Source organism: Lepidochelys kempii, chromosome 2 (genome assembly GCF_965140265.1).
Source record: "Lepidochelys kempii isolate rLepKem1 chromosome 2, rLepKem1.hap2, whole genome shotgun sequence".
NCBI lineage: Eukaryota > Metazoa > Chordata > Testudines > Cheloniidae > Lepidochelys > Lepidochelys kempii.
In genome coordinates, this window is record NC_133257.1 from 107,574,369 (window position 1) to 107,862,726 (window position 288,358).

The window sequence follows — 288,358 nt, forward strand, 5'->3', positions numbered from 1 at the left end:
ATAAATCATGCTGTCCAATCTAATTAAGAAACACTTACAAAATAAACTAAACACCCACATCCACAGGTAAAAGCCAGCTAGGTTCACACCATGCCATGAAGTTTTGATGATGAAGATGATGAAGACGACGACGGCCACCAAAACAACCCTGACTCTGCTGGATCCCTGTTGAGCTGAAATCCAGTATCAAGAGTTCTCCATGAAATTGTACTGGGCCACAGAGTTAAATTACTGAATGTTAGCACAAGTACCTAAAAGCTGGCATTTCCACACTGATGAACAGAGAGAAGACGTCTTTCAGAGACCTAGGATCTATACTATATAGGCTGCTGTAGTTCCAGTGAGAGAAACAACTAAACAATCTTCCTCCCATACTTTTTCTGTACAGACCTTCCCATGGGCTTAAAAGTGTCTTTAGGCCCCAATCTGGGCTCTAGAAAGTTCTTCCCCAGCCTTCTTTAGGCTCTCCAACTCTGTAGTCTCTCTTTTAGGTCTCAATTAGTTTTCTTCCCCTGAATTTAGGGGTTTATGTCCACCACTTCCAGATGTCACTATATAAGAACTCAGGCCCCCTTCTCTTCTGGGTTCTGGTCCAGGAACCCTATATAGTCAGTAAGTGCCCAATTCACTTGACATGATTGTATCACTTTTTCTCTGCATCACTTCCTTCATGGCCTGCTCAGTTCGAGGCTTCTTTACAGACTTTCCCAGACTGGACACTTCTCCACTCCTCCAGGCCCTCTTTCGGCTATGCTCCAGGCTTCCTGTCTGGAGAACTTGGCCCAGGTTTTTGCAAATCTAATTTCCTTCATGCTGAGCTCCAGCTACTTCTTATATTGTCCACTCAGAGAGTCATATTCCTAGTCTCTTGAACCATCAATCATATGCTCCAGCTGATGACTAAAATTAAAAAAACCTCCTACCTTAAAGGGACTGTGTCCCTATTACAGACATCCTGGTCTGCAAATGTCACCCCCTCCCGCGAAAGGACTAATGCCTGGTTACAGGGGGCCACCCTGCCATAGTTTCAACTTACAAGCATCACTTATATCTTATCTAGGCAGGACTCCAGCTAACTTGGTCTCATCTAATCTACGATTTAGGCCAAGTTCTTTGAAAGCAAAGATCTGTCAGAATTTGATATAATAAAGAGAAACAGATGTATGTTTTCTTCATAATGATCTCACTAATTCATTACACTATTTCCACGAGCAGCCTCTCACATCCTGGGCTCTCTCAGAGAAAGAAAATAAGGCAACAGGTCCACAAACAGGTCAAAACCCTTCTGGTCAACAACAACTAAGTCTTTTGGCAGAGCCAAAAGTACAAGCACACCTGATCTTTCTTTCACAGGATGAGCTCAACCACCAAAAAAACTAGTGCAGTCTCATGCAAGACCCAGGCTGAAAGCAAGAGTGAGAGAAACCAAGGAAATCTGGAGGTCTCTAGAGATGATATCAGAGCCACCTTGCCACAGTCTTCCCAACCTGCAGCAGAAAGATTAGAAACAGAGAGACAAATGGCAAGACTGGCGTCAAAGAACCATTCATCTGATGATGGCATCCTGTCCTTCCACAGGATTTAACTGTAATCTAAATTTACAAAATACCTAGTTTTATCACAACACATCTATTTTAAACATACTGTTTGAATATCAATAATGAATGTTTTTGATAATATCCATTTTTAGTTTTTTGCTATATAATTTTAAAATTCCGGCTTTGCTGCCATCTTCCTGGCTTTCTTATTGTTCTGTCTGGCTACTGAGACAGTTAAGATGGGATTAAGCATGTCAGTGCAAGGGATGGGCACTGGAAAGGGGAGGAAGAGAGAAAATGAAAAGACCACAGCCTGTGCAAAGCAGAGCATAGTTTTGTGGTTGCCAATCTCCAGTGCACCTAACAGGATCAATTATTAAATTGTTCATGCCCTTTGAACCTCATGGGTTATGATCTAAACAAGAATACACCCTGTCACTGATATTCACAGATGTGCAGATGCTGAAACTGTAAGGCTCATTCCCTCGCTTGAAGGGAATCAAAACACCCTGATGACACCTGGTGCACATTAAAACCAGCTTTGATTTCAACATTAGAAATCTAGGGGAATTCCAGGGGGTCATATTTGTCAGGTCACACTTTCCCCTCCAAATGTGGCTTTCCTTTCATATTTTCATTAACACTATCAACCCTAACAAATCTTCTTCTTCTCATTTTTTAGCTCTTCCTGCCATCTGAACCAGCCAGTTCCACCCTAATTGTGTGGAAAACCTGATTAGGAGACATACCTAAATTGTATGATAAAGTAGCAAAACAGACCTGTTAAAGCCAATCACACTGTGACCCTGTGTGACCACCACATGGCTATTCTCCTATGTTGAGAACTGCTTGAGCCCAGAGAACAGCACTTGTGGAAAGTTATCATAAACATTTGGAATGCACCTTCTGCTCTTTCTACATGGTTACTGCAGTGAATGTGGCTTTGGCGTATGAAAAATGAAGACACCGAGTTACTCGAAAACATAAAAACATAGGAATTGCCAAACTGAATCAGACCAGTGGTTCAACTAGTTTGGCATTCTGTCTTCAAGAGTGGCCAGTTCCAGACACTTCAGAAAAAGTGATCATCACCAGAATATCCTGTATTTGTGGCCCTAAACATGAAAAACTTTAATTTCAAGGTTTTCAAAGTTCAGGGTCTTGAGTTTCTCTTCTGCAGCTGAAAACATATGACAAGAAACACAAAGTAGAGCACAAGCTTCTTTTCTTACTCTGCTCTAGGCTCTTGCTACTTTACCGCCTGTAACAAGCAAAACACAGAACCAAGAATACCTTGGCTTGGCAGATCAATAAAAGGCAAACTGTTTTTCAACTATTTTGTTTAAAAATGTACACTGTCCATTTTTTACATCTCCATCTATATACCAATTCAGGATACTAAATGGTATCTTACATTTATTTATTTTTAAGGGATTGGGATTTGTCTTCTTTCTTCTAGTCAAAGTTTATGCAGCGATTACTGATGTACCCTACCTGGCCACTATTTTACAACTCGCACCCTCCAGTTTAAATGCAAGAAAAATCACTGGGCATTGTACTTCTTTAAAAAAAGAAAGTTTTCTCTTATTTGCTTAGCACACGCCCTTTACTCCTTCAGCTCTGTTTTGCAAAGCAACAGCAGCAGCAGATATAGCAGCCAGTCACAGCAACTAGGGACAGAGGAAAAAGGAAAGGGCTCAACTGCACCTTGAAGGGTGGGACAGATGCATCCTGTCCCAGGAGCACTGGGAGGCAGCGTGCTACAGGCAGGCACAATACCTCCCACAGCTCCTATGGAGGGCTGCTGTTGCGCCACCCTTTCAGGGAGTGCAGCACATGCCCCCCTCCAAGCCCAGTCAATATGGAGAAGGGTGACAAAGCCATGGCTCTGGCCCCACACTGTGATAGCTATCTACCTCGGATCACTAGCAACACTAGTCTGGAACACATCTTGCACTCCAGGGATCCAGTGCCTAAGGGTTCCTTGGATTTTTCTCCTCACTGTACACCTGAACATGTGCCATGCACAATTTGTTCCCATGTTTACCCCTTATATATATTTGGGAAGATGATTATATATTAATATCCCATATAAAATGATAGCAACAGATACAGAGCCAAATTCTTCTCCCATACATACTCATGTAAGTACAGAGGAACTCCACTGACTTCCATGGAACCAAATGAAGTCAATGGAATTACTCCAGATTTACATCAGTGTAACTGAACAAAGTTGGGCTCACAGTCTTCAGCACAACATATTCCAGAGCAGGTAGAATTGGGAAAAGCCAGTTGCTCCATTTTGTGAGGGAGAATCTATATTTATTTCATTAAGTTAATTTTTATACAGCTTAGTGTTCATATGTCACAAATTCCAAATCACAAAAATATGTTCATTCTGGATTCTTCTTATTTTGTGACTTAGAAATATTCATTGTCTCTTCATTCCAGTTTACAAAGAGAAGTTTCCAGACGTAGCACTGAGAGCATGTCACTGCTCCACATTCATTCAAGCATCGTTTTAGAAATCTTGGTCTGCTAAATATTTTCTCACACTGGCTGATCAGACCCAGAGCTCAGGCAGTAATTTACTTTGGTCATTAAAAGGAAAGAACAGAGTGCATTATCAGCTTTAAATAGAAAAGGCTGAATGTAAACTAACACAGCAGCAGTAGTCAGTCTATATTATTCACAATAATTAAAAAAGTCATTCACATCCATTCTGTGGCAGAAATTCTAGTACCCAAAGAATTAAATTCAGAAACTCTTTGATGATTCCAGAAAGCATTACTCACTTTTTACTGTCATTGGTATAACATCATTTGCACAATCTTTTCTCCCAAGTATAATATCTGCTCTTTGTATCTCTCAGACTCTCGGCTTAGTTTGCATATGGCTTTCCTCTGTCTGTGACATTTGCCCTCTGCCCCCTTTATGTATTTTAGGATTTGCTTTCCCCCTCCGCAAAACTTGCTCTTAAGCCAATGGTGCTAGGCAGCTTTTTTTCTTGATGCGTCCACAGCAATGCACTGAAAGAACATTCTTCCACATATGTGAAGAGAAGAATAGTATAATTTGAACTCAAGAGTGTCTGCAAGTTTTATATCATGTATTTCATTTGCTATGTAGGTAAATAGGCCTGTGGTATATAAATAAAGTAACAGACAGCAGTAGGTGATACACTGCAGTCTGACAGTCACATGATGAAGCCATGAACCCTCATGCACCTGCTCCAACGGTGCATGTAGTCTGAGGGTTTTCCCTGATTGATGTCGGTGTAACTGCTTTGCAGGCTGTGTGGGTGAAGGATGTGGGTTGGCTTTCTGCAGTGTACTGTTCTAAACTTCCATCTGACATTACATAAGGAGAAGAGAGATGGAGACTCTCACATGCCCACCCACACAGACAAACAGACAGATATAAAAATACATGACCTTAAAAGTAGGAAACAAGCAAAAAGGAGGAAGCATCTTTCTAACTAGTTTCAGAGTAACAGCCGTGTTAGTCTGTATTCGCAAAAAGAAAAGGAGTACTTGTGGCACCTTAGAGACTAACCAATTTATTAGAGCATAAGCTTTCGTGAGCTACAGCTATCACCAGCAGGAGAGTGAATTTGTGTGGGGGGGTGGAGGGTGAGAAAACCTGGATTTGTGCTGGAAATGGCCCACCTGATGATCACTTTAGATATGCTATTACCAGCAGGACAGTGGGGTGGGAGGAGGTATTGGTTCATATTCTCTGTGTATATATAAAGTCTGCTGCAGTATCCACGATATGCATCTGATGAAGTGAGCTGTAGCTCACGAAAGCTTATGCTCTAATAAATTGGTTAGTCTCTAAGGTGCCACAAGTACTCCTTTTCTTTTGTCTAACTAGTGAAGCAAATAAATCATAGATGAAAACACCATGGGCATAAAAACAACGAAGAGCTAACTCCATTCCTGATGGAACATCACTGATGTAAATGGATTTACATTAGGGATGAGGCTGGCCTGTTACCTTTACAAGATTTGTTAGCACCCTCGACAGCTAGTGCTTTGCACAAAATATTATTAATTTAACCCAGCAATTTAATTTGAGTCCATGCTACCACAGAAAACCTGAACAACAATCCTGAACAACAACAACAAAATGTGTGTTTAAGTTTGGGCTGGTGCAGTGGGGGAGCATCTGGAAACTAGAGATGAGCAAACTTCTAAAGTTTCCAATGGTCTGTTTGGCTAAACATCCAAAAGGAAGCTCTTGAGCTAGTATGATTTTACAAAAAAACTGGTTCACTCGTATCCCAAAAGGCAGCAGACCACTCAACAGTCCAGTATTATACGTACACCCTCTCTCTTTTAGAAGGCAGGAACATCTTTATGGTCTCCTGTTCAAGGGCTAATGAATGTCACCATGCTCACATGAAACATTTCCAGTAAATTACTCTTAAATACCATGGGAATACTCTGTTTATTATTTTAAAAAGGTGAGCTCCTGGAACTTCAGAAAGAAAGAATTCCTCCTGCATAAGCCTTCTTTCACCTCCAGAAACACCTTCAGTCCTTGGCAACTCATGTGTGATTCCATCTGCTCCAAATCCAGTTTTGTGAGGGCAAATTATTCGCTACACTTGTTTAAAAGAAAATGATTGTGCTGCCCCAAAATAATATGTATATGTAAGTAAGTCACCTAACTCCCAACTCTATCCATGTTGTACATAGCTACATAGTTACCCAATTGAGTATGGTTCCTTTTAATAAAGTTACAGTACTGGAAGGAACTGAGTCAACACAGCAGCTTGTGGCTGAGGTGAAAGGTGTGAACAAAGGCTGTTCAAAGAAGGCTGTGGATAGAAGTCTCCCAGAAACTTTGGCATTCACTCACAGAAATGTGCTGAAACTTTGGTCACGTGTAATTTTGAAAAAAGAGCCTGAAAGAGAGAGATGTGAGCAGAACAGAGATAGATCTGAACGCTCACTCCAGATCCAATCGCACTCCAACTGCACCCACTGTGCCAGAACCACATACAAGAGAGGTACATAGGCACTGCTACTTTCCATCATCCCTGGGCTACAAATCACACAAAGGGAAAGGGAGGCAGCAGTAAGAGTGCTAGGTGCTATGTCCTTATCCTGGGAGCAGGCCCTTTCAAGGAAGTCAGGGACTAGCCTACCTGTGACTGGCTCCGCCAAGGAGAACGAGACAACCCAGAGCCAACTGTGAAGAGTTAATTACCTAGGTGGCCGGGTGGGAGTTAATTAGTTAAGGAACACCTGGGCCTTATAAAGGGTTATGAGGGCTCAGAGAGGAAGCCCCAGAACACAGGGAGGAATCTCCTAAGGAGAGGGACATCTGGTTAGAGAGCTCACCAGAAAAGGGGACCTCTGAAATGAGCGAGCAACAATTTTTACCCAAGCTCCCCACATCTTCAGCACAGTTCTGTGTACAAACTATACAATCCGGTGCTAAATAATGATAATAATAAATAATAATAATAATGTGTGTATAATAGACTCTCCAAGGTATATTAAAGCACTATGGAAACCTTGTGTATGGAATTATAAGATTTTTGTAATTTTTCTTAATTTGGGGAATTTTCTTGGAACTACAGCTAGAGATATAGATCAAGATTTGATAAAGTGACCAGTTAATTTTGGCTGTCCCACATGAGACAGTTCAAAGGGACCTGATCATCAGAGGATAGTTGCTCAGCATTTTTGAAATGCAAGTTGGTGTAGCAAGTTGGGCACCCAACAATGTGTGGCATTCACAGTCTTTGGTTTTTTGTTTTTTTAATCTTTGCCACATGAAGTATTTGCTGTGTAGAGACTTAAAATCCTGAACCACATTTACCCACACTAATACACCTGGAAGAAACAGAATTATTTAACTTTCACTTGCATCAGCAGTCTGCCAGTAAATATTTGGCAAGGGTTATGAAGCAGGTTATTGTAGATGCAATTCTGAAGCTAAGAAATGTAGCTCTTTCCATCTATTTTTCCTCACGCTGACTTCAGTGAGGCATAAAACATACTGATCTTTAGATGTGGAAGTTACACTACATCCAAACCCACAAGTCTTGTTTTACAAAGTATGACAGAACTTCAACTTTTGTTTGTTGATTGTTAGTGGGAAACCATTATACTTAATTCCTGGTGAAATACCTTGTCCTCAAAAGACCACTGCTCGAAAACATTATGTGCCATGATCTATCCACAAAGGAATTAACATAGCACGATATGAACGCTACATACATCTGGGAGAAGATATATGAAAGGTAACATGATTTTAAATGTCAGCAGCAAAGCCAAGGATTCTAAAACTTCAAACCAGAGGCTGAATCTGGACTGAACTTTCCTGGGTGAAGTAATAAAAATAATTGGCTTTCCATGCCTCATATTATCCATGATCTTGAATCCATCTCTGTTGAATAATGATCAGCATTGGTGTGAAATGCCCATGAATAGATAGATGAAAGAGAAAACGGAAGTGAAGTTCAATGTTAGAGAAAATAATAATAATAGTAACAACTGTTTAACAACTATGATAATATTTAGCTAACATAGCATTTTGCATCTGTAGATCTCAAACAGCTTTATACAGCAGAGATTAAGTACCATCTCAATTTAACAGACGGGAAAACTGAGAAATAGTGAGATAAAGGGAAAAAGGGAGATAAAGGTCATATAGCAGGTTATTGGCAAAGCTGTAAATATGACCCAGGGTTCTTAACTGTAACTGCATTGTCCTAGCTGCTAGACCACAGAGAGCAAAAAAATAGCTTATTAGTATATTAGTTAAAAACAATCACCCCTATATTTCCATCCATTTGGGTCTTCCTGATTAATCCAATAACTACTAGTAGCAATGTACAGATTTGAGCAACAGAAATTCAATGTTGCATTGCCTCTCATCTTGCCTTTGAAAGGACACTTGTACTTTTCTGTGGCTTTGTCCTGCTTCCTGCAACATCAGACCCCAGGGTGCAAAAAAGTCCCAAATTAAAATTTGTGCCAGGTAAATCATATTTTTTTACCTGGCACTGTAAATGTATCATCAGACAAGATAGGAATGAATGATGTTCACCCACTTGAAAAATTAAAATGCTGACTTATTTTTTTCATGGGCTGGTATCCGCAAAGGTGACTAATAGAAACCCACTGCGGCAGTTACTAGCTATTGTCAAAGTGCATAAATATTGATTTGGTGCATCAAAAGCCTCAACAACCATGAAACTGGACTAGGATCAGTCCCACTTGCAAGAATTTGATCCATCTGCTGAGCACCTTAGCCTTCTTGGAAACAAGAAACAAGAGAGACAACATACTCACTACTAGTCCAACACCTAGTCTGCTAAACACATAAGAACATTTGGCTTTGATACTTGTCCCATATGAAATAACCAAATGCTGCAATAGCAGCAGAAGATGCAACTGAAAGCGCCCAAAAGGAATGCATGCTCAACAATGCTATAAATTGCACGCCTGTGTAGAATCTCATAATAAAAAGGTCTGTAGTTTGGAATTCTAATCAAAGGGTTTGGAAAACAGGCAAGCCCTTGGGCCCCATTGCCTTTGTGACTGATGAACTGTCACTGCTGGAATAAAGCAAAAGGGAGGACGCTCCGTTTGTTCTTCTACTAAATGGGGATGATGTTTACCTAACTCACAGGGGGGTTGTGAGCTTAATTAATATTTGTAAAGCACATTGACTACCGATAGTAGTCATGAACTATTGCTGTAGGATGTGGTGATATTTCAATTACGCACCACACACCGATACAGGCTGCTTCAGACTAGGATATGGTAACCAACTATTCAGATACTCCACTCTAATGATCGGTTTCAGACCCACAGATCCAGACACCCTCATTTTTCCAGTGAATGCAAAATGTGAATCTGTGAATCAGCAGTTATTTCAAAACGTAATAGTCAGCCAGCATCCAGCCACACTCCAGTTCACCTCCCCACTCAGTCTTGCAAGGTTCTGACCAAGCCAGAAATTTCACCACTGAAATAGCAAACCTAAATAATGAAGGGGGAGAGGGGCATCTGAGTAGATATTAGATCTCAACCATAAGTTTTTTTCCTTTTTAAAACCTCTCCCCACTTCCACTCAGATTGACTTTAATATCTTTGAAATATCAAAGCAGAGAGGATCTCTGAAACATGTGAGGGGAGACACTCGGTAACTTCCATGTTATTTTTTTCTTTATTTTTCATGTACAATGTGATTCTTTTTAACAAAGGTGATACCCGGAGCAGGGGAGAAGCCAGGTAAGAGTGGGTGCCTTGAAATTAAAATCCCTGACAGGACACAACACTACAATTAAGTAAGTTAACAAACACAACTGCATTTAGAGAAGCAATAAGAAAACGTATCTTATCCTTGAGTGAGAGGAACATCAGAGAGGTTAAAGTAAAAACCACAAACTAACACTTTCCTGCTAAGGAAAAGTCTTTGCAACTCATCAGCCTTGCCTGCATGCTTACTAGCCTCCTATTTGTTCAGCTTTCCCCCTCCTTGCAGTCATTGTAATATTTATACTATTTGGTCAGAATAAACCCCTGCATGGCATTTTGAGTGCAAGATCAGTCCATGAACCAGACTCTCTGTAGAGGGGTGCCAAGATTATTTGCTTTCCCATTACCTTTTAACCTTCACAATACGAATGCTCCCCCAGATCTCTCTTTTCCCCATTCTGTTGGTTTTAAGGAAGAATGAAGGGAAACACTCTCATACCCTCGCTCATGTCCCTTTGGGTCAGCCTTGATAGTCATGTTTTGACTCAACAGCTTTTAGGGAGAAAAAAAAGCAGCACTGACAAGAAATTTGTGACTTCCTAGCCAGGTTGTTTTGGAAGGAAATGTGCTCTGCCCTTTCGGGAAGGGGAAATTGCTTTGTAAGTCTAGACCGAGCCCTTCCCCTTCCATGTCTATTTCAATTCATTGAAGACAAAAAACAAAAGGAAGGTGGAGAACTGAAAGGACCATTGAGCAGAGTTTCCAAGCTCAAAACAGAATTATATGCAGGTTTAAAGAGTGCTTTGGCAGCCCAAACACTGATGAAGCATCAACCAGGGAGAGGGGAGGAGAGACAGGGAGAATGAAAAGACTATGAAATTAGAATGGAATCTAGGACAGGGATTGTGGTAGCATCTGCTAGTCAAAGTGGAAAAGGAGAGAGGCAAAAAGGCAGCACAGGTGGCAGGCAGGCAGGCAGTCTGGCTATAATATCAGACTTGTTTGCCTTTACAACACTACAAAGAACGCAACACCAGAAGTGAATGTCTAGAACTGCGCAGGTCATGGAGAAAATGTAAACAAGGTACCAGCAAATTCAGTGCATTTTGAAGGCAATATTACTGATGAATACCCAACAGCTAAAGATGTGGTAAAGAATAAAGACATGATGACACCAAGCAGCTGTCAGATAGGATCAGAACAGCAGGAAACTTGAAACAATTAATCAGGTGAAATTAGATGCATTTTAAGAGAAGCCCAGAGGGGCCAGATGAGTTAAGATGTGGGAGAGACCACAGAGAGCATCTTGACAGTTGCACTGAGGCCCAGAAAGAATTAAAACAAGGGCCCAAAAGGAGTGGCCTGAGACAGTAGCACAACTGGTGACTAAAAATGCAGCACAGGTTGAAAGTGTGTTCCAATGCAAGAAGCAAGCTTGGAGCAGCAGCAAAGATAAAAGTGTGAGGGAAAATCAGGAAATCTAGAGGAGCCTAGTGGAGAGCAGACAGCGAACTGATGTGGCCCCAAGAGATTTAAAGCGAGGTTTAGGATAATGTCAGAAGAATTTGAGTCAAAGCAGGGAGGGAAGCATATTGACAGGGGGTTTTGACCCAATTGAGAGACAGGGAGAGTGACCATTTAAATTGAACTAATTTGTAGAGAGTCATTGACCCTCACAAACTCCTGTTTTATTTACTGTTTATTTTTATGTTTAGGCGGAAAACATGGTTTTCTGTGTTTTGCTTTTATTTTAATTTTTTATTGGGGGGGTTTTGGGTGTGTGGAGGAGGTGAATGGAGTACAAAGTTTGACTCTTGTGAAGATCTTGATCATTTTCATATTTAATACTTTGAGTTTACTTTATGGACATAGAGGTAGCTGGCACTGTGATATTTTTCATATGGGAAAACAAATGTGGGCCTAGAAAGCAGCAGTGCTGTGAGCTGAACACAGCCAATGACTCAGGGTCAAAGTTCAACCAGAGCCCTAAGTCTAAGAGAGGTTTTTTTCTTACTGGGAAGCAAACTAATATACATGATTGGACTCTCACATTTCTGGTCTCTCCATTAATAACAAATAAAAACAAACAAACCAGTAATGATCTTGCAAAACCCTTAGCCTTGTGCTTTTAGCCAATAGCACATTTCTTAGTTGTGTGTGCGAGTAAGAGAGAAAATCTGGCAGCACATCATTTAAGAATTCATAGGGAGAACTGTTGCAAATGCCAGCTAATATAGCATATTTCTTATCCTGAGGTTGCACTGGGCTACAGCCCAGTTTCCTTAAGTCCCAAATTAAGAAAGAAAAAAAAACAAAACATTTTTTTCTTGACTAAGTGCCAAAAATGATATTTTCCCTCCTTACGCAAATTTCTCTGGACTAGAGATGGAATTGATACCTCTGAGTCATCATCTTCTTTCCCTGAATCAGAACATCATGCAGATGATGTAGTGTTTTCAGCACTGACACTTTAAGTGGCCTGGCTCTCTTCCCTTCTAAATCACAGAGTCAGGTTCGGGAGGTCAGTTTTATAAACAAGGTTAGGAAATTGCTATTAAGTTGGTCAATTCCAGTAATCAGCATCAAGGTAATGACAGTCACTCACTCACATTTCCCTTCAACAGACCAGAAATTGTTGATCAGCTAAATCTGTCCCAAGAAGTGTTTGATTCAGCACAAGTAAATGCAATTAGGTCGCAGTTATTTTTTTCTTAAAGCTGGAAACTACACCTGCATATATAAAATCATTTAAACTAGACACACCCCTCTAGCTTTAACATTTGGAGACACCTCTAAGCCTATTACAGGTTTTAAGGAATATATTTGGAAAGTAAATAATGCATGTGCTAACTTTCTTGTTAGCCAGACTGGCAAGATAATGAATTCTATCTATCAGGTGCTACCTGTCAATTATAGCCCTCATGTTGTTTACCGCATACCTGTGATTTACTGTAGGAAAAATATTGATTTCCCTAATGATCATACAAAATTCTGCTGAATTTCATATAACATTACTGTGGGGACTAGTAAATCAAAACACATAAAAGTAGCCTTCTTGCTTATCTTAGCCATCCGCAAAGTTTCATACAGCAAAAAATTATTTGATGTCATGTCAAATGGCAAATATGCTTCCCTGAAGCAGCCAGCTATTTAAATATGTACACTGTACTACCCTAATACATAACACCTAATTAAGCAATTTGAGAACTCCAACTGGCAGGCACAACACTGGCATACTGTACTTACAGAGCAGAGTATGGAAAAGAGCTAAAAATGAAGATGTGGCATGCTGCTTGCTGCTCTTGGTATTTCTAGGTTGCCCATCACAGTGTAACTAATGCTGCTGCTTCAGAGACCAATAATGGTATCGTAATGCCAGCTTGCGGATAGAGGCCCTTTACCATGTTCAATAGCAGAATGAAGACATCACCTATAAAAAAAATTAAAAGCAATGGTTATTTAACACCCCTAGACACACCGCTTTCTTCTGTACTGTGGTTTGTCTCCACCCCACTCCCTCAAAGTCTCAGACAACAGACTGCTGGAGCAGTAAACACTTCAGTTTCATCCCAGTCAGCATCAGGTGGCACTTTTCTCAGCCATTTGAAGGACATTTACTCAAGGAGGGAAGCAGACAGAAAATGGCTAACTTGCTTTATCAAAATGAGTCTATTTCCACAGGCACTTTAACTACAGGGGATGGGGGAAAAGCAGTTTTTCTGCCCCGTGTTCACTCAGCATGAGACAGTAAAAGGCAGTGAAGATGAGTCATCTCTATGCGCAAACTGAAGGACTACTGGATACAAAGCAGAAAAGATTTAAAAAAGAAAGCCTGTGTAAAACACTACGGGATCCTGGCGACAAACTGTGAAAATGGAGCTTGAATCCTTTCCTTAGATGACACTGTTCCACGTTAGCGGTTTTAAAATATATATCTATATATCAGGTTAAAATGTTTTCATTTTTAGCTTTTACCTATTTATATAATATGCCAAAAGCAGAAAATAGATGTGACAGCATATCAAGACTTATATCTGTTGCTGCTGTACATGGGAATTATCATAAGTAATTATTTAAATAGTTTCATTATGTATTATGCATAGCTTATTTCCCCCCTCCCCCCATACACAACTTTAACTAACTATATCATGGGTCCAAAAATAGTTCTGCACTATTGACTGGATTAAAACAGGCAAAAGATCACTGTGCATACTCTACTTAGAAATGAGATCAAAGAACCTAATTCCCTACTGCCAACACACACACTTTGATAACATTCAGGCGACATTTTTTAAATTTATAAAAACAGGAGCTATTTATATTCTATACATGAGCACGGAATATAACCTTGCACACTGCAAGCTTTTGCAGCTCACACACATTCTGATGTCACTAGCAAAATATTTGGAGAGATAGCTGCTAAGTTTTGATCTAGATTCAATCTTCTTTAAAGCTCAGCATGTGTTCAGATATAGGTGTCTGAGCTGGATCATTAAACTTTGGCTAGTGGCCAAGTTCAGATCTGGGTCCGAACTTCTGCAAAGTTCAGGTGTTTTTGTTTCACTCTCATCTCTAACATAAGTAAATAAGAGTGAGACTAAAACACTCAGTACTTACTCAGCTCTTTACAAACATTAACTAATTAATAACATTTATAGAAAATAATGTTAAATTATTTAGGACTTGAGTCTGCACTTATTGTAGTCAACTGGAGTTTTGCACTGACTTCAGTGGGAGCAAGAGAAGACCAACAGTCTATCATTATAGAAGAGAAGATGCATGAGCTATGATTATTTTATACATTGTTACAGAAAATGTCATGTTCAGCACTCACGGCAAGGTGCTTAGCCCCCAGCATGCAAGCTGTATAGTGGTTCTGTGTATATGGATCACTGAACGAGTAGATATTTAAATATTTGTTGCTTTTCTTTTAATTCGGGTTCTCGTGCGATTAAAAAAATTGTCGTGATTAATCGCGCAATTTAAAAAATGTATCCTGATTAACCATACGATTAATCATGCTATTAAATAATCAAATACCATTTGTTTAAATATTTGCGGATGTTTTCTACATTTTCAAATATATTGATTTCAATTACAACACAGAACACAAAGTGTACTGTGCTCACTTTATTTTTATTTTATTACAAACATTTACACTGTAAAAAACAAAAGAAATAGTATTTTTCAATTCACCTAATACAAGTACTGTATTGCAGTCTCTTTATCATGAAAGTTGAACTTACAAATATAGAATTATGTACAAAAAAATAACTGCATTCAAAAACAAAACAATATCAAACTTTAGAGCCTACAAGTCCATTCAGTCTTACTTCTTGTTCAGCCAGTCGCTCAGACAAACAAGTTTATTTACATTTGCAGGAGATAATGCTGCCCACTTCCTGTTTACAATGTCACCGGAAAGTGAGAAGAGGCATTCACATGGCACTGTTGTAGCCAGCGTTGCAAGGTATTTGTGTGCCAGATGCGCTAAAGATTCATATGTCCCTTCATGCTTCAACCACCATTCCAGAGGACATGCGTCCATGCTGATAACGGGTTCTGCTTGATAATGATCCAAAGCAGAATGGACCAATGCATGTTCATTTTCATAATCTGAGTCAGATGCCACCAACAGAAGGATGATTTTCTTTTTTGGTGGCTTGGGTTCTGTAGTTTCCACATCTGCGTGTTGCTCTTTTAAGACTTCTGAAAGCAATTCCCACCTCGTCCCTCTCAGATTTTGGAAGGCACTTCAGATTCTTACACCTTGGGTGGAGTGCTGTAGCTATCTTTAGAAATCTCACATTGGTATCCTCTTTGCATTTTGTCAAATCTGCAGTGAGAGTATTCTGAAAATGAATAAGTCATCGTCCGAGACTGCTATAACATGAAATATATGGCAGAATGTGAGTAAAACAGAGAAGGAGACATACAATTCTCCCCCAAGAAGTTCGGTGACAAATTATTTAACACATTTTTTTTAATGAGTGTCATCAGCATTGAAGCATGTCCTCTGGAATGGTGGCCAAATCATGAAGGGGCATATGAATGTTTAGCATATCTGGCACGTAAATACCTTGCAATGCTGGCTATGAAAGTGCCATGTGAATGCCTATTCTCACTTTCAGGTGACATTGTAAGTAAGAAGCGGGCAGCATATCTCCTATGAATGTAAACAAACTTGCTTATCTTAGTGATTGGCTGAACAAGAAGTAGGATTGAGTGGACTTGTAGGCGCTAAAGTTTTACATTGTTTTGTTTTTGATTGCAGTTATGTAACCAAAAAAAATCTACATTTGTAAGTTACACTTTCACAATAAAGAGATTGCACTACAGTACTTGTATGAGGTGAACTGAAAAATACCATTTCTTTTGTCTATCATTTTTGCAGTGCAAATATTTGTACACTTTGTATTCTGTGTTGTCATTGAAATCAATATATTTGAAAATGTAGAAAACATCCAAAAATATTCAATAAATTTCAATTGACATTCTATTGTTTAACAGTGTGATTAAAACTTTGATTAATCACAATTAACTTTTTTAACCACAATTCATTTTTTTGAGTTAATCACATGAGTTTTATCGGTAGAATAGATGGAGACATTTGTATGTGTTAATTGATATTATACATTAGGAAATAAGGGCACAGAAATTACATATGTTCTCGAATAAAAATGTTAAAATTAAAATTCAGTCTTTGATTCTTTAAAATACCAACTCTTTGTTTATATTGTCACAAAAAGCAATCAATAAAACACAGCCTTGTACAGTTATGTCTATTAAGGCAGTGGCTCTCAAAGCTGGTCCGCCGCTTGTTCAAGGAAAGCCCCTGGTGGGCCAGACCGGTTTGTTTACCTGCCGTGTCCACAGGTTTTGCCGATCGTGGCTCCCACTGGCCGTGGTTCGCCGCTCCAAGCCAATGGGGGCTGCGGGAAGCGTGGCCAGCACATCCCTTGGCCCGTGCCGCTTCCCGCAGCCCCCGTTGGCCTGGAGCGGCGAACCGCGGCCACTGGGAGCCGCAATTGGCCAAACCTGCGAACGTGGCAGGTAAACGAACAGGTCCAGCCCTCCAGGGGCTTTCTCTGAACAAGCAGCGGACCGGTTTTGAGAACCACTGTATTAAGGTATATCTACACTGTAATTAAAAACCTGTGGCTGGCCTGCACCAGCTGACTCAGGCTCACAGGGCTTGGGCGGCAGGGCTGTTTAACTGCAGTGTAGACATTCAGGATCAGGCTGGAGCTTGGGCTATAGGACCCTGCAGGGTGGGAGGGTCTCACAGTTCAGGTTGCAGCCCGAGCCAGAACCTCTGCACCGCAATTAAATAGCCCCTGAGCCTGAGCTTGGGTCAGCTGGCATGGGCCAACTGCAGGGTCTAACTGCAGTGTAGACATACCCTTAAAGTCAAGAGATCTTTTTTGTGGTCACTATTCTTTCTTCTGTTCTCTTTCTCACAAATAAGTTACACTGTTATAAGAACACTTTATTAACAGGTTTCAGAGTAACAGCCGTGTTAGTCTGTATTCGCAAAAAGAAAAGGAGTACTTGTGGCACCTTAGAGACTAACCAATTTCTTTGAGCATAAGCTTTCGTAAGCTACAGCTCACTTCATCGGATGCATACTGTATTATTATGCTCAAATAAATTGGTTAGTCTCTAAGGTGCCACAAGTACTCCTTTTCTTTTTACTTTATTAACAAATATTTCATTTCATTTCAAATACACTGATGTCAACAATACAAACCCAAATCTGAACAAGCCACTAGGGTTTCTTTGAGGAACCCAGCGCTGATGATGCTTGAGACCTTGAGTTTAGAAGACTTTACAGAATGCCCCACAATTATATGGGACATTACTTTGTTTGGTAAGTTATGTTTTTACACAAGAGGGATTGGTTCAACTCTTCCTGCATTGATTGAACAGCAGTTGTATTTGAGACTCAAGCAAAAAGGATAACATACAATAAATAGTCAACACAAAAAGTTCCTGTTTCTCCTGGGAAACTCTACAAGTTTAATGGAATTCCAGGTTACACTCAGCTTGGAAAGTGGCATGGGTCTGTATTTCAGGAAAAGCAACTTCTCTGAAAGCTTCTAAAGAACTTTAATACTTCAATGTCCTTATTCAGCAAAGCACTTACATTCATGCTTACCTTCAAGCACACTAGTAGTAATCCCTTCTCTACTGTGCAAAGAATTTAAGCAAGTGCTTAACTTTAAACACATGCTTAAGTTATTTTGCTGAATCAGAGTTTTAAAGAGGTAGGTAAAGGGGCCTCTGAAAGAACAAATATCTAGGAGTCAGCCAAAATTGTTTGTTGACTGCAAAAATCTGAGTTCATAATAGGCCATGCCTGCTGGTGACCAGCTCTGATAAGGTACAGCAGTCAGCTGCTTTTTTTGGTACAGTACAATGTACTATTCACAGTACCCTTCTCTTATTCATTGGGAAAAAACAAATCCTGCAATTCAGGTTGCTGCCTTCCCTTAATGTATTAGTTTCTATATATCTGGCTATTAAGCAAAACAAATTTTAAAAAACCTTCATTTTAGAGTCATCTATAACCTTATACTAAAATGATTTACTTAAGAGAGAAGGTTTATGGCGGAAGAATATATGAGGCAATAAATGTCTTACAGCTCGTTAAACACGGAAGCAAAGCTGAGGCCTTTGATAATTGTAAAAGCAGTTTCCAGGGATGATATTCTAACGTCCTCTTTATTCTAACATTCTCATAACACAACAGGATTAGAAAAATATAGACATCCTCATTGTTTCCTTCTTGTTGTTTCACCTTTTGGAGTTGCATGGATTCCATTTGGAACCATCATTTCCTTATGACTTTCTGCTAATGCGGATATGGACAATTTGTGGCTTGGATAAGTAAGTAACCGAGCAAGGCTAGGTTTTAAAAGTGCAGATTTGTTTGATGTCAAGTGAGTAAATAACTGAGCAAAAGAGTGTCCTGAGTGGAAAAACTTGTGATGTGATTGGAGACTAAATTTCCCAAAATAGGAGCCTAAATATTTCCTGCAACATATGTCCTTTGAAAAGTTAACAGATCAGTTTCAGACATGATGCAAGCGTGTGCAAATCATCTTACTTCAAAGAAGTTGCAGCCATGTACACTGGATATGAACTTAGTAGTAAATATTCAATTACCCAATTTCATGCATGTAAACGCAACGCTGTCGGCAATAAGATGCCTACTGAGGAAAAAAATTGGTCTGGTAAGTCCAATAAGTACTTCAGTGCACTTTCTGAAGAGAGTGATAGATTCTTCTAGGCTGTGATTGGGTGAAATTCTTCTCTTGTCATACAATGCTGGATTATAGCCATTTAGATAAAATGAAGGAATGTAGCATATAGGTTGAAAATACTGCAAGAATATACTCTCTTGGGTTATTTCACAGAATCTCCAATTTAAAATAAAGTACCCACAAAGTGAAAAGCAATGACATATAGGAAATCATAGTTGACATGAGATGTCAAAACACTAAGATGACAGAGTTTGTATTTTGTCTTTTTGGAGAAAGGGTTAGTTTTTAAGTAAGTAGTGGACATTTAGCATCCTGGGGACATTCATCATCACATTATAACTATTTGGAGGCAGCTAAAATTTGGGACTGAAACCCGTTGTTAGCATCACTTTAGTCCAATTTTTAAATCACATTCCCTGTTCTGCTACTGTGTTTAGCACCATATTACGTTTTAGAGAAATCATGTGGCTTTCTGGATTCTTTGACCATTGTGCATTGTCCCATAAATTATATTTAAGAATGTAAAGAGGTCCTGCATTTTTGTTACCACAACATTTAGATTTCTACTTTCTGAGTCAAACGAATTTTGGGAGGCTGACCTTAAACCAAGTCTGAAAGCTTGTTGTTTTCTCACTCCACAACCAATATCCCAATTGGAACATTAATAATGACTCTTCTCCCATAAATCTCAGCTATTCCCTTCCCATTTACTTGCGTTTCTGTGAACAAATTGTTGCTTCAAAGCAAAAAGCTGCATCCTGCATAGCTAATCAGCATAACCTCTGTCCTTTAAACCTACACCTCCCACCAAAAAAAAAAAATATAGTCTTCACAATACTCCTACACAATGACTGCAATTATTTAACCACAGAAGATTTTTCTTCTTCCTTTTTTTTAAAGTTACTGAGGGAAGGTCTATGTTTTCACACACATTTTCAACTAGTACTAAGTAAATTATTGCTTTTAAAAAAGAATTGCAAAGGTACAAAATATTTAGGGCTTGGGAAAAGTGAAAACAGATCAGGCAATGTGAAAGTAGTTCATTATGAAGTGATACTGGTTGCTCCGGAGTTTATGTTGAAACTAGCTCTACATTACAATTTTCAACACTCCCTGCAACTTTCTAAAAACTGTGCATGCTACATCTCATTCTCATCAACCACAATTTTTCTACCACATTTGGAAGTGGCTGGCTCTTCTCTTCCTCTCCACCTTTTAGAGGGGTCTCTTCCTTCCCCCGCTTCCCATCATGAGAAAGGTGTGTTAATAGTGGAAGACTTTTTTCTCCCTTGATTGCAAGGAACTGGCCACACAGACACTGTCTGCTTTATTCATTTTTACAGACTAGTTTCTTTCATGAGGAATCCAGGGGCTTAAGTTCTGACTCTGAACACATGTCCATCTAAGTGCATGGGAATATGTCCCCATAAGTCACAAACATATGGTTCTAATGATACTAGAAAGCAGAACTGGCCATAGCATTTTAGAATGGGCTTGCAAAACAATTTTCCTTCCTCCCCCACTCATTCTTTTATTATAGTGTTGACAACTCTAAATTTTAATGCAAATCTCATTATTTTTGATTAACTTGAAGCCTCAGCTCCTGGAGACAAATGCTTATGTAAGAATTTCATGATTTTTAAGCCAGTCTCGTGATTGTTTGACCATTTGAGGTTGGCAATACCATAATATTATTTGTATTGTCCTAATTTATTCCTGTCCAGCATGATCATACCATTTTGATGCAGAGGGATGACCAAGGATTTGGGGGAGGACTAGTGAGAAGATTGTTTGAGATACACCCTAAATTTAACCCACTCATTTTACATAATGTGTATGGGGAGATCTCTTTATGCGTACCTAGTCTCCTACTGCCGAAGAACGCTGCTGCTTGTTTCTACTTCTGCGGGTCTCTATTTGTTGACATTTTCACAGCTACTGTGCCTTTCCGAGGAATAGGGCTAGTTTTTTTTATTATTATTGTAAATGAAAGCAGAGATTCTCCTTTACATTTTCAAGGGCTGTACAGACCCTTATGACAGCTCTCTTGGCAGTAACACTTTAAAGATACAACAAAAGACTAGGAAATAAAACGGGGTTTTATTTTAAAAGATGGAATTAAAAAGAGTAAAATGTTGGGCTGAAAACATCCAGATAGTGACTATTTAATCTTTATAAGCCTATGGCTTCTTTCCAGGACCTGTACACAAAGTAAATTGATATCACAGAAAGAAAAATATCCAGCAACAAAACAAATTAAGACATTCCCCCTGAAGGGACAGTGCAGAAAATCTTTTCCATTAATTTAAGAGGGAATAATCAAAAACAAAACGACAGACTCATTTCTAATGTGTCACCATATCAAGACACAACAATTACACATGGAGGTGGCAATGGCTTATATCAGTGTACGTATGTTTTGAATATGCTGTAGTGGGGCCCACACGAAAGTGTAGCTCAGTGACTTCATGATAATGATCTCACCCTGCTGAATGAGATCACACGGCTATAGTGTAATTGTGGTCAGCACTGGCACATGTATATGAATAAAAGGTCCTGTAGAACTCTCAACTCATGTGAGCTAGTTGCATTTACTAACTCATAAGAGGGCAGGCAATGCAAATACAAGGAACAAAACAGGATAAAAAATGGCATTGGTTGAGGCATGTTAGGGCCTCATCCTGTAAACCCTTACCATTCTCACGTGAGTAGTCTCACTGAGGGTCACTGAGATGCATATAGATTCCTGGTTCTGTGTATAACCATGAATGCCTTAAGAGTTACTTCAAAATGGCCATTTTCTGAAGGCTAAAATTTGCCAACATGCTTCACAGAAGAGAAATAATATGACAAGCAGCAACACCACAAGCATAAATTTTCCCACATCCTGCCTGCATCTGTCCGTGAAGTGGCCCCTACAAGGCACAAGGTGGGTGGTGTAAGGAAAAGTAAAGCATGGGGCAACAACAGTCCAGCTCTTCTGTGAATTGAGAGTTTCGGTCTCTGGCACCTTTCGTGCACATTAAATTCCCCCACAGCAGATTTTAAAATAACAAATGTTTGGCTAAAATAACCTCTCAGGGGCTGGGTGTAATTTGATTGTTGCATGTTTCCTAAATGAAGGTCTAGTATTTCAGAGTATTTATAGAAAGCTAAATTAATCTTAAATGTATTTTGCACTGAGATTATAGACCTAGCACATATAGAGCATTTTATAAATACTGTCAGGCTTCAGGAGCAGTCATAGTAAAAAGTTGCCCAAAACTTAAAACTATTTGACATTACGGCACATTGCCCACAGCCCCCATAGGTGGAAGGAAGGAGGGAGGGAGAAAGGAGGGGCAGGCGTCTGACAAACTATTTACCAGTATGTGCATACTATTGCCGAACTGCTTTGGTTTTCAGGCCACACACACTGTTTCCCCTTATTAACCAAACTCAGCAATCTGAAGGAGATAGACAGTTAGAGCAAGAAGAGGAGGAAGAAATATTTTTAAATGCATGAATTTGAAATATTACTCATGCTTTCTCTCTTACTTCAATTACGAGCCCTTCAGCCATCCTTACACCATAGCCAATAATACAAAATTAGCAACATTCACAACAAAGAAACCAGACTTCTTTACAGACGCTCTAAATGTTATTTCTTTCTTCTGTGTTTGGAAGGCAGTACACAAAGGCTGCATGGCACTCCCCACTGTGCTCAGTCCACAGCGCATGCCAAGCAATGAATGCCTTTTTAGTGTGCATGGGTGTGCATACTGGAGGAGAGGTTGAGTTCTCTCACTGTAAACCGTTCACAAGGAATGAATGGCTTGTGTGCGCACCATGAAGGTGTCCAGCCGAAACAGCATGACTGAAAATTAATGTTTTAGGATGGCTAAAGGCCACAGTGTTATGAAGTCACCTAAGAGCCACCTGCAGAACTAGTAAATAAGGGACTTGACGCAAGCTGGAAGAAGTTGCTTCTGCCAAAGGAAGGAAAAATGTGTGTTTTGAAAAAAAAAAAAATTCTCTCTGACCCTGGTCTCCCTTTGCTCTCCTATTCTCCTCTATAAACATACACCCAAAGGGACTCCAGCTAGAAGAGAGGATGGTGAAGAAGGGGAGAATAAGAATAGGACAAAATAGCAGAGCAAAGGTAAATGTCAATTTAAAAATTCCCCGATTAAAATAGAGAAAGAAAGCAACGTACAGGTTTATTCCTGAATTACAGACCTCCACTCTGTGTACATCTAATGTGTACAGGTTTTTGTTTTTGGATTTTTTTTAAAACACCCTCTTAGTTCTGGCTTTGTTCACACAAAATTCCTTTGAATGGGCTTACTGAAATATGGTGCAAAGAAATAAAAAAACAGCCAAAGACCTACAATCTTCTGTACCTGTTATACTCATGTCCTCTATCATTCTGGGACCCAGCAAGTGGTTTTCATAGACATTGCAGAACAGCAGCAACAAGATTTCCTTCGATGAAATGTTTGAACCACACCATTTTCCATTCACAGCTTACAGGCCATTCACCACAACTCTGCCATGCAAATCTTGTGCCCCTCTTTGAGTTCTTCCCTCTCCTCTAACCCACCATCCACTTCTCCCTAACGCCAGTTTGGGAATGCTTGCAAAATACAAAAGGAGAACATGGGGCAAATGCCAGCGTGTGACCTCTGTCTGTACTTAGCCACTCATGATATGTGAATCAGGTTTGTTGCATGCAGGTTTCCATGGTAATGTGACTACACAGCAAGCAGAGGAGTTACATAGTTTTTTAGCAGTGTTACAAGAAACAACAGAGCTATGCTTAAGACGACACCTAAATAGTTCCTATCACCACAGATCTCTACAGATATAACTGAAGGGCTCTTTTCCACATTATTCTCCTTCTTATTTTTCTTTTCTTTTCTAAATAACCTGTCCTTTTTTTTGATAAATGAAAGGCATTTTTCTAAGGGAGTCTGTGATGGAAATAGCTATCAAGAAGAATGCTTATATATAGGAGGGAGAGAAAGTGATCCATTATATATAGTCAAGCAGTACACCTAATGACCCCTTTAACTTCTTCTGTTGAGGGCATTTCTTGAGTTTTACTGTGGACTATAAAGCAGTGAGCTGTAATTCCTGACCGGTTTCTAAAGCCCAATAAAAAAAGGCACTCAACTAGGCACACTACAGAAACACCGCATATTTTTATAGACCAATTTTTAAAAATTCCAAACTTTAAAAGCTAAGCACTAGGTACCCTGAAGGCTATTAAATAAAAATTAAATTTTGAAAAGTCAGTTGATTTAGTGTTTATTTTTTGTCTTTTCCCATTTTTCAGAGAAGAGGGTTTTCTTTCATTCCATGTACTGTTTAACAGGTAGTTTAATATCCTTAGATATTAAAACTTTCACCAGGTGTGAACTGTCCCACATCTAAATTCTTTTTAAACAGAATTTCAGGACACCCTTCTGTTCAATCATTTTCCTGTCCTCAGCCTCTTATCTCGTCACCAACCTCCATGATTCAGGAGCAATGATGATCCACTGCCTCAGATGGACAGTTCTGTTCCTTGCTCTGCACATTTCTAGTAGACATGAGCAGTGCTGATGAGAAGAAGAAGAGTAAATGCTGCTAGGCAAGAGATGCATGATTTCTCCTAAGCTGTGGAGGTGGGTGAAAGTATAGCTTTTTGAGATTTCCATGCACATTTTTGAGCGAAAAATTTGTTTTTTCAAGTTTGTGTGTGCCTCAGTACAAAAAGTTACCAGTTTCCCGACATTTTTTCCTGAAATAGATATCTCAAGCTGTGCAAAGTCATGTGAAATAAATTGGCGAAAATTTTTTACAACTCATGAAAAAACCTGACTAACTTTGCCCTGAGCTACTCACAAGTGTAGAGGAGCCTATAACAATACGTATTACTGATAAGTACCTGAACAGAGCAACCTGCTCAACTGTGCAGCCAATAAAACATTTAGCAGAGTATAACTGCTCAGGAAAGCAGTATCTTCTCCCCGTAAACTTCTTGCATCAAATAGTAACATAATCTGATGAGCCATAACTAACATGATTGCAACGAAGTATCTCAAATGACGCCACATGATCTATTTTAGCAATGTGGAAAGATGCGCTCTCTCCCAACTTCACAAATATCCTTAAATGAAATGTAATGTGAACAATTCAGGAAATGCCTTTACAAGTCAGCATGCATAATATCAAGATGAAAAAAATCAGGACTAAAAATTATTTGCTGCTCATCATAAAAGATGTGTGATGGACTGTTTTCTTATCGCTAGTAATCCATGCATGCTGATAATTTACAACTAATTCAGCTTGGCAAGCTACCACTAATGAAAAGAGAGAAAAGACATGACTTGATTATAAATGAAAGAAAAGAGAAGTCTGAATATACTATATAAACCCTAGCAACTACAGAAAATATGAAATCTGATGCTGTATCAACTTTCAAAAGGTGTGTGCGCAGTTTCCCAAAAGCGTTTTCTCACCCTTCCACATAATGTATAAAAGAACACACCAAAACCCCTGATAAACATTCCCACTGGGGGTGGGGGTGGGGGTCTGGGAGGGGGAATAAACCACACACACTTTCCATATATTTTGCTAATCCTATACAATATTCACAGGAAAGCAAAAGCAGCATTAAAAAAAAAAAATCACTCCAAGTTAAGCATGCATGGCTTTAGAAAGTGACTTCTCATGTGTAAGAGAAAGGGGCATTCTGTTACTATGGAATCCAATCCAATTCATCCTATGTTATGGGAATTGGCTCAGCTCAGAGATCATGCTACTTGTCCACAGCTAACAAATTGAAAGCCACATAGCTGCTATACTAAACTTGGCTTACTCCAGGGCTGTGGAAGAAAGGATAAAAGCATCAGAAGACATAATGTTACTGTGTTTTTAAATGAGAAATCATCTGAGCAAGCCACTGTCTGGGAGGAGGGATTTATTTGGATAAATTATACTGATTAAATAGGGCACGTGCCAAAAGCAATGTGACTGTGGAAACACAATGTTACTAAACTGTTTGGATAGTCCACAGTTAACACCAAAACTTTGTGTGGTGTCAGAAAAATTGGCATCTTAGAAAAGGTAATATTTTACCTGCCCCAGGAAAAGTGATTGCTTTTTAAAAAAAATTTGCAGTCCCTCATGGTACAATGCAGCACAGGGTATATTCTAGTCCCACATGATGTGACACAAAAATTCTTTACTCAAGAGATTCAGTCAGCAGAAAGACCATTAATGTAATACCAGAGGTTTACATTCTGTATGGCTCCCATAATTTTCTGTCTCCACTCTCCACCTTATTCAGCTTCTCTGCAACTTTTAAATTCCACTCTGAGTAAATAACACCATGGGGGAGATGGGAGCCAGAGCCTCTATGGCTGCTGTGCCCAGCACTTCCTGATCATCAGAAGGGTGAAACAGATAATCAAACACTTTTGCTGCTGCTAGAGATGAGTTATGTGCAGGTGCAAAAGGGATAACAGTGCTGTGGCTTGAGGAATTCTACATGGGAAGGAAGAGACAAACAATTGATCTCTCCTCTCTTTCCAGCTCCACCTCTCACAACGGGCTGTAACCAGGGTGAGGGGAATGACACAAAGTGTGTGTGTGCAGGGGAGAAAAATGGAGCAGAAAAATTATGGGAAAAGTGGTAGGGGGCACAAATATGCGTGTTCAGTCCAGATGCTAAAATGCCTAGTTACAGTTCTGCCTCGCAATGTTGTCAGTTTCAGCCTTCTGTATGGGGAAGTGCCATAAACTGCAGCAGCAGCAACAGGAGGTAGGAAAGATAGGAAAGTAAAGAACATCCCCAAAATAGCAGGGGATAGAAACCCAAGTAAAAATAGAAAGAGAAGAAAATAAGTGAATAGGTTAACACTGTTCCATTATTGACTGGTTGTGGTTGAGTCCACTGAGCATATGTTTTGCCAAATGACATTTCAATATGCTTTTTGCACATAAAGCTTTACTGGCTGTTATCACTTTCAACCAGTTCACAAGCACACAACAAAACAGCACTGTTTTTAACACTTAAAGGAAAAGGGGGGGAAATGGGCAGTCTAAGAAATGCTTACTCATCCTGGGTTGTGAAAAGTAGACTCCAAGAGATTAATGAGGGTGAAGACTGCACTTGAGTTAATTGGTTCAGTAGGCAAAAGAAACTCACAGAACCATTCGACTGCAATTTTGGAAACTGCCCCTGCTGCCATTAAAAAAGAAAGGAGGAGATTTTCCCCAAAAGACAATTCACGTTGCAAAATATTTCAGTTCCACTCAGTCATGATTATCTATACCTCTCCTGCATGAAAGAAATTAAAAAGAAAGGGAGGGTTGGGAAGAGGGGCTGAAGTCAGCATCTCCTGAAATGTGTGTTACATACTGACACATGAGCTACACAATGGGGAGATACCTTTTTAGTGCTACCCTCACATATACACAGGGCTCCTACTGGAGACAGCTAGAGTCACCTAGTCACACAAGAACAGAATATGGCTTTTAGCACAGATGTGTCTAAAAGCATCTATACACATTACAATGTCCACATGGACTTCAGATACACAGGAAGGAATGTTCAAAATATAGAGGTAAATTTCAAAATTAAAGAGCACAATTTTGGCACACAAGCTATGAGTAACAAGCTACCAGTAACCTGGACTCTTCCAAGATTTTCCCAGTTCTCTGCAACTACTACAGCTTGTCATGTCTGTGACCAAGATTACTTTTGTCTTTATTAAACAATAACAAAATACTTTTTTTTAATATTTGGTCTACGAATGCTTCCAGTAACATCCCCCCTCACAGTCTTCTCCCTACACCCCAGGCAAAAAAGAAAAGGAGAAAAAGAAAACCCAGATCACGAAGTAAAACTGTTCTTCTGAAACTTGGAATTTGCGGACATTGTTGAGAGATTGGGAGCGATGCTCATTTTTCACATTTCCAGCCTGGAGTTCTATACTGGTACTCTCACTGGCTGCATCACTCTTGCAGAAAGGAGAAGGCATTCCCAGGTTCTCAATTCAAAAACTCTATTTGTCCCCTGTGAAAGAGCTGGATTCTCCCTTTAAAATCCATCAAGCACTACTGTGCTCTCAATGCACACGGCTAAAACAGACGCCCAACAATAAGCCCAGAAGCACACGCTATGAGTTCTTCATACATTTTAATTACAATTTACACAAAATGAAAAAGACAAGTTAACAAACTCAGTTCATAAAAATTTAATCGCAAATTGCATTTTTATACTGAAAAGCAGAGGACGGAAGCCTTCAGCCAGCAGATCAGAAAAACATATTACAAATAAAAGTAACCTGCACTCCCCAGTTGGGAGGAAATAGAGAGAAGGAGTATGGGACTGCACAGTGACAGAGATTTTGTAAGAGTGTTTCTCATTAAGCTGGTCCCTCTGTACCAGAACTGCAGACTCTAAAGGTCTTATCCCATGCGCTGTTTCAAGACCACTAACCAAATGTGTGTGATTCAGCAGAAACAGGAAGCAGAACAAAACTATTTCAAAAAGCGACACTGGAGTGGGAGACAACAGTTGCCACCTCCAGACATTGAGAGATTGCATTATGCTGAGGGATCTGTGGCCACCCATGTTTAGTGCAGATAAGTAAGAACATGCTCTGCTCTGACCAATCAGAGGCCTACTACTGCAGCTGCACATCCAAAGCACTGGGTGGCCCTTCATTTCAGCAGCTCTAAACCGTTTTAAATTGAAAACATGATTGCAGAGATCTGGGGTGGTACTCTGAACGGAACAGAAAGATTAAAAAGGAACGGGGGGTTAATTCCCTGCCAGCCTCTCTGAATCATCCACCGGGTGATAGGGAATCCTGTGCAAAGCTCAAGTTAATTTTATTGTAGTACCTTATGCCACTTCACTGCACACTCATGATGATCAGCAATGAAAGTAATAAAGGAAATTGTGCCCTATAGGTCCCTGTAACAGCATGAAAATTACTCCACTATTTAGTCTCCTTTGCATGGACTGTTTTTACAGTGTAATTAGTGCTACTTGATTAAATATGTTATCAAATTCAGTACAAAATGAACGACAAATGTCATAGCTTTACAATGCCATTACTGCAGTAAGGATTTCATCTGTCTTCCTGGCTCCATCTTTAAACACCATGTCCATAGCTGCACCTTGCATTTCACCTGTCACTTGGAGGCTAGTGCACCTCTAATTCCATGTATTAAAATTTACTTCTGCATATAAAAGTACATGACTCAGTCTGTGATTAACAGGGGATTTTTTTTAAAAAGGGGGTGAAAGGTAAATTATAAAAGTTACTTCCAGAACAATATCATTTGCAAGTTAGAACCCTTCAGTTAAAAAGAAATCCACTAGGTTCTAATTTATTAATGAATAGCTGCTGTCTTTGTAATTTTGCAGTACTTATTCCATTACTGTCTGACACTTCCTATTGTCACTGCTTGAATTTTTAAACACTTCCGCATGACTAGTGCTAATCTCTACATCTTGTGGAGGGCTGGTAATAAAAGGAGAGAGATGCACAGGTGTGTAAGAGTGATTTTATCTAAACATGTAATAAAGCCCACTAGATAATATAAAAAATTCCCCCCTCAACTTCACCATCTCTTCTCCCCCAACCCCCAGGTTTTAAAAAGAAAACAGATATTCAAACACAGTATAGAAAACTTCATTTTCTTTATTTTGGAGAGCATCTAGACTGATACCTAACTCTTTAGAGGAAAAAGAGAGAATGATTCTTTCTCCAAGAACAAAGAGCGTTGGTGCAAAGAAGTGACACTTCCACCTGAAAAAGAATATTTTGTAGCGAATAGAAAGTTTGGTATCTTGACCTGCTTTCAAAAAATCTTGTATAACTGGAATGACAAGCTATTGTGAACATCAGCTTTGAAGAATGCAATCTCCAAAAACAAGCTCTGATTTACACAAGAATCTATATACAGGTACCTGGACAACCTTTTATTTGTCTATTCAAGAACATTTCAACATCCCTGTTAAAACTCTGATTCTCTGCAAACTAATTTCAACAGATACGTACAAAAAAAGTATGCTTCTGAATGCAGGGTTTAAGGCTTTTTTTAAAAAAAATTCACATTTTATTTTATTGTCGCAGTACCCATATAGAAATATACATTGCAACATATATGTTATTTGGTTTCCATACCAAAGTATCAAATGATCACATAGCAATGTTCCATTCATCTTCTTTAGAAACAGAAGAGGTGGGATATTTCTAGATCTTTCTAAATCCTTTGCAGAGTAATGAATTAAATATTTTGGTATTACAGTTATGGTATAGGCAAAAGGTGCTATTCTGGTCTCAGCAAAAGCTACCATGCGGTCTAGATCCTGTTACATGTTGAGAGAGGGAATATAGCTGAGCATCCAGTGTTCCTTTCCTCCACTTAAGATGGCATGCAATGTAAACTACCACTTAAGATAGAGACAGATACCATAATGACTGGCATTTTAAAAGATAGATTAGATAAGACCTTATTATAACATCTCACTAAAGCAATAAGGCTTTTTTGTTAGCGTGTGTTGGAGGCTCAATTCTAACAGCAATTTCATCACGTTGTGGATCATTTTCACCTGGGGTAGAGCTGATTTGCACTATGCCACCAGCACAATGCATTTCTAAAGCTGCCACAGCCATCCCAAGAAGGATTACCCCAGCGTAGGGGCTCCTCCATTGCAGTACAGCCAGATCTGTATTGCCTCCTGCGTCATTCCCCATCTCTGCATCCCGTGTAAGGAATATGAGGAGGCAGCCGGGGAAGAGGACATATGGCCAGGGCTTCCCTGAACCCCAGCAATCCCTAGCTGGGCAGCTAGTGTAATTTAGAGCAGACTGATCAGCGCAGCCAACAGTCATTCCATAATGAGGACTTAAAGCCACCTTTGCAAACCTACCACCCCTCCTCCCAACCACCCCACATCGCCCGAATTTCCCCAGATTTCACTGTGTGTTCCTAGAGCTCAAAAGAAATCTTGTTTTTATCTATGAGGAAGCAATGTTTTTATCTATGAGGAAGAGAACAAAGCATTCCTGCAGTCAGAAATTGTGTGCCTATTTGAACTTGTCACATCATACATCGCCATATACCCTACATATTCTAAAGTTAAATTAGTCCATTGCATAAGACACTAGAAAGCAGTGTAGGTGTGTGGCCAACTCTGCTAGGTACATTGCCATGCAACTGCGTGTTACATGAGATGCTTGAGGCAATCCAATCACAGGCAAAGAGTAGTCAAATAGAGTTGAAATTTTTATCTCATCAGCCACCACTGCTCACCAGGGGTTCGTCACTATATTGAGAGATTTCCTAAGCAGAAGACTTTGACTTATAAGGTTTTTAGGAATCTGAAAGTAGTTCCAGTTTTGCTCTTTTTTTTTTTCTGTCCTAAATTTTCATAATCATTGTTCTATTTTCAGTTAATATGGGGTCAGGATCCTTGGCTGCTGTTAACCTTGCATGTCTGTCTATCGCAACAGATATCCTGTAGAGCACCTGCATTATAATCGCTCTGTTTTAAACAGAATGACTGAAAAGAGTCAGCAGTAATCATCATTCTTAATAAGTCGAAGACATACCAAGAGAGCTCACTGATGTCTGAAAGTGCTGACAGACTTGCACGGGACTCCTACATCAAAAGGAATAGTTAATACAGCTGGCTGAAAGACATTACATATGGCTCCCAGTGTGATAATTTAAGAGTGATCCTGTGGCAAAAACAGTTCATAAGGGCTCTGAAGGATTCATTTTTATATTGCTTTCACAGCATCCAAAACCCCACCAAACCACATGAATGGGTCCAGATAACACCTAGCCCTATTGCCACATAGCGTAAGTGGATCGTCTAAACGTTCTGCACAAGCCTAACGACACAGCTTGTAACCCAGAACTGCCCAACCTTTCCACACCGTAGACTGCACTGGCATATCGACAGAGCCCTAGAGCCAGAGCGAGTTTGACTATACATTGACATGAATTGTTATAATAAAAAATAAACTCAAACCACCATAATATCAGATAAAAAAGAAAAGGAGGGCTTGTGGCACCTTCGAGACTAACCAATTTATTGGAGCATGAGCTTTCGTGAGCTACAGCTCACTTCATCGGATGCATGCAGTGGAAAATACAGTGGGGAGATTTATATACACAGAGAACATGAAACAATGGGTGTTACCATACACACTGTAACCAGAGTGATCAGGAAAGGTGAGCTATTACCAGCAGGAGAGCGGGGGGAAAGAGGGGGATGACTTTTTTGCAGTGATAATCCCCTCCCCTGCCACCCCCACGCCCCCCGGCTCTCCTGCTGGTAATAGCTCACCTTACTTGACCACTCTCATTACAGTGTGTATGGTAACACCCACTGTTTCATGTTCTCTGTGTATATAAATCTCCCCACTGTATTTTCCACTGAATGCATCCGATGAAGTGAGCTGTAACTCACGAAAGCTTATGCTCAAATAAATGTGTTAGTCTCTAAGGTGCCACAAGTCCTCCTTTTCTTTTTGTGAATACAGACTAACACTGCTGCTACTCTGAAACCTGTCATAATATCAGATAGTTCTAGTAACCTCAGTTCACCAGCAATAAATACCTGTAGGCAAACAGGTGAAGTTCATGCTGAAGTTACTGGCAGAGAGTAAATATAGGCCATATGTTGAGGACTGCACATGCCTCCTGAGGTGCATGCTGGCCACCCTAAGACGGTTTTCGAAAACATTTGCCTTCAGATCTGATACATGTGTGCATATTCAACATAGGGCAGAGTAAAAAACACATCACTCCTATCACTGTGAAAGAGATTTACACCCTAATTCCCTCAGGCAGTGCTTTGAAAATTCACCCCTTCATGTTTTTTAATCTAAATAATTACATTTGTCAAAAAATATACAACGGTTGCGATTCAACCTTCTCAGTTGCTTCAGACAACTAGGTTACTTTATCTTGGCATTTGCACTATTCCCTAAATATTCCTTAGGCTAAGTAAAGGGAAGAACAGAAAATACCACCAATACTGAGGTGTAGTTGTCCAGGGAAAATTGGACAATCTTTTAAATGTGACCATCTGAAGACAGACCTGCCAAACCTCAATCAATTTTTTAATGCAGAGATTAATTCTTAGACTTTTGCAGTTGTGCTAATGTAGAGAATAAAGAAAAGCATTACTGGTGTGGCCTTTAAAACCCAGTTTTCTTTCTTTTAATCTATATTTTGCTCCTACAAATAACCTCAGAAGCAATGTTGCAAGTGCAAATGAGAGCATGTAGACATCTAATTACCTGCTGTAGTCTCAGATCAGGTAGGTAGATGTTGTGCCTACAAATAAATGTTCCCACAGTTATTTGTGAGCATGAAAAGAGAAGCCAGGTTCAGGCAAGTTTAAAAAGTCAGATCCGAAAAGTCCCAAAGCATAAAACAAGTGATTTTTTATTTTGTATAGACAACCTACTGTAAATTGCACATTTTAAAAAAAGATAAAATTGGCCCCAAGCATGCTAAAAGTCAACACAATAATCTGCCTTTATCAAATTAAAATGATCTGAAATACAGTTCTAAATCAAAATTGTGTATCAAATGCAGAATGCATTAAACGATATACAGTATAAAATGTTAGTATAACAGCAACAGTAAAGGTAAGGATGTTCAAATTCCGTAGCTGGTATTGCTCCATGTCTAGTTACTTTTACCTTATTTTAACATTCGTGTACTGCCATGTGTTAATATTTATCCTAAAGTCCAAAACCATTTTGCTACTCTATGAAAGAAGATTGCTATATTTGTATCTTTGTAGCTTATCATTGCTTAAATGCATAATGATTTTGCGTAATAAATAACACTTGATTTCATTGAGAACTGCCAGTGCTCAGCACATCTGAAGAGCGGGCCCATTATCATCACATAGAGACAACACCATACCGTGAACACATACCATCCTAACTTTGTGACCCTGAGTCAAACACCCAACACAAAATCCGGAGCTCTCTCTAAATACAAGATGAGGACAAACCAATGAAAGTTGGGTTGTCCCACAAATTTTGTGATGGGTGGCATCAAGACATGGGCAAACCTCAAGGAGTTTTAGACTATGCTAAGCTATGTTTTAGACTTGCTAAATACATTTGAGCTCAAATACTAATTTTGAGTATAGCATTGTTTCTTTCCTAATAGGATTCATTTTTTATAAAACTGTGTTTGTAGAGGAAGAGTACTAAAATACTCACTCATAGAAACCAAAGGATTTATTGGAACACTGCAAGTAACAATACGAGCACACAAAGACAGGACTTAACTCCCTCTTAGCACAGAATTCTTCCTCTTTCTACCCTCTACTTCCCAAAAGACAAGCTGACACTAGTGGTTTGAATGTGACCATATGCACCATATCTGTTTTTAATTGCAATTTTTAATTTAGAATTTGGTCTCTCCCTTTTCTCCTTCCTACTTCTCTTTTTCACCCTACTCATTCTCTACTCCATTTTTCATGCTTTTTGTTGTTGTTATTGTTTTTTAAACCACGTCCACTACTTTGGTCCTTTTATATCATTGTGTTTCATAAGTTGTATTTGTGTTTGACAAACCTTCAAGTCGGAGTCAAAATTTAGAATGGATACTGTCTGAGTGAATTGAAATTAGGCAAAACAATTTTTACATCCTTTGTGGCAACACTAATTAGAGTTCACGTGAAATTAGCAGGGCTTGTCAGTAAGAAAAGGTAGCCTGTTTCCTGTAACTGATTGTGCTTTTAAGCAATTACGAAGATGTTATTTACACAACAGTTTTAAAGACACTTTATAGAAAACTAGCTGTTCTTGATCATGTGTGTCATTTTGTTTAATCATAAGATATTAAATATCTTTCCTCCCTGGCTTATTTTACTGGAAAACTCTTATATCGCTTTAAAACTGTTTGCAATTATATTTCATTTTAGATGTAATTTATATTTTATTTTTTGGTTTGCTGCCAACATTACCCCTGGGACCTGAAAGCAAGATGCTGGATCTCAAGTAGTTTTCCATGAAGAGTTCTGTAATGTATATTACATTTATGTTTTCAGTAAATAACTGGCATTAAGCAATCACAGATGTGAGAACAAACCTGAAACCTAAATATTTATCACAGAAGAGTGACCAGTTGCATAAGTAGTAAATCATACTGATGAATAATAATTTCTGGATTTCTAGTAGTTTATACATGAGAAGCTGAATTTTTAAAATTTCTCTGCCCTAATTTAGTCACTTAAATCCATATCAAGGCACCCATATACTTTTATTTTGACACATAACTATGGAATGAAGTGCTTAACTTCAGGCAATTGTTCAAAGCACAATTCAGTGTTGTAACTGGGGCTTTGATATTACCATGGTAATTTTTAGGTCACAATGATTATGGTTTTGAACAACAACTCTGTCCAACTATTGCTGGCTATTCTACCCCGTCAGATGCATTGGAAAGAGATGGGCACCCCTCCGCGCACACACACGCACAGTTACAGTCTCTCGTTAGCAGTGCAATGTTCTGGGCTGGAAGACTGAAGAAGGGTAAATTCTGCAGTCATAGAGAAGCTACAGCAAAATTATCAAAAATCCTGGCTGGGTTTTGGAGTAACCAAACTACTTTTGTAATTGCTCTTCACATTTTGTTTTTTAAAATTGTAAATTAAAAAATAAACAAACAAAAAAAACTCACCTCAAGCCACCCAACAGAATAGCCCTGCAATCCTGAGTAATGAAAACTCTTACTGAAAGTCCATTGGTCTGGTCCTTTGTGTCTTCTCAGGATTGCAGCTGAGCTTCTGCTTTAACCCTCTTGTGCAACCAAGAGTTAACTTTGCAGTGCCCAGTGCTCTCAACCAACGTTTACTCAACTGCATTCACCCACCCATAAAAATTCCCTTAAACAAAAACAACCCCCCACAAGAAACATACAGAATTTCATACACCTATTCCAAAGCCCGACCTTAACCACTATAGATATTAAATCACTCTTACATGAGTGTGAAAGGAAAGAGGAGAGTAGGCTGTTTGTAACTAAAGGATTTTAATTAGAAAAGAGCATGCACCTACACTAGCTGTATGAACTAAATCAGCAGAGACTCCCTAACTCAGTGTTATGAGACTTTGACCAGAGGTGGGACCTAACCAAACCACTCTCCCTTTTCCAACCCCTGTAGTGTAGGGTAGTATCTCCTTAAATAGTTTGTGAGCAACTCTAGTGATGCTCTCTGTCTTAGGTTTTGTAAACCAGTCAGAGAAGTTGTAGGTATGCAGCTAGGCCTTGCATGTTTCTACAGATTTAGTAAATACGGTTAACTACGACTCAACTGTGCCCATTTGGATTCTTCATAATGTTTATTGTTGTGTAAAAAGCAAAAGACAATGCTCCCTCTATTAATAAGGTTTACCAAATGACAAGGGATGTCTATGTTTTCCTACTGACAGAGAAAACAACATCCTGACAGTGTTACCAACATGCCTCCAGCTTTCATCCAGACCACACCACACGATCCATTCTCTACAGCCAAGCTCTACGATACAACTGCATTTGCTCCAACCCCTCAGACAGAGACAAACACCTACAAGATCTCTATTAAGTGTTCTTACAACTACAATACCCGCCTGCTGAAGTGAAGAAACAGATTGAAAGAGCCAGAAGAGTACCCAGAAGTTACCTACTACAGGACAGGCCCAACAAGAAAATAACAGAACGCCACTAGCCATCACCTTCAGCCCCCAAATAAAACCTCTCCAACGCATCATCAAGGATCTACAACCTATCCTGAAGGACGACCCATCACTCTCACAGATCTTGGGAGACAGGACAGTCCTTGCTTACAGACAGCCCCCCAACCTGAAGCAAATACTTACTAGCAACCATGCAACAAAACCACTAACCCAGGAACCTATCCTTGTAACAAAGCCCGTTGCCAACTGTGTCCACATATCTATTCGGGGACAGCATCATAGGGCCTAATCACATCAGCCACACTATCAGAGGCTCGTTCACCTGCACATCTACCAATGTGATATATGCCATCATGTGCCAGCAATGCCCCTCTGCCATGTACATTGGCCAAACTGGACAGTCTCTACGTAAAGGAATAAATGGACACCAATCAGACGTCAAAAACTATAACATTCAAAAATCAGTCGGAGAACACTTCAGTCTCTTTGGTCACTTGATTACAGACCTAAAAGTGGCAATTCTTCAACAAAAAAACTTCAAAACCAGACTCCAACGAGAGACTGCTGAATTGGAATTAATTTGCAAACTGGATACAATTAACTTAGGCTTGAATAAAGACTGGGAGTGGATGGGTCATTACACAAAGTAAAACTATTTCCCCATGTTTATTCTCCCCTCCTTCCTCCCCCACCCCCCCGTTCCTCACCCGTTCTTGTCAATTGCTGGAAATGGCCCACCTTGATTATCACTACAAAAGGTACCCCCCACCCCGCACCGCTCTCCTGCTGGAAATAGCTCACCTTACCTGATCACTCTCATTACAGTGTGTATGGTAACACCCATTGTTTTATGTTCTCTGTGTATATAAAATCTCCCCCCTGTATTTTCCACTGCATGCATCCAATGAAGTGAGCTGTAGCTTACGAAAGCTTATGCTCATATAAATGTGTTAGTCTCTAAGGTGCCACAAGTACTTCTTTTCTTTTATCTGAAAGTGGAGTGACTCTGATGAGGACTTAACTGTGCCAGATAATTACTTTTGCCCACTGCTGTGATGTCACTTTCAGAAGCACCTCCTTCAGAGATAACAAGGTGACATAGTTCAAGAAGGTGGCAGACAGAAATTCGTAAAGAGATTGAGGAATCAGAACACTTAGCATACCTTTTTGGATCCAAACACTGTTGTGTTCAAATAAACTCAAGTTTTCCCCCCAAACAGATTGGTCCGTTTTTAACTACATACTATACAATTCCTATACCAAAAAAAGATAAATCAGTCCATGAACATAAGCGAAATCGGAAAAGGAAAAACAAACAAAAACAAAAACAAAAAAAGCATCTTAATCCCATCTCGTGTTCATGCTCCTGAACTAATGCCAAGGTTATGGTACATTTCAGAAAACATATACAAAAGTCAAATATGCATTTCCCGATATAAAACAATTAGCTCATGTCAAAATGGGCTGAAAACACCACTTATTTTAGTTCTCTCATGTTACTACCTATCTACATCCTTGTCACATCATTGTGTCATTTCAATACATGAGAATTACATTAAGTTTAGATGAAGACTTTTGCTTCTTGCAGAGAAGGGAGACAGTATTTTCCTAGAAAACATTTACTGCAATAAAGATCCTGCTTCAATATTGACTTTAGTTTTGTGACTTGCAATCTGTCACTTTCATTTTACCTCACCAGACAAAAATGATTGTACTCAAAGAGCTAGACAATAAAATAAAAGGGAGTGTGAAAGTCAAAAAATTAAAATGGACAGGACGAAGAAGAGTGGAAAAGATGCAAAGAACACAAATAAAAAAATCTTAATACTGAGAACAATCAAAGGGAAATTAGGAAACCGAGGCAAACCCCAAGTTTCTTACTCAGGCAAACTCTCTCAGATTTCATTGATCCATTAGTTACTGTCACTGAGGAAATCCTAGCCTTCCCAACTTCTGTTATTTTAACTATTTTTTTTTTGCCCAGAATATTCTTTTAGATTTAGAAGCTCATTAGCTTAAGTATCTCTAAAACTACAAGCAAATCACCTAAGAACTCACAGTAAATATGCCCAGGTGTGCTTTAGATCGTTTATGGACTATAATACAGGCACAGAATAGTCATCACACCCTTACTATGCATATTTTTACTCTTATGATTCATGAAAGTGCCATTTCAAAGCTAACACTGTATCTTTATTTTTTCATTCATGTCAATGCTCCAGCCATTTGAAAAGCCGCAATAATTTGCTCCCCTTTAAATTCTCATCACAGGAGCCAAACTTCTGACTGGGTGGGACTCACTTGAAGTCTGTAAGGTCATTCTTGAAATCACTCAGCAGTGTCAGGCCCAGTGTAAAGCCTTCCTAATACAGAGGTTGAATAAACCACCCAGGAAATACCAGGCCAAGCCTGGGAACAAAAATCAGGGCTTCTGCATGACTGCATCAAGTATTACTGACAGGTCATTATGCTGACCCTTATTCTCCCACACAAAACAATTGGCAATATTCATTTCAATGAGAGTTGTTTAGCCTCTTACATTTGAAAGTATTCCTAGGTATTCATGTTATCGGCAGTACTGTTTGATAAAAGATCCTGTTTTTAGAAGGAGATACAAATTTCCAATACGGTTTCTTTCACAGATTCAAAAACAAGCACAACAAAAGAACAGGGCAATTTCTGTTCCTCCTGTGTTATTTATACAGTAATTCCACGCACAGAAATGAAGAAAAAAGTGTTTACTGTGAACACAGGAAACTTTGTAGCTCATACTTCATTTTTCAGTCATCTTTTTTTAGGATTTTCCAAAATTACTATCAAATGGAAACTTGTGGAATCTACATCTTAGGTTAGTCTTCTAGACATGGAACTGAAGCAGTCACATGCTGATGAGGAATATTTCAGTGGAATGAAGTTATGCTAATCATAAGGCTATAAAATATGTACTGCACTGCTTGGTGCAGGGTGTCAGAGAACTGCTGTAATTGATTTCAGTGTGGAGAGAAAACACACTAGATAGACTAAAAATTCCTTGAATATTTTACGTCATATAGCTAGGCAAAGAACTAAAACTTGTTGCAACTGTTAATTTTAAATTTTAAAACTTCTTATTTTTTTTCTCCTTCCTCACTGCAAATGTCACTTTCTCTAGCATCATATATACACACTTATATCCCTATTTTCAAAGCATTACTTGTTAGCCACATAGCTGCCCACAACAATCACTGTGAATAACGTGTGGCTCATTTCCATGCAACTTTAAAAATGTAGGACACATGTGACCATCTATATTAACTGACACCAGAGGAGATTTCTGAGTTGCAGAATCTCATCAAATTTTAAATAGTTATAATGCTTAACCAGAGACCGATTTGATTCTTACCACTGGGACACTAGATAAATTCGAAATCTTGTCATCAATTATGGAAGATTCCTATGACAACTTTGATTTTACAAAATTAGGTTATCTTCCAGCCTGTGGACATTTTCCTATTGCATTCTGGGTTAATCCACATATATGGCTTTTTCTGTCAGAATGACAAAAGATAGTTGATTTTGTTTCACAGTGTATTCTTATCGATGCTCTACTCTTAGCCAGTCTTTGACTGATAGGGTGTTACAGAAAAGGTCCAGGAATTGATTTGTAAATAATTACAGCTAAGTCTTCAGTTCTGAGTAGCTATCGATAAACGCATATCCTTTTTCACTGGTGAATGCCTTTAAATCGGCTTTAGAATGTTCAGTTTCTAACTCTAAGACACTGAACTCATTAAACTCTTTTCTGAGCGGCATCCGCTAGTGTTGTCATAGTTAAGGGTCTGTCAGGGATTTCTATTATACCACCCAGGAGGATGGATTTACAGTGAGAAAAATTTGCTCTTGGAAGAATCCAGACGCAAATATTTCTTTTTAAAGCAGATTTATTTTTCAAACCTTTGTTATTTTAAAGTTACCAGAGAAAATAGAAAAGAATGCACCCATTACCTGCGGTTTGTTTACTCAACTTTTAAAATAACCTGTTTCTATTTTATATACTGTGCAGATTATAAATCCACACCAAAAATGGGGAAGAGTCATTTGGGGAAGAAGAAAAAAAAATGTAAATGAAAGTTTGAAAAGCAAGTACAATGCATGTGCAACCATTTCATAGGCTTTTTACTATATTTTCCATATTATGAAGTTATAATAGTCAGAAACATACTACAGTTACTATGCACTCAGAGAACAAATGCCATTAATCTCTGAAAGAGCCACTATGGTATTCTGAGATGGCATTATAAACAACCAGGATAATGTATGGAGGGTTGTATTTAATTTTTGTACATAGAGCTGAACAAAAGAAGTACAGAGCGGTATCTGAGAGCTGCCCCTTCAACATTACAAAACAATTGACCATAAAGCCCTCTTTATTAGTGGTTACTAGAGATAGCCAACGGTTTCAGTTTAACAATCAGATCAGTCCTCTACCTACTTCAACAATGACAGCAAAGAAGTGCCCTCCTAACAAGGGCTAAGCAACGGATTATGACAAACACCACTTCGGTATGATGAACACCAGCCATCACTGGCACTACCCTATCAATAACTATAATTCAATTAATTCCACCTACCTGCACCACCTGTCTCTCTGTAAGAAATACTGGTGTTGCTGCAATGCACTTAACTTAAACACTGCCAGCACACTAATGGGTCATTCCCCCAATGTGCCAAAATTACTACAAGTTGCCATTAATAGCCTCTCCCACAGGAAGTTTCTTGACAATTCTCCCCCACACGTTACGTGACCAGAAACACTGCTTCAAGTCTTCACGCTGAAAACAATTAAGTGAGATGTCCTTATTTCCCAACCAAATATATGTCGAATAGCAATAATGCTTGACCATTTTGTTTATGTCCCCAATTGTTTACAAAGGAAAAGATAGGATACCCAGAGTGATACCTGGATCACGCCCACTTATAGAGGAACCTTTCATAGAGATCTAACAGAAGCAAGAAAACTGTGAGACTGAAGGGAGAGGCAGGAATGATTCCTAGTTTTCAAGGTGCAAAGCCTCACAACCCTCTGGATCCGAAGAGACAAGACCACTAGCTCTGCAGAGGCTGATGCTGCCTCCATGAATGGCTTCCACTTCAACTCTCTTTTGCTGATCTCCCTTCATGTGCTTCATTGGCTGGGGCCCCTGTAGCTTCAGAGAAGATTCAGAAAGGAGGTTTGACATTACTCCCACTTAAATATCCATTGGGTTAGCAAAGGACAGTACCACAGTGTGTGGTCTACTCTCTCTCTCTCACTCTTCTGGCTCCTCCTCCTACAAAGGGTTCTCCAAGGGAAATGATACCATGAGGCAACAGCATCCCCCTGCTCCTTGGCGAAGGGGAGATCCACTCACAAAAGTAATCCTCTCTCCCAGTGTTATCAAGTGGAAGCTTCATTGATGCTCTTAAGGACTTGATGGTGGATGGACCCAGAAATAAATTAGAGAAAATATTTGCAAGCAAAGAAAAAGCAGGCAAAGTATTTCACTTAATATTAAAAAACCCTACATTCTTAAAAACTGCCTTTAAGCCACTGAGGCAAAGAAGCCTTTAAAAAAAGTTGGGCATAATTTTATTTTTATTTTTTAAATGTACTCACTGGATGTGAGCCTCAGCAATAGCTTCCATTAATTGTGGCACCAGTCTTGTTCCAGATGGCATACAAAATAACTTACAAATGACAAAGTTCAGCAGGTTTATAGCAGCTGTTCAATTCCAGTATTTAGGCCACCCACTTCAGCAGAACTGAGAGCTTTCAATTAACTCCTGCCTCACAGAGCCTTCAAACAGCACCAGAACATGTGTTCAATATTTTCTCACAAAGTAGTCAGCCAAATATGGAGGCTTAGCAATCTGAGCTGCCCTGCAATGCACCCACATCATTCTGCCTTTTTTTTTCTTTTTTTTGAAACTGAATGTGAGCCTAGGTGAGCAACAAGCAGTAAGAGAATTTAGGGCCTTATGACCTTAGAAATATCATTGTAAAAAACAGAAGTCAGAGTGCTCCTGTGTTAGTCTTCCCAGGCAAGAATGAAAGAACAACCCTTATGCAAATATTATTTATGTTAGGTGTTTCAAGGGCTCCTGTCACCAACACACATAAATGTTGGATAACTGTTAATGGCAAATTGAGCATGTCCAAAAGCAGATCTCTTCTCTCCACCCTCCCCATTTCCATTTGTATTTCTATTTCCTCCTCTTCCTTGGGGTTGCCTGTTATTCCAGTCTTCCACTTTCTCTCAAAATCTTCTCACCAGGGATTGGTACTATGGTGAGGGAGAGATGGTGCTGTCAGGCCTTTGCGACAGGTCTTGTATTTAGACCTGAACACAGGCAAACTCTGAATCAATTTATTCTACTCTTATTAAGTGTTCCATATCTGGAGTCCTGCCACTGAGAATGGCAGCCCACTTTAGCTCATGAGTCTGATCTAGGACCTAGACTAGTTTCAGCACACCTAGAGACTAGATGCCTTGGAAGGTGAAGGAGGGATAGGCAGTCTCTGAGATAGCCCAGTCCTAATCAAGGGTCTTGTAAATTAGGACTGACTCTGAATTTGCAAAGCACCCGTATGTGGTGAGTTCATGTCAGTCAATTCTGCTCAGCAGACAACCTGTAGTGGCTTCACATGGTGTTTACTTCTCCACAACATACGAGTGAACTAGCTTGAAAGTGACAACTCCCGGAAATGATTACTAGCTTGGAAGTGACATCTCACAGTGGAAAGATGCTTGTCAGAGAAGAGGAGGAAGCAGTCTCCTGGCTAGGCTGTAATGGGAAAAAAGTTTTCCTCACCACTTCTTGAAATCTGTATTCCCTGCAGCAGTGAAGGAATTTTAGCCTGACCTCAAGGCTGCTGTACTCCCTTAATAACTGGTGGTCAAGGGGGAGATCACGGTTCTGGCATGCTACTGAAATGTTTCTAACTCTGCCAGTTATTTATTATTTAATGATTCATTCATTATGACAGTTGTTTGAACCATTCGAGAGCAGCAACAAGAAGCATCATCTCCCTCAGTGCTATTGAGTGTGTGTGGAAGAGCGAATGGGCAAGTATGGGTGTTATATATACTAGTTCTCTGAGGAAAAAAAATCACTCTTTACGTGTGATTTACATTATGAAATTGTGTAAACATTAGTTAAAAACTAATTCTTGGCTTGCATTAACTTCATATTCTGTTCAGAATTGCCAAGAAGCATCAGCATAATAGAGGGGAGAGAGGAAGATTACTCCAGCTTTTGAAATAAAGGCAGTGTTTTAAGTACAGCAGACAATTGCAGATACATTGTTAAGGGACATGATTATAATGGACAATCAGCAGTAACAGGCAAGAAAAGATTTTTCCAAACTACACAAATTAAAATCAATGCATTCTTCTCTGGCTACACTGGAGAAGAGCTCTGGCTACAGAGGACACTTTGAAGGCATTACTAGTACTCTAAACAGAGCTAGAGTAGGGGAGGTGGCAAGTGCAGAGATGAATTGGAGTAGGTACAGATGTTTAATTTTCTACAAAGTGTTATTCTACATGTCACACACATTTTCTTTCGCTAAAAAATTCTCCAAAAGACAAAACACTGATATTTTCAGGAAACTTTCACAGTAACAAGTACCTATTTTCTTACTGTCCAGGAAGCTCAATGAAAAACCTACTTTTTGGGGGTTTTAGCAGTAAATTTACTGGCGGAAAAATGAATTGGAATAATATTCTGAAATTAAGAGAGAGAGAGAAAGAGAGAGAGAGAGAGAGTGTTGCTACACAGGCCTTTGAGTATAGTCTACATATTTGTGTGCATTCTGTCACACTATCTGTAATCCCTAAAGTACATAATCCCTACCTCATTTGCAACTACCATCCTCTCCTCATCCTACCTTCTCCAAATATCAAAGACCAGATCCTCCAGTGTAGTGCAGCCTTGCGTGCTACACTGCTAGCAGATTCTGCCCACAGAGCCTGGATATATGGCCCTGGAGAGATCTCCCATGGCAAGGGGAAATCCTGCGGTGGTGTAGAATTAGCACAGAGGCTTCTTTGACACTCCCCTTTCCCTTATGTTTAACCCACAAGGAAAGGAGGCATGGCCAAGTACTTGCATGTCATGCCAATACCCGGCTGCAGTTTTGGCCCCTTGGGGCTTACTTGCAGCCAACATAAATTAAAGACAATCAAAGACTGCTCTAATATAAGTTGGAGGACTAGCCCTGCACACCATGACCTCAGGATTGGGAGAGAGTAAAGGGGAGTTTTATGGAAGGAAACAGATACTAAGCCCTGCAGGGACATCCTAATAAGACTGGGAGGGCAAAGGAATGTCTCTGTCTAGCACTTCAGTATTTTATTCTTGCTTCTATTTGATAGACATAACATTATGTTCATTTTGTCAAATGTAAAATGTGTTTTCACACATCTACCTGGAAGTGTACATGCCTTTCTAGTCATTGTTTAATTAAACTATAGCACACAATAGCATCTGGGGATATATAAAACAAAAAGCTGGCTAGGTATGGAGTTTTCTTATTATAACTATCTTCCAAACTTGCACGCTTTCTGATGAAAAATAAATAGGACAGTTTAGCTGAGCACCCCATATAGTAGGATCAAAGAAATCCACCAGTTCTGATACAGTCCAGCTGGCAGTGTGTTAAACACAACATGCATAGAAACATTAACAGTAAGGTTTAGTAAGCAGTAATACATGTCATAGCTCCAAACTTAGGCCTGGCTGAAAGTATGCTGAATATATTTTTTCTTTCCCTACGCTAAGCTAAACTGGATTCAATACCAGCTCAGTTGTTCCTTTGCCTATTGTTAGCAGGTCATTTTTTGAACATAGACAAGCCCACTGGCTTGGGCCCAGTCTTGCATGGTGCCTGCTCTCTCCTCCTCAATCCTCTGTATATGCCAGATGCAATGGCTGTCCTTGCACTCAGGGAGCACAGAAACAACATAAGACTAATATCTTATATTGGGGCTAACCTCCCCAGGAAGGGCAGAAAGCATCTCCCACTGTAGTAGTGAACATTTGCGCCACCCCTACCATGGTCTATATTTTAATGGCACTCTTTAGCCCTTTGCAGGCAATGAGCAATAACAAGGTGTAGTGGAAACATGCATGCCTTAGGTGAAGTACATGGCATAAGGCTAAAGGCAGATTGCTTTCAATCACCAAAGTAGCATAACTGTGTGTGTGTTTTCCCCCACCCCTCTCATATGCATTACTTTTTAGTGATCCAATGCCCTGTTTCTACAGAAACTGGATCAGAAAGGCAGTTGGTAGCTAGCACTTGAGCAGGAGCCTGCTTCCTTGCAGAACTCCACTATTGACAATGAGCCAGGATATGTAGATGACAGTTTGAACAAGCAGTCTGAGGTCTGCACATTATTTAAATTTAGAATATATAATTAAATCTAAAAATAATAAAGAAGATTTCTTTGAGACATTGTCCTTAATAGTTGCCCTCTTTCCTTTCCTCATATGCAGTATCAGAGCCAGATCCCCGGCGTGGAGAAGCCACTTTGTCCCAACTACTGACAGACCTGGACATAAAGCTGGGCTAAGCCAGCCCAGGAAAAATCATCCCAGGGTAAGAGCCATTCTTATGCCATTCTCCCCCTTTGCTGTCAGTGCAGCAGGGAAAATGGACTAAGGACACACCTGAGCTGGGCCAATTCTCAGCTGCATTTTCAGCCCCCTGTAACCATTTACAGATGGCATAAGCCAGACTAGACCTCCATCTGTTCTACCTCAGTGCAATAGAACCAACCATCCCTTTGCCTTCTCCCACACAGCCTCATGCTGTGTGCAAGTCAACCATAGCCAAGGATTTTGCCATAGATTTCCAAGACAGCAATTAGCTACTGCGCCCATGACTGTGCAGTTACACTGGATATACATTCACATATTGAGAACGATCAGTGGTTAAATGGTTGTCTCTTTTGAGAAAGGGTGATAATCTATAAACAGTGTCTTATGAACTCAGGGTATTATTACACATTAACATTCACATTTCTATCAGGAATAGAGTTTAAATGATCAGACAAATAACAAGGATATTATTTAATTTAAAATTTTGTGCCAACTGGAAAAAAATCACCATCCATCTAATATTTGTTTAACAATCCAAGATGCTCATCATGAGAAAAATTCTGAAAGAGGCTGTTCAGATACCTTTATCCACCAACCTTGAGTCACTTACTATACTTTTCCCCTGATGTGTGCATAATTCCAAAACACTTTTTTAAATTCTTTGCCTTAAACACTGTTACTCTAATTTTTCAAGTACAGTAGAAACACCTCAGTTTATTCAAATAATTGAAAGAATATATATATAAAGCTTGAATAAGAGGACAGCAACAAATGCAGAAGCCTGTCCTAGATTTTTATCATATTTCCCTTTTGTTTTATTTTCTTTGCCATTTTTAAAAACTGCAGCCAACACATGCTGTTAAATATCTTTGACTCCATGGTGGAGGAAAGGTGGAAAAGATGACAGAGTGTTCTGTGCAACTTCAGCGTTACAAACATTCCTTCAGGCTAGCACCTCGATTGTTTGATTACATGAAGTAGAGTTATACATCTCATTCCCTTTCCAAAAAGTGACGTTACAAAGCATCCGCAAATAAAAAAATATTTAAATTAGAATCATAGAATATCAGGGTTGGAAGGGACCTCAGGAGGTCATCTAGTCCAACCCCCTGCTCAAAGCAGGGCCAATCCTCAACTAAATCATCCCAGCCAGAGATTTGTCAAGCCTGACCTTAAAAACTCCTAAGGAAGGAGATTCCACCACCTCCCTAGGTAACGCATTCCAGTGTTTCACCACCCTCCTAGTGAAAAAGTTTTTCCTAATATCCAACCTAAACCTCCCCCACCGCAACTTGAGACCATTACTCCTTGTTCTGTCATCTGCTACCACTGAGAACAGTCTAGATCCATCCTCTTTAGAACCCCCTTTCAGGTACTTGAAAGCAGCTATCAAATCCCCCCTCATTCTTCTCTTCCGCAGAATAAACAATCCCAGTTCCCTCAGCCTCTCCTCATAAGTCATGTGTTCCAGTCCCCTAATAATTTTTGTTGCCCTCCGCTGGACGTTCTCCAATTTTTCCACATCCTTCTTGTAGTGTGGGGCCCAAAACTGGACACAGTACTCCAGATGAGGCCTCACCAATGTCAAATAGAGGGGAACGATCACGTCCCTCGATCTGCTGGCAATGCTCCTACTTATACATCCCAAAATGCCATTGGCCTTTTTGGCAACAAGGGCACACTGTTGACTCATATCCAGCTTCTCCTCCACTGTAACCTCTAGGTCTTTTTCTGCAGAACTGCTGCCTACCCATTCGGTCCCTAGTCTGTAGCGGTGCATGGGATTCTTCCGTCCTAAGTGCAGGGCTCTGCACTTGTCCTTGTTGAACCTCATCAGATTTCTTTTGGCCCAATCCTCTAATTTGTCTAGGTCCTCTGTATCCTATCCCTACCCTCCAGCGTATCTACCACTCCTCCCAGTTTAGTGTCATCTGCAAACTTGCTGAGGGTGCAATCCACACCATCCTCCAGATCATTTATGAAGATATTGAACAAAACCGGCCCGGGGACCGACCCTTGAGGCACTCCACTTGATACCGGCTGCCAACTAGACATGGAGCCATTGATCACTACCCGTTGAGCCCGACAATCTAGCCAATTCTCTATCCACCTTATAGTCCATTCATCCAGCCCATACTTCTTTAACTTGCTGGCAAGAATACTGTGGGAGACAGTGTCAAAAGCTTTGCTAAAGTCAAGGAACAACATGTCCACTGCTTTCCCCTCATCCACAGAGCCAGTTATCTCGTCATAGAAGGCAATTAGATTAGTCAGGCATGACTTGCCGTTGGTGAATCCATGCTGACTGTTCCTGATCACTTTTCTCTTCTCTAAGTGCTTCAGAATTGATTCCTTGAGGACCTGCTCCATGATTTTTCCAGGGACTGAGGCGAGGCTGACTGGCCTGTAGTTCCCAGGATTCTCCTTCTTCCCTTTTTTAAAGATGGGCACTACATTAGCCTTTTTCCAGTCGTCCAGGATTATGTAACTCTCCCATGCACAAAGCCCATCCATTTTCAACATGATAAAATGTACATTGATACAAACTAACCCTTTCGTAATCCAACCAATTAGTTAATATCAGAGTCATCAGGTAAAGCCCCACTGCAGAATCTTCAGGTCAAGGTATAAGTGGTGACGGATATCAGAAAGTTTTCATCATCTTTAGAGACAATTCCGACACAGACAGAAACATACCAGTACTTTCACCCTCATCTCATCCAGCACATGTGCATACTCACACACATACCTACACATCAAGTACACTTGGGAGAATACACAAATAAAATCACATACAGTTAAATAATATTGCAATAATTCCCCAGGAACTTTAAACAAAAAAACCCCCATCTTTTTTAGATCCACAAGCTTAGACTTTTAGAAAAAAGGCTATAAAATGATGCAAGGTTTTGACTATTAGAGTTGTTCCACTGATATCATTAAAAGAGCTGAATTAGATTTGTAATTATTCCCTTATGAGTTTTGCTGTCTATCTGAGAAAGAAGAGTATTCATTTGTGTCCTTAGGTTGACTTACTTTGGCAAAAAAGCCAGAGGGGTGGGAGACAGCAAAAACTTATTTTTACTGTGCGTCTTGTAGAATGGAAGGAAATAAGACTTATTTTGAAAGAAAAAAAAAAAAGGAAAACCAGAATGTTTGGAGACAGCAAAAACTTAGTTCTACTGTCAGTGTGGTCGAATGGAAGAAAATAAGTGTCAATAATTAATAAGGTCCATGCCAGTCAATATCAGCTGTATCTTCCATTTGGATTATACAGCAGCATCCTCAGAATAAATCCGGTCTCTGCAGTATTTGCTCACTATCTGCTGCGTAGCACAGTAACAGTTCATTAACATGCAAATGCTTGACAGTTACTTGGATTAAGTACATCTGCATATTTATAAACAGCCATTCCAAACCACAGCCCCATTTAAGGAAAATGTTTAATGACACTGAACCAAAATATTAACTCATCTAACTCATACCAATTGAATAGTGTGCTGCTGGTGGGTATGTTTTTTTTATTATTATTATTATTAGCATGTTGCTATTTCAAAAATAGATCAGTAGCCAAGTGTTCTGATTCTTCTACAGTTAGTTCATGTTTTATAGGTTCTTTACATCTTTTCTGAGACAATCATTCTCTTTAGCTGTGAAAAAGCCCAAATAGGAAGGATGAAGCCATGCTTTGGACATCCACGAAATGTAAATGTATTACAATGAAAACAAATATATTTAAAGTTAAATTTAAGCAGAATTTAATAAAATAGAATATCCATAAAAATTTCTTTATTTTAAAAGGATTCAGCAAAAGCTTAAAAAAAAAAAAAAAAAAAGAGGACAGGTTGGTAAAAAACAGGCCCAAAAGGGACTCAAAATCAATGCACTTCATTTCTTTTTATTGTTAACAACAGTAACTCTGTGGTGCCCTGTGTTTATGTCTACTTAGCTCTAGAAATCAAACATATCAAAACAGCTGGCTAAACTTTATTTTTTAGCATACCGTCTAATAATTAAATCATTTCTCTAGAATTATTTGTATGGCTCTTTCTTAAAGATTTGGCCATGAATCTGAATTCCTCAGTTCCTCAACCTAAAACCACACCTCAAATATTTACAGAGAAAGATTAAAATCAGGAACACAGGTTTTTAAAAAAATGGACAAAGGTTGCTGAAAGCTATAGACTCAAACTGATGGTAATAAAACATTAAGTTATTTACCTAGTGCTGCACATGTTTTCCTGATGCTGGAAGACCAACCTCCAGAGCAAATTAATGTCAAATTAATGCAGGAAAGGGGAGGAGGAGCTCAGTCAAATAAATGGGTAGTTAAGAAGACTGGCCTCAATAGTGATAGATAAAAAGAAACTTTTCTGATTTGTACTGCTTGTCCTAAGCAGGGCAGCAAAGGAGTCACACATTCTTCATTATCTTGCCAACAGAAAAAGTGCTCACTTCCCGGAGAGCACCGCCCTTTCAGATATCAGACGCCATGCCGTCAGGAAAGTCAAGAGCTCTGGCTACACTAGAGAGCTTACAGTGGTGCAGCTGCATCAGTGAAGCTGCGCTGCTGTTCACTCTCTAGTGTAACTGCTCTAAGCTGACAAGAGAGCTCTCCCATCAACTTAATTAACCCACCCCAATGAGCAGCGGTAGCTATGTCTGCAGGAGAAGCTGCCCACATCGGTGTTTCGGCCAGTGTAACTTATGTCAATCAGGGGGGTGGCCCAAGCCCACACCCCTAGCCCAAGTGTCATATTTCAATGTCTGTAACGTCATCTTGATGAAAAGCAACTGTAAATTACAGACACACACAGGTAAAACGTGTATATTTCATACCCGTATAACCAAAAGGGCTTACTTAGTCAGTAACAGCAGCAGGGTACAATACAGTTTTTGACCTCCATGGTTGCCCCTTTTCACAGATTGATTTCTTTCGAGGAAAAATATGTTCAATGTCCCATTTGTCTGCACTGAAGTTCAGATTCTGTTGCACTAATGCCTCCAGCAAAAAGCTGTGGGAAGGGAGGAACAATGTTGGGGTCAGGCAACACACCCACAAATGTCACAGAACACCCCTGCTCCCCAGAAGAGCTCTTCTGAGAGTATGGATTAAGCTCACAGAGTAAAGTTGCCCCTACAGCCTCCTTCTAGATTCCTCATCTCCCATAGAGCAAAAGCCCTCAAAAGCAACCTCTGTCTTCTGGCATGCTGAGTCCTTGCTCATCGTAACAGGATCTCTGACCTTAATAGCAGTGCTGAAAATTAAACTCTTCACATGGGCTTGGGCTTGCTGTGAGATTTCCTTGAAAGTCTATGAAGACCTGTGATCTGCAATGCATTTTACCCTCGTGCACGCAAGAGGGTCAGCACTCATGCTATAGACTTCCTCGCTTAATTCTATCAATTTGGGTACCAATCCAACACAAAGCTACATCTAACCAACCATGGAGTATCATGAGGCTACAGGGACAATTTACAGACATGAACTGTAAAACAATTTCATATAAATTCAGTGGAATGAACTAAATATTGTATTACTGAGAAAACATGAGCTTCACTCACGTGCCTAAGAGGGTACATGGCTAAAAGCTGAAAAGCTTCTTTGCACAGTCCTAATCCAGAAACATTCATGCAATGTGTGTTACAGGTTTCAACTCTACCTGGATCCTATTTACCAGCTATAACGTAGGTTACAAGTGAATCAATTAGCATGTAATTTTAGTTACCCTGCAATAGGCACAATTTAAAAAAAATAGATGTTTACATCACTGTTGTCCGTCTATATCTGTTGTCACAGCATTTCTATTCTATTTTAAGAGCCTATTCCACATTTCCTCTACAGCTGTTATCGAAGTCAGGAGTGGGACAAATGCATTTAAGACTTTGATATAGAATCAAACAGGGCCAAAATGAAGTTGGCAGCAGTTGTTCTTTGGTATCTTATGCAGTTTACATATCACTACTTGAAATTCTTCTCACATTATTTTCAGATATTTTAATTTTTTCCCCCATCATTATCTATGAAACTGTAGTTATAGGTTATATATTGTGGAAATCCTTATGAACAAAAGCTAGGATCCAAGTAAGATTAACTTTATGATTTTTATATTCTTTGATTTTATATATTTAATTGCAACCTCTTGCTTTCCCTATACTGGCACTTTTGAAAATTTTGCCCTAACTCTAAAATCTGCTTTCTAGCATATCCTCCTATGCAGACAACTGAAAAGAATATTCTGGTTTTAACACAAACCAAGTTCACCACAGTAACAACTACAGGTTGTTGTGGTTTTTTTTACTTTTTCTTCTTCTAAATAAATATTGCTTGTGTGGTTTTAAGCTGTCCTGTGTTTCTCCCTGACACCCTCCTCAGACTTCATGCTACTGGTGATTGTAAAGCTGATCAACTACAAGCTCTTCTACAGGAGATAACCGACTAATGGTAACTCAACATAATATGTCAGACCTGCTACAATTTACTGCTATGATGAGAGGGAGAGAGAATAGGTTCTTGCATAGCTGCTTTTCCAGAAAGCTGTGCCTTCAAAATGTTTATCTTTCTACCTCATTTGTTGGATGAGTGAATGTTGCCTGCATGCAGACTTAGTGTCATAATGAGAAATCACATGTGCACATGAACAGTGAATATAATGGATCAATATGAATATCAATAAAGCAAGTTTGGCAGATGCTGCACCACTGTAATCTAGTATTTTTTTTTAGCCCTCATCTTCATTTGTTGTTAACAGAATTTTTCCTGCCCCACTAGATTCTAGTACAGTAACTGATCAAAACACTCCCATAGAAACAACTTTTTTCTGCATCTGCTCCCCCAAATGTAACTTTCAATAACACACCTATGTGCAGAGCCAGACATAGTAATCATTTTGGGGAGTGAGAGCATGAGAGAGAGAATTCTTTGAAATACACCCTAAACTGAACTGAGTTGATTTACATAAAACTTGTGTCAGGTTTCACACAAATCATTTGATAGTATTTCTATTTTAGGTATTCAAATTAGAAGTGAACCCAGTCACATAATGATGGCCACTCATTCCAGCTGCTATGTTTCTGCTTGTGTTTCATTTTATTGATTAAAAACTTGAATTTCAGATTGAGCGTGATAGAAATGTATTAAGGAAAAAGGAGAAGTTTCACCAATATTAAACCAAATTAAACCAGATCCAACAAACACTTACTGCTCTCTCAAACTATAGCTGATCATGAGCTGAAGCCCAGACCCTAAAGTGGGGCTTAGAAAAAATTTTTTAAAAGGCTTTGGATGGCTCATATATTCAACAGGCTTTCATACAGTACATTTACAGAAAGGGAGCTGTTTGTGATTTTGGACGGGAATTGGTGAGATGTAGCACACAGATGAAAGAGCAAACATTTTTTCCCTTCGTTTTATATTAGCACCACATTCTGAAATGAAGCCCAGCAGGAAACAAACATCCAGCACAGATTTCAAAAGACATCTCACATCTTTGTATTAAAATGTGTTATTTTGAAGTCCTGATGTTGCATATTTGGTTTTTATTAAGACCAGAGCCAGCACAGGAAGTGCTATTTAATTTATTGTAAAAGAATGTGACAAATATTAGTGGACAATCGGATGTCAATTGCAGGAAGCCAAAAAGAAAATTGAAGACTTGGAGAGAATGACTCATGGGCCTCATGCTATTATCTATGAGAATACTAAGGGCTGCAAGGTTTGAAAAATTACACTGATGACCTTGAGAGTAACTCAGATGAAAGAATGTCAGGTTGATGGAGTTTCCTGAGGGGATGGAAGTAGGGCAGTCTAGGTTTTTCTTTTCCAATGGATTGTGAAGACGTTTCTGATAAACTATCCTAATTTTCCTTTAAAACGAGTGGCTACAGGTAGCATTCCCTGACAGAGCCAAATAAGAGAGCACCCTATCTACTCCTGCAAGAAATGCACAACTCTTAGAGGGAAAAATGTCTAAATTTGATGGCAACTTAGTATTTCTAGGACTGAGAATATTCTTTTCCCCCAAATATCCACCCTGTTTTTACAGTAAGAATAAAATTGACTGGAATGGAGTTTTGCATTGTTCTATCCTGCTAGACACAGCTTTTACTTTGAAAGTCACACGGATGTTTTTCTCTTTCCCTCACAGACTGATTAGGTTTTTGGATTAAAACAAGAAGGAGGTGGTTTCCATGAGATGAAAGATATGACCATAGAGGACTCTTAGTTGGAAGACTTTCTGCTTCCTAATGGTAAGATATGAAATGCAGCCTCTTGGGAGGCTGCTACCTGTTTACTGACGATAACATTCCCATATAAAGATTCAGACTTTGTATTGGAAGTAATGTTTTTGCTATTGCCAGCTCTGGCTTCTGCTTTTTATGGCATTTAGAGGTCTAGTGATGGGTACAACATTCCCCACTCTCCAGTCTCAGGCTTGGTAAACTAGCAAACTCTGAGACTAGCAATCACAGGGCAAGACTGGTAGTCCAGATTTCTGAGTCATATTCCTGACTCTGCCATAAACATACCATAAGAGCACCAGCCAGCCAAACCCACACTGGGCTTCTATCTACCTGTACATAAAAAGAGGGACAATAAATACTTACGTATCTCACATGGGTTGTTATGATTAATGAATTGGTTGTAACACACTTTGCTATTCTTGGATGAAAGTGCAAAGCACTATAATATTATTCTTCACCACCTTAGGCCCTGATTTATGTCACAAAGGAAAGGAGTACCTGCAACCAGTCTGGTGTTTTTGAACCTGCCACTTTTCACCGTAAACCCCTTGAGCCTGGTTCTCATCCATAGTTGTAAAGTGTTTCCAAGGCATTGATCAGACTGACTATAGCCTGATATGGCTGCAAATGACATCAACTATGGGAGAGGGATCATCAGTCAGTGCCCTTTGACTGCAGAGAATAGGTTTCAGTCGCCTTTCCTGCCAGGCAAAATTGTTTGTATTCAGGAGGAGTCATCTACTGTATGGAAACACCAACAGGTTCTCAAAGTGACAAGCATCAGACCCTCTGTTTGGTGACAGCCCACAATGAGACCATGGAGGTGCTACTGCTAGGACAACTTCATGCTCCAGCCTGAGAGTTGGACTCTTGGCTTCATGTCTAATGAAGTACTGGGTTCATTGTATCAATTGGTCCGTTCTGGCCTTAGAATCTATGAATTATGGATTGAGATTGTCAGCATTTCCCTAGGTTTCAGAGGGGACCAAATGTCTAATTCTTAAAGTTGCCATTTTGAGGTCAGTGTTCAAGACACCATCTCTTGATTCTGAAAATCTAGCTATTACCTCATATCCAATCTCCCATTTTTGTGGAAGAGCACTGAGGTCATGGTGAGGCAGTGTCAACCTGATGCTACAATAGCTCAGTCCCTTTTCAAGGATACAGGGTGTAAGCCATTCTTATAATTCAGTCTAAACATTAATAGTGATCCATATTTGATATAAAGTAGAATGCAAAAACCTTATTCGTATGTTTGCTATTCTTCCTTACCTGTGCAATCTGGGAGAAAGTATTTTCTTTCATTAAAATGCTCATCTTGTTATTGTATGCAAGGTTTATATTCCCCTGCTATCCCATTGCATTAAGATTTGTCTGTGTCCAATCATTCAGTTGTTCTGCAGGGTTTCTCACCTGAACATGTCCTAGAATTTGGAAGCACGGAGATTTTGTGTTGTTTTTTTTTCCAGGAGAGCCAATGAGAATCATCTGCATTTTAAAAATTATTTGTTTTGGATTTGGGCACTGGTGTGCTGTTTATCATGCTGACTAGTATTGTCCTATTGTTATCTTGTGCTCTGCCCATCTGTTGCATATACCTTTTGCTCTGACTTACACTAAGATTGTAAGTGTTGCCTCTTGTCTCACACTTAGATTGTAAGTTCTTCAGGGCAAAGGCCATATCTTTTTGCTTCAGGCTCCAGCCCTGGGCTCACCCCCTGCATGGCCGCTGGCCCTCCCAGCCTCCCTCCCCACCTAGGGGTTAATTTGTCCCTGAGCTTGCTGGGGCTGAGTAAGTCTGCTGTGAAAAGTGATTTTAATAAATATACAAATATCACTTTTCACAGTAGCAGATCTAAAAAACAAAATCAAACAAAAAAAGCAAAACATGCAAAGCACCTTATTTGTGTTTCTGTTCAGGTCCAGTAAAGAACAGAGACAACCGTACATTACTTTTATTACAGAGTCTTCAAAAAAAACCTACATAAATAAATGACAATGATTTGGACATGTATATGTTCATATTTATGTGTTTTTCCTAAAATTAATTAAGTATTTTAGGAAAAATTGTCAGAGCAAGAGTTGGTGGCCGCACTCTGAGGCCACCAAAAAAATCTGTTGTGAGAAACCCTGGTTTAGATTATAATTATCAAACAATGATAAGAAAGCAGATTAAAAACACACAAATCAAAATAAATAAAAATCTGAGTGAAAATGTGAAAAGGGCATATTTTCTTGTCTCAACATAAGCATGTGAAAGACCTCCTGACAATGAGAACCTAAGAGGCTTGTTATATCAGGATATTTGTGTGACCCACATCGTTATTGCATGATCGCTACATACTAAGGTACTTGAGTATTTCTGAAAAGCTAGGTTTAGAGTAGCAGCCGTGTTAGTCTGTATCTGCAAAAAGATTTCTTTTTTCTGAAAAACTAAACCTTAATCACTCTTTCACAGTTGTGGTGGAGTATCATCTCCTGCTGGGAAGTATATCTATGCTCTCCACTCTTTGGACCATACAATAGGACCATTCACACATGTTTTGGAGCTGTTACAGTTGTAATGAGTGAATGTATCTAATGAGCATTCAGTACTTGTTAAATCTGTGTATTCAAAACCTTTAGCAACATTTTTACTGGGACAAGAGCCGATATACACTATAGCCGCTTTCTCTAAATTATAAAACCACCTGGCACCTTGTGTGGTTTTATGCCTTGGATGCATTATTTCATACTACAGATGAATTACATGCAAACTAAAGTCCCTAAGCCCACTCTTGTTGAAACCAATAGAAAAGTTCCTCAATCAAGCCCTACATTTTAAAATACAAAGCACAGAAACTCAAAAAGCCTCCAAAACCTAGAAAAATATATATATTGGTTTTCAGTTAAAGTGTAAATTTGAAAATAACCGAACCAAATATCTTTCAAAAATAAATAAAAATGGTAAAAAATCTCAGACAGGAGAACATTTTTACAGCCCAATTATAAACTTCAGAAAATAAATGCTTTAATGGAAATGCTCACAGACCTTTAATATAGCACTGTTAATAGCTCTTTTTTCCTAGCAGCGAACTGAAATGCAAGAATTGTGGTATAATGGTCTCCAGTATTTTAGATTGACTGAATTGATTTTTAAAGATTCTACTCCAGGAGGTAGGGAGAGTGTGTGGTGAAAAGCAGCAACTCCATCTGTGCAGTGGAATTGATTATATGTTCAGGATGGCTTATGCTACAGGACTATAAAAAATTGCTGGTGACTTTGGTTACAAGTGGAGTTATCAGTCAGGCTGAATTATTGACACATTTTTGTGTATTGTGGTTTCAAATATCTTTCCATGGTTTCTTTTTCATCCACAAAATCTAAACATTCAGAGCCATCATCTAAAAGAAAGTCACAAAATTGACTTTAGGAACAAGCTGCTTCAATCCCAGAGATTACCAAAAACTTCTTTCTTCAAAGCTGGTGCAGTAGGAAAGATGTTTAATCTCCCACTTCCTTTGGCTCCCATTTAGGCCAATTAATATCAAGAGACCATCTGTCATTCTAAAGCCATACAGTGCAGCGGCACTGCCTTACTGGTCTGTCTTCAGGCTAGCCACTGCCTCATTTTCCCCTCAGTCAAGATGGATCTCCCAACCTTCCCAAGTCTCTTTCTGGGCATAGTTTTATTCTTCAGACATAAAATTTAGGCAAAATATGTAACCAGCAGCAGTTCCTCTGCCCACCTTGGGCTACAGCGTTTCACCTTGCCCCTCCCAGGGCTTGTCTACACATACAGCGCTGCAATAAGGGTCTCCGCAGTCCTCTTCCTAGGGGCGGCAGAAGAAACCTCTCTGGGCATTGGTCCTATCCCTAGGTCAAGCTGTTCATTCAGCCATGGCATAGGGTTCTCTTCAGCCTTCTTCTAAAGACTGCAGTTATTCCTCTGCAGCAATGGTACTGGGGAGCTTGGTCCCTCTCTCTTTTTCCTGGAATCCCAAACCCTAGTAAGTGAAGCGACCAACTACTACTTCTTCCAAGTCTGTTCACCAGTCCCCACAGCTACTTCCTAATTGACCCTCACAGATTGTTTCCCCAGGTCTTCTGCCTGGCTTCTATGGTCCTGCCTCAGCCCTGATCCTTCCACTAGAGTGTGTCAAGAACATTCTTTACATAGTCTCCAGAAGACAATCACAAGAGACAGTCATCTGACTTCTCTTCCACATAGAATCATAGAATCATAGAATATCAGGGTTAGAAGGGACCTCAGGAGGTCATCTAGTCCAACCCCCTGCTCAAAGCAGGACCAATCACCAATTTTTAGGCCAGATCCCTAAATGGCCCCCTCAGGGATTGAGCTCACAACCCTAGGTTTAGCAGGCCAATGCTCAAACCACTGAGCTATCCTTTGTGGGAGGAGATGTGTTCCATCTGAAGACAACTCCTGCCAAAAATCCCTGGTCTCAAGGGGTATGTCTACACTGCAATTGGGAGCAAGCCTCCCAGCCCAGAACTACAGACTTGTGCTAGTGGGGCTAAAAATAGCAGTGTGGGTGTTGTGGCTCGGGCTGGACCACCCAACCCCCTAATCTTGAGAGCCCAAGACACAAAGTACACACTACTATTTTTAGCGTGTTATCTCAAGACCAAGTGTTAATCTGTTGACCCAGGCTGGGCGAATCACTCTAAGAGGCTATATCCCTATAACAGAACTGACCTCATCTGTTCTTGCAGGCCACCATTCAGTTACATTAATACTCAAATAAAATTACTGAAGAATAGCTTTCCTGAGGCAAAGAACCTCATGCATGTTCCTTTCTTCTCATGTCTTCAGATCAATTTTAATATCTCCTAAGTCACTCACAGGTCAAAGTAGCTCTGCTCTCATATTTACTCTTCTACAAGACTGTCCTACCTTGTTTCTCCTCATACACAGGACACTGGGAAAGCTAACATTTTTGGCTTTGCCAGCACAATGGTCAAAGACGCATATATCCTGGGAAATTCATATAACTCAAAATTCAGCTTTACGATTTTAGCATACTTTGTAAATTTGACCCCTAAAGTTTTTAAAATAGACTGCAGAGAGGTCTTACAAAGCTATTTGTTCTTTTCATTCTGAAATAGGGCAAGTAGAATGAAACTGACAAGACTGGCATCTGCAAGCAATCCAAGTGGAGAAACCCAAATCTGACGATTTACCATCTGGAGGAGCAGTGTAGTAACTAAGGTAGCAAAGTGAGAAAGGGATATGGCAAGTCTGAACTAAAGTATTAAAATCATGAAGGTTGAGGCCCTGCCAGGGTTTGGGAGAGGAGGGGAGAGGTGAAGCAGCTCTTGATGGAGAAGGCCAGCTGATAAAACAGGAGCTGCTAAAACTAGTTTTAACTGGAACAAATCATGGCAGGGACAAAAAGAATGTTAGTAAATACCAGTACCACCGTAGCTGTGTATGAACACTAAAGCTTTTAGTATTTTTGTTTTAGCATATTCATCCATAAAATTTGAAGCACAAGCATTAAACGGCTATCAGTCACTTAAGATCTGTATATATTAATGCTAAATTCTGTCTTTGCTGTTATTTTATGCCTACTACCTTGGAACAACTGTGCATGAAAGGAGGGATAGTTTAAAAGAAATTTTAAAAAATCAGGTATGCTGTGATAATTCACTGCTCTGTAAATATTGAAGATAGCTCGTTGTTCTACTGTGCACTAGTATTCAGGGTTAGAAAATCAGCTACTTAATGTCCATTCATCCTGATAGGAGTGTTTATCCTACCTCTCCGCGTAGGTACTCTGCCTCCCCAAGAGGCAGTGGTGGATTACCTACGCCCCGGAGTGTAGTTATACTGACATAAATTTGTATTGTGGACCAGGGCTTAGAGACTGAGGAAACCTAACTCTCCCTCTCCAGCCCAGGTCTGGTCTACACTACGGACCTGTATTATTATAACTACATTGCTCAGGAGTGGGAAAATCCACACCCCTGAGCAACATAGTTATACTGACTTCAACACGCCACCCCACCCCATATAGACAGCGCTATCTCAGCGGGAGAACATCTCCCGCCAACATAGCTAGTGGATTAACTATGCCCATTGGCTTAGAGCATTTTCATTTAAGTGATACAGCAGCACAGCTGCTCTGGTGCAGCCCTTTAAGTCTAATCTCTCTAATGACTCCCTCAGGCTGGCTCCAGAAGCAGCACAGAGGACCTGTAGAAGAACCTACCTAATCTGATGATACACTCTTTGCCTTGAGAGAAATAGGTCACAACTGCAGGGCCACCAGAGGAGCGGGAACAAAAGGGAAAAGAGGAGGGAACAAAAAGTTGGAAAAAGACATCTCAGAATGACAAATGACAGCTGAGATTCTCACATAAATCACTTTTTTTCCAGGAGCTGGATCTTTAAGTAAAACAAAACATCACAAGATTTGGCAACACAGTGATACAATACCCAGCATGAGGAGTCGTTGATTCCAGAATGGAACCTCACTAGGTGCTTCCGCAACACAAATAAATAATCATTTCACATGACAACATGAGAAGCAGGGGGTTACCTAGTGACTGATAAAAACTTTGTAAGTGTACCAAAGATTCTATTCAAAACACCTTGAAACAAACTGCACTGTTGTCTGTATTTGGGAATAATAAAAAAAATGTTGCAAAACTCATGCCATGTATACATACAAAGTATACACTGAGACTCTGCTGATTTCAGAGGAAGCAAGAACAGATAAACTACCAGGATAACATATGGTTTGGATATGAATGAGGTTTACATCTGTTAATGGTTAATTTGTTCAAACTTCACCCACAGTGGAGTTTTGAAGATGCAAAGATAAAAGTTAAATAAATGAGCCATGTTTTTAAAAGCTGAATGGAGTAATGGACCTAAAATCATAAAATGATGATTCTCTTTGACTTTACTAATGCTGCCATTAAGAAACACCTTTGCAGTGTAATGGACTAGGCCTGGGCGTAGTAGTCAAGAGACTTTGTATTTCATACAGGTTCTCAGCAAGATTTACTTCAGTTACGTCACTTACACTCACTAAGCCTCAGTTTTTCCATCTGCAAAATAGAAATAATGGTATTTACTTATTTAACTAAACAGTGTTTGTGAAGTGCAATGTAACTGCAAAATTTTACTGAGATTGGTAATTATCAGGAGGCAGAATTGTAACTCAGGACTTCCTGGATCTAGCACTGTAGCTAATCCCCTAGGTCAGAGGTGGACATACTACGGCCTGTGGGTCACATCTGGCCCACGGGACCGTCTTGCCTGGCCTCTGAGCTCCTGGCTGGGGAGGCTAGTCCCCAGCCCCTCCCCTGTTATTCCCCCTCCCCTGCAGCCTCAGCTCACTGCACCGCCAGCGCTCTGGCCTGCTGCTCCTGCCGGCCACTGTGTTGGCGTAGCTGGCTCCAGCATGGTAATGGGATTGGGAATGGGGGGTTCCAGGGGGCAGACAGGGAGCAGGGAGCTGTTGGATGGGGCAGAGGTTCGGGAGGGGGGGCGGTCAGGGAACAGGGAAGTGGGGGGCTAGATAGGGCATGGGAGTCCCTGGGGGCCTGTCCCTGGGGGTGGGGGTTTTGGGGGGGGGCAGTGAGGGGACAGGGAGCAGTTGGATGGGGCGGAGGTTTGGGGGGGGGCAGTCAGGGGACAGGGAGCAATTGGATGGGGTGGAGGTTTTGGGGGGGGCAGTCAGGGGACGGGGAACGGGAGGGTTGGATAGGCATGTGGAGTCCCAGGCAGTTGGTCGAGGGTTTGGATGGGGGTCAGGGCAGTCACGGGACAGAGAGCAGGGGGAGCGTTGGATAGGGGGTGGAGTGCCAGGGGGGCAGTTGGGGCGGGGGTCCCAGGAGGGGGCGGTCAGGGGACAAGGAGCAGGGGGGTTGGATGGATTGGGAATTTTGACGGGGGTAGTCAGGGGGTGAGAAGTGGGAGGGGGCAGATAGAGGGCAGGAGCCAGGCTGTTTGGGGAGGCACAGCCTTCCCTACCTGGCCCTCCATATAGTTTTGCAACCCCTATGTGGCCCTCGGGCCAAAAGGTTTGCTCACTTCTGCCCTAGGTCATGTGGATTTTCACCTCAAACTCCAGACTCTTCAAAATTCACAAGTGTAAATTTTCTAGTAAAAATGGTTTTTTTCTCTAACTTTTACAAAGGTTATTTCACGACACTTCAAAAAATGTCAACATTTCATAATATTATTCAAATTGCAGTAAACTTGAAAACTGGCAAATTTCACTAAAAAACACTTTCATGATTAATATTTCTCCCAACTACAGATAAGGAATTAAAGCTATCCTAATCGATATTGAGTAAACACAAAGCAATACATGTCCACGGAGTGGGGTCTGAGTTAACAGTTCCAATAAGAACCATAACTGAATTTCCTGATTTAACTGTACTTTAAATCTCAACTACAATGTAGCAGTAAAATAGTTAATTGCATTTTAATCTATCATTAACCATATTATTTGACTCCAGGTTAGAACATCTGCCTAAATGCCATTCATACTAGGTTCTCCCTGGGGAAAAAAAAACAGATCATAAGAGATATTGGATAACATTTATCTAATTTCCAATAAACTCCTGCAATCTCTGGAAGATACGAATTTTGAAACGGGCCCTAACCCATGAGAAAGAAATTCCTAAACCTCAGTTATAACTGTGAAGAACATATAGACAGACTGTTCTTATAAGGGACAAAAGGAAGGGAAAAGCAAAAAATCCCCATTGCTATCATGGTAATCTGAGTGTTGACTACATACCACAAGTTGTGTCAATGCCTTTTTTCCTTCTGCTATGCCAACACCGGACTTTCTTTTACAGATACAGCAGGGAAGAATTTTAGAGGGTTTGAGGAGGAAACCGGGAGTTAGGATGACTTGATTCTATTCTATTTGACTGACTGTGTGAACTCTGGCAAATAAACGCTATGCCCCATTTTACCTATCTGTAAAGTGGAGATATATTTACCTACTGTACAGGACAGGGCTGCAGTTAAGTTTAATTTATTAGCTTGTGTCTGTTAAGATATTTGAAATTTATACACTGTATAAATATTAATGATGCTCTTCAAAACAGTGGTAATAACAATCCACATGACATCAATACTCTACTATTTCAAGGAGGAAGTTATTTTTCCCTACAACTATATGAACCTTTTCCCCCAGGTGGAAAGTACAAAACTCTTTTTAAATAGTAAAACATTTAAATGAGATATAAATAAAAAGTGTGTCAGGCCAGGTCCTGTCTTATGAATGTGCCAGTTGCTTAAAAAAAAAAGCAAGGAAAAAAACCAATAAAATCAAGAAGGAGATTTAAATAACACATAAATGGGAAGTGTGGCAGCTAAAGATCTTTCTTGTGCAGGTGCCATTTGCTTTCCCCCTCCCCCACCCCGGTGAGAAAAAAATAATAAAATCAAGTTCAGAATATTTGTGTTGTAACCCAATCCTCATGGTCTTTTGACATTTGATACTTGGGTGTTGAATTTTGCCATAACCCTCATGGACTCATCGGTGTCTGACAGCTTTATAGGATTACTAGGGAGGTTTTGCAATAGTAGGATGGTAATTGAAAACCGGGCCTCCTAGTGTTGTGTTTATGAATACAAGCAGATGTGTACTCATCGTTCTCATATTTAAGTAATACTTCTAGAGCCCTTCAACTTAGTTAAAAAGAAAAGGAGTACTTGTGGCACCTTAGAGACTAACAAATTTATTTGAGCATAAACTTTCGTGAGCTACAGCTCACTTCATCGGCTGCATCCAATGAAGTGAGCTGTAGCTCACGAAAGCTTATGCTCAAATAAATTTGTTAGTCTCTAAGGTGCCACAAGTACTCCTTTTCTTTTTGCGGATACAGACTAACATGGCTGCTACTCTGAAACCTGTCAACTTACTTAGACATTCCCAGAGAATTATACATTCATGTCACCCACTGCAAAAGATTTCTAACATTTACTCTACATCGTACCCATTTATACAAGGGAAAAGAGCCACTTTGCCAAGTTAATCATATGGCTGATATCTTGCATCTCAGCCCAGTACACAAAACACATTGTATCACTAACTTTTTATAGAATATAAATGGGCATCCAACACTTCCTTACAGATCTCCTGTCTCTGTTGTATCTATTAATTATGAAAGCTCCACAATACGGGGAGGACGGCAGATTACAGGCAAAGCAGACCACTTATCAGAAAATATCATCTTACATTTCTCAGGGGACCATGGCAGCATGATCTTGCACTGCTGAATCACGGATATGTCTGGTGCATTTATAATGTTACCGTAGTAGCACTCACTCTGTAATCCTCTGTGCCTTAATCCCACAGTCTCAAAGCCAGCAACTTGTCACATGACCTGAACCACTTCTGCTGTGTGAGCAGGATTCTTTGCACGAGCCTTTATCCTGGGTATTATTTCCCCTGATCTGCATGTGCTGAACAGTTGTCAGTGAGGATGATAAACAACACACAAATGTACAGCCTTTGGAGAGGGGGAAAAAACAGTTTGGCAATGAAACAATGCCGGTGCCAGTAACTGTTACATAACTACTACCGACAAACCTCCTAATGCGTCTACTTCATTACTACTATTTCAGTTTCGTCAAAGCAAACAAGATTTTTTTCCACCACGTGGTATTATAAAATCTATTATCAAATGTATTCTGATTTAACAGAAGCTAAGATAAGACATCATTTGTGCAATACAGGGATCCCTCCCGCTGCCCAATACAATATAGCTATTGTATATACCTTTATATAGTACTGTGTGGACACAACTACATGGAATTCAATGCTTATTCAGTATCTAGCAAGTAATCTTTAAGGAAGTATAATAAGAAGGGTCCTTCAAAGTCAACAATCTTAACCTTTCAAAGAAAATCAGCACCTTTCTTTGAGGAGAAGGTTGTCTTTGATGGAAAGCTAGAAGAGAGACCAGGTATCCAAAAAAGTTCTTTGTTGATGTCCTCTGCACCTTTGGTACCTATGGCAGGGCTACAAAGAGCCACAAAATAGTAAGGAGCAAGTTCTGCTGTCCTTGCATTACTGTCTCAGGAAAGATAACCAAAGGAAGGTGAACAAAACATGCCAAAAATCCAAGAGGCGGACAAAATCAAGCTAATAATGGAAGAAATTTAATAATAAACCTGAAGAACACCACTAGTACTAGAAATTCTACATTAAGCCCCAAAGCACTTATTTTCTGTTCATTTCTTTCCCAATATGGGTAACACTACTTGGTCTACATACAGTTGTACGGGAAATGAACTGGATCTGCGCTGCGTAGTCGCCTTCAATATATGCGCATATTTATCAGTCTTGTCCTACATGCATAAATCTACCTTTGCAATTTCTGGAAAACATTGATAAACACTGTTTAGAAGACTAGAAATGTAAAAGGACAGATAAAATGCAGTCCATTTATAAATAGAAACTTACTGTGTCGGTAGGTCATTCAAATGAACCCAATTTTTTTCCCACAATTAAATCTACAGTGTTATCAAGAAATCGGTTTATTTCAAGACTGTCAATCCAATATATAAATTTCCCTTTGTACTTGAAATGCCTTTATCAGATAAGATAGCTTTTGTTTAAACTGCTATTTTCAGCCTTTGCTTTAGAGGTTTTGAATATACACAGTAAAGTAACTTGAGATTTCCTACCCTGTTTTAAAAAGTGTTTCTTCTGTCTGTTTGTATTTTGTAATTTCCTGTCAAATAACCTCACCATAATTAACTTTCCAAACTCAAACCTACTTTTTTTTTTAAACTATTCCCACTTCCTAAGGATGGTAATAAAATGCTGATTACATTTGGCTGTTATCTGCCCTTTCTTCCCCTCCTTTCTCCCTACCCGCCCCCCTTTGTCAAAACCAGCACTCAGGTTTCAATTCGTGGTGGACTGAAAGGAGCACGTAACAGAAAGAGGAAGCAAATCAGACTGCAGGAATCCAGATTCATTAGAGTTTATTGGGTCAATCTGCAGCTGGATTGGAGCCAGACAATTAGGTAGTGCCGCTCCTGAAGTCTGGATGTGTCAGTCTCTTTCCAATGCTAAGTGAACTCCACCGGGCCCACAGTAACCAACACAGATCAGCCTGCTGCCCGGCTGTCTGCTGTGGTAGCAGTGGTGTGAGTGGGCGGAGGAAAGCAAAGGGAGGGCTTATGTCCCCAAGGAGGTGGAGGGGGACCACAGCAATGTGCTGCTTCTCCAGTTCAGTTTAAAAATGATTGAAACAGGCTGATTTGGCTGATTTATGTATTTCTTTTTGCATCATCAAAATCACAAAAAATACAAGCAACATTTGCTTTTTAAGGTAAATAATGTCTCTCTTTGCTTACTATACGATATTTTCCATAAAGAAAATTTATGTTGTCATGCTATTTCTACGTACTCTGACAAAAGCATTATTATGTGGTAACCTATTAAATATGAAGGAGATGTGTCTCCTGCATTCTTTCCAACTCTAACCCTTCTACTTTCCCTAGTGATCCCATCTCTTTCTATGTACTTACCAGCCCCTATTTCCCCAAATCTCTACCCCTCATTGTCTTCTGGCTCCTTCCCCTGTCCACTATCCTCAAAAACCTCAACTCCACCTGCTACTCCAGCTATTGCCCATCTCAGAGTCATTCCCCCCTTTAATCTGTAAACTAATTGTATGTGCAGTCTACAGCCCATGCATTCACTTCCTCTCCTACAACAAACATGGTCTTGGATCCCTTCCAATCTGACTTCCATTGTTTCTGCTCTACTGAAACCACTCTCACTAGGGTCTCTCATGACCTCTTCCTAGCCAAGTGTCAGGCATTCTACTCAATCTTCAACATTCTTGGCCTCTCTGCTGCTTTTAATACTCTTGATCATCCTCTCGTCCTTATCCTCATTGGGCTTTCGAGACACATGGCTAGTTCTCCTCCTACCTCTCTGCTCATTCTTGTATTATCTCTGTTGGTGGAGTGCTCTCCGTCTACTGCTTAAAGCTATGCCACTGTATCACTTCCGTACAGACACTCACTATAGCAATGGGACTGATTCTCCCATCACTGTAGTAAATCCACCTCCCTGAGGGGCAGTAGCTAGGTCAACAGAAGAATTTTTCCATCAATCTAGCACTGTCCATATGGGGACTTAAGTCGGCTTAACTACACCGCTTGGGGGTGTGTGGATTTTTCATATGCCTGCGCAATGTAGCTGGGTCGATATAATTTTCTAGTGTAGACCAGCCCCAAGTTTATTTTAGTAGTTTTTAAAGCCTGTCTGTCTGTCCTTGACACTCTGCTCTTCTCATTTTACACCCTTTCTATGGGTAGTTCTTGGCTTCTCCGTTGAGTCTGCCAATTAGTGCAAACCACAGGAATGAATTTGTACTGAGAATTTGCACCAAACTCATTTCTTAAGGGGACTACCAAATATTCATTATATTGAGAACAACTTTCAGTCCCCACTGAACTGGCTGGATTAAAATAGAGGTGAAAGGCTTTGTAGTCGTTAGGTATTGGGGGGCTGGATGTCTCAGGACATAAGTGATAATTTATCATTTTAGCTCTGTATTTGGCACAGGTGTAACCGCTTCTGGAATACTGTGTCCAGTTCTGGTGCCCACAATACAATTTTTAGGCTGTTGATAAACTGGAGAGGGTTCTGTACCCACCTCTGCCTGAAGTGACCTAGTATAATTTTTCATTTACTTTATTTCTACAAGGGGGTCAATTATATTTACCCTTAGGGTAGGCTTATGAGGTGTAGGTAAGTAATAACATTTGTATGTAAGCTGATCAGTAAGTAATAGAGATGAGATGAGAAGAGAATTTGCTCCCAGCTCAATGCACCTCCTCTTAGGCTAAAGGGCATTTGGTCTCTCACATTTTGTCTGAGGTTATAACAAACTTCTCAGCAGAAATAAGATTTTTTTTTTAATTTGGGTTTGTTTTGGAGGGGAAGGGACAGGTGAACTCTACTACAGCAAAATCCATAATTACAATTGCACACGAACCCTTGGCAGAATATTGTTTTTCAGAAGTTTACTAGATCTATGTTTCCTAAATTTATTTCAGTCAAGAGATGCACTTCCAAAATGGATGAACACTCCATGTGGCTTCTTTAAACAAGATCATCTCACTCTGTAAATAAGAAGTGGTTAAAGGAATTCACTACAGAAATCAGTCACATTAATCAGCTAGATACAGCAGATTGATGTAGGGCCATTAGAGTTGTCTAAACAGTTTTGTTAACCTTTAACAAAAATGTGAGGGAACACATGGTGGACTAGTTCACCGTTAAATAGATATGAGGTACACTTTTTTGTGATGTAATGCATGTATCGTTTATCTTGTTCCTTTTAATTTTGCGAAAGGAAAAACAAAATAAAATTAGTCAATAAAGGACAATTTATAGCTACATGATTCTTTCGCACAAGTTCATCTTAGGCTATAGACAGAGACAGACAGTGAAGGAACATACATGTTTACACAAGGACAGATAGCCTGAGATGCACTGAAGCAGACGGACATTATTAGTCAGCATATAAAGCAAAAAGAATCATCAAAATATCTGATTAGAGAGATATTTCAAAGGATTTCCTCTAGTGTTTTTGGTAGGATCACTGTGTTCTTTACAGCTGATCACCACAGCATTGCAGAACAGCACTCACACCAGTAGGTGAAATGAGGCCACTGCCTGAACACCAACATGTGCTCCACTCGATCCGCTTCCTCAGGAGTGCTCCCCACTGAATCAGGAGGACCAGGAACTGAGCAAAGAGACCTAATAAGGTGACAGTTGCCAGTGCCGGGAAGGGAGAGAATGGCCTATTTAGCCCCACTGGCCACAAGCAAGAGGGCAAGAAAATGCTGTTTTATTATTCCCCCACCCAGCCCCACTCTTCTCTGAGGAAGGGATGAGGGAAGCCATCTAAAGAGTGATCAGTGTGGTGAAAGGAGGAGTTTGGTTTAGTGTTTCCCCAGTCTAGCCAAATCAGGGTGCTTTTACCAAATAGCCAAATTTTGCTATCCTTACAATGAGCAGTACTTTACTCTGTGAATAGTCCCACTGAAATCAGTTCTACAGTGACTTTGCATTATACCAGTCAGTCTCTTTATTGAGTAAGGGACTATTAAACCTGAGTAGCAGTAGCCTAGTCAGGCTCAGTATTGCCAATCCCAAGCATTCAAAACCATGAGTCAGACCCTGAGGGTACGTCTATTGATCGATCTATCGGGGATCGATTTATCGCATCTAGTGTAGACGCGATAAATCAATCCTCAATCGCTCTGCCGTCAACTCCTGTACTCCACCACGATGAGAGGCGGAAGCGGAATCGATAGGGGAGCAGCAGCAGTCAACCCCATGAGGATGCAAGGTAAGTTGACCTAAGATACTTGGACTTCAGCTACGCTATTCTCGTAGTAGTGTAGACCAGGCCTAAGAAACATGAGATTGACTTAAAAATAAGAAGAACCACAAAATGTTTTGAAAATCTCATTTGCTTTCTTAGCACTGGGTTCATGCTTTTCTCCACAACCACTAGGGCTAGAAACTTCTTAAGTGAAAGCTGGAAGGCAATCACTTGCCTCCAGAAGCAGGAGCTTTAAGAGAAAGACCAAATTTCATGAGAGTTGGCCACAGCACAGGCTCTGTGAAAAAACATGCTTTTGCCAATCATAACACTAACTAGTACTGAAATCAAAACCTCATGTTTACATAAATGTTTGTTTAAACTTGGATTTGATTTTCTTATTTGTTTTGTTACACAATCTGAAGGAGTACAAATTCACAAGTAATCAGCTAATAAAGATGTTTAGGTGCTGAGTGCTAGAAATGTCTAGATTTTAAAGATGTTTTCAGAGGCAGGGTACCAGGGCAAAACAAAGGGATTTAATTTCTACCTTCTATGGATTTACATCTTATTTTTACCACTTTGTTTTTGTCTACAGACATAGGGCCAAATTCAGCCTGGTGTCAACTCTTATTGAAGTCACCGGGCCAAATTCCGTAGTAGTGCAAGCACTAATATAAATTACAAATGGTGTGTTAAACTCTAAGTTACAATGGTGCAGCTCAGTTGGGGACATTGGTGTAAGTGAAAGGCATACGTGGCCTGGTGTCAACACTCCTCTCTATGTAAATTACAGCTGTTAATTTGTACAGATACTAAATACTAAATCAATGCAGATTACACTATTTTACTATTTACAACCATTTTCTGGTCAGCTACACCTGGGATTCAATTCTTCTCCACAGGATACAAATAACTTCCAGTAATTTAAAAGGGAGTTACTCATATCCTACAGGAGACAACTGGGCTCCAACATTTAACTTGCACAACTATTTACACCTACACTGAATTTGGCGCTTGGTGTCTGTGCCTACTATCAAGGCATAGGCTGCTTCCACTATTAATGTATGACTCTGAACAGTTATCTAATAATTAGCCATTAGGCACCTGCCTAAGCAACACAGAGAATGACAGACACTTGAGAATTGGTTCACTCTTATCCTAGCCTTTTCTTAATGACCTGCAGTTTTCATTGCTTTCTTCATTAAAAACCAACAGATAGCAACTACTGAAGCCAACATAAAGCTCAGTGCTGGGACTGCAGGCATCTTGGCAGGGCCAGGTTTTCTGTCTCCTCCTATTAACACAATGTAAACCAACTCTTGATCTGAAAGGTTGTAGGATCAGTCAGTACGGGTGAGCTTAATGTATTTGGAGCTGTCGGGCAGATACACTGAACTGGAGAAACAAGGCTTAGTTTAATAACACTGCTGGTCAGGTTTGTAGTACTATCAATGGGTCACATAAGCCAAAGACTAGGATGTTCTTCAAACAGCAAGATTTCTATTAACTCTCATGTGATATGCCCAGGGGGTATTTTAGGATTTATCTTTAAGCACTAAAAAAAAAAAAAAATGGTACATGGGCAAATCAAAGCTAAGGCTGCATAGTCCATAGACTTGCAACAGTACATAAAAAAAAAGTAAACTGTCATAATGTCATGTATGTCTTCCCTATAATCCTATGATCCTCCAGGTGCTTACAAATTGATTGTGTAATAATTTCTCCAGTATCTTTCCAGGTATTGAAGTTAGGCTGACTGGTCTACGTCGGATCCGTAGTGCCACTAGATCTCAAATGTACCATGGGGACCAGTTATCCAAATAGAAGCATAGTTTACATACGTTTTGGCCATATGGCTCTCTTTGCACATACTTTCATATAATTAAATAAAAATACATAGATAAAAAATTAAGCTATGATGAAAATTAATAGTGGTCACTCCATGGAAGTCCTTAATTAAGAGTGCGGTGGTACAGAGGGAGACTATGTCTACCCTAAGGGTTATTTTTAATTCTCTTACCATCAATCTAGTGCGCCCACTGTTCCTGGCACTGGTGGTAGAGCAATTCAGAAAACCCGTAGCATAGCCAAGGCCAGAAAAAGAGAGAAGAGCAACATACTGAGGGTCTGGTTCTGCCAACCCTACTCACAATGGATACTCTGTAAGTAGCTGTGTTGAGTAAGGCACTGCTCAGCATGAGAAAGGGTGGCAGAGTCAGTCCCTGAAGGATTAAAGCACTGCTGTTCTGCTCCACTGCTCACTCTTAAAAAGGCTATTGCCACTAACCTACTGTGGCAGGTAAAAACAGCAGCTGGGAGGCCTTCCTGCCTCACCTCACATACAGTTCTAAATAAGCAGCCTTAGTCTTCTGTGAGGTCTGACATTATCATTACACAGATCTCTATAAATAAAGAATTATGAACGGCTGGTGTCTGGATAGCCCTGTCTCCCTTTGTGACTAAGAAGCTGTGTTTTAGGGCCTACTTGGCTTGCCCTGAAGGCTTCCCAGAGTGTTGTATAATAAAGATGATTGAAATGCAGACTATGTCAACAGACACTTCCTTTGAGAGAGGTAAACAGTAGGACAATACCTCACTCATCAAAAACAACCAGACATATCTATGGGGTATACAAAGCCAGACGAGATCCCTTTGTGTGGGTGGGTGGGGATGGGGGGGAAGGGTTGGAAGGGGATCTCCAAAAAGAAAATATTTTTGCAGATTTAATATAAAAAGAAGAATGTGCTGGCAACACCCACAATGATGTCATATCAGCTGCTCATTCCAGGTCAAATACAGTGTGACAGGAAGCATGAGACTCAATACAAGCATGACCCCATGAACTTACTGCCGTTTTTTCCCAGTGTGGAGTACTGAGAGATACCCAGTGGAAAGAGCATATTTGGTAATGCATTTTAGCAGCACAGTCTTTTCAAAAAACATTATGCCATTACATGAAAAAAAAAATGATATGACAAAATGCGCTCTCATGACTACTCCTGTATTATAAAGTCCTGACAATCCCAAAGATCATATTAAAATTAATATTCCTCTGCAGTCTCTATATTGCCATATCAACAGGATAGGGGAGGATATCAAATGGACAGTTGTTTTCAGCCACCCAGTTTAGAGAGACAGATAGTAGCATATCATAACATGAAACGCTGAAACGTGGCCGGTTTCAGAGTAGCAGCCGTGTTAGTCTGTTTCCGCAAAAAGAACAGGAGGACTTGTGGCACCTTAGAGACTAACAAATTTATTTGAGCATAAGCTTTTGTGAGCTACATCGGATGCAGCATTTTTAGTAGCAATCAAGACGTCCAAACAACTGAATCATGACTCCCGAGAAAAAATGGTGACCCATTCAGAAATCTGTTCATTTTCCAAGTTCCTATTTCTCTATTTCTGAAAAAGAGTTTTTTGTTTTTTTTTTAAAAATTGTTATGAGGTTTTCCACCCTAATAGCTCAACCAGTTCAAAATCATCATTTTGGGGGAAAGGAGCAAGAAGGAAGAAAGCCAGACCTCAATTACTGGTGGTGCTTCTTTTATCGGCTGATCTAGGCCCTTACCAAGTGTGTCTTTCTTTCTTTTTCTTTCCACTTAAGTAGAAATTCTGCAGCTGTAGCAAAAAGCAGAAGCTGACAGATCTCTCTTATTCCAGAAAAGGCTTTAGTCACTCTGCTATAGAGTATATAGTATTACATATATTTTTATGTAATTTAATGAAAAAGTCATTTTTACTATAAAAAGTGTCATAAGTAAAGGGTCAACCTCATAACAAAAAGACCAGGTTTGGGCTTCTTTAGCAAAACTACATGGGACTCGTGCCACATGCCTTGCTTATGACTTCTACCGCACTCCCTGCCCCTGCGTCATCACTGGGAAGTTTTAACATGCCCAGCAGTTACAGCAGTAATAATGAGCCAATGCTAATTGCAAACCTTAAGTGACTGGATTACACCATAGGCAAGAATGGGGGGGGGGGGGGGGGGAAGGAACGGGTGTCTCTGATCTACCTGAAGTATGTAAAGCGGAGTCCCAGTGGGAACAGGGGTTGCACTCATGTAGCAATGGAAAAGTAGATCCTAAAATATGCTTTTTACATCCAACACATTCACACTTATTCTAAGACAAACAATTAACATTACTTTGCCGGCACTGCCCTTGTTTCCTCATATGGATAAGTTTTCAATGTTTTTATAGCTCACCGCTCATTATATTTTGCTCATTTGCAAGTATTAAACGATCATCTGCACAGAGATGATGGTGAGCATAATATAAGAGTAATATTCATAGAAGATAAAACACAGTGGGTAGTGGATTCTAATAAAGAGCCAATGAAGCTTGGCTGACCCTTTTATCAGTGTGAACTGGCTCTTGCTTCTAAATTAGGGCTCACCATACTTTGTTGTACTCTTTCTGGCTACTTTAAAAAGTATAATCACAGCAAAATAATTGGAACATGAACAGCAATATAAAGGGGTGCAAACTGACTAGTGTTTCTATTCTTTTTATCATGGGGTTTATTAAGAGCCTAACCGATCACAATTGGGCCACTAACACAGTATAATAAAATTACAGACAATTTAATGTAAAGGCTTTTTTTAAGTAGTAAATTTTAGTTTTGGGGTGTTTTAATGCACCCATATCTTCAGCCAGTGGGCTTTTTCACCACCAGTCAGATGCTATTATTGAACAGGACTGTAAGAAATGTGCATTCAGGGGTCAGTTCACACAAACTCAATACAGGAGTTGCCATGGGAAGGAAACTTCTAGTGTAATAGCCAAGAATCACATCCCATCACCCCTACTAGCCCTGAAGACATGGGCTATGTCAGACTTTACTTTTGATGTCTTGTATGTGTCTTGGGGAGGGGAGCCTGACCACTTGTTCCATCCTGGGGACATATGGCCCTCCCTGCTCTACCTTGGGTCCTCAAACAGTACCAAGATGGCTGCTATTCCCAGCAGGAGAGTTGCCTGGTATGGAAGGCTGTCTCTCCCAAACCTTTCCAGGGTCTTTGGAGTCAGTACACCTTGCCCACTCGCTTCCCACTATATAGCAGGGAAGCACAGTAGTTGTCAGCCACCTTCCAGACTGGACTCAGCACCACAGATACCCTGTAATCCTTAACATGGCTGCTACAGAATGATTAAGGCAAAGAGTCCTAGGGCTTCTCTTCTTTACATTCTAGTTTCAAGGAATTATGGGTATCTGTCCCTGAGGTCACTAGAGCACCACTCTGGCTCTTTCTTCACATTTGTTTTCCTGTTTATGAGGAAAGATTATCCACTTTTACACTCAGGGAGGTAGTGACTGATAGCAGGTTGTCCTCTGTCTCCTTCACCACCATCCTTAGATATGTACAACAAACAGGTTGGGGAGTGAAGATGTAGTAAGTAACCCAGAGTCCCACAAAAGACCACAGCAGGAGGCTTCTGGTTTTAGGACTGAGTGAGAAGAGTATAGGCCACACGCACCTCTGTCCCCAAAGACAGACATGGAGCAGGCATCACAACTTTGCAGCTAAACATAACACCATCACAACTTTGCAAATGGTGGAGCTGATATTCACTGATAAAAGAGGATCTGAATCCATTCTGATTTCAAGGTGGGGGGGCTGGATTCTAGGCAAAGTGTTTACAGAGCCCTACTGCTGAACTTTGCATGCCAGTTTTATAACCTGGTTTGTGGTGATCTATTATGATTAAAGAGACAACGGCTGATGTGAGTATTGGCCTTCGTTAGCAAATCATCTGAACGCTGACAATAGGAAAGCCATATGTGCATATTCCTGTAGCTACATGCGTACAGTAATTATGGCATAGGTTAGCAGTAACACATGCCTCAGGTACTGTACTTGGTCAGGCATGATGCTCACAGAATACCTCTGGTTAAGACTTCAAACTCCAGAGTGCCTTATTGCTCAGACAAAACTGGCAGTCTATTTTGTAAATGTATATAAGATTCTACTAAAAGAAAACACTGTGTAGATATTTTACAGAATGAAATTTAGTTTATGGCAGGGAAACCAGAAACACAAATAAGAAAAAACAACTTTAATTGATATTTTTCCTGTTTTGTTTGTAAGTGAATTAATTCCAAGGTAGATTTTTAAAGACTACACTGCATTTATACAAAAGCGTGACAGTTTCCACTGAGATGCATGCTTTGCCCCAATCTCTGTTCACTTGGCAGGCAATCTAGGGTAAGCTGGTACCACTCAGGGAGAAACAAGGGTTGCTTGATACAACAGAAATCAGTCCCTTAATCTTCCCTCACACAAGTAATCCTTACTCACGCAAGTCGTCCAGCTGCAATCATGTGATTAAGGATTGCAGGATGTGACCCATCTATAGCAATTCATAACAAAAAAATCAAGTTAATTCTTTCAATTCACAAAGCTAAAGGGTTTTCAAAATGGGACCATATTGAAAAGCTTCACAAAAGTATATTTTTCTGAAAAGGTTCATTTCTATCTGAATGGCACTGACTGTTCAGCAGTTGTTTTTTAAGAGAGCTGGTTCTTGCAAGGTCTTTAATGCTACAGTGTGACCTGGGAGGTCACAGATAGTTAATGTAATTATATTGCTTGATATATTATGCCATCTACTATTGTTTATATTAAAGTAGTGCTTAAGATGTTGCATAGACATATGGGAAGGCATGGTCCTAGTGAAGAGTTTACATTCTGTAAGACAAAAACCAGAGGAAGGGGTAGAAGAGCTACAACATACAAGATTCTGTTCCCCTTCTCCTTCCACTGTAGCAATACCCCTCAAGTAGTGTCCTCAAGTTCTTAGCTCATAAAATTTAAACCATTACTTCAGAATGTTTCCATGGTGGCATAAGAATTTCTGGAGGATACAGATAGGAAGCCTTCCCTGGTTGTGTTTAGGCCAGTGTTGCTCACTAAAGTTCTAGAGATTCTGGAGATACTTCATGACACAACCTGTGCTACCCACTGTACTACCTACTTCTGAAAGCCAACAGGGAAGAACTGGGTCCACAGCTGGTGGAAACTGTCAGTGACTCCCCTGTGGAGGGCAATATCCCAGCTGTTATAAAGGAAACTGTGGCAGGCCCATTCCTCAGAAAAAAACATCAATTGATAACAATGTGGCCAAATATCATCCAAGATCTAATCTTCCATTCCTGATTGATTATTGACAAGTTTGTGGCCAACTCTCAGAGCACTTAAATGCCTCAAAAAGAAGAGGAGTACTTGTGGCACCTTAGAGGCTAACAAATTTATTTGAGCATAAGCTTTCATGAGCTACATAGTCACAAAAGCTTATGCTCAAATAAATTTGTTAGCCTCTCAGGTGCCACAAGTACTCCTTTTCTTTTTGCAGATACAGACTAACATGGCTGCTACTCTGACACCTTAAATGCCTCAATTATCCTTGTTTCTTGTCAGTCTGAGAACAGCCCAGAAAATGACCAGTCTCTCCCTAGCAATGGATGGCCATGCCAATATATTAGATCTGTCCATACCTTGTACAAAGTGGTTCATGTGGTGATGTGGAGCCAGGAGCCAGTGAGAAGCAGGGGGAGGCTAAGACAGGCAGAGGCTGGAGAAGATAAGGTTAGAAGGGATCAGACTTGTGGGATGGACAGGGTCAAATGGAGAGCACACTCTCCTCTAGAACTTGGAGCTGAATCTAGGATTCTGAGTCTCAGTATTCCTTTGCTAACAGCAAAGATCTGTGACATGCGCTAGCAAAGTGTGTGTCTCATCCCATTTGAGTGGCACATCCACTCAGGTAACAACAATTGACTATTGCTACCAGTTATCCTTTTACCTCAAGTGGCAGAGGTCTAAATCCTGATGATGACCCAATCTGGGGGTCAATATGAGAGAATTTGTTTTTTCATTCTACTTTAAAAAAACTAGGAAATTACAGTGACTGGTTGGATCACAGAAACCCGCTGGGGGCTGCCAACTGATATGCCAAGACTATTCCCCCCCCCTGCTTTCTTGCCCTGGCAGCTTGGGACTTCAGTGCCCTTCCTGGTTTGAGCCAGACCCGCTAGCCTGCTACAAACACAGACCCAAGTCTGAACCACGTCCCCTAACAGCTATCGGCTTAAACTGAAAGCAGCTTAAGAAGCGTTCCTGTCTTTAACACTCAGATGCCCAACTCCCAATGGGGTCCAAATCCCAAATAAATCTGTTTTACCCTGTATAAAGCTTATACAGGGTAAACTCAAATTGTTCGCCCCCCATAACACTGATAGAGAGATATGCACAACTGCTTGCCCCCCGCCCAGATATTAATACATACTCTGGGTTAATTAATAAGTAAAAAGTGATTTTATTAAACACAGAAAGTAGGATTTAAGTGGTTCCAAGTAGTAACAGACAGAACAAAGTGAATTACCAAGCAAAATAAAATAGAACATGCAAGTCTATGTCTAATACAGTAAGAAAACTGAATACAGATAAAACCTCACCCTCAGAGGTGTTCCAGTAAGCTTCCTTTTACAGACTAGTCTCCTTCTAGTCTGGGTCCAGCAATCACTCACACCCCCAGCAGTTACTGTCCTTTGTTCCAGAACCCCAGCTACAAGATGAAATTTTGGAGTCACATGGGCAAGTCACATGTCCATGCATGACTCAGAACTTACAGGCAGCAGCCATGGTTCACATGCTACCTTGAACATCCCCCATGTAGACTTCTTATGTGAATTGGAGCCTTCCAAGATCCACTGTCCGTTAAGTGATTGGGCAAATTCCTTTCTAAAGAAGCTGACCAAATCCCTTACTAAGGCTATTTAAAATCAAACAAGTATACAGCCAATATTCATAACTTCAAATACAACAGTGACACATGCATACAAATAGGATGAATATATTCAGTAGATCATAACCTTTACATAGATATGTTACATAGCATATGTGGCATAAATCATATTCCAGTTATGTCATATATATACACATTCATAAGCATATTTCCATAAAGCCTTATGGGGTGCACCTTCACAATTATATACAAAAAAATAAATTAAAAAGAACATTAAGGTTGCAAATCATCTCAAAATTTAGGAAATGGCAGAATTTAGGTTGTCAATGCAAACTTAATTCAGCCCCTTGTACATATGCATAATGATATAATTTTTAACATAACATAGTATTTTCCCATAGGACCCCCGCCTCATTCATTGCACAGGTGGACAGTGCCCAAAGAATAAATCAGAAACGTGTAGTGAATAAGGCAGTTATCTGTGGGAACTCTATCTCATTTGCTGCAAAGTCAGAAGGTGTGTACTGAATAAGGCAAGGTACTGCAGGAAGAGGAAGGGCGGTTTCATGGTCAATTGAAGTTAATGGGAGGTCTGCTCTGAATATATAAAGTGCTATACCTTACAAAGTACTCTTAAAAAAAATCAGACCCAAAGCATCTTTTTGGGCACCAAGATCAGCAGATCCTTTTGACATTACTCTCGCTGTGCCTCAGATCCCATCTGTAAAAGTGGAATAACAACCTTAACTCATGGGGGTAAGGGGAGGGCGGGGATTGTAAAGATAAATTCATTCCTATCTGTGAAGCACTCACATACTACAGTGATCAGCACCATGAAAACTCCATGAGGAAATTAATAATTCTGCATTCAGTGCAGGGTTTGAAGAGTGTGCAGCAAATAAGGCATAGGGCCACACACTGAATGACAAAACAAAATATCAAATAGCTACCCATTCAATAAGCCCTATCCATTCTGTGCACTGAATGAAATAGGAGCTTGTTATCATGTGATTAAAAGACTATCATAATGCATACACACAAGGGGCTGAATTAAGTTTGCTTAGGCAATTTCAGTTCTGGCACTTCTGAGTGCTTGACCTTGCAACATTAAAGTTCCTTTAACGTAATTTTCTTAACTGTAATTTAGGCATTATATAATTTACATTTCTAATGTGAAAGATAAAACCTAGACATGTATATGTGTATATAATTAATACATTAGTACATATTATACGCACCCGTGTGTACACTCGTGCACGTGCATAAATGTTAATTAAAGTAGTAACAAGGAGCAAGACCCGAGACTAATAAAAAGTTTAAAGAAAAGATTGTGTCCCCAATGCGCTCTTGCATTTGTAAGAAACTCTAGGAATACACACAGCTTCAATAAAAACTCTCTTGTGGTGACTTTCTTTAGTTGCCCTAAGTTTTAAAGTAATTTCCAAACCTAAAACACTTGTCACCAGAATAGATGTAAATTAAACATACTAATTGCAAACAGAAATACACACACTTCACACATACTAAAGAAAATCTATGCTTTTAAATTATGGAGTCATAATGTACAGCAGTTGACCAGCAAGCCAGTTTTTTACCCACAGTCCTGAAAAATAGCTGAGAGAGGCTAATACTAACATGTTTTCATTTTCATTTCAAACTCTGGTACCAATTCAGCTAATACCACACTGTATGATCTCATGCTGCTATAAGAGCCAAAAGTTTCACTTGAAATCTTTTCAATTATCAGATCTGGAAAGCTTTTCAATCACTTTAGTTTGAGAAGGATTACAAAAAACAAAACAAGACCAGAGATAAAAGGCCAGGGGCTTGAAACATTTATCACTCATCATACTCTTCCATCTGATGCTAGGTTAGCATCTTTACAGATTTAATAGAATTACCTACCTACCTTTTTTATGAAGAGATTAAACCCCAGAAATTTAAAAGCTGAATCTATGGGGTTAGCAATTAAAACCCAAAAACAAGGGCATTGAATCCTTATGGAGTAGAAGGGCTAGAAATGGAAACATCCAGAGTAGAAGGGAGATTCCCAGCTTCCCAAAAGGATATTTGCTTCTAGCTCTAGAAAACTCCGAAATATTGACTTTAATGACATTTTTGTGGATGAAAAAATGTAGGTAATTGTTTTTTAAAAAGTAGCAGGGTTTTTTTTTCTCCTCTAAGCCTTGTATAGTTGCATTCATACCACCTAAGGAACCTGGCTTTGCAGCTGGAGGGACACTACTAGTAGTTCCACTGAAAAATTTCAAGCGCTCACTAAAACATTCCCAAAACCATTAAACATGTGGCACATGATGGTGTGGTGTAATGTAAAGAGTTTACTGGCATTCATTATGAATGACCCACTCTGGCTACCCCAATCTCATGCTGATGATACCCTTAATACCATACCTCACGATTGATATTCTGCCTATACAGAATGCCCACAAAGTGGTTATTGTTAAATGAGCAGTGGACCAGAAAGTTCCAAATATGAGCGTATCTGATATAATTACACAAGTCAGGACTCAATAACCAGTTGTTAAAATAATGTAAGAAAAATCCTTTCATAAATCAATGGGCTGGGTCTTGGTCCCATTAATTCAATAGCAGTTTCCCCATTGACTACAACAGGAGAAAGAGCTAATACAATCACTTTACTTAAAAAAACTAGACTGAAGTATGTACCCTGTAAAACTAAATTTAAATCTAAGTCTTATCCCCTCCCCTCAAAAAACAAACCCAACCAAACCCAACCAAACCAACCACGATCAAGCAGAACAGTAAAGGAATTTACTGTATGTTAGTCATTGTTTTTTTAAGTATTCTTGTAAAGTCTTTTGAAAGTCACCAAATGTACAAAACATTAAACAAGGCTCCACACAAATCTTGATTTTCAAATAATCTCTCAAATCACTCAAGCTTGGGTATGTAGCTTCATAGGTCGTGATGGGTTACCTGGATGGTATTATATGGTGTGTCTCTTGAAAATGTACACAAAAATATAGAAAATACTATAGTTCCCATTGCCTTAACCATACCTAAATTAAGATATATTGTGTACATGTGGGTACGATAGAAAAATATTTTGATTTTCTCACTGTCTAGTTGGGGAAAGGTATTAAAATGCACACGTGACAAACTATATTAATCAAATTGTATTCTCCACCATCCAATAGTTTCTGCCATTTACTATATCGTGGTGGGCAGAAATCAGACACACTGAATCCTATCTCTTCACACCTTCTTTGGTACAGATCCCTTCTTTCCCATTAGCTAACATGCTTCCCTAGTGCAAAACCTGCTCTCCCACTACACCCTAAGGACGTCTATCCTTCTGTTCTCTCCTCCCTGTGCAGAAACCTTTATCTCTGGATCTTCTCCTCTACCTCCTATTCTCCTACATTCCCTCCACCAGCAGCTCTAGAAGCACCTTCATTGCAACCTACTTTCAATTACAGCCCATCAGAAAACATTTTACAAAAATGGTTGTCACTTAACGTCAAAACATAGTTCAACAGAAATTTTCCCCACCCGCTCCATTCTCTACTACTGCATCCTTCCATCTCTCACCTGCTTCTAGAGAACCTACATATGGTGGCCACCCACTCCCATTGCCTCTTTCCTGCACCCACCCAACTCCAGAGGCACAAACACAACATTGCCACCCATTTCCTTCTGTCGTCCTGTCCTGTCCCCTCACCCAGTTCCAAAGCTACTCCTTTCCCCCCCTGTAACCTGCTCCTTCTCAGAACTTGCTTCCCTGCCACCACTGGTCTTCCCTAACACACCATCAGCTGCTTCCTCACTCAGTTTCCTTCCCCCACTTGGTTCAAGAGACCTCCTCATGGACTTCCTCCACAACACCACTCCACAAACATCTCTTGCCCCACCTATACCACCACTGCCACCTCTTTTACTTTCTTACATACTTTTTGGTGCATCATTTCCCTTCTGCCAATACTACACAAGCAGCAGCATCTCACTCTGCCTATGTGTGAAAGAAAACTGACCCCTCAATGGTTGAAAAGGCCTTCTCCGAACCTAAGCTGTTCTGGTGATGGCTGTACTAATGCGAGCATGGGAAAGACTCATCCAAATTGCTAAAGAAACATGAAAGCTGTGCTGAATGGTTAACAGCACTACAGAGGAACCAGGAAAGACAAAATAAATATAAGCGTTAAAAATGTTTAAGTTCATATACCAATACTGCCAGCGGGTTGCTGGGCCTTGGTTTTACTAGTCCCTAATTATCAGCTGTCCTGCCACCATCCCACCATCCTTTCCTAACCAATCATAACCGCACAGTATTCAGAGCGTAGCTCCAAACGAAAATGCTCCAAACTGAACATATTTGAATTTGGGAAGTTTGGGTCCAAAACTTGAGTACAAGCCCATCTCTACTCCTCTTTGAGCAGTCTGGTTTAATTTTTAATGACATTTAGCTAAGGTGCATGCCTGAGGTAAGAATAATCAGTGTTAAATTTAAACCAGTGCAGCTGATATGGTTGTTGGAAGACTACCCACAACCTTGTATATGAAGAAGGAGGGGAGGAGAGAGACCAGAACAGCTTAAGAAGATCATTTTTGGAAACATCATCAGGAACTAGTTGAAAACACACACATGTAGCCCAGCTGCAAGACAGATAGATCCCTGACCAGTGCTAGCCTTTCTGATCTACTCATAAGCATATGCAAAAGTGTGATTGAACTCTACCTCCTAGGCTCCACCCTGAGCTCTAGTGTGATTAGTTTTTTCTTAGGACTGATTCAAGAAAAATTTAAATTGTCAGTTCAACTTCTTTGATTTCTTAACAAATAATAGCTACCCAAATTACAAAGAGTGCTGCGCTGAAGGGTGTTGGAAAGCTGAAATGCATGGGATTTATCAAAACCTCATGCCACTCTTTATAGAAACTCTCTTGTTACTAAAGAGGAAAAGTAAACTTTGAAGGTTGGTGCTTATAATTAAAGGGTGTGACTGCAATAGCTGAAGTTTCTTCTATTCCCATTTGAAACCATGAGAGTTATATCTTCCTGTTTTGATGACAGGCCTCCCGAAGAAAGGTCTGAGTTAATTATAAATTATCCCATTACTCACCCCAGGTGTCCCTCCTGGAGCAGGAAGGAACTACAACACAGAGTGCTGCATGTAAATCCTTTGATCACATATACAATCCCACTTCAGAAACATAAATCCTCCTCTTTCACTGTACTGACATGACTCATACCTGAAATGAAGAGAGAACAGGACACAAGCTCTCAGTAACCTTATGTCAATGGAAAAGTTAAAAAAAAAAACATTTTAAACTAATTAGCCAAGTCCCCAGTATTTTCTCAATACAAATATGGAAGTCAAATGCATTTCTGTAATTAAGTTTCAACAGCCCTTGATAAACACACATTTATGGGGAAAAAAACTACATGTTTCAAGCTAAGTTCAGCTAAAATAGAATGTCCTGTTACATATTGCAGTCTGGACATTGCTTCAATTCAACAGAACTAATGCAAAGTCTTTGTTAGGATCCCTTTCTCACAAAAACTTTCAAGAGCAGAAACACAACCAAGACTGTGCACTTAAGACAGGGCCTTAAAAATAAAATACATGTCCTACTTCCACACTGCAGCAGGAAGCCAAAATATGTCTATGCAACACAAATATACCCTTACAACGGGTGTTTTTCTTGGTTTCTGCACCCTTTTGTAGTCTGTTCTTAATTAATTGTATTTATTTATTTTACTGCATCAGTTCCATAAAAACAGGACCAATGTGCTATAGACAAACAGAAGTGGCCATCCTTTAATGGTTTTAGATATGCCAAAAGACAGATAAAATAACATGTCTCAAAACATTAGCCAGTTTCCATGCATTTCTTCCACAAGAGAAGGCACATTTTTACTCTTTGTGAAGAGGAGAAAGACTTGCAAGCCAAATTGTAAAGGAGGACTTGTGGCACCTTAGAGACTAACAAATTTATTTGAGCATAAGCTTTCGTGAGCTGCAGCTCACTTCATTGGATGCATGTAGTAGAAACTACAGTGGGGAGATTTTATATACACAGAGAACATGAAACAATGGGTGTTACCATACAGACTGTAACAAGAGTGATCAGGTAAGGTGAGCCACTACCAGCAGGAGAGCGGGGGGTGGGGGGGACGGAGACGGACCTTTTGTAGTGATAATCAAGGTGGGCCATTTCCAGCAATTGACAAGAACGTGTGAGGAACGCGGGGGGGAGTGGGGGAGGAATAAACATGGGAAAATAGTTTTACTTTATGTAATGACACATCCACTCCCAGTCTTTATTCAAGCCTAAATTAATTGTATCCAGTTTGCAAATTAATTCCAATTCAGCAGTCTCTCGTTGGAGTCTGGTTTTGAAAGAAGCCACATTGTGTCAACAACAGCAGAATTAACAGAGTCTGGAGTGTTCAGCAAGACTTATACCTAAGTAAACACTAATAAAAATAAAATAAATTAAATGTAGAACACACTAGCACAACAGAGAGCTGACCCACGAAGCATCCTGGCCTGTCTGGTAAGTAGCGTACAAATAGTTTCCTGAGCTGAGAGACCAGATCTGTGATTGTTTTAAGTTCTCTGGCTTTTTTTAAAATATACATTGTTGGAAACCTAGTAACTCCAACTTCCCAATGATGTATAACAATATTTTCCAGCCCGACCAGTTCAGGCAGTATTAGACCTGAAAAAAAAAAAAATCACATAATTCTGAATACTATCTTGCTTCCCCTACCTGCAATTCCAACCACATTTTAGTGACTGTTATCTTGAAAACCGATAGCAAAACGAACATTATTTACTTACAGGGCACTTTCCTGAACATTTTTGTAATTGTTGTTAAATTTGCACCATTACCAAGTACTACCATCTCAACTGCCTGCCAATAATCAACAACAGAACAAAAACTATGCCATGTTTCCCCAGCAGAATTAATTTTTACAAGTGTTAATGTGTATCCATATTTCCTGAACTGTGCTGGCTGTTTCCTTTTTACATTTTTTTTTAAAACATTAAGTTTCTCATTCTTAATTTAAAGTCAAATTCTGCTTGCAGATGCACACTCACGCAGAACTCTTATGGATGCCAGCGGGAATTGCAAAATGTATATATCTGAGGACAGAATTAGCCCAGACTATTTAAATAAAATAGTACATTTATAAACATTTATGTAGCTATGGCACAAGTAAGATCAGTAAATTAATATCAGAGTTTAGGGCCAGAAGGGGCCACCAGATTATTTAGTCTGACCTGTATACATAGGCCAGCAACGCCATCCAGCTACCCACACACTAACCCAATCACTGAAATTAGACTAAAGTACTCCTGTCCCCAAGAGACTAAATCATTGTGTGTTACAGGCAGAGTTGGGGGGGGAGGAAGGGTACACCAAAACCTGATGTGACAGATACTATTGACAGATGTTATTTTTCTTTACACACGCACACACACACGCAATTTCACCTGAAAGAACACATGCAGTAAGAATTGGAAGAAAAACTCAAGTAAACATTCTTCTCTGAGATCACCAGAGCATTAAGCGCATTTCTTTTAGCTCTTTGAACAATACAGTCTAAACCGCAGACGCTGAAGCCTGTCAGCTATGAAGTGTCCAAAGATTACACCTCAGCAACATACCCTTGAATCACATTCCAGTCCCACTTAATGATAGTAAAGTCAAAGAGAAGGTACTTTTGCTGAAAACACTGATGCCAAAAATGCCAGGGGAAAAATGTTTTCTACTGTGAGAAATCTTTCATTAGTTCTATCTAAGGACAAGAAACATAAATATCATTTTTATATATGATGATTAAAATGTCACAATTAGTTAAAGTCAAAGAGGTCTATTTAGCCTCCTGTATAGCACTGTCATGGTCTCTGCCCAAAATTAAAAGGCTGGGAGTTAAAAGAAACTGGTGAATTACAAGCTTTCATATTAAAACAAAACAACAAAAACCATGAACTTAGCAAATAAGAGGGCCCCTGGGATTTCCACACCTACCCAACCACCCCATGCTCCCTGTCTCTTGACTGCCTCTGGGACCCCCGGCCGCTTATCCAACCCCCCTCTCCCCGTCCCCTTACCATGCCGCTCAGTGCACCAGGACTGGCAGCTGCGCTGCCTGGCTGGAGTCAGCCACACCGCTGTGCAGTCCAGAGCACCGGGGCAGACCAGCGGCTCTCGCAGCCGCGCTGCCCGGCAGGAGCTCGCAGCCCTGCACCCAGAGCACTGGCAGCACTGTGAGCTGAGGCTGTGGGGGAGGGGGGACAGCAGGAGAGGGGCCAGGGGCTACCCTCCCTGGCCAGGAGCTCAGGGGCCAGGCAGAACAGTCCCGCAGGCCATAGTTTCCCCATCTCTGATCTAGATACTAAAGCTATCAGGGAAGGTTGCCAAATTATACAGAGTGGATCTGACTCCACAAACTAAGCAACACCACCAAAAAGTATAGCTACAACATTTTTACCACTGTGGTTTATGAGAAAGATCCCATCCTGCACAGATACAGTGGTGTAAGGGTTACATGTGAGGTCACTGTCATGACAGTCTGGCAGCTTGAGGTTTATGTAAATGGAGTGGTTTGGTAACGTGATATGAGTTTTTATATAATGATGCATACAGTGTAATATTCTCCTGATATACTGAAATCATGGTCATAATAACTGTGTAGGAGTCTGCATGCTTTGCCGTTGCATACTTCTTTTAGTTCAGTTTGCACCTGAAGCAATTAGAGCACTTAACAGATAAAGATTTCCTCCTACTATAAACTTATCTGATTTTATGTGACTGAACATAAAATGCTGTGCTTAATGATCTTGCTAAGGAATGCACTGCACATTAAATCAGCAGTGGATAAATAAAAGATCATTAAAGTTCCAGTCAGAATGCCCTGTCTTCAAATGCAAAACAACACATTTCTATTTGTAACAACTAAACCTTCAAGAAGAAAAAACCACACACACAAGTTTATGAAAGAGTCATAAGGGATTGGACTTCTTTGGCAGTCACAACAAAGATTGCAGCTAGCTAGTATGTAGAAGCAATCAACATTAATCTTATTAATCATAAAAGTATTCCTTGGATCCTTGAATTTAATTATCGGTGCTCTGCTTGTGGACCAAGGGCAGGTTCTGTAGTTCTGTAAGCCTCAGATGGAAGGGATCACCTATTAGAAGATTTCAACACTTGAAGAGAGTTCACTCTGAAAATTATCATAAAGGCCCACTCCCCTTACACTTTGAGCTGACTGCCAAGAAAATTTCAAAGCCCAGCTGCCACCTGTATCTGAGATAGATTCTTCAAATACTGTATGTAGAGAAGCACACCTTAAAATGTGTCAGTGGCTGATGTGAACAAAAATAAGCCAGAAGTCTCTCAGTTGGTGCTGGAAGAATCACTTGGGACATATTCATCTGCCATACTGAGCAGAGTTAAAACTAAAAATCGAGAAGGGCGCGAGAGTTGTGACTGGGCTAAGGGCCAAATCTTGAGGTCCTTGTGCATGCTCAGCTCCAACCGAAATCAAGAGAAATTTAGACCTTAGGATTCGTCTATAAAAATTCTAAGAACAAGGTTTGCTAAAGGGCTTCTCCTGGCCTCCATTAGTGTGCATGAAAATCTGAACATGTAAAAAAAATTTGTATACACAGGTATACACACGCTTTCATTTGTGGGCTCAAATTTTAGGGTTCATGCAGGTAAAATCCACCATTTAAGTGAAATATACTGCATAATTAGAGGCCACGATTTGAAAATTTGGCCCTGAACGTTTTCCTGGTCTTGGAAGGTCTAATTTATGCTAGCCTTTGGGCAAAGCAGACTAGCTGGCATTAAGATTTAAGATCATCATTGAGAAAGAGAAAAGTACATTTCATTATTTATAACGTCTCAGTTGAACGTATTCAAAGCGTTGACATCTTTATGTAAGATCCAAGACAGTGACAATGTAAAAAAGGAGAGAGAGAGAGATGTAAACTTCTGTTCACTTCACTTTTTACCTAGCCAACATGCCCAAGTTTCTTGTGGCAGCTGTTTAACAGAATAATAAAATCGAGGTATACTCTTGAGTTGGAAGGTGAATTTCCTTCTCACCGCATAAGCTTTACCATCTAGTAGGCCACAACCACTTAACAGCCTTTAATACTTTATTTAAAACAAGGCAGACAGGAAAAAAAAATCACAAGAAAACAAATCAGCCAAGCCCAAGCCTCCTTTTGAGACGCTTGATACAGTCACCTATATTACATGTACTATCAGTATGTACCAAAGGGAGATATAGGAAGTATCAGCTGCTTGCTTGGTTGGTTGATCTTAGGATCATTTAAAAAACAAACAAACAAACAAAAATGAATAGTCAAGTTTCCCCTAGCCCAGTCTTCAAATACTGACACAATGGGTGTACTGTTCATACCCCTCTTGCTGGTTTAGCTTCATATGGGCATTGTGACGGGCACATGTCTCATTCTCAGGGTATGTCTACACTGGAAATGGAGGTTAATTCCCAGCTTGGGTAGACATATCCATGCTAGCTCTCAATGAGCTAGTACCCTAAAAACAGAAATGTAGCCACAGCAGTGAGAGCAGCGGGATAGGCTAGCCTCTCCAAGCATGATCCCATCTGAAACCTGAGGTATAAACTCAAGGCGGCTCATTCATGCCACTGTGGTTCCACTGCTATTTTAGCACAGTAGCTCAATCAGAACTAGTGTGGATCTTGAGCTGGACATTACACCTCCAGCTCCAGTGAAGAAATACCCTATGATAGAAAGGAATGGTTAGGAATCTGGGTATCAAAAACAGGGAGCGAAATCAGAGAAACAACCAACAGGATCAATTAATCAGAACTAAGAAGTTGGCAACAAAGGACTAGAGATGGGAAGAGGGGAAGATGGGAACTGGAATGAGGAATAAATAGGAAAGGAAAGACAAAGAGAGAGAGAAAGGTGAGGAGATAACAGATATAAATAATGGGGAGACCTGGGGGTGAACCAAAGGGCACATATCCAGGGGGGGCAATATGAGAAGGGAAAGTGGCCTGGAAAAGAGGCTAGCATCTGATGAGGTCAAGTAGTGAAAGAGAACCTTGGTACTGAACTAAAGAAGGGTGAGTCTTGCTTTATGAAAGACAGACAGATAGATAGACATACACACACACACAATGATGGAGAAAAAAATTATATTGGGATTAAGTCACAAAAGTCAGGGAACCCCAGAATAAGGATCTATTCCCAATACTGTAATAGACTATCATTATGACTGGCAGAAAATTAATCCCTCTGGCCTTTATAATGACAGGTTTCAGAGTAGCAGCCGCGTTAGTCTGTATTCGCAAAAAGAAAAGGTGTACTTGTGGCACCTTAGAGACTAACCAATTTATTTGAGCGTAAGCTTTCGTGAGCTACAGCTCACTTCATTGGATCATCTATCCGATGAAGTGAGCTGTAGCTCACGAAAGCTTACGCCCAAATAAATTGGTTACTCTCTAAGGTGCCACAAGTACTCCTTTTCTTCTGGCCTTTAGTTTCCTCATCTACAAGATGGGTGTAAAAATTTACCCAACAGGAGTATAAAGACTCATTAATTAATAAGTTTGAAGTTGGAAATCCTCAGCTAGAACATGCAATAGAAGTTATTTTGTAGACGAATACTATTATTTGACAGGAGAGATAAGGGTAGAGATTGCTTCTCTTTTGCCCACCAGAGGTGGAACTGCCATCATTTGAATTCCATTTTTCCCTCCACTTGTCTGGATTTACTATTTGTCGGTGAATATACTTCTGATATGGTTCAATCCACCAACAGAAAATTAACAGCTCGGGGAAACAGACTGTTTTTCTTAAAAGCGCTTATAAATAATTTACTTTTCATTTTCTCAAGTATGTTCTTCTGGATTTTAAACTTGAGCTATTCAGAATCAGGGCTGAACTTTCAAATCTGATAGCCTGTATAAAACCATGCAATGCATTTCTTTAGAGCAAGTCAAACCTACCTTGTTCCCTAATCATTACAAGATACAGAGTTTAAATAACTTCATTCTCATTTGCACATAAAAAGCCATTCCCATCAATTCAAACCTATGGCAAAGCCTCTTTTCATCTTACTGCTCTTTATGCCCAAATAATTAGCATGTGGACATCTCTTTCTTTCCACATGCACATGCACACTCCTTTGCAGTAAGAGAAGTAAGTTGGCTTAAAGATGTTCAGTGAAAACTGCATCTAACATGTACACACCAGCATCTGGGCTGAGTTTGGTTGGCTGCATAATTGGACACAGATTTCATACACCGAGCAGATGGAATTCCCCCTTCTTTCCTCCCCACCCCCCACCCCCCGCCAAAACACATTGAGGACCCATTCACACCCTTACCCAGAATGCCACTACAGAATCTCCCAGGCTTGCCACTTTCTAATGCTTGACATTATGCTGCCTCTGCCTCCTTGGCAGCTGGAGCCAATACATGCTCTTTGGTGGTGGGTCACGGGGCATGCTCTAGATCTTCATATGCCAAGACACATAAAATCAATGTTAATGCCCAGAAGAAGGAACTACTGATGCAGAAGGTCACTAAATGCCAGTTGCTCTATAGCACTGAAGTCTTGAAGGGAAACCCCACAAAATCGACAAGACATGAGCGAAACTGGTCCGCTAACACCACCATGGGATACTGGAAAATGGCAAAGAAAGCCAAACATGGAATAGACATCGCGAGTCTCAGAGAATTGAATACAATGATATATTTTTTAAAATATTTGAACTACATGCAGGAGAGCAGTCCACAGTATTATTTATTTTTATTTATTTATTTTAAAAACTATGGTCATTTTTCTAAGGACAACACGGATTACCAATACGGTTCTTTAAGAAAAGAAAAAAAAAAGAAAAACAAAAAAATTGATCTCAATTTTTTGTAGCATTAGAAAAAAGAAAAAAAGACATGAACAGGCTGCTTATCTGATCCAACTTCCACTTAAAAATCCGAGCTACGCTGACTGACGGATGGCATACACAAATGTGAAACCATGTGCCACATTACTGGCACTATTTCCCCAAGGAAGAGGGAGAAAGAACAAACAAACCACATCTGAAAAATGCTAGTCACATCACTTCATTCACTTCTGAAAGGTGCTCAGATATTATGGTAACAAGGGCAGTTTAAGATCCAGAATAGAATAGAATCTTCAAACAAAAATGACCTCTTTCCTCTGCGTCTGCTTAACACTATTAAAAAGCAGTTGCACCCTTTGGTGTGATATAAATTTTGAAGGATATGGTGTGTTGAAAACTGTGTTAAAATTGTGAGCCTCCATTTTAAATTTCAGGAGTTTCCCTGGTCCTGCCTGAAGACTAGGGGGTTCTCTAGGGAAGTATGTAATCTTGGTCAATCAGCAGAGAGTCTGTAAAAAGTCAGCTTAGAGTAAGGTGAGGTGAGTTGTGCCTCTCTGTCTTACAAAGCATCCTACTCTCTCTTTTCGGTTCTCATACATTAAGATTCTGGATTTTAAGAAAGAGTAGTGTTACACTGTAACCTTCCAGAAAGAGTATATTACATTTTTATCTAATTTCTCTGTTGGTATGCCATGAACATAACAGAGGACCACTGTATTGTTAGTCACATGCACTCTTCTTAAAACGTGGCTAGAACAGGGACTCATTGAGACGACTCAGGGCATGTCTACATTACAAACTTAACTCGACCTATGTTAGGCTGAATTACAGCCACTGCAGTTACTACTGAGGTGGCTTATGTCGACAATACCTTCCTTCTGCCAGTGGCACGTGTCCTCACCAGAATCACTTCCACTGACTTAAGAGGGGCCTGTTGGGGGCTGACAGCTCCGCATGCAGCTCCCCGCCAGGAGCCCAGCTGTCACCCAGGCTCTCGGCTCCCCACTGGGAGACCACCAGCCAAAGGGGTTCTCGGCTCCCCGCCAGGAGCCTGGCTGCTCCCCAGGCTCTCAGCTCCCTGCTCTGAGCATGGCTGCCCCCCATGCTGCTGGCGGAGAGCTTCACTCCCAGAGCCTGTGTGACTGATGGGCTCCCGGAGGAGAGCAGGGACCCTCAGTGTAGCTGGGTTCCTAGCAGGGAGCCTTGGTGCAGACAGGCTCCCAGCAGGCAGTGGGGAAAGACTGAGCTGTGAGTGACTTTGTCAATTTTACAGCTCCAGCATTGACCCTGGAAATTGACAAGAATGACAGCCAACAGCCGATGTAAGTAACCCGCAGTGTCTACACGGACACTGAGTCACCGTAACGACACCTGCATAAGCCTTGTGCCTCTCAGAGAGGTGGAGTTATTATGTTGTTGTAGCAGGACACACATCGGTGGGAACAAGGTTGTAGTGTGTACACTAACATAGTTACGTCAATGTAAGTTGCCTTATGTCGACCTAACTCTATGGTGTAGACCAGGCCTCAGAGGAGGAATTTAGCAAAGTGGGAGGCAAAACATTCACGGCTGATTTAAGGCAAATCTAAGGCCTAGGTACACCCTGACATGGCCCCAGTCTCACAGTCCTGTTCCCATACTAAGGCCCCAAACCACCTGGAGCAGCTCTGGAAAGTGGGCAGCCTCTTCCTTCCCAGAGAAATAGGGGCAGCAGCATGAGCACCCTTCTACCTTCCAGGAGAAGTAGCAGGGACAGTACAGAAATTACCTCCATCGAACCCAAGAGCCAGGATGACAGCAATGGGTTCCTCCAGTACTTATAAGCTCAAGTGGGTGGTCTGAGCCTGCTAAACCCTTCTCCTCCTGCCACAAACAGTCTTTTGCTAGGGTTGTGTTGGTGGGTCCATCCAGAGATGTGGGTCTTTGAGTTAGTATCCCCCTACCTGAATGGAGCAGTATGCCCTTCAGGATATGTCAGCACTGCAATTGGACACCCACAGATGGCCCGTGCCAGCTGACTCAGACTCACGGGGGTCAGGCTAAGGGGCTGTTTAATTACAGTGTAGACGTTCACGCTTAAGCTGAAGCCTGAGACTAAACGTTTATACCGCAATTAAACACCCCTTTAGCCCAAGCCCCAGTCAGCTGGCATGGAACAGCCACAGGTTTTTAATTGCAGTGTAGACATACCCTCACACAGCTATTGTTTTAGGGTGATTGTAGACTCAGGTAGACATCACAGAACTGATTGTAACCAGATGCTTAATACAATTTATATTAACAACAAAGGAGAAGGAATATAACTCAGAATAGGAAAAGAACAGGTTAAAAAATATTTAGACAAGTTAGATGTATTCGAATTAGCAGGGCCTGGCAAAAATTCATCCTGCCTTACATAAGGAACTAATTGAAGCAACCTCAGAATTATTTGCAATTATCTTTGTGAACTTGGAAGATGCATGAGGTCCCAGAGGACTTGATAAGGGCAAACATAGTACCTTTTTAAAAAAAGGAAACAAAGAGGATCCAGCAAATTATAGACCAGTCAACCTAACCAGGAAAGATACTGGAACAAATAATTAAATAATTGGTTTGCAAGCATCTAGAGGATAATAGGGTTTTAAAGAATAGCCAACATGTATTTGTCAAAAACAAATCATGCCAAACCAATCTAATTTCCTGTTTTGACAGAGTTACTGGCTAGTGGACAAGGGGAGGCAGTTGATGTGATTTATCTTGATTTTAGTAAGCTTTTCGCACAGTCACATATGACACTCCCATAAACAAACTAGGGAAATGTGGTCTAGATGAAATTACTCTAAAATGGGTGCATAACTTGTTGAAAAACCATAAGCAAAGAATAGTTATCAAAGGTTCGCTGTCAAAACTGGGAGGATGTTATCAAATGGAGTTCTGCAGGGGTCTGTCCTAGGTCTGGTGCTATTTAATATTTTCCATTAATGACTTGGATAATAGAGAGGAGAGTATGCTGATAAGATTTGCAGATGACACCAAGCTGGGAGGGGTTGCAAGCACTTTGGAGGACAAGATTAGAATTCAGAACAATTCTCCAATTTGCCAAGATCGTTTTGAAGTAAGAAAGATGATATTCAGTAAAAATAAGTGCAAAGTACTTCACTTAGGAAGGAAATATCAAACGCACAAATACAGAACAGGGAATAATTGGCTAGGCAGTAATACTGCTGAAAAAGATCTGGGTGTTATAGAGGATCACGAATTGAATTAGAGTTAACAACGCGAGGCAACTGAGAAAACAGATGTTTTCTTGTGTATTAACAGAAGTGTCATATCTAAAACATATGAGGTAATTATTCCACTCTACTCAGCAATGGTGAGGCCTCAGCTGGAGTACTGGGTCCACATACTAAGAAATATGAGGACAAATGGAAGAGAGTCCAGAGGAGAGCAACAAAATTGATAAAAGGTTTAGAAAAATCTGACCTACTTGGAATGGTTAAAAAAGAAAAAAAGAGCCTGTTTATAGTCTTGAAAAAAAGTAGATTGAGAGTGTACCTGATAACAGTCTTCCAATATGTGAAGGGCTACTACAGAGAGGACTGTGATCAATTGTTCTCCATGTCCACTGAAGATAGGACAAGAAATAAAAGGCTTACTTGCCTGCTGCAAGGGAGATTTAGGTTAGATAACTATCCTTATAGTTAGAAAGCTTTTCCTGATCATTCTGGCATATACTTCCCCAGGAGATAAAAATCAGGTTGGATAAACACCTGCCAGGGATGGTCTAGGTTTACTTGGTCCTGCCTTAGCACATGGGGCTGGACTTGATGACCTCTTGAGGTCCCCTCCAACCCTACATTTCCATGATTCTGTCATAGAGCCAGCTACACATAGCTTGGGTCACATTTTAAATATTTTCTTCTCAACTGTAAGAGCTACAAACATACTTGGGGTTTTTGGGTGGGTCTTAATAGAAGAATAATCAGCTGTAATTCCAGAAGCCGGGGCTGTAATGTGGGCCAGTAGTGCCTAGGGTCTATACCCTAATCTGGCCCGGAGGACAAATTAAGTCATTCATTTCTTCTGTGGATCACAGGCATTTAGGAAACAGAGGCACGCGTCCCAGATGTGCTAGTGTAAGGGGACTGTTGCCCCCTTACTAACATTCAGTGGGGGTGTTTTGGTTGACTAGCTCCCAGTACTAAAAGGGGAAGGGTCTATGGGAAACCAGGACCCTGAGACTGATAGACCCCAGGAACAATGGGGAAAGGCCAATTTTCTCAGGTCAGCCTGAATGACAGGGTGGGCAGGCTAATCGAAGAGTCAGGAGGCCAGGGAAGTCCCGTCCTCCGTGTGAGCTGGAATTGCCTGGGTCAGACAGAGTGGGGCCGAGCTAAGGAGAAAGCAGGGGTACAAGCTGAGCTGGGGAGCAGAGCTGTGCCAGGCCCAGAGAGAGCAGACCCTGTCCTGGGAGCAGAGCTGCAGCCCCAAAGCCAGAGGCACAGCCCAGAGAGAGCAGACTTGCCCTGGGAGCAGAGCTGCAGCAACCAGAGCCAGAGGGGCCAGAAAAGCAGCCCAGGAAGCAGGTCAGTGCTGGGAGCAGAGTCACAGAAGCAGCCTGCAGAGCAGACCTGTCCTGGGAGCAGAGCTGCAGCAACCAGAGCCAGAGGGGCCAGAAAAGCAGCCCAGGAAGCAGGTCAGTGCTGGGAGCAGAGTCACAGAAGCAGCCTGCAGAGCAGACCTGTCCTGGGAGCAGTGCTTTAGCAACCAGAGGCAGAGGGGCCAAAAAGCAGCCCAGGGAGCTGGAGGCAGAGCAGCAGCAGTGCTGAGACAGAGTGGGGGAGCTGGGGCTGGAGCAGGGTGCGAGCAGCTGGGGAGAGCGAGGGGGACCCTGGGCAGCGGGCCCAGCACACGGAGACGCCTCAGCCAAGAGGCTCTGCAGGCCAGGCTTGGATCGTAAGCCCGACAGGGCGGGGGCGATACTGGGAAGAAGGGTCCTACCACTTAGAGCCTGAGAGCGTGTGGCCACCACCGGAGCAAGTGTCTAACCCACAGCATCCCTGCAGCAAAGCCAGGGCCTGAGAAGAAGGCCTGGGACTTACAAGGAACAGACTGTGAACTGCCCTGACGTTCCAGAGACACTGTTTGTGATGCTCCCTGCCACAGAGTGGGTTGATGTGTTTCCTTTAACCTTTCCCATTTTTCCTTATTCTTTTTAAAATTAATTGTTGATTAAGTAACTTGCATTTGCTTTAACTTGTATGTAATGGTCAGTGGGTCAGAGAAGTGCCCAGTGCAGAGAGAGTACCCCGGAGTGGGGACACCCTAGCCCCTGTCCTAGGTGACCACAGCAGGGTTGGGGGTCGAGCCCCCCAGGAATCCTGGGCCCAGCCTTTTGGGATTAGGAGGACTCTGCCAGACAGGAGAGTGGAAGGGGAGTCCTCAAGGGCAGGGAGGCCACTGGGTAAAGGAAATGGGAGCGAGGACTCAGATCCTTTTGCTAGCCCACTTCACCGGGGTAGTGCAGAAGCCAGGAAAGTTCCCCACAAAGTTCCCTCGCTTACACTAGCTAGTCAGTCCATCCAAGGCTTTTAAGTGCAGCTCAGCAACTAGTTAAGTGAGGAATAAGGCTCCAGTCCTACAGTCATCTCCACGTAGATGAACCCCTGCAGAAGCATGGTGCCCATCTTAGCTCGAGGGCCTAATTTATTAAATTCCATTTGTCCAGACTGAGTTTTTGCTTTTCCTTGGCTGCCACATGAGATATTTTCAGTCTTGTTTAATGTTAAAAACAATCTCTGTGGTGTGCCCAATATGTTGAAGAAATTATTCCAAAAGAGTTCATTATTTTAAAATTGACCTATTATGCTGATACACACAATGCATATCTTGGGTTATCTGCCACTTAATTGCTGGTTAGAGCCCTAATTTACACATCCGACCTGTTAAGACACAGAAACTTTGCATTAATTAGTTCTGCAGTAGAATTAATTCAAAATGAAAAAAGGTGACCTATTTTCTTTTTTCTTCATCCTTTTTTTGATATATGCCAATTCTTTCAGTTTCTTTTACCACAATTCAACACACCCCACTCTCAGAAAATTAACTGTAAAACAATCTACATGGAATACATATTTCATTTAATTTACCAAACAGATTTGCATTACCAAACTTTTTTTGTACCTCTTTATGTAAAAGTTCATATGTTGCAGGGCATAAAATATTTCAAATAGGGGTCTTAGAATTGAAATTGAAATCTTATTCCTCCCAAATTAAAAGCTGCATCCAGTTTTATTTACACAACCCCCTCTCTGTTTGCCAGTGAATGATAACTATGCAGGTCTTCCTTCATAACTCTGTTGAGATACATCTTATATTTTCAGTGTCCAGCTATCATGGAGAAAGTAAATGATATAGGAACCACTATCAACAAAGAGAAATTCAATATTACAACAAGCATGGGTGTCTCCGCACTCTTAGATCCCCCACTGCATACTTAACAAGAAAACTTGCCTCAAGATTACCACTTCCTTGACTTTGCCTATATCTAGCACAGTAGTAGTTAAACTATGACACTGTGGTTAAGGCAGGTAGGAGAAAATTTTGCTTCAAGCTAGCCAAAGAGCAGCTTTGTTTCTAATTTACATGTTTATTTTTTAAAATACATTTTAACTACAAAATGTCACAAAGGAGAGTAAATAAATTATGAAAAGACAAATCCCATTCTATTTATATTTCTGCATCTTTTCTCCTCAAGTAAGGTTACACGAGTATCAGTCACATGCACCAAGAAAGGAAACCACTTTAAAAATGAGGCAAATCCATGGTGCCAGTTTTTCACACTCCAGTAGTGGCTTCACACTGTCTCATTTCTAAATGGCAATAGCTTCCACCAAGTTCATTTTTTTGCTTAAACTACTCATGGGGTGGGGTGATAGGGAGCATATCTAAACTTTGGCACATTTGTACCAACATTCAAATGTAAAATATTTCTTTACAAAACTGTTGGCTTTAGATATGGCCTTGAATAGAAAAAAAAAACATTTGCAGTAGCTACTCAGAATTAGGCTAAATAATTGATCAATTTAAACATAACCATATAGAAGGGGGGACACTGAACTTATTCACTCTGGCCTGTGTTCAAATATCCTCTTTTCTAAATTCTAAATTTTCTAAATTCTAAATCTTGAACAATTAAAATAGCTGCATCTTAAGAAGACACAGTCTGATTGAGAAGACTGGCCCAAATTCATTGTTGCTTATAAATCTCCACTGAAGCCAATTTGACAGAGACCATCGACAAGAATCCATAATGGGTAAGGCTGCGTGTCTGTTACAGAGGTCACAGATTCCCTGACTTTCCATGACCTCCATGACTTCTGCAGCAGCCAGTGCAGCTGATTCAGGGGCTGCTGGAGGGGGCTCAGAGGTGGGCGAGGAGTTGGGGTGCAGGGCAGCGCTTAACTCGGGGGACTCCCCGGAAGCAGCCGGCATGTCCCTGCAGCTCCTAGGGGCCAGGGGTCTTTGCATACTGCACATGCTCGCAGGTGCCACCCCCCCCCCCCCATCCAGGGTGACCAGATGTCCCGATTTTTGGGTCTTTTTCTTATATAGGCTCCTATTACCCCCCTGTCCTGATTTTTCACACTTGCTGTCTGGTCACCCTATGCCCCCGCCGCTCCCATTGGCTGCGGTTCCCAGCCAATGAGAGCTGCAGACCCAAAGCTCATGGCGGGGGCAGCGAGGGGAGCCCCACTGCATTCCCTCCCCATAGGAGCTGCAGGGACACATGGAGCTGGGTAGGGAGCCTGCCAACCCTTCCCCGCCCCCCCCTCCACCCCCAGCACCAGTAGGGGTCTCAGGCCGCACGCCGCCACTGCCCCCTCCAGCACCAGCGGAGGTCCAGGCCAAGTGCCCCTCCTTCTCCGCCCCCCCCCCAGCACTAGCAGGGGTCCCAGGCCATCCCCAGCATCCACAGCACCCACAGCACCCCTGGCCCCCCCACCCCCCCGAGTACCCCGGCCCAAATTTTAGTTAGGGGTATATAGTACAAGTCATGGACAGGTCACGGGCTGTGAATTTTTGTTTACTGTCCATGACCTGTCCATGACATTTACTAAAAATACCCATGACTAAAATGTAGCCTTAATCATGGGCAATTTTTAAATCAAGAATGAATTTATTTTTCAAAGCTATGCCTTAACTCAAACAGGAATTATTTGGGGGAAGTTCTATACAGAACGTGCTATATACAGGAGATCACATCAGTTAATTTCAACAATACCAATTTATGGTATTTTACTAAGCATACTAATATTTATGAAGGGGTTTTGTTTGTAATATTTTAAAAAGGAGCTTAGAAGTCAGAATATATAGAAGAAGACCAGATATCCATTTTGAAACCATCTTTTAAAAAAAAAAAACACTTGTTAAATAAACAATAAATCAACTCCTGTTTTTCTTCCAATGCTGTATGTTTTCTTGGCAGGGACTAGACTGTAAAGCCTATCAGAAAACAGATAAAGGAAGAAGTAAGGATAAAACACAGCAGGGGAACAGTCCCCAAGGCTGATTATTTGAACACAATTTAGTTTACAGTTAACTCACAGCATGATATTTGTAATGTCCTTTATCACCTATGAAGCTGTTTTCTCATTTCTCATTATCATTACACTTAAGACAAGAAAATATGTATCTGTGCAAAATGAAAAAATATTTGCACATGAACACACAAGGCAAAAATATGACAATTTACATTTTAAATGGGGGTTCTAGTTTACACTCACGCAAGAAAAATATAAAGTTAACATAGGTAGAACAGGTGTACTGATATTTTTTCAAATACCAAAGCCTTTTCTTCTTTGCTTTTAATCTTCTCCCATTCATGCTCACACCATGTAACAATAACTATAAATATTTTTCTCATTCCACTTTGTCCTCATTCTAACCAAAATGCTCCAATTTTCGCTTTTTTTGCTTTATTTTCATTTTTAACACACATTACATTCTTCTTTTAAATGGGGAACATTCTACCCTTCGAAGATGCTGATGTAAGACTTTCAGAACCACCTGTACTCCCTAGCTGGTGCATCTAACTGTGGGCCTTTTGCTATCCAAACTTAGAGGGCAATCCTTCTGAACTCTCTCTGAAACCAACTTCCAGAATGTCCACTGAAATCAATGGGAGTCCCATAAATGCATGGCAGCTACGGAATCGGGTTCAAATTAGTCACTCTAATTCATTTTTTTGCCCTTATATGGGTCAGTCTTTACCATACATATTTTTATTCTTACAGTCCGCCTCGTTCAGGCTTTCAAATACAAAAAGATCATCTACAAAGAATTAAAGAAATCAGTATGATCCACATCAACAATATCACTAATATCATACCCAATATGAACAGTATAAGTTCTGATCACTTATACTGGGTTTACCTAGAGCCCATTGTTAGGCATATTTATGGGTAAGGTATGTTAACACATTTAGGGTCTAATTCAAAAGCCCATATAAGTCAGTTGAGAAACTCACATTAATTTATCTGGGAACTGGATCAGGCTTTTAATGCCTATTAGCAGCAGTTATTATTCTGATGTATACCGCACACTTTATGATCTTCGAAGTCCCTGGTAATAGAAAATATGGGATCAGGATTCTCTTCCACAGCTGAAAATACTATATTAATAAAGACAACTATTTATTCATCAATTGATGAACGAAGTATTTCGGGGACTGTCACAAAGCAACATCTTTTTGTATTTGGATCTTTGATTCTGTTTGCCAATGTAAAAGGGAAAACTCAAACATCTCTTGTATCTTTTGCTACTGAAATTGAGTTAAAAATAATCTGTGAAAGGAGCAGCATGCAAACATTTTGCTATCTCTACCTATTTGGGGCTGTGAGGCAGTCTGTCAGGCCTTCTCTGCCCCCCACTGGAGGTGTCAGTGTCCTGACACCCTGCTCTCCAGAAAAACACACTCAGACCAGGCTACCAACAAGACTTAGTCCTTCAAAAGCGTATAAGGGCCAAGAGGAGACACTGACCAATCAGGAGCCAGCAGACCAGTTAAGGTGGCTTGCCTGATATCTCAGGGCCAATACTGGTGAGCCTTGGATAGAGAAGGAGCTATTCAGTGCTAGCCTGCAACCTCAGGACCTGGTCAGGGCTCAGCCTTCATGCACTGCAAATAAGCACATGCCTTTGAGTTTTGTTTTGTTTGTTAGACAGCCAAATCCTAAATTTTGATATCTTTAGTTTACTCCTGGGGGAATTCTGCACCACTGGGCACGTGCAGAATTTAAGTCCCCCACAGATTTCTTCGCTTCCCTGCAGAAAAATGACTTTCTGATGGGGAAGCAAAAGGAAGCCACAAGAGCGGTCATGCGACCCTTCCCAGCAGTATGTTTCGGGAACCCAGGGCAGCCAGCAGAGGTGAATCACTGTGGGGCAGGAGATGGGACTGGGGAAGACCCGTCTGGTGGCTCCTACCCTCTGCACCAGGCTCAGCTGCTAGTTCCAGCTGGGCTGGGGAGGACGGGACTTCCTGTTCCCCTGCAGGGCAACCAGGGCTGGGTCAGACCCACCCCCAGATTTCTCCCCCGGCTACAGGAAGCTCTACAAAGTCCCTCCCTCCCATTTCCTGCACCCATTGCTCCTCAGCTTCAGGGGAAGAGATTCCTGTAGAGGGAGCTGCTCCCCCATCCACCCTACACTTGTACATCCAGCCCCCCTCATACCCAAACCCTCCCACTGAGCCTCACCCCCCACAATTAGAAACCCCTCCCACCGAGCCCCACTCCCTCTGCACCTGAACCACCCCGATGAGCTATCCACACCTGGGATCCCACCCCACTGAGCCCTACTCCCCCAGCATCTGGACCCCCCCCACTAAGCCCCCATCACCCAGACGCCCCTGCCGAGTGCTATCACCTGCACGCCCCTACCATTTTCACTTGGACCCCCCAGCAGAACCCTATTACCCTTGCACCCAGAACTCCCCAACAAGCCCTTGTGCATCTAGATCCCCCTACACCCGGATCCCCCACTGAGCTGCCTGCATCCAGATTGTCTCACACAGAACTCTTTCAACCCACACCTGGATCCCTGCACAATAAACCCCTCCACACTTGGATCTTGCCTTGCTGAGCCTGCCTGCCCACACCTGGTGCACCCAGCACAGATGGGCAAGGCCCTGGAGTGTTTCTGGGGCAGGCCTGGTCCTTGTGCTGTCAGGGTTGGGTGCAGTCTCACCACTGAGTCTGTGTCCCAGGGAGAGCTGCACAGTGAGCTGCCATCTCTGTGCAGCCACTGGCCTATGCTCCCTAATGCCATGCTGGAGCCTCCCCATTTATTTGACAAATAAAGTTTGCAGAATTTTAAAATATTGTGCGCAGAATTTTTTTTTTTTTTTTGGTGCAGAATTTTGAATTTTTTGGCCCTCTGGAGTATTAGACTGAAACAGAGTTTACGGCACAGAGTGTGCTGCTCCTACGAGGTAGCCATAACAATGGACAAAGGCAGGGAGTGCCTGCAGCACCACACTTGGCCTGCAGAAGGCACTATTGAGCAGCTGCACCTATGATGGGTGTTTTTTCCAATGACTGGAGGCCTGAAGTAACTGTGTTGGAGAAGTAGAGTTTTGCTGAGCCAGAAATAAGCAGAAAAACAACCAGCAAAAACTAAAAGTACAACTAAACCCCATATTACTTCAACTATCTCTAGGAACAGCTGAAATTTTTGAACAGTCAGGTAATCTAACTAGATAGTTATATAAATTTTGGATTTGAGAGACAAATCCAAATGTCCAAAAATTGAGGTTAAAATAGTTGGAGTTTACTTGTACCTAAAGTGCAGATCTGATCGCAAACACTGACCGTTCATGTTCTAATTCCTTCTAAAGGCTTATATTTATTGTTCTCTTATTTCTACTCAGTTTTTCTTCTAATTTAAGATGTTCAATCCCAGGTTAAGCCCTCCTACTCCCATTCCCACACCATTGCTCCTGCTCTCTGAGATCATGGACAGGCTCTCTATTAGTGCTATTCTCAGCCTGAAGGAACGTTAATATTATAGAATTTTCACTGTAAATATCAATGTCATAAAGCAGAGTTGAATAGCAGAAGCTAACCCACAGGTCCAACACATTAGGTTTGCATCCAAATGTAGAGAAAATCCGGAAACCAGAAATTAAGCATGAGGTTTTTTGTTTGCTTGTTAATTTTGGGCTAGGAAGAGAGGAAAAATAGGATATGTATGAAACAAAACATAGAACAGGATGGGGGGGAAAATGTACAGTGGGATGAAATGACTATCTTAAAACAAAAACTGAAATCCTGGGACAGATTCCAAAAGATGCAGAGATCACTGTTTCACAAAAACACGGAGTCCCAACTCACAAAGGAGTACTTGGGGGAAACACCTGTTGGCTTGTTGGTTTTCTAAATGATGTATAGTTTAAAAGGTTCCCTATCTTTTAAACATTAAAAGACAAACTTCTATTAACAAAAACATTGGAGAGGCTGTAAGCAAGATATAAAGAAATATTTGCTGGCATCCATTTTTCTAGCCAGCCAATTTTTCTATTAGAGTAAAACTCTCCAATCTAACGTAACTCTCCTCTGCATATTCTGCACCCATTCCATGCATGGAACTCCTGCTGTCATCAATGAACATTCCACCCAGGAAACAACTGCAGGATATGCAAACAAGTTATCCATTGCAAATCAAAGAGGATGTTGCCTTTGTTACTGAGTTTAAAATATTGGTCGAGGAACTTATAAATTTCTGTGTAAGTAGGGAAATTAAACCTGTACATTCATATTAGTCAGAGAAAAATAGAACTAGACCTCAAATTTATTTTGTAGAATTTTAATACTAAACTTAAAGCCTCATTTTGAGTTGTCCATAGTTTATTCATCTTTTTTTTAACTGCCTTGCCTGTATTGGCACACTGTTATTCCAGATTACTTTCTTTCTTTTGAATGTTATCAAATTAAAGCTATCAAGGAGATGATGCAAAGAACAATACACCATTCAAACCAGTTTCTACCTAAAATCAAGTATGCTCTCAGTATGAGCTCTGGTAATTTCAGTCAAGGAATCATTATGAACTAAAGCTGAAAAACTTAATCAGTAAACATGAATGCTAATCTAGCCATACAGAAGTGTAGTTACTTTGTGAGTTGTTCCAGATAGCGTGTGTCCTCAGAAGTCTGCTGTGACAGAGACAAGACAGCAGTGCCAAGAGCATTGGTGGAGTCAGCAAACACAAGCACAGAGCAAAGACTCATCAAAGACTCCATAGGAAAAAAAAAAGTACAAAAGTGGTTTGTCTGGTGGAAGACCCATAGTTAGAGGACAGCCCTTTTTAAACTCAGTGGAAAAGACACATATACAAGGCACCAGCATAATTACAGAAGCCACTATGCCAGCCTGCCAAGCTGCGCTAATGTGGCCTTTTGACCGGGTTTTATTCTTGGATTCAGTCTTCATCTTCTACCCTCCTCCTCTCATCACAAAATCAGTTAGTAAATGTAAGCCTTGTATTATCATGTGGTACCACTTTCTCTTCTGAGGTCTTTCTATCTGACAGTCTAAATTCTGCAGTCCAGTTTGGCATAAGAACTCCCTTTAATGAAGAGAACTCTCACTATTCTGACAACTTTACATGTTTAAAAAAAATTTTCCATCCAGACTTCCTTGTTTTCTCAAGTAAAAGTCTGTCACTTAGTCTAGACCGTATTCAGCAGAACCAGAATCATTGTATCATTTATCATGAAAAACTTTTTTCATCATCTTTGTATAAAACATTGCCTTCTATATGGTACCAAGGAAAAAGTAAGACACATGGATTGTGATGTTCAATAATCACTCAGAAACAAGGTGCTTGACAAATATCTGCTTCATATAGTGTCACAGTTCCAACTGCCTCAGTTACACAAAATGAGTCTCTTAAAGGTACAGTTCCCCACATTGATGGATGGATGTTTTCCTTAATTTAGTCACGACTGTCTGTACTGAAATTGATCAGTGTCTAATGATTTGGTCTAAATCATTTTTAAGAAGCCATAAACTTGGACACTGGTATGAGCCCTACAAGGGAGATCCACCTATATAATTATTAATCACACCTGATTGTTAAACTCTATGCCCATCATATCCGTGTGTATCCCAGGAACCCCTACACAAATAAATTGACTCAGATTTGTGGTTTCCTTCTAATGAACCTGAAAGAGTAGGAATCTATTTCTTTTGGGATATATCACTTTGGAATATTCAAGTGATGGTGTGTTGTTCTCACTTTAATCTGCATAAAATGTAGTAATCACTTTACATATAAAATCTGTCACATTTTTCGATGGGACCTCAACTTGATGGCACAATTTTTTGTATGTCCTTTTTTTCCACTCAATTTGTTTGCACACACAAACTATATTTCCATATGTAAATTACATGGGTATTTAATATCTACCTATTTTGTATTTAATGAACTTGAGAAGAATGATTTTAGAGACAGCTATTGAAAATTTGGCCATGAAACTTTAAGACAGGCCCAAATGTAGCTTATGTTTTGAAACCAAAATTTAAAAGCAAAATTCTCACTGGAAAAAAGCTTTGCGATTCTCAGGTTTCCACATAGTATTATTCACCAAGTAGACTGCAAGCAATTAAACAAACTGAAAAGTAGTAAATCACAAAGCCACTAGTAATGTGGGAAACTCTGTGGTCAAACAGATATCCAAAAATGCGAGTTGCCCCATCCAATACAAGAAGTGTTTAATAGTGCACTGCTACTACAGTACAAAGATGTACACAAAATATCATTCAGTCTACACACTTCAACTCTTCTGAAGCAAGATTCAGGCTAGAATACTGTAAAAGGCAATGTATATTAATTTGGTAATCCCTTTATAGCAGAAACTTCAGTTCAGCTGTAAGTAGGGTCCCCACCTCAACCAAGCAGCATAAATCCAAACTGTAGGACAAGCATAGCAGATTTTCACATCTCAGGGTATGTCTGCACGTCAGGCTGGGAGTGAGTGTCCCTGCCCTTTGCTAGCTATCAGCGATAACAACGAGGAGTCCTTGTGGCCCCTTAGAGACTAACAAATTTATTTGGGCATAAGCTTTCGTGGGCTAGAACCCACTTCATCAGATGCATGGAGTGGAAAATACAGGAGCAGGTATAAAATACGTGAAAAGATGGGAGTTGTCTTACCAAGTGTGAGGTCAGTCTAATAAGACAATTCAATTAACAGCAGGATACTAAGGGAGGAAAAATAACTGTAGTGGTAATGAGAGTGGCCCATTTCAAACAGTTAGTATCCTGCTGTTAATTGAATTGTCTTATTAAAATGACCTCACACTTGGTAAGACAACTCCCATCTTTTCACATATTTATACCTGCTCCTGTATTTTCCATGCCATGCATCTGATGAAGTGGGTTCTAGCCCACAAAAGCTTATGCCCAAATAAATTTGTTAGTCTCTAAGGTGCCACAAGGACTCCTCGTTGTTTTTGCTGATACAGACTAACACGGCTACCACTCTGAAACCAATCAGAGGTAGTGCGCTAAAAATCGAATGTAGTCACAACAGCATGAGCAGCCGGAGGCGGTAGCCCCCAGTACATACCTGGTGTCTCTGATAGGCATGCACTCAGGGCGGCAAGGTCCTCCCACTGCTCTGGCTACACTATATTTTTAGAGCACTAGCTCGATGAAAGCTAGTGGGATAATGCATCCTAGAGCTGTGTCCTAGCTCAAAGAACCTTGGTTATGCCTGGTTTAGGAGAAGCTTCCCACACAGATACAGAATCCTGTACTTCGTCCCATATGGAAAAAAAGTATAGCAGAAACCAGCATTGCAGCGCCCACCATAATTTAAGAAGTTTTTGTAACAAAGATGTCTGGACACTACTGCAAGCAAGCAAGAAAAAGCAGTAGTTAAAAGAATAAAGTACTTCTGTGGCCTTTCATGTAATCATTAAACTTGCCCATAACGTGATACACAGGACTGTCCACTGTGTGCTAAGGCAGCGCTTCCCTATCTCTTCCTAAACGGCAGCCTCACTTCCCTGTATCAGGGATAGAAAAGTAAAATGTATTTCTTTTGAATACAAAACTATGCCCAGCCTAAAGCACATTACATGTTTGTAGTTAGGAAGGTGTGCGCTACATTGGCATTCATCAATATCTCGCTCTATTCAGAAGCAATGTGTTTCTCTTCACTTCACTTCCTCCAAAATACTAAAGGCCATAAACATCCAGGAGCTCTAGGTACACAAGATTTTCTCTTGGACACTACTTTTCTGGGGAACACAGTGCTTATTTACAAGAGAATCTTACCTGCCCAAATCTAAGTCAATGCTGAGTCGTCAATGCCACCCCTACAATGAACATCTCTCGGCACTGGAAGATCAGTTTGTTTAAAGCAACACACTATTTTGCATGCATCAGTGAAGTCACATTGACAACATTATACAAATACATTGATACTGGCTAATCTATCTACATTAACCACCACTTTTTTTTTCCAAGTCACTTTTTTATTATATTATTATTACTATTCCTGAAGTATTTTACTCACGTTGTAAAGACAGAGAATCAGCCTGTCTGGTACTTTCATCATATCACTTGCACATAATCAGTTCTATCTGATATCAGCCCAGCTATCTTAACTTTTCCCTTTGAAAGTATGTTGGTTCAGCTTGTTGTTATATAGCCCTGTCTGAAGCTGCCCAGGCTAGTCTTAAAGAAGGAGAGGAGAAGAAATGCACCTCTTCTTTTAGGTTTTGTCATCAAATATGAGACAGCAGAAGGGTAGAGGTAGTAGGGGACTCTTGGCCCAGATATGAAAAAAATAAAAATAAATGGCATTTATTTTAGCCCTCTTCTCAGGTCACTTTGTTAGACCTGAAGGACTGAAACCCATCCAAATTCTGCAGTCTTCACTAAATCCTTAAGCAAAATTCCCAAAGACTTTAATAGAACTTTTGCCTGGAGTAAAAAGTGCCATATTTGGCCCAATTATTATGGAGGTGCGTGGTAGGCTAGGATAGGATGATTTTAAAGTAAATTTGCATTTGGTTAAAAAACAAGAGAAAACCTTATTCCTATTTCCATGCAGCAAAAAGCAACACATGGAGTGGTTCGAATGAAAGCGAAGGGAAGGCAAGAGGGAGGAGGTGTTAAGCTAAAGATATTTAGAAGCCTCCCAGCGTGTGCTGGAAAGGACTGGGGTAACATGTGTTAAGGAGTTGGAAGTGGAAGGCTCAGAACTTCAAGGACTTGTGCATATTTTCAGGGATGGGCTTGTAAGGGTTCACAGGGTTTAGTAAGCTTTTCTGCCAACTCTGCCAAGCTTGAAGCAAATGCAGATAACCTCAGCTTAACCCAACTTCAAGCAAACCTCCCCGCCTCCCACGCACACCACCAGTCCTTCCATTAACGAGTGCTTATCTAAAAGGAAACTATGAAATCACTTCAGTCACAGCTCATTTAATGTATTTTTTATAAACTGTTCCATATCACTGGAATGCTGTGTCTCAGCATCCCAATATACACCTGGATGTTAAAAAACAAATAAATATATGGCAGTATAAAGAGTTCTGAAGGTTGATTTCCATCAAGCCTTTACTAATGCATCACGGGATTTCTACACATTGAATAAGGTATTCCAGATTTCATTACTGTTATCTGCTTCTAAGATAAACAATACCAAAAAAGTTCCTTGTGGAACTTCTCAAACACTGGTGGGCCTCTCAAATGGCCAGACTGAGCAATTAGGCATTTAGTTAGACTCTTAGGATTTCTTCTCTCCTCGGGTTGTTGTCCTTTCCCCTAAATGTGAACACAAGTTCACTACAGTGTCTGTCAAGGACCACCCAAGCATTAACCTTCATTTCGCACCATCTGTCTCTGTTGGCCCAAGATAAAAATCTAGACAAAGGCTTCCTTTATTATTTTACTCATAACTTGCTAAACCTTCACCTGACAAATATGGGCTCAGCCTTTAAGCACCTGTAGTATGGCCAGTAAGGGAAATGAACCATTGGCATGGAAGCAACAGCACAGACTTGAGAGCGCAAAATCAAATCCAACAAGGACACCAGAGAACTGGAGTCTACAATTATTGAGGCACCAGAAAACCCCAGCTCTCAAAATTGCAACTAGTGGAGACTATTCATTTTTATCATACTTTGCTAATTTGTTACCATAGGACATCTAGCAATATTTTTCTTGAATAACATCTTATCAACTCCAAATTACTAACTATGAATATTAAACAACCAGCTACTTTTTATTCAGATACTTTTGGTGTTCCTGCTTTGGCTTGCAGCAAGAAAGAAAAAACCCACAGACACTGAAATGCAATCTCTAGGAAGAGTCTTTTAAATACACAAGGCACTTGCAAATCAGCAACTCCTTCTACTTCATGACCTCGGGTGTTGATATAAAGAATGATGAAGTAAGGACACGACAAAACATCCCAGCTCATGATAAAATGCTGGTGAATCATGAAAGTCATTACTTAATGCTGATCAAACGAACCTTAATGAAACACTGTAGTCTCTCTTCCCTTATGTGCTATTAGCGTCCGTATATATTGCTAAAACTACCTTCATGACAAATTGGGACATCTCTCCTTTGGGTATAATTACATAGACTGCATTTGAATAGCTGCTGATGGGTGATAAAAACATGAAGTAAAAAACATTGGCTTTTATTTTGACATTTAACACCACTTCCACACATAGAGCCATCTTCTGCACGATTGTGCTAAGAGATCACATTCTAATTCTCATTGCCTTGCTCAGTGAAACATGTTAAGAATCCTTAATATAGTGATCTATTAGTCTTTTTTTACTGAAAAGAAAGCCATGCTGTGGCACTGAAATGCTGAGACGCACTCATTTGAAATGACACGGAGACTTTTTTTTCTTTTTCTTCAAAAATCCAACCTCTGAACTTTTAGGACTTGAATCCACCGGTTCTAATGAGGACCTTCTTAAGGGCCTGTTATCATATACGGAGCTACAATCATACGCTGAGTGTGGGCTTTGAAGTATTTTTTTTCCCCCAAATTTTCAGTTTCTTTACAAAGTCCTGTCTTTGACCTAAATTTCATTAGGCACTTTGAGGCACCAAGCAAGGGACCGTAATTTAGGATGCTTCCTTACCTAGAAGTAGCTTTGAGACATGCAGAAGTGAAAGAGGAGATATGGGGTGGGGGTGTTAAAACTGCTTTTGAACACACACTAGAGTTAGAGAACATTGATGGCTATACACCGCAGTGTAGACTCCCTGCTTTTGGGAAGGAGAGGTTGACATTGGTCCTGGATAAGTTACGAGAGAAGGAAGAATCTTTGTTTAGTGGTGGGAAACTTCCACTACTAAAAACACTCCATTATGCAAAATAGAGCTGGTCAGCTAACTTGCAGCAGAACAGGTTTCTGTCAGAAAATACTGATTTGACTCAATCAAAATGTTGTAAGAGAAATGACGGATTTTGTCAAATTTTTTTTACACAAAAAATCAAAGTGCTTCATTTTGACTATTACCTATCATTGTCAAAATGTTTCAACATATGTAGTATAAATTATGATATGCAAGCCAAAATGAAGCATTTCAGTCTTATCAGAATGAAATGTTTTGAAAAAGTCTTCTCAATATTTCCAGAATTAATTTTTTCAGAATTTTTGTTATGCAGGAAATTTCAACTTTTCATTCCAAAAGGAAATTTTAAAATGTAGGAATTTCCCATGGAATGAAAATTCCAAGTTTCCGCCAGCTGAATGCATAGCATGAAAAATGTACTCTCTCCGGTGACAAGCAGTTAATTCTCTGGCTTTGTCTTCACTGACACAAAAGGTATTTTTTGTAGGGGTGGGGGACTAATCTGAAGATAACAAATGCCCAGTAGTTATTTCACTGTAAAATCCTAAGTGGAGACCAGGCACATGTAGCATTTGCCATGAGATAGTTAGGCAAGATCAATACTATAGCCCAGAGGTGGGCAAACTACGGCCCGCGGGACCATCCTGCCCGGCTGCTGAGCTCCTGCCGGGGAGGCTAGCCCCTGGCCCCTCCCCCGCTGTCCCTCCTCCCCCACAGCCACACCACCGCGCAGGGGCAATGCTCTGGGTGCGGGGCTGCAGAGCCTGGCCTGACCCGGCGCTCTGCGCTGCATGGCGCAGCACAGCTCCCTGTCCTAGTGCAGCTGCACTGCCAGCCACCAGTGCTCCAGGCAGCGTGGTCAGGGGGCAGGGAGGGGTTGGATAGAGGGCAGGGGAGTTTGCGGGGGTGGTCAGGGGTGTGGATAGGGGTCGGGGCGGTCAGAGGGTGGGGAACAGGGGGGTTGAATGGGGGCAGGGGTCCTGGGGGGGCAGTCAGGGAACGGGGGGGATTGGATGGGGCAGGAGTCCCAGGGTGGCTGTCGGGGGTGAGAAGCAGGGGGGATCGGGAAGGGGGCAGGGGCTGGATCATGCCTGGCTGTTTGGGGAGGCACAGCATCCCCTAACTGGACCTCCATACAAATTTCAGAAACTCGATGTGGCCCTCAGGCTAAAAAGTTTGCCCATCCCTGCTATAGCCCCTGCCTGTGGTTAATCTTGCCTAGTTTACCTCATAGTAAAACTAAAGTCGCTTGTCTCCACTATGTTTTTAAAGCAACATAGCTAACACACATTAGTTATCCCACAGTAAAAAATACTTTTTTGGGGGGGCAGGAAGTGGTCAGTGAGGCCCTAGCCTCTCTGGCAACCAGGGACCTATGCTGCTGCAGCAGGAGGGGCAAAGTGAAGTTTGCAAGATTCTTGTTATGTTCAATGCTGCCCCATGTATTGGAAGCAGGAATGAAACCGATCAGATTGGTGTATATTTCATTCTTAAGTATGGCGCAGACCTAGTGTTCTGATGCTCAGCAAATTTTAAAAAAAAATTCTATTTCCCCTTCATCACCCAGAGCACACGTTTCTGCTGCTCTGACTGTTGCACACAAGAACAGCTGGTTGAAAATTTTCACAAACTTTTTGCCCATGCTTACATTTTGAATTTCCAAATTCTTCATCTAAAACGGGACAAATTTTGTGTGAAAATTCTCATTAAGTATTTTTCAGAATAAAATGGTTAGCAGCAGAATAAAGAAAGAAGAAAAGTCTTACAACCCCTGCAGAGTCCCAATGCCTTTGACTGCTCTATCTCATCCTCACACTTTTGTTTTGCAAAGTTGACAGGAAAGATCCTGTTCAACACAGCCATATTTTATACATTTTGTATGCAAGGTACTGTATCTTAACATGCTTATTGACAAGTTTAATATAAACTCTAATGGAGGGACTGAAGAATTAAGAGGTATAGAAATGTGAGGTAATATAGGGGTTCAGATGAAACCAATAAATAGAAGAAGCAGCAGAGATGGAGCAATACAGAAAATTTATAAGCTGAGGTTCCAAGTGCAGCCATAACTTGGCCACATCATGTATTTGACATAGGAAGTATTTTATTATAGTTTCTATTGTAATATATGGGCCTCAAACTCATTGTATTCACTGAATTTTTTCACATAAGGGGCTATGTTTAATCCAAACACTCATTTTAGATTTTATTTGACTTATTAAAAACCAGTCACTTTTCTATTGAGTATAATATTCCATTTATTGCCGCAGTGGGGGTGCAACTCTGAACCAGGGAGACTAAAGCATCAGGATCACATCCTGTGAAATTCCTACTATCTCTGTGTAACACTAAGGGCTTGTCCACACTGGCACTTTACAGGGCTGCAACTTTCTCGCTCAGGGATGTGAAAAAACCACACACACACACACCCACCCCGAGCGCAGCAAGTTTCAGCGCTGGAACGCGCCAGTGTAGACAGTGCCCCTGCGCAGCGACCACACAAGCCACAGTAAACGCTGCCACGGCAGCGCTTTAACTTTGCCAGCGTAGACTAGCCCTAAAGAAAATGGCAGGACTCGGTTATGAACAAATGAGCAGAGAGAAAATCAGCTAACGAAAAGTTTACAGAGCAGTGAGGGAGGATTTGATAGCAGTCTTCAACTACCTGAAGGTGGGTTCCAAAGAGGATGGAGCTTGGCTGTTCTCAGTGGTGGCAGATGACAGAACAAGGAGCAATGGTCTCAAGTTGTAGGGCGGGGGAGGTCTAGACTGGATATTAGGAAACACTATTTCACTAGGAGGGTGGTGAAATCTTCGTCCTGAGAGGTTTTTAAGGCCTGGCTTGACAAAGCCCTGGCTGGGATGATTTAGTTGGTTTTGGTCCTGCTTTTAAGCAGAGGGTTGGACCACATGACCTTCTGAGGTCTCTTCCAATCCTAATCTTCTATGATTCATCTTTGCTACTTTTTAAGTAAGTAATTAGACTTAATGTAGATCTGGATCCAGAGTCCACTGAAATCAATCAAAAGTCTCCCTCTGATCTCCAAGGGCTTTGTACCAAATCCATAATGAACACATGAGAATAATGATTCTCATTTCCTTCCTCCTGATAGACACACCTTGGAACTCTCTGGGAGGGGCAGTTTGCCTTTTCTCCTCCCTCATAACCTAATTCAACAATAAAGAAAATGACTGAAAGCCATGAATGCAGAAGTGGCTTTTACAGTGTGTACTTGCCATGAGTCCTTCTTGTACCTGAACTTGGCCTTTTGGGTATTTGTCAGATTTTTAATTGCTAATAAGCCCCACCAATCATCTTACAGTCACCATTCTTCTTCCCATAAAAGGCAACCTCGATGCCCTTTGGACTACCACACTACCCTGTAATCATATGGAGGGATTGCTGTTGAGTAACATGATGTAGGGATTACTAGTGCCATTAATATCTGCAGTTTATTTATAGCTTTATAAAAAAAACCAGAAAATTGTGCACCTAACTAGTTGTTCAAACACTTATACTTTTTCTCTTCTCCTCCCACAAATAACCAAAACTGTTTCATATTACATTGTGCTCAGCTGGGCGTTTCCCAACTAAGTTTCCCCTGCTCCCACCCAATGCCCGAAACTTATGTAGCAAAGAAGCCGTTACTGATTTTCTTCTGGTGGCGAGATTGACACCAACCTGCTGTACCTGCCAGTTTCATTCTCTCTACGGTGTGATGCTGCATGTATGAAAAAGCAGGAACGCATGTACAGCTCAAGCATCAGCACTGGATAGCCATCTCAGACACATCACACCTGTGAATTTACCACCTATGACAGCATCAGACCAAGACTTAGAAGGCAAGTAGAAAGATTGATGTAAGTCTCAGGACAATTCTCATCAATCATCATTGGCCCTACTCCTAGTAGTGAACAAGGAGGAGTAAGTTGTTTAAATTTGCCTGTTTGTTAAACACATGTATAATTTTTTTAAAAAATTAATTCTGGTGCAATATATAATTTATTTAGGACCAACCAAAAGAAACCAAACAGTGAAATTGCTTTGACTATGTTTCATAATATCTGAAACCCAAGATTGACTTGAACCCTGACCATGACCTCACAAAAAGGAATTTATCGTAGCCAACTCTCCCTTTGTTATCCTTTTCTTCAAAGAGGACTTCACAAAATACCTAGCCTCAAACAACAAAGCCAAAGAAACGGGGGAAAGCTCTGTTTTACACCAATGTGAAGAATTTTACAGTTTGACAAAAGGTTGCAGTTCAATCTGAAGTGTAGTCATCAGGGACTCAGTCCTCCATGCATAATGGAACAAGTGAAATTTGTTTTTCTGACTCAGTAGACGAGATCACAGCATAATCCCTATCCAGGAATTTGGAGGGGAAGCAGAGGGCACTCTTTTCTTAACTCAACCCATGCAGTGGAAAGGAAGGGTGCTCCCTACACACAAGATGGAGCTACATCATTCATTGATAGTATAGGAGCAAGAGAACAGTTTTAGTAGATAAATTTCTTCCACTGCTTAGAATGAATGTTATGATAAAAAAGGTGTTTATTATAACAATCGGGAGTGACTAATCAGAATATTCCTCTACTTACTTTCAGGCATAACAAATTAAAAAACAAAGGTTCATGCTCCACAGTTAAAATAATTCAGGTGCCATTTTCTACATTCAAGCAAAATTGAATCTTGATTCACTAACAGAAGTTTTTTACTGAATTTATGCTGATATTCTCCCAAGTACAGTTCAGTGCACCTGGCAACTCAAGCTCTTTACTTTAAAGAATGACAAATAATATCTTATGTCTACATTTCAGCAGAGTTGGGGGGGTTTTGACCAATCAAACTGAAATTTTGGAAAGAGCTTTTGATTGCTATTTGTTTTGGTTGGGGGTTTTTTCGTTTGTTTGTTGGTTGGTTGGTTCTTAAGAGCACTTTCTCTCAAAATAAGGCTTGTGGTAATAAAAAAAACAGGGTCCCCTGAGGAAACCATGGCAGCCTCTGAAGTCTACTTTTATCTTCCTTAAAAGAAATGTGAAAACAAGAACCACAGTCACCCAGTCAAGTTTGATTAAATAATGTTTTAGCAACACCACCAATAATACACAAGTTAAAAAATAACAGCCACTGCAAAACTTAGAGCAGAACATTTTAAAAACGTGGTAACGTATGTCCAGTCTCTACTTTCTATTTGTCTGATTCTGCAACCCTTACATCTGTTGAATATATGAAATTACTCACTCTGGATAACATTTGCAAGTAAAGACTGAAGAAGAGGGCTTACAGTGTTCCTGAAATATTCTCAGAAACTGTGTGGCCTGTGTCATTTGGAAAAATTACATGAAATGGGGCTGAAATGTACTGAACTTGGCTGAAGAAGCACCTATTTGTGTGGGACTTGTGATTCCTCCCTCCCCTCCCAATCCCCCTGCCACTGTTTAATAGCATGCTAAAAACAACAGGCCCACAAAACTTGTAAAGTTACTTGTGCAAACCAAATGTCATATGAGAGTTGGCATAAATAAAATACAATTGAAAGAAAATATCCCTATCACAGATCTGTCTGAATGGCCAGATTTGTGGAAGTCCTTTATGTGGATGAAAAGCCTTCATTAAGACCACAGATGGAACCATAAGCCACAAGACTGGAGACATTTCTTGTTTAGTTCCTTTATTACTTTTTTTAAATATCCAGGCTGAAATTATTATTTCAAATACAGCCATCTAGGCAAGTTTCTTTTCCAAGCTGAAAGCCAAGGAAACAAGCCAAGGAAAATGTAAATTCCTGGAGATTCTATGCTTATTGGGTGGTAGTTAAATATTTAGATGTTGCTTTCCTTCCATCCAAGCCATGGCTACTTTTTTCCCCATATTTCAATGGATCCCCCACCCCCTCCCCGACAGGATGATTTATGAATAACAACAGCTAGCCAGCAGAAGCAGCAACAGCATGAGCTCCAGGTGTTAGGAAAAAAACCCTGCATAACTAATTCTCTCTGTTATTCTATCACATCCCCCAAAATATTATGGTTGAAGATTCAAAAGTCTGTTATAGTCCAGCATATTTACTCCTTCATCTTGGAAGAGAAACATCTCATGTAAAAAAAAGACAAAAGGGTTCAAGCATGGATTGCTCTCTGGCAGCTAAAAACATAGCAACCAATGGTTTGAGATGGAGAGGGGGGGGTTTCTGTTTTGTTTTTTAAGCCAAGGTCTAGCAATATGGACAACTTCGTTCTCAAAGATTCATGGGAAAATATAAGTGACTATCACAGGCTTCCAAAGCTATACCACACCAACTCTGTTGGAACCCAATTTCTATTATTGGGTTTTTTTTTCTTCCAAGAACTGTAATGTTTAAGTACAAATGAATTTTAAATAACATACTGGTCCTGTTCTGTACCATGGGTGTTTTGATTTTAATTATATAACTGTAGCACTCCACAATGCATCCTGACTGTGACTAAGCAGCCCTTGGATTCAGGATGTTATTTCATAGCAAAGCCTTGGAAAGACTTCTTGTGTTGCAGCTGATGCCTAATACTTAACTGAAGGCTAATACTGCTGGAACATGTTTATTTTTCTACATAACTGTGTAATTACACCTGTTTTGGAGAAACTTGCTATTATGGAATGGCTTGACCACAATTTAGAAACGTAATCAGCAAGTGGACTCTACCGGAAACATGGAAATACTTTAAATAATAAGATTCACTGCCAAAAAATGACTGCAGCTTGGTATTTTCATCTCACTGTGAATCTGAGTACAGCCAAATGTGGAAGAAATGAATAAAGTGGAACTTGAATAAATGCTAGGATGGCTGCAAATAACTTGGCACTGCAATAAATTGATGAGAAGGGAACTGAAAAAAACAGGAGTCTCCTGGAGTATCTGAATTGTTAGCTAAATATGTGCTTAAAGAAATAAGAAAGGGGGAGAAACTTCTTGTAAAGTTGCAGCATGAATCTGAATAAGAGAACAAAGCACAAAAGGCCTGGGGTATAATGAAGCGAGCCTTCAAGGCAAAGCAGTCCAATTAGATTTGCAATGTTTTCTTTCCTTCCTGCTTTCTTTCTTTATATATGTATAAATAACACACACCAATAAAAATTGTGGACAGGTTAGGAAAGAAACAAAATGGAATAAAGGAAACTATATACATAGACACAAAAAAACATACATAGTTTCCTTTATTCCATTTTGTTTCTTTCCTAACCTGTCCACAATTTCTATTGTTTCTTGCTGGTATACACCAATAGAAATTGTGGACAGGTTAGGAAAGAAACAAAATGGAATAAAGGAAACTATGTATGTTTTTTTGTGTCTATGTATATAGTTTCCTTTATTCCATTTTGTTTCTTTCCTAACCTGTCCACAATTTCTATTGGTGTATACCAGCAAGAAACCTTTCTTTTATTATTATTATGTTTAAAAAATCTGGTACTGCTGAAGAAAAAAAAGTCCCAAAACCCAGCTCCTAAATAAGATAAATGATAAAATAAGAATGGCCATACTGGGTCAGACCAAAACGGCTTAGGACATAAGAACCATGCCTGGCCTAAATGCATTAATAGATAGTTTTAAAAAAAATTAATAAATGGGACAGGATTGACTGGCAGAACAGAAGGCCATTCTCCAGTGTTGATCATGGAATGAGCTCACATAAAAATTCAGAGAAGCTGTACAACTATATTTTTATCACAGGGACATGTGATTCAAAGAAGAGGCAAATTGGTTTGCCGTACAGAGTTTAAAAAATCCTCACTTTAATCTGTCTTCATTTTGGAAAGTTCTTGGTTATTTAGTCTACAGCCTTCTTTTGAAGGGTGATCAAGATGGAGAGAAGCTGCTGGCTGCAGCTCTGAAAGAATGAAGAACATCAACAAACAGAATATTTTTCTTCTTTTTTATTCCTAACATTTTCAAATAGAAAGGAATTCCGATTCAATTATTTCACTGTGTTGAATCCAAATGCAAATGCTTTAAAGCAGGGAAAAGAAATAAATTGATATCCTATAAATATTCTGCAAATAGAGCTTGCAAATAGATAACTTCTCTAAGTTATCGAAGGGAACTTCCCCTCGGGATAGTAGATGGAAAAATAAGGGAGCAGTTTCCATTGGCATATTTACAATTATGAATCAGTGTACGTAATGTGGGATCATTATGTAACTTCAATTGTTGAGAAATATTATACATTATTTTTATGACATTAATTCATATCTTGGCCTTTTGCTTCTATCTATTTATATCTCGTAAGTATCTGTATCTCCCAATAATTATAATATTTGAGCACTTCACAACACTCCTCTTACAGAAGTACTATTAACCCCATATGACAGATGCAGAAGTGAAACACAGAGAGACTAAAAGGCATTCCCAGGGTCACAGAGGAAATCTGTGTTTGAGCAGGGAACTGAAGCTATGTCTCCCAAGTCCCATGTTAGTTCCCTAATCATTGGACCATGCTTCCCCACTCTCTCACTCTTGACCACATTTTTTTTTCTTTAATTTAACTAAAGACAGTCACAACTCTGATTGTGAGAAAGCAAAGCCCAATACTGGAATAAGTCCAATGAATGACTAGTTTTTTCCTGCTTACTGTTGGTCACCAGGAGCCAAACCTTGTGAGGCACTAAATGCTATTGAAGACAAACAAGACAGAGTGCCCAGAATCTCACAAGGCCAGTCCCTTTCTCTCACACTGCGGTACTACGGCAGGGCACTGATACAGGAAACTCAAGGATTGCTTTGTGCGCACACATGCACATGAATGTGAGAGCAGCTGCTCTCCAGCCAGCTTATCTTTAATGTTTTCATTCACAAAGGATACCAGACTTTCATATTAGATAGCAGAATAAATACTTTCTTTGCTGCTAGGCTAATTAGAATTTCTCCATTAAATTTTACATTATTCCCAAGATTGCTGGCCAAAGCCCTGTTGAAGTGGAAAATGCTGATTTATTTTCCTTTTAAAGCAAAACAAAAAAAACCTCATGATTGCCTTTATTTATACTCGTCTGATATTCTTCATATGGTGAGAGAAGAAAATTGGCAAGCAGAGTAACTCTTCCCAATCCCACACAGAACTGCACAAATTAACAACCACTGTGCCCTGTCTCTCAATTTATTTTTACCTTTACTGTGAGGAAGAATCTAGCTATGATCTGTAAAGGCAGAGTAATTTTTTGAGGGTTTTTTGGTTTTGTTTTTTTTTAAAAGAAGTCCTAATTACTATAAAGAAAATTGTCTGAATTCTTCTCAGACTTTGATGAGCAGGCAGCATCCAGCCTGCTGTACAGACCATTAGACTGCTGAAAATTGTAGAAAAAAAAGTCTGAGTCTCAAAAAAAAGGTAGGAGCAGGGGAAGGGACGACTCAAGCTATATTTAAGTACTTCACTCCTAAGCATGACTTCAGTCAAAGACAAATTGAGATATAATGTGTATTCTTAGTTCGTAAGTGGGTGCTCATGTTATGCCATATATAGCTGCTTACCACAAAGTGTTGTATCACATATATAGGACTGTACTCATGTTCAGAGTATAATTGTGGAATTCCATGCTTCCAGCCAGCAAGCCCACAAGTAGCTCTTATTAGTAATGATTCTGAAGGTTGAAATGTTGCCCCCCTAGAACATAATACAGCTTTCTTGGTTAATAATATTATGCGCTAACTAAAGGGGTTCCATTGCTCAGATTCACTGTAATCACAGCTCAATCCTTCATAATTTCTCCTTGTCTTAAGTAGTTCTTTCGAAAATATACTATTCTTACAAGGAGTTTTCCCCTCTTAAGGTGGAAAAGCAGACATGGCAGCTTAAAAGTCTGTAGATTCCTTGGCAAAATAATTCCAAAAGGCCAACATCGCTATTGAGAGAACAATGAACAAAAATAAAATGACATCTGAGATTGTGAAAATTATGCTTTTAGTGAAGGGACTGGAACACTCCTATTTGGCCTGCAATGAGACAGAGGGGTCTGGCATACTACACTTTAGGAGGATGAAGTGCTCTGTTTGGAGCAGAGAAGCAGCTCATGGTAACATCCTGCTTTTGTTATTTTTTATAAGCAGGCTTAAATCAGAGTATAGAGGGAGGAAGCAAATAAAAGAACTGGCTTCAAATTTAGACCACCAACATAAATGAAAGAAAATTTGCCTACCTGTCTATGATTTCCTTTCAGCCAACTACATTTTTATATGAAAAGTATAAACAACTCTTAAGTGCTTGGTTTCAAAGTAATATTTATTTCTATTTCCGAAGCTGCTGTGGTGCTATATTAAAGCTTTGTGAAAGGACGTAAAGAAAGAGGAGGAGGAGGAGGAGGAGGAGGAATGGGAAAGAAGAACATGGAAGCTACAGATGGGAAACATTATTGAATCTTGCTCCGCCCACTCAGGCCATCTGCAAAAGCTTGGGTCTGTCCGACTTTGCAGCCAACATGACCTTGAGGCCCTGTATAGTTACTCAAAACTGCACCTGCGTGGGATTAAGTATCCTGTTAGTGAGTGATAGCCTCTCTCACTCAGTCTCAAACAGCTTTCACAAGATCAAGCAGGAGGAGGGGGAGGAAAAGGCAGCAGAGAGGGCACAGCAGAGCAGTGCCTTCCCTCACAGACAGAATAAGCAATAATATTGATTTAGGTAGCTAACCTTGTCCAAGTCACCACCTGCAGAAAGCTGTGTCTGAAATTCTTATGCATGTTTAGATCAGTTCTGGTTTCAGCTCACACATAATTGCAGCCTGTCAGAAGCATGGATCTAACCTGGAACACAAAATATCTCCTTTGAGCCCATTACCATTTTATAATGCTGAATGTGAAGCTTTTTTCTTTTGACCCAGCAAATTGCTGATTCTCTGGACTACTGGCTATCTGAAATTGAGAGATGCCCCAGTAGATAAGACCTAAATATAGACATGTTTCTAAACAACGTCAGCCCAGCTGCTTTCTTGGAATTTTTCTAATCCCAATAAGGAATTGATGAAATGATAGCATTCAAAATATTCCTTAGAAGTCACATAACTGATCAGAGCAGTGACTTTGCAGTCCCCTGGAGAATGCACCCCCCTGAAAGTACAAAAGGGACTTCTGAGTCCTTGTCTAATAAGTGTCTCGTTAACTGATAAACAAAAACAAACTATAATCAGTTAACAGAAATGGAAGAAAAAAGTTCCAGACGCCTTCTACCCATGTTCTTTGCTCATAAAGGCAATTTTTATCTACTTAAAATATAGCCTTTTCCATACAAAATGTTCCTAATTTTCAGTGATAAAACAACATTCTTGCTAGATAAGAGCGAAAGGATTAAGGGGGAAAGCTCCAATCCATCCCAGACTCGGAGATCGAAAATTAATCCAAATGTCAGTGGACAATCTAGCTTTCCTCAGGGGAGCTCCACATCCCACTGTTAGGAATACTGCAGAGTTTCAAATGCATGGTGTAGACATGCACACCAGTGCATGTTGTTAGACTGTTACTGTAACATAACCAAACAGCTCATGTGCCTGTACTGAGTAGAAAATATTACAGAGCTCGTGCTCTGCCCTGAATTTAAGGAGGACAGGAGGGGTGGAACCAGACCATTTGTACAAAACTGCACTTTTCCAATCCAATTAGCCTTCTCCACCCAGCCTCCCATTCTCAAGGCCTGTGGTGATCCCCTGTGAGGCTGAAAGGCTCAGAACTCCCACCTATTATATTAGCATTTAATGCAGGGAGAGGTCAATTGCTACCATCCAAGTGTTTTTACACACATACGTTTATATAGGACACAGCAGGTTATTGCCAGGCTCAAGTGAAGGCCTAAATGATTCCCAGCACCTGAGAAGTGCAATAATCCCCTAGAAATAGTGCTACTGTGAAACAGAATTTATACATACAAATAAGGAAAACAGATCCGCTCATTTAATGGCCAGAGTGACATGTGCATGACATCATCAGCAACCAATCAGAAAGTGCCAGGTGTGTCTGCTGTTCTTACACCATTTTATATTTATGAGTAAACACCAGGAGGGTGTTAACCCTAAGCTGTGTGTTTCCTCCCTACCTACTTCTTTTCAAAAACAACTGCTTCCATTCAATATCAGACTTGACAAAAATATGCAGCCTTTCATCTCAATACATTCTCTGACAAATCCTGAACAATAAGTGGAAAGCGGGGGAGAATGGCTGGAACTACTTGTCACTGTTTCCTGCAAACCTGTAGGCAGCACAGAGCTTCAGATCATGTCTTCCTTGGCTACAGAATACAGAAACAAGGGAAAGAGAAGCACAACAGGTCAACACTGGGTCAAGGCTTTTGTTGTTATTCAACAAATGAATACAATTGTTATTTCCATCTAGATACTTTAAACTGTCTTTGTAAATTAAGCACTTAGCTGCTTCCTTCACCACCATCTCCTCTGATCTTTTTGGTAAAAGCCTTTTTAAGGCCTACCACTTACTTATGTGATACATAATACTAGTCAGGTGCAGTGTGAACAGGTCAATCAGATCATTAAAAGTCATGGCCATGCAGTCAGAGACACCCAGGCTTTTGCAGCTGGCCTGAGAGGAGTGGGGAGTAAAGGTCAAGGAACTTACACATCTGTAATTGTCATATTCTTCTCCATCTGTCCTTATATTATTCACTGAGCTTGTGGCTTTAGCATTCTGCTTCAGTAGCAAAAAAATCATTGCAGCAGGGATGTTACAGAGCTTTTCTGACAGCTTAAGTTATTACTATTAGTAGCAGTAGATTTTCAAAGGAAGATTTTAGACCGGGCCAAAAAAAAAAAAAAAGTTCACACCATAGTGATACATTTCCACAAGCAATCTGGTGCCTCACAAACCCATTCTTAAGAGTATTTCAAAAAAAGCCTAAATACATTCTCCTTTTTCAGCCTTTAACCATTATAGTAATAGCAGGATCGCTGGATGCTGCATCATGAAATAGAACTAATAATATCCGGTAGAGAACTTGGCCAGCAACAAAGATGACAGAGTTTTCAACATGCTGGCTTTAAGCCATATTGACAATTCTCAAACTAAATGTTCAATTCTCATTCTTAGATTTAGCAAATTTTACAGGGGGAAATAAATAAAGATACCCAACCTGGCCACAACAAACTTTGAGCGCCTTGCTTCAAAGCTCCTTGTAAAATATTCCTGTTCTCTTGCTTGTGCAAAATCCACGTAAAATGTGGCTCAAAAAGTGCACAGGGCAATATAAATATAAAGCTAATAAAGCAGACTTAAAAGATGGACTGTGTAATGTGAACATAGGTTTTACTGGCCAATACTGAATCCCTATGTTATTTAGTCACAAACAGCTCATTTTACTTGCATTGTATTGCTAAGAGCTAAAGCATGGTCCCCTCTGTTCTGCTGTTTATTAGATATAAACAGATATATGTCTTCTCCCATGCCTTTACATTATGTCCTAGATAGCAAGGTCACCTAAACCATTACCAAAAAGAAGTGCCATTTTTATACTTTTAAGATACAGTTTACTACCAAAACAGGAACCAGTTATTTTTCTTTCTTCAACATCTTCTGTACCAGTCCAGACATTTGTGTTATAGCTCATTACAAACATCTAGTTCTGCAGGAAAGGAAATTCCAACTTCCTCAAAGCTCAGCCTACACATTTCTTCTGGGGGGAGGAGAAGAGGGGGAGGAAGAGAAGAGAGCGAGAGAAGAAACATTTTTCTTGAAGATTTGCAAATCTATTGCCTGGGCATCATCAAACATCTTTGTAAAATATTATGGAACACATATATATATATATATATATATATATATCTCTACATATGCAGTCTTAGAAAGGTGAAAGCTATCAGGTGCTAGCCCCCACCCATAGTGTTTACCAAAGTAAACTGCTTCTGGGAGATTCCAAGGGTCTAGACTGGTACAGAAGACTGAAGAAATGAGGGACCTTTTTTTTCATAGAAGATTTATCTTTTTCTCCAAGCTTTTTGTACCAGTCCAGTGTACTTTCCTACAAAGTTTACTATCTAACAGATAAAATACATGCTTTCTGAAATATTCTAATTGTTCATTGAAATATGATGCAAGTCTGTTTGCTTTCTTGGGCTGTACTTTTCACATATTTAAATTAAGGCTAAGAGATAGCTACATTATACATGGACACGTGCAATCAGCAAATGACCAGTAAAAGCCTCTCCACTTGCTCGTTGGGAAGAACTAGAGAGTCCAGACTGGTTTAGAAGACTGAAGAGAACATCTTTCTGAGGGTTTTTTTGTGGGGGCCAAAATCAAGCGACTACACTGGGTGTTGTCACTGTGAATGTTTAAAAATACAAAGCCAAGACAAATTAACAAAAGGAACAGAAACGGACATGGAAACCAAAGCAGCATAAGGAAAATTCAGCACACAGCATCAAAAAAGGATGAATTGCTTCAATTTGAGAGCAGCTAGTACAGTCAAGGACATCCTGCCAAAATTTTACTTAATATGGACCACTATGACTAAAGATTGACCAGTATCTTCATTCAAAGAGAAATACTTTCAGTGGTCAGCATACTACTCAAAACTGACTTTGGACTAAACTTTGCAGAGGCTCTGAACCCAATAGAAAATTATTTTTCTCATGAATATATAATTATTTGTACTTTTATAGTGTCTTACAAAAATTAGTGAATGAAGCTTCACAGTACCTATTATTTAGGAAGTATAATTATGTCCATACCCAGAAAAAAGAAAACCACTTTAAGGGCTGAGAGTACATAGCACTATCTTAAGTATTAACATCATTTCAAGGAAATTGTATTTCCAAACCTAATATGGAACTGGAGAAAGCTTGGGCCTTAGAGGGGGAAAAAAAGGAGAATGGGGTTATTTTCCCCTACCTTCTTGCCAACTTCCAGAGAACGAGAATGTCCGTAAATGTCCAAATGAGCAAGTCCAAATGCAGACCCACAATCAAACTTCAGATCTCCTCCCAGTCTTGTCATTTAACCTCTAAATTAAGTTTCCTCACCACCTGTTGGAGCTGTTACAAATCACCAGTTCAAAGATACCTGGTAGATAATGGTTATCACCCCCCAACAGTCTAAACTTAATTGCAATTGTCATTTCTCAGCTTAACACTGAAAGGCAGACTGCTTACTGAAAAATAATCATTTTCATTTGTGACAACTGATTGTAAGCCTATAAGCCATATAACCTGCTTTAATACAGCCCACATTTTTGAAGTCACTAGGGCTCTCCCCCATCAATCATACAGAAACATATACCCCTTTTCCAAAATGGAGAGAGAATGGGAACCTCTTCATCATTCCAAATACACGGACATCATGGGGGCCAAGCTCACACCTGAGTAGCCAAGACAGTTTCAGTGCAAGATTAAGCAGGTTCTGCAAGTTCTTCCCCTCAACATCTTTCTCCCAACTACATTTTCTTCCATTCCCAAAACTTACAGTTCTTCTCAATCTGGTCTTTTGCAGGAGTGCAAAATGTGCACTTACAGTGAAATTAGTCAGAACTACAAAGTAGCCAGACCAGAACTAGGAAAACAGCTAGATTACAGGAGTCGGCAAACTTTCAGAAGTGGTGGGCCGAGTCTTCATTTATTCACTCTAAGGTTTTGCGTGCCAGTAATACATTTTAACGTTTTTAGAAGGTCTCTTTCTATAAGTCTATAATATATAATTAAACTATTGTAGTATGTAAAGTAAATAAAGTTTTTTAAATGTTTAAGAAGCTTCATTTAAAATTAAATTAAAATGCAGAGGCCCCTGGACCGGTGGCCAGGACCTGGGCAGCGTGAGTGCCACTGAAAATCAGCTTGCGTGCCGCCTTTGGAACGCGTGCCATAGGTTGCCTACCCCTGAGCTAGAGTAACTGGGTCAATACCTAAAATGGCCATTAAGCTATTACATTCTACAAGAATCTAACTGGGGAACAAATATTTAATAATGGGCTCTTCAATATAGCAGGAAAAGATCCAGCCACTGGATTGTGTTGTAAGATGGAGCTAGACAAATTCGGAATGGAAATGAAGCATACATTTTTAACTGTTAGTAATTAAGCATTGGAACAATTTTCCAAGAGTCATAGTAAATTCTTCATCACTGACAATTGTTAAATCCAGACTGGATGTTTTTCAAAAAGATCTGCTCTAGGAATTATTTTGGGGAAGTTCTATGGCCTTTGTTATACAGGAGGTCAGACAATGATCACAGTGGCCCTTTCTGGCCTTGGAATTTATAAGCACACTAGGCAGAACAACCTCCTGCAAAAAGAGCAATGTCTTCTTGAACTCTTGCCCTCAAAAGACAGAGAAACACCACAAAATGTACAGATGATGATGTGGTTTATACATCAAACTTCTTGGCAAAGACTTCCATTTTCCAAACTTCCCATTCCAAGACCACACCTCCACACTCAGGAGATTTACTGGTTTAGTACACCCACAAAGAAACCCTCCTATACATCAGAGCTAAAGGCTCTTATGAAGTTTCAAGATATGGCCCAAAATGTTTTCCGGATATCATCTACGGCTGAGGACTGTAAGGGATAAACATGTATGGTATTCTTTAAGCACCTCTAGATGCCACTGGATTCCTATTCTAACTATGAGCGTAGTTAAGTTCTGGAATAGGCTTCGAAGGGAGGTTGCAGAATCTCTATCATGGGAGGTTTTTAGGAATAGGCTGGACAAACGTAGGTCAGGGATGGTCTGAGTTCCCTTGGTCCTTCCTCAGTGCAGGGAGCTGGACTTGATGACCTTTCAAAGTCCCTTCCAGCCTTACATTTCTATGATTCTCATAGGGCTGTTCCTGTGTACAGTGGACTGAGCAAAGATAAAGTTATAGGGTTGGTTGTTTGGTTTAAACACGTGATGTTACAGCATTTGCCTAGTAGTTCTGGTAAAACTTAGCAAGTTTCTTTGCTTGCATTTAACTTTCCATGCCATAAAATGTGAAGTATCAAGCAAGGAAGCTCAAAATAGCTATATTTCAACTACACAATAAGAATGTAATTCATTTTCAAAGATCCCTCTTGTCCTCTTTTCCATTTCCTGAAGAACCTCTCAAAAAAGACAGGAAGCCTGAGCCAGAAGGGTGGGAGGCTTCTTTGACACAGGATAGCATGAGGACTCATGTTCAATTTTTTATTTTAATATGTTCCACTCTACTAGAGCAAGATTTCAATTTTACTATTTATAATGATCTAAACCATCTCCTGTAAACATTATTTCCAAATGGTCTGCATCTGAAATAATTTAATTCAAGTTACATGTAAAAATAGGATCTCCTGTAAGCAAGAGCTTGCTCTCTCAGATACACATATATACACAGACATCAAAGACACCATCAAGCCGGCAAAGAGAATGTTTATAACTTCACTAGCATTTTTATGTCAGAGGAGGAAGACGGGCCTGCTCATACTAGAGTACAAGTTTTGCATTATACCTTGAACACCTGCTACAAAACAAAAGCCTCTAGTGAACAGGAAAGAGACTTCATTCCCATTCTTACACAACTTTTTTAAAGTCTTTTTAAAAGCACCAATTAATCTTCTCTTCCTTCCACTTAATGATTTTCTAATCCTAACTGTGCCATTTGAGCACATCTTGTGATATAAAAATTTGGTAGTAAAGGAAGGAAATGTATCCAGCTGTTTACTTGTAATTACTCCCTGAATGGCAGCTATCACACAATTGGTGACAAATCCTCACTTAAATATGGCAAAATCAGAAACTCTCCACTACACTGCAGGTTCAATAATGTGCCTAAATTCTGTCACTTTTGCAGCAGAATGTGATAATATACATTCCCAATGAAAGTCCTGCTCTACCTATCCAGATCAGATGTGGTAGAGACCTATGAGAAGGAGGGTTTGGTGACAGAGCAAGCCTTCACGTAGCTTGGTGGCAGACTGCTGCAGACCTGAAAATACTGTCCACTCTCCACTGACTCCTACGGAGTAAAATTCCTTCTTCGCCCCAACTGATAAATATATGAAAATTCGTCTCTTGTCATTCTTTCTGTCTCTGCTGACTGGCTGACTCACTCAAGCAGACCTACAAACAATGCTGTCAAAATGTCTTATTCTAGTTTGTTTTGGAATAAGTAATTTGTAGGAGGCACACAGTCTGCCAGTTTGAGATGGCCCTCCGTGACACAGAGACCCACTGGTGGTTCATTACTCAGCAACTCTTGTCAGACCTGACATACTCACTACACCTAACACACTGTTATGAAATATACCCAAAAGATAGCATGTAATATATCATTGGAAAACTAATAACTTACTGATCATTAAAGTTCTTGCATGAGGTCTGTATGGGGTGTTATATAAAGATTTATAAGTATGTGGTAGAATTACATTCCTAAAATGTGTTCAGCAAGCAATGTATAAGCACAGTCCTACCTAGACAAAGGAATGTGTATTTGCATGTCTGACCAGCCTAGTCATCAGGCAGAGAATGGAGATACATTTACATGCAAGTCACCAAACTAGCGAATCAGAGAAATTGCTTCTTAACTATAAAGACAAAGGGTCTAAACCTCAAATGATAAGTAATTGAATCAACTGATCGTATATAATATTACCGTACATATAGGTCATCCAACTGCCATTCAGTGTTACCACATTCAGCCACTAATGGACTGGGCTGAATTTGAATAGTTCTATGTCCTGTACCCAGTGGCCGGAAATATTCAGTATATAAGTATAAGCATTTTTTTAAAGTTTCTTTATATGCAAATAACTGCAATTTACATCTGATTACCATACGTTTTTATGAATATACATTCCGCAAATGACACATGCAGAGCATTTTGGGTATTTTATTTTAATTGTTTTAGGCCCCATTCTTGCTTTGAAAACATCCTACATCTTTTAAATGGTCACATGTGGTGGTGGTGGTGAAGCTTAATGAGCTGTACAAGTTTGTTTGTTTTCACTTTATTCCATTATGGTACAGTAGTGTGCTAAGGATCATACTGAAATCAGATTTTAAGAGATATTGAGAATGTGTGATCATCTAAGTGTTCTTCCTTAATAAAGTAACTATCATGTTCACTGTTCTGTTCCAGAATACCCAAAGCCATCATGGACTAATATCATGCAGAATTTTAAAATAAATTAAGTATTTTTTGTATTGTAATAACATATAAAAGTATTTATAATCATCAGCCTAATGTTTTTTATTGTATTCCTTTAGCTTAAAAAATATTCTAAACAAAAATTAAAAATTTGCTCTGGGCTCAGACTTTGTGTGCCAAGTTTCAGTTTGCAATGAATTTTAATAGCACAGTTATAAACCAAAAGCAGGGGTCTATACTGGAAATAACACAATAATAACTATAGCTATCAGCGCAAATGACACTGCTCTAATATATTGATTCTCCAGTGTATGGATATTCCTCAGAGCCTCGGATTTTGTGCATTTGTAGCATACATTAAAAATGTGGGGGGGGAGGGGGAAGACCTGTAATTGTATTCACTGGAGTTAAAAGTCAAAATACAAAGTCTAGATCCTTAACCATTCCCTCCCTATCAAGAACCTGAAGTTCCTAATTAGTTAAGTGCTCCATGTACTTTCTGATTAGAGAACCTATTTTGGAAAAGGAAGGGAGGAGAGTACTTAACTCAGGCATTCTGGCTAGAAGGGAGAGGAAGAAAAGAAGAATAAACTTAAAAGGAACAGAAGCAGGGAGAAAAACAGAGGAGAAAGAGGGATCACAAGAGACAAAACTGGAATACAATACAATATAGAAGAGGAAGCTGATTATGAAAATCTATGTTAATGAAGGTAACAGGAAAGCTTCAGCATGAGAAAATAAAGAAGGAAGAAGAAAACATAGCAGACAAAGGGTGGAGAGAGAAAAAAAGAAGCTAGGAGAGAATGAAGGAAACAAAGAAAATGATTTTCTTTTAAATGTAACTCAGACAAAGCCTAATCCTTCAGACTTTGTGCAGGCAAAACATTAATTAATTTTCAGAATCAGAGCCACAATATTAAAGGTTAGTGATTTTTTTAATGTATCCTTTGTACATTTCATTATACTGTACTTCTGTGGCAAAATCTCCCACAGCTCTGTAAATATGGGAAAGGAGGTGATGGCAAAATGTTGATGCTGAAGGGACTTGAGCCAAATTGCTGCTTACTGTTGGGAAAGTCCCTAGGTTAACGGGGCAGCTAGTTTTCAGAATTGCATGTTGCAGCGACAGGTAACATTTTCCCCTGTATTTCATACCCTGCTGTCTGAAAAACCACCAGCACCAAGTGTAACCATTTAAATGAGGCTTGATGTTCTCAAATCAAGACTTCGCTTAAAAAAAATTAAATGCTTTGCATGTGTCATTTTCTGAATGTATGCTGGCAAAAATGTACAGTGTATGAGATTTAAATTGTAAGTATTTGCAGGTAAGCATACACTTTTTTAAAACACTTCCACTTTTTGCAGGAAAGTCTATTTCCTGTAAACACACAGTATACGGACAAAATGAGTCGTCATTATGCTGGAAAGACACAGTTAACTGGAGTTGAAGGCACTCAGATTTAGCCCCACATTGGCGAGTTGGCTGCAAAGGCCAGCACTGAGCAAATTCCATCCCCAGTGTTGCAAGCCTCTGAGACCCTCAAGAGGGAAAGCTAGGATGTTAAGTTTCTGCATGAAGCCCAACATTCCTGGCTATTTTTTATGCATCTCCAGGACCTGTCAGAGCCCCATGCTCCAAGGCTTAAGCTTTTTTTCCCTTCCATAAATTTAATTAATGAGGAGTTTTCTAAAAGAGTACATTCTCTTTAGGGCTATGTTATTCAGAGGTTAATGGCTCTGATATGCAGCCAGGCCAAACAGTCATAAGCAGCAATAACTCTTCAACAGCTCCAATGCTCAGCCGTAAATGTCACTGAGTCTTACATTGAGCTTCTCCCCCCGCCCCCATCCCTGTTCATCCCCCATCCTACCCACCATAACTCTTCTGGTTTCTATTTAAGCATTACAGAGTGGTAGCTCATACAATATAAAAAGTTTCAGCAACATAGTCAATGTCCCTTAATTACTGCACTTACTTTCCTTAAAGAAAAAAATATTAGTGGGAGTCAATTTTGACTGCCCTGAGGCATAAATACTAGATGATAGGGAAGTGATTCTATTTAGTCTCTGGAAAAATAAACAGCATGCCGATTTCTAAACTATGCTGGAGTGCTACTGTAACATTTGGCACAACCTCATTGGGAGGACTATGTCATGCTGATGGATTAATGAGCTGCTACAGAAGAAAAGAAGATATATGTAATAAGTTGAACTGACATAGCTGCTGCAAGTAAATGCTGCATGTCTTACCTATACTATTCAATGCCAGAGGGACAAAACGTATGAGAAATTCTGAATGGGATAAATTGAGAATATGATTAGAAAAGTGGAGAGGATGATTTTATAATAAATCAAAAATTTGTTCAAGGTTCTATCCCACACTTTGAAGACTGGTCAGATAGGTCTAGGAAAGGACTTACAAAATGCACATATCAAAACAAAACAAAAATCTAAGTAATAAATCTTGCACCAGAAGTATAAATCCCTGCTGCATTAGTCCAGAGACTCTAGCTTATGAATTATGTCTTTGCTCTCTCATCTTCACGTAAAACTAAACAGATATGCTTAATTTGTTGGATGTTATTTTGACTGGTTAGTAAATACTTTCTACCATTTTGCTTATGTAGGTCACTGAGCAATATTTTTGTTTATCAGTGAATATGAAATGCTCTTTGTACTTTAGGTATAATAAGTTGTTTGGGTTTCGTGACCTATTTATGTATTTGTTCTGAAAAACAGCAAGGAATCTCAAAGTTTACAAAAATTTATTTTAGATGAATACCCGAAAGTTTATACAACTGTGCAAACCTAATTGTCTGAAAAATTAGGTTGGAAATCTTGAGAGAACAGACTGAAATAAAAATGTTTAGTACTTCTACTTCCAGTAAGAAGTAGAAAACGCAAAAGAATGCACAGGAGAAGTGAAAAAAAGCTTTTTAAACCCTCAAGTCTGTTCAGGTTCAAATCAAGGAGTGTGAAAAGGTCTGGCTCAGACCTTTCTTGAGTCAAAGCTGTTCCTTCATCCCTAATATCAGTTCCATTTAAGATTATTTTCAAAAGGACAGTGAATGGGATGTAAAGAACATGTGTAGGAAAGCTGTTCTCAAGACTTAAAAAAATAACCACCACCATGTAAATAAATACTAAAACTAGAATGCTTGTGTTTTCATGATTCCCAAAATGTGCAGGACAGTCATGACCTTTAATAATTTTTCTTAAATCCTACAAGCTTACAAGGCAACTAGTGAACTCCAAAGGCACTGCATGCTCACAATGAGACACTGAGTCACACTGAGGTAACACAACATGACTCAACGTGACCGGGGTGCTCCACCAATAGACCACACACAGCCCTCAGAATGTTTCATAAGGCCCACAGCCTGCTTCAACACAATATACTAACAGCTTATTCATTTGCATTTTGTCGTCGTGTTTACATCATCTTAGTGATACACAAGTGAGTAAGTAAACAAAACTGTACCTAGAAACAATCTAAGTATGTACGAAAGAAGCTAACTTAAAATATAAATCAATACAGGTGACTTTAAATCTTATTAAAATATGTAGAATTTGTTTGGGCCACACAAGGTTGTACTTAGGTTTATGTGGCCCTCTTGTGTAATAAGATTGGTCACCACTGAAGTAAACGAATAATGCACAGAACGAAACATGATATCAAGAACCAGGCTAACCATGCTGTTAAACAAAGATAGGTAGCAATTAGAGCTAGGCCAAAACCTGAAAGCTGAATCGGAACTCTAGAACAGCCCCATCAACACCATATCTGAGTAGTGCTGCTCAAAACTGGCCAATTCAAAATGAAAGCTTTTATTTCAGAAGCTCCTGCAAAAAGGAAATTTAAAAAAAAATTGTTTCCAAAATATTGATCTATTTCGGTTTGATTTTCCTAAAAGAAACAGAGCAGTTGCCTGCCCTGACTCCAGAAGTTGCCTGAGGAGTCTCCAGACAAAGAGTGGGAAGCCTGGCTTTCAAGGCTTCTAGGCTTCACTGGCGCTCCCTGCTGCAGAACCTGGAACCTAGACACTGAGAACCCTTGCTGCAGTTCCATCAAACCCTACCTGTCTTTCACAGAAGTTTGTCAAAACAGAAATATTTTCCACAAAAGATTTCAGTTTTGACAAACTTGTGTTTTCAAGAGGGAAAATTCCCAACCAAACCTACATTTGAGCACCCTCAGCGTAGTTCAGATCCAGAACTTCCCTCTCACTCTCTTTATTTTATTCATACCCCTCTAGCAACCCTGATAGCTGAAGCTGAGGCCACCTTGCTCTGTTTTGTGTATGGTAGAATCATATGCAGAGGAAATGGGACAGGATCAGCAAAGGGTGATATTAAGCAGGTACAAGAGAGGAAGCGTAACCGCTGCAGTGAATTAAAGGAGTAGCCTTTCACTGCTGCAGACCTGTAAATTAACATCTCAGCCACAACATGGGTTAAATAAGTCACACAAAATATAGAAACATCAAAGTAAAACACAGGCACACAGTAACATTACCACAAAGGTTTCAGCGTAGAAACCTTTTCATATGACTATCATTGGACATTGGCTATTTTTGATATTATGCAGTTAGAATATTTTTATTGCTAATCACTCTTTACATTCTATATTCCAGAAGATTGTTAATACTGACAACCCGTCTTCAGCATAGGCAGCTGTAGAAATTTGAGCTAGAGTACCACAAGACCCTCACGTATAAAAAAAATAATATTCTGACCAATTAGTGTTCTAGTATTTATCTGGAATTTTGAAACTGTTCTCATTTTTACCACAAAACATTTTTAATATTATTAAAATATTACATCAAAATATTGACAATTTTACCAAATTACAGAATAGCTCCAAAAAGAAATTAACAACGTAAAAACCATTATCTGCTCTTTTTCTAGAAATCCCTGTTTGGTATCGCTATATAATAAGTTATAACATCACAGGATGCAAAGCAAGATAAATCAAGATGAAACCATAACAAAATACAAAAATGACCTCCCACAGAATATCCCATTGTCACAGCAGGTTGCACTTTATGGATTCTTCACTAAAATGGGAACAAGCAAAATAACAGCTGCTCCTTCCTGTATTCATACACCAGTATGAACCTTTTCTAAATATGACCCACTGAAACACGGAAGCAATAACAAATAGTGTTTAAGTTCCAAAAAATCCAATAATAATCTCAAAGGAGGAAACATGCAGTTAATTCATAGCACACCACCAAAAAACAGTTCAGCAAGTCAGCCAGCAAACTCCTGCACTTGACAACTGGAATGTGAAACTCTTTTGGTCAGGGACTGTGTTTTTACTATATGCCTACACCATTGGTCCCCAAAATGTTGGATGCACCCCTCTAAGGGAGGCATGGAGAAACAGTTCGGGAGGGGGGGGTCAGCGGGGTCTGGGCCACCCCTACAGGGGGCAGGGAGGGAGTGCCACCCAGCCCTGCTCTGCCAACAGCTCCGGCCCCAACCATGGCCCCACTCCCAGCTACAGCTCTGGCTACAGCTCCTACTGCAGCCCCGCTCCCAGCCTCCAGGCAGGCCAGGGGACCAGAAAAGGTGGAGCAGGAGCAAAAAAGTTTGGGAACCACTGCCCTACATACGACTGCAATACAGATAACATTATGTTTGATGGGGGTTGTTTTGTAACTTACTAGTCATGTATTTAAATATATTTAGCTAAACACAGCTTGTTTGGAAACAGAATGTTAAATCTTGGGCCATATCACCCTCTTCTGTGGTAAAAACCCATGAGAGGAGGGGATTGAGGGAAATAACCTACATGAGGAGACTCCATGACTAAAAGTAATATGGCTCTAATTTACCTCGAAATTACCACAGAGTGCAATGGATGACAGTGCTCAGCATTCTTCAGTGTGTCATTCTCCACACACATACCCCACCACCACAACCTCCCCCACACGATCCCAACTCTAGGGAGCATTCAAGCATTTTCTCTGGAGTGTGGGACTGGATGATGCATTGTAGGTGGGTGGAACACTCTTTTATTGGGAAAAGGTGACTAAACGGCATTAAAATGATCTTTATAGGGAGGCAATCATTCAGCAATATTTACACTTGAAGCAAAGAGCAAACAGAATGTCATCTAAACACTTCAGGTTACTTAGTTAGCTTTAAGTTATTTGAAAGCAAAACATTATGAAAAAGCATCTTCCATCCCATTCTGAACAAGTGCGCAGGAGAAAGATGACAGTACACATACACTGGGCAGGTATGGCTAACTCAGTGGAAGGAGAAATATCAAAGATTTTCTACCACACACAATTCATAACCTCTCAACCTTCACATGAAACACACACAAAGTCCTTAACCAAACTCCAGATCTAGCACCCTAAGGGGAGATGACCATCACAACTGGCTCCAGATTGTCAGGTGGGAGCCTGGAGGGAGGTCACAGCTCCAAAGCAGCAGCATGGCTTCTGCTGGTCACTTAGGAGGGTTGCAGCTCTGGTCCGTCCCAGAGTTTCTTAAAGCCACCAAGATTGGCCAGATGCCCATAAAAGGTGGCACAGGGCAGAAACTGGTCTCTTCTAGCTCTACCCACCACTGCAAAATCCCAATTTCCCCTCTCCTTTGGATTATTGGCTACACAATGTCAATTTACTGTCACTCTGCCTGCATAGGGCTGTGTGTTGTCAGGTCAGGGAGTCACAATTTAACAGCCAACGTGGGGATAGCGCTACATGTTGTACAGGTTTGCATTGCATGGGCTCAGCCTGTTGGACAATAATCTTCATTTTGCGATGCACTTGAATTATGTTAAATTCACGGGCTTGCAAATTCAGGAGGCAGGTCCCAGTAGTAAGTATTAAATTCCTCTCAGAGGAGGTAGCATTCCTGCAGAGGTCAGGAGTTGGGGTAATGCTCACTTTTCCCACAAATTAGGCATCAGCCGGAATTCCTTATGTGCAAGAAGGGTCTGAATTGACAGGGATGCCTGAGCTCTCCTGGGATTCTCATATTGACTTATGCAGTAATCTTCACAGCCCTGTGGCCTTAATATACTTTAGTCCTAGTACAACTTTGGGTTGAAGTAGATTTGCTCTGGATTTGGGGATCAGAGGAAGAAAAGGCCAGTGACCACCTGGGGTGGCTGTTGCTTCCCGCTCTTTCATTGCTGCTGGAACAGGTTGCTTTTAGTTCTTTGGATTTAAATCAAGGATTTAATAGAGTTGCAGTCACTTGGGCAAATGATTCTAATTCCGTTCTCCATTATCACTGGCCCCCTGACATTTCCAAAAAACTTTTCCCAAAATGGAACAAACCTCCAACGCTCCAAGGTGTATGTAAAATTTCATTACATTCACAGCAAAAAAATAAAAGGCTAGTTTCAGTATCTGATGTGGTCAACTTCCATTTCTAATGCTACATTAAGAAAGAAATGTCTTACCATTAAGTAAGTCATGAAGTAGTGTTGCCAACTCTCATGATTTTATTGTGAGTCTCATGTTATTTGGTGTTTTTCTTAAAGTCCAGACTCTAGGGGTCATGTAATATGTTTACATTAGACTCTCAGCTTTTATTAAAAAATTAAGTTTTAGCTTTCATGGCTGTGGAGAAAACCTGGAAAATGTAAGTCCTAAAATCTCAAACATAAAAAGGCAAATAAAAAGACCTCACATTTATTTATTTTTTAAATCGCATGGTTTTTAAACCAATCATGATTTTGGGGCGCCTGTATTAGGATGTTTGAATACTTCAGATTGGTAATAGTACAAGTGGTACTTACTTCCCAGACTCTGCTGTAACAAAAAGATCTTTGAGAGTAGATCACTGGTATCAGAATTTAGCTGGTAGTTTTGCTCATGATGCATGAAAGCAAATGAAGTAAAGTTCACTCTTCCAGTGCTGTCCTGGCTTTTTGTTAGTAAAACTTGGGCTTAGCAATAAAACAAACAGATGACTATAAAGACAAAGGATTATATTTTCAACTAATTTATACCACAAAACAGGCCAAACTCTCCTCAAGAGCTTAATCCTGCATCTACCGAAATCAAGTTAAAGCTCTCATTTTAACGGTGCAGGATCAGGCCTCAAAGCACTAAGGAGTTAAATTCAACAGCTTGGGTGTAAAAGAAATCCTCCCTCTCCAGAGGCTGCTTTAGTTTCCATGGCTGCTATATTCCTCCTCCACTCCCCCTTACGTGGGACAAGTGGAATAGCTGATACAGCCACTCTCCACCACAAATCCCCACTCTAGCCATCAGAATATAATCCCTGCAGAGTGGAGTGAGGAACACTGATTTATCCCAGCCTCTCCCTCATATGCAGATGTCAGAGCTCAAAGCCCAGGTTCCATAACCAGAAAACGGCCTCTGTACTAGGCACTGTAGACAGCCCTCCAGATGTTGGGTTGGGCACTGTTCCATGAGTTATGTCTGCACCAGTCACAGCGTGAGGCAGAAACCAGACCACACCAATACATGGCTGTGACAAATCTGGTCATGCCAGAGAGTAGCCTGTTGAGCCTGATCCATGTAGAAAACGACATGGGTGCAGGGTGGACTCCTGAATTTATTTAGTGCATTAGACTCTTTCCCCCCAATGCTTCCACTCTGTAAGGATGTGATTTTCAGTTCGCTGGTGGCACTAATGTATGGCATGCGGCAGCTGCCATAGCAAAGGGGTGTTGAGGAATTAGCCATGGTGTCACACCCTAGTCCACAGGAGTGGGATTCTTCCTAGGGTTGCCAGTTTTCTAGTTGCACAAAACTGAACACCTTAGCCCCATCTCTTCCCCCAAGGTCCTGCCCCAGGTTCACTACATTCGCCCTCCCTTTGTGGCTTGCTCTCCCCCACCCTCACTCCCTTTCATTGGGCTGGAGCAGGGCTGCGGGAGAGAGTGAGGGCTCTAACTGGGGGTGTGAGCTCCAGGATGGGGCCAGAAATGATGGGTTCAGGGTGTGGGAGTGGGCTCCGGGCTGGGGCAGGGAGTTGGGGTGCAGAAGGGGGTGCAGGTTCCGGCTGGGGGTGTGGCCTCCAGGCTGGGGGCTGGGGCCGAGAGATTCGGAGTGCGGGAGGGGGCTGCAGGTGGAGGCAGGGGGTTGGGGTGTGGAAGGGGGGTGAGGGCTCTGGGTGGGGGTGCTGACTCTGGGGTGGGGCCAGGGATGAGGGGTTTGGAGTGCATGAGGGGCTCCAGGCTGGGGCTGAGGGATTTGGAGTGCGGGAGTGGGCTCCGAGTTGACGCAGGGAGTTGGGGTTCTGGAGAGGGTGAGGGCTCTGGAGTGGGGCTGGGGATGAGGGGTTCAGGGTGTGGGAGGGGGCTCTGGGCTGGGGCAGGGGGTTGGGGTGCAGAGGGAGTGAGGGCTCTGGGCTGGGGTGCAGGCTCTGGGGTGGGGCCGGTGATGAGGAGTTTGTGGTGGAGGAGGTTGCTCCAGATTTGTGGCGGGGGTGGGGGCTCAGGGCTGGGGGAGGGAGTTGGGGTGGTGGGCTTACCTTGGGCAGCTCCTGGTGAGCGGCGCAGCAGGGCTAAGGCAGGCTGCCTGCATGTCCTGGCACTGCACTCTGTGAGCCCCAAAAGCAACCAGCAGGTCCAGGTCCTAGGTTGTGTGTGTGGGGGGGGGAAAAACAGGAGGCTCCACACACCACTCTCGCCCTCAGGCGCTGCCCCCCGCTGCTCCCATTGGCTGGTCACCCTAAATTCTTCCCTGAATACAAGCAAGCCTTCAAGTTGGCACAGCGCATTGTTCCCTGTCTGAGAATGAGGCATAAGTCAACTGGAGATGTACCAGGTTGGTTTCATCCGTCACAGTTCTCCAGGCAGACTTAACAGCAATGGCATCTCGTGAAAGGTCGTGTGGAGCTATGCATGCTAGCACATACAGACGGTAGGCTGGAATACAGCTCAAGCCACCAGTAATAGTACGAATGGCCAAATTCAGCTCTGTATCAACAAGCAGAGTGTGATGGCTGCACCCCAAGAGCAGTATTCAGCTGAAGCAACACACCAGGGCCAATACAGATGTATGAAGGCCTGAAGAGTCCGCCTCCCAGGGGTTCCCAACCGTTTTCATATCAAGGGAGTGCAGGTAGAAATCTTCATTTTCTGGTGTTCCACGCGAGGCCACTATGTCAGACTGTGGTTGAGTTTTACCCCAAGTTTATGACGGCTGGATAGAATGGCAGTACCCATCCTTGGACATGGATCGAGATGGCAAGACAATTGTTTAGATGGAAAGTAGGTGCCACTGTTTTGGTATGAGAATTAGTCTCCGTTGCTGTATCTGTGTCAAAATGTCTGTGTCTTGTCGAAGATTCCTTTAAATCCTGTGGGAGTCAATCAATTTCAGTGTTAGCAACACAGAAATCATCAGCATATGCAGACTTCCCAGCCTGCATTTCAGAACTGTCAAGTGTGCATAGAGTGAACAAAAGGGGAGCAACACTGACTCTTGGAAGGCCATGATGGAGATGTTTAAAATGATTGATTTTCTCTCCATCTTCGAGGAATGAAGCTTTGGTTGCTAATCATTTCTTAAGAACATAAGAATAGCCATAATGGATCAGACCAATGGTCCATCTAGCCCAGTATCCTTCTTCCAACAATGGCTAGTGCCAGATGCTTCAGAGGGAATGAACAGAACAGAACAGAACAGGCAATATTGAGTGATTCATCCCCTGTCACCCAGTCCCAGCTTCTGAAACTCAGAGGTTTAGGGACACCCAGTGCTCGGGGTTGCATCCCTGACCATCCGGTCTAATAGCCATTGATGGACCTATCCTCCAAGAACTTACCTAATTCTTTTTTGAACCCAGTTATACTTCTGGTCTTCACAACATCCTTTGGCAATGAGTTTCACAGGTTGCCTGTGCATTATGTGAAGAAATACTTCCTTTTGTCTGTTTTAAACCAGCTGCCTATTAATTTCATTGGGTGACTCCAGGCTTTTGTGTTCTGTGAAGGGGTAATGAACACTTCCCTATTCACTTTCTCCACACCATTCATCATTTTATAGACCTCTATCTTAGTCATCTCTTTTCTAAGCTGCTCAGTCCCAGAACTTTTAATCTCGTCTCATATGGAAGCCATCCCATACCCCAATCATTTCTGTTGCCCTTCTCTGTACTTTTTCCAATTCTAATTATCATTTTATAATATGGAGCGACCAGAACTGCACACAATATTCAAGGTGTGGGCATACTATGAATGTATATAGTGGCATTATTATATTTATTGTCAGATTGTTCATCCCTTTCCTAATGTTTCCTAACATTCTTTTAGCTTTTTTGACTGCTGCTGCACATTGAGTGAATGTTTTCATAGAACTATCCACAGTGAATCAAAGATCTCTTTTTTGAGTGGTAACACCAAATTTAGACCCGTACGTATAGTTTTTTGTATGTATAGTTCGGATTATGTTTTCCCATGTGCATTACTTGCATTTATCAACAGCTGAATTTCATCTGCCATTGTAGTGGCCAATCACTGAATTTTGTGAGATCCCTTTGTAACTCTTCGCAATTTGCTGTGGACTTAACTATCTTGAACAATTTTGTATTGTCTGCAAACTTTGACACCTCCCTGTTTACCCCTTTTTCCAGATCATTTATGAATATGTTGAACAGCACTGGGCACTAAATAAAAACTCATGGCCCATGACCTGTCCATGACTTGTACTATATACCCTAACTAAAACTTAGGTGCTCTGGGGTGGGGCGGCCCAGGGGGCACCACAGGTGCTCGGGGGGGTTAGGGGGGATGACAGGCACCAGTGTGCAACCTGGGACCCCCACTGCTTTGGGGGGTCTGGGGGGGAGCATGGCCGCCAGAGACCCCCGCTGCTTCTAGGGGAGGTGCGGGGCACAGCAGCCCAAGACTGCTGCTACTGCTGAGGGGCCCTCCGGCCGCTGTAGGAGACACAGAGGTCCCAGAAAGTCATGGAATCCATGACCTCGGTGACAGACTCGCAGCCTTACTTATCAGTAACAGAACAGAGCAATCATTTGGTAGCTGTTTGGGTCTGTCAATGGTTTCCTGGCTTGGGACAGCTATCACATTTGCTCTGCATCAAGCTTTTGGGCTGTTGCAGTCCTGGATAGAACAATTCAGAAATCAAAGCAGCCAGCTTCTGGTGATTTGTCCAAAGTGAGAGACAAACTCATAGTGGAGGTTATCTAGCCCAGGAGCCTTCCTGATGTATAGCCATGTTATCTAAACACGCAGCTACAGTTGATATATAGCCAAGTTGAGCTCTTAATCAGCAAAAGTAGCCATCAGGTTCATGTCTGCACTCAGACCCTGCCATCTCACAGCATCCACCCTTTTAAATCTAGGGTTGAAAACTGTGTCTCCATTAGGAGCTCTGCCATTGGCCACCCGCTGGGATGCAATGGAATTTACTGTGACTGCATATTTCCTTTTGCTCAGACTAGATTCGCTGCTCAATCTTTCAATAGTTTGCCAGACTTTGCAACTGGAATGCATGAAATTCAGTGTGGAAACAATTTCTTTCCAACGCTCTTGTTGGTTTGTTCTAGAAGATGAGAAAAAAATCTCTACTTTTATGAAAAATCTCCTGTTAGTTCTTGGCAGATTTAAACTTCTGATATTGTCAATCTGATGCATTTACAACAGTGTACAGATGAAAACATAATGAAATGGAAAATATTTAGTTGGGCACAAAAATGAGTAACCTCTCCTTTCTACACCAATAAATCATAAGAAAGACCAAGCTCAACAATAATCCTTGTAGCACCAACCTGGACACTTCTTCCTAACTCAATATGCTGCTCTTATCTATTAGTTTTGTTGCTACTCCCACTGCTAGTTTTCAAATTTAAATCAATGTGCCAGTTCTCACATACAAAAGCCAATATGAATAAGATTTCATGAGACAAATATCAAATTCTTTACAAAAATCAAGTTATTACATTGACTGAATTCCATTCAGCTATTTTGTAATTCCATCAAAATGGCAAACCAGTTTGTCTGGCATGATGTGACCCTTATACATCTATGCTGTTTATTGCTCATCATTCTGTTATCTGTATTCAGACAGGATATTTTTTGTCTTTTAATATTAGTGATTCAAATTGAGACACAGAAAATTGTCCGATTTTTGTTAAGATTAGTACCTGGTTTGCTTTTTTCCTCACAATCCTCTACTAGTGCCCAGTATTCCACAAATTTTCAGATAGAGTGGTCAGTGGTATGGTAAAATCATTAGCTAAATTTTCTAAAAACTCTGGGATCCATATAATATGAACCTGCTGTTTCATATAGTGTCTTTAATTTTTCAAACTCTACTCTTTTGTGTTCTTTATAAACAGCTATATCCTCTACTGCACCTTCCATTTTGATTTGGTAGAATTTAATTTGGCAGAATTTTATACCCACTCTGCATCCACTTTGCACAGGTATAACTTATTGTATAAGATGCAAGACAATGGAGAAGCCGACCCAAGGTGTGCATTGTTCACAAAGTTTCTTTTCCTTATTTTGCTTGTTGCAAACTTTCAAAAGCATCTGAGTAGCTCAAATCTCCCTCCTTACGTATTACTGGCCCTACTATATAGCATTTCTAGTAACAAGCTACTTAAATATTTTGTGTGTATTTCAGAAAAAAATTCTGAAAAATTTGTGGAAAATAGTAAGTCTTGATTGCTCATTTACACATCTAAAATGAGTGAGTTGTTGTATAGAGTGTTAATGTAGATTCTATAAAATTAGCTCCTAAATCAGACTTTCTATGTACAACCACTAACACTTATATGTATATTTGTAGCACAGTTTGTATATTTAAACATATAATTGTGGACACCATGGCTGCAAAATCTAAGAGGAAGTTTCAAGTTATCCCGCCCTAACTACATTGTTCCTACTGGAAAGATATTGCAATCAGTAGATTAACCATAAATTAAATGTGTATATATAAAAAGTATCCTGCATTTTACATCCTAAATTAAAAGAGATGTAATTAGGGCCCTTGAAAATAATTTTGGCTTGTGCTGAGTTTATACCAATAGCTATAGCAGCCATTTATCTCAGGCACTTCTGCCAAATTTGCCTCATTCTACTGGTCTGTGTTTTAATCATCACATATACTTTCATGTTCCAGTTGAAAGTATCCATTATATACTCGAACAACCAATACTCTATGGAGAAGTTTTTAAGGCCAATGTAGTTTCAATTTATTTGGGTGTTATTGGCGAAGTGCCAGAAGCATACAAATTCTTCTGAAGTGCATTATTTTCTATATTGTCAGCACACACACACACGTTGCCAGGCATCCACGGAACGCCCAGTCAAAAAAGGGTCCTGATGGCTCCGGTCAGCAGTGCAGCGTGGCTAAGGCAGGCTCCCTGCCTACCCCAGCTCCGGGCGGCTCCTGGAAGCAGCCGGCATGTCCCTGCAGCCCCTCGGCACGGGGCAGTCAGGGAAGCTGCATGCACTGCCCCTGCCTCGAGCACCAGCTCCACAGCTCTCATTGGCTGGGAATCATGGCCAATGGGAGCTGCGGGGGCTGCACCCGTGGGCACCTACCGTGCAGAACCATCTGGCTAGCCTTGCACCTAGGAGCCAGACATGCCAGCTGCTTCTAGGAGCCACAGGGAGCCTGTCTTAGCCCCGCTGTGCTGCCGACCAGGAGCTGCCTGAGATGAGCCCGCACCCCTCATTCCCTCCCACATCCCAACCCCCTGCCCCAGGTTGCAACCCCCTCCCACATCCTAACTCCCTCCCACAGCCCACACCCACTCCTGCACCCCAATCCCAACCTCAAGCCCCCGCCCACACCCCAAACCCCTCATCTGCCCCATCCCAGAGCCCACATCCCAACCCCCTGCCTCCCGCCCATAGCCCCCTCCCACACTCTGAACCCCTCATTTCTGGCACCACCCCAGAGTCTGCACCTCCTCCCACACCCCAACTCCCTGCCCCAGCCCAGTTAAAGCAAGTGAGGGTGGGGGAGAATGAGCAAGGAGGCGTGGGGGGGATGGACTGAGTGGGGTGTGGGTTCTCGGACAAGGAGCGGGGCAAGGGTGTTCAGTTTTGTGTGATTAGAAAGTTGGCAAACACACACACACACAGAGTCTCTGATCTCAATTACAGCACTGCAAATTAGGAGTAACTCTCCTGCTGACTATTAACTTACATTGGCATGATATTCAGGCCACTGAATTATATACATACACAAATACATAATCTTAAGCAAGCATGGCAATAGCGTTAACACCACATTTAGTCAATTTTATTTTCATTTTTCCCCAAGTTAGCTTGGTTGTTTTGTGATTTTTTTCCATGTGCATGCACACACATGCAAAGTAAACATTTGAAGACTGACAAAGTCCTTATTATAATCAAACCCAGAGACAACTCACATCAATGGCCTCTAACAAGAATGTGCAAAGGCATAACCTCCTAATTTATGAGATAGTTCAGAGCACTGATAAAAATTATTCCTTGATTTAAGGATTCAGATTAGACTATAAGGTTTGGAAATAATTAGTTCTAGTACTGCTTAACTTTCAGTCTACTTGTAAAATTAGATAGTGTTTTTTTCAAAAATGTAAGCTGCTTTGATCTGGTTCATACAGTGCTTGGTTCAGCTGCTGAGTGGACTCCAAGAACAGCAGGAAGCAAACTATTTATGGAGCTGGAATTTTAGATAATTGCGTTTGGAGCAATTTCTCTGCAAAACCAATCTTGTTTTCTTATTTGGTTATATACAGGATACCACATGAGAGCACCTTATAAATGCTTCTATCAAATACATACATGCACATGTCTATGGTTAAACTGAAAGATCAGTGTTCAGATTTCCCTTGAATTAAGCTAACAATGTCTAGACCAACTGCTTCAGACAGTCCAATTATAACTCTCCTGTAAAGAAAAAGTGAACAGCTGCAGGGAAAGGAAGGCAATCACAGCTGCCTTAAAACTTATTAAACTAAATTATGCTGGAGGATCTGCAGCTGAAAAGGAATTTTTATCAACAGTAAATTCTCAAATATTGAAAGTTTGAGATATTTTAGCGGCAGGTAAATTTATTTAATCCCGTTTCTCTTTAATCTTCACCATAATTTTGCATGACTTTGGGCCACAGTTTACATGAGCACTTACTGAGTAGCAAACTGGCATGTAAATCTACAGCACGCCACACGCTATCTGTCTGTGTGGAACCTGCTGATATACACTTAACATTCCACAGCATGCTTTGACATTCTGCTGTTTGAAATCGCAGTACATTGAAGTGCGCTAGCGAACTTTTAGCGTGCAGCAACAGGGTTCACGCTGTAGAGTTACACACCAGTTTTCAGTGGAGTAAGTGCTCATGTATGCAGACATGCCATCAATTGCAAACATTCAAATCTGGGGTAATTACAATGAAGTTAATAGAGTTGCTCCAAATTCAAATGGGTGTAAAAAGAGAAGAGCTCAGGTCTACAATTTTTTTTTACTGACCACTCCCAAAAAAAGTATTAGCAGGTGAAAATAAAATAAAAACACTGAATGTGTATCTTTGTATACTTTCTACCTTTATTTACATAGGAAGCCTCATAAACATTCAAATGAGATTCAAAAGAGACAGATATACACTGGGCTAGGTTATAATTACCTCAGAGCAGAGAATATTCTTTAGATTAGTGTAAGTCCTGAAGATAAAACAAGTACCTGTTTGTATTCACATTTAGAGTATGTTAGAATTTTGCTCATGAGCTAGATCTACAAAAATGACAAGTATTTGTTCACATTACTGTTCTTCATTAAAAACCAGCAAGATATTACAACCCCTCCACACAAAGTGTAACCAGACATACATTAGCAAATAGACTAAAATTTGAAAAAAAAAAATTACTAGACATTGTTTCTATGTAACACAAATCAGTTGCAAAAATTTTGTTGGCCCAAAGAAAGGATTAGTTATGAATGTGTGTCACTTGGATGTGAAAATGTTTGGATCTAGATTCTTTTTTGCCCATAAAAGGTGGTGAACCCAAACCCAAGCTTCATTAGCAAGGAGCCCTAGACCAGCTGCATGAAGACACAACTGGCATGCCAATCCTCTCCCACGGTCCAGGAATTGGGCCTCAAAGCTTACAAATCCACATTAGCAATCTTTGGGTCCAGTAAACAAAAGCAGATGGCCCAACTTGTTTCCATTTCTACCCACACTATTGCCCCAACCCCATTTACTACAACATAACTAACCTCACCTCGTGGGTGCCAGAGAGCGTGTGTTATTTACACAAGTACTCCTTTCAGAAAGGTGCAGTGTCAACATCATCAAATCACACCCTACAAGAGATCTCCCTCCCCCCCCCACCCCCTGATGCATCAGGTATTTTTAATGTATCATGGAGTAGTAAGCATTGGATTTTGCTTATGACAAGTGTTCTTTGTATTCAAATCCCATTCAGGTTTCTTCGGGATCTAGAAAATCACCTATCTGCTCCTTGTCTTGCCTGGTGAGTGACAGCAACCTTAGAAATGGGAAACAACAGTATTCTCACTGCAAAAAGTGTAACTATAAACAAACACCACAAAAAAAAGCCTAGATGAAAAAATACAAATGCCTCAAAATCTTCAGCCCTGCCAAAAGAATGAACAAACCAGTTCATTGCTGAAAGCCTGAGAAATCTGGACTATAATTCTGTGATGCATATTCCTAATTGTATTATATTCACTGACTGAAAAAAAAAAAACACATACTGTCAATGTTCCTTTTTTACCAACTTATCAGTGCATGCCCTTGACCACAGTACAAAAAAGCATTAACCAGCACTCTGTAAGTAAAAGACTGTTCTGCAATATAAGTTGTACATCTTAGAAACTCAGCATTTCTTTAGCACTGAAAAGCTATTCAAGCATTCCTGGATCTGTAGGCTAAGTGGTTTGCTTCATTCGGGGGGATGGGGCGGGGGGGCCGACAATGCTGATATTTCAAGAAACCTAATCTCTTAATGATTGGGATCAGAGGAATGGGTATGGCCATGAAAGAGACAGCTTGAAACAGGCCTAATCTCAGGCATATCTGAATTTACAAACAGAGCGGAGAGTCAGCATTGCCACCAACATTGTTTCAACTGACTGCGATCTGTCTATCCCAGGGTGGTCCATCCAGCATGATTGAATTCCACATCCTATCCCACACTGAAATTTCTTACTCACGGATACCTTCTCATGAAAGAACTATCACATTCATTCTCTTTGCACTGAATGCAATGGAAATACGGGACTGCCATTATGCAGAACTACCACTGTGAGGTGAGTAGGCATCCCTTCCATCCAACAATGGCAGTGCAAACCCCCAGAGACAAAACAAACACTCCCACTTGGCTTTGCTTTATTATGGGCAGGCTCGTATTTGCTTTCCAGACTATAGATTTTCCTGGTTCTGCCTTGTAGCTAGCTCACCTCTGCATTAGATTCCAGTCTATAAAGTACAGACTCTTTCTATTCATTTTAAAAGACTGGATATTATTTTTCATGGAAAATCCAAATGTTTTCCAATTCAGGTCACTCCCCATATCAGTGAAGCATAACACTAATCAGTACTGGTGCACACACACTGTGGCCTCCGCTTTCCTTATCAGTCCGCATCAGGGCAGTCATATGTAACAGTATATTTTTCTTTTTTGTGATAGTACCATGCTGGATCGTCTCAAACTAATCTTCCTCTGCTTCTTCACAGTATGCAGATGTTTCTACATTTGCAAAAAAATACATAGTAATTCATAAAAAAGGATTTGAAACTGTGTCAGCCATAGGGATCTAAACCAGCATAATTACCCTTTAATGTTTAAATTTGAATTGGGGTAGGGAGTCATTCTATAAACCAGAAAGATCTGTCAGCAACTGTAACTGAAGTCCAGAAATATCACACCGGCACCTGCAATGCTGGTTTCCCGTGCCCTGACTCCAACAATAAAGGAAAGGACCACCCTTACTGGCATAGTAATATAATGCAATAATGCTAACTCATCTCCAAGGCTTTTCAGCAATAATTAGGGTTTGGTAATTGACCCAGTTAACATGCCATTTGTAGGTCACCATTTTCTTAGTAATGCTCATCTGTAAGAGGTGACATTTTGGGGGTTAAAAGCTGATGTGTTTTTGTTGTGGAGAAAAGTAGGACAACGATGACTATACTTTGTTATCAAGAGGGGGAAAAGGTCACTTGGCTCCATGATGGGTTCACATAATTATCTGGACACACAAAATGTGGCATTCTAATTTTTTCCTGAACAGAACAGCAGCGGCTTTCAGTCAGCGATAAGTCTGTGGGAGTTTTGTTTTATATCTGTTTGGTGTTGCTTTTATTGACAAATATAATATACAGGTAAGATAGGGATGATGGACCCAAAAATGGGGAGGGAGTTTAAATAGATTTTGTAATGTGTATTTCATGGCTTTAATCTATGCATTTCTAATGTAGTCATCACAAAACCTAAAATCTGAGACTTCCAATAATAAAAACAACCAGGAGAGGTCTACTAGGAACTGAGTGGAGGAGAACAATCTCAATTTAAACTTGACCTACAAAGCTAAAGGATGACTCTTCAGTTATGAAATATATCAAGACAGAAAGATCTTTGTTTATTGAATTTCCCTAGCATAAAGGTACATTCTGAATGGCAGAATACTTGTGCTTATAGTTAAGTTTTGGATTACAAAAGAAAAAAACCCACAAATATGGCAACTTGGAGACTCTATACAATTTTAGGAATGCAGTTTAAGATTGTGAACTCTGTATGAATCTTTAGGAAAATCTTAGGAAAACTGGTTTGTCGGAGGGGGTGGAGAAGAGGTCATCTCCCCATGAAGTTACCTGGTAAGGTTTTGATCTCTTGAGGCGGTTTAACAGAGAGTCATCTAGCAAAGGAGACTGGAAGGTTATAAAAAGGGCAGGAGCTACTCTGTTTGGGATTTTCAGCCACTTCTACCAGCTCAAGCAGAGGGTAGCTGTGGCAGGCATCTGATGAGGCAGAGAGAATCCTCTACACTTGAGCTCAGATTATTCCCACACGGACTACCAAGGGAAGAGAGAACTAGAGTGAGGGGCACAGCCTTAATAATGGTGGTTGTTTTCTACCTGAGCTGCACTCCGTGCTTTATCTATTGGGTAAAGAACAACGATGATTTAGAATCCTGTGCCAAGTCTGCCTGTATGTTACATGCTACACCTATCTCATGCTCTTGAACGATTAAAGCTGTGGACCCAGAACACTCACATGGCTGGAGTTCTGGGAGAGGGTGTGTTTAAGATATGGGAGAAGTGTGAGGGGCCAGGACTGGTGTCAAGTGCTGAACAGTTGGACCACATAGTCTCAGCTCTGAGGAGGGAGTGCTGCTGGACAGAGGGTCTGTTCCCTGGGAGTGTGGTGCCATGCCTGGACTCTGTTCAGACCCCAGAGGCTTAAACCACATAGGATCCATTGGTTTGCCAATTGGCCAAAAGGGATCGCTTGACTAGTTCTGTGACAAGTAGTGTAAAAATTGCTACATCTAGACCTGTACATAATTATGTGCATCTGCAATGATAAAACCAAGGTGATAAAATTTGCTCTGAGTGCCTATTGCTAAGGTATCTTAATAAATGGGAGGTCATTTTACAGCTAACAAAATGACTAGGTTTAAACTTTTAATGCTGTTTGAGTGCACAAGTGCGCACACACACACACACACACACACCCCGAAGTTTAGACCATGAGGTAAAGATTTTCAAAATTCTGGTGAGAGCTGCTGGGTGCTCAGCACTTCTGAAAAAATCAGGCCACTTAGTTTGGTCCCTAATATGGACTTAGGAGCCTACCTTTGAAAATCTTGACCTACGTTATATTTTAAGAATTGTGCACTCAGATAATGAAAGGTAGAGATATGATGCTCAGTTCAAACACTGACTCTAGTGACACTAAAAACTCAAGATAGATACGACAAAAAAGGAGAATCTGGCCTCTCCAAAGAGATTCTGCCAAGTTTAATTTACACAAAAACTACCAATATGTTGATTGTAGGGTTGCCAGAAGTCCCTTATTACAAGGGATGTCCTTATTTTTTAAATATCTGTACAACAAGACTGGGAATTGCTTAGTGCTGCAAAAAGCAGCAAGTAATACCCCTGCTGAATGTAGGTGAGTACTGCTTATTAATAAATAAATATCAGGAGGAGTGCGGCAAGGCTACTAAGAAAACAGTCCCTTATTTTTGAAATACAGCACTGGCAACCCTAGCCTTGATTCTCATGTTCGCACAGCATTCACAAAAGGCATTGCAACAGGAACCAACAAAAGTTGATCTTATTGTGAATCATTTGTATGTATTAGGACAAGCATGTCTTGCTGTAAGAGTAGAAATAAAAATTAGGGCTGTCAAGAGATTTTAAAAAATTGCAATTAATTGTCATTTTAATCACACTTAAATAGAATACCATTTATTTAAATATTTTGGATGTTTTCTATATTTTCAAATACATTTCAGTTACAACACAGAATACAAATTGTACAGTGCTCACTTTATATTATTTTTATTACAAATATTTGCACTGTAAAGATAAACAGAAGAAATAGTATTTTTCAAATTTCTCATAGAAGTACTGTAGTGCGATCTATATCATGAAAGTTGATCTTACAAAGGTAGAATTACTATTTTTACATAACTCCCTTCAGCTGAGTGAGCCCTTGTTTGCAAGGGAGGATGCTGAAGGGGAAGAGAGACTGGTGCAGGGAGGCTGACCTTGCCAGAACCCTGTTCTCTATGGTCATGGTTCTCAAACTTTGTGTGCTGGTGATCCCATTTGGACTCTAAAAAATTGTGACCCCCTATCTTCAGCGCTAGGAGGCTCGGGGCTCCAGTCCCTTCCACTCCTGCTCCCCAGTCACTAGCATTGCCAATTTTGGTTGGATGTATTCCTGGAGGTTTCTTCACATGACAATCTTTAATTAAAGATTAATCTTTAATTCCTAGAGAGTCCAGCCCAATCCTGGAGTTATGGCAACCCTACCAATGGCCCACAGAGGTCTGGGCTTCAAAGCCTCCCCCTCCCCCAGCTGCCTGTGGAGCTGCAGGTTCAGCCTCCCTCCCCACCCAGACATATGCCATTAACACGTTAAATGCACTAATTTTGCTCAGTTAATTGCAGGTGTTAACTGCGATTAATTGACAGGCCTAATAAAAATACTAGTGTGAGTCTAAGGTATATTAGGCCCGTGCCAAGCAATTTTATGGGGGCCACATGCCAGTTGTCAAGGAAGCTCACAGAATGCAGATTCTAGAATTTTCCCTGAGAAGGGGAGTCAACTGAGAAATTCTGGGTGGCAAGCTTGCTTGGTGTGGGTCTGAAGTTAGATGCACAGAAAGTTCCAAGTTCAGCTTAACAACTTGGCTCAGTTGTTCCTCTAAGGGACTGAATAGCAAGTCAGGCTGCAAGGCTCATTGCAGAGGATTCAAACAAACAACTTGTTCAATTCTCCAGACAGAGCACAGACAAACCTAGCTTATGGTTTTAGTTAGAAACATGTTTATTGGTTACAATTCAACATAATAGTAGTTTGGCATTCCTGAATATGTTTCAGTAATTTCTCTTATACCTACAAATGCAGTTCAGTTTGCATTTCCTTGACTGATTTCCCCAAGCTACCATATACCAAAAGGAGAGGGAACACAGTAGTATGTGACTGCCTTCAAAGCTCACTACCCCGTATTATTAAAGGGAGCCATACAAGGGTAATGGGATCTACATTAGCCCTAGAAAAATTTAAACATTTAGAAAAAGAATGTTAGTTTTTTCCCCTAGATTTAAAAAATGGCATCAAACTGTATTGTATAGCCAATGGAGTGGTTAGAGATCAGAGGTTTTGTACTCTCAAATCAGCAAAACTACTATGGGTCCTGCACTGTCATTACTGAAGAGTATTATCTTAGAACGATTTGGACCAACAGTTCTATTTTAATGGTATACCTGTGATTTTTCTGATCCAGAATGAGTTTCTCATACCCTTCAGTAGACTATATGCCACTAAACTGGATATTTTCATGAGAACTATACCTATTAATGGGGCAGTCAACCTGAAATCTTGACAACTGAAAAAAGTCAAAAGTAATTTTAGGTACTAAACCTGCCCCTGATCACGATCCCTACCCCCACTCCACCCATTTTTGTGGATTTACAATCACAATTTCCTATTTTCAAAATGAGTGTCTCTATCCTGATGCTGTGTGAAAAACACACAGAGGACAGAGGAAATGACTAGGGCCCCCGTCCTACAAACATGCACACGTTGAACTTTAAACACAACACCAGTGCTATTAGTTTCTGTAACTTTGTTTCATAGTTTTGGCTTCAATGGGACTAGTTATGTGCTTGAAGTTCAGCACACGTGTAAGTGTTTGTAGGAACAAGGCTTAATTGATTTTATCCACAGAGTGCTATCAAATACACCGAACAAAGAAAAAATTCCTAATCTCTTTCAGTCTTTCATGCATCCTAAGCATAGGTGGCAGGTATCTTAGGCAAGGGTAGGCTTTGCCTTCCAAACAGCCTAGTGTGGCCCCACCCACACTCTGCCCCCAGGCCAGGCCCCCTCCTGTGGTTCTTAGGGCACTCTGCATGGCTGGCCACCCAGTGCTGGGGCATCACCCCCGGCCGGCCAGTGCCAGGGCCGGGGTACTCTAGTCTCCTGCGGGGGGGAGGCACAGAAGGGGGGCAGATGGGGAGGGTCAGGGCCTTGGGCACAAGGGGAGGGGCCAGCCTCCCCAACGGCCAGGTCACCAGCTGCCCATGATCCTAAGTCTTTCTTGTAACAATGGTAGCTATCAAAATTTCAGAGAAGTGTGATTTTCAAACCAGCTACGTCCCTTTAACAGTGGTGCATTTTTTCCTGCTGTTTCAGTTGCAGTGCATTAAACATGCATGGATAAATTTGCCAGATGAAGTGGTTTAGATGGCAAGTCCTGTCCCCCCCCGTTCCCCTGCCAACACACACACACACAAACCCGGGGGGGGGGGGGGGGGAGAGCGGGAGAAATCACATGCCACCATTATTTTGTATATTAAGCAGTGCTAGCGTGAGGTCTTTTGGACCAGACATTAAATGAAGGACCTTCCCCTGATCTTCTAGAATGGGTTCCTGAAGCTCAAGGCTCTTTGTGACTACTTAACAATGCAGCCAGCTCTTCCGCATCACCTATCATCTGAGGCCGGGCTGCAAGAGTCTTTGTACCATAATTAATCCCCAGGAAACTCTATACAAGGTAGATAATGAAATACCTTTAACTGAAACAAGCAGCAATTTATAATACAGGCTTTCAGGCCAGAAAGATCCCTTTCTTTAGGTACTTCGGTAGAAGCTGCAAACTGAAGAATTCCAGGAACCAGCTGCTGCAGGGTTCAACAGATTCACCTGTCTATGCTTCAGACAACTACCAGCAGTACCTGCCAAAGCAGACAGAAGACTACTTGGACTATCTAGAAGATATGTAACTCAGAGCCATCTTCAGCACTGCCAAAGACAATTCTTCTGACTAAAGTGACTGAGCCAGTAGCATTAAGCTACTGAGCCAGTGATTCAGCATTAAAGAAAATAGCACTTCCTAGGGGCCATTTTTTGGGGAAAGGAAATCTGCAGCAGTTCACAAGTGAATTTAATTTGCCATATTATATTTGCACAGTCATCTCTTCAGACAATTAAAATATTGTATTGCAAATTAAAATTCCTTATGCCTTGTTGCAAGTCTTACTACAAATGTTGTCCCCAGGAAGCACTATTAACTTTAATGTGGCAACTCTCTGTTCCTGGCACATGAGGAGTCATCCTCAAAGTAATTCAAGGGTCATCTCACTGAAGGTGGAAAGAGAAAAGAGGATCAAACAAATAATGATGCAGGGGGAAGTAAACAGAATGACAGGTTATGACAAGGAGATGTGCAAGACGGAGATACACAAGGAGAAAGCAAAAATAAGGCAAAAGGGAAATTAGAAATAATGAATGGTGTGCCATTTGCTTAGAGGCAAGTATTCTGCAGATATACAGGCCTGGGTTCAATTCTCAGCCTCTGTCTCATTCTCCCAGGCTATCAGGGGCTGGGAATGCTGTTGACACAATGCTCTCAGGCCCTGGAGGAAGGGTCACTGCTTCAAATTGATCAAAAGAAGGATTATGACAGGCTCTAAAGGAAATTCCTTCAGTCCTCTTCAAGCTGGAACGATGGGACTTTACAGTGGAATTGGGGGAAATAATTTAAAACATTTTAGGAAAAACAACCAGCTCTGTTAGTAGATCTTATTTCTTGCCTTTGGGCTCTGCTGTGCTGTGGGCCTCAGGTAAAAATGTCTGCACTCTGCTTACATTACATACTACACCAGTGGAACTGCTCCAATACAGAATTTCTGTAAGTTCAAATTTTGCTATGGTAGAAGCAGCCAATGAAAAATGGATCCCCCAATAGCCCTGCCTCATTCAATACATGTACAATACCATCCAATACATGTACTGAATGATTCACATACTATTATTTTTCCATGATCCACGATCGGGTAAATGCACTGTATCATAATACATATGCACAAGGGACCAGAGTTAAGGTTGAGATTTATTAAGATACTAGCACTAGAATGTTCTGTCCCAATTTTTCATTAAGACCCCCAAAAGACACTTCTGCCAAATTTCACCTTTATTCCCTCAGTCAATATAGCATCTGGGTGGTTCATCCGCCGGAAGATTTTTTTTTTTTGGAAAGTATATTCCCCCTCTTCTCTTATTAAAAAAAATTAAATAAAACCTAAACTCTATTCACTCAATACTTTCCAAAAAAAATCACTCTCAGCAGAGGTCAGGCCTGGAAACCTTAAATTATAAGACGTTTCAAACAGTTATAAGCAAATGGAAAAAAAATTAAAATGCAAACACTTAAGCCTTAACTATAGCTATTGTTACATATTCTAGCTATAATTTAGTTTATCTCAACATAATTCAAAATTTGTCACCCCATGAAACATGAATAGTGAAATAAGATCACTTTTTACTTGCAGGAGGAGAAAGTAAAGGCAGGAGCCATACCTGGCGTAAAAAGGCATAGCTCCTTTGGTTTCAATTGAGCTATAGTGATTGACACAGGCTGAAGATCTGGACTGAGGAAAGAGATGCGGATAGGCAGTTGAGGTGCATACAGAGAAAGAAAATGGTGGCTGCATTTCTCTGAACTCTGGCCAGCTCCACATGATACCTACCCCCTCCATTAAAAAAAAATCCTTGTGTATTGCCCAGCTGCCAATGAATAATAATGGTTTGCTCTAACACTATGGGAGATTACCAGGCACCTACTGCAGGATCATACTGAGGAAGAAGGGGATCTTTAAATGAGCTGCAGTGGAGGCATTGGGCCAGTTCTTCTATACACTGATCTTGTTCATCTTTCCCTAGAATAGATTTATTATAAACAGTTTCAGCATACATTGTAGACATGTATTTTACAGTGCTGTTCTATTTGCTTCAGAAGAGTATGGTCTCTATAGAAAGGCATCATGTAACTGTTCGGAATCTACTAGAATTTTATTTTTCCTTAGCAGCCCTCCATTAAAGATCTGAGAGGCTTCTGTTAAAGTCCTACTTGAAAACCAGTTTCCAAAGTGAATTTAGCCACTTGAATTCACTATTATTTGAAAAGGACAGAAGCTCCCAATCACACCACATTCCTAACTCAAAGTTCCTGATCTAAACCAAGCTTTAGCCCACCAGTGTCTTCTCCATTTAGCTCCTTCCCACACTTTTTTTACGTTGTGACCATTTCAGTCAGAAACTAGGGTCATAAACTTCTCCATTGGAAAGCATTTATAGCTATTTGGACTGAATTATTCTTTTCAAGAGGTTATAATAATAAAGGAAGCTTAGAAGCATACTTCTTCCAAATTCTAGTATGTCACTGCCAGTTTGGAAAATTGGCTCACTATTTATCTTTGTTTGGCTCCTCTAGATTCTCAAATTTCTTGCTTTGAACCTACTCTGGACAAACAAAAAAGCTTAACGTTAACACCAAATTAGCATCAGGAAGAATATAGAAAATTTTACTTCTCATGAATTCCAACTTCAGATTCACAGTTGAATATAAATATTGTCAGAGTTTCAAACAGTATTAAAATGTTAAAATCCTGCCAAAGTTTACAGCCTAGTTATATCCTGCCACAGAAAAGTTTGTTCTGTTTTTCAATTTTATGAAGTCTCTGGCAAGAAACAACCTAGCTCCTTACATTCATATGCACACATCCACGCCTTATTTCACTGTAGCCTAATCAAACTGGCCAACTCACTTTCTCTACTCCCAAACATCTGCAACATCAGGGCGTGCACAAGGGGGAGCAAGCAGGGACACAGCCCCACCCTGAATAATCGGGGGCACAGAACTCCTCCAGCACTGGTGGGAGCTGACAGTTCCCCCAGCCCTGGGGCTGCAGTGCAGAGAACGAGCTCCTCCGGCCCCAGGGCCATGGTGGGGGCACAGAATATGCCCCTCCAAAGCACTGCAATTTTAATTCCTGCGCATGCCCCTGCACAATGTATACCCTCTCTCGATCATCCATTCCTGCACAGCAGAACAGAACAGTAGAACTTTTCCTCCTCTTCTGGGGACTGACTCACTCTTCTCTTCTGCAGACTAAATAACCCCAGTTCCCTCAGCTTCTCCTCATAAATCATGTGCTCCAGCCCCCTAATCATTTTTGTTGCCCTCTGCTGGACTCTCTCCAATTTGTCCACATCCCCTCTGTAGTGGGGGGACCAAAACTGGACACAATACTCCAGGTGCGGCCTCACCAGTGCCAAATTGAGGGGAATAATCACTTCCCTCGATCTACTGGCAATGCTCCTAATACAGCCCAATATGCCATTGGCCTGCTTGGCAACAAGGGCACACTGCTGACTCATATCCAGCTTCTCATCCACTGTAATCCCCAAGTCCTTTTCTGCAGAATTGCTGCTTAGCCAGTCGGTCCCCAGCCTACAGCAGTTCATGGGATTATTCTTTCTTAAGTGCAAAACTCTGCACTTGTCCTTGTTGAACCGCAAATTTCTTTTGGCCCAATCCTCCAACTTGTCTAGGTCACTCTGGACCTTATCCCTACCCTCCAGCATAACTCCCTTCCCCCCACCCCCGTTTAGTGCCATCTGCAAACTTGCAGAGGGTGCAATTAATCCCATCATCCAGATTAATAAAGATATTGAACAAAACCAGCCCCAGGACCAACCCCTGGGGCACTCCGCTTGATACCAGCTGCCAACTAGACAGAGCCATTGACCACTACCCATTGAGCCCGACAATCTAGCCAGCTTTCTATCCACCTTATAGTCCATTCATCCAATCCATACTTTTTTAACTTGCTGGCAAGAATACTGTGGAAGACCATATCAAAAGCTTTGCTAAAGTCTAGATATATCACATCAACTGCTTTTCCCATATCCACAGAGCCAGTTATCGCAATCAGGTTGGTCAGGCATGACTTGCCCTTGGTGAATCTATGTTGACTGTTCCTGATCACCTTCCTCTCCTCCAAGTGCTTCAAAATGGATTCCTTGAGGACCTGCTCCATGATTTTGCCAGGGACTGAAGTGAGGCTGACCGGTCTGTTCCCTGGGTTCTCTTTTTTCCCCTTTTTTTAGTATGGGCACGATATTTGCCTTTTTCCAATCGTCTGGGACCTCCCCCGATCGCCACAAATTTTCAAAGATAATGGCCAATTGGTCTGCAATCACATCAGCCAACTCCGTCAGCACCCTTGGATGCATTAGATCTGGACCCATGAACTTGTGTATGTCCAGATTTTCTAATTAGTCCTTAACCTGTTTTCACCATTGCGGGCTGCTCACCTACTCCTCATGCTGTGTTGCCCAGTGCAGCAGTCTGGGAGCTGCCCTTGTCTGTGAAGGCTAAGGCAAAAAAAAAAAAAGTATTGAGTACTTAAGCTTTTTCCACATCTGTCACTATGCTGCCTCCCCCATTCAGTAATGGTCCCACACTTTCCCTGACCTTCTTGTTGCTAACATACCTGTAGAAACCCTTCACATCCCTTGCTAGCTGCAACTCCAATTGTGCCTTCTACCTAGCCTCAGCACATTTAAGGAGCAGGTGACCCAAAACTTCTCTAATTGAGATGGCTGGTCCTGCAACGTACTATGAGCTCCCATATTAGCCATCAGAACAGTAAATAAACTTTAAATCATTTTTTCAAAGAGGAAGGACTTAACTGAATGTCACATCCCACTCTCAACCCACCTATGATGACTCACTTCATCAGCTTAGCCTAGAGAAGGCCCAGAGCTTTGAAGAGCTGAATAAGAATAAGAACTGCTTTAACGTTTTCCATTCAGCATGTAGGCAGGGACAACAGCAAACAAGGATAGATGTGCTCAAAATGAAATGCTATACAGCAATATCTTGGCTCTGTGCTCAGGATCAGATTACAGACCCAACACCTCCATTTCAGTCCAAGTGGGAAAACAAAAACAGTATCCTTTATCCAGCTCTCTCAGCTCCATTGCCCAGATGGTCTCTGCCAACCATGTAGGAACAACACGACACTGAATTACTGCCCTCTGCCACCAGCTAGCTCTGCTTTTTGGCAAATTTGGCTCCCTATTCTAGTTAGAATATCTTCCCAAATAGTTAACATCTCATTTCTCAGAGTCAAATCTTGCAATGTTGAAGAGGCTCATCCACAAGAATGACAATAGCCATTTTCATTTTGGTGATCTCTGGCACAAGGTTAGGATTAATATTAATTTACCCTTAATCAGTCTACTCTTCTGATGCAGCATCCACTCTAGTCTACTAAACACGTGAAGGGTTCCCATTTCCTGCTGTACCTTCAACATGTCACATATATACGCATGTCACTTAGTGGACTGGATTTGTAACAAGTTTTTTTTTTTTTTTTAAATCTTTCACCTACCCAAAATTTCTGTGAATCTCAACATAATGCATTAGAGGAAAAAAAATTAAAATAAAGCTAAGGAGAAAAAATAGGGCTTTAGTACTACTTGTAGATAGGCCTCATAGCTGGCAAAAGGGCCTATGCTACAATGTATTGGCTGGGAGTTGAGGGCTCTTAGCATCTTTCAGGATCCCTCTGTACCTTGGATTATTCATGGCATCCTGAGGTCTTCACTGGGGATGAGCTCTTCCCCCATGGACTAGAAGTCTGTCAGCCAGGGAAGAATTTTAAGACATGCATTGCAGCCCAAAAGTATTGTGCTCTCTCTGACTGAGCTCCAGAAAGGAACTGTGTTAAACAGAATAGGAAGGACCATGCAGCACAAAAACTATCCCTGTACATGGAACAAAAATAAGCAAGGGATAATCGGGAGAAGATTAGACTGGCTCATCCTCTCTGCTGCATTCTAGCAGTCAGTGAGTCAAGGAAGCCCATGACCCCCACTTCGCTTCTGGAAAGTTTTGTTTATTTTAAACCTGCCTGGTAGGCCAAGCCCAATGCCTGTCCAACACTCCATTCTTGTCTGAGGCGGAAGTAATTCCGGCAGGCTGTGTGAGTGCTGGGAGTTATGAAGTGCGGAAGCAAGGAAACTCATTCATTTGAATACTTCGTCTCCTTGCCATAGGGTAGCTCTGCAACTCCCTGCTACCACTGAGCTGGGTTTTAAAACATGTGTTTTGGAACATGAGTGACAAGTTAACCTTTCTGCTGAGCAGGTCAGCCTTCTAAGGTGCCAGCTTTTGTGGCCTTCTGGGGTTTGTGCTGGATCATGCTCATAAGCAATAAGACCCAACAGGCAGTGCATGTTTTTGCAATTAGATCCTTGATAGGTATTTATAGCCACAAGGCCAAAAGCCAAGTTACTTTAACCACCCAAGCAGCACCAAAAATCACACTGAAGTTCAAGGCCTAGGAGGTTCTCATGGCTAATCTGAAATATAGTTCAGCAATAAAGAGAGGAAAACTGGTTGTCGCACCTGTGCAATAGTGCCTACTCAATGTATAAAGGGGACAATCACAAAGCTCCATTTGTGTCCAGCATTCTAGACAAACATGTATTACTGATAATCCTATTATTTAAGAACATAAGAGCACTTGTGCATGTGACAGAATTGGGGTTTAAGTAAATTTATTCAAGCAGAGGGTAATTTATGCCTCTTTCTTCCATGCAAAATATAGAGCTTTCACCACTGCCTTCTATCTTTGGCCGTCTCTTGCTGCAGTTTTGGCTTCTTCCCATGTCAATTTGATAGCTTTCAGTTCTGCTTCTGCTGTATATTTCCAAGTTGTCCTTGATCTATCCTGTCACCTCTTGGCCTGGGGATTCCAGTCCAACACGTGTCTTGTTAAGTTGTTTGGTTCTTTCTTCCATGTGTTTCTACCCACCCACTTTTGTTCCATAATTTCTTGTCCTATCAGTTTCATCCTCCTCCAGAGCAATTCATTTCAGATTTTTTCTGGCTATCTAATGTTCAGAATTTGTCTAAGGCATTTGTTTATAAAACCTGGAACTTTAGATAGTAAGGTCTTGATAAGTCTCCAAATTCAGCACCATATAGTAAGATAGATTTTACAATGGTGCTAAATATTCAAAGTTGAGTTTGGAAGGCCAGGTTTCTGCTTCTCCAGATCAGCTTTAGAGTTGCAAAGGCATATCTGGCTTTTGCTATTCTGCACAAAGAGACATCAGTGATATGTAGGAATACTCTTAAGCAAACCTTTTATAGAAATAAATGTCTTTAAAAGAATAAGTTTGTCACACTTAAGATGACAGTGAATTGTTCACATCTTCAGAAATCCACACATGGCAACAGTGTAATACCTTCTAGAAACCCAAACCATAACGTTTCTTATTGAGGTGATAGGCTTGTGTGTCCAGAGAGGGAGGCACTAAATGTGCAGTTCATCCATGCAGCTGCGCTAGCATTTTCTAAATATACAGCCACTTATCTGGTCTTTCAACTGAAAGACTGGTGTTTATGACCCCAACTACCTACATGAAAGAACTGGAAGAATATTCAGTGAGGGACAAATTCCACTACATTTCTGTGCACACCCAGACAGGGTCAGCAAAACAGAGCTTTCTACCACAGATCCACCACTTTGGTGTGGCTGAAGCCACTGGATTCCACTTGGGTAGGTGGGTTGACAGAAAGAAAGAAAGAAAAACAGACTGGTAAATCCTTCAGTTATTAATTTGTTGTACCATATATTGTCAGAGTCACCATATTTTTTAAAAAACTTCTCAGGTGATTTAAACAGAAACCTGTAAAGAGCAAGAGATGGAACTTTGATATTTTTCACTGGCATTTTGTTGCTGTAACATAAATACTGCTACTATTGGACTATATCCAGAAAAAATGGAAGGCAAAATTGTGGGAAAAATTAATAAACCGCCACACTAAAAAGCATATAGCCCGTTTCCTACCTGAAGAATATTCATCAATCCTTGCTGTCCTGTGACAGTGCTTCAGCAACCGTGCAAAAGAGATGGCCAATTCCTGTACATTTAAAAGAGAAACACAGGCATGTCATACCATGCAAAACCACAAAACTCTCAAAAGGACACCAATAAACTGATGCAGAAAAATAAAGACTTGCCAAAACTGGTTCATATGTTTCCTTGAAATTATTCTTTTGGGATGGTTCTGTGTTGTACAGCTAATTAAGTGTTTTATTCCACAAATTCAGGCAGAATTGTGGTTATTAATGAGATCAGGAGGACTTCATTTTGGATAGAAAGCTCAGGGCAAAATAAATGAAAAACAAATCACAATGATTAATAATCATTAAAGCAGAAACCAGCAATGCATTCACCAGATATGTCTGCTATGAAATGGAATAAAAATGAAAGCCACCTAAGATTAAAGATCTCTCTCTGGACACAGTATAGGAGAGAGGCTTGTTCTTGTTCATTTACACTCAAAGCAGAAAAAGCAGCTTTACAGTTCTCATAGGAAAAGAAAGAATGGTTTGCAAATGGCTATATTTTACAGAGATAATGATTTACTTATTCTAAATATGAAACACATGGGTTTTCCTTAAAGCTTTGTTCTATTTTTAATTCCAGTTGCAAAGCTCTATCTTCCTAAACTGTCTTTGTATACAAAATATTTTTGAATTTTGGAGACAACGTTCTCCAGATTTATGTTCTGGCTATAATATTATCACACAAATAAGAAGCTTCTGCAACTCAGAAAAGTGACAACACAGCAGAAAAAAAAAAGTTATTTTTCTAATCAAGTATTAAATTGGTAAAACTACTCAGATTCTACTGTGTTAATGTTAGATACATCTCCTTGATTACTAGAGAGTAACCATGCAGTAAGCTATTAAATTAACCTTGCAGATTCCATGCAATGCAATCCTCTTCCATATTTGCTAGAATGTCTCCTTAAAGCTCGTAGGCAAATTATGCTTTCTAGGGCACTGAAAAGGTACTACTGCATAATATACTTGGGAGGCTGATTTTATGACCATCACTGCACATTTTAATTTAAATAAAACCCATATCACACGTTTTCCCCCCCCCTTGTGTACATCACAGAATCATCATGGACTAAGGTGAGACAGTTTCTCACAGGAGGTCCTATCCAATTTCCTAGTAATCTGTAACACATGGAGGAGTGTTCTGCCACTGTGCTACAGCTACTTCTCATAGATACCTCAGCTGTCAGTCTCACCCTAAATAGAGTTAGCAAAGCATCATTCCCTGTACAATCTAAGGGATGTGGCTGCATTGCTCTCAATTATATTTCCGTGTTAGTAAGAAATGAAGCTTAGAAAATCCACTCACAAATACCTGGCTCTCTTTTATAAAGCTTAAAATGAGACTTCTGATACTAGCACCCTTAATGACAGGTTTCAGAGTAGCAGCCGTGTTAGTCTATATCCACAAAAAGAAAAGGAGGACTTGTGGCACCTTAGATTCTAACAAATTTATTTCAGCATAATGCCTACCCAAGATCCATAAACCTGGAAATCCTGGACGCCCCATCATCTTAGGCATTGGCACCCTGACAGCAGGATTGTCTGGCTTTGTAGACTCCCTCCTCAGGCCCTACACTACCAGGACTCTCAGCTATCTTCAAGACACCACTGACTTCCTGAGGAAACTACAATCCATCGGTGATCTTCCTGAAAACACCATCCTGGCCACTATGGATGTAGAAGCCTCTACACCAACATTCCACACAAAGATGGACTACAAGCCGTCAGGATCAGTATCCCTGATAATGTCACGACAAACCTGGTGGCTGAACTTAGTTATGGGTGAGGACAAAGTCACAATTGGGGGCAATGTATACCTTCAAATCAGCAGCACTGCTATGGGTACCCGCATGGCCCCACAGTATGCCAACATTTTTATGTCAGACTGAGAACAACGCTTCCTCAGCTCTCATCTCCTAATGCCCCTACTCTACTTGCGCTACATAGATGACATCATCATCTGGACCCATGGAAAAGAAGCCCTTGAGGAATTCCACCATGATTTCAACAATTTCCTTCCCACCATCAACCTCAGCCTGGACCAGTCCACACAAGAGCGAGATCCACTTCCTGGACACTATGGTGCTAATAAGCAATGGTCACATAAACACCACCCTATACCAGAAACCTACTGACCACTATGCCTACCTACATGCCTCCAGCTTTCATCCAGACCACACCACACGATCCATTCTCTACAGCCAAGCTCTACGATACAACCGCATTTGCTCCAACCCCTCAGACAGAGACAAACACCTACAAGATCTCTATCAAGCATTCTTACAACTACAATACCCACCTGCTGAAGAGAAGAAACAGATTGACAGAGCCAGAAGACTACCCAGAAGTTACCTACTACAGGACAGGCCCAACAAAGAAAATAACAGAACGCCACTAGCCATCACCTTCAGCCCCCAAATAAAACCTCTCCAATGCATCATCATCAAGGATCTACAACCTATCCTGAAGGACAATCCATCACTCTCACAGATCTTGGGAGACAGGACAGTCCTTGCTTACAGACAGCCCACCAACCTGAAGCAAATACTCACCAGCAACCACACACCACACAACAGAACCACTCACCCAGGAACCTATCTTTGCAACAAAGCCCGTTGCCAACTGTGTCCACATATCTATTCAGGGGACACTATCATAGGGCCTAATCACATCAGCCACACTACCAGAGGCTCGTTCACCTGCACATCTACCAATGTGATATATGCCATCATGTGCCAGCAATGCCCCTCTGCCATGTACATTGGCTAAACTGGACAGTCTCTACATAAAAGAATAAATGGACACAAATCAGACATCAAGAATTATAACATTCAAAAACCAGTCGGAGAACACTTCAATCTCTTTGATCACTCAAATACAGACCTAAAAGTGGCAATTCTTCACCAACAACAAAAACTTCAAAACCAGACTCCAACGAGAGACTGCTGAATTGGAATTCATTTGCAAACTGGATACAATTAACTTAGGCTTGAATAAAGACTGGGAGTGGATGGGTCATTACACAAAGTAAAACTATCTCCCCATGTTTATTCCCCCCACTGTTCCTCACACCTTCTTGTCAACTGCTGTGGCCCAGCTTAATTATAACTACAAAAGGTCCCCTCCCCACCACACACACTCTCCTGCTGGGAATAGTTCACCTTACCTGATCACTCTTGTTACAGTGTGTATGGTAACACCCATTGTTTCATGTTCTCTGTGTATCTAAATCTCCCCACTGTATTTTCCACTGAATGCATCTGATGAAGTGAGCTGTAGCTCACAAAAGCTTATGCTCAAATAAATTTGTTAGTCTCTAAGGTGCCACAAGTCCTCCTTTTCTTTTAGCACACTTAAGAGTATTTTCATTTAAGGTTGAGGTTTTAACTCCCTCTGGCCAAAGCAAGAACATTTAGAGTTGTAACTATTCTTAACAGGCATCATGGGCGGTGGGTATAATAGCCAGGGAAGGCTTAGCCTTCCCTGGAGTGCCGCCAACCTGCCGCCTGACACCTGGGTCATGGTGGCCCTGCCCCTTCTGAGACCCCCACCACGTCTTCCACTCCACACTCTCCCTCCCCAAAGGTCCCCACTGCTCGCCGCGTCCCTCCTCCTTGGGACAGGGAGAGGCAGTGGCCGGTGGAGTGAGGCGGCTTGGCCAGGCGCTCTGGGGCTGGCAACTTCATGGGGGGGGAAAGGGGAGCCTTCAGGGGCAGGAGGAGCTGGCGCTCAGGGCACTAGCAGCTCGGTCCTGGTGGGGGGCAGCAGCTTGGCAGGGGCAGCCTTCAGGCCTGGCAGTTTGAGGGGCTGGCCTGGTGCTTGGGGGGCCAGAGGTTTGTCCAGGCACCGGCAGCCAGCAGTTTGTCCAGGGGAGGGCCTTCAGGGGCGGGAAGAGCTGGAACTCAGGGAGCTGGCGGCTCGGCCTGGTGCTGGCAGCCAGCAGCTTGTTACCTTGCTACAGTTTCAAGCTCAGTGTGAAAAATCACCTCTGGTGCTCTTCCCAAATTTGGAGACTCCAGGAGCACATGAAGTCCAAGGATAGTGACCACAATCACAAGTACAAACTTTTTCTGTACTACAAGTTTTATTAAAGCAATAAGTAATATTACAATTACCCATTCATATAGAAATCCTACAAAAACCCATGCAGTGACTAAGACTGTAGCCTTATTCACATCCTCAGAAGATATTCTAGGTTCTGATGGATCTCTCAGATGATCATCAGTAGAGGGATGGTTCCTGCTGGGGTTTCCTGTGGGGTCTTGACTTTTATCCAACCAAGGAACCTCTTTTATATATTGTTCTCACTACACCTAACACATATGCATGAGGGTTGAAACCCTCTTTTCCTTATTTGTACTTCCACACACCATGAATATTGGGTTGCCCCCTTTTTCATAGGTTGTTTCTTAGTTCCTCGTATTCTCATTAGCATCTATGAACAACATGTACTCTGCGGTCAGGAAGGACATTCCATGATGTTACAATCAGATGTCTTGTGATCTTGGACAATAAATTGCAGTTTATTGCAATCTAGTTTTCCATAACATTACTGTAAAACAATGTGCCAATAGGCACCCTTGTGACCTTACTGCCATAGGGTTATTCCTAGGTCACCCACTCACAAGCATTTTAAAGTCTATGGCCTAATCTGACTAAGCTAAAAATTTTACAGGCCTCAGCCTTTGTATTCCAGGCCATGCTTTTTTTTATATTATATTAGAGTGACCAGATGTCCTGATTTTGGGGTCTCTCTTATATAGGCTCCTATTACATATCTCCCCCCCCCCACCCCCCATATCCCGATTTTTCACACTTGCTGTCTGGTCACCATATTATGCACACACACACACACACACACACACACACACCCTATTACCTTACCAGACCGCTGTGACTTCAGCCACGGCTGCAGCCAGGGCTGTGGGTGCACTGCCCCTGCTCATCCCTGTGACTGGGGCTGTGCTGCCCTGCAGCTGGGGCTGCGCTATTGGAATTTACTATCTTTTGACTGCTTGGTTACTCATACCAAACAATGCATTCACAGTAGTTTTAGGCATTTAAATTCCTGCTTCGTTTTTTCTGAGAATAAGGGAAAGTAGTATTACTGCCCCCTGACTTTACCTCAATCAAGCAGTCCTATATCCAGAAGGACTTAAGTGAGGCCTCCTTAGCTCAGTAGTTAACTGAGCATAAGCCAAGGCTGAACATTCACTGCAAGATCACTATGATTGTACATTTTTCATCACCGTCCACATATTTTAATCCCAGAAAGGAAAATACTGAAGGACCATATTCTCAATCTGCTTTATGGCCTATTTGCATGGACTTAGGTGGCATAGAGGAACCATAACCCAGATACAAATAACCAGCAGAGAATGCCCCGTTGAAGGGAATTCTCTGTTGCTACTTCCTCTGCTTCCCACTCTGGGCAAATGAAGTGAGTTGGAGAAGGGGCAAAGTGTTTTGGGGTGATTTTTTTTTCATTTGTTTTTTAGGAGCTTCAGAGAAGAGCTCTGCCAAGTCAATCCTCCACTTTTGCAGGGTCCATTAAGGACCCTGACATTTGCAGAATTTACAAGCTAGTCTGGAGCAACTCTGACAGAGCTGATGGAAGAGAAGTTCCGAGGTCTGGAGATGCAGGTAGACTCTATGATGGAGTTTCAAAGGGGACTCAAGCAGATGGAGGGAAGGCAAGAGAAGACTGAAAGGAAAACTCAAGTCTTCCAGATGCAAGCTGGACTGGAGAACACTGGAGGGTAGACTGATGGGTCAGAAAAGTGGCCAGTGGAGGCATGTGACTACAAGAACCAGACAGAGAAGACCAGCTAGTGAAGGAGAAATAGAACTCAGGAACAGATTTGCTGAGTTTGAAAATGGAGAAGGGGCATAACAGCCAGTAACAGAAGATGGGAGGGCATGAAGGAAGAGGAGAGTCACTAGTCCTACAAGAAGGGAAGAGTCAATGGAAATAGCCAGAGTTTGAAGCCCCGGGACAGTGGATGACTCGTAAGATTGCAAGGGAGAACAAAAGACGAGAGGACTTGCTGCAACACCAGGAACAAACAAGTCAACATAACTGTTGATTCCCTACAAAGAAAAATGGACAGGCCTGTCACAGAGCTGATCCAGAGAACAGAACCGTGTGCTATCTTCTGGGAGCAAAGATACAGGATGTGGACCTGAGGCTGAAGACAGCCCTAATGGGTGCAGGAAAGAATCCACTGATTGTCCTTCATGTGGGAACAAATTATATTTCTAGATTCTGGCTGAAATGCATCAAGGGAGATTATGCCAGGCTGGGGAAGACATTAAAGAAACAGAGGTTCAGGTGATCTTCAGTGGGATTCTATCTGTCCCTAGAGGAGGAGAATGAAGGCAAGACAAGATGATGATCAACAGATGGCTCAGGCAGTGGTGCTACTAGGAGAGCTTTGGGATGTTCAACAACTGGGAGTCACATTCATGAACAGAAGATTGTTCTCATAGGATGAGAAGGAAATAGACTTCTGGGATTGAGGTTGGCACCACTGATTAAAAGAGCTTCACAGCTAAGTATTCAGAGAAGCCAGTTGAAGATGCTCACGTAACCTCCACTGCTGAATCTAATATTGACCAGGAAGAAAATTAAAAAGGATATAGCAATGAAGAAAGGAACAGCAGTGGGTAGGAGAATGGACATCAAGAGGAAATTAACACCAATCCCAGTGATGCTAACAGACAGGTAGGTGACACTGGCAGTAGAATGACTGTACCTAATTGGGTGAGAATCTAGGCAAAGCCAAGCAGAAACAACCATGATGTTTGTACACCAATGCAAGGAGCTTGGGTAACAAAACTGAGGAACTAGAACTACTGGTGCAGGAAGTGAAAGCAGATATAGGATTAACAGAAACATGGTAGAATAGTACAGGTACTGAAAGATGTGTGCTGTTCAGAAAAGGCAGAAATAAAGGTAAAGGTGGTGGAGTAGCATTACATGTTAATAAGGTAATCTGAAAAGAAATTAGAAGTGATGGAATGGATAAAACAGAGTCAGTTTGGGTCAAAATCACTTTGGGGAAGAAAGCTACCAAGGGCTCCTCTGGGATAGTGCTTAGGGTATGCTACAGATCCCAAGATCCAATTTGGATATGCTTAGAGACTGGATATTTTAATGAAATAAAAACTGGCAATTTTCTGATTATGGGAGACTTGAATTTCCCAGATATAGATTAGAGGACAAGAGTTACTAATGGTAGGGCCCAGATTTTCCTGAATGTGATAGCCAATAGATTTCTTCACTAAATAGTCACCAAACCAACAAGAGGAGATGCCCATTTTGAATTTAGTATGGGTATGTAGTGAGGACCTCATAGAAGAGCTGGTTGTAGAGGACAAGCTTGGTTCCAGTGATAGTGAGCTAATTCAGTTTAAGATAAAAGAAAGGATAAGCAAGGAATCTACTTCTTGGAGGTCAAGAAATATAGGGAACAAGTAACGGCCAAATGCCAAGCAGAGTTGGACCTGGCAAAGGAAAGTAAAATCAATAGTAAAAGTTTCTATAGCAATATAAACAAAATGAAAACAACGCAAGAAGTGGAACCGCTAAGAACGGAGGATGGGGTGGAGATTAAAGATAATCTAGGCCTGACCCAACACCTAAATGACTACTTTGCCTCAGTTTTTAATAAGGGTAATGAGGAGCTTAGAGGTAGTGGTGGGGTGGTTAAGTGAAATGTGAATATGGAAACCAAAAATTATCTCAGAGGTGGAAGTCAAGCTTAATGGGACCAAATAATCTCCATCCAAGAATAATGGAACAGGCACATGAAATTGCCAGACCAATAAAGTTTCATTAAAAATCCTGGCTAAACTCCGAATTGCTAATATAGTATCTATTTTTAAGAAAGGGGCAAAAAAGTGAAACCACACTCCTGTTAGTTTGACCTCAATTGTATGGAAGGCCTTGGAACAAATTTTGAAAGAGAAGACCGTTAAGGACATAGAGGGAAGGACATAGAGGAAAATGATAATTGGGATAAAATACAACATGGTTTTACAAAAGGTAGACCTTGCCAGACCGCCCTGATTTTTCTTTCAGAAGAAAAGAGATGTTTTTGACAAAGAAAATGCAGTAGATCTAATCTGCCTGGATTTCAGTAAGACATTTGATACAGTTCTACATGGGAAATTAATCAAATTGGAAAAGATGGGGGTGAATATGAGAATTGTAAGGTGAATAAAGAACTGGGTAAGGGGAGACTATAGCGGATCATACTGAAAGCTGAACTGTCAGGCTGGAGGGAGGTTACTAGTAAAGCTCCTCAGGGATCGGCCTTGGGACCAATCTTATTTAACATTTTCATTTATGACCTTGGCACAAAAAGTGGGAGTGTGCTAATAAAATTTGCAGGTGACACAAAGTTGGGGAGGTATAGCCAATACTGACGAAGATCGGAGTATTATACAAGAAGATTTAAATGATCTTGAAAACTGCAGTTAAAAGAAATGGCATGAAATTTAACAGTGCAAACTCATGCATTTAGGGACTAACAACAAGTTGGAAGTGACCAAGGAGGCAAAAGACCTGGGTGAATTAGTCATCTTGTGATCAACCATGAAATGCCAATGTCATGTGGCTGTGACAAAGGCTAATACAATCCTAGGATTCATCAGGTGAGGTATTTTCAGTAGAGTCAGAAGTGCTAATGTCATTATACAAGGGACTGGTGAGATCTCATCTGGAATACTGTGTGCAATTCTGGTCTCCCATGTTTAAGATTAATTCAAATTGGAACAGGTGCAGGAAAGGGCTACTAGAATGATCAGAGAAATGGAAATCCTACCTTATAGAGGAGATTTAAGGAGCTTGGCTTGTTTAGCCTAACCAAAAGACAACTGATGAGCGAGAGGATTGCTCTCTATAAATACATCAGAGGGATACATACCAGGGAGGAAGAAGAGTTATTTAAGTTAAGTGCCAATGAGGACATGAGAACAAATGGATATTAACTGGCCATCAACAAGTTTAGTCTTGAAATTAGACAAAGGTTTCTCACATTCTGAGGAGTGTAGCTCTGGAACAGCCTTCCAAGGGGAGCAGTGGGGGGCAAAAAAACTGTAACTGGCTTAAAGACTGAGCTTGATAAGTTTATGGAAGAGACTGCCTACAATGGCATGTGGCCCATCTGCAACTACTAGTAGCAAACATCCATAGTGACGGGGACACAAGATGGGGAGGGCTCTGAGTTAGAGAGAATTCTTTCCCAGGTGTCTGGCTGGTGAGTTTTACCAATATGCTCAGGGTCTGACTGACTGCCATATTAGGGGTCAGGAAGGAATTTTCCCCTGGGTCAGATTGGCACAGACTTTGGGAGAGTTTCACCTTCTGCATCATGAGGCATGGGTCCCTTGCAGGTTTACATTAGAGTAAATGGTGGATTCTCTGTAACTTGAAGTCTTTAAATTTTGATTTGAGGACTTCAATAACTAAGTCAGATGTTATGGGTCTATTACAGAAGTGGGTGGGTAAGGTTCTGTGGCCTGCAATGTGCAGGTCAGACTAGATGATCACGATGGTCTCCTCTGGCCTTAAAGTCTATAAACCCTAAGCAACACTGTGGATCCCTGGTTCTCAGGCCCAGCTCCACCATAGTCCACACCCTGATGTCCCTTCTCCCCCCTCCACTCCAATCTTCCCTGCCCTAAGCAGAGTTCTCATGAAGGAGAGACTCTGCCCCATTGTTTCAGGCTGTCTGGAGACACTTAGTTCTCATAGTCTCATCACAAGGATTAACTTCATCACCATGTATGCTGGAAGATTTAAAATAAAATTTAAAAAACAATTAAATATGATATGAAAGCTTAGTTTGAGGAGCACAAGATGGTATTCTTTAGGAAAAGTAGTCTTACCCAGCTGCTGTGAATTGTCCCTGTTCAGTCCCTGACTGTATTTTCAAAGTGAAGAAAGAATCTTTATGAAATTATTTAAACCATAAGAAGATATTTTCTTATATATATATATATATATACACACACACACTAGTGTTTGTAATAATGAAATGAAGGACATTGCCTGCAAATGATTTTTTAACCCCTCTTATGCCTGGATTCAAAGCTATAGTATATGACCCACTAATATAACACAGCAGGATCTCCAGACTTAGGTTCAAAGAATTCATTTTACAAAATAGAAGCCAACTACTGTAAAGTTATTTTTCCTGTATGCGTCAAGTGCAACCTCCACTGTGAGACCATCTCTCATGGAGAGAGAACGGACAAAATCAGTCACTGAATTTCTTAGTTCATTCCTGGACCCCTGCTAAGCAAACATTACAAATAAAAGCCAAGATCTAGCTGCTGGGCTCAGTTTATGAAATAACTAAAGGAACAACTTGCAATCATCTAATATATTTCTCTTCGGATCTTATTTGCATGAGGTTTTCCTAGAGGTGAACAGTCAGCTAGAACTACAAAAGCACCTGGAATCGCACCAGTTTATATGTAGAATGGCATGAAACCAAAACATAACCAAGCCCTCATCAAAATAAAATAAAATGGCAAAGCCTTATACAAAGAAAGTTTCCATGGCATATTAAGCTCATTTAAAATAACTATACCTTTATTATGCATCTCAAATCCACAAAGCAAAGAATTCAGAGCTAAAATTAAAAATCTGGACTCAAGCTCTGGGCCAAATTCATCCTTGATGTAAGCCTATTAAAGACAGGAGTTAAGATAGGAATTAATTTCTGCTTAATGCAATCCAGTTCTCTCCTGCCCTGTACCTTCTGTAGGCATTTATGCATTTGCAAAGTTAATACGAAGTCGCTAGCAGTAAGTCGCTATTAAATCAGCATTCCACATTCATTTAAACCTGTGATAGAATTTTATACTCACTTTTCACAGGTGTAAACAACTACAAGGTATAAGGGAGCAGAGAATCAGGACTACTGAAGTGCCATACTTGAGTTTTGTACAATTTGTTTTAAAAAAGGTACATTGAAAAGGTATATTAAAAACGGTAAATCTGAAACAAAGCAGTGGTGAATCATACACTGTATGTATGAAAGATCACTCAGTAGCCTAAATCCCATGAAGAACTTATAAGAGAGCAAGTTAAAGCATGAGTCACTAACGATACTCAGTCTAAACAATGGATCATCTAGTTTTTATGGATTTAAGTCAAAGACTTCAAAAACTATTTTTGCATTTTTATAGATTAATTTCCATAGGTATTTTTCGTTAGTATTAAAAAAGAAAATTCCTCAAACAGTACTCCAACATAACTAGCCTCTTAAAAACTCCTTAGATAAATATTTACTTGATTCAGACTAATGTCTTTTAGCCAAGTATGTATTTAGAGACTTTTAAAGCTTGCATTAACAACCAGATCACGTTTGTATGTATTCAGGGGCTTTTCAATAAAGTATGTATTTGACCCATCAATCTGATCAATGTGAAAATGCACACCAACTTATTTTTAGATTATATTGAAATGTGTAGTTCTATTTCTCTCATCATTGAGCATCATTGCCACTTTTCAGACCTTAATGTCTTTTCAATGAATTGTTTCTCTAATTTAAGTATCAAAAGGACAGATCCTAATTAAATGCAAAAATTCAAGGGAGTGTGTTGGGGGGGGGATTTGAGCACAGAGAACTTCTGAAGTCATGAAACTTCTAGTTCCTGCCCTTCTAACAACTTTTAAAGTGCTGAAACCTACTTAAACTTTAAGAAAAGGAATGAGATTCGCTACTGAATTATAACTATTGCAAGTTTCACATTAGAGCACATTACAGCTAAATTAAAGCCCCCTTGGAAAAAAAGTTTCCTAATGGAAACTTTGACAAACCTTTAACTGTACCAGCATGAATAGGGCACTACTAAAATTGTAGCATCTGTACCAACCGTCTCAAAATAGAGGGATTTGGGTAATCATGATCTTTAGTGTCAAAATGATGCCACAAATTTCAATTAAGCTAATCCCATTAAGATCTAATATTGTTATCCTTCTGAAATGAAAATACATTTAATTCAATCATAACAATGACAAGCATTCTCCCTCTGCCATTTCAGTACTCCTTTATTGAACCCTTTTAGCTTAACCAGAATATGGGGAGGTCATTTGACTGGGATGGTTACTTCTGTTGCCAACTCCCTCTCCCCACATACCTATAAAGGACATATTGTCCTAAATGAGTATAATCATTTCTGCACAGTTGCTGCCAGCACTGTGTTCCCAAAGAAAGACTCAATTTTGAGAGATTCTGGTCAGTGTCACAGCTAAACCTGACTAAAGAGGCAGGGAGGTGTAGCGGATAGAGCACTGGGCTGGAACTCAGCTGGTTAAGATCACTCCCTCACACAAAGGAATCCATATGCAATGTGGGGCAAATCCTGTTCTCTGGAGGGTGGTTTTCATGGAGAAGGCCAACGGTTACATACCTCCTTTGTTGCAGTGGACAGGGTATGCAGGAACAGGGGTTCTGTAGCTACACAGATACTTTCATTCACCCCTACAACTAAGTTGCTTGTAAGAGCTATTTTATAAAGATCTTTTTTTAAAATTTGAGAGAAAAGTAGTATTGTATCTCCATCATCACCAGAAAAAGACAAATGGTGCAGTATCTGCTTCAATATTTCTCTTGTACAAAATAAATTTACATTAAGTTTTTCCAACAAAACTAATTCCCACAAGGTGAACAAATACCCAAAACAGGGACCCAACAATAAACCAAACACAGGTACTTAATCTTCAGAGACTATTCTAAAACAAACTAGTAAAACTGCCCCTTTTCTCCATAGCTATTTGCTAGAGATGGGCACTTTGGATGTTAAAAAATGATCAGTTTTAAAAGAGGAAAAACAAATGGGCTTCATTAGAGTTGACAAAGTTCACCAGCCCATTTTCAATTGTGGCACTCTTTGGAACAAAGCACTTTATGACAAGAGATTTTACCTGCACAAATCTAACAGAAAAAATATTTTGTGCAGAACTGATCAAATGTGAAAATTACTAAGTTTTCTCTGGAGCGAAGGCTACATCACTTCCACAGTATCTGACAGCTGAGTGACTGGGCATTTTTTCATTATCCTGTCCATCTTACCACAGAACATTCACCCAGACTTGCTGTTACTGTCTCTGGCCTTCTGGTAAGTTTACTTTAGGCTTTTACATTTTTTCCCCTATTTTGATGTACACCTCTCTCTGCAAGAGGCCAGGAAATTATGTCATATCTTATCCGGCTTCTCCCAGACTCTCAGCATTGAAAGTCCTGCAGACTCTCAGCATTGAAAGCCATGAGCTTTGAGATGCTGGCTGTGTTTACATTTTTTGAAAAGACTTTATAGGGCTACTTAAAATGTAGGCATTTCCTTCTATATCCCTTCTTCTATTTAAATTCTAAAAACCTTTTACATATTTTACCCTGCCAATATTCTTTAAAAGGAACACTGGCAAAAATTTGACCTTCAGCCCCTATACTATGGACTGCAATTCCTTATGTGCCTGAATTCCACAAAATGCCAGATGCAACCAAGTCTTACCACCTACATGACACATCACATCACAGGAGTTATTAACCTCATTGAGAATGACCTTCAAATTTTTACTACCATTTTTAAAAGAAGTCTTCCACCTTGATACAGGTACAAGTGGGAAAAACATAGGGAAAGAAATATTATTTGCAAGCTTCTAAACAAGTACTGCTAAAAAGGGAAAAAATAAATAAGATGTCAAATACTAATTTTTTTAAACAGATGCAAGTGTCCTTTTGACTTACCACTCATAAAAATAAGACCTCAAGTATCAGTACAGAATACAGAAATAAATCTCGATGAGAAAAATCTGTTTTTATAATCTATGTTATCATTAAGATTAAATGCACTTTAAGTGTGTTTAATATAAAAGTAAGTGACTTGAATTGTAAGTACAAAAGAACATAAAGTGGTTAATAGACTGCAGGCAATTAGTTGTAAGTATATTTGAAGCTAAAATCATGATAAACTTGAATATGGGCCTAGGATTACATTAAAAAAATTTAACTGTTGTTTAAAATGTAGTATTTTGTAGGATGTATCTTACTGATAATGATTTTTATTAATTTATTTTTGAAATTTAAAAGGCCTAGTTTAGATGTTCATCAGAAACATGTATTTCAGGAATTCTTTTCCTAAAATTTTAGGAAGGCAACAATATACACTGATCTATAAGCTGATGTGGAACTTTTATTCTCATTCCATTAAGGACCTTTAAACTGCCAGAGCAGCATAAAGTGTGTTTGATGCAAATGAGACTCAAGCCCTATATTCTTTATAGACATTGTGGGATCTTTTAAAAAAAAAAGGTCATAGGATATTATGCACCTTAAACCACCACATTCTCGAGTGTTGCTGATTTCTGCTAGTATAATGAGTATCAACTATTTGTAAAGTTCTTATTTATGAATGTGTTACACTGACGAAGTTCATTTAACAACTGGCAGAATGACCCACATCAGAAAGCCTGACAGAAATTAAAGGCATTCAATTTCCTACACTGATTTGATCCTGTTTTCTACATATGGAAATCAAGTTGGGTTTTATTTCTGCAGTGACATCTGCCATCAGAGCAGAAGTTCTGCAGCAAAAGAATTGCTACTGTGAAATATTTACCCCCTGCCTTTAGCAGAAAGCTTACATATTATTTTCTTTAAAATCAAATCTGTTTTCAAGTGTAGTGTTCCATAAAAAAAGAAAACTTAAAAAAATACCTCATAGTGAATATAACAATCAAACCTTCCCAAATGCAACTATAATTTACCTCGGTCTGATCTTTATTATTTCTTTGATCAACAACGTTATTTTTAGTAAGTTACAGGGTTTTTGGAGAGCTGACTTAAGAGTCAGTGCTGCAGTGTGCTGAGCTTTGGGAAGCTGATGTGAGGACATGTAAAACAGTCTCCAGTTACAGTTAGAAGAACCCCAGATCCTCTTGAAATGGAAAATGGGTAACTATTCCCAAAAGAATAATTAACTGTAGTTGATTTTTCCTATATAATCAGAGTACTCAAATGCAAACCAACCAACTTAGCTTGACTAATCCTTGCAGAAAAATTTTGGAAAAGTAAGTAGCAAAGTGACAGCAACAACTGTCAAAGTCTAATACATTTAAAATGTTTCCTAGAATGTCCTGCTTCTGTCAGAATCTGCTTTGGCCAAGGACAGGACTGAGACTCAGGATCACAGTGTGGATAAAAGTAGATTTAAAAAACAAAAACAAAACACAAAACCATTTTGCTTTAAAACTGGATTTTTAAAATTAATCCTATTTAAAAATCAAATTTGACAACCTATATTAATCTATTAAAATAATTTAAATTAAAATAAAAATGTACACAGTACATGTTTGCTGTCAAGTTTTAAAGAAAGTGAAACCACTAAACTGGTAGAGGTCACCGGCTAAGCAACTGGAACTAAGTTTGTTGAAGTGCTAAATCAGCTTTCGATAGCAGTAGCCTCTTCTGCAGGTACAGAGAAAAAATATTAATTTCAGTTTATTTAACTAGTTTAGTTCAAGGATTAATTAGTTTATTCAAAGTTAAGAAACCACTTTGGAGTTGAAAGAGAGCTTGTTTGCCTCTTCCGGTCTGTGAATAAAAATGGTGTGTTAAAGGATGAGAAGTACTAGTTCTTAAAAATTTAAAGGACATGGTGACCTAGAAATTATCAGTTCAATTCACTAAATTGTTAAATAAGTTAGTTTATCAAAATATGTTTTGCATATAAAACTATGAGCATAGTGGGTCAGACAAATGGTCCATCTAGCCCAGTACCCTGTCTTCCAACAGTGGCCAGTATCAGAGCTTCACAGGGAAGTGTACAGAACAGAGCCATTGGAGAGATCCACCCGTCTTGCCATCCCAGCTTCTGGCAGTCAAAGGTTTAGGATCACCCCAAGCGTGGGGTTACATCCCTGGCCATCTTGGATTATGTCCATTGATAGTCCTGTCCTCCAAGAAAGCATCTAGTTTTTTTGAACCCAGTTATACTTTTGGCAATCACAACATCCTATGGCAATGAGTTCCATAGGGTAATTGTGTGAAACCTGCTCTAAACCTCTGCCTATTATTTTCGTTGGGTGACCCCTAGGTTTTGTGTTGTGTGAAAGAGTAAACACACTTCTATTCACTTGCTCTACACCATTCAAGATTTTATAGACCTCTATCATATTCCCCTTTAACAGTCTCTTTTCTAAGCTGATCAGCCCTAATCCGTTCAGTCTCTTCTCGTATAGAAGCCAATCCATACACTTGATCATCTTTGTTGCCCTCTGAACCTGTTCCCGTTCCACCATATTCTTGTTGAGATGGGGCTAACAGACCTAGACAGTATTCAAGGTGTGGGTGCACCACGCATTTATGTAGTGGCATTAGGATATTTGCTATTCCTTTCTGAATAGTTTTTACATGAACACCTAAAGTTGTCTGTAGAAGTGCAGTATCAAATGAAAATGATGAACTTTCAGAAATGTATATTAACTTTATGTAATAAAGTGACTAACAGGTGATATACACACAGATCACAAGCTCTGCAGACAGAGCATCCTGGGCAAGCTGCATGAGTGAGTAATCCTGAGAACTGGAAGGAGCTGATGAGGTAATTCCTTGAATGTATAAAAAAAAGTACAGCTTTAAACCATAACCCACACTTTGTCACAAGCTGCAGCTGGAGAGTTTTACTAACCGGAATCTGCAGAACATATGGACTGGAATGTGTTCCAGCATCAAGCAGTTCAAATATGTACATTAAGTCACTCAGCTTTAATACACTATTTACAGTTTGACTTATGAATGCATCATTGTATTTTACATTTCCAAAATGAATGTGTAAAAAAACCCTGGAAGCTTTATTGAGGGCAATTGATGCAAACATCAAAGACACCTAGAGCAAAGAAAAATCCGTGACCATATTAGCTTACAGCTCAAACACAAGGAGGATAGCATCTGTAAGTTCCATTTTATATAAAACAGCTTCAGCAAATTCTTTCCCCTCTCACCCCCATTGTATTTCCTGACTACATCATCATGTAAGGAAGTCTGTGAGCCTTTGAAGCCTTCACCCAAAACAAACAAAAGCCTTTGTAACTCGAAGTCTTCTGCTTTCTGACCACCCACAGAGAATCTAACAGATACCTTCTTTTAAAGGCCACCCCAGGATGCTACTAGGGGAACGAAAAGATGACAAAGTCCAAATGTAACCATTATATAATATTGGTCTAGTGAAATATAATATTGCCATAATCTAAACAGTATGCTAAGATTTTCATTAATATGTTGAAGGGTCTGGTAGTGTTCATTGATTGAACAGGATAAGAACAAGATTTATTGCAGGGCCAAGTAGAAAACACTTTCAGAAGCAGAAATTTTGTTACTCTGTTTTTGATGCCACTTCCATAAACAGTACTTCCTAGAAAGACAGTGACTACTGGCTGATGTAGCAGCTTTCCAGCCAGCAACTTCCAGGAATTACATAATCAAAGCAACCCAAATAGTGTGGTGTATACAGGGACATACAGGTTGATGCCCAAGATATACTGACTGAATGGACTAAGCATTAGGGTGCAAAATACTGAGGCTATGTCTACACTACCATGGTAAGTCGACCTACGCTACGCAACTCCAGCTATGTGAATAACTTAGCTGGAGTTGACCTACCTTAGGTCGAGTTACCATGGGGTCTACAGGAGAAAATCTCCCATTGACTTACCTTAGAATACAGGGGTTGACTGGAAAACGATCTGCAGTTGATTTGGTGGGTCTTTACTAGACCTGCTAAATCGACCGCTGGTGGATCGATTTAAGAGCTTCAATCCCAGCTGTAGTGTAGACTTGCCCTTAGAATTCCTGGAACCACAGATTCAATTCTTGGCATGATCAATTCAACTGGTCATTCTTGTGAGGTAGATGAATAGAATATTATTCCATTTCCCCATGCGTGAAACTTTGTCTGTAACGATGTTAGAGGTCCCTAACGTACTTTACTTATCAGGTGTTTGTTTCTTCATCCCTTGCCAAAAATATACTCCCCTTCAACTATACACATCTTCAATCCTGGCAGTCACAGTATTTCAGCGGTACTATCTAGCTTGCAAAGTACTTTGGGATCCTTCAGGATGAAAGTTCTCAGATATAATTTGTTTTGTATTGATACTTAGAAGGGTGTTTAATTCCATTTTACTGACAAATAAGTATTTTATAAAGCACAACTTGAAGCTTGTGAGAAATTCAAAAAAATGTTCACACTTAATTGCCCCTACTTATAATTTATTATAAGATGTTTTTATTGTAATGATTTTAGGGAGTGTAAGAAAATTTAAAAAATAAAAAGAAATTCAAAGACACACAAACATGATAAAAATACCATAAACTTTTAGAATTTAAAATTTAAATATAAATTAAGTTAATTTGGCATTCTTGAAAATAAGAATTAGAGTGTTGTTTGCAGAACAGACATGGTGCTGCTGAGATAATGCTCAGACTACAGTGTGGAAACTAGAGACAGGAAAAAGTGGAGGATGTGCTCTGACTTATGTCCTGCACTCAAAGCCAAGTTCTTAACGGAACTACCCACCATCTCATAGCTAGTGGCAACTTTTACTTTATTCAAGTAAGGTGCCAAAAAGTGTCTGGCACTATACATAAAATAGAAACTTCAATAAATAATCCTATACAGGGTCAAATGGTCCACTGTAGTCTGCAATCTGTGGTACAAATATAAACAAAAATAGGAAGCTAAACCACCATAAAATGACCCAAATAAGGAGGACTTAAGGTCATCAATCTTTTGCTGTCTTGAAACTTTTAGTTAAGGAGCACCATAGCTTCAGGCCTTCTTAGAAGGCTCTCTTTTTCTGACCCTCATATGGATCCAGATTAAATCTCAGGATAACGAGAAATTCTGCTCATGGGACACATGGCAAAAATTCCTGTAAGGCACCACGTCCTAGATTAAAGGATTTTATATACTACAGCCATGTGCTGTGTTTGTCCTCAACCTGTCACAAGAATAGCAGCCCTTTGAGAAAGACCACTTGCCAGCACTACATCTTTCAATAAATTCACACACAAAATTTAAAAGTAGGTGTCTGTTGCTGTGAGGAGCCTGAGCATATCTGTGTCTAGTGTTTAGAAGGTATAATGGCAGAACACAGCCAAAAAGGAGGAATTGTACTGTGTAAACCCACTTAGCAAGCAAGAACAAAAAATATGCTCTAGGACCACTTTCTCCCGAACAGAAGTGATGAAAGATGAAAAATTGGTTGTTGCACTGTGGTTACTGAAATGAAATGTTATTAAATCCATATACCCAAATGATTGCAAGGGTCTATCATTTTTCCCAAAAAACCTCTCCAAACATGTTCCAGTTAGTGAGAATCAAATAAAAAACAATGTCATACAACATAAGTGATGTCAGAAGAGGTGAGAAAATGAACAAAAAAATCACTGGACAGCCAAGAACTGTATAACCCTAAGATAATGGGCACATAACCCTCAATAGCATCCTAGTGTTATTTTTGTTTATGAGAGAACCACCACAAGTGCCTGTTTCACACAAGCTAAATGTGAATGTAAATAGGCTGAATATATAAAATTGCAAATAAGGGGTGTGTACCACAGCCTGTCAACTTTAGCAGTCAGTACCATCACAATCTGTACCTGAAAACCCACTGATGAACAGTTAACAGAACATTTGTCTTGAAGGGCTAGCACACAATAGTGTGGTGTTAACTGGCCTCTAATAAAACATGAGAGATCATGTCCTCCAGGCTCAGTTGAGGCTTCAATGTATATTGTCCATGTGAGCAAACCTCTGTAGGGTACATTTAAACCTCTGGCAAGATGCAAGATACACAGTTAAGGATTTTTGCATCCTGAATTAACACTTCACCCAGCAGGCAGCTCCACATCAGTTATCCATAGGAATGAATCTCAGAAAATATTTTAAAAATTATAAATATGCAAAATGGCTGCAAGCATGCTAATTATTGCAAACAAATTGTAAGCATAATTATACTTTTAAATATTTAAATTTTATGCATTTTAGCCTCATTTGTGAAAAAGGGAATTAATACATTTTTATAAACACATTGTTGCATACTACATTTGTTATCATTTACATTTTTTCTCCAGTATCTAATATGATGTGCATTCACAAAACATCAGGTAAATGCTACCATTCCCCCTGCCCCCTTGCTGCTGTTCTTAGCACCTTGAGAATGGCTCTCACTACAACCAATGTTAGAGACAATTTCCCACCCTCTGCCTCCTTTCTGCTCGGAATTATTCCTAAAGGAAATATCTCAAATAAATATATTTTAAACCTTGAAGGAAACTGCCAACATTTTAAAGAGATACCTATCCTAGAGACAGAGTTTCTCCTTGTTATAACCAGAAACCGATGAAATGCACAGTAGAGGGGAAACTGAAGGCCAAAAATGTCCATTTATCACAGCTGAACCTCAGGTTTGCTTGCCTGTGCAAAGTCAAATCCTAGGCCTAGAACTTCTAACTTTGGCCCCCACCCCTTCTGCATCTCCCCTCCTCGGTGTGGGCAGCTAAGAGAAAATACACAGGCTTACCCAATATATATTCCTTTAAATAAGTCAACTGAATATTACACCTTTCCTTATAATGTCTCATGTTACTGAAAATATTTTATGGTGTTGCTTGAAATTGAATTTTGTTTCTCCTGTTATTGATGCATTCAGTTGCTAGCTCTGGTCTACCCAAGTGGAAAAATTATATTATGCACATCACTTGGGGCGGAGAGGGTGCCAGGGGAGGGGGAGAAGAGAGAGACTGACAACTTCAGTAAGGTTTTGGTAACTCAAAGGGATTCCTCTATTTATAAATTAGTGTAACAAAAATAATTCAATAAAATGTCTTTGTCAGGACATACACTTGGAATTAATATAGTCCAGGGGAAAAAAACACCATAACCCTTGCCCCATTTATAGAGCCATTCTGATAATGGCAGAACACAGCATTTTCTGTTGTACAGAAGATCTGAGAGACTTTCAGAATAAAGCGTTTTCTCAACAAAAGGAATTGGTGTTGGCTTAACCTATTCAAAAGGATCACTGACAATCTTAACGCATTCTTTTCAGTGAAGCCAGTTCTGTGTGCTCCATAGAAGGCACATCAGCATCTTAAACAAGCACCCAGGTTACACACCCTTCCAGCTGCTTGTAAGCAAACAAGAATGAAAACACTTAGACAGAACCTGAAGGCTGAAGCCAGCTGTTATCCTAGAAAAGACATTTGTTTCATAAAACATCCTTTTAAATCAGAATAAAAATAAGCATCTTCACAATTTTAAAGAGTCTTAATTCTTCTCAGGTAACAGAAGCGAGTTAACCTTTCACACTCCAGGCAATTTGGGTGATAGCAGTCATACAATGATAGATTTCATGATTTTAAGGAACGGAAGGAGTGAGAGCAGCAGAATAAGGATAATGGACTTCAAAAAAAAAAAGAAGAAGAAGAACTGGAAGGTAAGGTCCCATTGGAAGAAAACCCAAGGGGAACTAGCTGTTCCTCAAGGAGACAATATTAAAGGCACAACTGCAAACTATCCCGATACTATTCTTCCTCTTTCCTTTGTAAGAGGCCAATATGGCTCCACCAGGAGCTCTTTAATAACATGAAAATCAAACGGGAATTCTACAAATTAGTAAAAATATTGTCAAATGGATGAGGAGTACAAAACAGCACAAGTATGTAGGGACAAAATCGTTTTGTGCCTTCACCTTTGAGTTACACCTTTCAAGAGACAAAAGGCAGTAAGATAATGTTCTTAAAATACACTTTCCTTTGTCTTTCTTGCTCCTAGCGTAGGTCCTCTACATAGCACGGAAGGAGAGCTAATAACTGATGACATCAAGAAACCTGAGGTGCTTAATGCCTATTTCTTGTCTACACTAAAAAGTAGAACCAGATACTCAACACAACACCACCCACCAAGGGGGGAAGAAACACTAGGCAAAATAGGGAAAGAATACGTTAAAGAATATTCAGATAAATTAGAGATATTCAATCAGCAGTGCCTGATGAAATTCATCCTAGGGTACTTAAGAAACCAGTTAAAGCAATCTTCGAGCTGTTAGCAATTATGTTTGAGAACTTCTGGAGGACAGGAGAAGTCCCAGAAGACTGGAGAAGGGCAAACATTATACCTAGCTCTAAAAAGGGGAACAAGGAGGATCTGGGGAATTATAGACCAGTCAGCCTAACTTGGATAACTTTGGAAAGATACTGGAGAAATTTATTAAACAATGTGTAAGCCTCTGAAAAACAGGTTTATAAGAAAAAAAGTCATGCCAATCCAACTTCTTTGATAGGATTAGTGATCTGGTGGGGAAGCAGTAGACATGACATACCTTGGTTTCACTAAGGCTTCTGATGCAGTTCCACATCACATTTTCACAAGCAAACAGGGAAATGTGTTCTATATGAAACTACTAGTAAGTGGGTGCAAAACAGGATGAAAGATCATACTCAAAACATAGTTATCAATGGTTTGCTGTCAAATTGGGAGAGTTTATCTAGTGGGATTGTGCAAGGATCAGTCCTGAGTCCAGTACTACTCAATATTTTCATTAATACTTGGATAATAGAGTAGAAAGTGTGCTTATAAAAAGTGTGCAGGTGACACCAAGTTGAGAGGAGTGGAGTTTCAAGCACTTTGGAGGGCAGGATTAGAATTCAAAATGATCCTGATGAATTGGAGGCTTGGTCTGAAGTCAACAAGATGAAATTCAGTGAAGAGAAGTGCAAAGTACTTCACTTAGGAAAGAAAAATAAAATGCACAACTACGAAGTCGGGAATAACTGTTTAGGTGGAAGTACTGCTGAAAAGGATCTGGGAGTTACAGGAGACCACAAACAGGATATGAGTCGTCAATGTGCTGCAGCTGCAAAAAAGGCTAATAAGATTCTGGGGTGTATTAGTAGGAGTGTTGTATGTAAGACATGGGAGGTAATTGTCCTGCTCTGTTCAGCACTGGGGAGGCTCCAGCTGGAGAACAGTGTCCAATTCTGGGCACCACACTTTAGGAAAGATGTGGACAAATTGGAAAGAGTCCAGAGGAGAGCAACAAAAATGATAAAAGGTTTTAAAAAACTGGGCATGTTTAGTCTAGAGAAAAGACAACTGACAGGGGAACCTGATAAGCTGTCATAAAGAGGGTGATGATCAATTGTTCTCCATGTCCACTGAAGTAGGACAAGTAGTAATGGTCTTAATCTGCAGAAAAGGAGATTTCGGTTAGATATTGGGGAAAACTTTCTAAGGTATAGAATAGGAGGTCATGGAGTCCCCATCACTGAAGCTTTTAGAAATGAGCTGGACAAACATCTGTCAGGGATGGCCTAGGTATACTTGGTCCTGCCACAGCGCAGGTAGCTGGACTTGATGACCTCTTGAGGTCCCTTCCAGCACTACATTTCTATTATTCTATTGAGAGAGAAAAAAATCCTCCAGATTTAGAGACTGACAACATAATACAAAGGATTCAGAAAACACCAAACAAAATGAATATGGAAGAAATGCACACCGCTCTTTAAAAGGTGAGTGCTGTGTCTTGGAATTCCTAAAGAAACCTATATGAAAACAGAAGTTGGCTGGACCTTTCTGTTTTGTGGACTACTTTCTATTTCCTTATGAGATAGAAAGAACAAAATTATCCCATCTTGGATCCACAAATAAGTATTCTATCCACCCATTTTCCCCTCTCCCCATGTTGATTTTTAAAAAAAGACAACCAGAATATCCCAGATTTCTGCTATACCCTTGGAAAAGTCACCGTAAATATTATTTCTAAAACAAATCGGAGGTACTACTGTTGGGATAGGGCCTAAAGATGATATGAATCTAATCAAGATGTGTAAGGGGACTGTTGCCCCCTTACTAACATTCAGTGGGGGTGTTTTGGTTGGCTAGCTCCCAGTACTAAAAGGGGAAGTGTCTATGGAAATGAGGACTCTGAGACTGATAGTCCCCAGGAACAATGGGGAGAGGCCAATGCTCCAGGTCAGCCTGAATGACAGGGCGGGCAGGCTAATCAGAGAGTCAGGACACCAGGAAGGTCCCATCCTCCCTGTGAGCTGGAATTGCCTGGGTCAGACAGAGTGGGGCCGAGCTAAGGAGAAAGCAGGGGCGCGAGCTGAGCTGTGCCAGAACCAGAAAGAGCAGACCCTGTCCTGGGAGCAGAGCTGCAGCCCCAAAGCCAGAGGCACAGCCCAGAGAGAGCAGAGCTGCAGCAACCAGAGCCAGAGGGGCCAGAAAAGCAGCCCATGAAGCAGGTCAGTGCTGGGAGCAGAGTCACAGAAGCAGCCTGCAGAACAGACCTGTCCTGGGAGCAAAGCTGCAGCAACCAGAGGCAGAGGGTCAAAGAAGCAGCCCAGGGAGCTGGAGGCAGAGCAGCAGCAGCGCTGAGACAGAGTGGTGGAGCCGGGGCTGGAGCAGTCTGGAGCTGGGTGCGGTGAGCAGCTAGGGAGAGCGAGGGGGACCCTGGGCAGCAGGCCCAGCACAGGGAGACGCCTCAGCCAAGGGGCTCTGCAGGCCAGGCTTGGATCATAACCCTGACAGGGCAGGGACAATGCTGGGAAGAAGGGTCCTACCACTTAGAGCCTGAGGCCACCAACTCACAGCATCCCTGCAGCACAGTCAGGGCCTGAGAAGAAGGCCTGGGACCTACAAGGAACAGACTGAACTGCCCTGACGTTCCAGAGACACTGTTTGTGATGCTCCCTGCCACAGAGTGGGTTGATGTGTTTCCTTTAACCTTTCCCATTTTTCCTTATTCTTTTTAAGATTGTTGATTAAGTAACTTGCATTTGCTTTAAATTGTATGTAATGGTCAGTGGGTCAGAGAAGTGCCCAGTGCAGAGAGAGTACCCCGGAGTGGGGACACCCTAGCCCCTGTCCTAGGTGACCACAGCAGGGTTGGGGGTCGAGCCCCCCAGGAATCCTGGGCCCAGCCTTTGGGGGTTTGGAGGACTCTGCCAGACACGAGAGTGGAAGGGGAGTCCTCAAGGGTAGGGAGGCCACTGGGTAAAGGAAGTGGGAGTGAGGCCTCAGATCCTTTCGCTAGCCCACTTCACTGGGCTAGTGCAGAAGCCAGGAAAATTCCCCACAATAGCAGGACTATTCCCCCCCCCCCCCCCCCCGCTTATATACACAAGACCTGTTGTAGGAGTGATTACATTAATATACATGTATTAGTGTAGGACAAATACTAAAATATTTTCAAACTGGGAACTTTATTCATGGTCAATTTACCTTTTTAAAATTTGTATTACAGTCATTTGCCTTGTGTCAGAGGTTCTTAAACTTTTCATAGTGAGGGCCTCATCTTTAATACCATGTCTTGTGGACCACCACTCCACCCCATCACGATTGCCTGGATCACTCCCTGCTCCCATTCACAAACACATAATAGCTCTAACAAATATAGCACTGGCTTACTTGGAAGAGTAACATTAGAAAAGTAATGGTGTTTTCGCTTCTTTTAATGCAATTTATTGGCTGGAAACAAGAATGATGGTCTCCACTATGTGGCCAGCCAACTCACCACAGACCACAAGTGATCCATGGATCACAGTTTGGGAATGTCTGATCCAGATCATTAGACATAGCTGCTCATAACTCTCAGTTACAAACACCATTTAATGATGCTGTGCAACAGTAAGTAAAAATATCCTAATTAAAGCTACATTTGCGCTTGAGTTAAACACTGGAATTTAATAAATCTTGCATGAGATGATCCTAAAGAAAAAACACACTAAATATTTATTTTAATTTAAATGCTGTGAGACTCAAATGTTGGTAGCTCTAAGTCTCTCTAGTTGTTATTCCAATCTCATAGTTGGGTCAGGGTTCAGTGATCTTCTCCTTTCTCTCAGACTAAATTGCATAAAAATGCAATGAGTTTAGCAGACTGATTCTTCTACAGAGCCAGATCATAACTGGGGATGCAGCCAGACTCCTTTTTCCTCTCCCACATTTAGTCATTTGGTCCGTGAGAACAGTGTGGGCTTGCCTGACTTTACACTACCCCATTCCCAATTCACCATGAAATCATTGTGGAAAGGGCCTCTTTCTAAAGTGGGCACCCCTGCCCCCTCTTTCCTCTTAACAGCAGAGTTATATGTTGTAAAGTATGTAACCCTTTAGATAAATAATGAGAAGAGAGCACCGATTCTCTCTGGACGCAGTCCATTTTAAAGCTATGAGAACTTGGATTTCTTTCAGTTTCTGAAAGAATGAAATGCAAGGAGGGAAGGGGCAGTTCTCACACACACACACCCATCCACCCACCCCCTCTCTGGGGAAAGAAAATTATGGAGACATTTATGATGCATATTTGAGCAAAATTTTCAAAATGCCTTCATGCTACCCAGATTTGTGCATTCATATTTGTACCCCCAAGTTACTGCTCCTACAGATATTTGAATGCTTGATTTTGGGCACTTGTGACTACACAATTTGTATCTACAAATCCACATTCTCTGCAAGCAAAGACTAGTCACACAAGAACATGAAGCAAATCTGAGCACATGAGAATAGATACGGCTTTTGAAAATTTGGCCTTATAGGTGTAAGTTTCCCCAGTATATTATTTTTATGATTAGCAACCTACTATGGGTGACCAAGAGCTGAATTCTGTATCAGACATATGCCTGATTGCCACTGGTTTCAGTGGGCAGAGCTTAGCCAGAAAAATAAAAATATCAATTACCCATCAGAAAAAGCTAATATTTGGAAAAAAACACTAACTATTGATAGAAGTTAGTGAAACTAGATCTGCTCAGACAAAAAGATGGGACGACAGGGAAGATTTGCACTTTGGGCAATAACAGTGGAGCAAATCCTTCTTCTCACCTTCCACACCAACTGCAAGTAGTCAGGCAGATTGAAGACAAAAATCATCTTTCCCCGCCCTCACTTTCCTCCTCCCCATAGCAACTTAGGACTGCAGAAAGGCAATGGAGCTACTCCATAGCCACAGAACAGCATAGAATGAATTAATCCTCAGCATTTTGGTCATCTTCTTAAAATGAAGAGTTGGAAAAATTCCTCTAAAACTTTTTGTATTCCTGTCCCTTTCCATGCCAGTTGTTAGACCAGTTATCTCAAGTACCCACTCTATTGCCTCCTACCTCTGCACCATATTATGATTGTCAATGTTTTTCCACTAATTATAAACAGGTTTTTACTTTGCACATGATATATATCTACATGTAGGCCCAGTTAATACAAATAATTTAGATATGACTGATGTATAGTAATTAGTGCTGAAATACTATAATTTGCTTTAGTGCTTATATTTTAGAGCAACTTTTGCCTTCTCAAATAATGGCAAGTACCAAATCACAAGAAAAAAAAAGGGTGATGTCATGTTGGGTAAGACTTCATTATGTTGTGCTGAACACTGTCAGTCCAACAGACATAGTAGGACATGATCTGATATATAAAGTCAAACTATTTTGGAAATGGGGGAGGGGAGAGTGCACCCAGTAATTTGTCACATACAAAATTCAGAATGAGGTAATCTACTACTCGTCTGACAGACTTCAATAGCTCATAGAACTGCTTACTGTAATATTTCTGATCAGGTTATAGATACCACTTTCACAATGGGCTGACTACTCCCCTGACCACCACAGTTCACTATATCTTTGCCACTTATTTCCAGTGGAGCATGGAACCTAGAAAAGTAAAGCTGGGGGAAAAAAATCTGTCCATAAATGCAAATCCTAATCTTATTCTTCACAAAATGCTATAAAACAATAGAAATAAAAGTGTGCTAGCAGTCTTTTTGGCCAATTGTTTCTTCTACTGATCTAGTGAATTTGATTATTGCTGCAATATCCGAAGGTATTACTGTGTACTTCACTTCTATTGTTATGTGCCCCAAACAAAACTGATGGTTCTGATTTGTTTGAATGATGCAAGTTCTAGCTGGTAGCATATTCATTTCAGTTTTCCCCCCACCTTCAGAAAATCCAGTTTTGTATATATTTTATTTATTACTTACTTATTCTTACTAAAGATGGCAGCATGCTGATTTGCCTGCTTCGTGCTTTAAAAAACGTTTAGTCTCATGATGTAGGGATGAAATGGGAGAGGGGCAATTAAAATTACACAAACCTGCTGTTGAACTGGCATACAAGTTTGAAAGTTTAGGAAGATCGTCAAACCACTCACCTAATCTTTATTCAAGGCAACCTGATGCAGACAGTGTGACAAGTCTGAACACTAACTGGTGGGAGTTAATATAGGATACCCCAGTTTTGGAAGGGATAACAACTTGCCTCTATCAATAAACAAACAGATGTAAATGTCCTCCTTATTTGATCAGTTTGACAGGCCCTGAAATAAAAGGACAGATTATTCCATCAATAATGCAAAACTACTTGAAACATTTCAAATATATATCTGTCTCAACCAGGCCCACCCAACAGATACACAATACCCTAGCTCGAAGCGTAAATACAAGACTCTTGCAAGTCCCTGTCTCATCTGGTTAATGGATTTTTTGTAATGCTTTAAATTAATAGAATACAAAAGTGGGATTAATTAGGGTCTAACATTGCTGTGGGTTAGTGGGTTATATAGACCTGCAGTCAAAGTATACCTCATTTTAAGGGATTTCAATTTGATCTACTGGGATTGAGATTTGATATAATTTGGGATTTTAAATACTGTACTATTTGGCAATCAGTTAATCAAAGACACTTGAGAATATTCATTTATACTGCTATATTACTTCAATGTACAAAAATGTTCCTCCTGTGGCCTCAAGGCACATACATAAAAAAACACACACATCTATACATCAATTGAATCAATGTAACTGGTATTCCCAGCCACGCAAAACCACAGTCACATTCCCACCCCTCAAAGCTCCCTGCACAGGAAATGGGCTTTGCAACAGCCTAAAGTAGTTGACTTCCATGGCATATCTCCAACAAAGGAGAAAGAATTCCAGAGTAGCAGTTTCTGCACAGAAAATGTTCTTTCCCCCACCGTGTCCCAAATGAGTGGCTAAAATACAAAAAAAGGGTCTGAGGTAGACAGAACCCAAGCTTCTACAGATTTTAAAAATACCTTTAATTGCACCCCAGAAAAAAAACTGGGAGCCTGGGAAGAAAAACTAATATTTGACTATAAAACACGTGCAAGTAGACAGAAAATTCTGCACTAGCTGAAGTTTGAGGGATCTTCACAGGTAGCCCCAGCTATAGTGCGCTGAAATTATATAGAAAAAAGCATGGAGGCCTGCATATAAGCAAAAAGGTTGCAACCTCCTTGCCAAGCAATGTTTGAAAAAAGCATTCTCAGCCACCAGATCATCAAGATGTGGCAGAGGAACTACTAGGACTCCTAGATTGCAAACTTCGGTAGCAGGTGATAGTCATTCCCTCCTGGTCAGTGACAGCTATCACCAGAGCTATCTCCTTGGGTTATTCCCGCATCAGACAACCAGCATCACCTTTGGTCCGATCCAGAAAGGGATTCAGCCAGCTGATTCCAATTCAAACCCCAGTCTCATCCAGGCAGCAGGAAAGTTGAACAGCTGCATCACCAACATAGTTACGTTGAGGCAATTGCAATGCTAGTACTCCTACCAGTTTCACACACATTGACCTGTACTGGTTTGTCTACTGACCACTTCAAAGTTAAAAAGTGTTGGTTTTGATCAATAAAGTCCTAAGTGACTTGGGACCTTGTTACCTAGGACACCACCGCTTATCACCATTACTTCTAAGGAAACTTGCACAAAACAGAATTTGTGCAGAATTTCCTTCCCTCACCCCACCACCACAGAAAAGGGCTGCAGAGCTGCTGGTTTTCACTAAGGGCCGCTGGACCTGGCAGAGCCCATCTCCTAAATAGAAGACACTGCAGCAGGGAGGGGGGAAGGGAGCTAGAGGGTTCCCAGCAGTGGCAGTTCTCAACATGCCCTGAAGGAAGGAGGTGGCATTCAAGAAACTCCATCCAAGTCTGGGACCCAGCATCAGGCTGTTTTTCCCTCTGGATCCCTGGGCTCTGGGGAGGGAGGGGTCAGAGAAACAGGAACTGGGTTGTCATAGGGATTTCTTTAACTCTATCTCTGAGGGATTTTTGTGTGTCTGTATTTTTACATACTTGCTGACAGGTATTTTGAAATAAATTACTAAAATAATTGAAACTGGCATGGCTATATATTGTGTTATTTTGACAAATAAAATATGAAATTAAAATATTGTGTGCAGAATTCCCCCTGGAGTACACCATGTTATATTGTCAGTGTCACAATCAGCAGAAGTGATCAAACTGGAACAGCCTCAGAGTAGATGGCTGATGTTTGGAAGAGGTGTTGGTAGGGCCTTTTCCATATGAGGGCATTTGATTCTGAAGCTGTTTTCCTGCCTCAGTCCAGTAGAGCCTGGATGTGTTAACCTTCCAAGCACATCTTCTCTTCTCTTTATTCCCAGGTTTTTGATTGGAGCTCTGATTGAAAGATAATGGGATTATAATTATTCTTTTCTTGTGCAACTGTTAATTGGAAATTCTGGATGCACAATTTGTTTATGTGTTTAATGGCAGCTTGGAATTATTCTTAGTTTTGTTTAGTGTATTGCACAGCACCTAGAACGAGTGATAGGTACTTTTTGGATCCAGAAAAACAAATTTAAATTAAAATAAATGAAACTGAGCAGGAAGGATGGCAAAATAGAGCCCTGCAACACTGCACACAAAAACCTTAAGTTAATTTTTCCCTCGAGATCAAACATAACGTCAGCCTCTCTGCTATGGTCAACAGTTGCTTGTTGGCCAGTGCTAGAAGCAATCACTCAACTAATAAGACTTGCACACACAGGCGCTGACTTTCTAATGTGCTGGGGGGTGCTCGACTCCTAACTCTGCCCCAGGCCCTGCCCCCACTCTAGTCCTTCCTCCAAGTCCTCACCCTGCCCTACCCTCACCCCCCCTTTTTGCGCCCCATTCCACCCTCTCCCCTGAGCACACTGCATTCTCGCTCCTCCCCCCAAAGCTCCTGCATGCCGTGAAACAGCTGATCATGGCAGGTGGGAAGCACTAAGGGGGGGCTGATAGAAGGGCACCCACCATTTTTTCCCCGTGGGTGCTTCAGCCCCGGAGCACCCATGGAGTCTCCACCATACCCAGGACTAAAATCAGATTGAGAGGGGTTAAAGAAATCTGGGGACTCCAGATTTGTGTGTTGAAAATACTGAAGTAGGACTAAAACAAAAACAGATGGCAGTACACTGCCAGATCCAAGTAATTCTAACCTATTGCAACAACAATTTAAAAAAGAATATTTGCTGTTTCTTTATAGCAGTTCTCAGCCCCTAAATGTCAAGAGCACAGCAATCTCAAGGCATGAGACAAGAAATACATTTAGTGGGCACAGACTTTCCATAAATCCCATGGATTTGGGAGCTCACTACCTGTCCTCTCCAAGCAGCAAAGTGAAATTTACTAAAAGTCTTAATCCCCGGAGTGCTGAGACAGCACTTCAGAGCTCCAAATTTTCATATATTTCACTTGACTGCCAGCACACTGAACTCAGAGACGCACAGCAGGGGAGGGCAACACAAGAGCAAAGGGTGGGGGGAGGGATAATGTCTACATAAGGGCTGCAGTGAAGGTGAGTGTAGAAAGACAAGACAGATTAGTAGCAGAGGGGGAAAAGAAATAGTGTGGGAGGTAAGAAGAAAGAATATAAGAATACTCCTGAGAGCATTCTATGCCAAAAAATTAAAAATTCTGCATCAAAATAAAAATTCTGTGTAGAAGATATAAAAGATCTGCAAAATTCTGCAAATTTTATTTGCCAAATAAAAGTGGAGGCTACAGCATGATGTTGGGGAGCACAGGCCACTGGCTGCACAGAGGTCAGAGATCACTGTGCAGCTCCCGCCCCGGGACACGGACTCAGTGGTGAGTCTGTACCCAACTCTTACACACCTCAAGGACTGGGCCTGCCCCAGAAACACCGCAGAGCCCTGCCCCTTTGTGCCAGGTACACCAGGTGTGGGCAGGCAGGCTCAGCAAGGCAAGACCCAAGTGTGGAGGGACTTAGTGGCTTGAGAGGGTTCTATGTGGGGCAATCTGAGTGTGGGTGGTTCAGTTGGGGGAGTCTGAGTGCGGGGGGTGAAGATCTGGATGCACAGAGGCTTGTTGGGGGTTCTTGGTACAATGGCAATGGGACTCTGCAGGAAGGTCCTTGTGAAGGTGGTTAGGGCTCAGCAAGGGGGGGGTGGTCCAGGGTGTGGGAGGGTACAGATTCTGGGGGCGTGGGGCTCAGTGGGGTGGGGATCCAGGTGCAGCTATTTGGGGCTCAGTAGGCTGGGGATCTAGGTGCAGGTGGCTCGTCCAGGCAAAGGGGGAGTGGGGCTCAGCAGGAGGGTTTGAGTAAGAGGGGGTCTGGGAGCATGGGGTTTGGGTGAATGGGGGAGCAGTTCCCTGTACAGTGATCCCTTCCCCTGTGGCTGAGGAGCAATGGGTGCAGGAAGTGCAGGGAGGGGGGAAGTTTGCAGAGCTTCCTACAGCTGGGTCTGACCCCGCCCTGGATGCCATGTGGGCAAGAGGAAGTCCTGTCCTCCCCAGTCCAGCTGGGATTAGCAGCTGAGCCCAGCACAATGTAGGAGCCACCAGCAGGGTTTTCCCCAATCCCGTCCCCTACCCCACAGTGATTTACCTCTCTGCCTGCTGCCCTGGGCACCAGAAACATACTGCTGGGGAGGGTCGCATGACTGCTTGCAGCTTCCCTTTGCTTCCCTGTCAGAAAGTCATTTTTCTGCAGGGAAACAAAGAAATCAGCAAGGAAAATGAATGCTGCACATACACAGTGGTGCAGAATTCCCCCAGGAGTAATAAGAATCAAGTTAGAGCATCTGATCACTTACCTGGAAGTCAAGCAGATTCTTGCTTCTCCCTTCCCCCCCACCCACTCCCTTTTCAACACATTGCTTTTTCTGGGTTGCTATTTTTAATCATCTTCCTCTTTTGCTTTCTCCCTGTATTTATTTACTGAGGATGGTGATAAGAGCCCTTAAACTTTGTTGGTTCAGATGGTTTCAAGTGAACATTTTATTTAGTTTTGAATCACTTGGGTTTGCAGCCCTTCCCCTTGTGTTTTGGTTCAAAGAACCCCCCAAGAAAAAAAACAAACAAAGCAAAACACAAATCTGTCCTTTAACATGGTTTCAAAGTTATATATCAACTGTGGGCCATACAAAAGTTCACAAAACCTTTACTGAACATTTTGAGTAATCTGCACTGAATATGAAGATTATAATGGAACCTGAAACTAGGTGAATTTTGACTGCTTTTTTGAACTGTTGGGACATTTTGCACATCATTAATATTGATTGGCTTTTCTCTTTGTTGTGAGAATCTCACAAACACTCATGAATGTGTCTTCACTGTATCTTTGCGGGGTGTGAAAGGATCATCATCATAAAAATGAACTAAGCACCAGAGAGATTAGGCGACCTGCCCAGGGTCATGCAGGAAGTCTGACACAGAGCTGAGAAATTAAATGAAATCTCCTGAGGTCCCAGTCCAGGGCCTTAATCACTAGTCCAACATCCTTCCCTTAGTAATAACTCTTGGTCACTGAGTTTCCAAATGCTAGAATGGGAAACAATCAGCCCTCTTCAGCCCCACTGAAAAGAAATGGAGGTGTTGCCATTTTCAGTTAAGGCCAAAAATTCACAAGTGAAATCCTGCTGTTCCTAGAATCATGAGCAGCTTTAGCTCATGCACCGACACATACAGCTTAATATTGCAATACTCATAAAAGTAACCAGGAGTTTGCAATACAGTATCATCAATGGTCCAGAAGATGTACAGATGAAGATGTTTCATTTTATATGAACAATGATGCATGCCAATTTTCACCATGATCACTTGGTTCGTATGTTGCAACCCTGTCTGCTACCTTTTATCTGTTGGTCTTCAGACTGTGAACTGTATTTTCCTGTGTCTTTAGCACAATTTGTGCACTTCCATAAAGATACGTAATCCAAGTGGAAGGCTGGTCTAGTGACTAAGGTACTAGCCTGGGACTCAGGAGAGCCAAATGCATATGCCTGCTCCACCACAGGACTTCCTGTGTGACCCTGAGCCAGTCATTTAGTCTCTCTATGCCTCACTACTTAGTAGTACTTCCCCTGCTCAGAGGGATGTTAGGAGGATAACCATATTAAATATTGTGAAGGCAGTCATTATTTTGGTAATGAGGTCCTAAAAGTATAACAGATAATTACTTGGTCACTACATACCTGGACTTGATTTAAGGGAGAAATCATAGAGGCTTTACATCTCATCAACAATCAACTAAGGCATCCAGTGCCAACATCTACATATGTTGTTTGAAGGTATTTGTCCCTTGTGTATCACACAAGTCCAATAATAAGATTATAAACACTGATTGTCTTTTATGATTGCATAACTTCACTGTAATAACAATGAAGGAGCACAAACAGCTTACAGTTCATGCTGAAAAGATTGTGCACATTAATACACCAGTCTGGCTACAGTTTTTCCAGTGCACTAATTTATAAGTGTTGACAAGCCAAGTTGTGCTGGTGAGAGATTTGTAGAAATTTCAAGGTCTAGTAATCTTACTGTTAATAATGCCCTCATAAATTCACCGTACATTCACACCTTGAATAGTGTGTGCAGTTCGGGTCACCCCATCTCAAAAAAAGATACTAGAATTCAAAAAAGTACAGAGAAGAGCAACAAAAACTATTGGGGTTTGGAATAGCTTCCATATGAGGAGAAATTTAAAAGACTGGGACTGTTCAGCTTAGAAAAACGACAACTAAGGGGGGATATGACAGTGGTCTGTAAAACCCATAAAATGAATGGTGTGGAGAAAGTGAATAGGGAAGTGTTATTTACCATTTCACATACCAGGGGTCACCCAATAAAATTACAAGGCAGTATGTTTAAAACAAAAGGAATTACTTTTTCCACACAACGCACAGTCAACCTGTGGAACTCATTGCTTGGGGATGTTGTGAAGGCCAAAAGTATAACTGGGTTAAAAAAAAATTAGATACATTCTTGGGGGATAGGCCATCACTATCTATTAACCAAGATGGTCATGGATGCTACCCCACGCTCTTGGTGTTCTGAAATCTGACTGCCAGAAGCTGGGACTGGATGACCGGGAAGGGATCACCTGATCATTGCCGTGTTTGGTTCATAATTGCTGAAGCATCTGGCACCAGCCAGTGTCAGAAAACAGGATATCTGGGTTGCATGGACCATTGGTCTGACCTGTATGGCCATTCTTTTGTTCCTTTTGGCTGATTAAGCTATGTGAATATTCTTTTGCATGTTTGATGTACTTTACTTTCAAAGTAGTTAGATATTGGAGGATAAATCTATAGGAGCATCAAATACCTTGCTCAAGGTTCTCAACTGCTTTTGAAAATTTCTCCTGGAGAGGGCAGGACCATGTCATGTATGTCAGATGATACATGACATCTGGGGCATAAAGACAATAGCTTATTGAAGTCTATTTTTGCTTATATATAGTAAACATGCTAGCAACATAAAATACATAACTTAGATACAGAAATAGGACTTTAAAACACAGAGTAGTTCAGGTCTGTATCAGTCTTTTATTAGGTTTCAGAGTAACAGCTGTGTTAGTCTGTATTCGCAAAAAGAAAAGGAGGACTTGTGGCACCTTAGAGACTAACCAATTTATTAGAGCATAGCTCACGAAAGCTTATGCTCTAATAAATTGGTTAGTCTCTAAGGTGCCACAAGTCCTCCTTTTCTTTTAGTCTTTTATTAAACATTCACATAATTCTAGAGACAATATCTTATTGGCATGGTGACCTTCATTCATATAACTGACAGCCAGTTAAGGAGAACACAAAATTAAAAAAAACCCTCTACATATCTATGAAGGTCACCATGCCAATAAGATGTTATCGATGGCAATAACTAGATGTAGAATAAAGAAAAGGAGTACTTGTGGCACCTTAGAAACAGACAAATTTATTTGAGCATAAGCTTTTGTGAGCTACAGCTCACTTCATCGGATGCAATGAAAGCTTATGCTCAAATAAATTTGTTTGTCTCTAAAGTGCCACAAGTACTCCTTTTCTTTTTGCAAATACAGACTAACATGGCTGCTACTCTGATAGATGTAGAAAAGTGCTCCCTAGTCACAGAATTGCGGGAACCAACATACAGAAAACTCTATTGCCAGAAAAGTCATATGGGTCCTTGACTTAAGAGGGAAATTAAAAATACAGGCAAGACAGACTGACTTGCTAAACAGAAAGTAGAGTAGTTTCTCCTTTCTACAAGGATTCTCAGTGCAAACCCCTCATTCATACACATGATATATGTTTAGGATAAGCAAATATGCCAGTTTCTACTGAAATCAGTGTTTAGTCATCATTTTAGGAGAACCAGTCAGGGTAATATGCGGCAATCCCTGCCCATCCCCTTTCTCCCACTGTAACATTCCAACTCTTCCCTGTTGGATTCCTTTCCCACTTCCTCTCTTAATCAAACTCGCAACTGCCACTGCGTGAGGCCCCGCCTCCACCTTTACCAATGTTGCCTCTAATTTTTGACGGGCCGTGTGCACAAAAAATTTCTTCTGTGCAAACTGTTGTGCTTCTGTGCAAGTTTTTGTGCAGGCAGTGTTTTGCCGTGTGTGTGGGGGTTTTGGATCTGTGTGCCACGCACACAGCTTAAAGGGAACTGTGACCTTCACCACTGTGACATTCCCCAGAGTACAAGTTGAACAGCGGTGTCTCTTTAAAAAATTTCAGCCTGGGGAGCCTCTTCTATTGCTTTGCTGGGAAACAACCACCTCTCCTGGGTCTGCTCACAGGCAGCCTTCAGCATGTAAATTCACACCCACTTAAATAAATGGAGCACTCTGACCAGTCACTGATGAATTCTAGGATGACACCTGCAAATTCTTTGTCCCAGACGTCCCCTAGAAATGTGCATCTTGTACTGTACAGTACCCCCTGGACAGTACAAGCTCACAGTGGGTGCATCATTTCATCAACGGAAAAATTATAATGCACCAACCTTATCCCAAAGGGAGTTTCCACACACATTTCAATCCAAACACACACTGGTTAAGATAAGTTTATTAACTACAGAAAGATTTTAAATTATGCATCAAAGCCAGGATTGGTTACAAAAGAAAACAAAAGTAATATCCAAGCTAATACCTCACTTAAGCTCACTTAGTTTAAAAGCAAAGATTTGGTCTCACTATAGCTGTTGAGAATTTCATATGCTGGGTCTCCTTCCAGCCTGGGACCATCCCCTTTAGTTCTTTGATAGCTGTTGTCATCATGAGCAGAGAGATAGGAGGAGGCAGCAGCGGCGTGGTGAAATGGGGCCCACTGTGTGTTTCTCTCTTATACCACCCTCCCCTCTTTGAGGATTACCCACCGCTGGGGTGTAGGCAACACATAGTCCAGGGTGGCTGAGCCGCATGCAGTTCTTTTACCATTGAAGTGTGGCTCCCGGAGCCCTCCAGCCCACCCCCATTCCCTGCCTACCATGCTGGGGGAGAGAGCTCAGGGCTTCTGCTCTACAGCAGAGTGGTGGGGCTAGGGGCTTCTGCCAGAGACTACTGGTGCCTGCTGAGAGTGGAGGACACAATTTAAAGGTTTGCCTGCCCCACCCCCAACAGCTTAAGTCATACCTCACCCCAGCCACTCTCCCCTTAACCTCAGAAGCCCCTCCCTGCAGCTCTCAGATGTTTGCTCCTGCCTCTCCATGTGGAGCTAACAGCTGGGAGCTGCAGGGAGGTAGAATGAGTCAGCAGCAAAAGCAGCTGTTCTCCCTGCAACACCCAGCTGTTTGCCGCTGCCTCTCCCCGCAGCCTCAGCTCCCAGCTTGCCTGCTCCAGCAGCTGCCATGCAGGGAGGGGACCCGGCATCACCATGTTACTGAGTGAGCCAACAAACTCTGACAAAAATCTGGGGGAGGGCACATGACTGCACATGTCCCCTTCACACATTGCTTCTGGCTTCTGCCCAGCAGGAAGGGGGTGGAGGAGTCTAGGGGCTTCAGTCCCATGGTGTGCACCTGCTTGGGCTTAGGGCTTCAGCAGGAGTGGGGCTCCTCCTGAGGGGCTGAAGCTCTGATGCCTGGCAGGTGCACCCCAGCTCTCTCAAACTTCTGACGATTGCCATATGTGGCTCAGCAGGTCAGTAAATTTGGCCACCTCTGACATTGTCCCTCATGGACATCAGATTTGAAATGTTCCTGTGATGCAATGTAAATTTCTTATTCACACCTTCCCTGTGCTAGAGAAGGACTGCTTATGTAAGTGATAGCCCACTTGACTTTGTTGATACCTCTCTGGCAGTGTCAGTGTGTCTTTGTCTCTGAAAAGGAGGTTTATGGCTGTTACCCTGAATTACGAACACATTTCAGTAAAAATCATACAGTAGAATCTCAACTTCACATAGTGTTGCTATACACTTCAATGGGATAATAGTCAGCAGATTATGAGTTTTCAAATGACTCAAGGCATACTCTGTACAGGATTTATCATAGTCTTGTACAAGTAGTGACCATAATAGACTGTCACAACCACCACCATCTCCTCTGATTCTTCAGGCCTACAATATTTAGCCTGTCTCTCAGATGCCACTCATGGAAATATGGCAGATTCACACGAGAGAAGCAGACTAGGGCTGCTATATACGTAAAAGTTTTGCCAGCATAGCTATGTTAGGTTTGTGGGAAAAGTCAGAACCTATCTCAGTGACAGCTATACTGGCAAAAGCCTTAGAATAGACACGGTTACACAGACAGAAGTCCTTCTCATGGTATAGCTTAGTCCATTTGAGGAACTGATACAAGTTAGACCACCAGAGACTTTTTTGCCAGCAAAAGCTGTGTCTCCATTACACTGGTTTGCCAGCATAGCTATACCAGTATATCACTGTCAAAAAGACAAATCCCAAAGGGACATAGCCTCCTTGCAGACTGAGTACCACCCAGATTGATCTCTAAGCTAGGACCTTCAGACAGTTTGGCTGGATATTCAGTTTGTGTCCATCACTGGCAATCTTATGTCACCAAAGCTTTTGGACACCATGTTTGCTGGCTGGTTAGCAACATTCTTTGGTGCACACACTTCATATTTAGTTTGTCAACCCTAATATGGTTGTAGCAAGACAGACACCAAAACAACCAGTGCTAATGGATGCGGTTGCTGGACTCATCTACAAAAAATCCTCATTGCTGATCTTATTCTGCTACTAAATATGGAGCAACTGATGAAGATGAGAATCAAACATCAATCTGTGGCTCTTCAACCGTGAAGAACTCCAACTTCCTCAGGGCCCACGTTTCATTGCTGGGCAAGAAAGCGGGTAGAACTATGCTTCCACAGATCTGCAGCTTTGTAGACATCTTCATATCATGACATCTCAGAAGCGATTGCATGGCCCAGAACTTGGCAGCAGCTGCTGCTATATGAGCGTCCACATCTTTCAAACACCCTCCAGTACTATCTATGATGCTTCCTGTACACTTCTGATGTGCTTTGTGGGAAAGGCCAGGATACTCTGTGCAGCTTCAGACCTAGTTGTTTCCCCATCAACCACATATTTATCTTGACACAGCTTTTTGAGAAGATGGCTGAATTTAATAAGCTCTGAGTAACTTTTTAATAGACTTCTTTCAGGACTTTGATCCACGGCATCGAGCAATCCTGTAGGCACCAATGTTGTGGCTCATGGTCCCTGGGAAGATATTACTGATAAGGTCTATAATAAAGTGGAAAGCGGTGTTGGAATTTAGGGTTGATAAACAGCAGAATTTCCTGTTGCCACAGGAGTTTGGCAAGGCTACATCCTGTCACCATCGTTGTTCAATATCAGCATTGGTGGGCTGATGGATAAGCTTGAGGAAGCAGATGTTGTGGCATCAGTTTGATTGTTTTGCTTTAAGACCTCAAATACACCAATCATATTGCTGTGTTGGCTCTGTCTGGTGAATTGCTGCAGCTGATGCCCAGTCTGGTAAGGCAAGCAGCAGCATGCCAGATCCAGTTATTAATCCAGACAAATCTTTACCATCAAGCAGTTACCAACCCTAAATTACAGTCAGCTCAGTATTAACCTGACGGGTTACTGAGGAAGTAGCAACTGTCAAATGCCAGTATAGCTGTACCAATAAATCCTTACTAGGGTAGATAAGGCCTAGTATAGTACATGACATACCAAGTAAGATAAAGGCAGCTCCTGGGTCCATCTTCAGCTGTCAGTTAGGAGGCAGGAAGGGAGTTTTAGGGGAAAGGCAGTGAGAGTGGAGATTGTCACAAATAAAAGCCATAAGGCTAGGCTAGGAACTATAACATGCCCAGCTATCACATGGCTCCTCCTCTCCCTCCCCTCTGCCCCCCCATGTCTTATTTCCCATACCCACATATTATAACTGTATTTCACCCACTTGCCACTCCCTAACTGCATACCCAAAAACCATCTGACACCCACAAGTGACATATCTATCTTGTCTGACCAATGCTTTCTCTTTAAGGTGAAAGTGCTCTTTGTTCCTTCCATCCCATAGATCTCCCAATATTGCATATGTCCCAAGAGGCATGCTCATCTCACAGGAGTCTACTATTCCCTTTAATACAGAAACAGCAAGTACATGCTTATGACAATTATTGTTTCCACCTTAGTTATAAAGCTTAGGATATAAGAAAAGTAAATACAAATCCTAAGAAAATAATTTCTTTGAAGGACTTAGTTAAGAGGTTTGGTAGTAAGTGAAACTTGTAGAAAATTCATAGAAATTATTTATCATACCTATTGATGCAGGAGTTAGAATTAAAGTAGCAGCTGAGTTACATATCTCATTCACTGAGGATTAGTCTCAGAAGAAATATAGTAGAACATTAGAAATGCGTCTAATTCATTATCTTTGCAAGATTCTAAACAGATTTATGGCTAAAATTTTCAAACTTATTAAGAACCTAATAAGTAGCTGGATTTTCAAAGATAATAAAATCCTGCAGCGCAAATCAAAATCAACTGAGAGGTATTTCTGCCTCCACCTTTGAAATTCAGACTGCTTATTTAAGTGCCTAAATATGGATTTTGGTGCCTAAAGTTAGGCATCCAAATTTGAAAATTTTGGCAAGTACTCACATTCTCCTACGTCTTGATGTGGGTAATGATTTATTTGTTTTCTCTTTTCTTGCAAAAAGAAAAAATACATTAAGAAATAAAGCTATTTCAAACTCAAATGAGAAACATTTTGAAGGAGGAAAATGAAGCAAGCATGTTTAAAAATTATGGAACTTTGGAGGGATCCTAGTTGCATACATTGTACATAAATAGTTTAGTGCAAGAAGGAGGGGGAGGGGGTTGAAAAAACCAAAGAGGGAAAGTCAGTAACTCTGCTGTTTAGATCTAGTGGATAAATTCTACTTTGGGGACCACATAAACGTTTCTGCTGTGGCAAGTTTTTCCTGCAATGCCAATATAGCCTATATTACTCCTTTTGGGGGCATCTTCCCTTTACAATTACATAATCAGTGTTAAAGACAAAAATAGACCTTTTTGGTCTTTTTCCCATGCACATTTTAGGAGCATTGCCCATACACAGGCTGACACCCACGGTGACAAAATTAGAAAATTATGTAAATGAGATGAAGTTGTGATGAATTTGCAGGACATGTGTCAATGAGCTTAAAAGGATGAAAAATTCTTTTAATATTTTCTAAGTGTTAGTTTATTTCTAAAGGTTCCACCTTTCACTCCACTGGGTTGCAAATTCTTCAAAGTAAAGTCTATTTCAAGCCTAATTAGCAGTAATGCTGCCAACAGGTTTTTTTCCTGCTAGCCCACATTTTCAATAAGAAAAAAAAGTTGAAGGTGGGGGTAAATTAGTAAAAGTTGCTGTAGATCAGTTCTTTTCTCTTACCAAGGTAAGGTTTCAAATGTGGTGTAGGTCACAAAAGAGATATGCTACATGTTTTTGCTCTGATTTAGCAGACAAAATCCCCACACAAATGATAACTAAATATTGTCAGCATGGTGCCAGGATTTAAGTACATTGGCTAAATCACAATGTATTTGGGAATGTTGTACAACCTGTTTCTAGAAACTAATCAGTACCTCTAAAAAGAAAGGAAAAAATAAGTAAAATGATAACTGTCAGTTTGATAAATCTCCCTTTACTCCCCTTGTTTCTGGCTAGGACAGTTTGAAAGGAGGGATATGGCAGACCCCCAGACAAACATGAAGATGATCTCACACCAATACTCCAAAGTCTTGAATTACCTTTCTAATTGAGATGAGTCAAAGATAAAAATGGGAATTACAAGATTAAATGCTCTTTGCACTAAACATCTGTTCTCACAGTTACTGTATTGACTTCATTGGGGTTTCTAACTGGAGAATAGAATTTAGCCTGAATATGCTATTAGCATATCATTGTACAAAACTTACAGTATATTCAGAATATGTATCTTTCACGATTTCGTTATTTAATTCTGACTTAACTCATAACCCTGTTACGAAATTGTTTCCTAAAACAAATACTTCCTGAAGTCCAATCAAATATTTTTGAGGATTTAAATATCACTGTGGTAACAGTAATGTGTATGTTTGACAAGATGACATGAACATGCAATGTGAAGATCCTATTAATTTATCCTTTTATATACAGTGTCAGAGCTATGCTAAAAGCTATAGGATGCGGATGCATGTTGAACAATGACTTTTACGAATTCCTTTCTCCAGATAGCCAATTTCTCCCTCCTGGAGTGTGTCACTAATACACCATTTTTCCTGCTTCAGGCATTCTTAGAAATAGGAAAGTTGTGGCTGCCATGTACTCTCTTCCTAGGATAAAATTTAAAACCAGGAAATATCATTGAGGAGTTTTGAGAAGTAAAATAAAAGTTAAGGCATCAGCCATGTATAATGAAAAGCTTCAGTCATGCCAACTAAAGCAGAGTTTAAAAACCACACACACCCCCGTCAAAGGTTTTCCAAAATTATAAAAGGAATACTTACAATTGTATTAACCCATTCAGTGTTGCCAAACATAGCAGATACTTCTTAATATTGCACTGACAATAGTGGAACATCATTCAGTTCAGAATCACAACATATGCAGCAAAGCAGTTAAAAGTAAAGCTTCTCTTTATTAGAATTTAAGATGAATTTTAGAATACACACAGTATGCACAGCAATAGTATAATCCTGAGGTTTAAGAAATCCCTAATTCCTCATTGACACATCAGCCCATAACAGCTCCTTCAAACTCTGACATCTACACAGCCAAAAAAATAAGCTTTATTAAAAGTCCCTAAATGTGGACATAAGCAGCAGTTGTAGCCTAAAAAAATTCCTAAATATGTATTTACATAACAGAAGGCTCTTAGTGAACATTTTAGAAGTTTTATAGGGTTAGCCCCAGCATCCTCGTAGCAGCAGTCTTGGCACCCATGCAAAATAAGGTGTAGCGCGGATACATACAGCATTATTTCACATTTATGTAGTGCTTTTCATTAACAAATCTCAAAACATTTTACAAAGTACATACAAGTAAAAATTTCACCCGTCACCAAAATGCAGCAAATTTTGCTATGGAACACAGTAGCTATTTAACAATGTATAGCAATACCACAGAAAGTGAGAAGAATATAGTATCTAGTTGAAACAAAGAAATTTTAGGTACTCAGAATATAGTAAACCTGGCCAGGACACTAGAGGCCACCACACTTATTGCTGCAAATAGTTTTATGGGATCTTTTATGACAATAGTTTCACAGGATCTCATTATTAATCTTTCAGGAGCTCAGTTTTGTATACGAGAATGATTGCGATTGAAGTGGTCCGGTACTTACCCCACCCTAGCACCATGCTGGGACATTAAATCAATCCTTACTGAGAGGCATAGCATGCCACCTGCTGAACTGCCATCACCACTTCTGTGACTCTGCCAGAGGTCCCCAGGGCTGTGAGGCACCTCTCTACCACCTGCCCTTAGCATGTAAAAGCCTTGTCTGCAGACCAGCTCCCCAACTCCACCAGCCATAGACAACATAAGCACTCCCCTCTAGGCCAACATAGGCCCCACTATCTTGCTCTCTACAGGTTAGCAATAGGCACACTCCAACCACCAACTTTCCAAGCATCTCCCTGCAGCTTTCATCCCGTTTACTGGACACTTGCAATATTTACAGATCCATTGCTTCCAAAGAAGCAGTACAACCCTGCTTACCAGTTACTCCACTTGACACACAGCACTAAGGTAGGTTTATAGTGAAAATGAGTGAACATTTAACTAAGTAGAAACAAACAGTTACATATACAATAAAAATCACACTTTCAAGAACCTAGACTTACTTAACTAGATGCTTTCATGTCTCACAGCAATGCTTGCACAAAGTCACAGGAATATAAGAAAGGATTGGTCTGGCCCAGTATAGCCAGTCTGACAGTGACCATTGCCAGATGTTTCTGGCAGTTAGAGGTTTAGGGAGAACCAGATCATGGGGCTGCATCCCTGACCATCTTGGCTAATAGCCATTGATGGACCTATTCTCCAGGTTCTTCCATCAAATCTTTCCAGCATTTTACAGCCAGGCTTAGCTGTGATCTTGTTCATGGGACCTCTTCAGTGAAAGGCCCCAGGTGTCTGTTTGAACCACCATATTATATATATCTCCTTATTCATAAGCAGGATGCCCAATAGGGTAACCAGGTGTCCAGTTTTCAACCGGAATACCCAGTCGAAAAGGGACCCTGGCAGCTCTGGTCAGCACTGCCAACTGAGCCATTAAAAGTCTGGTTGGCGGTACTGTGGCGCAAAGGCAGCTAGTCCCTACCTGTCCTGGCTGCCACCGTGCTGCACCCCGGAAGCAGCCAGCAGGTCCAGCTCCTAGGGTTCTGTACACTGCCCCCACACCAAGCATCATCGCCGCACTCCTACTGGCAGGGAACTGGCCAATGGGAGTGGGGGGCACTGCCTGCAAGCAAGAGTGGAGTGTGGAGACTCCTGCCCCCCCTCCACCCCCACCTAGGACTTGGACCTGCTGCATGTGCCCTGGAAACAGCCAGTGAGGTGCCAGGACAGGGAGGCAGCCTGCCTTAGCCCCACTGACCAGGAGCTGCCTGAGGTAAGCCCACTCCCAAGCCCCACCCCTGATTCCCCCCCAAACTTGGAGCACCCTCCTGCACCTCAAACCCCTCATCCCCAGCCCCACCTGAGAGACCGCACCTCCAGCTGGAGCCCTCACCCACCTCCTGCACCCCAACTCCCTGCCCTAGCCCAGAGCCCCCTCCTGCACCCATCATTTCTGGCCCCACCTCAGAGCTTGCATCCCAGTTAGAGCTCTTACCCTCTCCCGCATCACAACCCCCGCCCCAGCCCAGAGAAAATGAGTGAGGGTGGGGGAGAGCGAGCCACCAAGGGGGCAGGGAATTTCTTGAGGGGGGTGGGGCCTCAGGGAAGTGGTGGAGCTAGGGTGTTCAGTTTTGTGCAACTAGAAATTTGGCAACCCTAATGCCCAACCACTGGTTGTTTTTTCCCCTATATATGCCTTTTTATAATTGCTCATCAGCATCTGGCCCAGTATCCAAATAGGCATACATTGTGAAGCAGAAAATACACATAAGACCAGACAAGGAAATAAGTGTCTGTTACCTCCTACCTGAAAGAAGCCCTGTCAGAGACATGTCACTTCCTGAAGACCACCTTACCTTCAGGCCTTATAAACATTTTTTGTATGGAGACATAACTTCTTAAATATTATCCTTATACACATTTTGCAATGATTATGATGTCCAGGGGGCAACTAACTCTTGATAGAGACCTCACATGCCATCTTTTAGTGATCTAATATGAACATTTCTGACCTAAGAGATCCCTCTAAGCAGTCAGTCATTCTTAAACTTTTGTACTGGTGACCCCTTTCAAATAGCAAGTCTGAGTGTGACCCCCCCTTATAAATTAAAAACACTTTTAAATATATTTAACACCATTATAAATGCTGGAGGCCAAGTGGGATTTGGGGTGGAGACTGGCAGCTTGTGACCCCCCAATGTAATAACCTCATGACCCTGAGGGGTCCCAACCCCCAGTTTGAGAACCCCTGCTCTAAGCACCCCCTGTGCCCTCTGCCAGTTTGTACCAAGTCATCCCTGGATCACAACTTCCCACAGCAACTAGGTGACCTACACACATCTCCACCCAAAGAAAGATCTGCCCAATTTATGTAATTTGATGTAGCTACTATCCATGAAGGCTAAAAACGTGAAGCACAGCAAGCAACACTAGCAGCATCCCCTCCAATGTCCATCTTGAGTGCCAGATTCATTCCACATACAGATCAGTGGATTTTCAGTGCCAAAATGCTCTCTCACCAACACATAGCCAAAAGGGGCATCTACAGCTAGAATTAGCCTCCACAAACAAAATTATATACACATATATACACACACACAAATAAAAAGGTAAAGACTATTGTTAACTGGTTGCAGCCAACTCTCATTATTAGTATTTATATTATGCCACTATCTACAGTAGGTCTTATTGTGGTGGGTACTATACAAAAAAACATAACAAGAGACAGTCCCTGCCTCAGAGGGTTTATAATCTCAGTAGACAAATCAGACAAAGTATGGGAGACAAAAATCATCCCCATTCCACAGATGAGAAATGGAGGTTTATGATGTTACACTTCACAGTGTATAAACAGAGAAGCCAGATAAAAACAAAATATTCTTGCTGGGAAGTTGTAACATAACTTTGTTTCTTAGAATTCAGAATGAGAACACACAAGAAGCCCCCCAAAGGAGATACACAAATCAGGCTGCTCCCTGAAACAGAGTGGCACAACTCAACCCATCTTAATCTCAACTGGCTGTTTGCAGATTACTCCTGCTAGGCCCAGATCACACACTTGCTCAGCCTGCAAGTAGGACTGGAGGACTCCTCACCCCTTTAAAGTGATAGCTTGCAATTCCAGTACAGCCCTCAAGAAACCCACACAGGGAGATTAAGTGATTTGTCAATGGTCACACAAGAAGTCTGAGGTAGACCCAGGAAAACCCAAGTTCTAGACTCCCAATTCAGTGTTTTCAGAGGACCATTCTTCCTCCCCCGGACATAACTGTCTTACAATTTTTGATGACAGCTAAGCTTCTGCTTTGGGAGATGCAGACAATTTGCAATCCCTCCTTATCAAAGAATTAAACTTACCTTGCCCACTCCTCTGATTACACCTACTAAATGTTCAACTCTGACAGAATGTTTAAGTTTGATATTCTTCCTGAGAGGGCTAAAGTAGCTTTAGTTTAAAAATACTAGCCACGTAGTAACTTCTATCATAGTTTTTCAGAAGTGGAGTCAGACTCACATCTATCAAGTCACTCTTTGCAGCCAGATACCCAGACATCCTCTTTCTATTTAAGAAATATTAGTGATGCCAGTACATTACAATCAAGTTGTAATAGTTCTTTTAATACCAGAGGACCAAGAGGAACAGATAAGATAATGCTGAGTCCATTGATGCTCAGATAATTATAACAATAACTGGTAGCATCTCAAACACTGGCAAAGTGGAAAAGAGTATATAAACTCTTGCAGTATACAAATCAGAGCAGCTATACTGATATTACAGTCCCCAGAGTATGTATAACACCAGTGGAAGTGACAGGATACTGCTTTAGTTGCTGGCATGTGTAGTAAGAAATGAAATATAAAATAAAAATTAATTTGTTGTTCTTAACTGTTTTCCTCCTTTATTTCTGTGATGTCCTATACAAGTTACACAACCAAAGAGCTTATATGGAAACCCATCCACTAACAAATAAATAAAAAAGACATACCCAACTTGTGTTCATTTTTCAGTTCCTGACATTAAAATATATCCAGCTTTTTGTATTGAAGACCATTAAGGAAGCCAAACGGCTTTAATTCTGCCCTGTAACGATGCTATGAAAGTAGTTGGGGAGGGCAATGAAAATAACCTAAGTTTGTTTAAAAAAAATTCAGTTGAATCTAATATGGGACCACAAACACTACAATGCCTTAATCATAATGGTGTGATTACTGCATGGCATCACCTGGAAAAGAATGTGAACCAGTCACTCCTTGATCTGCACAAGCTGGCAACTGAAAAGAATGACCCTCATTTGTGTGACTTCATTGAAACACAGGGCAGAGTCAAGGTTGTTTGGGTGCCCTAACTGTATTTTTAACTTAAAGAAATCCAAATATGTTAAGTATAAACTTAACTTTGAATGTCCTGGATTTAGAATGTTTGGTTTTGGAATAATTACAACATGCCTGCAATGTTTTTTCACCTTCAAGTTACGGATACACAATCTCAACCTTATCTCCATCTTAATGTAGTTTTTTAATTTTGAAATATAATTTACAGTTGGAGGTCTGCATGGAATTAATACTTTGAAGCAGACTAACATTGCTATGGCTGGTTGAGTCATATAATGGACCTGTCATATCTAGGTTTTCCTACTCTACATGGCAGAAGCTTGAATACTTGAAACACTTTATTCGGTATCACTGGCACATACGATACTCCATGGATATTTAACATTTTTAGGCTGTTCCCCCTCCTATTATAAAAACAGAAATACCTTGTATGACTGAACTTGCTATTACAAAGCATATAAATAGTGTTTTCACTACCTAAACTGTCAGATTTCAGAGTAGCAGCCGTGTTAGTCTGTATTCGCAAAAAGAAAAGGAGTACTTGTGGCACCTTAGAGACTAACATTTATTTGAGCATAAGCTTTCGTGGGCTACAGCTCACTTCATCGGATGCATTCAGTGGATATCTATCATACAGGAAGAATTTTTCTTTTTTGTGGATTTAAATAATGTCACATTGCATACCTGTAGCAGCAGCATTACCAAGAGCATGTTGTTTTACACATCAAGGAAAGCACATTAAGTGGCTTAAATTCTGTTGCTTACAGGTCTCAGGCAGATAAGATACTGCCTTATTGGCTGTCTGTACAATTCAGATTATAAACATCATGCAAACTCCTTGATCAGTGAGCCAATTTCAGGAGAGAGAGATTAAATTTGACCAACATGGCCATATTCATGCCCTTTTATTTAAAAACACATGTGCTGAAAATCTGAAAGCCCTGGTTTGAAGGCTCCTTTCTGAAAATGCTGTTTACACTTCTGGCTGTGGGGGACGCTTCCAAATCCACACCACTACCAAATAAGGGGAGCTGGCAAGTAATTGACATGTCACTATGGAGCTGCAGTTATACATTCTCGTTAACTGAAGCTTCAGTTCCTGCAAGCCTTGCCAATGTAACTGTCCTCCTGCCTGTGAAGTTCCCTACCAGAACTGTAGTCATCTCAACTACTAAGAATCAGTCACAGCCTCAAGAAAATTAGTCTTTAAAAGACTAAATATCACAGAACACTATACAGCAGTCCCAAAAAAAAAAAAGCATGACCAGAGTAGAAAGTGGATGTAAGTAAGGTTTGAAAAATTTACCAGACACCTGCTAGCCAGAGGCTGGTCAGAAAGATGGAGTCTAGGGGGTCTCCAAACACACAGACTCAGTACCCTGGGGAGAAAACCAAGCATTCCACTACCCCACGACCATTTTGAGGGGCAGAAGTCTTGCCTATTCTATCCCACCCTCATATTATTACACAGTGATAAGGTTGCTTGAAGTCACAATATCCTGCCGACCCCCAGTTTTATCTCCCCTTCACAGGAAAGACAACCAACCCATCACAAAGATGTCAATAGGACTACAAGAGATCACATATACAGGGACAGAAGCTGGCATACGACTGAGGTGATGGTGATAAGAAAGGAGGCAACATTCAGAAGAGCTAACCCATTGACTGACCTCCACCTAAGCCACCTGCATTTCATTCAACAAGTTAATATGAAACTTTGGTGTCCTATTGGAGTCATTACTAATCCTGAACACCCAGACAGCAACAGTGGTGAGAAATTCCTTCCACATCCAGCTTTTCAGGAAACTGTGCCTTGGGAAAGGCTCTGGCCATGGCAATAGATTCTATTTGGACTATTGTAATTCACTGTACCTGGAGTTGAATGCAGAGGTAACAAATTCCAGCTTGTGCACAATGCAGCAATCCACATTTTTAGTAGGAAGAACTATCAAGAACACATCACATGGGTGCTCCATACTTACCACTGTTTTCCCAGATTCATGCAAGGTCTGAGTTCACTCACCATTGGGCACCTCCTTGTGGCTGTGTCTAGGGATTAGCTCCATTCAGATCTAACACCCGCTTCCTTGCGCTATAGCCCCCTCTCTCTGGGACTCAGGGTGCTCCACTTCATGACTCAGCCAGGTCACTGTACAGTCCTCCCATTCTGGGGGTATCAAAGTCCCACCGGATCAGCTGTCCTCATGCCACTCCAGAGAGTCTTCCAGTCCAGGGACAAGTCCTGTACCACTTTCCCAGCAGCTGGTAGAAGAACCCCAGCCCACCCATTACTCTGGGTTCCAGCCCAGGGACCCTACATGCAGCAACTACAGTCTGCTTGCTCCCAGACCCTGTCACTATTTCCCTGGACTCTTTCCTATTTCCTTTATTTTCTGCCCACACCCAGGTTTACTGTCCCAAACAACCTCCTTCCAGGCAGTAACTGTAGAGTACCTCCCCTCTTGGATTCCTTGCCAAACAAAACTCCCATTTTCCCTGGGAGCAACTACAGACTACTCCTCTATGGCCCCCTTCTGGTCTCAGTTTCATCCCTTTATACAGGACCAACCTGCTCCTTGCCAGCTGAACTTCACCTCTCATTAGACTTTATTGAGCCCTGGCTCTCCTCCCAGGTGCACATATAAGGTTAATTAACCTAACATCCTGCTCTGAGTGGGGTAGACATGCCATCACAATACCTTTCCAGTCATAACTCACAAAGAGAGCTGTGTTTCTCTAGGATAATGCAGCTACCATCACTCAGGACGACAATCAGCAACACAGTTAACACTGCCCTCCCCACAATAACTGAAGAAAAGGAATTACAGCAACAAGAGAGTGCAAGAGAAAATAAGAAACAGTAATCAAAACTGCCAAACCTAGGACTGATTAAGTGCAAGGTTCACTATGGACAACTTTATGCACAGCTTACTTATTGTATTTAATGTTCAGATTCTAGGAACCCATCACTATAGCACTAGATACAATTCCCCTAAATAGACACTTCCATTAGCATACCCTAGCAACATTGCACATTTTCAGAACGAAGGGAAGAAGTTGATCCCAGAAATTTAGCACCTTTCCTTTGGAGTTTTCCCTTAAGTCCTGTGAGCAAAAAAATTTATACCTTGCGTACATTTTGTTTGAAAATGTTAGTGTCTATGGATTCTATGCTTACTTTGCCAGAGTAGCTACGGAAGAGCAATGGGAAAAACTTGCATAGTGCCTGACTGGTCTGTTTCCCAAATTCTGTTAGACCTTTAGTTCAATAATAATAAAATGATTTAGAGCAAGAAGGTACCATTATCAAAAATTAATTAAATGCTACAAGCTTGATTTTTTGGTATTAAGAAATTAATTGCCCTCAGATGATAGAATGTGACCTTTAAGCCTTCAAAGTAATTTTTTATCCTATTTCAACACTCTTCCATAAAAGGAATACAAGGGTGACAGAGTAAATACGTTCACAGATGCTACAGATAATTTATCTTTAACTAGCATATTAAAAACACAAAATTTCAGGATAAAGTTATTTCATGACTCCCTTTTTGTTTCACCCTATGCATTTACCACAGAACACTGACCCCTCTATACACACGCAGAATTTGTACTAAATACCATTACCTCGATCCATGAACTGAATTGTCTAAATTGTCATTAAAGCCTCAGATAAAATTCATTTTGTCACCTTTCCTCTACTTTCTGAATGAAAGGAGCCATAATCAGGTATTTTACCATGCTATTAGTACATGTTTTGATGATGTTCTATACCAGCCATTCCCCAGAGTCTACAAAACCATTAAAGTGTATGTTTACCCATTCTGGAAGCCCTGTGTGAATAAACTGGAGGACTCAGGGAGCTCTTAAAACCTTTAAGAAAACGCTGCCTGTTTAAATAGGTTTGTAGAGCAGAAATGATGTATTTCCATTGTGAGATCAGACTAGCACAATGCTCTATAAATTCACTTACCAAAACTCTGAATCTTACAGTCCCTATTATGTATCCAGAAACCCTGTTAACCATTTACTTTGTGCATTACTTTGAAAAGGCTACAATTTCTTATATGATGAATGCAGTTTCTTTACAAAGCAGAATAGCAAGACGTTCAGTCAATTCCAACTAAAGAATTGGGTGGGGGAAACAAAAAACACTATTCTCTGCAATCTTAGGTGTGAAGAAAAAACTTGGGAAATGATAGTTGCAAGTTTGGTCAATATGTATGAATAGTCTGTAAAATATGGCTATCAATGTTTCATCAATAGCTTATGACAAAACACACCATACAGTTTCCATTCAACACTGCATTTCACTGGAGTGTGTAAAAGCTATTGTCTTTATAGTCATTCACAAAAGAAACAAAACAATTCCATTTTGGCACAATGCACTAATCCACCACAGTTTGTGTTTAGCTTCCTGTCAGAAAGGCATTTCATGTTTCCCACCAGGAGCAGCCCCATTACAGTTCAGGAAGTGATGAGAGAAGTGAGCTGTAGCTCACGAAAGCTCATGCTCAAATAAATTGGTTAGTCTCTAAGGTGCCACAAGTACTCCTTTTCTTTTTGCGGATACAGACTAACACGGCTGTTACTCTGAAACCTGTCATTAAGAAGCTGCTTTCACCAAGGTTGTCTCCAAAGATGACAGTGTCTGAGATGAAAGCTTATTTACCACCAAGCCTTGAAGTCTTAGGAAGACTGACAGTCCTTTGCCAAGCTGGGAAAGAATATTTACTTAGCCAGTTATTGTTCTGTTTTATGAAAAGAATATATAAACCAAAATTATTGAGTTTATGATGGACACATTTATTCATAAAGTCAGAGCATAACACATCAGGTGAATACTATACCTGAGCATTTTTTCTCTCTTCCAACAGTAGTCAGAAGCATAGGATATAATCTGACGCTAACGTACATTAATATATACACAAAAATTGTAACAGAATTACATCATGAAGTAAACAATCACAATGAGGCTTTTCTGCTCCAAGTTTGCTATTGTCTCCTAATCGCTTTCACTATTGTTTGTTAAAATTAGAGGCTTTCAAAGGCAGCCTTACAAACAAAAGTTCAAATTTGAATTACAATAGGTTTAAATTCAAAGGCAGAGACAGAATAAACAAGAGGCTCAGAGTAAAGGTTCAATCACCATAAAGATGTACACTAAATAGCACCCCATGCCCCACATATTGAATTCTAGACATTGTTCAATAGTGCTTGAGACAGCATACCCTTAAGTGCCAATATTTTTCCTAGGAGACATTTTAAACTACTCCAGAGTCCCATAAACTTGATATATTTGGAGCAGTTAAGGGGAAATCTCTAGACTCTGAACTTAAATGTCTGTAAAGAACGGTTACTTCCCTTAAAGAAAAGGAGTACTTGTGGCACCTTAGAAACTAACAAATTTATTTGAGCATAAGCTTTCGTGAGCTACAGCTCACTTCACTGGATGCATCCCTAAAGTAACTGTGGTTTTCAAAATGTTGTAGTCAGCATGGACCCCTCACTGTAGGCAGATATGTGCCTCACGCACAAGACCAGAAATGTTTTGAGTGGCAGCGTCCATTGGAGCCATGCATGCACCCTGTTCTTCCTCATGCTCCTGCACAAGGGCATTCACAGTGGGGCAGCCATACCCTATCTCAGCTCACTTGCAAGCAAAACTTGCATTAGCTGAGGGCTCCGAAAGCAGGGATGGAGGGCAGGTAATTGAATTCACACTGACTACTGCATCTCGAAGAACCACAGCTACTATGAGGGTAAATAACTACTCTTTCTTCTTCAAATGTGTCAATATGGATCCCACCGTAGGTGCAGGCAAGCATCGTCATTCCTGAAAGTTGGAAGTGAAGCATGTCAGCTGTCCCCATCAAATAGTGATTCCAATACTACTCTCCTGAAATTAGTATCTGATCTGGCTGCCCTGTCAAGGGCATAATGTTTAACAAAAATCAGTGGGTTACTCCACTTTTCAGCCTTCCATATCTCAGTCGTTGGCAAACTCCTGAAGCAGGCAGAAGATTCTAACTCTGCCTTGGTGGAACGTATCTTGGCGTTCAAAGGCAGAGGTTGCAATGGGTCCAACAGCCAAAATTACCTCTACCAGTAAGGAGCAATCAGGATGATTGCAGCCTTCTCCCATCTGATCTTGGATATCATCCTTGGGATCAGGGGAATGAGTGGAAAGGTATATAGGAGGCCTTGAGGCCAACATCAGGCCTAAGAGTCCCAGGCACGTTCACAACATTGTGGAATTTGATCTGAGGTCATTTGCCAACAATTGAAGAGACTGGAACCTTTCATCTGGGAGCCATGTTCTTATTCATCAGGTATCTATCAGAGTTCCTATGAACTCTTATCTGTGAGATATGAGCAATGATTTTCATCGTTCACAAGGAGTCCTACCTGACAGAACAGGGAAAGGACGTAGTCTAAAGCTGTTGCAGTCCCCTGTTGAGATCTGCCTCTGATCAGCCAGTCATCCAGGTTTGAGATACATGGATTTCCCGTCTCCTTATATACACTATGTGCTACCACCCCTGCCAGGGAAAGTATTTGGTAAATACTTTCAGTGCTGTGAAGAATTGAAAGGGCAAAACCCCGTACTGGGATGGTTGGACCCCACTGTGAATTTATATACTTCCTGTGTGCCAGATGGATGTCTGTATGAAAATATTCATGCTCCAAATCAAGAGCCACAAACCAGTCATGAGGTTGCAAAGATAGAATGATGGAGGCAAGCGTTACCATCCTGAATCTGAGATAACATATGTATTTGTTGAGTCTTCTCAGGTCTAGTATAGAATGAAGACCCTCTTTCTTCTTTGGAATAAGGAAATACCAAAAGGAGAAGTCTCTTCCTATCAACTCTGATGGAACCTCTTCTACTCTACATAAGACAACAAGGGGGTCACTTCTCTTTGTAATAGGCCCGCATGAGAAAGATCCCTGAGGACAGACGGTGAAGGGGATGAGTAGAATGTAAAGAATGGAATTGGATGGGCTAGTCATGGGCGATGATCTCCAACACCCACTTGTCCAACGTCATGGCAGACCACACCTGATAGAATGGGGCAAGGTGGCCTTTGAAGGTGGGTCTGAAGCGCCTAATGGCAATCCTGTCAAATCTGTTGACATGGCTGGAGTGGGGTGTGTTGTCAATGAGGAGGGCTGCCATCCTGTTATATTTCAGGATGCCTGATGCATGGCACATTGTCTCTGCAGTGACCATTGCCTCTGACCACAGTGTCAAAGGCATCCATTGCTGCCTGCTGGGCCATCTTGGCAAATAGCTACCTTCCTTAATTATGTCAACCAAACACAAACAAGCCCTGCACTCCTCTTCTGTAGCTGAACCTAGCTTTTGTGCATCTAAATAGAAAATTAAAGAAATGTTCATGTATATTACCATTTACCATAATGTTCCAGTATCTTATTTATCAGCTATTGGTGCTTAAATCTAAAATAAATTTCTGCCCAGCTTTCCATAAAAATAACAAAGTTGTTTCAATAAAACATTAAATTAACTGAGAAGAGGGAAATCTGAACACATTTGGCATAACTGCATATAGAATGGAGTTACTGTACTTCTCTGACTGCAGACCAAACAGAGCCATACTCATTTTTAAAGCTGTAGGAAATGACATGTTATAATAATAATGCTTGAAAGTTCCTTCTTTAGAACAGCACCCCAAAAATCAACATGGCATTTTTGACGCTAAGGTTGCTTCTGCACCAGTGTTTCCATTATAAATCTCTGCCTTTAGGAATTTATAGCATCATGAAAACAATTCCGGCCAGGCTGAAATTTGGCACAAGTTCCCAAGACTATGTTTTTTCAAATATCTGAAAGAAATCACTCTAGCTTTCTTTGGCCAGACTGGACTAAACAGTGTTTTTCCCTAGTTTTAGACCAAGTTTTTGCTTACTACAAAAAATAACACAGATTTTTAATTTTTTTTTTTCAAAGAAAACATGAATGTTTGTACGTCATTAGTGCTAGTGAAAGTTTGTAAGAAATATATTTAAAGTGAATGAGATGTTTATAAAGGGAACACCATCCATGGGGAGAGTGGGGAAGTCACATCAGTTACTTGTAAGTATCCACAATTACTAACACTGAAGCTTGTTAGAGAAATAATATTTTTTTACTATCTTCTTCAGTTTTACCTTGTGAATGTGACAGCACTGTAGTCAAGTTCACTGCTCTACGGATGGTCAGTTGCTCTTCCATTCTCAGGCACTAGCATAAGGTCACTCATGCATTGTTCTAAATAAAGCTTACGGGCAGGCTGGTAACAACAAGCAGTAGAGTCATCATTATTGTTAGTTTTAGAGTAACAGCCCTGTTAGTCTGTATTCGCAAAAAGAAAAGGAGTACTTGTGGCACCTTAGAGACTAACCAATTTATTTGAGCATGAGCTTTCATGAGCTACAGCTCACTTCATCGGATGCATACCGTGGAAACTGCAGCAGACTTTATATATACACAGAGAATATGAAACAATACCTCCTCCCACCCCACTGTCCTGCTGGTAATAGCTTATCTAAAGTGATCATCAGGTTGGGCCATTTCCAGCACAAATCCAGGTTTTCTCACCCTCCACCCCCCCACACACAAATTCACTCTCCTGCTGGTGATAGCCCATCCAAAGTGACAACTCTTTACACAATGTGCATGATAATCAAGTTGGGCCATTTCCTGCACAAATCCAGGTTCTCTCACCCCCTCACCCCCCTCCCAAAAACCACACACACAAACTCACTATCCTGCTGGTAATAGCTCATCCAAAGTGACCATTCTCCCTACAATGTGCATGATAATCAAGGTGGGCCATTTCCAGCACAAATCCAGGTTTTCTCACATCCCCCCCACCCCCATACACACACAAACTCACTGTCCTGCTGGTAATAGCTCATCCAAACTGACCACTCTCCAAGTTTAAATCCAAGTTAAACCAGAACATCTGGGGGGGGGGGGGGGGGTAGGAAAAAACAAGAGGAAATAGGCTACCTTGCATAATGACTTAGCCACTCCCAGTCTCTATTTAAGCCTAAATTAATAGTATCCAATTTGCAAATGAATTCCAATTCAGCAGTTTCTCGCTGGAGTCTGGATTTGAAGTTTTTTTGTTTTAAGATAGCGACCTTCATGTCTGTGATTGCGTGACCAGAGAGATTGAAGTGTTCTCCGACTGGTTTATGAATGTTATAATTCTTGACATCTGATTTGTGTCCATTTATTCTTTTACGTAGAGACTGTCCAGTTTGACCAATGTACATGGCAGAGGGGCATTGCTGGCACATGATGGCATATATCACATTGGTGGATGTGCAGGTGAACGAGCCTCTGATAGTGTGGCTGATGTTATTAGGCCCTGTGATGGTGTCCCCTGAATAGATATGTGGGCACAATTGGCAACGGGCTTTGTTGCAAGGATAAGTTCCTGGGTTAGTGGGTTCTGTTGTGTGGTATGTGGTTGTTGGTGAGATTTGCTTCAGGTTGCGGGGCTGTCTGTAGGCAAGGACTGGCCTGTCTCCCAAGATTTGTGAGAGTGTTGGGTCATCCTTTAGGATAGGTTGTAGATCCTTAATAATGCGTTGGAAGGGTTTTAGTTGGGGGCTGAAGGTGACGGCTAGTGGCGTTCTGTTATTTTCTTTGTTAGGCCTGTCCTGTAGTAGGTAACTTCTGGGAACTCTTCTGGCTCTATCAATCTGTTTCTTTACTTCTGCAGGTGGGTATTGTAGTTGTAAGAAAGCTTATTGTTAGTGGGGATTTTATTTGTATCTCTATTACAGTAACACTTGGTGGCCCCAACTCAGATCAAGCTTTCATGGTGGTAGGTGCTGTACATAAATATAATAAAATAAGAGACAATCCCTTCCCCAAAGAGCTCAGAGCCTAAATCTGAGACCATGCGAGTGCTATCTTTTCTTGGGACCACTGCTGGGAGACAGGAGAAACTGAAAGGATCCACAACTTCACTTCCCAGGCCCCTGCATTGAGCTAGAGCAGTGATTCCCAAACTTGTTCCGCAGCTTGTGCAGGGAGAGCCCTGGTGGGCCAGGCCGGTTTGTTTACCTGCTGCATCCACAGGTTCAGCTGATCGCAGCTCCCAGGGGCTGCGGTTTGCTGCTCCAGGCCAATGGGAGCTGCTGGAAGCAGCAACCAGTACATCCCTCGGCCCGCGCCACTTGGAAACCGCTGAGCTAGAGTGTAGTGGGAGCCCTGAAGGGGCATTTTCTGGATCCCAACAAATACTGAGGAGCAACTGAGGCTTGCAAGGTGCTGGGGAGGTGTTTCACTCCCTGGGACTCCTCAATTGTTCCAAGGAGGAGTTGAGGAGTTTGGAAGCTTTACCTTGATGCTGCTTCTGCTGTAGATTCTGGTAAGCAGGTAGCCATGTGTGCAGCACGAGAGTAAGGAATGATAAGCTAAATTCAGGACATGCTTTTCTAAAGGGTGCTTATCTGAACAACAATGGACAAAACAGCAGCAGCAAAACTTGCAAAGGCACATAACCAACCTTCAGAACTCCAATAAAGCAGATGTGTTCATCTCCACCCAGATTGTTCTTAATTCTCAAATTCTACTAACATTTTCCAACTGGAGAGCTGACAGGCACCTGGACAAGCGTTTATGCAGTGAAATATCTCTGATCCAAGAGACATTAGTGAACAGTTGAAAACAAAAAGAATGAAGAATTTCTTTTAGCATAGAAGCAGCAAGCTCCTTCACTTAGCACCTCTGGCACAGACTGACACATGTAGGTATGACAACATTGAGAATTCATGAATGGTATTTTCCTCACAAAGTACAGAAAATACAAGCTTTATATTGACAGGTTTCAGAGTAACAGCTGTGTTAGTCTGTATTCGCAAAAAGAAAAGGAGTACTTGTGGCACCTTAGAGACTAATGTATACACCTGAGTTCTACCCCTTAGGTACTGTATTTGTATTTGTAACACTACTTACGCTTATTTATATACAGGCTAAAAATGTCCAATCTTGTTAGGACTTTTGGTTGAGTATTTTTTATCTATTTAAAATTAAAATATTTTTAGTGCTCTCCTGAAAAGAGGCAATATTCTCATGGCTAAGAAGGTTCAGAAAAAAGAAACATCAAACGTACACAAACCAAAAATGTTCGTAAGTCATTGAGGCCATTAATAGGCTAGAGTCAAAGACTAAGAGAGAGATGGCAATTATCTGCAATACCTTTGGGAGACCTTACTGAATTAAGTTTAAGTATCTTCAGAGTCCATTGCATTAAATGCAAAGGTTTTGTATTACTGTGGGCTGGGATGATCAAAGGACTATATTGAACAATGTGGCAGACAAGAACGAACTTTTGGGAAGAGGATTTCCTGTAAAATATCTAAGGAGACATGAATGCAAATTTTCCCACACCTTCCCGCCCCCCCTGCCCCCCTCCCCCCGCTTCTTGTTATGCAAAAACCCAGCCCTTTGAAGCTATACCCTGAGGTGAGGGTGAATGCCTGCTGAATATCTGGTCCCAGGGTCCAAAGATCCAAACTGTACAAAGGAGGGATTCACAGATTCTTGGGGGTGCTTGTTCTGATCTAGCAGCTGTTACAAACTTGTAACCAGGGCCAAAACCCTTGGTGAAGTTTGAAGGACCGATCACCTGCCAGAGTCCTTAATGGAGTGGGGGTGCTGGTAAGCTTATTAGCATGTGTGTAGGTTCTTTTATTGTTTTAATACGTTTTCTCTGTAAGGATTTCACCTTAACAATAAACATGCTTGCTTAGATAGAGCTGTGTGGTAACTTATAACTGTGGGCAATTTTGCTGTTCATAGGCTCTGAAAAGAAAGCAAAGCAGGCCTGCTGAGGCAGTCTGATTTGCTGGGGAACCCTGCCTGCAGCCTCTGGGTGAGGTGGGTCTGTGTCCCGCCCCAAGCGGCCAGTAGGAAGCTGCAGGGGCAGTGCCTGGGGGTAGCAGCACACGGAGCACCCCCCCCCCAGCCTGCCCTGCCTCAGAGCCCTAGGTAAGCGCCGTACCCCCCCACCCCCTCCCAGAGCCTGCACCCCCACCCCTTTCCCACCCCCCTCCCACCCCAAACTCCCTCCCAGAGCCTGCACCCCCAGCCCCAGCCCAGAGCCTTCACCCCAGACCTCCTCCCCCAATCCAAACTCCCTCCCAGAGCCTTAGGCAGGTGGGAAGTGGAGTTTGGGGAGTGGGTGGGCTCTGGGCATTCTGGACAACACCAAAATTTCTACAAACCTGCCGCCCCTGGTGACAGACTCTAGAGAACAGTTTGAGATCTCAAACTCAGAAATTGGTCCTAAATTCCTACTGCTTTCCACTTTCCCTTCTTCAACACTAATAGACGTGGTAAAACATTCAAAGGAAGAAGTTAATAACACAAGTGATTTGTGGCAGGGACCCTGCTTTTTCTTATGTTCCAATACCACGTTGCGAGCACTATTTGAAAATAATAATACTGTAATAAAATGTAAAAGAACTGGTATAAATGATCTCAAATAGAAAAAACAGTGAATAGACTACAAACTTCTAATCTAAAGAGTCCTCTCTCATTATCACGCTTCTCTCCAAGCCATTATCACATTTTTATACCCATTTTCTAAAGAGAGCTATAAAGCCAGATTGAGCCTTTGATCAATGACTTGTGTAAAGAGGTGCCACAATTCCATCCATGAGTCTCATCTTGCACCAGGGAGTAAGTAATCTGTAACCGTCGTCCTTCAACAGACACAGATTTCTCCCCCCACCACATCAGCTTTTTTGACCAATGCATTAACGAGTCAAGGCTTCATCTACTCCCCAACCCTCACAGCTCACCCATTCAGGAAGGAAGGGGAATAGCAGTGTAGTCACAGCCCCAGTTTCCCCTTTCTGTACCAAGGCCTAAGGTCCAGAGAGGCTATGTACGCATGCCCACATTTTTTATTTTCCTTTACATTCCTCACCAGCCATGTGAGGTTTAACCACAATCTGGCCCACAGACCCACACTTTTCTGTAATTGTTGACATACACAATATTAAGCATCTACAAACCAGGGCATCATGGTTAACTTTAAGAAGGTAAAAAATGAATGAAAAGTATAAATGTTTACAAATATAGATCAGACAAGCAATACACAGAAATTACCCTCTTCTACTTAATTCACAATTGAAGATTGTCAAATACCACGATGCTATTTTGTCCTACTTTCTTTAACTGATAAATTGCCTTGCCTTTCATTATTTTCAAATGTAAATAACCTACTGCATCAAGAATTGATTTTATTTCAGATACAGTTTTTCAATGCCTTCAAGAATAGCAAAGACTGTATTGTATGCCATTCTCTCAAAGATCAGTTACTACTGAAAAACAATCAAAAATCTTGATGGATTTTCTTAGTCCGAGGGATGTGGGAAAATAAACTAATGTAAAGAATTGATAAGATCTGTGGTTGAAATACTTTTATGTGGAAAAAAAATCTAACACTCTGGTTTAGCGCATTACCAGAGAAGAATTTATTGTAATAAATTAAAAACACTTTGGAATTATAGTTGAAAGAGCAACACTGTGAGTGATGTCACAAGTGTGGATACAGTTTCATTTTCTTGTTTTATTTTGCTGTAATTTTTTTAAATCCAAGTGATGTTTATAAACGTATCATAGTATATTGAGATTGCAATGAAAATCTGAAATTTAAATAGGTCATAAGCACCTATTCAATTGTCCAATTTTTTCTTTGTATTTCCACCATGTATTGTGTTTTGTCATACATAGATTGTAAGCTCTTTGGGGCAGGGACTATCTTTTTTTTCCTGTTTGTACCTAGCACAATGGCATCCTGATCCATGACTGTGACTTCTAGCACTATAATAATGAATGCTCAAGCTGTCATTATTGTAGATTTCAACAGAATGGTCACACGAAAGGATGGTTCATTTTTGCTCCCTGCATGATATGATTTCCCTTTCATAGTTCAAACGATGAGTAAGGGTCATCATCACGGGCAGGACTGAAGTTTCTCAGCTAAAAAGCAACGAACACTTATGTGCATCTATTCAAATTTACAGTTCAAAGAGTAAACCAGAAGTAGGACAAAGTTGGAAGAGAGCATGTAGCAATAACTACTGGTAGAGTAACCAGTGAAGCCAGTATAAATACTGGGGGGAAAGCTACACAGCTAAATCAAATAAACTGAAAGGATAAAGGAAAAATTTAGACAAGAGATTATTTATTAGGCACTTTATAAGAGCCACCAGTTTAACTGTCTGCATTTCAATACATCCTAGAATAAAATCAATATTTATCATAAAACACTGTTGTAAAAATAATAGCAAGTGGAGTTACTAGAAGACAAATGAAAACACCTTTTTAGGAAGTAATATTGAGGAACTAATAGTTTTCAGAAAATTACAGTACAAGACAGGAGTTTTGTGTTAGATGAGAAGATCCTTTAAAATGAAGTGAGAATAGCATATCTGTCCCCTCTGCTGAGTGATAAGATGAATAAATAATGAGTGGTGAAATCCTGAGCTGTGAGTTACTAAGGCCACACTCCTGCAAGGAGCTCTGCCTGGATGGTCTTCCTTGCAGGATTGGGGCCTAAACACATACACCTATTGCTTTGCAACTTTACACCACCACCTTAACGTTAAAGTTGTCATGATGTGATTTTCTTTGGTCTGAAAAGTCCTTGTCTGTTATTGTCATAAGTAACATCTTAACTTTTACTATGACTGAAAAAGAAAACTAGAAATTTTTCCTCTATTTTTTCAAATTTGTGTACTTCATGCATTTTGCATATGACCTTATCCCAGACATTGTGCAGACATTTATGCACCCGTAACACTACTCATATGAGTTGTCTAAACAAAATCAATACAGTGGTACAGCTCATCTCCACCTCTATCTTCTCCTGGCTGAGCGACACCTCAGTGTGACTACTCTCACCATACAATGAATATATTCTTCTGCAAGGGGTAGTTGGGCTAAGAGTCCATAGGAACAAAATATTCACCCCACCACAGCAGCAATTTTGAGGGAGTGAATAGAAAATGGAGGCAAAAAAGAACAAAACAAAACAAAACACAATCTCTCCACATCCTTCCCCCAGGACCTACCGAAAGGAAGGGATCCTGACCCTACATTCCAGGTTTCCCACAGCGCCAAGTACTTTCCAAAACTCAACAAAGTTTTTAGGACCTACTTAGTTCAAACCAAAGTATTCTGGAACTCCACAGGAGAGGAAGGCAGCTGCCTTCTCTTTCAAGTGCTACAATGGCCACCATTCACCCAGTGGGCCCCATCCTCTCAACAGCTGAAGCACAGCAAGTGCAGAACAATTTAAGAGCTGCATACTTATCTCATCTTACCCTAATAGGTCCAGTGCTGCTCATCTGCATCTCGGGAGGCTCTCTTTATTACTACCTCCCACATAGCAAAAAAGAAACACCCCCCTGACCTACCCCTTGCTGAAGAAAATACAGGACATTACTAAGACAGGGAAAAGTCAAGAAAAATGGGGATGTCAGGAAATTCTCATTTTTGTGGCTATCATAACATAGTGATTTGTTGCATCTTGAATTAAAAAAAAGGGGGGAAGAATTATTCAGTTAATAGTGTGTTATTTACTTGCATTACACACAGGGCCCTATGCAGACTATATAAAATTAATGAGAAACAAAAGCAAAAGGGTGGCCACTCCCACTACACAATGAATATTTTTATGTATAGAAGGAACAGCTGAATAAAGCTGTTGTCCAAGCTGCATAAAACAGAGATGGGACAAGGCTAGGGTGGTCCTCGATTTGAATTTGCATCGGATAGCAATATGAAATATTTCACACTTGACAATTTTCTCCTTCTCAACTCAGATTCCAAAACCCGAATAATATTCTTTTCCGTAAGTAATTCTTGCCCTCTTTCTTGGGCTATAAGTATAATAATTCAAACATCAATATTACTACAGAAAAACTAAGCGTAAAAGCAGTTCAAAACCTAGCAAAAATTTAAATGCAACTGTTTATGTTGCTTTTCTAACATACAGATACTAAAGAGATATGTTGGACCTGATTTGCAGAAATGCTGAACACCTGCAAATCCAACTGAAGCAAGTGAGAAATGAAGGTGCTCCACACCCTGTAAAATGTGGCCTCTGGTGTTTCTCTGATGTAAGAACTTTCTCATGAAATGCATTTTTGCTGAAGCTCCAAAAACCAAGAAGAAAAGGGACCAATTTGGAGTATTTATAATTTTACAATGAATATTTTGCTCTCCCTTTACAGATTTTTAAAATGTACACTGGATTCAGTTGTATTACAGTCATTTCACTGAAACAGTAAGAGCTACGCAAGACATGTTTATGAGACAACACATGTTAATGACTACCTAGGCATTCCTCATTACATGAATCAGTGACACAATAGACTAACGACTAGTGGAAAAGCTTATTTAAGGATTCTTTCATATGCATATCACTGTCCTAACAATGCAGCCATTGTGGTCTGTTTTGTCAAAAGCCTAGTAGGGCAATCTTTTGTCCACAGATTCTGCATTCAATATTCAAATTGCTGAAACAATACAGCATAATGGCTCCTTCAGAGACATAATCCATCATACTAAGACACATATTTAGGGTTTAGTGTGGACATCGGCACCCAAGAGAGAAGTACTCCATCAGACCCTGAAGCAATCTCTGCAACTGCAGGCAGGAAAACTCCTAGACTAACACGGCTGTTACTCTGAAACCTGTCCTAGACCTTCTGCAAACTACACAGCTGCAGCATCCATTACGGAGCAGCTAGAGCTCACCAATGTACCTTTACCATGCTTGAAGGAGAACACAATCTACAAGTCGTACCACACTGCTAAGGTAGCACAGTGATGATGTATATGTCCACAACAGCATCAACCACAAAATGGCAGGCTTATCTCTATATCTAATCCATTGCAAACGCATTATTTATTTAAAAAGGGCACAGCTGACCTGAAGTCTAGTAATTTAAAAAACAAAAAAAAGAAAAGTAGTTTCACCTGCCCTGAAACACCCACATGAAGAGGATAAGAATGACTGTGTGGAGGGGGAAAGTGAAAGTAAAATACACAAGTGCACAAAGTCACCAAACTAAAAATAATTAGATAAAAATAGGTTTCAGAGGAGCAGCCGTGTTAGTCTGTATTCGCAAAAAGAAAAGGAGGACTTGTGGCACCTTAGAGACTAACCAATTTATTTGAGCATAAGCTTTCGTGGGCTACAGCTCACTTCAAATAGCGGTTCTACCACGTGGAAACCATAGCAGGTAAAATAATTCAGACAGAAGTGTAATTTTTAAGTTGATGGCAAAATGTCATCGCATCATGCTACACTAGGAATTTATTCAAACTATGGCCACACTCTATTTCTAAATCCCAAAACAAATGTTGACAGTGATCTCTGCATTTTTATGGGGGGGGGGGGGGGGAATAAGACTAATGGCTCTGAAGCATTGCACATGTGCCTCTGGGAAAAAACACCTTACCAAAACTGGATAACCAAAACTAAGGGCTTGTCTACACATTGAATAATCCCTGATTAACTCCATGTGTGGACAAGAACTAATAAATTGTGGGGTTTGCACTAACAAATGAATTAATTGTCACATAATTGTCTAAGTCCAGATTATCATACAATCTACTCAACACCCTTCCTGCACTGAATCCTAAACACAGAATATTTCCTTTAATTTCATGCTTCCTTGCATCTTCTGAAAGTGAGCCATTTGGAAAAAAAATACTATAAAAATAAAAAAAATACATATTACCCTCCATTAAGTATCCTAAGAGGTGGACAGTTTTATCAGTTTGTGGACATTTCTTTTTCAATAGCTAATAACTAATAATGATAATGCTTTCTAAAAGATGTTTTAAGGGGTTACATGACCATTGTGTTAACTTGAAACAACTGTTAGCAAAAAGCCTCGTCCATTTAGGTAATTACATTAAACCTCTGTTTTCTTTATTAAGTTACACTCACATTTCTCTTCACAAATTCTAATTCTCTATTCAACTTTCTTCTAGGTTTTACCACCATTAAGAGGGAGGCAATGAATTCTGTGGTGACTATAACAATAAACGAAAGTCTGAAAGGAGGTACTGGAATGGAACAGCTGTCTAGAGCCAGACAAAGATGTCCCCCCCCAAAGGATAAGGCCAAGAGTCTTTTTTAAATAAGGGAATAGGAATTTGGTGGTTAGGAAGAATGTGTGGAATTGGTTAGATAAAGTTGAAGGTTGAAAATAGGGAACTAGCAACCAGGAAAAAGGAAGGATGTTGTAAACAGGAAGGGAGAAGACATGAATTGGATTGCTTGGAAGAAGAGCGATGAAGAGCAAATTTTTCAGAGCTTCTCTGAATAAACCTTGGAAATTTTCATCACCAAAAAGGATTGTTTTGGATTTTTTGAATAACCACGGTTTATAAAAAGCCCTCACACCTCCAATTTTTGCTAATCTAATGTCTGTTTCCTGGAGAGAAAAACAGATAGCCTCTTTCAGCATGAAAGAGTTTTGGGGATTCTTGTCAGTTTCAACTAAGGTTATGAGTTAATCACCTACAAATTTAGACTTTTTAAAGTCTAAACAAAACACCCTGAAATCTGCGGTGGTTTAAACTATAAAAAGTAAAAATAAAGCTTTAAAAAAAGACATTTAAAAAGATCTAAAATTTCTTACATTTTTCTTTGCTTTAAAATAAGCTCTCTTATGGTGAACATCTGCATTTCTCTGATATATTACGTTTGTCTCTCACACTTTTAAAACTCATAAATAAAAGAGAACTACTACACAAATACTATTTTATTTGTTTGTTTTTGTTTTCTCGAAGAAGGGATATTTTCATGATGCAAATATGGAAAAAGCAAGTTCTAGTTCTAAACCAGTGACCAGGCCAGATGTACAGAGTTATCCGCTTCATCTCTCATGGATTATGCAGCAGTTGAAAGACTGGTATTGCTTTCTATTGGTGTGTGTGTGTGCGCGTGCACACAAGCACCTTATTAAATGCACACACACAAAAACCAATCATTTCATATTAAGACTGTGCAGTTAAAATAACAAAGTCAAGAATTTCAAAAGTTAATATTGCTTCACTGAACGTCATATATGCTTTTATATACATTTAACAATTCATATTTTATTCTATGTACTGAAATAAAAATAGAATACCCTGTGGTAATGAAGCCACATAATTATGCTGTTACAACCTTAACTAGGTGCATTACCTGACACTGTGATTGTAACTATGCATTTAATATTGTATCAGCTGCTTTCTGCATTTAGATTTCCTAGGGTTTCTTTTGTTTTTGTATTTTAAAAAGGGAGGGGGAGAAATTAAATTAAGCTTATAAACTCCTAAAGCTGAGTTATTGAGCTGGCAGAGCTCGCAGCACTCATAAGCTCCTTAAACTGGAGTTATTGGACTGGTGGAAGCTACACAGCATCACGGTGTCTTTAATAAAAATGGGACAACCCTGAAAATGCAGAGAATGCAGCACTCAGGGAGAGTAAGAGAATGATTTCCTAATGAAAAAGCTAAGGCCCGATTCACCAAAGCACTGAAGCACATGGTTAACTATAACTTCAATGGGATGTAAGCATTTTTCTATGTTTTGCTGAATCAAGGCCACACAAAATACTGGGCTGCAGAAGTGAAGCTCATTGCTTCACTTGTAACTTTGCTACTCAAGAAGGTTTGACCCAACAAAAGAATGCTGCAAGTGCATTCACAGAACTATTTTATTCAAGAATCCTGGTGCTCAAAATTTTGCTATTCCTTTTGAAAATGTACAGCTATTTTCTAATATATACACATCAGGCTGCACAGCAGAGAATTTGTTTCATCACACCTGGATCAGACACAAGAAATAATTTACAATGATTTGTCAAGATTAACCTTTTGATAAGACATAAATTTGTCTAGATTTAAGGCACTTGAAAAAGGTGCAAAGGTCCATTTGTGTTAAACAAATGCTGTATCAGCAGTTTGAAGGCAGCAAATATACTGACGCTGATAAAAACTACTACTCTAGTGGACTTAAACTCAGTGTAATAAAACATAGATTTGGCATTTCAGCATGGCAAGATATGATTCATAACCAGCTATCATTCTTATTTAGACCTAGAAGTGTCAAGCTCTGTAATTAACAGTAGGTACTTGCAGGTCCACACATTCAGGGTGTGATGATAACGTGAATTCTACCTCACCCAGTAATTACAGTTATTTGCAAACATATGTTTTTAAAATACCTTTACAGTCACACAGTTTTTAACACTGTAAGATAGACTGCATCAAATGTCACTGGTTTTAGAACAGTGTGATTAGAGTTTGTAATGTAAATCAAGATAACCGAGAAACAAACATTTTACTTTATCCTTAAATGTGGATACAAATAAGTAATCTGCTTCATGATTAACTGTAGCTTCAGTAAAAATTAGATACTCTGGCCAAGACTTTACAAACAATTTTTATTGTTCCTCAAAAAAATCAAAACCAAAACAAAACCTAATTTTGATTTTTTTATATCCTATATATTTACAGTGCTTTCTTCATTTTAACAAATTAAGCACTTATTTTTTAGTAAGCCATATATGTTTAGACATTGATTACAATAGATACTAAATTCTGTTTGAAGACCACACAAAAACACATTCTTCTGCTGGAGCCAACCACAATGTAATATAGTGCCAGAAAATTTCATTGTAAACAGGATCATCCAACCAACCAAGGGCTACATTGACACTTTGCCTGGAGCCCAAAGACCATATCTAATAAGTATAAATGTACTCTCTGTCATTTTTAATACAGAGAAAGAGCCCCCATAAAGAAATTATAGGCCTCAGCAGATATGCTGCTCTAATTAAGATGGAACCTGTAGTCATCCCAGGGGCTGCACCTTCATACTGGAGATGAGAGCAACAGTGGATTCCTTTATAGAACTTCATGCACTTTTATTACATTTGTGTGTAGCATTTTGGCTCTCACTGCCATAGGTAATGTTCCAAAGAAGACCTTCAGGAGTAGTCCTCTGATTTGACACATATTCAATTTGTTAAATGTGAATATTTTTAGTAAAATTAAGATCTAAAAATTTCATACCAAATCACAGCAGAACCAACAACATATTGTGAAGGCCAATAAGTCTAAAATTACTATAAACCATCTAGTGTTTTGATTTGTGTGCACTTTTCTCTATATGCTACTTGTCTACTCCATTCGAGAGAGTACAGAGGGTATCAGAATCTACATTAGGCTGTTTGTATAATCTCCGTGATCACTGGATCATCAGCAATATAATTGTTTAATTGCTTGGACAATGCACATATTAATGTGTTAGCCATGATTCTAGTGCCCAGCACTATATTTGAGGCCCCAATTCAACAAAGCATCCCTATTCAGGGCAGTGCTTAAGCATTAAGCTAGATGATCATGATAGTCCCTTCTGACCTTAAAGCCTATGAGTCTATGTGCTTCAGTGTGAATTATCCTGAATTAGGGTTGCCAACTGTCTAATTGCACAAACCCAAACACCCTTGCCCTGCCCCGCCCATTCCCCAAGGCCATGCCCATGCCCCTGCCCCATCTCTTTTCTGAGGCCCTACCTCCCTCACTCCAGCCCCCATCCCTCTGTCGCTCACTCTCCCCCATCCTCACTCACTTTCACCAGGCTGGGATGGGGGGTAGGGGCCAAGGAGTTCAGAGTGTGGGAGGGGGCTCTGGGCTGAGCCTGGGGCAGGGGGTTGGGGTGTAGGAGGGAGTACAGGGCAGGGCATGGGAGGGAGTTTGGGTGGAGGAGGGGGCTCAGGACTGGGGCAGGTGGTTGGGGTTGGGGTGAGGGTTCCAGCCGGGTGGCGCTTACCTCTGTGCAATATGAGTCCAAAAACCTATGGGTAGTCTTGCAAATAATAATACTTACTAAGATACCACAGTGATACATGTAATATAAAACTTGAATAGAATACCAGTTAGGTAACCATGCCATCATTATCAGAGCCACAGAGAGACTTCTGGTTTGAGCTTTTTCAAAAGTACATCAGCTGGATCACATTTCTCAAAATCAATTTCCTACTTTGGACTTTCAGCTTAACTGGGTAGAGAATTGAAGCCACAATCTATAATAAAGAATTTCTTATAAAATGTTCAGTTGACATCCTCATAGGACTCAGACTAGAAAATGTTATACTCCCAACTGTCTCTCTTAGTAAGCACGTTTCAACACATGGTCATAAAATCCTTGGATTCTAAAAGGCAATAGAACATCTATGATTTTCAACATTTTAACATTCACTTAAGTCATAAGTTTTCTACGAAGACTACTATTTTTGCAGAATCACACTCCAGCAATCTCACATTGTTGGATTGGCTCTTGTTCTTCAAAGAGTTGATCCTATCTACCAGTGCTAAGAACCTTTCATATATTGCTCACGATTTTCCTTTCACTTTCAGCACCACTCCAATGGTCCAATATGTAGAGGTTTCTATACAGCTATCAAGAGCTGTCAAATTCTCAGCAACCCCCTCCTTTACAGGATCACTTCTACAGAAGAAAGGGTAGCTTGCTGCAATACAGTCCATCACTCTCTCCAATGAAAATGTTGAACACATCCATTGCCTTTACAAAGGCCTGCAACATGGAGATATTATTCTTGGAGTATACAAGTTATGCTGGGGGAGCTGAGCATTAGGACCGAGAAGTGGCATGAAGTTATGATCTATTCTTCCATTTCAATATTGTCAAAGAAAAACAGTAAAACAAATATAGCTAAACTAGTCTTTTAAAATGTCAAGCACTAAACAGAAACGTTTTTCCAAGCTTCCTACGCCACTGACTAACAAACTATGTCAAGAGTTGTCAGGAGACATGCTTTGCTCCACTAGCAGACAGGTTCTTGCCCCCTAACCCTATCCCCTTTTTTTTCCTCCAATTTACTGGAACAGATGGGTGAATAGAAAAAAACCCAAAATCACAAATGAATGAAATACCTGTTTGGATGAGCTCTGGTACCCGATATATTTTATTATGAACAAGCCTAACTTTGCTGTTCACTGTAAACAAACAATACATATTATGAAAAAACAGGTATCACACTGAACACCACATTGCAGAATTTTTTTTTACCAATTATTAAACAAACAAACAAACATGATTTTAAGAAGTCATGGATAGTGGATTAGAAAATACACTTTTTGTTAATTTATGTTGAAAAATTTAAGTTTAGTTATATGTGCTTGTTAGTCAATGCACTGTAGTATATTAATATAAAATAAATGAAAACTTAATAATGTGAAACTTCACTAGTTTTCTGCTAATATTCTTTGCTGAGAAATGGGGAAAGACCACTATCTTTTTGGGGGGACTGCAGATTAAGAAAGTGAGAATTAGCGAGCTTCTACTACAATATGACAAAATTCAACACTAGGTTCTCAAAGGATGAAAATCAAACAGAAAATGTATTATACAATAAAATACATATTTTTAAAATGCCATGTAAACATAGCTAAATTTATTTGAATGCAATCCGTAATACACACTGCTTATGTAGCTAAAGTTTAAACCAGTCATGTTTTTATTTCCAGAACTCATGTATATGCTATATTACTGGAAAACACCTCATGGTTGGCCACATGAAGGCTGCTCATACAGTGATCTGCTGGATTTGACACAGAATGTTATTCAAATCACCAGCAGTAGCCTCTTGCATTGCTTTCTCCTAAATCAACAGTAAAAGAGAGGCAGTTACCAGATCCCATATTTTCACACATGCACACTCAAGCTGTCTATTGCACACTTCTCTCTAAGAACAGAAGCACTGTAATCCTTCACTTCCCCAAGCCTGCTTTATTATTTAATAAGAAGTGAAAAGAGGACAATTAAAATACGATAATTGTAGAGTTACTGTGTTCACACACTGAGGGCACGTCTCCACTGGCAACGTCAAAGCGCTGCCACGGCAGCACTTTAACGTGACTTATGTAGTCGCGGCACAGAGTTGGGAGAGTGCTCTAAAAAACCCACCTCCACGAGGAGAGCGGCTCCCAGGGCTGGTGCACTGTCTACACTGGCGCTTTACAGCGCTCAGGGAGGTGTTTTTTCAGACCCCTGAGCGAGAAAGTTGCAGCCCTGTAAAGTGTCAGTGTAGACAAGCCCTTATTTTCATACACTTTTGCTGAATGTACTGTGAGAAATATCCCGTTTTAACAAATATAGTAATATAAGTTGTGTACATTGGAGTCTGCAGAAGTGTCTTTGGATTTACTGGCTTCTCAAAAAAATGTTTTTAAATTACTAGAGATAAATAGGCACCAAAAATTTAGGCTCAATAAAACTCTCAATAAATGAATTATCACACTCTGCATGCACCAAATATGTACTTTTGTCTGCCCTTTTTTTCTGATTATCTACCCCATTAGGAATGTTAAACCTCTGTGCTACGTAAATGAAAGTAATTAATTATATAAAGTGAAAGAGGAAGGTTTACAGTCATATAACCATATAATTCCTTTCTTCTTTAAGCAAAAATATTGAAAATATAACTGAACATCTGCTAGGAATTTCAGAATCCTAAAACCCCTCCTTTATACACTTTCAGAATTACATGAAAACAATGTAGAGCATTTTGATCTTAATAAAAATATGTTCCTGTATCTAAATTTTTAGGTAAAATTTAAAAAAGTCTCTGCAAGAACAACATCAATCCAAGGGGAAAAGCAAATTCAGAAAGACACTGCTCATTTGTTCTGTGGTTTTTCAGTTATTTTGGTAACTAACTATAATCGCAAATGAATAAAAAGCTAAATGGTAAACAGAACTCATGTAAATAAAACATACCTAATTGAGAGCTATTCTGCAGCCCTTCTATTAACAGAAATACCCATTCGAACCAATGGGAGTTCAATTCATGGAGCCACTGCACTAGAGAAAGAGAGACACTGACCATCAAGTGTCTCATTAAATGGAGATCATGGTCAATATTGTTAAGCCTTAAAATAAACTTCCCCGACAGCTGTTAGATACTTGGGCTGTTACAGTGAAGACTGCAGCTGTGTTTTTTTTAAATGATGATAGCTGCCTCACTACTGTAAATATTTAATTAAATCCCAAGACACATTGTAAAGATCTACAAATGCATTTGTGGTAATGCAAGAACTACAATATGGAGCAGATGTCAAGATAAGTTAACTTTATGGCCTAAACTTTCTAGTGCCTTAATTCTAAAACAAGAGAAGCAATCACTGACTTACCAGCTTTCCATTATCATGTAAACACATGTACAGAATAGGCTGGTGAGCCCTGTATGTTTGTACGTGCCCGTCAAGGAAGCAAGATTCTAACATCTCTCCAAGCAGTATTTGTCAGGACTCTGGTTACCTTCCTGAGGTAAATCTTTTGCAAGGCTCTCACTTCTCCGCTTTGAAATCCTAGAGTTGGAAGGAAGGATTGGAGCTTATTGGATTCCCTAGCTGCCTTTGAAGTCCGGGTAGCAGCAATGACAAAGCATGCTTTTTCCTCATCTGCTCTTGACAAGAAGGTTGCAGTCTTTCCTTCTTTTGGAGGCTCACCTCATTACACTTACCCATGCCTTGGTCAGCTTGAGGTTAGGTTACTGTAATACATGCTCTATATGTAACTTCACCTGAAGACCATTCACAAACTTCAACTGATGCAGAATGTGGAGGCTATCTATTTAGCTGGTGTATTTTGCAAAGAATTGATGACCTGGGAAACCACCTTTCTGCTTGTGTGATATGGATATTTGAAATCAGTTTAGGATTTTGAACTAACAGACCATTCATTTAAATGCAAGGGAGCTTTCAGCAGGGTATTTTCAGCTCTTGATTCTTGAACTGACGTTCCCACTCTTGTTCAAAACCAGAGTCTCTTGTCCTTCAAGACTAGGAGCCCGGGTAATAAGCAAAAGGAATTGGAATTGCTCATTTACTAGCATATTTATTAAATCTAGCTGGTATTACTGAAAGCTGGTGGGATGATTCTGGAATGTTAAAATAAATGGTTATAACCTATTTAGGAAGAATGAAGAGGGCGAAAGGCCAGGGGAGTGGCACTCTATGTCAAAAATGGCATTACATGTTTCTGAGCCACTGCTAACTCCGAAGACAATGATCTTGAATGCTTATGAATCAATATCCTAACAGATAAATCACAAGATGGGGTTTTAGTTGGTGTCAGCTACAGACCACCTAATCACATGAGGAAACAAGATGACTGCTTTCTTACACGCCTTTTGACATATAGGAAGAAAAGTTGCACAATCATAGGGGACGTCCATTTGAGTGACATATGCTGGAGGTCTCGTGCTGCCAATACTAAAACATTCTTGGAATTTCTAAACCTAATAGATGACAATATCCTATTTCAAAAAATGTTGCAAGTAACACCATGGAATTCTATATTAGACATTGTCCTACCAGACCTAGAAGAATTGATCACAGAACTAAAAATTAACAGTAGCTTAGGCACAGGTGATCATGACTTCATCACATTTTTTAATGTGCAAGCAAAATAAAGTCCCAACCAGAAATATATATACTTGGTCCTTTAATAGGACCAATTTCATAAAGCTGAAAACAATTATGAGCCAAATCAACTGTGAGAAAGAATTTAATCAGAAAAATGTGAATGATAATTGGGAATCGTTTAAGAACACCTTACTAGATGCTCAAAAAAACTAAAAAACTGAGAAAGAAGGCTGTACTGGTTTTTAAAAAAATAACCTAGTTTACAGAAGTAAAGGCATCTTTACAAAATAAAAATAATACTATATAAGAAATGGAGAAAGGGGAAATTGTTATTAATGAATATAAGTGTACTAAAGTTAGACATTTTTAAATCAGCAGATCCAAATAAGTTGCATCCAAGAGTTTTACAAGAGCTGACCAAGGAGCTCGCTGGGCATTTGATTTTCAGTAACTCTTAGAGCACTGGGGAAGTTCCAGAAGATTGGAAGAAAGCTAATATGCCAACTTTTAAAATAGGTAAATTGGATGACTTGGATAATTATAGGATTGTCAGACAGACATTGATCCCAGGCAAGATAATGGACTGACTAATATAGGACTCAATTAATGAAGAACTAAAGGGTACTGTAATTATTGCAAATCAACATGGGTTAATGGAAAATATAGCCTATCAAATTCATTTGATATTTTTTGATCAGCTTACAAGTTTGACTGATAAAGGTAATAGTATTGTCATAACAGACTTCTGTAAGGCATTTGAATTTGTACCGCATGACATTTTGATTAAAAAACTAGAACTATATAAAATTAACATAACACACATTTAATGGATTAAAAACTGGCTAACTGATAGGTCTCAAAATGTAACTGGAAACTGGGAATTGTTATTAAGCGGGTCTGTTTCCAATGTGATCCCGCAGGTATCAATTTTTGGTCCTATGCTATTTAACATTTTTATCAATGACCTGAAAGAAAATCTAAAATCATCAGTGATAAAGTTTGCAGATGACACAAAAATTGGGGGAGCAGTAAATAATGGAGGCGACAGGTCACTGATTCAAAGGGATTTAGATCGCTCGGTAAACAGGGTGCAAGCAAACAATGTATGTTCTAATATAGCTAAATGTAAAAGAAGCATCTAAGAACAAAGAATACTTGCAGGATGGGGGATGCTATCTTGGGAAGGAGTGACTCTGACCATCCACCACAACCCCCAAATATTTTTTTCAATTGAACATGAGCTCCCAGCGCAACAGTGTGGCCAAAAGAGCTAACGTGATCCTGGCATGGATAAACAGGGGAATCTCAAGTAGGAGTGGAGAGGTTATTTTACCACTGCTGGAATACCATGTCCAATTCTGGTGCCCACAATTCAAGAAGGATATTGATAAATTGGAGACAGTTCAGAGAAGAGACACAAGAATGAGTAAAGGATTTGAAAAAATGCCTTATAGTGATAGACTCAAGGAGATCACTCCATTTAGCTAAACAAAGAGAAGATCAAGTGGTGACTTGATTACAGTCTATAAGTACCTACAGGGGGAACAAATACTTAATAATTGGCTCTTAATCTAACAGAGAAAGGTATAACACAATACAATGTCTGGAAGCTGAAGCTAGACAAATTCAGACTGCAAATAAGGCATACATTTTTAACAGTAACAGAAATGAACCACTGGAACAATTTACCCATGGTAATGGTAGATTCTCCATCACTGACCATTTTTAAATCATATTGGATGTTTTTCTAAAACAGATGTTCAAGGAATTATTTTGAAGTTCTGTGGCCTGTGATATACAGAAGGTCAAACTAGATCAGTGGTTCCCAAACTTGGTTCGTGGCTTGTTCAGGGTAAGCCCCTGGGGAGCGGCGAGATGCTTTGTTTACCTTAGTGTTCGCAGGTACAGCTGCCCACAGCTCCCAGTGGCCGCAGGTCACCACCACTTCACACCAGGCCACCGCTTCCCACAGCTCCCATTGACCGGGAACAGCGAACCATGGCCACTGGGAGCTGCAAGCAGCCATACCTGCAGACACTCCAGGAAAACAAAGTGTCTCACGGCCTACCCAGGGCTTACCCTCAACAAGCCATGAACCAAGTTTGGGAACCACTGGACTAGATGATCATAATAGTCCCTTCTGGCCTTCAAAGCTTTCAAGAAGAGAGTGAGTTGAGGTGGTGTAGAAGTGTACAAAGGTAGGTAGTACGTATGTGGTTGGTGAGACTACGTTTTGAATGTAATTTTTGTAACTGTTCTTATGTTGTTTATGCTCCGAGAGAGTCTACAATCAGAACATCTTGTAAATAAATGTTGTTTTGTCAAGCAAAACTATTGCAACACATCCTCAATTCATTTCAGAATTATTCTATTTTTAAATGTCACAGGAGAAAATAAGTTATATTTGCTCCAGAAATCTCAGATGTTTAATGAACTGTTTGTTACCATTCAGATACTGGCAGGTACCAAAGAGGTCAGTGGATAATTAAGATGTCAAGCTATTGACTGTTACTTTGCTTGTCCGGCTACATCTCATTTTCATGGGATATTGTTAATATTCAAGTATAGCATTAGATCTGCTAAGACAAAAAGCAGTATCACAACAAACTCATGTCTACATTCGTTATTCTAGAATGTTACGTCCTCTAATGCAGTGGTCCCCAAGCTTTTCAGGGTTGCACCCCCCCTTACCCCGCTCGCCATGGGGGCTGGCCCGAGTGGGGTTGTGGCTCGGAGAGGTGTGGGGGAGACATGGACAGGAGTAAGGGGGCCGAGGCTAGGGCTGCCGCGTAGCTCGTGAAAGCAAACTACTTCCAAGCATGTTTCCTGACAAAGTAACTACTTTGTCCCATTCACCACAGAGTTACTCCAATATCTACTATTCAGAAAAGAGTGCTCTTGCCTATGTGAACACCAGGGTGCATAAAAATATTTTTAAAAAATATATTTTTATTTAAATTGTTATTTAAATTAAATACAGGGTTTTTTAAAGTCAATTTATTTGAAATTAAAAGCCTATGTTAAGACAAAATCTCTTAAAATCATTTAAATTTAAAAAAATATTAAGTAGTTCTTGTTTGATGCCAAGTTTTGAAGAAAGTCAAACCACTGACATCACTGGTTAAACACCTAGAACTACAGTTTGTTGAAGAGCTGAACCAGTTTTTGATATCAGTGGTCTCTTAAGCAGGTGCACAGAGAATATTTTCTTCTAATTTAGTTCAGTTACGAGTTCATTCAAATTAAGAAACCAGTTGGGAGCTGAAAAAACAAAGGTTTTTTTCCCCTTTTCCAATCTATGAATGAAAACTAGGTATGAGGATGAGATGAATTACTTCTAAAGTTCTTCAGACATGGTGACCAGAACCAATCAATTCAATATAGAAAATACAGATAGTACTTCCTTTGTTTAATAAATCGATTAGCTTTAAATACAAAACATATTTGATCTACTTTTTTTCTTATGTATCCAGCACTTTTAAGGTAGGATTATTTAATACAAAAAATTAAATACTGTTTTTGTGTATTTTAATTGAATTTTCATCCAAAGAGAGCTTGACGCAAATCACAAGTTAAAAATAAATAAATAAATAAATAAATCCTCATCTAGTAAATAAGAAATGCATGATTCATCAATTTCTAACATAATAAAAAAAGTAAAAATTAAAGATCTAATATAAATTAAACTATATAATTGCTTAAATGTGTATAAATACACTGTACCCTCCTGGTTAGCAAAAAAAGAAGCACTAAATTAGTGTAAAGGCTATATTTAGTTGCAAATCAACAAGTTCTATTGGTTACCAACCAAGGAGAAAAATAACTAAAAAGCAAAACTTGATTAAAATTGACTATTTAAATCAAGATTTCCTATTTGCTGATTTAACTGTTGATTAAAATTGGTGCTTTAATTAACTTTGATTTAAATCAATCTAGCCTGGACAGGGGTACAGAGTGGGCATGTACAAGCATCAAACACCCTGCTCAGTAATGCCAGCCTCAAGAGATTAAAAATCATGAGATTGGCCCCACAAATAGTGAGATTTTAAATAATCAAACCGTGTTTTTTAGTCTGTCTCTTGATTTTTTTAAACACTCTTCTCCTCTTGCGGTTATTTGTGAGAGATAATTTCAGGTTGAAAAGTGAGCCTTTCATTCACACAAAAATCCAAGCCTCTCTCTGGCTGCTCAGAAGGAGACTTCACTTACCCTCTCTCCTAGCCCCTAAGAACAGCAAACATTTCTTATTACTACCATACATTTCCTATTATTGTCTTGAATCCCCTCTCCCCCGTCTCACTGCCTCCTGGGGTTCTCACCTTCCCCCCAACCAGCAACACCACCTCCCCAACTTGTTGTCTCCCTCCCCGGACTCTCCTTATCCACCCTTACACCCAGAGGGGGCTGCCATTCTACCCCCCTCCCGCTCTCATCGCCATCATTGGTCCTCTGCACCCCTCTCAGCCTCTCTCCTGCCCGCACAGTTGTACCCACACCAGGCACCCAGCAACCTCCATTAGTTTACAAGTTACATCTGATAAACCATTTTTGCCATGTGAAAGCAACACATCAGAACAATCAGTCATATGATCCTTGCAGTTATTCCCTGATCACAGACAATCCAATGCCCACATGTCCAGATGCCATAATCTTTTCTCTTTAAAAATGTACATCAGATATTTATCAGCTTCCATCAGATCTCCTTTACATAACTGTGATCCATTACACTCACAAACTTTGCACAGAAAGTTTATGTTGAGCTGCCATCTCTACATGTTGACCGGTGGCTTCTTACTCACTTGGAGGGGAACTTGGCCACTTCCATCAGCAAGAGGCCTCTTCCCCCATATTCCTTCTCCTGACTACAGTGTCCTTTGCTACTGAATCCAAAGCAGGGACTATTCCAAATGCACTGCATTGCAGCATTGAAGAACTGAGCAGCTAGACACTAATTCCTAGCTTTCTGTAAAATGCTTTGAAATGAATCCATGAATGCTTCGGTTTTTGCTTTGTAAGTATCGTCTGACTCGTCTCAGACACATGCACTACCCATACTGTCTGTAATCCATAACAGTTAACTCCGCACACAGCAGAATCTCTCCTCTGAGTACTCAAAATACCACACAGTGTACTATTTAATATGGGGTGCAACATGGGGGCATGCAGGGAGCCCAATCCCCACCCCAACAGTTTGTTGAAGTGCTAAACCAGCTTTTGACAGCAGGTAGCCTGTTCTGCAGTGCAAAGAAAATATTTTGTTCATTTCAGTTTATTCGAATCACTATATCGTTAATTTATTCAAAGTTAAGAAACTAGATGGGATTTGGTAAAGCAGGAAAGCTTGTTTTCCTCTTCCAATCTATAAATAAAAATGAAATCTAATAGCTCTAAAATCTTGAAGTACATGGCGACCAGAAACAATCAGTTCAATTCACTAACTACTAACAATACTTTCCTTTGTTAGTTTTGAGACAAAGTGGGAATTTTCTGCAGTATTTTTATGAGTTCTATGTCTGCCTCAGTTTTCTCCTATTCTTTGAATTGCTACCCAGTCATGGGAAAAGGATTACTTCCTCTCAGGGCAGACTCAGAGACATAGGCATGTCACCACCCTGTCTGTAATAAATAGAGTCATTAAGGAACTGGCTGAAACTGACCCAGATCAACAAAGGGTCCATAGAGACAATGCAAGTTCCAATGACTCAGAAATCAACACTCAACAGCTGGACACGCCAGCCAAGGGGGTTGTGAACTCAACATGGGCCTGGCCTGGAGAACAAAGGACAAAGGTGTTCAGCAGAGAACACGTGTGAGCTCTGGAAGAAGCTGGCTCTCTCATCTGGGAACTGATTCAGGGCTTGTCTACACTTACTGGGGGATTGACGAGTGTCGATCGATGCATCGGTGCTTGATTTAGTGGGTCTAGTGAAAACCCGCTAAATCGACAGCAGATCGCTCCCCCGTCAACTCCTGTACCCCACCGGATTGAGAAGAGTAGGGGGAATTGACGGGACTGTGTCTCCTGTTGACATTACATAGGGTGGAAACAATGGTAGTAGATCTAAGATAAGTTGATTTGAGTTACGCTATTCATGTAACTCAAATTGCGTAGTTAGATCGAATTTCCCCTGTAGTGTAGAAAAGGCCTCAGAAAGGAAGTCAGAGAGGGAGGCAGAGCCTGAAAAATTGAGTTCACTACAGTTGGTGAATTGTGGCTTGACCAGAATGGACTATACTTTAGCTTTTGTTTTTCTGTGCTAACCTAAGGGCTTCCAATGCTGAGTTCTAGTTGACTAATCAATCCACTCCGCTGTTTGGGGTGTTACTGCAAATACTTACTGGGGAGTGTACAAGTCTCTATCCAGGGCAGGGTGGATACAAATCCATTTTTTTAATCAGATTTGTTTTATTTAAATTGGATATTTTTGATAAAATTCTTTCTGAGGAAAAAACATATCTATAGATAGTTTTAATTAAGATACATTATAGCTCAAAGATATCTCATCATGGAATAGGGATTATAAATTCTAATTCTATAGTATGAGATAATATATTCATGTAATGTTTAAGAAAAGTTTTGCAAATGAGTTCCAATGGTTCATGGATTAGGGACCCAATCTTATGGGGTTGCAGCAGCTTCTGTATAGATTATTTAGGTTAATCTTTCTATCTACCCAATGGGACTCAGTGCTCAGTCTAGATACCATCAGAGATGCTTAGTTTTGCAGTTCTCAAACTGTGGATTTGTGTCTCCAGAGATAACATGCTTGTTAACAGCAAAAATGTTTTAAATAAATAAAATAAATAATATACAGAGGGGAGAAATAAGAGACTTCACCCCTGTTGTCCCTCTGCAAATTTGTGTACACAGAGCCAATCCCTTACCTCTCTGTAAAAGTGCAAAGTTTCAAAAAGTTCAATGAATAGAAGAGTCTTGGGGGTCGAATAGATCTGGACAAGGAGAAGAAGTCTGGAGATAAATGTGAGAAGAGAGGGACAGGCAGTAGAAATAAAAGTGAACCTGTTTGAGCAGCATATCCAGAAGTGTTGAGGTGTAGCTGTCATTGATTTGAGATCTGCCATACCATTTTCTCACTAGAAGGGAAAACCTATAATGGCAGCAGGCCATAAAAGAGACCCAGGTTGGGAATATTTTAATGAAGTTCCTCTACCTGTGGGTAAGACAGGCATGTGTGCAAAAATGCAAACAGTGCAACAAAGAAATGCAAGGCCTGGTTGCCCGAATGAAACATCATGAGATGTGTTCCTTCTCAGGAGGAAGCTGCTTTGAAGATGCTGAAAGGAACATGTCTGAACATGCAGGATCTTCAGGTTGGTAAAGTATTTTCTTTCATGCTTCTTTCTTAAGGACTGCCCGTCTTCCTTCTGGACGATTCTTGAATTCTCATGTTTGAGCAAAAAATATAGTTGTTACTCTATGGTACTATCATTTTAGATGCAGTTGTGATAAAAAATAAATAGCTGAAATAGGCAGATCTTCCTTTTACAATTTCACCTTTAAAGTAGTACTGAGTGTCAGTGAATGCAACGAGTAATACTAAATCAGCAGTATGGTAATAATAATTAAATAACTGCACTGACTTATTTTGTTTAGGAAAATCCATCCTCAACATACAGGATTCTGAAAACTATCCACCTTCAAAATCACCATCATTTTCTATAGTTTCAGAGTTATCTGCCTATGACAGTGTTTCAGTCACATCATGTATGTCACATAGCCACAGTATATCACCTGTAGCAAAAAGAAAAAAAAATCTTCATCATCCAGAAACAACAGCAGGACAGTGGGGTGGGAATAGGTATTGTTTCATATTCTCTGTGTATATATAAAGCCTGCTGCAGTTTCCACGATATGCATCTGAAGAAGTGAGCTGTAGCTCACGAAAGCTTATGCTCTAATAAATTGGTTAGTCTCTAAGGTGCCACAAGTCCTCCTTTTCTTTTTGCGAATACAGACTAACACGGCTGTTACTCTGAAACCAACCACAGATAAGTTTGTGATAAGAACGAGCAGATTACAAAAAGAGGTAACTGATGAAAAAACTGCCCGGTTTGTTTATGCAACAAACTCTCCTTTCCCAATGATTGAGAACCCACACTTCATTAACATGGTTCAGTCATTAAGACCAGGATACAGTACACACAACAGAGCAGATGTCGCAGACAAATTACTGGATAAAGTGTATGACAGAGAAATTAAGCAGTGTTCAAAAGGTCTAGAGGGTAAAATTATTAATGGGTGGAGCAATGTGCACAACGATCCTGTTGTATGTGCTTGTGTGACAACAGAAGAAGGGAATGTCTTCCTTGCAGAAACAATCGATCCATCAGGAAATGCACACACAGCAGAATACTTACAAGAAAAGCAGTAAAAGCAGTAACAAACTGTGAAAAAAAATTCAAATGTCTAGTACACAGCTTCGTCACAGACAATGCTGCAAATGTATCCAAGATGAGAAGAAATTATTTAGAAAAGAGTAAAGAGAGTCCCAAGCTAATAACATACGGTTGCAGTGCTCATTTGATGCACCTCCTAGCCAACAACTTCAGTGTTCCAGAAATAAAGGCTAATGCTGTTGAAATTGCAAAATACTTCCATAACAACCACTTTGCATCAGCTGCTCTGAAAAAAGTGGGAGGAACCAAGCTAACTCTCCTATAAGATGTGCGATGGAACTCAGTAGTGGACTGGTTTGAGCACTGTATCAAGAACTGGCCTAATCTGATGACAGTTTGTGAACAAAATCGTGAAAAAATAGATGGCACTGTCACAGCCAAAGTTCTCAACATTGGGCTTAAGAGAAGTGTTGAACACATGCTGAGTACCCTGAAGCCTATTTCTGTAGCCTTGAACAAAATGCAGGGAAATAGCTGTTTTATTGCTGACGCTGTTGAGATTTGGAAGGAACAGAGTGAGATCTTAAAAAAGAGACATATGCAATGACGGAGTTATATTACAAGCATTAAAAAACCGAATGGGACAAGCACTATCTCCAGCTCCTTTTCTTGCAAATATTCTCAATACTTGGTACCAGGGTCAAATCTTAACGGCTGAAGAAGAGGAGTTGGCTATGACACGGACATCCAGCAATCATCCCTCCATAATGCCAGCTACAATAAACTTCAGAGCTAAAGGTGAACCATTCAAGAAATATATCAATGAGTGCGGTGGCACCTTCAAGACTAACAGATTTATTTGAGCATAAGCTTTCATGAGTAAAAAACCCATTTCTTTAGATGCATGGAGTGAAAATTACAGATGTAGGTATTGTTATATTGACACATGAAGAGAAGGGAGTTACCTCACAAGTGGAGAACCAGTGCTGACACGGCCAATACAATCAGGGTGGATGTAGTTCACTCCCAAAAATTGATGAGGAGGTGTCAATTCCAGAAGAGGAAAAGTTGCTTCTCTAATGAGCCAGCCATTCCCAGTCCCTATTCAAGCCCAAATTAATAGTGTTAAATTTGCAAATGAATTTCAGTTCTGCAGTTTCTCTTTGAAGTCTGTTTCTGAAGTTTTTTTGTTGAAGTGTGGCTACTTTTAAATCTGTTCTAGAATGTCCAGGGAGATTGAAGTGTTCTCCTACTGGCTTTTGTATGTTACCATTCCTGATGTCCGATTTGTGTCCATTTATTCTTTTACCTAGAGACTGTCCAGTTTGGTCAATGCACATGGCAGTGGGCATTGCTGGCACATGATGGCATATATCACATTAGTAGATGTGCAGGTGAATGAGTCCCTGATGGTGTGGCTGATGTGGCTGGGTACTCTGATGGTGTTGCTAGAGTAGATATGGGGACAGAGTAGGCAACGAGGTTTATTACAGGGTTTGGTTCCTGGGTTAGTGTTTCAGTGGAGTGGTCTGTAGTAGCTAGTGAGTATTTGCTTCAAGTTGGGGGGCTATCTGTAAGAGAGGACTGGCCTACCTCCCAAAGTCTGTGAGACTGAGAGATCGTTTTCCAGGATAGGTTGTAGATCACTGATGATGTGTTGGAGAGGTTTTAGTTGGGGGCTGAAGGTGATGGCCAGTGGTGTTCTGTTATGTTCCTTGTTGGGCCTGTCCTGTCACAGGTGACTTCTGGGTACCCATCTCACTCTGTCAATCTGTTTCCTCACTTCCCCAGGTGAGCACTGTAGTTTTAAGAATGCTTGATAAAGATCTTGTAGGTGTTTGTCTCTGTCTGAGGGATTGGAGCAAATGTGGTTGTATCTTAGGGCTTGGCTGTAGACAGTGGATCATGTGATGTGTCCTGGATGGAAGCTGGAGGCATGTACGTAGGTATAGCGGTCAGTAGGTTTCCCGTATAGGGTGGCGTTTATGTGACCATCACTTATTTGCACTGTCAGGTCCAGGAAGTGGATTTCTTATGTGGACTGGTCCAGGCTGAGGTTGATGGTAGGGTGGAAATTGTTGAAATCCAGGTGGAATTCTTCAAGTGCCTCCTTCCCGTGGGTCTATATGATGAAGATGTCATCAATATAGCGCAAGTAGAGTAGGGGCGTTAGGGGACGAGAGCTGAGGAAGCGTTGTTCTAAGTCAGCCATAAAAATGTTGGCATACTGTGCGGCCACATGAGTTTCCATAGCAGTGCCACTGACTTGAAGGTATAAGTTGTCCCCAAATTTGAAATGATTGTGGGTGAGGACAAAGTCACAAAGCTCAGCCACCAGGTGTGCCGTGGCCTCATCAAGGATATTGTTCTTGACAGCTTGTAGCCCATCCTCATGTGGCATATTGGTGTAAAGAGCTTCTACATCCATGCTGGCCAGGATGGTGTTTTCAGGAAGATCACCAATGCATTGTAGTTTCCTCAGGAAGTCAGTGGTGTCTCGAAGACAGCTAGGAGTGCTGGTAGCATAGGGTCTGAGGAGAGAGTCCAAATAACCAGACAACCCTGCAGTAAGAGTGCCAATGCCCGAGATGATGGGGCATCCAGGGTTTCCAGGTTTATGGATCTTGGGTAGAATATAGAATACCCCTGGTCAGGGCTCTGGGGGTGTGTCCAAGTAGATTTGTTCCTGTGCTATAGCAGGGAGTTTCTTGAGCAGATGGTGTAGTTTCTTTTGGTACTCCTCAGTGGGATCAGAAAATAGTGGCCTGTAGTAAGTGGTGTTGGAGAGGTGCCTGGCAGCCTCCTGTTCATAATCCAACCTGTTCATTATGACTACAGTACCTCCTTTGTCAGTCCCTTTGATTATAATGTATACACACACACACACACACACTATATGTTTGCTGATGATGTTTTAAAGAAAGTCACACCAGTGAACTGGGGGAAGTCACTTAAGCACTTGAATTCAGAGACTGTTGAAGTGATAATCTCACTTTTAACAGCAGTAGCTTCTTCTGCCGCTGTAGAAAGAATATTTTCATTCCAAACTGAGAAATCATTTGGGACCTGAAAAAGCGGGAAAGCTTGTTTTTCTTTTCCAGATTATGAACAAACAGGAAAATGAAGGTGAAGACGACTGAGTTAGCTGCAGAAGCCAAATATTTTAAGTTTCTCATGTTGACCTGGCCGACACAGTCGATTTAATTTTTCTTTTTTTTCAAGAAAAATATTTCATTTAACTATTGTAGCTAAAGACAATTTTAACAAAAACTTTAACAAAAATTTTTTAAAAAACTTGAATGTTTAAATTCAAAAATTCATATGCTTATTTTGTTAAAATATTATATGTTTGCTGTTGAAGAAAAAAATCCAGAATACATAACTAAAACAATTTAAATGTCTGTCTGGTGATGTTCTCCTCCTAATACAGCATGGAAAGAAAATCCTCCAAATATTAATGATTAACCTGTTGAATTGCAGATAGTTCACCTCCCAATGACTTCATAAATATCTGCTTCAATTACTTTTGGTAAATGAAATAACCAAACAACATTCATTTTCTGACATAGCTGTAAAACTAATCTGAAAAGTTTTCAAAATAAATCACTTTAAAAATGTACAGTGTATACCTTCTAAAAATGAAACCTACATCTATCTCTGAGTTGTGAAGAATATGTATTAAGGTTATTACAACCAACAAGAATCCACATTTATGTAGAAATCCATGATTAAATCGAGCCTTCCTGACTAGTGATTTAAATCCATTTGATTTAATATCAAATCCAACCTGACCCACAGTCTAACTCATTTGGACTTGCTGGACTCTGAAACCCAGAGGCTCAGTCTAAGACTCTGTGAAGCTGCATGGCCTACCCTGAAGGAAGAGTGAGACCCTGTGGGGGTCTGGCACACTGAGAGAGTTCCTCCAAAAGACTATTTAAAAGCTGAGGTGTAGCACAGAACCTGTGGATCCATGACAAGTTTTAAATGTAAGAACATGTTTTAATAAACTTATTTTTTTTCCTTCTATATCCAGCACACTTACGTTTTTATGTTACTAATAAAAATGCTGTCTCTGCTGTATTTAATTGAATTCAAATTTCCATTCAAATAGAGCTTAATACAAGTCACAAGTAAAACACTCACCATAATCTAGTATGCAAGAAATGCATCACTTCTAACATAATAAAAAATGTAAAAATTAAAGACTCTGAATATATGTAAAATAATCTATTTAATCACTTAAATAAATGCATATAGAAGTAAGGTATCCTCCTGGTTATCAAGGAGTAACAAATTTAATGTAAACTCTATATTTAGTTGCAAATCAACATGTTTTAATGATTACCAAACAGTGAGACTCAACCTTTCTTTAGGAAAACAACAAAAAGTACAAATGCAAAATATGATTAGAATAGATTATTTAAGTCAAGGTTCCAGTTTGCTGCTTTAAATCATGATTAGTATCAATAATTTAAATGACCCTGCATTGGTGCCTAACTTTAAGCACTTAAATAGCCTCTTTTTCAAAGGTGCTGAGGATCCATGCCACTAGTCAAGTCAATGGCAATTACAGGTGTTTGGCACTGCAAAGTGAAATATAGCCACCTACGTTTGAACTCTTTGACCAAAAGAAATTGACTGGAACATTGCAGTTACTGGTTTTAATTTCTGAGTGTGCAAAAGCTTTTATGAATTAGGTGAGTTAACATGAGTTTTAAAGGAGGCATTTGAATGGAAAATTAATAGAGAATTTCTAGTTAATCCTGAATGCTTAGACATTTATATTGTGACTGGATCCAAAAAGCAACGTGAACAAGAACTACACACAAATTGTTATTGTTGGGAGCAGGAAAGAGGTGTTTTGTTTTTGTTTGTTTTTATATATTAAGTTTCCTATATGAACACATTGTTGGGAGTACTTGATCTGCTGCCATGCAGGGAAAGTGTGCCCAAAGCCTGGTCCCTGACCACCATAAAAACCAAAGTGACCTTAGTCCTTTGGAAGGTAGGATCACCAACTGTTTCCAGCTACACCGTATGGCTGATGTTCAGAAGGGAACTGTGGGGATCCTCATAGACCCACTTAGTGTGAGGCAAGGTCACAATTACATTTACTCTTTGAAAGTGGTGGAAAGACTTAAAGGGAAATTGGAGAAAACCAGGAGATACCCCAAAATATGTCAACCTTTTCTCCTTTCTGTTTACTTAACCATTTCCAACGTTTTGGAACGTTTGGGGGTCTGAAAATATGTCTGTTAGTCTGTTTAAGCATTATTAGCTCTGAAATAATTTTGGACTTTAAATGTTGTGGGTGAAAATGACATGCAACTGCAGTGCTATACCAGCAGCCAGTATATTCAAAACTGCGAGACAATCTAGTGTTTTCAGCATCCAAACACTTACATCTCGTGTTTTCAAAAGAAGGTATAGTGCTTCAATTTCTGCTATAGCTCTTCTTGAGATACTGCTGATAAAACACTGGAATTTCAAGAAAGATGGTAATCAGAATGACATGGATATCCGGTGTCTTGCAGCCTGCTAGAGCTAGAAGTAATTGTTGTACCACACACCAGTGTAAAACTGAAAATTCCAGCTTTGCAATGGCATATAGTATTAGTTCTCCAACCCTGGTGTTTCTCAAGAAATCTGACTACCCCAGAACAGATGAAATCTCATTCCATTTCTGGCAGCTATGTTAAGTTGCCCTAAACCACAAAATTTTTTTTTTTTTAAGTAGGGGAAAGAGTGTCTAAAACATGTGCAGATAATTTTAAAGTCAGTTTAACTGATCAACTTTAAATTACATTATAAATTCAAACTTTTAAAATTCTCTCAAGTGGCATGTGCATGAAAAATTGCATAGGATTATAATTTGAGTTGGCAATGCAGCTTGTTATAAAGATAGCTAGTTTAAATTTTTACTGATTTTGTTTTCATTCAAGCATTTTATACTTTTAAAAAGCCATGTGATCAATCCACAACATACAACATATGTACCGTAGCTGATGGTCACATGGTTTACATAATAATGAAATGCATATAGAAAATTTATATATTTCAGACCTTCCTAAATTTTATTCAGATGACCAAAACCAAGAGATTCTATGGTTTAAAAGCTTCCTTTTGATTTAAACAAAGTTTTTTGCTATATAATCAGATCGTCACCTAAAATAGACCAAAAATAATTCTCATACATTAGGTACATATAAAGGTGAATGACAGTATTCAGATATCAGGTTTTGATATTGCTGAAAAGAATATATGAAAGAAATGTCAGTTCATCCAGATGAATGAAGTAGTTATGGACATAATCCTTAAACATGCACAGAAGAGAAGGTTTACATTTATAACCTATAGAATGCATGGATTAGAATTAAGACTGACCATAAAATCACACATGTGATTCATGAAGCTGCAGCACACCTACATGATAGAAGCATACATTTAATTTAGAAATGAATGTATTTCATTAGTTGTTTTGTGATCTTAATGAATTTCAGTGATCAAAGTGAGATATTGAGAACATCAAGTACAGCCAAGGATAGCAAAAGCAGGAACACTCAAAATTTCCTACACATGGATCTCTCAAAGCACCTCATTTCTGACCACTATTCCCAGTTCTGAGTGCAGAACTTCTAATGAGGGGAGCTACTGTCTATATTACAGTGCCAAATTGTGTTGTCAGGGAAAATGTTAATCACCAGAAAAACAGGTCTAATTTTTTTCTTTGCAAATTTACTTTTCATCAACGAGGATATGAATTATTTATCAGGTCCCATTTTCAAACTTATGAACTTCACACACAAAAAGTGTCTCTCTTTTACTACACTATTGCAGCCTCTTTAGATTGAAGCCAAACACACAATAAGCGCTGATGTCTCAACATCCGTTAACTTGGTTATTCTGAACCCATCATCAATTTTGTTATTGGCAATATTTATGTACTGACCCATGGACTCTGATCAAAAGTAGATCAGCAAATTCTGAAAATTGCTCAGTGAATGGCCACACAAATTCTTGCCTACAGCATGTATAAATTTAGCAAATTTCATGGTGTTAAATCTACTACTTGCTTACAGTGGAAAAACTGATTATAAGCCCAACAGTGGCACATATCCAAAGTATTAAATTATTGAATTTTCTGAAGGACAAATGTTAGCATTTATCTAAAGGCCTTCTTACACTGCATAGTATTGAAAAATTAAACAGAGGAGGCTAATTTTATCCCGCGTGTAACCCCACTGAGGATAGCAGAGTTATTTCAGAAAACAATTTCATTCAGAACATGTAGTGCTAAAAAAAAAAAAAGGGAACTTTCCCTTTTTCAGAGCATTGTATGACAGCGGTTTTCTCATTCACTATATGGGGATCAATCCCACTGATCCCCAAGATAGCTATACCCCATATCATGGCCATTTAAGGACTTAATTAACTTTTCACATTTGAAGCACTCTGATGGCACAATTTTGAGACACATAATTTATTGCAAACAACAGAGTTAATTCTCTCCCCTATTCCAATATCATAGTATTCACTCAGAATCTCTCAAAATTTCACATTTAACTAAAGAAACTTGTTTAAAGTGCTCTTGTTTAAACTACATAGAAGGTGTCATTTAAATGAACCAGAGTCTATTTCATTATTTGGATATATAGATATATTTTTTTTATTTTTTTATTTTTTTTAATGTTGGTCATCCACACCCAGCTGGGAAGAACCAATTAGCTGTGGTCAGTAAATGGCTCACAATATGACTGAAGTTCGGTGGTATTTTTTTCTGTGGCTATTTTTAATATCAATAGAAGAAGGAAGGTTTTCTGGAGTGGACTCCAGCAGCTACAAGCAGAACCTAGGCCATATTTGTGGCTGTCCAGAAGAATAGAATATATGAAATTTCCTCTCCAAAAGAGAGGAAACCATTCAATAGAGATCCATTAAAGAATATTCAGGATAAGATCCCATTTGCCTGTTGTGTACTATTGACTTATCTAATCTGTTAGGAAGAGCTTTCTGCCCAGGCTGCACATGGGTAAAATGGAAACTACTATGCTCCTTGGGACAGAACCTAGGTGGCCACATACTGAGCAACTTGCTCTAGCTTTTAGTTTGCTTGATTTTGGCTTTTGGTGCCTGCTCCTTGTAAGGCTATGGAGAGAAATAGCAGGTCTTTGGTTTAGTGCACTATCATGTTTGATAGTCTTTCCAACAACTCTGATGGTGAACTCTACCAAGGACCAATAATTACAATCTTGGTTCCCTGTCTCAAGACCAGCCTACCTTGGAACCACGACAGAAGGAGTAAGCGCATCCTAGAGATTTGCCACTGGGAAGTCCATCTACAGATTTCCACCTAGCAGGATAGTAGTAAGCCCTCCTGTATATAAACTGCATGTGTCCTTGGTCTTCAACAAAGTTATAAAGCCCATACCATATTACTCAACACTTGGTGGGGAGGAAATATCAGATGCCTTTGAATCTCTGAATTTAATTTTTTTTTCTACCTATAGATAGAACAGCAAGAAGGAAAAACTTACCCAGTATCTGGACACTTCCTAAAGTGGAAATAACCCAGAAGAAAGGGAAAATCCAGGACCAGCCAATTCACTTCATACATCTGAGATGTTGAAGGAGGCTCTGAATTTTGTTATATGCCTTGTCAAAGAGAAACCCTAATTGATTTTTGAATCAAGTGGCAAAAGGAATACTGGAAAGATGGATGGAGGGAGGACCTCCATAGGGGATTTTCATCTCAGACAGTTGAATTGAGAGACCTGAATGTACAGCAGGATGTATCCTTGAGTCATTGAATGGAGCATAATGTCCTTGAGACAACAGGTTCTTCCATAAAAAGTGTTGTTTCCAGCGACATCAAGAGTACCTGTGGCCTGAACTAGAATTAATATCTTTAGGAAGTTATGTGACCCCACCTCTTAGTATCTGCATTTAAACATCCACCTGAATGATCACAGAGGTATAAATATGCCTACTTTCATATCAGCCATATCTTTTCCCCCAAAAGAAGTCCCACAAGATAACAGAAGTGCTCAGCTTTTGTAGGATGGCAAACTAGTGTCCCACCAACTAATGGGTTTGAAAACTCAAGCAAGTTCACTTAAAATTATGCAAATAGAGCTCTACCAAAAATAAGCAATTCACATACTATAAATCTACTCAGGATGGCTTATCTTTGCAGCGCTGAACATGTCAATGCTTGTCAGCCAGCATATTTTCATAAATTATTAATGCACTAACAGTAATATTGAATAGCTTCCTGTTTAGATCTCTCATAAAATACTCAGAGATAAAGTTAAAGAGAACCTCTTGGGTTCGCTTGTCCATCCTTTTGCAATCAAAGGTCAAGAAAGGTCACAAGAGATCCAATAAATCTTAGAGCTTCAGTTTTCCTGTCTGTGCACAGATACATTGGTACTATTTTTCCACACTTGGCATACCAGTTAAGCCATAAGTTTAAATATTTTTCCTACAACTTGGGGTATTTGTTTAAGTCTCTGGGTAAAATTTTACTCAAAGTTCCTAATGGACAAGTTTCTGTGGGTAAAATTTTATTCAAAGCACCTAAGGGACCAAGTCACTTTTGAAAATGGGACTCAGGAGACTAAGTAACTAGTATGAAGTGTTGTTGTAACCATGTCAGTCCCAGGATATTAGAGACACAAGAGACGTAATATCTTCTATTGGACCAACTTCTGTTAGTGAGGAAAGATAATCTTTCGAGTTTACACAGAGATAATTACAAAGATAATCTTTATTCAGCTCTGTATAAACTCAAAAGCTCGTGTCTCTCACGAACGGAAGTTGGTCCAACAAGAGATATTACTTCACCCACCTTATCTCTCTAAGTCACTGTCACTTCTGAAAATTTTACCCAAAAATCTATTTTTAAAAAATTAGATATTTTTGTATTGGCACTAGGCATTCCTCAGTGCTTCTTGATTTAATCCTTAAAATGCTAAATGAATGTTTCCTACTTAAAAAGAAAGATACAGCAAAAAAGTGTGAACACACAGCCAGTAACAGCCACAGAAGATCAACTCTTCAAGTGCCATCTTACAACCAGCATTACCTATCTATGACTGCTACAAGTGCTATACTCATGATGACTAAAGTAACATTTCAGAACAGAAAGAAATTAAGAGTTAATATTTTTTTCTTTATTTTTGCTTGATTGATAGTTTGAAATACTTTTTTGCATGTTAAATATATTACCAGTATTAACAACATCTTTTATTTGGAGACATTTAACACAACCGGAATTAGATATTCAAAAGTGTGCTTCTATCTAAATAAATATCTTTCATGACTGTAGCACTTGGCTTAGTGTCCAACACTGCATTTAGGTGTAAAGACATTTAGCAAAATTCACACTCCTGTGTCCAGTTGTTAGGTATACTAAAGCGCTGATTCATTATTTCCACACACTGGAAAATACTCATGTTTGTATCCAAAACAATAATATTCAGCACTTGCCTAGTGCTTTCCATCTACCAAGATCTTTACAAACATTACGTAATGTTGTAAAACAGACAATAAAATGAATAGAATAAGAGATTATGACATTTTGAAACATATGAAATACAATACACATAACATGTAAATGTTTACTGTAATTATATATAATTTCACCCATTTTGAAAAGTTGCATATGTGACTTTCAACAGGACCATTCTGATTTAAGGCAAATGATTGAAGTGTTTTATTTCTGTACAGTAAGTAATTACAGTATTTTCCTAGCGATCTCTACAATGTGTACAGTTATGCACATAGAATCTGCACTTGCAGTAGCATTGTAACCATATAGGGGAAAGTTTCTCCCTCTATGGCCATATCTGATTCTCTGTTAAAAGGCAGAGTTCTCAATCCCACCTAGAAACCTAAACATGTCTATGTGTTTTAATCAACGAAAGGGAAAGATACCAAGCACAATAGCATACAGCTCAGGCTTCACAGAAGGTCTGCAGCAAATTTCAAATAATGTCCGTTTAAGTACAAAAGATCAGAATAGAGTCTGCTAGTGGGTTGGAAACACCATCCAGTTATATAAAAATAAATACAACTGAGATGAAAAATAGAGCAAGATGAAAACAAATGTATTCCAATAACTATTCACGTCCATCCTGACCTATATACTTAGCATTTTAAAGCAAGTGCCTTGCATGCTGGTGCCTAAGCTTTGCTTCTGCAATCTGCTGCCCCTCAATATTTCTGAGTCAGAGCTCTAATATACAGGTATTACTTTAAAAAAAAACAAAAAACAAAACAAACAAAAACATGGTTACATAATTCACATACAGTAATTCTTCCGTTCTAACGTTGTTCAGCATTTACTGGACCACAAACCATTCTCTTTTCATGAAGTCAATATAATTTTTTCACAAAGATTAAGGCCCGATATTTATACTGATCCTATAAAATTCTAATAATTCAGTTTAAGAATGCTAGATATATTGACAAACCAGTGAAGTGATACAGAATGGAAGAAGAAAATACTGTATTTTTAGCTATAATTATGAACTATAACGGATGTCAATATGAATCAGCACTGAGCAAAATAAGACATAAAAACAATGGATTGATGCCTTTTCTTTAGCTCCAAAGGTAAATGTAAAAATCTGTACAATTAGAGACAATAAACCAGACTACATTCTGTGCATCTGCATGCAGAGGAGCCCTTCCATACATCTTTCTCACCACTTTCCCAGTGTAAAATATGGGGTCAACCACTTCAGAGGCACTATCTGCCCTATATACCCAGTCTCTGGGCTACTAAAGACTCCTCCTTGAGGCCAGGAATCTCAATCTCAAAGTTGCATTAAGTTGCCCTCATAGTCTAAACATGGAAACTCTCACTGTTCCCCAAATGCTATGTTGGGGGCAGCTGCCAGTGAAGGAAGCTCAGGCAACATTGGTCCACTGGAGCTGTTCTGCTGAAAATGAGAAAGGCCCCACAGAGCTAACACAAGGTACAGGGCCCTGTGACAAATAGTCAGTGAGAATTTGTGCAGATCTCGGGTTCTTTCTTCTAAAAGAACTGGAGAACTCATTCTTTTGTGGGGAAGGGAGGATGACTCAAGGAGGAAGTGAAATGAAGGGGGAGGGGGCAGGACCTCACTGAATTTTCCTTTCTGCAGGGCCCCAACCTGCAGGTTTTTCCTATAGGAGAGGGCAATCTCTCCCCTCCTCTGCATAACCGCTATTCACCTTAACATCCAACTGCACCATACCTTTAAGTACCTATGAGACAGAAGTTACAACAATCCCCGTTTCTTCCTTCCTTTCTTCCCAGTGATCACTATTACAATTTAACCATCCATGACAGACTGTGAAAGCACTTTGCATCCCTTTTATATTCTCTTCTCTAACTTCCACTTCTAACTGTTGCTTTTTGTCATTTCCATGGTCATTTTCACGTCAATAAGAAATAAAAAGAATGTGGAAAAAGAGCATTTCTTACAAACAAAGCTTGTGGGGTCAAAAGTTCTTCTTATGATGTCACTGAATAATGAGAACAGGTTGAATAATGAGAACTGAGGTGGATCGGAAGACAACTTTATAGCATAAGGTTTTCTCCCTGACTTTGGTCAGTTGTAATGTGAGACCTTATTTCACTTAATAAAGTAACTCAAAAGCATTCTCTAACCATTGTATTTTTCCTTCTCTCTCTTTGAATCCTGCTTTTCATTTTTCCTGAAAGTGGTCCAAAGTAATATGAAATAACAAATTGTATTTTTTATCCTTAAATCTTATTTCAGTCCCTGAGATATTAATGATAGAAATGTAATGCAAATGCAAATCAAAGTATTACAAGAAAAACATACAGTAATTTGTTTTGTATGTCCTGAAAACCATGACAGCAAGAAACTTCAATAACACCAAAGACTCAAATAATTGTAAAGCACAGTAGTCATCTCTTCTTAAAGATTTATATAAATTTTTGCTCCAGTTATCAAATTTTGATCAAATTAACAGATTTCAAATAGATGTAAAAAATAAATCACATTTTCCATTTATTAGAAAAAATAGTAAAAGGCAAAGAGCTGTAAATTGGTAAGAGGTAAGCAACTGATGAGGAAGAGAACTTATCTTCACTGAAAACAAGTTTTTTTGAAAATTTTATAACTTAACGACTGAGCTTTTGCTGTGAGTTGATGCTAAATGGCAAAATTTCATGCAGCACAGATCTTTTTACGAACAGCCCAGTACTTTCTTTGTGGTGAATCTTGAAAACAAAAACTTCCATACTGCTGATTTAAAGTGTCCCAAGTTCCAGAAGAAATGTCCACAAAACAAATTTTAAGGGTACAAATCTAGGCATTCAGTACTAAGGGCATTCAGTACTTTGCAAGATCATAGCCTCAGTAAGCAACAGAAATAAAAAAGTACATCCTCATTACTTTACAAAAATAACCCATCAGGTGCAGGTAACTATACACAAAACAAGCACGAAGACAATCAGTCTCTCTTTACAGCTGGAAAGGATAAAAAGTGATTATTTGTTCAGATTTCTAATTTTGCTCTAAACTAGGCCAACCAGCTCAGGACTTTTCTTGAGATGATGTACACTTGTCTACCCTACATCTTGTATAGGCCAGAGGAGGGAAAGGATACGTCTAAAACAACCATTTTAATATTGTTCATACTATGTTGTAAAGACATTCCATACAAAACAAGTATCAAACTGATATCAAGTCTTTTTTGCACTGAAAACTCATGATTCTCTTTCCAAACTTCATAATTAACTTAGAGACACCATAGAGTTCCCAAACTATATTATTAACATCTTAGATTCATGATGTTATTCCATGTTTAATAGTTTACTTTTTCTCCATAAACCTTAGTTTTTGCTTGTCTCTCAGTTTGAGCGACGAAAAGAGAATGAGGTCAGGTTCAACTGTCCAGATTCATCAACTCCCACAATGCTGTAAGATCTGAATTGCAAATAAATACGGTAGAACAAGAATGTTTAAATCCAAACTAAAAAAAACAAAAAAAAAACTTTTCATTTTACTTTCGTTAATGAAAAATTTTACTGATCCTAACTTCTGTAAAAATGTTTGCTTTGAGGGTGGTAATTTTTATTTATGTATTTTAAAGAGAACGCACTTATTTTAGACTGAATTCAATGCAGGATTGCCCCTTTAAATGGCAATTCTGTTACATTTCCTACAGTCATGATATGTTTAAACTGTTTTTAATCTTTCTTTTCTTAAAAGTTAGTGGCTTGATTTTAGAGATTCCCAGCACTTCTAATTCCCACTGATTTCAAAGGGATTTGTGGGTATTCAATACCTCTGAAAAAAATCAGGCCATAAATAGTGTATTAACTTACTGTATTCTGTCTAAATTTAAGAAATGTATGTTACATGCAAAATTAGAGAGACATTCCTCTGTTACACCACATAATGCTATTGATAGCTATAAAAGAAAATGGAAAGAACAAATACAAGTTTGTCTACAATGAAAACATATTATTTAATCTTTCAATGGATAAAAATATGTTTTGCAATGATTAGAGAACATACCTACCTTATTTTAATTGTAGAATATCATTGTCACAAAGCGATCTCCTCCAGACCATTTTCAACAGTACCTTCCATATTTTCTGATTTCTTCAAGAGCCACTACCACCAGTTTTATCAGTTTATTAATAGATGTATAAATCCAAATGATGATGTTTGATGTCTTTAGCCATTCAGTGTTTGTACTCTGTTAATCCCCACTAAAGTATCCACAGCCGTATTCCACCATTTGAAGAGCAAATGCAATATGGCACCTATTCCTGGAAGATGTTTTGGCAGCCATCATGCTTCTCTGACAATCACACTTTACCTATTCAGATAAAATTAATGAGTGATTGTTAGTTCTAAACACGAGCAATAATACTATATAGTAATTCTGATATATAGAACCATTCCTGGCTCAAGTATAAATATCAAAGTTACAATCTAGCATTTGAATAACTTCAGCTGTTTTATTTAATAGACGATTTGTTCATATTCTAAATTTAAATTTGGTGATTGCTTAAACTTGGAAAACTTCATCATGTTGGAATACTACAAAAGAATCCAGTTGGATATTATTATTTAGTACTTTCAATACCCTGTGAAACAGGCATGGGTATTTCTTTACACAATGAATACTCTTACATCTTAGAAAACCCTAAAGCATTAAGGGGAAAAGTGACTAGAGGATCTTCAAAAGGCCTCAGAAATATTTCAAAAGCCTGAAGTTAGAAAGATATGGGAAGTAAGAAAGTATCCGGGAGACGGTGACAAGTAAGGGAGTGCACATGCTCAGACACTGGGGTGGGGCAGAGCAGAACCGAAAGCCTTGTCCACAGTAGCCTTCCCCCCAGCTAAGATTTCCTAGTATTGCATCTCCACCAGCGGGAGTGCTAGTATAGACAAGGTGCTAGCAATATTTCAAACGTTGCTGCTGAGACCTGGCCCTGCACAGAACAGATGACAAAGCAATTTAAAGCAGCAGCTTGTCTACACTAGTGTTCCCACTGCTCCTGCCTCTGGTGTGGCTCCTTCAGTGGTAGCAGCAATGGGAAATTTTAGGGGGGAGGGAAATGATGGTGCAGACAAGGGTTGTGTGTGTTGATGGGGGTGGGCGTTAAGGGAACCTGTTTTTGTGCTGCCAGGGTTGGGGTGGGAAGGAAGTTGAGAGGAGAACAAACTTCTACATAGCAGAGGGAGGATGAGAAATAGAGAAACCCTTTGTGTAGAGGATGAGGCATGCCTATAGGGAGGAGGATGGGAGACTGCACCAGTGCAGGGGAGAGGAGGCTTGGTGGGGGGAAGTGTGTGTGTGGGGGGGATTTTGTGTAATGAGTCCTGTGTATGTAAAGGGGGAGCCTACATCCCTGTGAGAGTGAAAGAGAAAGTTATTTGGAGGGTGAGGGGAAGAGTAGGGAAGGAGCCTGCACCTTTGAGCGGGTGTGTGTGCCCATGTGCATGGTTTGGGAGAGGGGAGAGACCCTAGCATGTGAGAGGAGAGAGGAGAATGTGTGACCATAGTTGGAGACTGGAAAAGTACAGGGACATTTGTGGCAATGGGAAATAAAAAGGAGAAGAACAGAGAGGTAGTGGGGGTGGAGAGAGAGATGCCCAGAGGAGGAAGAGAACACCACAGGGGGGAAAAAAGGGGGAAGGTGGCAGAGTGGGATGAAGGGAAGAGAACGAGCAGTTATTACACAATGTAGAAAAAGTGAGGGGAAATGGAAAAAACAATAGCTAAGATGTACACACCAAAAAAAGGGAAGGAAGTGAAAAGAAGAAATACAAGGAAGACAGTATCCGATGAAGTGAGCCATAGCTCACGAAAGCTTATGCTCAAATAAATGTGTTAGTCTCTAAGGTGCCACAAGTACTCCTTTTCTTTTTGCGAACACAGACTAACACAGCTGCTACTCTGAAAAAAGGAAGACAGTATAAGTTTTCCAAAGTTGGAGTATTTAATAGAAAGCAGAAATGCTAAAACACTACAATAAATAACCAATTAAGGTTTGGTTTTCTGTTTTGTTTTAAGGCCATTGGTTAAAAAAATACTGTGGAGGTGAAGGGAGTTTCACTTGGGACCAGCCTGGTCTGTCCATCCTAAATTCACCATCGTAAATTGAACAAAATTCTCCTTCCTAGTCTCTACTCCGTTCCCCAGACTGGTTGTATGTGGTTGCACCTATGCCCTCCTGCACACCTTACTCTACCTGTCCCCTATCCTCGCCGTATTTGCAGTGTCCAAATACCGGGCACTTCCCAGCATCTTACCCACAGTTCCACAAATTTACTACACATCCCCCACCCTCCAGTTACTGGGCTCTCCCCCTACCACTAAAACACCCCTCGTCACCCCCCACCCCGCCAGATTTTGCTGCCAGCATTTCTGAACATTTTTTGTTCCGATTATTCCCCTAATCCTGGGAAGTTTTCCTGTTCGGATCCTTCCTCCTCCCAGGAAAAAGTACACCCAGACTCTTAAAGTTCTCTATAGCCTAAAGAAAGCCTGCACGGGACCAGGACCGACTAGCGTCCACCAATCTATTGTACGTAAGTAAATACGGAATAGCTGCGTTGCCGTCATAAAACAATACTTCCATGTGCTGTTACATAAGTACAAAGAAAGAAAAAAGATTCCTCTAGCCTGTGATTTCCCTCTAGAGCACCCGCACTTCACACTTTCAATTCACTCTGAAGCCTGTAACAGGGGGAGGGGAGAAAAGAGCAAATAAACCCTAGGACAAAAACTCACCTTCTCCCTTCTTTAAACTCTGAAAACGAAATCGAGGGAATTCCTTATGAGGCCACGGTGGGGCCGTTTGTTTTGTAAGTAATGAGAAAGCTTGGAGGAAGTTGGGCAATTCTCTCTGGATAAAGTTCCCGAAGATTAGATAACCCAGAAGAGGAGAGAGATGGAGAGTTCATCCGAGTTTCTCCTTTTGTTCAAGTTCCCTGAGCAGACAAAGAGCAGGCAAGCGGCAGCAGGTTCCTCTCTGCCTCTCCCCCCTTTCCCTCCCCCAGCCCAGTCCTTGCGTATCCAAAGGAGCAACTCAGGTCCAACACTGCCCTTCCCCTCTTCTTCTTCCTCCATTCAATTAACACTGCAAATGTTAGTCCTCCCCATCTCTAGCAGGCTCCCAAATCCAAACTTCCTGCTAACTGAGCCTCCCAGAAAAACAATTTCAATGGGGGGGGGGGGGGGGAGAGAGAGAGACAGGGAGAGAAACATCTCTCAAATCATTATTTCCGGTAGATGCACCTCTTTGTTTGTATTCCCTTGACAATCACTGAGAACAATCCCCTTGGTATCTGGTTTCGGTCAGTTTGGTCTTCTACAGTCTGAAGGACAAATGTAGATTAAAGGAAAATATAAAAACGAGAGAAGAAAGGGTCCATTTACAGGCACACACGCACACACACGAGTGGATTTGGCAAGACTTTGTCCTTTCACTTGTGGAGACATCCAGCCTTCAGAACAAAAGCTTAATCCCGGCCACGAGACCACCAACAAAAGATATTTCCAGCCTTTGGCATCTCTACCTGTTGCGCAAACCACAGAGATGGTGCCAGCAGCATCCCCTGGCAAACCAAAAAAAAAAAAAAGTGCAAAAACCACACTGCCCCTTCACCTGTCCCCCAGCCACCAGACCATCTACCCAGCCCCTCTCCAAACAAAACCAGAAGAGGAGGAAAAGGTAACAACAGACAAGAGCCCCAAACCTAATCTGCAGCCAGGAAGACGGGGGATTTCCAGAAGCCCTGCCCGGGGCCCATCCCATTCATTATCTGCACAAATAAATCACACCGCCCTGAGAGCTTGAACCCCTTTCACTTGCTCCTTGATGCCGACGATTTAGCCAGGAAAATTAGACAGCCCCTTCCACCCCAAGGAAAAGAAAGGCCATTTCTGGCTCTAGGACCCGCTCTCGCTCTCTCCATTTCATCTGCGATGGAGCAGATAGTCGCCATGGGCAGCAACCTTGTGCGCTAACTTTCTGTTTAAGTTTCACTGTCCTGGGAAGGAACCCGGGTGGAGTGGGATGGACGGCGTCTTAGTTGCGCAACAGGACAAAAGAAAAGCAGAGTAAATCGCAACTCACCTTGGTGTGATACACCTTCCGCTTTCCTCCTCCTCCTCGAAGCGCCTGGCTCCTTTGGGTGGAGGGAGGTGTTTGACGGGAAAGGCTAATCGCTGTCGATCGTTCCTGACCTGTATGTGTCTGGCTCAGCCACCCTCTCCAAAGGTCCCCCCCCCCCACCCCCAGCAGAACAAAGGCGCTCTCCTCGCTTTGTGTGTAACTTTCTCATGCCGCCCACCCCGCTTCGCAACTTTCCAGCCCAATTCAGACGGAGTGCCGGGGGAGGGGGGGGACGACAGAGAGAGAGAGAGAGAGAGAGATCAAAGCAGTCCTGAGCTGCAACCCCTGCACCCCCTCGCTAACCAGCAGTGACGCACTCCCACCCCCAGAAAGTGAACCTCGCTGTGACTCACATCAGAGAAGGGGCTAGAAGTTGCAGGAACCAGCCCTACGCCTAGGCGAGGTGCTGCGGACTCCCCTGCACGGGGGGTGTGTGTGTGTGTGTGTGTGTGTGCGTGTGTGTGTGCGCGCGCGTTTTTGTTTTGGAGGAGGAGGGTGACAGAGGGGAGGGAGCGGGGAGAGGAGTCATTAGCCCGGTGGGAAGAAGCGGCGGCGGCGGCGGCGGCTCCGGGTCCCTTTGTGTGCACGTGCGAGAGGAGAGGCTCTGGCCGCGCCTTGTTGTTGAGCTCTGGGATCCCGCCCTCCAGTCCCCACCGCGGGCACGGCCCAGCCACCAGCAAGGGAAGCGGCCACCCCGAGCCGAAAACGGCAGCGCTGGGCTCGCCCTCCCACGCAGAGCTTCGCTTTTAGCAGGACCCCCCCCCCCCAACACACACACCACCCCTGCGGCCAGGACCTCGAGACATTCGGTTTTGAATTACTACTGGCGGTGTCCAAAATACTTGATGGGGCTGCAGGTAGGAGCCCCCCCACACACACACCAGCTCCCCGCGCCCCGCCCCGTGCTGCCGCCTCCCCATCCCCGGGCCCACAGGAGAGACCGTTGTTCAAAGTTACCTGAAACAGAGAGGGGGAGTCAAAGAGAAGGTGGAGGGGGAAAGCCTTTCCCCCCCCCACACACACACGCACTCTTAAGGGGCAGGGGAGAGAAAAAACAATATCCCTCTGTGACCCTTTAGGAGCTAATATTTATTTCCAAGACCCTGTGTGGTCTTATTGTCCTTACCCACCAATATCCTCTATTGTTTGTCTGTCTCTCCCTGCCTCCCACCCACCAATTCACCCCCACTCAACTCTGCCAGCCCAGAACCCATATAAGTTCCTTTGGCTCCCTTCAGTCCATCCCCCTACCCCCACCTCTTTCCATCTGAACCCCACATCCTAGGCTCACATCTATCCACTGCTACCTGAACCTACCAGGCTCAGACTTCCTTCCCCTCCATCAGCTCAAAACCATTCCCCTCCTTCTAGGATCCATCGTCCTCCTCACCCCAAAAAATCCTTCCTATCCAGCCTGCGCACAGCTCTGAACCCTTCTCTTCTGAAATGGTCCTCCACCCTGGCTCAGAACCTCTCCTGTTTCAACTAGATCCTGCTCACACCCATTCCTGGGGCCTGCCGCCTGCTGTAGGCATTTTGCTGCCTTAGATAAACTACACTGTGTGTGCTGCCCCCTCTATTTTATCCCATCCTATATTTTACGTTTTATTGCTGCTCAGTCTAACATTCTGGCATTAAAGCAGTTTTATATTAAGTACCCACCAGATCTGTGTTGTGTTAAGTCTGCTCTTTCTTTCCTTTCTGTCATTCCTTCCTCCCACCACACACATCATTTTTGGTGTAAATTTTCTATCATTTTTGGTTTCCCTCCAACTTATTCTCCTGTAGTGTATAATAATTGTTTCCTCTTTTCCTCACTTTCTTACCATCCCACTTCTTCCTCTTTTTCTAATTCTGGGTTTTGTTCTCTCATCATCTCCCCCTTCATCCTTCTCTGATTTATTTTCTCCCCATCCACATCCTCATTCTCCCCCCCACCCCTTCTATTTTTAACTTATGCCATCAATACAGCCCTACTTTCTCCCTACCTGTCACATATACACTCCTCCTCATGCACACTGCTGCCTTGATCACACTTATAAGTTCTCTCTTATACCAGTTCCATAACCCAGTAGAATATATTGACTGGAATCCTGTGGTGAGAATAGGCAGAAATAATAGACCTCTTTTAAGGTAGGTCCTTATCCTTCCAGCATGTCATTCTGTTCTGGGAAAAGGCCAACAGCCACATTTTCAAAAGTAAGCACTGATTTCAGATTCTTCAGTTTTTAGGTACCTGATCCAAAACACCCTGAGGGTGATTTTTAAACATGTGGAACACCTGCAGCCCCAGTTGTTTTCAATGTATGCCCAAAGAGAGGCACTAACTGTGACTTACCCCCATTCCCTGGGGTCTGGGTTAGCAGTATCACCTATGCCCCCCTTCCTCTCCACTACAGATATGGGAGTAATAACACTAAAATGAGTAGGAAGGCAAAAGAAGAAGTGCATTTTTGAGGAGAAATGGAGGTAAGGGAGGTTATGTAGTAAATTTGTTTATATTTTTGCCAACCTAGGCAACCACTCTACAACACTATAAGGTTCAGAAACCTTGTCTAGCGCTCACCTTACCTCCTACTTCAAAACATCTCCCCAGCTCAGAAACTCCTCTTTCCCATTACTGGTGGTGCTGGAAGAGCAGAGGCAGTAGAAAGAAACTCTGCAGAGAACATGTGGGACCCATACTCTCTCTCTCTGATATAATCTGAATTAGTAGCTGGAATCCCAGCTCCGCACCTGCTCCCTATGCTGACTGCAACCTCGACTGAAGCTGCAACAATCCCACCAACAGTTTCCTAGCAGTAGCCAGATGTATTGTGGCCGCAAGGAATCTTGCAGTGCCCACAAATGGTACAGTAGCCACCCTATAGATAATTTCCATGTTTTACAAATCCCTAACAAAAAACTGTTCCTGTCATGGGTGGACTTCAATTTGAGAGACATATGCTGTATGTCTCATTCAGATAGTAGTTAATCAGAGTTTCCAAAAATTATAGATGATAATTTTCTAACACAAAAAGTATTGCATCCAACACAGGGTAACTATTTTGGAACCATTGTGATAGATACAGATTAATTAATCATTGGCCTGGAAGTTGATGGTTGCATAGGGACCAGTGATCATGACCTGGTTACATTTAATAAGAGAAAACAAAAGATAGACTCAACCAGATTTTACTTATAAATATACACACATACAGACTTAGTGCTTCAAAAAGGCTATGGCCAATATCCTAAAAGGTATTTAGGTGCTTACCTCCTTTGAGGGTCTGGGCCTAATTTCCCAAAGCTGAGGAAAATTATGAATTAAACTGATGGTGAGGAAAAAATTAGGCAGAAAAATATGAATGAAAATTGGGGGTTAAGCGTTTATTAGATGGCTAAAAAGCCATAATTCACAATCAAGAAAGATGACAACTTTGGCTAAAGTCCCGGTTCAAGTGGCAAAATGAAGGCAGCAATTGGGGGTTGAGGGGGAGCAACATATAACAAGTGGAGAAAGAGGGAAATAGGTAGAAATAGATATACGCTGGAAGTTATGAAGTACAGAAAATTGAAAAGGGAAGTGAAAGACTGCTGGGAAAAATACAGGCTAAGGATAATGAGGTGTTTTTAAAGTATATTAGAAACAAAAGAAATCCTAGCAATTGTATTTGTCTATTACTAGATGGAGATGGTAAAATTGTCTATGATGCAGAAAAGGCAAAAATATTTAATAAATACTTCTGTTCTGTATTTGGAAGGAAGTAGGATGATGGTGTCACATTATACGAGGCTTGTGAAGTACTTTTCAATCCGCTAGTAACTGAGGAGGATGTTAGGATGTTACGAGAGATAAACATTTTTAAATTACCAGGCCCAGATAACCTATACCCAAGAATCCTAAAAGAGGTGGCTGAGGAGCTCTCTGACCCACTGGTGTTAATTTTAATAAATCTTGGAATAGAAGGAAATTCTGGAAGACTAGAATAGCGGTGACGATGTGCCAATATTCAAAAAGGGAAAGCATGGTGATCCAGGTAACAATGGACCAGTTATACTGACGACAGTCTCAGTCAAAATAACAGAAAACCTGATATGGGATTCAACTGATAAAGAATTAAAGGATAGGAATATAATCAATTACAAAGCCTGGTTACCAAGAAATGCCACTATGTGATCAGTGATAATATGATTGCCAAAAGTATTCGTGGCACAATAAATTCACCAATTTTGGTCATAGATTGAACATCCAGCCTGTCTGTATTAAGGACGTAACTAGAGATCAGTCTCAATCTGGGTGACATTCAGTCAGCAAGGAAGCTATGTCTCTCAGGCATATGCCTTGATGATAATGATAATGTTGAATATAATTAACACCAGTCAACATGGTTTTATAGATAATAGGTATTGTCTAACAAACCTAATTTTGTTCTTTGCTGAGATTATTGTTACCTTTATCAACCAAACATGTATAGATGTAATAACTTTTGTAAAGCATTTGACTTAATAGCACTTGACATTCTGATTTTTAAAAAATAGCACTATGCGATATCAATGGAATACATGTTAAATGGATTAAGAACTGGCAGATGCCAAACAGCAGTTGTCAATGGGGAATCATCATAGAATGGGAGGTTTCTAGTGCGCTTCCACTGAGATTGATACTAGACCAGACATGAAACATTTTTATCAGTGATCTGGATGTAAATATACAATCACCGCTGATAAAATTTACAGATGACAAAAAGATTGGTTGAGTGGTAAATATTTATGAGGACATGGCAGTCACATAGAATGATAAAGATTGGTTGGTAACCTGGGACCATTAAAACGTGTTTTAATACAGAAATGCAAAGTTACACATCTAGGAGAAAAGAATGCAGGCCATACCTACAGAATGGGTGAGTGTATCTGAAAATGAATTAGGTGCCACAGTGGACAAGCAACTGAACATGATCTCCCAGTAGGATGCTGTGGCAAAAAGGACTAACACAATCCATGAATCAACAGAGGAGTAATAAGTAGGAGTAGGGTTGGGATTTTATTTCTGTATGTGGCACTGATGAGACCAATAATAGAATACTGCATACAGCTCCACTGTTCACATTTTTAAAAGGATCCAGAAGAATTGGAGAGAGTGCAGAAAAGATCCACCAAAATGATTCCAGGACTGGAGAAAGTGCCTTACAGCAAGAGACTTAAAGAGCTCAATCTGTTTACCTTATCAAAAAGAAGATTAAGATGTGATTTCATTACAGTGTATAAGTATCTTCACAGGGAGAAAATACTGAAGTGCTCTTTCATCTTGGGGAGAAAACCATAACAAGAACCAATAACTGGAAGGTGAAGCCAAACAAATTCAAATTAGAAATTAGGCACATATTTGGAGCAATGAGGATAATTAGCCTTGGAACAATTTACCAAGGGATGTGGTAGATTCTCCACCTCTTGATATTTTCCAATCAGTACTTTGTGGAAGATATGTTTTAGTCAAATGCAAGTTATTGGGCTCAGTTCAGGTGTAACTGGGTGAAATTTAATGGCCTGTGATATACAGGAGGTCAGACTAGACAGTCTAATGGTCCCTTCTGACCTTCAACTCTATCAATGTATGAATATATATTTGCAAAACGTAAGGTCTCCTGCTGCTGCCATGTTTCACTGAAACATAAAACCTCTTTGCCAACTCCCCAATACGTACACTCCATCTTACTGTCCCGGATCTTCATGTCTTCCTTTTCCACCTCATATTCTCACTTGATTAACTCTCATCCAGTATTTAAGGGGTGCTTTCTTTCTCTTTTCCTGTATATTTGGAACTTGATTTCATAGTTGCTGTAAGAGGGGTCTGAATAGAACTTTATCCTCCACTTTCAAATACAACCATTTTCCAACGACAGTCATAGGTGGTTTGGAGGAAGTTGCAATACAAAAGAAGTTGCTCACACAGTGCCAACAATGAAAAATTTTCAGATGATGTAGACCTGTCATCTCTGAGCTCCTAAATAATGGGGACAGTTGGGCTGCACTCAGCTACATTTATTTTCTTTGATTTAGTATTTAGAATCCTTCATCATCTACTGTACAAAGAAGTTATTGTTTAAGTCTTTTAGCCTTGCGGCTGCTCTAACTCATATTCTGCTTTCCAGGGCCCTTATGGGACCTGGGAAGCAGAGAACAACTGCAGTGCAGTGCGCTGTAGCCAGAGATACATAAATTTTAATGCCAGAAAGGACCATTAGATCACCTAGTCTGATCTCTAGTATAACACAGGCCATAGAATTTTATCAATTTATTCCTGTATTGGGCCCAATAGCTTATGCTTGTCCAAAACATATCTTCCAGGAATACATCCAGTCTAGATCAGAAGTCATCTTGGACTCCCTTGGAAGTTTGTTCCAATGACTCATCACCCTCACTGTTAAAAATTTGTACCTTATTTCTAGTTTGAATTTGTCTGTCTTAACTTCCAATCACTAGTTTATATTGTACCTTTGTCTGATAAATTAGATTTACCTGCACTTGGCTCACCTCCAAAGCACCCTCTATAACCAGGAGTTGGGATCAGGGCTTGTGTATAGCCTTCATGCCAGTTCTGCACTGGCCAGAAAAACTCATGGACTCCTAGACTTTAAGACCAGAAGGGATCATCGTGATCATCTAGTCTGACCTCCTGTACATGGCAGATCACAGAACCTCACTCACCCCTCCTGTAATAGACTGATAACCTCTGGCTGAGGTACTGAAGTCCTGAAATCATGATTTAAAGACTTCAAGTTACAGAGAATATATCATTTACATTAGTTTAAACCTGCAAGTGAGCAAAGCCCAATCCTGCAGGGGAAGGCAAAAAAAAAAAAACCCAGGATCTCAGGCTCTGCCCATCTGACCTATGGGAAAATTCCTTCCCGACCCCAAATATGGCGGTCAGTTGGACCCTGAGCATTTTGGCAAGATCCAAGAGCCAGACACCAGGAAATAATTCTCTGAAGTAACTCAGAGCCCTTCCCATCTAATGCCCCATCACTGGTCATTGGGGATATTTGCTACTAATAATTGCAGAGCAGCTACATGCTATTGTAGGCCGTCTCATCATGCCATCCCCTCCATAAACTTACTTAGTTCAGTCTTGCAGACAGTTGGTTTCTTCCCCCCTTGCCCCCTGCACAAATTCCCCTTGGAAGGCAGTTCCAGAGCTAATGGTTAGAAACCTTTGTCTAATTTCAAGCCTAAACTTGTTGATGGCCAGTTTATATCCATTTGTTCTTGTGTCCACATTGGTGCTGAACTTAAATAATTCCTCTCCCTCCCTGGTATTTATCCCTGTGATGTATTTATAGAGCACAATCATATCTCACCTCAGTCTTTGGTTAGGTGAAACAAGCTGAGCTCTTTGAGTCTCCTCTCATAAGGTAGGTTTTCCATTCCTCTGATAATCTTAATAGCCCTTCTCTGCACCTGTTCCAGTTTGAATCCGTCTTTCTTAAACATGGGAGACCAGAATTGCACACAGTATTCCAGATGACATCTCACCCGTGCCTTGTATAATGGTACTAACACTTTCCTGTCTGTACCTCAACTGATGCATCCTAGGATCACATTAACCTTTTTCACAGCTGCATCACTATTGGCGGTTCATAGTCATCCTGTGATCAACCAACAAACCCAGGTCTTTCTCCTCCTCTGTCACTACCAACTGGTAAATCCCCAGCTTATACCAAAAATTCTTGTTGTTAGTCCCTAAGTGCATGACCTTGAACTTTCCCATTAAATTTCATCCCATTTCTATTATTCCAGTTTTCAAGGTCATCCAGATCTTCTTGTATGATACTCCAATCCTCCTCCATATTGGAAATACCTCCCAACTTTGTGCCATCTGCAAATTTTATTATCACAATCCCATTTCTTGTGCAAGGTCATTAATAAAAATGTTAAGTAAGATTGGTCCCAAAGCCAGTCCCTTAGGAACTGCACTAGTAACCTCCCTCCAGCTTCACAGTTCACCTTTCAGTATTACCTGTTGTAGTCTCCCTTTTAACCAGTTCATTATTGACTTTTCAATTCTCATATTAATCCCCATCTTCTCCAGTTTAATAATTTCACATGTGGAACTGTATCAAATGCAGGTATTTTAGATCTACTGCATTTCCTTTGTCTAAAATATCAATTATCTTCTTAAAGAAAGAGATCAGTTTAGTTTAGCACGATCTCCCTTTTGTAAAACCATGTTATATTTTATCCCAGTTACCATTTCCCTCTATGTCTTTAACTATTTTCTCTTTCAGAATTTGTTCTAAGACCTTGCATACAATGGAGGTTAAACTAACAGGACTATAATTTCCTGGATCACTTTTTCCTTTTCTTAAAAACAGGTACTATATTTGCAATCCTTCACTCATAGGGTGTGGCCCCAAAATTTACAAATTTATTAAAAATCCTTGCTATTGGGGTTGCAATTATATGTGCCAATTCCTTTAATGTTCTTGGATGGAGATTATCTGGGCCCCCCATTTAATCCAAGTAAGATGTTTGAATTTGACTTCCACCTCGGATGTGGTAATTTCTGTTTCCATATCCTCATTTCCATTAGCCACCCTGTCACTACCCCTAAGTACCTCATTACCCTTATTAAAAACTGAGGCAAAGTATTTGTTTAGGTGTTGGGCCAGGCCTAGATTATCTTTAATCTCCACCCATCATCAGTGTTTAGTGGTTCCACTTCTTTCCTTGTTTCCTTTTCATTTATATGGCTATAGAACATTTTACTATTAGTTTTAATTTCCCTTGCAAGGTCCAACTCTGTTTGGCTTTTGGCAGAGGCGGATTTACAGTAAAACACAGGGTGCCCTGGCACTGCCCCCGCCCCCCAACAACAGGGGGACCCCGGGTCAGGCAGCTGCGGGGGCAGAAGCTTGGTCCTGCCAGCTGCTAGGGCTCCTGCTGCAGGCTCCACACCCACCAGCAGCCAAGCTCCCCCATCCCCCACCTGTTCCCTGCCTCCTCCCTCAAATGTGCCACATTCCTCCCCCTCCCTCCCAGCACTTTCCCCACCGCCAAACAGCTGTTTGCCAGTGCTCAAGTCACTCTGGGAGGGAGGGGAAGGAGTGGGGCCACAGCATACTTGGGGAAGGAGGTGGAGAAGCGGGGGTGCCTTGGGAAAGGGGGTGGAATCGGGGCAGGGCAGAGCAAAGGTGGGGCCCCCGCACTCCCCCTACACATACCTGCCCCAGCCTCCTGCCATGAGCCACTCAGGGCAGGGGGCTGGGTTGGGGCAGGGAGCTGGGAGCACCCCCACAATCCCAGCCCACACCCCCAGTTCCCTGCCCCGACTCCTGCACTCCCCTCACACACCCTCAGCCCCCTACCCTCCCTGACTCCTGCACCCCCACACACATATCCAGTCCCCCACACCCCATGCCCTGACTCCTGCACCCCCCTCCACATACCCACCCCAAGCACCAAACGGGAGCTCCTGCACCCCCCCACATTCCCACCTGCGCCCCTTGCACCCAAATGGGAGCTGCCCCAGGTAAGCACTCCACACCCCAACCTCCTTCCCCGGCCCTGAGCGCCCTCCTGCATCCTAACTCCTGGCCAGATCCTGCACCCCAACCCCAGCCCATTCGTGCACCCTAACTCCCTCCCAGACCCTGCACCCCTAGCTGACTCCTGCACCCGCTCACACTCCCAGCCCCTTGCGCTCCCTGACTCCTGCACCCCTTCTCACACACACCTGCATCCCCCTGCCTTCCCTAACTCCTGCATCCCTCCACATCCCCACCTGCACCCCTCACACCAAACAGGAGGTGCCCCAGTTAAACGCTCCACATCCCAACCCCCTGCCCCAGCCCTGAGTCCCCTCCCACACCCTAAGTCCTGGCCAGACTCCGCACCCCAACTTTTTTTACATTTTTTTTATACAGTGCTCTTATCCAAAGCGCTTTACAATAGTTAGCTAATGGTACAAACAATATTTGGAAAGATCATTAGGTGGTCCACTGAGACCCTCAGTGATTTTCAAGTGGTCTGCGGAAAAATAAGTTAGACTACAAAAACAATCAAGGTACCTCACTTTATTTTCATTTACTTCCTATTACTTATAGGAGGAGGATGAAGAAAAAAAGCATGAAAAACGGGGACAGGTGGGAGATAAGAGAGAATGTTCTTTTTCTTGGCTGGGTCCCAAGGAGGGGCCCCAAAAATGAAGCTGAGCACAGGGCCCCATTAACTCTAAATCTGCCACTGGCTTTTGGCAGTTCTCACTTTTCCTCTGTACTTTCTGACATTCAAGAGGCAGCTTTCCTTGCTGATCCATCCCATCTTCCATTCCTTGCAGGCTTTCTGCTTTCTCAATCACTTGTCTGTGACGCTGCAAATTTCCCTACAAATTTTTTCCCCTTGCTTGGGATGCAGGCTTCAGATTGTTTCTGTAACTTTGACTTGAATTCCAAGCCTCCTCCACTTTCAGATCCTTTAGTTCTTCAGTACAGCCCACTTTCATAACTTATTCTCTTAATTTTTTAAAGTTAGCTCTTTTGAAATGAAGGACCCTTGTTGCATATCAGTTTTTGTTTATTTTTCCATTTAGTTTAAACTGAATTAGCTTACAATCATTCAAACCAAGGTTTTCCCCTACAAACAGTTCTTCCATGAGATCTTCACTACTCACCAATACCAAATCTAAAATGGCTTCACCTCTTGTTGGTTCAGCAACTATTTGCTGAAGAAATCTGTCAGCTATCACATCCAGGAAAATCGACTATTATTAGTAGCACTATTATTAGTAGTAGTATTATTTAATTTGCCTTCAATCTATATCTGGCAAATTAAAATCTCCCATAATCACACAATCCCCAGTAGTTTTTATTTTGTTAAAAACATTAAAGAGGTCTCTATCAATATCCAACTCAGATCCTGGTGGTGTGTAGCATACCTCAAGCACTATTACAGGGGAGCCTCTGTTACCTTTCTTCCCCAAAGTGATTTTGGCTCAGACTCTGTTTTGTCCATTCCATCACTTCTAATTTCTTTATAGTCTACCTTACCATTAACATACAATGCTACTTCACCACCTTTACTTCTGTCTTTTCTGAACAGCACACTCTCAGTGCTGGTACTCCAGTCATGATTACTATGCTACCATGTTTATGTTAATCCTATAATATCTGGTTTCACTTTCTGCAGCAGTAGTTATAGTTCCTCCATTTAGTTACCCAGTCTCCTTGCATTGGTGTGTCTGTAGTTGTTCCTGCTTGGCTTCGCCCAGATTCTTCACCCAATTTAGGTACAGTCATTCTACTGCCAGCATCACATACCTGTTAGCATCATTGGTATTGACATTATCTTTCCACTTAATGTTTATTCTCCTACCCACTGCTGTTCCTTTCTCCATTGCTGTATTCTCTTTCTTGATTTTCCTTCTGGTCAATATTACAATCGGGGGGGAGATTACATGAGCATCTTCCAACCATCTTCTCCGAGTACCTAGTTTAAAGCTCTTTTAATCAGTTGTGCCAACCTCCATCCCAGAAGTCTATTTCCCTCCCTACTTAGGTGGAGTCTATCCCATAAGAACCATCCCCCGTCCATGAATGCCTCCCAGTTTTTGAACTTCCCAAAGCCCTCCTTATAGCACCAATGCCTGAGCCATCTGTTGATCATCATAATCTTGTCTCACCTTCGTTCTCCTCCTCTAGGGACAGGTAGAATCCCACTGAAGATCACCTGAGCCTCCATTTCTTTAAATGTCTTCCCCAGCCTAGCATAGTCTTCCTTGAGGTGTCCCAGCGAGAATCTAGCAGTATCATTTGTTCCTACATGTTAGTCTCTAAGGTGCCACAAGTACTCCTGTTCTTTTTGCGGATACAGACTAACACGGCTGCTACTCTGAAACCGACATGAATAGGGTGACTAGATGTCCCGATTTTATAGGGACAGTCCTGATTTTGGGGGCTTTTTCTTATATAGGCACCTATTACCCCCTACCCCGATTTTTCACACTTGCCCTCTGGTCACCCTATACATGAAGGACAATCAGTGGATTCTTTCCTGCTCCCATTAGGATCCTGTTCAGCCTTATGTCCAAATCCCATTTCTTGGCTCCCAGCAGACAGCACATCCTTCTGTTCTCTGGTGACAGGCCTGTCCATTCTTCTTACCAGAGAGTCCCCAATCACACAGACCTGCCTCTTCCTGGTGTTGGTACAATTCTCCAGCCTGCGTCCTGTTCCTTTTGGCTGCAAGTCCTCTTGTCTTTTGTTCTGTCTTGCAATCTTCTGTGAGTCCTCCTCTATCCTCCTGGGGCTCCAGACTCTGGCTAATCCATTGACACTTGCCCTCTTCTTGTAGGACTAGCTGCTCTTCTCTTCTTCCTAGCCCTACCACCTTCTTTCATTGCCTGTTGGGCACCTTCTTCATTTTCCAACTCAGCAAACCTGTTCCTGAGCTCTGTTTCTCCTTCACTAGCTGGTCTTTTCCTCTGCCTGGTGTTTGTAGTCACATGCCTCCACTGGCCGCTTTTCTCACCCAGCAGTCTATCCTCACCGTTCTCCAGTCCTTGCCTCTGCGAGTCTTGAGTTCGCCCTTCAGCCTCCTCTTGCCTTCCTCCCATCATCAGCTGAAATCCCCATTGAAACTCAACCATACTTACCACTTGCATCTCCAAATCTCAGATCTTCTCTTCCATCAGCTCTATCGGTCAGCACTTCATACAAACAAAGCTCTTTTTGGGTACCTGCTCCAGGAAAATGTACATGCCGCAATTTCCACATCCAATCATCTTAATTGTCTCTTCCATTCCTTGCGTCACTTCCACTGCTGCCTCTGCATCTGTCATAGCCTTCCTGCCTAAGCTCGGGTCAGAGAAAATAAACAAACAAGCAAAAACCAAACAAACACACCAAAATAAAACCAGAACACCACACAGTCCCTCCCCCAAGATCCCCTTACAAACTCCTACTCAAACTCTCATTTTCAACTTTCTTTGCTGGCTCCTGTGCCTCTGGCTGACAGTTACGCTGCCATTATAGGCTCCCTAAATCAGGGAAGCCCTTTCCCTTAATCAGGCTCCCTACCCAGAGGATCTTACAGATTGTTTCTGTCCCCAGGCCTATTTACACTCAAATATTAAGGTCCCATTATTTTTCCTAGAATAATAGGCAACTGAATCTTTTTCTCCCCATAGTTCTCTTACAGTAGGGAATGGGCAACGGTTGTTCTCCTTTAACTGCCAACTCACGTTATCTTAGCTCTCTAGATGTCCTTTGCTTTTGCTGACCACGCAGTGCACTGCTTTCCATTCCCTGCTTCCTACCAGCGGCTTCTTCCTCTTACAGAAGATGCTTCTGCAATTAAAAAGAATTTTTTTGTTTGGAAGCATAAATTAAATCATAAGGTTCAATCTACTCCTGCAGATGTAGTGATCAAGACAGATGAGTCTGAAAATGAAATAACTGTTTTGGCTTGAATATGTTCTTGTCTGGAGACACATACTCAGCAAATTCATGGTCTGTTTATTTTGGAAATGCAAGTACTGGAAACTTTCACATGGAAAAAAAGAAAAAAAAACGTTGTTCCAAGAGCATAGAAAAACACAAGCTTTATAGCTCAGCATTCTTTTAACCCACCTAGAGGTTGTTCACGGCCTCCAAAATATAGAGGGAAAGGATTTGCAATCAATTCTTGAGCATATATATATATTTTCCATATATTCTCTGAAGTGAAATGAGATTAGCTAAATTGCATATGCTCTTTATTCCAAGGGTGCACTTGATTAGGCCAGGGGAAAGGCCTGGAACTCAGTTAATCCAACCTTCTCCCTGAATATGTCTGCCAGAGTCCCCTTGTCACCTTAGACCATTCTGACCCCCTTTATCACCTATTCTTCTTTTTTGTTTTCCTTTTTGTTGTCTATTTTCTTCCTTTTGGCAGTCTAGCTGTAAGCTCAGTGCCATAAATTCAGTTTTATTTCAATTATTTTAACTATTTCATCCGGTATCCTAGGGATCAACTAATAGATATTGAAAAAATTGGTAATTAAACATATACATAAATAATCATTCCCAGACAAACTCAAATAGGGGGTTTGAGTCAACGATAGATTCCTATACATATATTGTTGCATCAAATCCTTTATTTGAATTTGTCTGGGAATTATAATTTATGCATGTATGTATACAGTGAATTTCAGTTGCTGATCTGATGTAGGGAGAACATTAATTGTGGTGACCGAAAGAGCTATTGGGAGTTAAAACAAGATTGTTTTATTTAAAAACAATAGGCAGAGAAGGACAGTTGTTTTCTCCCAATTGTGAATTTGTTTCAGTTCACTTCAGACATAATTATGATCATTAGTTGTATGCAGTGTTGTAGCTATGTTGGTCCCACGATATTAGAAAGACTATGTGGGTGAGGTAATATCTTGTTGTGGAGCAGTTGGTGAAAGAAACAAGCTGAAGAAAAGCTCTGTGTAAGCTCAAAAGCTTGTCTCTCTCACCAACAGAAGTTGGTTTAATAAAAGATATTACCTCACCCACTTTGTCTCTCTATAATCATTAGCACAATACAAAACACATCAAAACGACTTAGGCTATAGCCTGGGTGTTCCAGTTGTAACCTCTCTTAATCCTTAAAGATTTTAATAATGAGCATGGGATGATTTTTTATAAGTTTATCCAAGTCGAGAAGCCCAGTAGCATAAGAGATTGCCATGTGAAACTTGTACAAGAGACTAACCTTACTATGATAACATCTTATTTTGAGAGATCACCCCTAACATATCCACAAAAGTACTGGGCCAGAATCCTAGCCCCAATATTACCCCTTTGAGAGTAGCACAGACAAGCCATAAATCTGGTTTAACTGGTGAGCTGGAGTTTCCCCCAGCATAAAGGAATCCCCAACTAGTGTAGAGATCTACACAGTCCTTACTCTCTGGCATTCCGCAGTATAGAGGATATGTAGAGGACAGTGCCAGGAAAAAGGTCCTGAGTGCTATTCACTTCAATAATCCCCAGCTGGTGTAAGAACCCTTTATGACTTTGCAGCCACAGCCACCCTCGTTCCTGGGACCAGGCCAGTAGACTCCACCCTCCAGTTCTGATGAGCCACAAGCACATCCTTTGCAGATGCCTCGATTCCCTCATTTGTGCCCAGCACATAATGAACACAGCTGAGAATCTGAGGACAATGATGTTTCACCTTTGTTAAAAGACCATTTCTGATTTTTGTCAGTCTTTGAAGTACTTACTTAAGAGAGGGAGAAGACCTGAATAAGGTTTTCAATTTTAAAGCACTAATATTTAATAAAAGTTAGCTGGTTAGTCTCTCAGATACCACTGTACTGAGTGGAATGAATCCTTAGATAGGTAACTAGAGCGGATTTGTGCTGGAAATGGCCCAACTTGATTATCATACACATTGTAAGGAGAGCGATCACTTTAGATAAGCTATTACCAGCAGGAGAGTGGGGTGGGGGGAGGTATTTTTTCATGCTTTGTGTATATAAAAAGATCTTCTACACTTTCCACAGTATGCATCCAATGAAGTGAGCTGTAGCTCACGAAAGCTTATGCTCAAATAAATTGGTTAGTCTCTAAGGTGCCACAAGTCCTCCTTTTCTTTTTGCGAATACAGACTAACACGGCTGTTACTCTGAAACTAGAGCTATTCAGTGTGTCTAAATCCATCCCCTACCTCCATGGAGCCGCCGCATTCAGTGGAACTGGGGAGAACTAGATGGGTAAACAGGGATTACACAGCTCTGTGCAGCAGCAGCTCATAAGGGCCACATTACACACTCTAGAGCCTACTCCAGGCATTAAGCTGAAGGAGTCTCAATGAAGCTGTTCTGCAGTCACTCAGCAGACTGCAAAAGTGGATTCCTCTCGCTTTGCCCAATGCATCTTCACAGCACCAGATCTGGCAACTCAGCCCTGGTGCTGCTTTTTTGGATTTTGAGCCTATATGAATATTGAATTGCTGCTAAGACCCTTGTTTTCACATGAAAAAAAGTCAAATTTGCAAGATTTTTTTTTTGTGACAATAGATGTATCTCAATACACGTATCTCAAGGAAGCTCAATGCCATTGTAAATATAGAAGTTTCTCAGCCTGGCATTTTTATTACAATGGCAATGTATCAGGTCCGGTAAATCCAGCTCTAGCAAAGATGTAGAGATATATAGAGAGTTATATACAGGGTGAACTAGTTGTCTAGTTTATAACCTATATTATAGTATAGTAGTTGATAGCAGTCCACCCTTTGGGCTTATATGATTATCAGTGTCAGCATTTCTGGCATTCTCAGACAACATCAGTGACTGACTTTAAATGTTGTGACATTATTTAGTTTTATTATTTTTGTCAGAAAGGGTGCCTGTGATCAATACACGATGCTTTTATCATAATCATCTGTCCCTTAGTCATAAAATACAGATATTCAGCTTCATATGAATGTCTTTTTATTTTTATTTACACATATAGTTGTAATTCAGGACTGTCTTAAAACATGTTTGTACAGCACCCAGTACAAAGGGGCCCCAATTCTGACTGGGGCCTCTTGGCACTACCGGAATACAAGTAATAACAACCCTAATTTGCTAAAAATAGAATTAATTTCAGTGTACCTTAAAATGCAGTAAAACTAAGACAAGTTATATTAACAATCACAAGAACATATTGCTTCTGCCCCTTTAGAAACTGTGGAAGTGCTACACTGGTAGCGTATGGGATTTAGTTATTTTCTTTGTACCAAGGGATTAGTCTAACTCCCACTGAAGTAATTGAAAGATTCTGACTTACTTCAGTAGAGCAAGCCCAAAGATTGATATCAGTCATAACTGAATAAGTCCCAGTACAATATGCAATTACCCATGACCAAATACATACACTTTTAGAATCCAGTCCTGCAAATACACATGCAAGTAGCTTTATACACATGAGTAGTTCTACTGACTTCAAAGGAGTAAAGATAAGCAAATGAATAAATGTTTCCATGATCAGGGCTTTCAGTTTCTATTGCTCACTGGAGCCAGGAGAAGGTAGGATGAGTTGGGGACAATAGCATATAACATTCATATTTAAGGGTTTACCTGCCTGGTAAATATTTTTATGGAAATGTTCTTGACAAAAATCCAATAACTGGAACTCCAGTGACCTTCTTTTCTCCAAGCTTTGTCCTCAACAAAATTGGAACAGATTAATATAATTTTTGAAAATTCTTATCCTTAATAGGTAAGAGGTTGAAACCTTACTAAATAAACAGATGATCTTTCAATAACCTCTACCTGAAAGGTCAAATTTCAAATTTGGTCTTGTTTTCTGTAGCCATTATATATGAATACACCAAATTTCAAGATTTCTAGACCAGAAGAAACCAAGATATTAATTACGTCTATCAGTCAGTGATTGTATTGTATTAAATTCCATTATAAATCAGAAGTAGCACGGATAATAAATATTTTCACTAATGTGTATTATAGAATATGTGGATACTCATTTTCTTATAAAGTTAAGCTAATTGTGCAAAAGGTGACAACATTAAACGGTAGTAATACCCTTAATATTTCTTCTGGTTACTATTTAGGTATTTTTTCAATTTCCTACACATTCTCTAATGATTCTCCTTGAATATATTTTGACTGCAAATTCCTCAGCGATGAGACACAAAGCCAGGAGAAATAATTGTAATATTAAAAAGAGGTAAATATTTACCATCTGAAAGTCAGAGTGAGCCAAAATGACTACCTTAGGACAGCATTTGGTTCTCTCTCCAGATTCAAAGGGTCAGCTACCAGGAGTATAGTTTAGGAAAATCTGAGTTCAATAATGGCCGGCCAATGAGAACACAGGTAGTTCTTAAGAAAAGATGGCTGAAATTCCAATTTTATGAGGTTAAGGATCTGAGAGAAAGTATGTGGTTTCCATAACTGAAGGTAATGTGCTATTTGTTACATTAGTTTTGTTACAATATCTTGATGCAATAAGTATCCATATCCCTTCTGGACATCTGCTGCTTCCTTTGCTTGAAGTTTACCAAGCAAAGGAAGCTTGGTACCACATCATCAGAAAAGGCCTTATTCTGCCTGGCAGTTAATGACTATACAGTGGAAGAAGTGAGGAGCACGAGGAGTCTTGCTCCCTTTATACAGCCCAGGTAAGGGCAAGGCAGAATTGCAGTTCTTGTGCTCAGTGGAATCCAGACACTGCACCACTCCCATTTGCAAAGTGCCACAAATGGGATAGGTAGGAGGTGAGGCCATGCCTCCCTCCCTTCCTCTATGGCCTGCAGATTGGGGCTGATACACAAGGTGTAGCTAGCTGCAGCCCATAACGGGGCACATTACCAAATTCATTCCCTTGCATTTCAGGAAGTTTAGAAATGCATTCTGCCTGACGTCTCCAATTCAGTTCCTAGGTCATTCACCCACTATCAGATGGTAATAACTTTTGGCTACTTGTAACCTGGATTTAGCTCAGTGACCTGGAGTAGAGACAGTCATCCTATTACAAGTCTCCTAAGCCACCCAACTGACAATAAACGATTTATTTTCATAGTTTCCCCACCCATTGTAAATAATAAAATTTTACCCGGGTATAAATTATGACAAAAGCTCCTAGGCAGTGGAGAATCAGGCTCTAAATATTCGTGTGGAGTGCCTAAATCCTTTCTTCTTGACATTATTCCCAATGATAACTCACTTATAATATATGTAACTCAGAGCCCCTGAGACCAGTATTAGCAATGTTTATATTTTAATTCTTCTGGATATTCAGATTTATATTTTTACTTTGATTATAAATATCAAAAATACAAACAAAAACTTTGTTTGGTGACTGTTAAGGTTGAATCAGGACACACCCCACCAACCTCACACTTTGAAAGCATTGAAATAAATTACAGAAAAAGTCTCTTTTATTTGTTGCCTTCTGATCACTTACAATTCTGTCAATCACCTCACTCACCTTTTTTTTTAATTTTGACACACTCGTTTGTTTTGTTACAAATGATTGTTCCATGCAATTACTCAGTTGAATAAAGCTTAAACCCACATGATAAACTGAGGCACATATTGCTAAGAGATATGTAACCTCCAGGAATTTCAGTCTGTAGCTGTGAAAATGCACAATCTACAACCATAATCAAAAGCTGAAAGTTTATATTCACATGTTGTATTAATTGGCTGTGTTAGTTTGTGATTTTGTTGTTGCTTATTTGCATGGAATTATTTTTAGAAGGGGGATGGTAATAACAGCAGCAGTCAGTGAATAGTGACCCTTGCCAAGCGACAAGGGGGTGTAACATTCTGTAACACTGACCCATGCTATGTGACAGGGCCAGGAAATAAAGATTTGTCCCATGTTAGTACCACTGTGCTTCATACCTTTATAACACATGGCACCCCTTCCAATACCAATTAATCCGATCTTAGTCTTTACAGTAACTGTGAACTGAGTTACCTCAGCTCTTACTGGCAAAAACCACAAAAACTTGTAAATCAGAATTTACTTGTATATACATGATTCATTGAATAAAGCAGTCATCAAGTTAGAACTTGATGAAAAATATGTCAGAAGCGTAACATCTGACTAGAAAGAATACTAAGGGCCTAGTCCAAAGACCATTTAAGACATCTGGAGCTTTTCTAGTGGTGTCAATGGGCTTTGGATCACAGCTTAATCAAATATCACTTATAGGAGTTCTCACTAGGGAGTCCTAAAAGACCAAAAACAACCATGAAAACATGAAAGATTTTTCTAGTTCAGTTCTCATGGAGTATCATAGATAATAAGGTGAAAGTGCTTAATTAACAGTACTCTAACAGATGAGCAGATAACACTGATGCTACAAAAGGGGAAAGTGTTATTTAAATAATTCTGGGTCTTCACTTCCCCTGGTTTAAAGCCTCCCATGTGGAATAGAGTAAATAGGGGTGGGAAAGCCCTCAGACACACAGAATAGGGAAAAATAGAGCCAACAGAGCTCTCTCCTGTCTTTTTCCTGAGTCTTCAATGCCCCTCTATGACACTTCCCATTCTGTCATGGCTTTGGCAGGAGAGAAAGAGGTGGAGCCTGGGAGCAGCTGTATATGCAGCAGTGTCTTCTCATAACTCTCTATGTATCCGTACAGAAACTGATGTTGCTCAGTTAAATGAGATCTTCTTCCCTGAGGGAGGACAGAAGATCAGTCCCAGAAGAAGAAAAAGATTTTATCAACTTAAAAGCTTTTCTAACGGAATCATTCTAATCTCTTGGAGATACCTTTTTATTTACTGCATGAGCACAGTTCTTCTAGCTGTGTGCAGAGGCGGTTTTAGTTTTGATTTCCGATTAATAAACTATGAAACTTAAAGCAATTACACACAAGTTTATAGGAACCCTCTATAGAGCAAGACTCAGTTGCTTAAAATCAAGGTTAGAATGTTCAGGCTGCCTTATAAGGTGTCTTATAAGATAATCATTTTTATTCTGAAGAAAGTTTTGTCTAAAGATAAAGCTGAATTTAAATCTTATTTAAAAGATACTTCTTGAAAAGACTTCTATATTGGACTAAATGTAGTCTTCTTTACTTCTTAGTTAACAGAAATATATTTCTTGCTATGGTAAACTGATTTGAATAATTCAGAAATTTATCTTTCATAAGATGTTGTTTCTTAAAGACATTAATATTTGTAATATCTGTGATGTAGGTTATCAGATGGAAGATATTATTTCAATTTAACACTTCTGTATAGATCATCACATGATCTATAATAATAAATAATTATAATAATAAAACCTGTTATTTTATTTACTTTACACAAAATACCTTCACACAAAGATCAAATTTTAAATAGGAAATATTTCCTATTTTTGTACATCTAAAATGAATTTATATTCCATCTGTACTGAAGATCTATTGAAATCCTGTCCTGAATTTCACACATTGGGTTAAGATTCATTTGTTGTAACGAAATATTTGGAGTTAACTGAGTAAAAAAAGAAGTTATACCAATGCAACAGGATGCAGGGGCACTGCTCAGAAAGATAATGAGGCAGGGCAGGAGAAGGCAGAACAATCAGAATCTCAGCAAGAAGACACGAGGCTCTACAAGAGTGGCTTCAGAGTCAGAAGAAGGGGAGGAGTAAAGAGGACTCTACAGCCACCCACTCACTACAAGGTGGAGATGATGGTCCTGAATCGGGAGTGGTTATTTTCTGGTAATGTAAGATAGAGTAGTTAAAAATAAATGATTTAAAAAAAACAGATTTTTAATTTGAATTAGACACCTTTCTTTTTTAAATAAACCTATTTAAATTAAATATGAAATTATGACAATTCTATGTTAAGGCAAATTTATAATCTTTGAAAATAAAGTAGTGTATGTTTGCTGGCACAGTTTTAAAGGATGTTAAGCCATTGAACTGGTGGCATCATTGGCTAAGCACATGGAACTGTTTCTTGAAGTGCTTTTGACAGCAGTATCCTCTTCTGCAGGTGCAGAGAGAACATTTTGTTAATTTCAGTTTATTCAACTAGTTCATTTCAATGACAAATTCACTGAAAGTTGAGAAAAGAGTTTGGACTTGAAAAAGCAGGAAAGCTTGTTTTCCTTTTCCAGTATATGAATGAAACCAAGTGGGAGAGGCTGAGATCTACTAATTCTAAAATCTTGAAGGACAGGTTGACTAGAAACAATCGGTTCAATTTACTATCTACAAATACTTCCTTTGTTTATAAATCAATTATTTTTAAATTTAAAATGTTTTTTGATTAAAGAACTATGAACCAAATCCTCAAGTCTGGCCATTTGGTAGCCTGTGCTACCACAGGCAAACCACAAAAACAGCTATAAGGAGCCATTATGAATACTTGACCCTCAGGCCACCGGATGCCAGTCAAGCCCCAAAAAACAACTCAGAATAGCTTCAGAACTGCCCTAAACTGCATTAGCTGCAACTGCACCCATGGGCCTGTTTTAGCAGCTGAGACTTGCTATAGCTCAAGGGCACTTTGTTTATGTCCCTTTTCCTCTGACTATACCCCCTACACTAGAGGAGGACAGGGATAGAACCAGTTACACAGATTCTTCTCCCACCCAGAGATTTTCCCTACAGCCTCATCCCAACAGTATTAGGATTTATTTCTTTACTATGATATTATTTTTCCAAATATATAGCAATTTAATAATGAAATTACAACAAAAAAAAAAGTAGGGTGTAAGACAGCGTCCTCTATTCACTGCTGGATGGTGCCGCCTCCTGGCAGTTCTGGGGATTAACTCGGTCAGGCCGACGCCCCTTCCAGTGGCTAAAGCCCGTCAGTTTCTCCTCTGCAATACCTCTCTTGCTCTCAGGAACCACAGCTGTCCTCTTAGTGGGTCAGCCCTCCAGCCAGGTCACTATTATGGTTCCCCCTTCCAGGGGGAGTGTATTAAGGTTCCTGCTCTCCTGCTGTCTCAGGCAGTCGTCTGCTTTGCTGCCTCACGGTGCCACTCCTACAGTGGCGCAGACCCATCCTGTACTCCAAGTTCTAACTCAGGTCCATTCCCTACACCTTGCTGCCTTTCCCTGAGCTGTTTCCATACCTCCTGGCCTTCCCCACTCTGGGGTTTGCCAATCTCTTCACTTTCCCCTTCCTGGGAGTAACTTTAGGCAACTTGTCCCTGTGGCCCCTCAAACATTCCTCCCTTCTCCCTCCTGCTCCTTCTGTTTCTGTTTTCCCTGGAGATTTTTCACCTTCCTCTGGGGCACAGGTCACTTGCAGATTCAAACTATTGTAAATGGTGGATTATCTGTAACTTGAAGTCTTCTTTACATCATGATTTGAGGACTTCAGTAACTCAGCCAGATGTTAGGGGTCTATTATAGGAGTGGGTGTGTGAGGTTCTGTTGCCTGCAATTTGCAAGAGGCCAGACTAGAGAATCATGATGGTCTTTTCTAAGGTTAATGTCTATGAGTCTTTTATAGAAGCCCCACATGTTTATGGCAGGTAAGCTTTCTCTAATTAGCTGGCTCCAGCCTAAAGCTTCCCCATTTGCAGCCTAATTAACTGATTGGGCCCACCTGATCCATCTCAGCTTTTGCAGGGCCAATGTGGGGTGCACACCTCAGCACAGATGTCCTTGTATAGTAACATTATAGTTAATTTTATTTAATATATTATACTTTTTCTTGTAATATGTCGTTTTAAAATTATATTAAATGCATCAGTTTCATAAGTTGAATTAGAATTTGTGCACATCCAGTTGGGTCTAATTCACTGAAGAAAGTTCACATATAGTCTGTGCATATTTTGCTTTCCTTGGGGATGGGGAAACAAAGGACACAGTTTGCTAAGACAATTATCATTCCTTTTTGTAATTTGTTAAACCTTTTTTCACAGTGTGCACAAGTAGTTACTTCTCTGTAACATATGCTGAGTATGTACATGTGTTAATGGAAAGAAGATTCTCACACTCCTTTCCAAAGCTGATTCCAGAAGACAAGAAATCATTGACGATCCTAACACTACACTAATTACCTACTTCCTATTTTGTTTCCTGACCTAGTTTTCTAGAAATGTAGAAACAAACAATCCTTTACTAATTCTCTGTACTTTTTTCTATTTTTCACCTAACTGGTGACGTTCAGCCAAGAATCTCAATTCACTCTATAAACATTAACTAACAATAACAAAACCCTATAACAGCCTTGCAAAATAAGTAAGTATCAGTATGTCCATTTTTACCTACAGATATAATGAGGCATAAGAAGCCTGACTGTTTTTGAGTGCACAACTTGAGACTACATAAAGAGGGCTAGCTTTTCAGAAAGTGCTGAATACCACCTCCTTAAAAGCAGACTATCTCAAATTTAACATATAAAAAACTGGGAAACCAAAACTCTCTATTTATTTTTACTCTTGGCTCCAGGGAACAGCAAAGCCAGGAATAATACTGAGCAGGCCTACTTCCCAGTCTGCTGATTTATCCAGTGCACCACTCAATTTCCCACTGCCAAAGCTACATTTGACATCATTTCAGCAATATGTAAACTATGTACAGTCTTTCATTACAATATAATACTGGTATTTACTTATTATAAAAAGAAATGGGTTTCGAGAATATCCGAATAATTACATAAAAATATGTCCCTA